Source organism: Carcharodon carcharias, chromosome 7 (assembly GCF_017639515.1).
Source record: "Carcharodon carcharias isolate sCarCar2 chromosome 7, sCarCar2.pri, whole genome shotgun sequence".
In the NCBI taxonomy this organism is placed as follows: Eukaryota; Metazoa; Chordata; class Chondrichthyes; order Lamniformes; family Lamnidae; genus Carcharodon; species Carcharodon carcharias.
This window is the reverse complement of record NC_054473.1, coordinates 142023166-142311523: the sequence shown is the minus strand read 5'-3', so window position 1 is coordinate 142311523 and position 288358 is coordinate 142023166. Positions and strand designations below refer to the sequence as shown.

General features: G+C 42.5%; 3 protein-coding genes and 1 long non-coding RNA gene across 13 annotated transcripts; 2 read left to right on the top strand and 2 right to left on the bottom strand.

Moving 5' to 3' along the window:
• Window positions 1-63921: 63921 nt before the first annotated feature.
• snx20 (sorting nexin 20) lies at window positions 63922-92109 on the bottom strand. 2 transcript variants are annotated; one of them, XM_041192237.1, is made up of 4 exons: window positions 91947-92109; window positions 81333-81519; window positions 79407-79558; window positions 63922-65081 (listed from the first exon to the last, which is right to left on the bottom strand). In XM_041192237.1, exons 2-4 carry the CDS (start codon window positions 81505-81507, stop codon window positions 64410-64412), a joined length of 999 nt encoding a protein of 332 aa, XP_041048171.1. In that variant the 5' UTR covers window positions 81508-81519; window positions 91947-92109; the 3' UTR covers window positions 63922-64409. The 2 variants fall into 2 exon arrangements, with proteins under 2 accessions (XP_041048171.1, XP_041048172.1); XM_041192238.1 differs by having other exon boundaries at window positions 81342-81519.
• Window positions 92110-120908: 28799 nt separating this feature from the next.
• nod2 (nucleotide-binding oligomerization domain containing 2) lies at window positions 120909-192819 on the top strand. 8 transcript variants are annotated; one of them, XM_041192542.1, is made up of 12 exons: window positions 120909-121158; window positions 149645-150179; window positions 152231-152333; window positions 159877-161698; window positions 168699-168782; window positions 169692-169775; window positions 171883-171966; window positions 172384-172467; window positions 172581-172664; window positions 187539-187622; window positions 190036-190119; window positions 191648-192819. In XM_041192542.1, the coding sequence occupies exons 2-12, from the start codon at window positions 149691-149693 to the stop codon at window positions 191760-191762; spliced, it is 3117 nt and encodes a 1038-aa protein (XP_041048476.1). In that variant the 5' UTR covers window positions 120909-121158; window positions 149645-149690; the 3' UTR covers window positions 191763-192819. The 8 variants fall into 8 exon arrangements, with proteins under 8 accessions (XP_041048476.1, XP_041048475.1, XP_041048480.1 ...); XM_041192541.1 differs by having other exon boundaries at window positions 120925-121314; XM_041192546.1 differs by having other exon boundaries at window positions 120925-121314; window positions 191643-192819.
• Window positions 168294-204787, bottom strand: LOC121280496. 2 transcript variants are annotated; one of them, XR_005943623.1, is made up of 4 exons: window positions 204537-204787; window positions 187979-188108; window positions 176730-176927; window positions 168294-168761 (listed from the first exon to the last, which is right to left on the bottom strand). It is a non-coding gene; the product is annotated as an uncharacterized LOC121280496 (long non-coding RNA). The 2 variants fall into 2 exon arrangements; XR_005943622.1 differs by lacking the exon at window positions 176730-176927.
• On the top strand, window positions 204075-270847 carry cylda (cylindromatosis (turban tumor syndrome), a). Its single transcript, XM_041192550.1, has 17 exons — window positions 204075-204234; window positions 212322-212995; window positions 220406-220705; window positions 224330-224432; window positions 228570-228665; window positions 229746-229871; window positions 235802-236175; window positions 240548-240713; window positions 248695-248836; window positions 251699-251821; window positions 252286-252377; window positions 257042-257108; window positions 260394-260526; window positions 261624-261732; window positions 264718-264836; window positions 268282-268498; window positions 270068-270847. Exons 2-17 carry the CDS (start codon window positions 212492-212494, stop codon window positions 270250-270252), a joined length of 2856 nt encoding a protein of 951 aa, XP_041048484.1. The 5' UTR covers window positions 204075-204234; window positions 212322-212491; the 3' UTR covers window positions 270253-270847.
• The last annotated feature ends 17511 nt before the right edge of the window (window positions 270848-288358 follow it).

The window sequence follows — 288358 nt, the reverse complement described above, 5'->3', positions numbered from 1 at the left end:
TGGCAGAAGGAATCGTGCAGTTTGCCTTCTCCACAGCCTAAGCTCCGCTGCCCTGTTATGTTGCTGATCCAGAGGCACTGAAGCTGTAGCCCCCATATTATTTGCAATTGTGTAGACAGTTCACCATATCCTTTGCACCCCCTCCCCTATAAAGATGCAGCAAAATACCTTGCCAAATCCAGCAACTGATCACCAAAACATGCTTACAGAGACTTTGCAATAGCAGAAGTTATTCTCAATAACCTTATCTACAAATTAGGTGCTGACAGTCCTTTAAATAATGCCACTCCTGGGTCCCTCTTGCAGCTGAATGCATGTCATGTACTTTGGTGAATGACAAGTGAACAACATTGAATGAACCTGTGTGTTCCAAGTTTGTAAATTGTGTGTCAAACCAGCCAGTAGTTTGAGATCTCTAGCTCAGGCTGGGGGACCCAAGTTTTGCCCTTCCCAGAATGGAATGCTGCCCGGCCGCTAGGTGGATGCCTGGAGGCTCCTTGTGCCTCACTTGGAGAGCCTCCAGCTTCTGTAACACTACCTTCAGCAGTGCTTCTGATCTGAATTTCTCACCAGCAATATCTCCTAGAAACCCTGATGGAAGCACAGCCCATAATAGTTTATAAAATGAAATTTGATAAATATTTGGCAAAGAAAAATTTAAAAAGGTATTGAGAAAGGACAGAGAGATAGGACTGAGTGGACTGATCTTTTAATAAACTGGCAGAAAAATGATGGGCTGAAATGGACCACTCACATGTTCTGAAATTTAATGTTTTAAGAATTGGCTCCATTTTATTTTCTGCGAAATAATGGGGATTACCATTCATGAGTAGTGGCATTCTATATTGGTTCATGTTCATGGCTGATAATCCATTATTTGTATTAAATTTCTTCATCACTTTCATGCATTTATTCATTTAAATGCAGTTAAAACAGGAGAGAACAGAATTTCATATGAAAACAGTAACTGCTTCTACCATAAATAATAAATTACTTACACCTTATCTTGTTTTTGGAATCATAGGAGATCATTTAGTCTATTCTAGTCATGTCTGTGGCAACTGCAAATTGATAATATCATGTCTACTTCCATTTCTCTGACCATTCTTCCTGTTCGCCAATAGTGTTCCTATAACTGATTATTGATTTCCCTCTAAAGCATCATGATTGACCAAGCTTCAATAGTCACTTTATTCAATTTTCTGCGTTCGACATTCTAGTGACTTGTTGCATGAATGAAAATCTTCTAACCCTCTTCTAACTTCTTCTTAAGTTTGGGTCTTCTTTTGTTATTGATTCTTCAAATAGTGAGCATAACCTTTCACTTGAGGAAAAATAGAACATAATAGGTATTCATTTGTGGACCAAGACATCATTACTCAAATAATCAACTCAAAGTATATTACATCTTGAAATAGCAAATAAGGGTTGGGACTGTAAACAGTCAAAGTCAACTGGGTTTGTTAAGGACAAATTCAGGATCTTGTTATACAAGTGCACAGAGATAACCTTCCATAGCTCCACCACAACCTAATGGTACCAACTAATTTCTAGAAAAAATGATATCGCCATTGGGATGTGTTTGCACCAAAAGCATGGTATAGTTGTCATTGTGCAGCAGAGATTGTATTGTAGGATATCAGCATTAAGAGGAATTGAAAGAAAAACGTGTGCATTTTGCTTTATTGCATTACACACTGGAGCCTTTCATGTGTTTCAAATCCTCTTATCTAAAAGTCTGCAGTCACATCTGGCAATTTTTCATCATTTGAAAGCATCTTTTTGATCTACAGAAATAAAAGCAGCTCTAAAAATTAGTGATTTCTTCATATGTGCTGCCAGCACTGATATGGAGCAGTAACTGTTCAATTGGCAAGAGTCTACAGAGGGAGTCTGCTGAGGTGCTGGAGATTCCTGCTTTGATGGGTGAAGATGAACCCTATTATGCTTTTGCCAAAGGAGAAAAGCAGCGATATTGACTTAAATACTGGGAAAATTAAAAGAGGCCATATGTTCTCACTTTGTGCTTTGTGTCTAACAGATAGAGAGAGAGCTTTGATGTGTGTACTGGCACAGTGGGGTGCAAGCCTCTGTGAAGAGTAGATGGTAAGTGAGGAGGATGTGAGGGGACATAGGGAACACTCTTAACTAATACTGCAGCAAAGAGCATAGGCGAAGCCAATGATAATGTACATCTGTTCAGGGGAATTTTTAAGCTTTGAACATTTCTGTGTGTAGATAAGTGGATCATTTATTTTTTAGCATAATGGCCTGATTAATTGGACTACTTCAAAGCAGATTGCCTGGATGATGTAAATAGGAATTTTTTTCACAAAGCTTTTAAGGAAGAAAAAGGAAAGGGTGAAAAAGAACTAGCAATAAACGGCAGCATTGAATCTATTGTTATTAAAGCATTGTAGTATTCAGCCAGTGCAATAGACAGAAAAGCAAAAAGAATTTCATAAAGAGTGTCGATTCAGGAAAAATAAAGACAGCTGGATGCACTTTCATCCTCTATCTAAGCTACTTGTCACTGCCGACATTCCTCTGACTGACGTTGTTTGAGATTTATTAAACCTATCAAAAAATTGACAGGAGCAGAAATTAATACAAAAGTGTGCCAAATTTAATAAGTAAAACAAAGTCAACTGGATACAACTTTATCTTTAATCTCATCTTTCTGCTGCTTTAGAAGTTGTTAAACTCGATGTTTGACATATCAAAGATGTGTTGCACCTTGTAATATTATCTCTCCTATTAATAGACATTTACTTTCATACATACAGAAGAGCGAGGACTAATAGACATTAGAGATTGATCAATAGACTAAAACTTTTTTGGAAGAATTTCACATCTGTTAAATTTGGTGCTTCAGGAAGGTTGGATCAGGTTACAATACTGTAGTGCTGATTCTTGGCACCATGTTTCCATGCTGGCAGTGCTAGATTCTTAAATCTACCTTACAATGTCAAACTTTTGAATAGGAAATTCAAGCAAATGGCATCTGAACCTTGAGTTCAAATGTTTTGCTTCAAATGACTTCCACTTATTTATTACAGAGGAAAGATTCTCCTTTATATGGCACCTTTCACAAGCTAAGGGCATCCCAGAGCACTTTACAGCCAATGATGTAACTTTGAAGTGTAGTCGCTGTTGTAATGTAGGAAACACAGCAGCCAATTTCCCACAAGCAAGCTCCCACAAGCAACTATGAAATAAATGTGCATATCATCTGTTTTAGGTGTTGGTGGTAGGATAAATGTTGGCCAGGGATCCAGGAGAACTCCACAGCTCATCTTTGAATACTGCTGTGGGATCTTCTACATCAAATTAAGGGGGCAGATGCTGCCTTGGTTTATTGTCTCATCAAAAACTGGCAGTGCTGTACTCCTTCAGTATAGCATTGAAGTATCAATCTAGGTCATTGAGGGTTGGGGCTTGAACCAAAAACCTTCAGATTCAGAGGTAAGAATGCCACCACTGAGCCAATGCTAACAACCAATTATTTCGTGCAAGGTAAATTGTGTTGTTCATGGATGGTGTATTTTTTTCTGTTTTGTCCCTTTCCTTGGTGCCTGCTATTCTCAATAAGAGCCAGAGCACAGCCTCTCACTGATGTTTGATATTGCCATTATAAAGGATTAAATAATCAGCAGCTGATTATTGAGGAAATAACAGAATAGGAATATGTATATTACCGTAATTGCTTAATTTATTCCTATTCCCTTCAGCTAAACAAATGTAATGCTTTCAATGGGTTTGTAGGGAATTCCAGCACATAGTTAATTTCCCAGATTAAATGCTGAACATCAGTTGAACTGTCAAAGGGATTGTACCTATGCAAATTATCCCACCTGCCCTCTCACCAATGACTGCTGAGCTTGGTAAAGCCTGAGTCTACAGCAAATCTAAATGTAAAGCTTAGTTAAGGCTGGACAACAGAACTGCAGCACTTGCATTGCCTACAAATGACATTTTTCCCTTTACCAACATGGATACTTCATGAACAAGAAGAACAAATGATGCTTCGCATGTCCAGTTCAGTGAGAAAGTCACTTTATATCCCAAGTGTGGTTAACCTCCCCAAAGTATAATTCCCGTTTTAGATAAGAATGTTACAACTACCTAATAGATCATGCTGTGTATTACTAGTGATTTGAGCTAATGTTTCACTTGGGAGTTTATTCTTTATTCAGTATGTTATTGCTTGACACTTGTGAAACAATATTGCAATCAAGCTTTGCAAATGTTACCAAGTAGAAGTTTCAGAATTCACAATGGTTAACAAAGATTACATGCAAGTACCTGGAATAAAGTTGCAGTCTTTTTTAACTGAGAGCTGGGACTGGAAAAGGGATGGAATAACACAGTATCAAGAAACTGTATACGTTTTTGGAAAGCACTGTCTGAAAATGTTGTTTGATTTTCCTGACATCAAAGACCCCTCTTTATTCTTTGAAGTCTCAAGCATGGTGTTTAAGGTACTACCTGAATGCAGAAGTACCAAGTTGCAAGGTGTCCGTGTAGTTTATGCTGAACAGCAGGGCAGACCCAGAGATAAAAGGCAAACACAAGCTTTGACAATTGATGTCCGACAACTGGTCTGAATGGAAATGACAGGAATTCTCCATTGGATACCTACTTCTATCACCTTAAACCCAATGCTTCTGCCAATGCAGCAACAGGTTGTTGGAATCTAACCTATTTCAAACCAGCACAAATTAAAATATGTCCCATGCAAATGTGACCAGTGTATTTCATTAATATTTGCAAATAAATGAATTTTATTTAATAAAAAGGAACAGTAATAATTAAGTGGCTGGTGTACCTAGTTGTTTTGTCTTTCTCCGAAGGAAACCTATCTTACAGCTTAGCTATCACTATTTTGAGTTATTCTGCATATGGGTTTACCAGATTAATGCATTCCCCTACAATATCAGCCACCCATGATGTCACGCCAATGACGCTGTGGTCATTCTGTAACCTTGTCAATTAATATCTGGCTTGAAACAGTTCAACTACTGTGGTGAGTAAACTATGAAACATCAGGATTTCAGTAGAATCAGGAATGATTTTGTTTTTAATTCTTTAAACGTTTGTGGATATTTTTCTTCTCCAAATAGAATTTCACTACAAAAATTGGTTTCAATTATATCAAAATGGTCCAAGGTGTAAGCTTAGATAAAGTCCTTTTGACAAGATCTGAGTTGTCAAAATTCTCTGACAGTCCAACATTGGGCTGGAGACCAAACATCACATTAGTTTTCTTGACTCATTCACCATCTAGGGTCAATTTCTGTAGTTGTTTTCTAGAGAAATGTGTTTCTAAACTGTTTGATCTTGCTACAGTCAACATCCACCCTTTAGGTTCCAATAATTGTTCCCATTTGTTACTTTGCCTGGAAGGCTGCCAAATGCCATTTTTTTAATATATGAATTATTATACAACAAGTAGAAAATAATTAGGCAAACTGATTCCTTCAGCCTAGTACCATAAACCAGATGACTTTTCCCCCCCCTTGCTTGGTTTTCATTTTTAGGTCTCTTCCAAGTCATTCCCCAGCCACTGGTTTTATGCCTGAAGCAGTAAGTAAGTGAGAAAGCTGCAGACCTGCCTCAGGCTTGTTAAGTTTTAGTTTTTTCCCTTTAACTTCCCACCCACTATTTCACAAACTGAAACTACAGTCGTGAACTCAACAGCCAGGCTTCAGCCAATTACTCTGTGGCTAGAAGGTGTCCAAGATCACTCAGGGTTGACTGGTTTTCTGAGTTCCCCCAGCTATGGGATCGTGCTTTGCCACTGTTTTGGAGCTTCTTCCAACTCTGGCTAAGATATGTGCACTCAGCATCTGTGGGATTATTTTTGTACACTGAGACACTCCACCAAAAGGCTACTTTATCCAATTATACTCGATTTTGGCCACCAATAGTTGTGCTTTAGTGATCAGTCTTGCAATTTTCCTGACTTGGCTTGAAAGCATTCCTTAACCACTTGATCTCTCATCAGACAAGCTAGTTGAAGTTGAACCTTGTGATGAAACCCAAGTATGAATATCAGTCCAGGTATCTCAGCTTGTGCTTAGTAGATGATTGTGCTTCACAAGATTATAAGATTATCTTCTCAATGATGACAAATAGAGTTTGTAATTTCAAAAACCCCATCAAAACTTTCATGCTGCACTTTATTTGTCTTCTTTAATCAAAATCCAATGCACCAATTACCTCTTTTAATGAACATTTTAACCACTCACTAAACATTATGGAGTATGAATATGTAAGTAAGGTCTATTGAATGACATGTATTGCTTTCTAATGCCTTCTCTTAATGTGACCTGAAAATACAATGAATTTGATTACCACTTTTCTTAGCTATTTTTTAAACTCTCTTCAAACAAGGACACGAGTTCAGCTGGGTACTCTCTTTCACTCTCAGAACAGGAATATTTTTAATAAGAAGTTCTTATTAATAAGTTCTTATTAAAAACACCAGAAATAGGAGCAGGAGTGGACCATATGGCCCTTTGAGGTTGCTCCACCATTCAGTAAGATCATGGTTGACCTTCTACTTTAACTTCACCTTCCCACACTATCCCCACATCCCTTAATTCCCTTAGTGCCTAAAAATCTAGTGGCCTCTGTCTTGAATATCTTCAACAACTGAGAATCTGCAGCGCTGTGGGGTATAGAATTACAAGGATTCATGGTGAAATGTGCTGCAAATCAAATGAAATTCTCAGTGGTTTATATAAAAAAATTGCAATGCTATAGTGTATGGATGTAGACTTACTCCTTGATTCTCTATATTTTGAACTCCTACCTACAGCCGAGCTTTCAGGAAAGGTGATAATCAGGGTATGGATACTTCACAGCGCTGTGCTATCCCACCAACAGTGATGCGAATAGTGTTGGTATAGATCTGCTGCCTGCCTTTTTCAACAATGAATGGTCCGTGTCTCTGGGAGACCAAAAGAAAAGGAAAGAAAAACATTATAAAAGGACAGAAGAGAAGAAACAATTCGCATGCAAAATACTGCAGCTTAATGTCAGCAAAACCAAAATCACTCCATTCAGCTCCAGGCATCATTTTCCTTGGCTACCCTCTCAGGAACTATGGAACCACACCAACAGATATCTTCTCAAAATCAGTTTCTTGATCTTAGTCTTTATGCCCCCACCCCCACCGCCACCACTCACCACCACCTTAACCATCTCTGTTATTTTTTTCCAGTTTGCCTCCTGAACAGCAATATTTTTCTTCATCAATCAGAGGTGTTTTGAGCCTTTATTACTATAATAATTCAAAATAAAGAAGGAAAGAATGGCCTGCATGTTAACATAATTATTCAGTACATACTGGGGAAAGGAACTGAGAAGGTAAATTTTTCCTACCTTTAGGCTAATTGGATTAATACAATAAGTTCCGGTCCCAGACATGGAAAATCTACAACTAAAATGTAGAAAAAATAGAAAAAATGTCAATTTTTTTCAGACATTTGTGAGTTAATGGAATTTCTATTTTCCTACACTAAAAACTTTGATTGCCCAGAAAGTCTGTTCTCAGTAGGTAATAATCTAGCAGTATTTGAATTCTGCAGCACTGTTAAGGAAAGAGGTCAGCATTGTTTTCTTGTTTAACTGAGAGCTATCTATAGGTCAGTTCTGCCTAATCAATGAGTGATCCGCTTTGATTTTAACTCGCACAGTGCCTGGATTCCATTGTTAAAATCCATCCCCCTAAGGGTTTAAATATATATTGCTGCTCTATTTACCCTTATTTAACCTAAAACCTCAATGCATTTTTGATATGAAATGGAGCCTAGTGTCCAACTGAATAGACAGCTCAAAAAAATCATGGACATAAGGAAAGATAAATGTGTTTTATATATTTTGTCTTTTTCAATAAAAAGAACTAATTGAAGATGTTTCCAGGGTACAGACTTTTGAAAATTTAATGCGGCATGGATAATGTAGGAGGGGCAGTGTCTGGGTATCTTGTGACCATAGCATCTGCACAGTACAAACACTCTAAATGTTCAAACTCATCTCTAAAATTAAATATGTTAAGTCCATCACACCAAACTCATCTGGAAACCTGACAAAAAGACTGGAAGATTCTTGCCAGCATCTGTTGGCAGGTTTAGCTCTGATGCAATCTTTCTTTAATTGCTCTTCCTATTAAATATGAAATAGAAGGATGTTTGTGAGATTAGTTGTCATAGCTATCATTCTCAGGGAAGGGCTGGAAGCAGTCCACCAGTGGACTTTGCAAAGTTATTTGTTTTAATACAAGGAACATGGTGGTAGAAACTGGTCTAATTTCTGGGTGGAATGAAGGGGACAAAAAGGACCAATTTTAGGTTGCAGCAGCCCCCACCTGATTTGTGCCTACCTTACAGGAACTGCCACATTGGTAAAGTTGACCTTACAGGTGGCTGCCTAAAACTGGTCCCCTACATGTGTAAATGGGTGTAAATGTCTAATGCCTCTTTTAGATGGCCTCACTAAAATTGGTTAGCAAGCAGTGGTACATATGATGAATCTGCTCCACTTAAGAATCTTCAGCGACCCCAGGGATCACCAAAGAAATATAAGTACATTTTTAAAAAACCTGATAGTCAATACTGCTGTGGAGTAAAGAAGTACAAGTGTGTTCATTTGGCTCCACTGCCTTCGATACCAGCCCCCTAATCGTTTGCCACTCCAACTCCCTGGGATTTACCTTCAAGCTGCTGCCATGGAGGCAATCAGCCCTACATTCATGGCTCAAAGCAATTGAGGCTTGAGGCTCAATTTGACTGGCCTTGGGCATCTCAATTGGAATGTATGTTGTTAGTGCAGCATTGATTTTGGAGCTAAAAATGGGCTCACGTGAATTTTTAGAATCCACCCCTAAGTCATTGTGGTCTATATACCCTGGTACACTTTAGTCTTTCTTTAGCATCACTGCATGCTTCATACATTGTCTTTTCCTTTTCAGAACAGTGAAATTGATGGGATTGATGGGTTCCCTTTATAGGGGACTTGAAGGAAGCTAGAGGCAATTCTCATTAGTTACTCTTATAGTCTTTATCAGAAGATGAGTGAAGGAGAGAGCTCTGGGTGAGAAAGGCAAAAATCTGGTACAGATGGTCGGAAAACATTTAATGTGAAAAGTTGATTTGCAGCAAGTGGTGGGAAAGATATGTGGCGCAATTAGATGAAATGTGATCCAGGATGGTGAGGCCCAGTTTCCCTAGTTACATTAAAGATGACAAAGGTACTGAGTTGCACTTTGTACAGCTTTAGCCAGTAGCCATTTGATTGCTCTAAAAGGATACTTTTCTCTTCAGTGGCTAACCATAACCACAGCGCTGTTCATTATGTTATATTCAGAAAGCCATTAAAATGATCTTTTATTCAGACTTTTGTTGAACTACAGTAATTCAAGTTTCATTAATTGAGGTCAAGTGTTCGGCATTGTAAGCTCCCTGTGTCGCAGTGGCACCAATTTTCTAATGCAGGGTTTTACATTGGTAAAGACAGACAACGCCACCTACAGATTTACAAATAAACACAGCACAACTGCATGTAACATGGAACACCATACAAAATGTAATTATACAGAAACAGGACTAAAGTTCCAAACGCAGAGAAGGGGGTTTCTGAACTCTATGATTCATCCGCCCATGCTGAACAAATGTGAGATTTTGTGCACCTATTGGACAGCAAAATGCCGTGTACGTATGAAGAAACTTGGAAATAGTGATCTCTGCAACACTGAATCCATAAAGCAGGAGCAGTCTAATTTGCACCTTGTGTGTTCTGATGATAAGATTCGGAGTGTGGAATTTCTTTTTCTCCGTTATCTCACCAATTTTGTCTCCCCCTTTCCGATTGCTGGCTAGCGCTAGAGTCCCACAGGTGCAGGTCATTGTCTAGTGCCTGAACTAAAGTGCAATTTTTTTAATGTAAGCAGTCAATGCTAAATAGCTATTCAACTATAGGAGGCATTCCAATCTGTCCTGTCTTTGCACAGATCAGAAAGTGCAACATTCCTGCTTTGTATACCTTAGTAGTAAATCATGATTTGTACTAATTCACTGAACTGTCTGTAGAACGCCTGGAATTTATTTCTTCCAAATCTAGAATCTGTTACTTTTAATTAGGGTTTTTTTTAACGTGCATATAGTTAGAAGCTGCAGATTTTGAAATATTGTGATAAGAGCCTGCTATTCTTTCAGTTTGAGGCTGGAGCATAAAAGGATGGACTTTCACTACCAAGGTGAGTAGCTCAAGTCGGTAAATTTCCCGACTTGGCAGGCCTGCTTCGGTTTAAAGGGCGTCATTACACCCAATTTTCCTGGAGGCATGGGCAGTATAGAGTGGGGCTCATCCATCCTGGAAACAGATTGTAAGTGGCCCCTGGGGTGGGCAAATGTCAAGTGGGCTACTTAGAAGGCCTGCCTAGGTTCTCTGGGATTTTGTCCCAGTAGTTTCAAAAGCTGTTAGGTCCTCTAGCCCTCTTCCTCACACTCTTCCAATCTCTATCCACTCCCCATGACTCTCCATGCTGCTTCTTATCTCCATGACACTTAGCCACTCACCTAGTATCCCACCATGGGAGGATCCACTAGACCTCAGGGCATGTGTGGAGATGATAAAAAATTAAATTTCTAACAGTCAAACAGAGCTCTCAACCATACACACTTTATAAAGAGAAAAACTCCTATTCATGAAATCCATTCAAAGATTTTACCCACAAGTATTCGGTCTGTTGTAAAAACAAACTTATATTCAGTAACCACATTAAGACAGCTAATCCTTTTATAGCCTCTTTAAATTGTCAATCAAAATGTGAACTGCCCCCACTGAGATAGGTGGTTTTGTATCTTTTGAAATTCAGCCAGGCATTCATAAGGGCCTCAGCTGTAATAACAGCATTTGGGAAATGTCAACAAAGAACTCTATTCACACTGCAGAAACCCACGCCAGATGGCCTATGTATCAAAGCAGTTCAACAGTGGGTGTTTTGTTTTAAACTCTACCTGACATCTTCAACCTGGTTTTTTTTCCAGTTTCAAGGGCTGGGATTTAAAAAACTTCAGATCGTGAAATATAGCAGCCCTTATACTCCCTTCAAGAGTGTTTATGTCTGCTCCATAAATTTGTGACTCCCACAATGCAGGTTAAGGCTCACGGAACAGCGAAAATATGATCTGCTTGAACTCAGCACTAATTTCAAATGGCCTTGCTGCGTTTGGATTTCCTGTCTATGCAATTCACACCCTGTGCTTTATCCCTGCTGGTAAAAATGGGATCGATCCGAAATGGGGGTGGGACTTCCACATCCAGGTCTCGTCCGCCATTTTTAATGGTCTCCAGAGCTGACTCGATTCTGCGAAAGTGGCCCACAGTTTTTATCAAGCAGGAATTTTAGTAAAACTTAACAAGTATTTTTTTTAAACCCTTCAAGAGTTCTGTGTTCCTCCAACTCTGACTTCTTGTGCATCCTCCACATTTTTTACCACCCCATTGGTGGGCGTACCTTCAGCCACCTAGGATCTAAACTTTTCCTTAAAATTCCCTCCCAAAATCTTTCCACTTTTCTCTCTTCCTTTAAAGTGCTCCTTAAAATGTATCTCTTTTGCCAAGCTTTTTGTCACCTGTCCTAATGTTCTTTTACTTGGTGTCAATTTTTGCCTGATTGCACTAGTGTGAAGCATCTTGTTTTACTATGTTAAAGGCATTTTATAAATGCACATTAATGCTTTTACCTTTTCTTACTTCTATGGGCCATCACCTATTTAAATAATTCCAGTAACAAAATAAATTAGTTTTGCTCCTATTTCAACTGACCTTCTTATTGTCTTCCCTTACTTTTAGAGAGACTGACAGAACTGAATTTGTTTTCATCAGAAATAAACAAAGATTGAGGGAGACAGAATCGGGTTTTGGGTCTTTGTTCAATTCACAAACCATTCCAATATTGGCAATTTCATTGAGAAGAAGAATTCTCAATGGCTGAAGTGGTAAATGGAAGAAAAAAATACCTGCTCCTGTCCTCAGTTGTCATTCACACTAGTCATTCGATAACAAGTGGGAGCAGGAATCCTGGCTGATTTTATATTTTTTCCTGAACCCAGCTACACTGAAGTTGATTAAAGTGCCCTCCCTGCCTTCTAATAATAAGTATGTTTCAGCCAATTATTTAAACTGGGATCTTCCTATTCTGTATAATTATGTACCACAGGAAGAAGTGCATTCATTGGAAGTGACTGGAAAGGTTCTCAAGCGAGTAGCTCCCAACCCTTAACATGGGTTACCCAATAGGAAAGACTATACTGGCCTGGATTCATTTTGTTTTGGGATCATCTATTCTTCTCTGGGATTATCCCTTTGTGAAGCATAGGTGGCTGCACCTGCTGCAATATTTTAGGAATGATGATAAGAATACAGAATCCTGTAACATCCAGGGGATGTCAGAAGGGCAACAGCCAAACATTAAATTTGTTTATTTCTGTTCAGATTTTATTGCAGGCAGGTTCAGATTTGTGACTCAGTGGTCCTGATAATGACAGGGACGAAGCTTGAGTGAAGCAGAGGAAAGGTTTCAGTTGGAGTAATCCAGCTTTCCTCACATGTATTGGGTTTTGACTCCATGGCCTGTGTATTTTTTGACGGGATCCCCTGCTTGGACATGTCAACATGATTGGTTCCCAGCTGGGTGGGGAACACTGTGGAGCAAGTAACAGGAGGGGGTAAGAAGCCTGCAGCTTCTAGTGGGATCATGGGCATGGGGCATGGCAGAACAGTCTGATCCCTGACTTCAGAGGCAGGGGGGAAGGAAGTGAGTCCAATTTTGGAGGTGAGTCCAATCCCCGATCTTGGGAGGAGCAGGAGGATCTTGGATCGTGGATGGGGTCGGATGGCAGGATAGTAGGTTGCTTGAGGACTAGGGTGGGAGAGAAAACACCCCTGCTCCTCCTGGACCACAAGCAGTGTTGTAAAGGCACTTACGTTTTCTTGAAAGCTGTCCCCACCTCCCTTTAGCTGTCAGGTTTCCCTACGCCTCGGAAACCCATATGCCAGAATCCCAGATTCCTCTGGGTGAGGTTAAATCTGAGGCTCCTGGCTCATTATAATATTTAAATGGCAACCCACCACCTGGGAGTAGGTTGTCCACCATCTGTCCTGCCTCTATTAAAACCAGAAGTGGGCGCGCTGGAGCCAAGTTTGAGATTTGACATTTTATGCGATCTTAACCCACTTAGTTTGGGGATTAAAATTACACCCAGTGCTTATATGTTCCAGCAGTTTCTCCAGTAAGTGCTGGGACTTCAAATGGAAAAGTGGGTTGGGACACAATATAGCAAGCTGAGGCATGGGCTGCTAAGTGGACGACTTTGTGCCTTATATTCCCTGAATGTTATGTTCTAGATTGACACAATCTCAAGGAAATGAAACACAATGTGCCTTAGTTACATTAGCAGAGAGGAGAATTGGAATTATTCTGCTGATTTAGGAAAGGGTAGAGCAAAACTTGAGAGGCCCTTGGATTCAGTCAGTAGTCTAGTAATGTCATTCTACATCAAAGCACATGGCCTTCGGTCATTAAGAGGCCCTCTGGCAGATGAAAGCACATCAGCAGCTGTTGATATGACTAAAGCTTCCCATGTTCCCCTAATTCCAAGTTAATTAGGGGCTCATCTTTCCCAGGTTGATAGCTTCCTCCTTATTGTACTGGAGGTTGGGGTGGCGACGAACATATGATGGTGCTTTGATGCTGTGGGGGGCCTTAGCATCAGAGGATTTTGCCACCTAATATCTCTAACAAGGCAACAGTTGCTAGTTGAGCTGTGGTAGGTGAGAAACTGATAGGTAAGTGGGTGAGTAGATAGAGTTGTCAGTTGTTGGGCAATGACGTGGCATATTAATAATGGAATAAGAGTTTTAAACTGGTCTTTTTGTTTTATTGCTCACAGCCTTTGAAATGGATCTGTATTTTCTATTCCTTGATCTTGTGAATTGTATATTCTCCTAACCTAAAACATGAAGAGCACATTTTAGGGAGGTATGAAAAGTACAACAGATTGTTCATTGTTCAAATGTTGACTCTCCTAAATTAAGCTCATGTAAGAAGGTGCATGGCAAAGCTTTACCATATAGCTTTAGTTTCCACTCCACATGCAGAAACCTCCAGGGCTGGATCTTCCCCTCAGCGCAGGAAACACAAGTCAGACATTTCCAGACTATGCAATCCTGAACTTGTCTCCTCATCCCAGTCACAGTATTTTCATCTCTGTGAGACATAGGGTGGGATTTTCTGGCCCCGCCTGTCACCAGGATCATCCAAATCTCCCGCAGCACAACCCATCATCACGGGGCTGGAAAACCCCAGCCGTGGGTGGGCAAGGTTTGAGTCTGTCACCTCACTAGGCAGGCCCAAAGCAACAATAGAGGTAGGCAGAGGCCAAGGGTGCTGGTTAGAAAGCCCGCGTCAGTTCTATGGGACATTGGCCCAGTCCTCTACATGGTTGTTAGGACCCCTAGCCCTCACCCCTCTTCTCCTCACCCCATGCTCTCCATGCCCTCCCAACCCCATGTCCCCTCCATGTCCCCTTATATCTTCCATGCCCCCTCCATGCTCCCACATAGCTACCCTGCCTCCTCATATTCCCCCAGCCCCCTAATATCCTCTACACTTCCCATGTCACTTCCATACCCCTCTCATTAAACCCATGCCCCTTCCATGTCTTCATGCATCCTCCATTCCCATTCTTCCAGTATCCAATGAGCCATTTGAAAATCTGGCAATTCTTTGAAATGGTCCTGAAACTGACACAATAAGCAAAGAGGCATTGAAAATCTCCTTTGATAAACATTTCTCACCTTAAAACCTCATAAAAGTGATAATCAACCACAGTCATTCATGGTATCAATGACAAAAGCCTCAACACCACTAAATCTTATCCAAACGAACAAATAGTCTTCAAAAGAAAGCACCAAGAAAGAATAACATATTACAACCTCATAAAGCTGTCAATCAAGCAATGTCAGCCCACTTCTTCAAGCTGAGTAAATAGAGCCCTACTGGGCTGAGTCCATTACCCATTCTTGGAGCTCAGCCAAGCATTCATAACGAAGTCTGGTAACTGTATCAACAGAAACAGTTTGAACAAATGGCCATATATCTGTTTCCCAGGTGGACTCATTAGGATTAATTGGCTGAGCTTCAAGGACGAGGGATGAGGCATGGGGATATGGGGAGGCATTACCAAGCCATTTTAAACTTAACTGTCAAAAAGTTCCTGACACCTCAGCAGGGCTTCCCCCAAGGTTCAGAAACTGACTTACCTGGTAGGTTTCCACAGGCTTCCAAATCTCTCCTGTCGTGACAAAAATAGTGCGGGGGATGAAATTCAAATTTTTCCTTGGCCTTTATAATGATGACTTCGATGTCATAGGATGTGCATGCAGGATTGAGACCCCAGATGTTTCCCAAGTAGGGGAAAATGGCATAGATCAGGAATGTGGGGTAAGTTCATGATTCAAGTCCTGCAGTCCTCATTTTACCCATTCCTGATCAATTCTGGGCAGGTGCAGGAGGGGAAAATCTGGCCCTTCGTGTACAGGTTAAATAATTAGCTGTACCAATGCATCAATGTGAGAACTGGGGAGCAGTTATTGAACTAACAACTAGCCAATAAAATGTTCATTTGAAAATTTGATTTTTCTTTGATTAGAAGAACTAGAGAGGAACCTTAAGTAGTTTGGTCCATTTATTTGAAACTTTAGTTACTTGTGCCCCAGACATAAGAACATAGGAACATAGGACTTAGGAGCAGGAGTACGTCATTCACCCTTTGAGCCTGCTCTGCCATTCGATAAGATCATGGCTGATTTGATTGTGGTCTCAACTCCACTTTCCTGTCTACTCACCACACCACAGCCTGCCCCATAACCCTTGACTCCCTTGTACATTAAAAGTTTGTCTAACTCAGCCTTGAATATATTCAGTAACCCAGCCTCCACTACTTTCTGGGGAATAAAATTCCATATACTAATGACCCTCTGAGAGAAAAAAAAGTCCTCCTCATCTCTGTCTTAAAAGGGAGACTTCTTATTTTAAAATTTTGTCCCCTAGATCTAGTCTCCTCGCCGGTGCAAACCTCCTCCCAGTATCTAGCCTATCAAGACCCTCAGAATCTTATATGTTTCAATAAGATTACCTTTCAATCTTCTAAACTCCAATCAATATAGGCAAAACCTGTTCAACCTTTCTTCATAAGCCCTTCATCCCAGGAATGAATTGAGTGAACCTTCTCTGACCTGATTCTAATGCAATTATGGGTGGAATTTTCCATGCCCAGTGGCGTTGAGCATGATCAGTGGCGTGAGCAGATAATATGGCGCGATTAGATTTACAATTGCAGGGAACCAGTTCGCGATTGTCTGCTCAGCCCGCCATCAGACGTCAGGAATCTCATTGTAATACATCAGCATATCATTCTCAGACCAGCCCGCTGGAATCATCCCCCCCACTGGATCTTCCGTCCACGTTGGCGGGAAAGGACACCAACGTGATTCACAACAGCACATGAAAGGTGTGCACTTGGCAGCCTGCACATTGAGCAGAACTCGGTGGTGAATAAGCAGTAACATTGTGCAGCGCTCGCCAGGGTCGCCTCTTGGACTTCAAGCTTCAGGGGCTTCGGGGGTTGGCGGTTAAGGGCAGCCCTGCCGTTGAGGCAATTGGTGGCGGGGGGGGAGGATAAGGGCAGCCCTGACGATGAAGCAACTGGTGGTGGGGGTGTGTGGGGAAAAGGCAGCCCTGCTGTTGAATATATTGCACAAGCATTCGGGGTTGGGGGTGGGTGGGGGGGGTAGGGTGCTGAGGGAAGTGGCCATGCATCAGGGAAACCTGTATAAAGTGACCATTCCTCTGCAACTGAGACAGTTCAAGCACAGCCACATTGATATGATTGGGGTCGGGTTTCTGGCTTATCTGCCCACTCAAGCAATGCAGAGGCATCAAAGTGCCGCCATGTGCTCCAGAGCATCTCTCCCTGCCCCTTACCCCATGGCACAGACTGCAAATTCATGAGCTTTTTAGTGGGCTGCAGAACATCTGGACATTGCTAAAGCTGGCCATGTAGCAGTCACTGCATTGTCAGCATCCCGGTTTGGACCAATCTCTCCCATGTTTCAAGCTAACAGGGCAGCCATACAGCGCACAATCTCTGGCCATCCAAGTGGTGGCCAGCACTCTCCGGGAAGTATAACGGGCCATCACACTTAAGCAGGCCAGGTTCTTAGTTCACTCATGCTAACCATGTATCCCTCTCTTTCATCCTACAGGAGGAGCACATCTGGGTCATGGAGCCTGTTAACTAGCTGTATGCCTGATGGACTACAAAGCACGAAGACAATGGAGGAGAGGGCAACTGAGGTTCTTGGCTGCGCAGAGGCAGGAGCAACAACCTCTGAAAGAGGGGGCAGCTGGGGCTCCTGCACACACTGCCCAAGAGCCACAGTGAGCCGCCGCAGGCTGGCGCCTGGTGACACACAGGGTCTATAGACATGGCCTTTCTTTCCTGCAGATGACCAAGAACCAGTGTCACCAAAGACTCCGCATGTCTAGGGAATTGGTCGGTCACATCTGCCAGCTACTGCAGGATTTGGTGCCATAGAGGGCATCCACTACCAGTGGCAATGAAAGTGACAATGATTCTCAATTTCTACACCTTTGGCTCCCTTCAGGACTCTGTGGATCTCACAAGACTCCACCCACAAATGCATCCATGTGGTCACGGATGCCATCTTTGCGAGGGCACACAACTTTGTGCATTTCACTCGGGACCAGCACAACCAAGATGCAAAAGCGATTGGGTTCTCCCAGATCTTGTGTTTCCCACAGATGCAGGGTGTGATGAACTGCACTTATGTGGTGCTCAGATCTCACAACACACGGTGAACTACATCAACCGCAAGGGGTTCCATTCACTGAACGTGTAGCTGGTGTGCGACCACTAGAAACGCACATTGCAGGTGTTCACACGGTTTCCAGGGAGTGTGCATGACACCTACATCCTCAGTCACTCACAGATCCCTGGAGTCTTCCAGGTTCAACAGAAGCTATAGGCTTGGCTCCTTGGTGACAAGGGCTACCCACAGAGGCCGTGGCTGATGACACCTGTGTGGCAGCCTCAGACTGCAGCAGAGCGACAGTATAATGAGGCTCATGCTGCAACTCGCAACTTGGGTAGAGCAGACCATCGGGATGCTGAAGATGCGGTTCCAGTGCCTGGACCAGTCTGGTGGAGCCCTGCAATACAGTCCACAGAGGGTGTCACACATCATTGTCATCTACTGCTCCCTTTAAAACCTGGCGCTGCAACGGGGAGACAAGCAGGCTGAGGAGGAGATGGAGCAGCTGCACATCTTCTCTGATGGGGAGGATACCGATGGGTATGAGGGAGACGAGGTTCTCAGAGGCGACGATAATGGGGTTGAGGCCCTTGCATTAGCCACATGAGGCGAGTGTGCTCGGAAGGCCCTCATAGCTGCTAGATTTGTGGAGGATGATGACTGCATGCAGTGAGGAGACACCATAGATCCTCACATTGCATCGGTGAATGTTTGACTCCAGTTAGGCTTATGACATCGTGAATACCATCTGTGAGAACGCTCCTGTCATAGAAATGCAGTGGAGGCCCTGAAAGTCACTTAATTGCAGGAGGATGATGATGACATGCAGTGAGGACATTCCATAATTCTTCACATAGCCTCTGAGAATATCTGACTGCTGTCTGGCTGAGGCTAGATTGCTTGCGCTCCGTGATCAGGGTCATATCATAGGCCATGAAACTTTAGAAGCATCTGATTCTTCGTCAGCCTTCAGCACCTAAGCCCTTCAAGAGCACAGCCTCACTGGTCACAGATGCTGAAGATACGGGGGCCAGTCCAACCTTAAAGGTGCTGAGAGCACACAGAGAGAATGACGGAATTCTGTGATGCCTGCCCACAACATTCTGGCTGCAATGACCAGCACCACCAATGTGCAGGCGTCAGTAATGTTTCCAGTGAGGCTGGACCATCGCTTTGGTCTGAAGGCTGCTCAGAGTATAGGGAAGAGGCCCTGGACTGAGACATCTGCCTTTATCTTGTGCAGAAATGTTTCACATTTGAGTGTCAATAACACTGCTCATCAGAACAAGAAGCCATAGGCAGGGAAACATTCTTGGGAGTTTATTGACAATAGTGAACCGTATGTACAAGTGACTAACACTCGTGCACAGGCTATGCAACTAATTCTCTTTAACTTACCTAACCCTGCCACTATGCCTTGGTTCTCCCCGGACATGCACAGTGGAGGTGGAGGCAGCCTGCTGACTGCTACGCCCGGTTGTCTATGATGACCTTGGCGGGCCCCGGCCTGCTTTCAGAGTCCTGCTGTGTGGCAGTGGCAGCCTCCTTGGCCTATGGAGCTGGAGCTGCTGAAGTCACAGGAAGAGGGGAGTCGGATGGGCTGGATGGTCTTGGAGTCACCTGGATTGTGCACCTGCTGATCCTCCCCACTATGGGTGCCTGGGGTCCCCTGGCTGACTCCTTGAGGAGCAAGAGTAACTGGGATGAGATTGAGCTGCCCGGCACCCCTCTCGCGTACACACTGTTGGAGGCCAACTATGGCGTCAGCGATGGAGTTGAGTCAACTCAGCAGTGCAGGAGTGATGTCCTCACCCAAGCTCTCCATGGCGGCCTCCATCCTACCAGTGTTGACCTCGGTGCATTGGCATGCCAACAATAACACCTCAGAGAGAAGCGGATGCACTCCTCCATTGTGCCTTGCAATCTGAGGAATGCAGTGGACATCCCTTTCTGATGTTCCCGAGCGTGCCTTTGCAGCTTCAGCAACTGTGACATGACAGGGTCCAGAGCTTCATCATCTGACTCGGACTCAGCAAATTTCTGGCCTCCAGCAGTCCTCCGAGTGCAGGACACCTGGGAAATCCCTGCCGCTGCCTGCTGTGGATCAGATAGTGCAACGTGCTCACCAGATTATGATCCCAGGGCTATTCTAAAGTTATGTCCCACTGAGGTTTGTGTCTCTGCGCTGGGTGAGGGTGTGTGTGAGCACTGTGATGACACTTCGAGGAGGGTGCCTCCAGATTCCTCTTCACAGGTTTTTTTGGGACTTGATTGGAGGCCCTGGATCGTGGACTCCATCAGCTGTTTGGCAGTGGCCTGTGAAACAGGACACATCACTCACAGTGTGGTTGTCTGATGGATGTTGCACTGCTGGATCCTCAGTTGGTAGAGCACCACTGGCCTCACCGTCAGCACAGGACCAGATCAGATCCTCTCCGGCCAGCTGGATGGCTCTGTTTACAAAGTCCGTGAGGACCTTGTCTTCAGGCATTCTGTCACCAGTGTGCGACCTCTCCCTGTTGTGTGCCAGCTTGTCCTGCATGAATAGAGATGGGGATAGTGTAAGCAGAGAGCCTGCCAGGCCAGATGATAAGTATGCCTGGCCTGTGTGGGTGGTGAGTGGTCCCATGGATGGGATGAGGACAATGAAGGTGTGTATGAGACAGTGAATGGTGATGTCCCTTGAACTGGCAGTGAACGAGGGCCCTGTGGATGTGTGATGGGTTTGTGAGTGTGTGAGTTGAGAGTGATGAGAAGAGTGACTTACCCTGGAGGAATGAAGGAGATCATTCATCCACTTGCAGCACTAGGTGGCAGCCCTTATTTGAAGGGCATTGGCATTGACCACTGCTACCACCACCTCCCAAGCTGGATTAGTGCTATTGCTGCCTATCCTGTGGCCAGACCGGGGGTAGAGGACATCCCAGTGGGCCTCCAGGGCATTCAAAAGGTGCCCGAGGGACTTGTCATTGAGCCTGGGCTCTGCAGTCTTCTTAAGTTTCAGGGCCATCTCTTCCGCGCAGCAGGTGGTCTGGAAGCACTGAGATGTGTGCTTGTGGCTGGACTTTAAACATGGCGCCTGGTGTTATGCAGCGGTTGGGTGATGGTGGGTGAGCGAATGAGAGCTCACCCACCATGGAAACGGTATCTTTCTTGGGAGTGCATAAGTAATGTGGTGGGTTTGGGACGATACAGTGTGAAAACCCACCATTGCGGCCGGCGGGTAAAGTGTCGTTTTACCTGCCCGCTACTTAGTGCAAATCTGGGACAATTCCACACTATATCTTTTTTCAAAATAAGGAAACCAAACCTGTACACATTTTTCCAGATGTTGTCTCACCAAGGTCCTGCACAGATGCAGTAAAACTTTCCCACTTTTTTATTCCATTCCCCTTGCGATAAATGCCAATATTCCAGTTGCCTTCCTAATCACTTGCTGTACCTGCATAGTGAATTTTTATGATTCTTGTACCAGGACACTCAGATCCCTCTGTACCACCAAGTTCTGCAATCACTCTTCATTTAAATGGTACACTGCTTTTCTATTCTTCCTGCCAAAGTGGACAACTTCACATTTTCCCACATTATACTCCATCTGCCAACTTATTTTCCCACTCACTTAACCTATCTTTATCCCTTTGCAGACTCTCTACCTCCTCTTGCAACTACTTTCCTTTCTATCTTGGTGTCATCAGCAAAGTTAGTTACCATACATTCAGGCCCTTTATTGATATGGATTATGAAGAGTTGAGGCCCAAGCACTAATCTCTGTGGCACTCCATTAGTTACAGCTTGCAAACCTGCCGCCCAAAAAAACATTTATCCCTACCCTGCTTCCTGTTAGCTAACCAATCCTTTACCCATGATAATATATTACCCCCGACACTATGGGGGGTATCGTCCCAGATTTGCACTAAGCGCAGTAGCGGGTGGGAAAATGATGTTTTACCCGGCAGCCACAATGGAGGCTCCTCACACTGTATCATCCCAAACCTGCCGCAATAATTATGCATTCCCGGGAAACACGCTGTTTCCATGGCGAGTGAGCTCTCATTCGCCCACCACACCATCACTTCACTGCTTCATCACGCCAAGCACCATGTTTAAAGTGCAGCCCCGCGCACACCTCTCAGTGCTCCCAGCCCAGGGCCGCAAAAGGCAAAAAGACTGCAGCCCCCCAATTTAGTGACGTGTGCCTCAAGCGCCTTTTGGATGCTGTGGGGGCTTGTGATATCCTTTATCCCCGCTCTGGCCATGGGAGGGGCAGCTGCATCACCAATCCAGCATGGGAGGTGGTGTCAGCGGTAGTCAGCGCCAATGCCCTGCAAAGAGGATAGCCACCCAGTGCTGCTGCAGGATGAATGGCCTCAACTGTTCCTCCAAGGTAAGTCATTTTTTTCATCACTCTCAATTCATGAACACGCAAACATATCACACATCCATGGGAATCTCACACCTCAAGGGGCAACACCATAAACTCTCACACACACCCTCACATCTCCATCAGGCTCATATCCTCTCGAGCTCAAGTCCTCATTCTGTTTATGGCTCTGCTCACCACACAAACATTCCTTGCAGTGCCATGTGTCCTGCTCACACTCACTCCATCTGTTTTTATGCAGGAGAAGTTGGCTCACGACAGCAGGGCGAGGTCCCAGACCTGGGGTGGAGTGGCCCACATTAGGCCCCTCGCTCACTCTGAGGAGTGTGCCATCGTGCTGAGTGGTGAGGACGTGGACCGTGCATGGACCGTGATGGTGAGGTCAGTGGCAAACACCCTCATGAGGATCCTGCACCACATCATCTGTCTCCCAATGCATCTGTGAGTGCTCTCTCTCCTGCTTTTGATTCTGCTGCGATGCACTAATTATCTCTACTTTTGTTCACAGGGAGCTCTGCCAAGTGACCGACATCCTCAGCCAGCCAGTCCCTCAGCTCCATCCACACCCTCACCTCCAGCCAAGAGGACTCCTGCTCCATTGAAGAACTGGAAATAAGCAGCCTGGAAGACCCATCACATACATACCCACACCCTCCACCAACACAGAGATGCACACCTTGGTGGGACCTAGATCTAGAGCAGGCTTAGGTTCACAATATGGTGGTCACCACATGGACGCATGTCCGCAGCAGAAGGCTGGTGCAACCAAACTAGCCGGCATTCGGAGGACTGCTGGGGTACAGGCACCTGTGAAATCCGATCAGATGACAAGCCTCTGGACTCGGCCTTCCAACTCATCCTGGAAAGTCAGCAGAAGGCTTGAGAACATCAGGCAGAGCTGTTGGGAGCCATCAACAGAGTGGCTCGCAAGTTGGAGAAGTGCATCCACCTGCTCTCTGATGAAGTGGTGCCCATATGTGCGTGTGTGGAGGTCTCCATGGGGAGGATGGTGAATGCTATGGAGACCTCGTTCTAGCAGAACACGGAGATGTGTGCAGACCAGCACTCCATCGTGGGAGCCATGAGTGATTTCCTGCAGTGGCAACGTGAGAGGGAAGTGGAGCACCTCAACATCCATCCAGGTGGTCCTTCCTCTCAAGGAGTCAGGCTGTGGCCCCCGGGCACCCAAAGGGAGGATGAGTGGCAGCTGGACACCCCTGGGTCACCCACTCAGGAATCTCAGAGGCTGTCCTCTCCCTCTGATTCTTCTTTGCCTGTGAGCCCCTCAACTTCGTCCTCTACCACCGCAGAGGGAGCAGCTGGCCTACGAGTGATTCTGGAGGAGAAAGTGTGGCAGGGCCTTTTGGAACCTCGTGCAAGCACTCTCCCACACATGTGGATCCTTCCATTTCACACTCATCTCACTGTCCTGAACATTTTCAGTGCTGCCTGCTGGGGTTTGTTTTCAGTTGTTGATCTGAGCTGAGCTGCTCACCTACTGATCCCACTCCCATGCAGCACCTGATCTTGCCCACCACGACTCTTGGTTCACTTTCAATTTAGACAGCATGGTGGTGATTCAGCTTTTTGTGTGCTCCCCTGTCTTTTCTCCTCCCCCAGCCACCCATTTCCTTTCCCCCATCACTGTGAACCCCCAGCATCACCTTGCATCTCATCTCCAAGACCTACCAGCCACAATACTTTTCCTTTGGGGATGTCCAGATGAACATGCATATTCCCTTCCTTACCGAAAACCCTACCCCCAACCACATTAACCTCCCCGACCTCCTCCTTCCCACCCCCAGGATCCATGCCTGCCTCTGAGTCCCCACCAACCACCCTCGCCATCCTTTCTACCGCTACCGTCGAACCTTCACCCTCGCACCCTACCACCTCATTCTGCCCTCGGTCATTCTTACCATTCCCTCATTCCATGCCCACCTCCAGGAGACAGGAGACAGTCATGGACCCATCAGAGCCCTTGCATGTTCACCTAGACATTCCCTTCCCCACCCCCCGGAACCCCTTCCCCCCCTGGAACCCCTTTGTCCCTTGGAACGCCTTAACCTCCCTTCAGACTCCCCTTCCACTTGCTCATCACAGCAACCCCCAAACTCCACCCTTGCTTAGTCCTTCCCCCTTCCTGACTCCTTCAGATGCCATTACTTCCTCTGCCTCCCTGAGTCCTTCCCCCCTCGACTCCTTCTTCCACCCTTACTTCTTCCTCCATCCTTACTCCTTTCCCTCTCCGCACTCCTTCCCCCTCCAAACTCCTTCCCTTACAGCTCCCACTCCCATTACACCTACATCCCCTGTTACTCCCTCCTCTCCTGCACTCCGTTCCCCCCTCCCAACCTGACTCCATCCTGACATCTTCTTTCCCCCTCCCAACATCACCACCCCCAATACCTCTTCCTTTCCTAGTTGATCCTAGATCTTTCTCTCCCACCCCCCGGTACATCTTCCTCTCCCAAACACAGCTGGAACTTCCTCTTCAACACCTCGTCAAACATCCGTTGTGAGCAGACCGTCAACAGTGACTTTCCATGGGCTGGTTCACAGTGGAGTCATGTCCATGAGAATCTACCCGGCATACCATGGACGTTTCTCTAGTGTGCCATTGCTGTCGGGCTCCAACATCTTCTTCTCCTCGGATGTCTGCGATGTGAGCATGGGCCTGGCGGTTATTTCCAATTTCTGCAGGTCACACTTGTCAAGGTGTGTTCTGCACCAGCGTGCAATCACACCGACGTGAGCGGGCGATCCAACTGGCGGGGAGGGGGTATGATTCAGGCGAGCTGGCCTTATCATGATATGCAGATGTGTTACAGTAAGGTTCCCGATCGTGGGGAACGCGGCCTGCCATTGATGGGCTAAGCGGATAATCGTAAACTGGTTTCATGACAGCATGAAACTGATTTCTGACCTTCTCGCCATATTGTCCGCTCAAACCACCAAGCACACAATGGCAATTCCAGCGGCAATGGAAAGTTTCAGCCTATGTTCTCTTATCTTCCCTTTAATGTGACACCTTATCAAATGCCTTTTGGATATCCAAGTACACAATGTCTGCAGGTTCCCCTTTATCCATCTTACTTGTCACTTCCTCAAAATACTCTAATAACTTAGTAAACATGCTTTCCCTTTCACAAAGCCATGTTGACTCTAATTACATTATGATTGTTTTAAGTATTCTGCTATAACGTCCTTAATAATAGATTCTAGCAATTTCTCTATAACAGATGTTAGGTTACATGGTCTGTGGTTCCTTCCTTTTTGCTTTTCTGTTTGCTCTTCCCATTCTTACTTTTGAGAGTTTCATTCTGTCCCTTTTCAGCCCATTAACAAGCTCTTGAACGAGCTTAATGGACAGTTAATTGGAAGCATGTTGTTTTCCACTTCCCTTCCCATCCCTCCTTTTCAAAATTGCAATGCGTCATGGAAGCATCAGAAGATTGACACTGCATACGTGGGCGATTGAAAATCCAGCCCTAGATGTCAGAAAATGTTATTAGGCAGTGATCTGGAGAGTAACATGCCATATATTCAGGCCTAACCATTATTGCCTTCTATTATGCTTCTCCCTTCACCCTCCCTAGCATAGTTCTCCTCTCCAAGACTGTCCCTCTGCTCACCACATCTCAGAACCAATCAGTTTCCCTCATTGCTTGTCCCCTTCAGTTGCTGAATCTACACTCAGCCACAGACTGACTTAATTATTTGCAAATGACTGAAGTGAACCCTGTCTCTTGACATTAAACCAACCAAGCTATGATCAACATGAACCAGACCTTAACAATCAAGGGACTGGAAAAACACAAAATATAAGCCATGATTTTTATATATATTTTTTAAAAGTACAAGATAAATATATCTTATTTTATAAACAAATGATTGGATCAGAAAAAATATGATTCAGGTTTTAGCCCAAAGGACATCCGCAAGAATGCAATTCTTTGGTTCCCCCAGTGTTGATTGTTCACCCATGCTTGTGTGATAATATCAAACAGATCTCCATGTAGATGCCCCGAATACAAATCCAACAAGTTCAGGACATTGCAGCATACATGAATAAGTTCTGAGTGGGAACTGACTTTGGGAAAATAAGTGTTTTGATGATGTGCCACAAACTGATTGGCAGTATTAATGTGCATTTTAAGCCTTTCCTGAGGGAACCATCTGTCACGACACCACGAGATTGCTATTTGAGGAAGCTTTGAAAAAGCAGGTGGTCTCCAAGCTATACTCAGTGAAATTATCTCACCCTGTGGAAAAGCTTTTGGAAAAAGTAATCACTTCAAAATACTTTTGATGTTCTCATTAGCAGAAAGCATCCTTTTACATTGATGTAATAACTTTGCATTACTGAAAGCATAACACACTGAACAAAAAAGGTCACTTGCCATTACAGGGCTTTTTAATGCATATTCTTTTTGTTTTGGAATAACACTCTCCCATCACCCATTTATTCTGTCCTCACATTACGTCATAAAATTGCGTGGATCTGCTTATTAAATACACTCATCCACATCCTACCACAAATCAGTAGCAAAATTTTATGTTGTAACCCTCGCTTTCACGGAATTTGGCTGTTCAATGTCAGAGGACTGTGAAATTCAAGTTGGGAATTTGGCTTAGAAATTCGATGGACTCAACACAATTGTTGCAAAGCCATGCTTTATATCAAAAATAGCTTTATTGTATTTACTTGCTGAAAACCATGATTGAATTTTAAAGAGACTGGGGCAACGTTCCAGTGGCTTGAAACCACAGATTCAACTTGGCTGGACATTTGCATCACTGACATGACAAATTCTAAAGCCATAAAGTGGAGCCAGCCTTTCTAGAAAACCTCAGCAGAAACAATTATCTTGAATAAAAGCAAAATACTGCGGATGCTGGAAATCTGAAACAAAAACAGAAATGCTGGAAAAACTCAGCAGGTCTGACAGCATCCGTGGAGAGAAAAGCAGAGTTAACATTTCGAGTCCGTATGACTCTTCTTCAGAGCTTTGTGTGGACCTCCCTCTCACTCCCCATCCATGTTGCATGCTCAGAACCTGTCTACTGTTGACTAGCCAGGTGCTGCAGCCAGAGCCTTTTAAAGGACTCAACCTAGCAACTGCTGCCTCCAGAAGGACAGGTAAATCATCCAATATAAATCATCCATCTACATCTTTAAACTGAAACCAGAAGGACCACTGAGCCAGCCTGTCATCAATCTACAAGACCTGGATATCTTAAACTTTTAGATAAAAGCAAAAAACTGCGGATGCTGAAAATCCAAAACAAAAATAAAAATAAAAATATCTGGGAAAACTCCAGGTAAAACTATCTCCACATATCACTGGCCCTCTATCCAGCTCTACTTGTCCCACCCACCCCACCCCTTAATCCAGCTTATATTTCACCTCTCTTCTATTTTTACTTAGTTCTGTTGAAGAGTCATATGGACTCGAAACGTTAACTGTGTTCCTCTCCACAGATGCTGCCAGACCTGCTGAGTTTTTCCAGGTATTTTTATTTTTATCTTTAACTTTTATCAGACTCTAAAAAGCCTGTTTACTTTAGTGTGTGTGTGTGTGTGTGTGTGTGTAAGTTGAAGCATTTTTACTATTTTTCTTAGAGTGGGTTAAACACAATAAACACTATTCTCTTTACTTTTCAAAAAAACACAAGAAAACTGACTGTGCCCTTTACAGCAACAGCTTGAAATAGTTAAACACTCACTGAATCGGCAAGCATATCCTTTCGAAAAAATACCTGTTGTGGTCAAACAGGAGTGGGTAAAGAGGGGATCCATCCCACCCCTCCTCGCCTGATCGTAAACACAAATTACAAGTTGTCAAATTTCAATAATTTGCTCACTTGGATACCCTGCTATGTGTTATCAGCTAACATCATGTATTTTGGTGAAATGCAGCTCATATTACATTTTTATGCACCGTTGTTTCTTCATTATCTAGTTCTATGCTAGGTGCTAGGAGAAGATATGACCTGTCCCCCCCACACTCTGCTCATGTTCATTGCAAGGGCAGCTTCCATAAACATGCCCACGCCTTTTATGAATGGAAGCATAACAATATGAGATGTATTATGTCAAAGGGCTAACCACTGGGATGTGCTGGATATAACAACTTGCTGGCAAGGAGGATTGCACTTCAGCGACTTGTCCAAAGAAAATCAACTCCACATATGTGGATGTTCATTATATACCCGAGAAAAAACCACTAGGAAGTAGACCTCTCACGTAGGTTTTCCTAATCTCCTGCCATAACTTTAACAGTGGATCTACAGGAACACTGGAGAAGCAACATAAACAGCCACTTTCTTTGTTCCTCTGGTTTTTGATGATCACCCACTGAATTTATGGTGATAGCCAATGGCAGAATGCCAGATACAGATCCCGTTTGAACCTGTTCTGCCCACCACTACCCCCCATCCCATCGACTTAGGAAATTCTACCCAGCTCTCATCAAACTAGATGTTTCATGCTAAGCTATAAATTGTTTATTAAAGGAAAGAAATGTACACAGGAGAAAGTAGTAATTAACAAATCAAATATTAATAGATTACTTCCCTATCGAATCATTTTAATTGTTTTCCAAAGCCAAAAAATGACAAAGTTCTTGAGATTCTTATTCAGTATTTCTTCAGAGCTTTTTGGCTGTTATTCAGATGGCTACACAGCTACTTACTTATATCTTAGCAAGAAAAGTTCATTTCCTCACCAAAGGTTTCATTTGAAGCACCCTCAATGCAGGGTATAAGCTTTCAGTTAATTATATCTTACAGACAGATGAGCTTGATCTGATGCTCCCCTCCACCATCACCCTACTCATCTGCTTCATTACCAGGTTGATTGCTCTAACTTTTACCTGTCCTGAAAGGATAATTATTTTTTTGTAGTCTTAGGCAATTAGGGATAATGGCTACATTTGCTTGCTTGCATTCTTTGACAACTGCATGATCAATATCCACAGCATAAAACACCCTTAAATAGCATCTGTAACTATGTGAGCAGAGATCAAAGGCTGGTTGGATCCTTAACCTATTCCACATGTGTGCATTCAGTCACACCCATACACCACCAAAAAACACTTTATTTAGAAAGCTGCTTTAATGCAGAACAAAATTTCCCAAAGTGCTTCATAGATGTGTCATCAGAATAAATGCTGATGGGGGTTGGGGGCTGCATAAGAGAACAGAGTCGGAAGAATGGAGGGTATCTAAAGAGGAAAGAGTGAGGCCATGAGGCATTTAAGCATGGGGATAGGAATTTTAAATTGGAAACATTGGATTTTGAGAGCTAATGTAAATCAGTGAGGATAGGGGCAATAAATGTTTTCACATTGAGGACATTGTTGTGTGCACTACCACAGTGCCAAATGGCATAGATGTCCGACACACCTAGTAACTCAAGACTGGACATCCATGAGGTGCTATGGGCCATCAGCAGCAGCAGAATTGTATACAACCACAATTTGTAACCTCATGGCCCAGCATATTCCCCCACTTTACCATTACCAACAAGCCAGGGGATCAACCCTGGTTCAACAAAGAGTGCAGGAGAACATACCAGGAGCAGCACCAGGCATACCTAAAAATGATGTGTCAACCTGGTGAAGCTATAACACAGGGCTACTTGCGTGCCAAACAGCATAAGCAGCAAGCGATAGACTGAGCTAAGTGATCCCATAACCAACGAATCAGATCTAAACTCTGCAGTTCTGCCACATCCAGTCGTGAATGGTGGTGGACAATTAAACAGCTCACTGGAGGAGGAGGCTCCACAAATATCTCTATCCTTAATGGTGAGGGAGCCCAGCACATCAGTGCAAAAGATAGGGCTGATGTATTTGCAATAATCTCCACCAGAAATGCAAAGTGGATGATCCATCATGGCCTCCTCTGGAGGTCTCGAGCATTACAGATTACAGTCTTCAAACAACTCGATTCACCCCAAGTGATATTAAGAAATGGCTAAAGTCACAGGATACTGCAAAGGGCCCTGACAATATTCCAGCAATAGCACTGAAGACTTGTCCTCTGGAACTTGCTGCACCCCTAGCCAAGTTGTCCCAGTACAGTTACAACACTGGTATCTAGTAAAGGCGGTGACATAGTGGTATTGCCACTGGACTAGTAGTCCGGAGACCCAGGAGAATGCTCTGGGGAGTTGGGTTCGAATCCTCATCATGGCAGATGGTGAAATTTGAATCCAATAAAGACCTGGAATTAATGTTGATGACCATGAAACCATTGCGGATTGTTGTAAAAACCCATCTGGTTCTCTAATGTCCTTTAGACAATGTGGCCCAGTTATGGGAAATCCAACACAGCCGATTACTACTCCCAATCATCAGTAAAGTAATGGAAGGAGGTGGGGGGGGCGGGGCGGGGGGGTGGTCTTCAGCAGTGCTATCAAGTGGCACTTGCCTAGCAATAACTTTGTCACAGTCTTGGTTCAAACATGGACAAAAGAGCTGAACTCCAGAGGTGTGACTGCCCTTGACATCAAGGCAGCATTTGACCAAGTGTGGCATCAAGTAAAACTGGAGTCACTGGGGATCAGGGGGAAAACTCTCCACTGGTTAGTCATGACTAGCACAAAAGAAGTTGGCTGTGGTTGTTGGAGGTCAGTCATCTCAGTTCCAGGACGACACTGCAGCAGTTCCTCAGGGTAGTGTCCAAGGATGTGAAGTGGGGATGTTTGCTGATAATTGCCCGATGTTCAGAACTATTCATGACTCCTCAGATATTGAAGCAGTCCATGTTCAAATGCAGAAAGGCTTGGCATTATCCAGGCTTGTGCTGACAAGTGGCAACTAACATTCACACCACACAAGTGCCAGGCAGTGACCATCTCTTACAAGAGTGAATCTAATCATCGGCCCCTGATATTCAATGGAATTACCATCACTGAACCTTCCACTACCAATACTCTAGGGGTTATCTGAAACCAGAAACTGAACTGGACCAGCCATATGAATACTGTAGCTCCAAGAGCAGGTCAGAGGCAAGGAATTCTGTGGTGAGTAACTCATCTCCTGATTCCCCAAAGCCTGTTCACAATATAAAAGGCACAGGTCAGGGGTTTGATGGAATACTCTCCACCTGCCTGGCTAAGTGCAGCTCCAACAACACTCAAGAAGCTCGACACCATCCAGGACAAAGCAGCCCACTTGATTGACACCCCATCCACAAACATTCACTCCCTCCACCATCGATGCACAGTGGCAGCAGCATACACCATCTTCAAGATGCACTGCAGGAACTCACCAGGACTCCTCAGACAGCTCCTTCCAAACCCACAAATGCTACCTTTTGAAGGACCAGTGCAGCAGATGCATGGGAACACCACCACCTGGACGTTCCCCTCCAAGCCACTCACCATCCTGACTTGGAAATATATCGCTGTTCCTCCACTGTCACTGGGTCAAAATCCTGGAACTCCCTCCCTAACAGCACTGTGGATGTACATACACTGTAGGTGTACATAAACTGCTTCAGTTTAAGAAGGCAGCTCATCCCCACCTTCTCAAGGGCAATTATGGATGGGCACTAAATGCTGGCCTAGCAGCGAAGCCCGCATCCCATGAATGAATATTTTAAAAATGTCTTTCAAGGAATTGGCTAGGGGAATGTTTGCTCTCTGAGAACAGAAGAAGCCAGAGTGGAGGGATTTGAACATGGAGTTTGCACTGAACCTCCTGGGTTATGTGCCTCTGGATACAGGAACTTTGGAAGTACAGCAACATAAGTTTTCTCACTGAATCTCAATAATCCTAACAGCCTGTGGTCAGTAGCAGAACACACAAACCCTGATGAGGAGAAGAAGCAAATCGTACTCAGGAGGAGGTCAGTTTTCTGTTAGGTAGAAAAGGAGACAAGAGCACTTGGAGCAATGTGCAAGCTGGCCAACAAGGTCTAAAACCTGGAAATGTGTGAATAGCTTAGGGATGCTAAAGAGCTGGGTGTTTTTAACAGAAGTGACCAAACCGTAATTCGGCATGCTATTGGTTGGTCAGTTGAACATGAACTCTGAAAACTACATCAGCAAGAGTGTCACAACCCATAGGTTCGTAGACATATGACTTGTTGATGATAATTATACCCATGAAACTTGGAAGTGAAAGCTTTTATCAGATAATCCTCCTGACGCACCCTGATTGAATAAAGAACAGCATATTGTGGAACTGTGCAGCTATGTAATACCATTCTTGCTGAAGGGGAATGCTCCTACTTCTGTGAGATATATCTTTGTTGTATCAACTACTTAAAGTGAAAATCATTGTTTCTATTGAAATACCATTTGCCTGTGAATGCATGCTAAATTTTATGTTGATTTTGGGAATGACCATTACAATAAAAGGTTGAAAAAGTGAAATCTTGTCCATTGATTTTTTTTAATCGGGGTTGTTTGGGGCATCCTTTCCTTTCAGATTATTGGTCCCAACAGAGATCGTAATACCCAACTCTAATAAACATTTTTACCTTATTAACCCGGACAATTTTGCATGAGATATGCAAATTTAATTCAAAATATATATTTTCTTGAGGTGCAGTTTGTGTCAGACCTGTTGCGGCAGAGAATGCTGCCTTGTTTGTTGCTTTGAATGTAATTATGCACCATTGTATCTTTAATCACCAAAACTCAAAGTATGACTGGTATTTAACAGATCTGAGCACCAAGAAAGCCAGAAGGATCATTTTAACATATATTCCTCCCAAATTTCAATGTTCAAAGAAAATGTTCATGCTGTTTACCTAGTTAACTTTTACTTTGATGTTCTCAGAAGCAATCGTCAGAGCAAAATAGAAATGGAAAATCCTCCTCTGGTACCAGAAACGACAAACACATTATTATCTTAGCGTTTAACATTAAAATTGAAATATTTTTGATATTTGAACTGATCCCCAGCGAGATTTAACTGATGGCATGTTAATGTCTAGCACAAAATTGTTATTCTTAATCTACATTTTGCCAGAGAACTACTTTTATGTTTAATTACATCTGCATCATTTCAATAATCTACCTGTTCTCATCTAGTTATCAGCTGCATACATTGGTATTTAGTATCTTGCCGGTTTTGAAAGCTAGTTTCTAACATGTTTGAATTAAATAGCAAGATATTGTATATTTTGTGTTCACTCCTCGTGGTACATTCTCTCCTCTAGTGTGGAGAGAGAGAGAGAGAAAGAGAATTTGCAGTAAACAGGACCTTCTTATGTCCCTCAAAAACATTCGAGAGCATCTCATGTACAATGAATTAATTGATAATCTAGTAATTACCAATGTAGGCAAATGCCACAACTCTTTTACACTTAAGGTCGCAGAAAGAGCAATGCAGTGAATAACTGGTTAATTAACAAAAGGTCCTACCTGTCAAGACAGCACCAACCATATCTGCAGATCATGGGATATTTCATGGGGAATTTAATACAAGAGTAGGGAGGCTATGCTTCACTTGTATAGGGCATTTGTGAGTCCACATCTGGTTTATTGTGTGCAGTATTGGTCTCCTTATGAAAGGAAAGAAGTAAATGCATTGGAAGTAGTTCAGAGAAGGTTTACTAGATTAATACCTGGAATGGGCGGGTTGTCTTATGAAGAAAGGCTGGACAGGCTAGGATAAAACCAAATACTGCAGATACTGGAAATCTGAAACAAAAACAGAAAATGCTGGAAAAACTCAGCAGGTCTAGCAGCATCTGTGGAGAGAGAAACAGAGTTAATATTTTGAGTTCATATGACCCTTCTTCAGAGCTGAAGAGAAGTGGAAATGTGATTAAATTTATATTGTAAAGGGGGGGGGGTGCAGGTGGAGCTGGATAGAAGTCAGGTGATAGATGGGGACAAAGGAGGGATTGATAAAGATGTAATGAACTAAAGGATAAAGGGAATGTGAATGGTAGTGGTTAGTGCTAAAAAAAGGTGTTGATGCTAGCATAAAGGTAAGAAAGCAGAATGTGATAATAGCAGAAAAAGGGTAGCATTGTGTGAACAATGATAAACAACATGGAACAAGTAACAGGTGGCCCTGTAGGGAATGGGATGGGGGGAGGGGGCGGTGGTGGGGAAAAAAGGATTGAAAATGGGATAGAAGGGAGGATAAAAAGGGAGATAAAACCACAGATAAATGAATAAAAATAAAAACAAGTGGATAAAAAATAAAAATGAAAGTAGAATAAAAGGGATTAAAAAAGGGAGTGAGGACGGAGAAGAGGGTTCATGGTCTGAAGTTGTCTGAAGAAATTATCATCGTTCTCGGAGGGAAGGGAGGAGGTGCGGGAGACGGGTCGGATACGGTTGAGGGCCCTGTCAACCACAGTGGGGTGGAAACCTCAGTAAAGGAAGAAGGAAGACATATCAGAAGTGCTGTTTTGGAGAGTGGCATTATCGGAACAGCTATGATGGAGATGAAGGAACTGAGAGAATGGGATGGAGTCCTTACAGGAAGCAGGATGTGAGGAGCTGTAGTCGAGGTAGCTATGGAAGTCGATGGGCTTGTAATGAATATTGGTGGACAGTCTATCACTAGAAATGGAGACAGAGACATCAAGGATGGGAAGGGAAGTGTCGGAGAAGGGCCATGTGAAGGCGATAGAGGGGTGGAAATTGAAAGCAAAATTGATAAAATTTTCCAGGTCCAGACGAGAGCATGAAGCGGCACTGAAACAGTCACTGATGTACTGGAGAAAGAGTTGTGGGATGGGGGCCTGAGTATGACTGGAACAAGGAATGTTCCACATATCCCATAAAGAGACAGGCATAACTGGGACCCATGTGGGTAACCATTGCCACACTTTTTATTTGGAGGAAGTGAAACAAGTTTAAGGAGAAATTGTTCAGTGAGAGAATAAGTTCAGTCAGGCAGAGGAGAGTGGTGGTGGATGGGGATTGTTCAGGCCTCTGTTCAAGGAAGAAGCGGAGAGCCCTCAGACCATTCTAGGGGGGTATGGGGGTGTAGAGGGACTGGATGTTCAGGGTGAAGAAGAGGCAGTTAGGGCCTGGGGACTGGATATTGTTGATATGACGTGGGACAGCAGGGGAATCACAGGTATAGGTGGGAAGAGACTGGACAAGGGGGGGAGACAATTGAGTCAAGATAGGAAGAAATGAGTTCCGTGGGGCAGGAACAGGTGGTCTAGCGGGACAGTCCTGTTTGTGGATTTTGGGAAGGCGGTAGAAGTGGGCTGTCCAGGCTTGGGAGACTTTTAGGTTAAAAGCTTTGGAGGAAAGATCTCCGGAGGAGATGAGGTCAGTGCGAGTCCAGAAAACAATGGCTTGATGTTCAGTGGTGGAGTCATGGTCCAGGGGGATGTAGGAAAAAGTGTCTGCGAGTTGGCGCTCAGCCTCTGCAAGGTAGAGGTCAGTACGCAAGACAAAAACAGCACCTCCCTTGTCGGCAGGTTTGATAATAAAGTCAGGGTTGGACCTGAGAGAATGAAGTGTGGCAAGTTCAGAAGGAGACAGGTTACAGTGGGTGAGAGGAGTAGAGAAATTGAGACAGTTGATGTCACGCTGACTGTTTCCAATGAAAAGATCGATAGCAGGTAAGAGGCCAGAGGGAGAGGTCCAGGTGGAGGGAGAATACTGGAGGCGGGCAAAAGGATCTGTTGAACGGGGGGAGGATTCCTACCCAAAGAAGTGAGCATGGGGACAAAGGCGGCAGAACAAGAGTTCAGCATCATGCAAAGCCCAGAATTCATTGAAATGGTGGCATAAGGATATGAAACTGAGCCCTTTGCTGAGTACAGAACATTCAGCATCAGAGAGGGAAGCATCAGCATCAGATAACAGCACTTCTGACATGTCTTCCTTCTTCCTAACCGGGTTTTCCCCCCACTGTGGTTGACAGGGCCCTCAGCCAAGTCCGACCCATCTCCCGCACCTCTGCATTTGTCCCTTCCCTTCCCTCCCAGAACCATGATAGGGTCCCACTTGTCCTCTCTTATCACCCCACCCTAGCCCTCCGCATTCAAAGGATCATCCTCCAGCATTCAAAGGATCATCCTCCACCATTTCTGCCAACTCCAGCATGATGCCACCACCAAACTCATCTTCCCTCATTGCCCCTGTCAGCATTCCATAGGGATCGTTTCCTCCGGGACACCCTGGTCCATTCCTCCATCATCCCCAACACCTCTTCCTTTACCCATGGCACCTTCCCATGCAATCGCAGAAGGTGCAACACCTGCCCCTTTCCCTCCTCATTGTCCAAAGGCCCAAACACTCCTTTCAGGTGAAGCAGAGCTTCACTTGCACTTCACTTAATTTGGTCTACTGCATTCGCTGCTCCCAATGCTGAATCCTCTACATAGGGGGGGACAAAACGCGGACTGGGTGACCGCTTTGCGGAACACCTCCGGTCTGTCCGCAAGCACAACCCAGACCTCCTTGTCGCTTGCCATTTCAACACACCACTCTGCTCTCATGCCCACAGGTCTGTCCTTGACCTGCTGCAATGTTCCAGTGAAGCCCAACACAAACTGGAGGAACAGCAGCTCATCTTCTGATTAGGCATTTTATAGCCTTCTGGACTTAACACTGAGTTCAACAACTTGAGACCATGATCTCTCTCCTCCATCCTGAACCACTTTTTTAATCCCCTTTTTTCTACACTCATTTTTATTTTTTATCCACCAATTTTTATTTTTATTCATTTTTTCTGGTTTTATCCCCCTTTTTATCCCCCCTTCCATCCCATTTTCTATCTTTTTTTCCCCCACCACTGCCCCCTCCCCCCATCCCATTCCCTACAGAGCCATCTTTTACTTGTTCCATGTTCTTTCACACAGTGCTACTCTTGTTCTGCTATAATCACAATCTGCTTTCTCACCTTTCTGCCACTTTCAGCACCTTTTTTTAGCACTATCCACTACCGTTAACACTCCCTTTGCACTTTATTTCATTACATCTTTGTCAATTCCTCCTTTGTCCCCACCTATCCAGCTCCATCTGCCCCGTCCCCTTAAACAGTATAAATTTAATCACATTTCCACTTCTCTTCAGCTCTGAAGAAGGGTCATACGGACTCGAAACGTTAATTCTGTTTCTCTCTCCACAGATGCTGTCAGACGTGCTGAGTTTTTGTAGCCTTTTCTGTTTTTCTTCTGGACAGGCTAGGCTTAGAAGGGTAAGAGGCCACTTGATTGAAACACATAAGATTCTGAGAGGGCTTGACAGAGTGGGTGTGGAAAGGATGTCTCCTCTTGTGGGAGAATCTAGAACTCAGGGTCACTGTTTCAAAATAAGGGTCCACCATTTAGGACAGAGATGAGAAAAAAAACATTCTCTCAGAGGGTTACGAGACTTTGGAATTCTCTTCCTCAAAAGGTGGTTGAGGCATAATCTTTGAATATCTTTAAGACAGTGGTAGATAGATTCTTGATAAGCAAATGGGTGAAGGAATATCGGAGGTAGGCAAAAATGTGAAGTTGAGTTTAAAATTCGATCAGCTATGATCTCATCGAATGGCGCAGGGGCTGAGTGGCCTATGACTGCTCCTAATTTGTATATTCATAACTCCCAGCAAGGATAGTTGAGAACGATCTTCATAGGGTCTCAGGCAGCAGAGAGACAGATGCCAAGCTGTGCCATCTGCTGCAAGAACAATTGCAACCATAATGCAACAGATGGTTGGTATATCCAGTCTCCATAAAGACCACCTATGGACTGAAACATGATTCCACCTTCTTGTAGGCACACTCCAGTGTTGACCTATGGCCAAGATACTGTGGAGTGGCAAAGAGGGTCACTTTGCTTATGATCACCACCTTCAATCCAGCAGCCATTAAGAAGGGGTCATATGCTACTCTGCTCCATCACTTACATACAGACTTGCGATTGTAACTTGAGGTTCCCTTATTTTCATTTATGTCATCACGTTTTAGTCCTCTCTTCCTTCCAACTTTGTAAAATTTGATAATGGGTGGACAAGTTTCGGATTGTTTCCAAAGGCTTCAGAATTGTGCTAATATTCTAACACCCCTCCTTGATGGTTCCCTTCCCTTTAAATTTCATTTACACACAATTTTCTGTTCCTTTAACTAGTGTGCTGCATGCAGCTGTCTAACCCTGTACCTGAAACTATGAAAGAGCCAATGTCAGAGTATTGAATGAAACTAGTATTGAGTCTGTCTCAAACCAGTCAATAACTATTTGCATATATGATTAAATCTAGGCTATAAAAGCTAAATGGAAGCAGCTTAATGATCTGTGTTTAAAAATGCCAATGCTCAGGAGCAGTCCTTCTCTGGGAAATAGTTGCATCAAAATCTCTTTTTGGAGAAAGAAGTGGTTTATTTTCTGTCAAAGCTTTTCACCTGGCTGGTAAAAGTAGGGAAAATCCAAGATATTCTCTAAGTATATCAATAGGAAGAGGATAACCAGGGAAAGAGTAGGGCCCATTAGGGACCAAGGGGGCAATCTATGGGTGGAGCTAGAGAACACCGGTAGAGTGTTGAATGAATACTTCACATCCGTCTTCACCCAAGAGAATGAGGATGAAGGTATGGAAGACTGAGAGAGAGACTGCGAGCTTCTTGAGCAAATTGATATAGGGAGTGACAAGGTATTGGAGGTGTTGGCAGGCTTAAAAGTGGACAAATCTCCAGGGCCGGATAATTTGTGTCCCAGACTGCTGACGGAGGCAAGGGAGGAGATTGCAGGAGCTCTGACCCAAATTTTTAATTCCTCTCTGGCCATGGGAGAGGTGCCAGAGGACTGGAGAATAGCTAATGTGGTTCTGCTATTTAAGAAGGGTTGTAGAGATAAGCCAGGGAACTACAGACCAGTGAGTCTCACGTCAGTGGTAGGGAAACTATTGGAGAAAATTCTGAAGGAAAGAATCTATCTCCACTTGGAGAGGTAAGGTTTATTCATGGATAGTCGGCATGGCTTTGTCGGAGGGAGGTCATGCCTAACAAATTTGATTGAATTTTTTGAGGAGGTGACCAGGTGTGTAGATGAGGGTAGTGCAGTTGATGTAGTTTATATGGATTTCAGCAAAGCCTTTGACAAGGACCCACATGGGAGACTTAGAGAGAATGCAAATGCACATGGGATACAGGGTAATTTGATAAGGTGGATTCAAAATTGGCTTAGTTGTAAGAGACAGAGGGTGATGACAGTAGGCTGCTTTAGTGACTGGAAGCCTGTGTCCAGTGGCGTACCACAGGGATCTGTGCTCTGTCCACTATTATTCGTCATTTATATAAACGACATAGATGACAATGTAGGTGGTAGGATTAGTAAGTTTGCGGATAACACAAAGATTAGTCGGGTGGTTAACAGTGAGGTTGAGTGTCTTGGGCTACAGGAAGATATAGGCGGGATGGTCAAATGGGCAGATAAGTGGCAGATAGAACTTAACCCTGAAAAGTGCGAGGTGATACACTTTGGAAGGAGTAATTTGACAAGGAAGTATTCAATGAATGGCATGACGCTAGGAAGTTCTGAGGAACAAAGGGACCTTGGCATGAGTGTTCATAGACTTCTGAAGGCGGAGGGGCATGTTAGTGAGATGGTGAAAAAGGCACATGGGACACGCCTTTACCAATCGAGGCATAGATTACAAAAGTAGGGAGATCATGTTGGAGTTGTATAGAACCTTGGTGAGGTCACAGCTGGAGTACTGTGGTCAGTTCTGGTCACCACATTATAGGAAGGATGTGATTGCACTGGAGGGGGTGCAGAGGAGATTCACCAGGATGTTGCCTGGGATGAAACATTTAAGTTATGAAAAGAGGTTGAATAGACTTGGGTTGTTTTCGTTGGAGTAGAGAAGACTTGAGAGGTGACCTGATTGAGGTGTACAAGATTATGAGGGGCATAGACAGGGTGTATAGGGAGCAGCTGTTCCCCTTAGTTGAAGGGTCAGTCAGGAGGGGACACAAGTTTCAAGTTGAGGGGCAGGAAGTTTAGGGGGGTTGTGAGGATAACATTTTTACTCAGAGGGTGGTGACAATCTGGAGTGCACTGCCTGGGAAGGTGGTGGAGGTGGGTTGCCTCACATCCTTTAAAAAGTACCTGGATGTGCACTTGGCACATCATAATATTCAAGGCTATGGGCCAAGTGCTGATAAACGGGATTAGGTAGGTAGGTCAGGTGTTTCTCATGTGTCGGTGCAGACTCGATGGGCCGAAGGGCCTCTTCTGCACTGTGTGATTCTGTGATCTTATATTTTATCTCAAATTTCATGGATTTTTTAAAATGTCAATTTTATTGCCATGAAGGAAAACGTTGAGCCAGATCTGCCTGCCTGCTGATCAACTCCAGTGATCTAAATTGAAAAGAACATCCCAGGATGACTCCATTGCAGACAGTTATGTGCAACTTCAAACCACCCATGGGGAACCCCTGAGCCAATCAATCCCCCAGGGAACCAGGATTCCGGCTGGAAATGATGATAATGATGATAGTGATGTTCTAGTCCAGGAGTTGCCCTCAGGCTGGTTTCAAGTTGCATCTTCTGATGTTTACAATGGAACCTAGGGGGAAATTCTTTGTAATTGTTACTACAAGAAGGTCTTAATGGTGGCAATAAATTACAAAAAATGAAAAAAGTTTTAACTACAGGTATTATTTTCTTTTATATAAAGGCAGAGTGCATTGAACGAATCAGGCTTTCTATCCACTTCAAGCTGATTGGAAGGCATTAGTAGGCTTTGTGCGATAACAAATTGTTACATTTCCCCTGGTTTTATTTCCATTCGCTTCAATGGAAATTAAGATTGGAGAAATGTGAAATGGCTGCCAATTAAAGTCCAAATCTTACCCACTGCCTTCCCAACATTTTGTCTTTTTAAAAAGCTGGATGCCTAACCCATGCTTGAGGGACCTATTTATAGTGCACAGCTTTTTAAGTGCTGAAAACAGGAATAAACCTGTGGTGAATTAAGTAGTTACATATAAATTTTTGAATTCTACCTGCTGTTCTTCTCTGTTATAAATTGTCCCTGACAACCATATAAAAGTGGTTTCTACATAACTGGCCACTACAGTTCTGGTAAAGGTTAACAACAACAACAGCAACTTATATTTTTCTGTAATGACATGTCCCAAAGTGCTTTAAAAGTGCTGTCCAACAGAATTTGGCACTAAGCTACACTAAAGGATATTATAATTGATGACCCAAAGCTTGGTCAAAGCGATGGGTATTAAGGAGCATCTTAAAGGAGAAGAAAGAGGCTGGGGATTGGGATGGGGATTCCAGAATTAAGAGCTTTGGCTGCTGAAAGCACAACCACCAATGGCGGAATGCTTAAAATCATGTTTGAGAGGCCAGAATTAGGTGAGCGCAGGTATCTTGGGGAGTTGTAGGATTGGAGAAGACTGCAGAGGCAGGGAAGGATGAGGCCATGGAGGGATTTGAAAATAAGAATAGGAAGTTTTATATTGAGGCATTCCTTATCCAGGAACCAATATAGATCATGAGCACTAAGGTGATGGGTGAACAGGACTTCACACAAGTTAAGAGATGGGCAGCAGAGTTTTGGATGAGCTCAAGTTTTTGGATTGTAGAGTAGCAGGCTAGATGTAGTCAAGTCTAGAGAAAACAAAGGCATGGATGAGAGTTTCAACAGCAGATGAACTGAGGCAGGGATGGAGATGGGCAATGTTAAGGAGGTGGAAATGAGCAGTCTCAGTAATGGTGCAGATATATGGTCAGAAACTCATCCTGGGGTCATACTGACAGTTGACATAAAGGTTGCGAACACCCTGGTTCAGGCTCAGACAGTTGTCAGGGTGAGGGATGGAGTCAGTGACTAGGGAACAGCGTTTGTGGGGTGGACCAAAAGCAATGGCTTCAGTTCTCCTTAAAACTAATTGGAGGAAATTTCTACTCCTCCAATACTAGATATCAGGCAAACCACCTGACAATTTAGAGACTGGAGGAGTAGAGGGAGTTGGTGGTGAGGTAAAGCTGGGTGTCTTCAGTTTACATGTGAAACCTGATAACTTTTTGGATGATTTCACCAAGGGGGGTTGGGGGGGGGGGGTTGCAGGGAGCAGCATGTAGATGAGAAAAAGAATGGGGTCAAGGATAGCTTCTTGGAGGAATCCAGAGGTAACCATGTAAGAGTGGGAAGAGAAAAACATTGCAGCCATTCTCTGGCTATGATTACAAACATGCGAACATACGAATTAGGAGCAGGAGTAGGCCACTCAGCCCTTTGCTCCTGCTCCACCATTCAATAAGATCATGGCTCATCTGAATGTAACCTCAATTTCATATTCCTGCCAATCCCGATAAACTCTCAACCCCTTGTTAATCAAGAATCTATCTAGCTCTGCCTTAAAAATATTCAAAGAATTTGCTTCCACTGCCTTTTGAGGAAGAGAGTTCCAAAGACTCACAACCCTCTGAGAGAAAAAAATTCTCCTCATCTCTGTCTTAAATGAGCGACCCCTTATTTCTAAACAGTGACCCCTAGTTCTAGATTCTGCCACAAGAGGAAACATCCTTTCCACCTCCACCCTGTTAAGACCACCCAGGATCTTAAGGGTTTAATTAATTCATCTCTTACTCTTCTGAATTCCAGTGGATACAAGCCTAACCTGTCCAGCCTTTCCTCATAAAACAGCCCACGCATTCTTGGTATTAGTCCAGTAAACCTCTGAACTGCTTCTAACACATTTACATCTTTCTTTAAATAAAGATACCAGTACTGTACACAATACTCCAGATGTGGCCTCACCAATACCCTGCACAATTGAAACTCAACCTCCCTACTTCTGTAATCAATTCCCCTCACAATAAATGATAACATTCTATTAGCTTTTTGCTGTACTTGTATATTAGCCTTTTGTGATTCATGCACTAGGATACCCAGATTCCTCTGAGTCTCAGAGCTCTGCAACCTCTCACCATTTAGATAATAAGCTTCTTTTTTAATCTTCCTGCCAAAATGAACAGTTTCGCATTTGCCCACATTATACTCCATTTGCCAGATTTTGCCCACTCACTCAACCTATCTATGTCACTTTGTAGCCTCCTTATGCCCTCTTCACAACTTACTTCCCTACCTATCTTTGTGTTGTCAGCAAATTTAGCAACCATTGGTCCCTTCATCCAAGTCATTTATATAAATTGTAAAATGTTGAGGCCTCAGCACTGTTCCCCATGGCACACCATTTGTCACACCCTGCCAACCAGAAAAAGATGCACTTATGCCTACTCTCTGCTTCCTGTTAGCCAGCCAATCTTCTATCCATGCCAAAATGTTACCACCTACACCATGAGCTTTTATTTTTTTACAGTAACATTTGATGTGGCACTGTATCAAATGCCTTCTGGAAACCTAAGTACAGTATATCCACTGGTTCCTCTTTATCCACAGCATAGATTGCTAGAAATGGAACCAGTTGTTACAGTCATTCCCATGCCCAAAATCTCTTTTTTTCAGAAAATGTTCAGCCTTCTGCACATTTATATTATGTCAGTATGCCCCTTTTAAGAAAAATTACTTAATTGGTTGGACAGCAGTTTGGAATCTCCTATAATCATGAACAGGGCAATATAAATGCAAATCTTTCTTTCTTTTTACAATAGTTCCTGTTCTTATTTTAGTTTTTGAACATTAATGCTTTTTTTGGTTGTGGCTCAGTTGGCCGCATTCTCATTTGTAAGTCAGGAGGTTGCGGGGTTGAATCCCGCTGCAGGGAACTGAGTACAAAATCTAGGCTGATATTACAGTGTAGTACTGGGGGAGTGCTGCACTGTCAGAATGAATATCTTTCATATGAAGCCACTAAACTGAGGTCCCATCTGCCCTTTCAAGTGGATGTACAAGATCTTATGGCACTTTTTTTAAGAAAAGCAGGAGAGTTTTCACCAATGTTGGCCATATTTTAAACAAAGATTGGATCAACAGCCAATTTTGAAAAGAATGTGTAATGGAGGACAAAGGTTAAACTACTTGTTTGAGTTTGTGGTTAGGTTAATCTGTGTTGGAACATAGAAAGTATTATTTTTCTGAATTATTGAGAGCCAGCAGCTTTTAGCCAATCTCAGCCAATCTCCATCAGTAACTCCAATATTCACTTAAAGCTGCCAGAGCAGTTAGCAGCATACTGAAGCTGGAGAGAGCACTTGTGCTAGAGGTACACTGGAAAAAATGATGGGAAATATGTCAGATGGAGACTAGTGAAGTGTAACTAGCTCCCAGGCTCACATGGTGGAAACTTGCTGAGGAATGTAGGATTTCTGCATGATGGAGCTCAGACTCACTGGGGATGTTGCAGTGTTATAAACAGGTGATTTGGTCCATTGATTCCTGCAGCACCTGCCTGCATGTTTAACATCTTCAAGAACCTGAAGAAACCTGTGTGCAGTGAGGGAGTCTCATAAAATCAAGACCTTCTGTGGTTCCTCTTCCTCAGCACTCAGTAGTTTTACTTGTCTCTTGTGGAGCAGCTCAGACTTAATATGTCACTATAATTGCAGTATCTGGCTTTTATTTCCTCAATTCTTCCTGCAGGTTTTGGTGGATTCACTGCCTTTTCTCTTTGGCATCATCCTACCACGGCTCCACTCCCGCTTGTTTCAATAGTCAGTACAGCTAGCCTAATGGCTTGTGTTCCTATGCCCACAATGTAACCTGGTGTGCCCAAATGCTTCAAGCTTGCATTCTTTCAAATTGCCATTTGCAGACTGCGCCACAGTAACAATATTTGTAAGTAGATGGGCAATTAGATCATCAAATAGAATTGTTTTTACTTCATCCCCTATAAAATTTAAAACTCACTGAAATGGTAGTTTCACTGAATCACTATCCTTAAGGCTGTTATTGAAAACAATTTGTATTTACTGTGTCAGAGAACCAGAAGAATTGACCAACTCTGTAGTTAACTTCCTAATATTTCTGATATTGTAAATGTTGTTTTCAGTGAAATCTTTGCCCTGGGGATTTCAAAAATGCAGTTTGGATATGAGTGTCAGGATTATAAAGAAGGTTTCATCTTATAATAGTCAGCAGTGAATAGAAAAAGATATTCAAAACAATCTTTTCTGCCTTGAATGAGTAAAACTATTATAATGCTCAGCAGGAATGATTGGATATTTTTCTTACTCACATATCCAGAGTCTCTTAATACCAAAAAATATTTTTATAATTCCCTGATCAGATTTTGGTTTAACTGTGTTGCACAAATCTCAGATGGTTCAGTGGATCTAGCAATATATTAGCGCCATCTAATGGTAAATATGAGACATATCAGGAAAATGACTAAGGGCCAGCAAACTAGCAACTGGAGAAAGTTGAAAACTATGGCACTAGTGGCTAGATGTATCATCTATTCATAGTCAATGGTTGGAAAATCTAGACCTAGGAGTAAATTAAGTACAGAAGGGACAATTTCCTTATTAAAAGCACTCAATTTACTGATGGAATTGAATGAAAATGTATTAGCAGTAATCTGTGGAATAAATATTATAAAGCAATTCAGCTGAAATGTTTCTGATTTCCCTGCATTAAAATGTGTGGTTATTTAGCATCTCAGATTAAACTTCACGAGAATGGTCATTGAAATTTTGTTGCTTTTTTAAAAAAAATTTCTTACTGACGACATTGAGTAACACAGTGCAAAAAATTCTTGAGTTGATCCAAGGGGTTGTAGTGATTCCTTAGATACCTTCACAAATGCACTTAATATATTGCCTTTAACATATGAATTGCCCAATATATTTTACAAAAGTGAAACAGAACACTAAATCATGGAGGAAAACTAGATAAGGTTGCTAAAGGTTTGGGATGAAAAAGTAGAGTTTGAAAAGAAATTTGAAGGGAGAGAGCTGTAAAGAATCTTGGGAGAGAATTCCAAAAAGTAGGGCCAATAATCAGCTGAAAGCAGTGGTTGGATGATTTGCCTAGCTTTAGCTAGAGGGAGAAGTCTCCAGGGAAACTCATACTGCGAAAGACAGTACTGAAGTTAAGCATTTCCAGGCTGGGAAAGGAAAAGGTTGGAAGTAAACCCTCTGGAACTAAGAATCATTTTGGACTGATTCTGGAAGAATTGAATGTCTACTTAAGGATAGTGTAGTGTATATCTGTGAAGTATGTCTTCTCAATTGCGCTAAAATTAAAAGGGGTTCTTCCATTGCGTGGTTTCATGTATAAGTGTCCTACAAAGATAGTGTTTAGTCAAAAATGCTTTTAGTCTTTTGTTACAGTAAACATCTTAAAATGTGAAATCTTGTTGTGCCATTCTTTCAGCTATTAACTGGAAGTTTGAGTTCCTTTTTAAATGTTATCGGCCTCTATGGGGGTCATAACAATCTGAGCAATTTCATCTAGATTGTACAAGTGGACACTTTGCCTTATGCCAGCTGTGGTAGTGTGGACTATAGAATAGTGTTGTAAGTCATTTTGGAAACACATGTCAACAATTTATTTTAATGGATACCAAATCCAGTGTTGTCTGCATTTTGCCAAACTCAGATATTCTATTTGCAAGTAAACAGAAAATGGTCCAATTCAGGGCACCTTGAGGTAGCAATTGAATTCAGTGCTCCTCCACAGCCTTTGAGAAAGTTTAGTCATATATTTAGAAAATATCATGAAGACCTCTCAGTCAGATTTATACTTCATGAGCAGACTGACTTGATAATTCACAGACAACAAACCAATGTATGAACTAATCAATAACATGAGTGGGATAGAATTAAGGCCCATCTCTTATGCTGGGTTACTGTTCCAAGGACAGCAATGGACCTCTGATATCTCATTCAAGTGAATATCATTCACGTGTGAGCCAGAGAGCCAGTTGAATTTTTAACTATGACAGGGCCATCACAGCCAAACTTGAACCTGTTTTTATCCAGTGTCCACATGTGCACACTCCCAGAGGGTTCCTGGAAATGAATCCTGGAAATCCTGAATATGTTTTGACCTTTCTCTGCCCAGTGGTAAATAGACTCTCCTTTTGCTAAACAGAATCAGCACAAATCAGGAAACAAACCTGGAGCCTCGTGGCCTATATAACTCAGCGATATACCAGCACATGTTTGCCTGCTAAACTTGTTGGAGAGCTGTGTGAGTATGTATATATATATTATAGATGTTATACCTCAGAGCTATGCAGAGATGACACACCAGCTTATATCTGTGCAGGAATTTAACTTACAGTGCTGTAAAATATCTGCTCCATTGTTTCTAGCTCTAGTTTTCAGCAATTTCTACAGTTCTTTTAACTTTTCTCTAAGTCCACGCCCAGGCTTAACCACTCAGTGAGAATCAATAGTAAAGATACTCACATAGTCAAACACAGAACAATTGAACACAGCATACATGTATGTGAATGTGTTATTTCATAATTGTTGAAGGCCTTTCAACCTACCAAGATTATACTTTTGGTTTAGTCCATTCCTTTAGGATTTTATTCTAGTAACATTACTATAAACGTAATTTATTTTGTACAGTGTGTACAATTGCAGAAAAATTATTTTAATGGCAATAAAAAGGGTCCTGACTCCAATAATCACAGCTGCTAAAAATATTAGTAGTTGACTGTTGCAATACCCAAAGACACTGATAATATTTAAAAATAAATTTGAGCTTCCATCTGAAAAGGATGACATGACAAGGTTTCACATTTTTAAAATGTTACTGTAATAAATAACTAAAAGCACTATTGACTACACACTATTTTCTTTTTGTACACAGCTTATACTTTAAACTGGAGAAAGGAAAGTTCCTTTTTTATACTTATCACACATCACACTCTCCACAGAATTACAGCCCTCATACCAAAAGTCCACAGTCGCTTCCAGCTGCCAAAGGGTTCACATTTACCTGTTTTGCTGAGTCATAAACTTGAATGATCATATCCAGGTGCTTCGATCAGTTTTCAGTTTCCCAAATCCACTACCAGCAGTCAAACCCGATCCAATGGTTCTCCTTCCCTCCAGGCCCTCAATTCCCCGAGAGACCAAAAATTTGTTTAAATCAGCCTTGAATATATTCAATGATGGAGCATCCACAAGCCTCTGAGGTTTAAAATTCCAAAGATTCACAACCCTTTGAGAGAAGAAATTTCTCCTCACCTCAGTCCTAAATGATCAGCCCCTTATCCTGAGACTGTGTGCCCTTGTTCTAGATTCCCCAGCCAAGGGAAACTGTTGGGAGGGTGTTGGTTATAGAATGGTGTCTCTTAAAGAAGTCTTTACAGTCTTCAGCAGGTTAACAGTGAGTCTTTATTAACAAGTAGAACTATTTACACATGTACAGTAAAGGGTACAGGCTAGGATATATCTCCATGTTTATGTCTTTACACATCTCTGCTCAACACCACTTTTTACATCACTATGTGGTCGGTACTGTACTCAGTCCCACATTAACCCTGTATACTGCAGAAACAACGGGTGGAATTTTCTGTCCCCATTAGCGTCAGGCATTATGATGGGTGTGACCGGACAATATGGCAGGAAGGCCAAAAATCAGTTTCACGCCACCTTGAAACCAGTTTGTGATTGTCTGCTCCTCCCGTCAATGCCAAACTTCGGGAACGTCATTCTAATACATCTGCAAATCATTATAAGCCCTGCTCGCCGGAATCATCCCCCCACCCTGGATCACCTGGGTACGTTGACATGGTTGCATGCTGGCGCGTTTCGCAACTGAATATAAGCAAAGTGGACCTAACGAGCTGCATGTCACCCAGAACTTTGAGGCTGGTTTGCCTAGCTTGCTTCAGACAGCACTCTCAGCCATCAGCGCCAGGCTTCGCAGGCAGCACCACATCACTTTTAGGAGGGCAGGTCTCTACTTACAAGACCAGCCATAAGACAGGGGTGGCTTTTCAACGACTGCAGGGCCATTTCTTGCTTGGGGAAGGGGGAGATGTGGCCTCAGGCAAGGGAAGAGGCTGCAGGGCGAGGGCATTACTGGGGAAGGGGGTATCCCAGGGTGTATGTGGACATATTTTGATCTGTGCAAGTGGCCTCAAGAGGATGAGGGCTGAAGAGGCAGTCTCTAGAGATGAGGCCAGATGAAGATGTGAGGGTGCATGTGAGAGAGTGAATGGCGATGTCTCTTGAGCTGGAAGTGAGTGAGATGCCAGTGAATGTGCAATAGGCTTGTGAGTGTGTGGGTTTAGAGTGATGAGACGGTTGCCTTACCCTGGTGACATGGATGAGATTGTTCATCCTCTGTGTGCACTGGATGGTGAACCTTTTCTGTGCAGCATTGGCACTGACCACCTCTGCCACTGCCTCCTAAACCAAAGTGTTGAGACTGATGGGCCTCTTGCGGCCAGAGTAGGGTTAAAGAACATTGCGGCAGGCTCCAACAATGTCCAGAAGGAGTCCCAGGGATGCGTCACTGAATCAGGGGGGGCGCACTCTTCTTGGCTTTTGGGGCCATGGTTTCACCGGTGCCCTTCTGGGCTGCAAGCATTGAGATGTGTGCATGCAGCTGCAGTTTAAGTATGGCGCCCTGCGTGAGGAAGCGGCGAGCATGGCAGGCAAATCAGAGGCTGCCCGCCAGTGAGATAGTGTGTTTCCTGTGGCTGCATACTTAATGAGGCAGGAATGGGACGATAAAGCACAAAAAACCATTGCGACCGGCAGATAAAATGTCCTTTTCCCGCCTGCTACCGCAACTAGTGCAAATCTGGGACAATTCTGCCCAACGTCTCAGTATCTCCCCTGTCAAGCCCCTTCATAATCTTGAATATTTCAATGAGGGTCTCCTCTTGCTCTTCTCAACTCCAGAGATTTTGCCCCAATTTACCAGCCTCTCATCATAGGACAAGTCATCCCAGAGACCAATCCAGTGAACCTTTGCTGTACTGCCTCCAATGTAAGCAGATTTGTTGTAGGGTGGCTGAGTTATACTATTAGTAATAGAGCTGATCTGCAGACACTTCTTGGGTGGAAACGTTAAGTTTATTTACAACATACTCAGCAGCAACTACATGTGTGCTTTCAACTCCAACTTCATCTCCACATGGTCTCTGTGGTGGCCCATGCTACTCCCCTATTGGTTACTATAGGTCATGTGATCCTTCCTAACAAGCATTATTCTTAAATGTATATTACACACTAAATGAAACCATAATTACTACACAGATCCTTCCTTAAAAATGGAAACCAAATCTGCACACAGTCCTCCAGGTGTGGTTTCACCGAAGCCCCATACAAATGAAGCAAGATTTCTTTATTACATACAAACATATGAACTAGGAACAGGAAAGGCCACTTTGCCCCTTGAGCTTGCTCCACCATTCAAAAATATCATGACTGACCTGATTGTAACCCCAACTCCACATTCCTGCCTAACTCCAATAACTGTTCACTCCTTTGTTTATCAAGAACCTACCTATGTCTGCCTTAAAAATACTTCAAGTCTCTGCTTCCACAGCCTTTTGAGGAAGAAAGTTCCAACGGTTCACAACCCTCCGATAGAAATGATTTCTCCTCATCCCTGTCTTAAATGAGTGACCACTTATTTTAAAATAGTGACACCTAGTTCTATATTCCCCCACAAGAGAAAACATTCTCTCCACATTCACCTTGTCAAGAGCCCTCAGGATCTTATATGCTTCAATAAAGTTGTCTCTTACTCTTCTAAACTCCAGCGGATACAAGCCGAGCCTATTCAGCCTTTCCTCATAAGACAATACCCCCATTCCAGGACAAAAACAGAATTACCTGGAAAAACTCAGCAGGTCTGGCAGCATCGGCGGAGAAGAAAAGAGTTGACGTTTCGAGTCCTCATGACCCTTCGACAGAACTTGAGTTTGAGTCCAAGAAAGAGTTGAAATATAAGCTGGTTTAAGGTGTGTGGGGGGGGCGGAGAGACAGAGAGAGAGAAGTGGGGGGGGGGGTGTGGTTGTAGGGACAAACAAACAGTGATAGAAGCAGATCATCAAAAGATGTCAACAACAATAGAACAAAAGAACACATAGGTGTTAAAGTTGGTGATATTATCTAAACGAATGTGCTAATTAAGAATGGATGGTAGGGCACTCAAGGTATAGCTCTAGTGGGGGTGGGGAGAGCATAGAAGATTTTAAAAATTTTAAAATAATGGAAATAAGTGGGAAAAGAAAAATCTATATAATTTATTGGAAAAAAAAGGAAGGGGGAAACAGAAAGGGGGTGGGGATGGCGGAGGGAGCTCACGACCTAAAGTTGTTGAATTCAATATTCAGTCCGGAAGGCTGTAAAGTGCCTAGTCGGAAGATGAGGTGTTGTTCCTCCAGTTTGCGTTGGGCTTCAATGGAACAATGCAGGCATCAGTCTAGTAAACCTTCTCTGAACTGCTTCCAATGCATTAAAATAAGGACACCAATACTATACTCTACCTGTGCCTTACCAATGTCCTGTATAAATGAAGCATAACCTCCCTACTTTTGTACTCAATTCTCCTCACAGTAAACGATAACATCCTATTTGCTTTCGTAATTGCCTGCTGTACCGACATATTAGCCTTCCGCAATTCATGGGCCAGAAATTTTCGCTTGTCGAGCGGGCGTGCCCAAATGAGCGTAAAATGATGCGCGATGACCTCGGGCAAGTGTCCTGATGTCATCGTGCACTCGTGTGATATTTCAGTCGACAGGCACACGCGGGAGTAGGCAGTGCGGCTGCCAACAATTTACAGGCCTATTGAGGCCATTAAAGTACCAATGAAATTATATTTTTCACTGTCCGCCTGCAGGTAGGCGATAAAGCCAAGCGGACTTTGGATTTTTTAGGAAACCTCATTCACAGGCAGTGTCCCAGGAATGCGTCACTGAATCGGCGGGGGGGTGGGGGAGGAGTTGTGGTTGGGAGGGGGGGGCATGATTTTTTAAGCAATTTAAAATTCTTTATTTTTAATTCTTAAAATCTTCATCTCCCTGGTGCAGCTCAGTGCCTCAGGGAGCTTTTCCTCATACCCATACAAGCAATGCTGAGTGCTGCAGTGCACGTTTCACACTGGACTGGCCTTAATTGGCCCACCAGCGTGAAATCGTGTTTGGGATCTGATTGCGAACGGCGGTCGGCTTCCCCACCACTCGGTACTTGCCCCCGCCGAGCCCACCCAACAAGGGCAAAATCCTAGCCATTCATGGGACACTCAAATCCCTCTACATCTCAGAACTCTGCAATCTCTCACCATTTAATTAACATGCTTCTTTTTTATTCTTCATGCCAAAATGGACAATTTCACATTTTCTCACATTTTCCCACATTGTACCCCATTTGCCAGACTCACTTAATTTACCTATAGCGCTTTGTAGCCTCTGTATGTCCTTTTTACAACTTACTTTCCTACTTATCTTTATGTCATCAGCAAATTTAGCAACCATACCTCCAGTCCCTTCATCCAAGCCATTTATACAAATTGTTAAAAGTTAAGGCCAAAGCACTGATCCCTGTGGCACACCATTCATTATATCTTGCCAACCAAAAAATTATCCATTTATAACTATTGTTTTCTGTTAGCTAGCCAATCATCTATCCATGCCAATATCTAACCCTCTACACCAGGAGCTTTTATTTTTTGCAATAACCTTATCAAATGCTTTCTGAGAATCTAAATACAGTACATCCACTGGTTCTCCTTTATCCACAGCACATGTTACTTCTTCAAAGAACTCCAATAAATTGGTTAAACCAATGATTTTCCTTTCACAAAACTGTGTTGACTCTGCCTAATTACCCTGAATTTTTCCAAGTGCCCTGCTAGAATGTCCTTAATAATAGCTTCTAACATTTTCCCTGCAACAGATGTTAAGTTAACTGGCCAGTAATTTCCTGATCTCTGTCTCTCTCTCTCTTTTTGACTAAAGGAATTACATTAGCTATTTGCTAATCTAATGGAACCTTTTGCCGAATCTAATAAATTTTGGAAAATTAAAATGTATCAGCTATCTCACTAGCCATTTCTTTTAATACCCTAGGATGAAATCCATCAGGGCCCAAGGACCTGTCAACCTGCAGCTCCAACAATTTGCTCAGTACCACTTCCCTGGGTATTGTGATTTTCTTGAGTTCCTCCCTTCCTCCCATTTCCTAATTTACAGCTATTTATGGGATGTTACTTTGATCCACTAGAGTGAAGACCAATGCAAAATACCTATTCATCTGCCATCTCCTTTTTTTCCCTTATTAATCCCCCGGCTCATTTTCTATAGGATCAATGCTCAGCTTCTTAATTATTTTCTTTTTTAAATATCTATAGAAACTGTTACTGTCCTTTTTTATATTTCTAGCTAGCTTTCCTTCAAATTCTGAGTTTTCCTTCCTTATCAATCTTTTAGTCATTCTTTGCTGTTTTTTATATTCTGTCCAATCTTCTGACCTGCCATCATCTTTGCACAATTATATGCCTTTTCTTTCAGTTTTATACCACCTTTAACTTTTTTTTTAGTAAAGCACGGATGGTGGGTCTTCCCCTTGGAATTTTTCTTTCTTGTTGGAATGTCTCTATTCTATGTGTTCTGAAATATCTTCTTAAATGTCTGCCAATGCATCTCTATTGACCTATCCCTTAATCTAATTTGCCTGTTCACTTTAGCTAGCTCTGCTTTTGTGCTCTCATAATTGCCCTTATTTAAGTTTAAAATACAAGTCTTGGACCCACCCTTCTCTCCTTCAAACTGAATGTAGAATTCAATCACACTATAATCGCTGCTGCCTAGGAGCACCATCACTATGAGGTCATCAATTAATCCTACCTCTTTGCACAATAACCGGCCTCATATAGCCTGTTCTCTGGCTGACTCCAGAATGTGCTGTTCTAAGAAACTATCTCAAAAACATTTTCTGAGCTCCTCATCAAGCCTCCTTTGCCCATCTGATTTTTCCAGTCCATATGCAGATTAAGAACTCTCATGATTTTCATCATACCTTTCTGAAAAGCTCCCATTATCTCTAAATTTGTACTCTATCCTATCTCGTAGTTACTGTTACATGGCCTGTACACCACTCCCATAAGTGACTTCTTGTCTTTAACATTTCTCATCTCTACCCTAACCGCTTCTACATCCTGGTTTCCTCAACTTAGGCCATCCCTCTCTATTGTGTTACACCATCATTAATTAAAGAGCCACTCCTTCAGCTTTTCTTAGCTTCTTGTCCTTCCTAAATATCATGTACCATTCAATGTTCAGGTTCCAATCTATGCTATCATGCAGCCATGTCACTGTAACAGCTATCAGATTGTATTTATTTATTTCTATTTGCACTATCAGTTCATCTGTTTTGTTTCAAATGTTATGTGCATTCAAATACAGAGCCTTTCATTTTGTCCTTTTATTACTTTTGTGACCTTTAGCCTTATCTGCTGATTAACTCTTAGATTTGTACCTATCATCTTCTGATTAACATTTCCCAATGAATACCTTCCTCTCTTGCCCTGTCTCTACTCTTTGATTTACCACATCTTCCCAAATTTGGCCCCTTGCCCCCACTATTTAGTTTAAAACCCTCTAAACTTCCTTAGCTTTGCAGCTTGTTAGAACACCAGCCCTAGCAAGGTTCAAGTGTAGCCTGTCAATCCCCCTCACTATACTGTTCCCTATTACCAATACATTCCATTTTGCTCCCCCCACTAAAATGGCTCCTTGTACCATGGCACCATGGTCAGTTAGCTCATCCATCCTGCAGCCCCCACTTTCAACCAAACAAACTGAAAGAGCCTCAAACCTATTGGACAATTGCATTGGCTGAGGCTCCTGTGCTTTTGCCCTCTTGGTCCCCTTATCTGCCTCAGCTGCAGTCACACCCTCCTCCTGTCCTTAACCACTTTCCAAATCAGAAGACCCTATACTAAGGGGTGTGACCGCCTCCTGATACAAAGAATCCAGGTAACTTTCCCCCTCCCTGAAGTGTCACAATGTCTGCAGGTCAGCCTCCAGCTCAATGACCCTGAGCTGAAGCTCCTCAAGCTGCAAATACTTACTGCAGATGTGTTTGCCCTGGATCACAATGGCATCCAGAATCCCACACATTCTTGTACTCTAAGCTCCTTTCAATAAAGGCCAACATTCCATTTTCTTCCTAACTACTTGCTGTATCTGCATGCTAATTTTTTGTGTTCCTTGTACGAGTACACACAAGTTTCCCTGAAGATTAATGTTTTTAAGTTTTACGCGATCTAAAAATTATTTGTCTTTTCTATTCATACAACCAAAGTGAAAAACCTCACACTTCCCCACATTATACTCCATCTGTCATCTTGTTGCCCGCTCACTTAAATTGTCTTTAGATCTTTGCAGCCTCTTTGTGTCCTTCTTATAGTTTCCCACCTAGCTTTGTACCATCAGCAGACTTCAGATACATTACTCTCTGTTTCTTTGTCTAAGTCATTAATATAGGCTGTTAATAGCTGAGGTCCAACACTGATCCTTACGGCTCTCCACTGGTCACAGCCTGCCAACTTGAAAATGCATCATTTATCTGTACTCTCTGCTTCCTGTCCATTAACCAATTCTCTATCCATGCTAATTTATCACCCCCAACCCCATGAGTCCTTACGTTGTGTATTAACCTTATTGAACCTTATTGACAACTTATTGAACCCCTTTTGGCAATCCAAGTAAACTACATCTGCTAGTTCCCCTTTATCTACCCTGCTAGTTACATCCTCAAAAAACTCCAATAAATTTGTCAAACACAATTTCCCTTTCATAAAACCATATTGACTTGTCAAAATGATACTATGCTTTCCTAAGTGCATTGTTAAGACTTGCATAATAACAGATTCCAGTACTTTCATGATAACTGATATTAGGCTAACTGGCCTGTAGTTCCTTATTCTCTCTCTCCCGCTTTGCTTGAATAGCAGTGTTACATTTATTAACTTCCAATACACTAGTAAGTTTCCAGAATTTATGGAATTTTGGCAAATCAGTGTCAACACATCAAACATCCATGCAGCTACCTTTCTTGGAACCCTAGGATGTAGGCCATCAGGTGCTGAGGATTTGTCGGAATGTTGTCTCTTGAGTTTCTCCAGTATTTTTTCTCTGCTGATATTAATTACCTTAATTTCCTCATTCTTATTAACATCTAGATTATCCTTTATTTCTGATATGTAACTTGTGTCTTCTACTGTGAACACGGACACAAAATATTTGTTCCAATATCTCTGCCATTTCCTCATTCGCCAAGATAATTTCTCCCGTCTCTGCTTCTAAGAGACCAATGTTTACTTGGCTGGCTGTCCATGCAGTGCCAGTGCAGTATTGGCCAGGAGTGTATAAACAATCCCCAGATTATAAGTCCTAGAGTCCAGAACCAGGTAACTGTGGGCAGCCTCACAGCGGGGAGGGCAGGTAAAGCTCGGGGGTTGAAGACATTGATAGAGAGGCCTGGGGGAAAGAAGCAACTGCAGGGTATAGACCTAGGTGGGGCACCTGATGTTGAAAAGGGCTCCTCCCTTATTGCCCAAGGCCCAAGTAGGGCGAGGTGCTGAACTTCACCCCTGCCATTGAAATCCTCCTATCAGCCTCAAAATTGAGGCAGAACGAGAAGCAGCCCTTATGTCACCAATAATTGACCACTTATCGGCCTCAATTGGGGCAAGGGCAGGCAGGCTGCCCTGGGCCTTGTAGGCCTGAGGCCTGCAGACTAGCAGCCACTAATTTTTGTAATTTTGTATTTTTGAATTTTTATTTCTGCTTTGCTCTCGATTTTAAGTCTATAGAGAATATTTAAAGTCATTTTGTATTAAGTCTTACGTGGTAGACATTGATCTTAACCCAGCTATGATTGTGCTTTGATTAATTAATCAATAATAATCAGCAGTGATCTGTTTTCCCAGATTTATTTTTCCATGCTGGCCATGCACAGCCGGTATTTAGACTACATCATGCTTTCCGTTTTTCGAGCTAGAATACTAAAATAAGTTGTCTCTTGATGATCAGAAGTCCTTTTTCTTACTGTATTCAGTGACCCGTGGATGACAGGCCAGGTCAGTGAGCAACCTTATAAGGGGTGGTCACCTAGTGTGGTCATCAAGCGAGGATGTTTGATTGATGGACACAACACTTGATGGATGGCAGATGGGAGGACACTGTTAAAAGATACGTAAGCAACTTGGATATTGCGAAGTCTGTATGGCCTTGCAGTGCCTGTGAGGAGAATTGATACGAGCCGAGACTTGTTTTGAGAAAGGACAATACCAGACCTCGGAAGGCTGGAATGGAGCCAGAAATTTGGTTTAAAGGGGCGTTGCTTCGAGGGCTTGCTGCTGCAGCCACAGTGGAATAATCACCACTGACGACAGGAGGAAGGACCAGGAATAGATGCTGACCGTAGTGCCCACCCATAAAGTTACTGAGTGACTTGGTAATGTATGTACCAAGGAAATGGTAATGTATGTACCAATTTAGGGTGCTGTCATGGAACAGACTAAGTCGGGGTTATTGTTTGTGCTTAAAAAAAACTGTCTTTTTCCTTTTCTTCTAACATATATAAAGTGCTTTCTCCTTTCAATAAAGTTACCTTTCTCTCTTTTTACTTATTTTTCTCTTGTTTTATATATATTATCAGTTATAATTGTCATATTATTATTGTTATTATGGTATTCAATAAAATTGTTATGTTAACACATTACTTGTCATGGTCACTCATTCCTGTTAAACATCCAGAGTACGAACCTAAGGGAGACTCCAAAAGGGACTCTCATGCTCAACTCCCTGCAGCTTTTCCCGACCAATGTAAAATTGGCTGACATATCGGGAGTGGGCAGGAAGACCAGCCAGGGAATTTTCCTGGCCCTTCTGTCCGCAAACTTCCTAGTTGGGGATGGTAAAATTCTGTCCCATGGCCTGAATTTTTCCCATGTCGGGTGGGCTCAGCGGAAGCTGGGGGTTGGGGGGGGTGTGGGGGGGGTGGGGTGGGGTCGGGAATCCGATGGCCGCCCGCAATCGGTTGTGCACCGCCATTTTAAGTTGGTGGGCCAATTAAAGCCTCCCAGCGTAATGCGTGTGTCTGGCATCAGCATGAAGGGGCAGGTGGGAGTGGGAGCTCAATTTCAGCCAGGTCCACTGGCAACCCAGCAGCCTATTCAAAACCGGTGCAGGTAGTCGTGTGAAGGCTGCCATTTGCATTGCTGTACGGATGCATAACGTCATTGCAGAACAGAGCAAGTGGGAGGGCAGGTCGTGGGGCAGTCAGCCTGTGGTTTTCTGATGAGTGTCTCGCTGCCCTTCTGGGGGAGGTGGCAGCATGCCAGGATATCCTTGACCCAAGGGATAGGAGGAGGAGGGCCCCCCACCTCAGCAAAACTGCCTGGGAGGGGATGGCATCCAAAGTCAGCTCCCATGATGTGGTGAGGCACACATGGGTGCAGTACAGCAAGCACTTTAATGACCTCCTGCGATCAGGAAGGGTGAGTACCGTGTTGGATTGGGTCATTTAGCACAGCAGTTAGGAGTGTCACCCCACGGCCCACCGCCACCAACACCCCACCACCCCCCACCCCCCTGCCACCCAAGATCTCAAAGTTCTTAGAGTGTGAGTGGCAAATGCCAACAAGGCAGCATCTGGCCAAGGGGGTGAGCCTTGACTGCTTGGGATGAGTGTCTTGCAGCTCCAGGGTTCCGAATCGGCTGGGCCCTGCAGGTTTTCCTCAGGTGGGGTTGGCCAGGCTGCAATGGTAATGCAGGGACAGGGTGAACTAATCAATGTTCCCTCTGTCCTTTCAGGAGAATACAACACACAATAATGCAGAGAGGCTGCGGACTAGTGGAGGATCACCCCACCTTCTAACCTTGACCAGATACGAGCAGGAGACACTGGAGCTGGAGAGGCGCCATACACCTAGGTCAGCCAGCCGTGATGAGGTTGGAGTGCTACAGGGAGGTAAGAGTGCAGTGAACTGAGGTCAGAATGTCTGTAATAGCAACAGTTCACTGTAGTCTTTATATTGCTTTGAGCCTCGAACATGAAATCCCCATTGACAATGGAAAAATGAGGGCACCCTGATACGGGTGCCAGGCAGGCACAGTAACAGTGTAATGACTTCAACTAATTGCACATCCTTGTTCTTCCTTTCAGGCTCAACAGAAGATTCTCGGGGTCAGGAGCCTGAAGGACCGCCGCTCACCTCTAAGGAGATGGAGGACCTAAATGCACCAACGTCACACCCTCTCAGCCAGGTAGGAATTAGCGCAGATACCAGCACCATGGTGGGAATTTCGGCTAGTATCTCGGTGCACAGCAGTGAGGCCACTTCGCACTTGCTTGAGGTGCAGGTAAAGGCAGAGTGTGCCCAGGGCTCCGGCAGTCAGAGGACTGCTGTGGACAAGGAACATGTTCAGTTGGTGGCTGATGATGTGGCTCTGGAGTCATCCCTGAAGCAGCAGATGCTGGCAGTCCGTCAGGGTGTGTGGGAGGATCTGGCGGAGATACATGAGGGGATGCGTGCCATGGTGTCTGTTGTGGAGGAGTCCATGCGGAGCATCAGCAATCCAATGACCTTCATGGCAAAGTGCACTGCCTCCTCCATGGAGAGAGTGGTGACTCTCAGGGAGAGGCTCCTCCAGGAGCTAAATCAGGGATTCTTGGAGATGCACTTGTAACTGCAAGTCCTCACACCGGCAATGACCTCAGGTGGTCAGTGCCAGTGTGAGAGATGGATTGGGCATGCAGTATCCCAGCTAGGTGCCCATCCATCAGTGGAGAGCAGGGAGTTCCAAAGCGACCTGACGTTGGCGCACAAGCTGCTTGTTGTCTCTGAGGGCTCCTCTCAGGGTGCTCCAGATGAAGGCAGCAGCTCCTCCACCCCTCTGCCAGTGACCATGGCATCCAATGAGGCTGCAGCAACTGGGGAGATGCCAGCCGTGCCACTGGCTGCTCCCTCCCAGGCAGGACCAGCACAGGCTCCATGGGCTAGAGGACACCTGCCAAGGTCATCAAGGCCAACAGGACAGCACAGTGAGCAGGCTGTCTCCGATGCCGGTGCCAGCGAGAGGTCAGCATCTAGATGTAGCACCCACAAACACAAATATAAATCACTTTAGGCACACATGGGCTTATCACTGGTGGGTTTTTTTTTGCCCCACTTTCAAGTTCTTTAGAAGTTGGTGTGATGGAGAACACCTTTACAATTAATTTCATTTATGTATGCCAGGCACCACACCAGTAAATGTGTTTGTTTTCAACAAGCCTCTGGGTGCTTCATTAGTTCTACAAGTGAGGGGAACCCATGACTTGTTTGTCATTGAACTTTATTGAAATGACACGTAGTGCATGTTGTTCACCAAGCAAATGTTTCTGTCAGGTATCGAGTATGGACCCTGCAATCCTGGCTTGTATTGGTAGTTCATCTTTGGTAGGCTAGCTGAAGGATTGTTGGATTAAAGAATCCCGGTGTCCCTGCCTCTCTGGAGGTTGCCAGGTTGGCATCTATCCCCTCAGCGTTCTCCTGACCATGCTCGCCCTCACTACTGGACTCATTGTCTGCTGCCAGAGCAGCTACGTCAACATCTTCTTCCTCCACTGTGTCCCCCCTTTCCAGCACCAGTTTGTGGAGAGCACAGCATGCAACCGCTATCAGTGACACACAATCTGGGGTGTATTGGAGTGCACCCCCTGAACAGTCCAGGGATCGGAAGCGCATCATGAGAAGACCAATGGTTCTCTCTACCACAGCCCTTGTGGAGGCGTGACTCCTATTGTACTGCAGCTCAGCCTCTGTTCTTGGATGGTGGAGAGGCGATATGAGTCACCTTCTGAGATTTAGCCTTTGTCACCCAGCAGCCATCCATCCAGTCGGGCTGGAACAATGAAGAGCCTCAGCACCTGAGAATGTCTCAGGATGTAAGCGTCATGGGAGCTGCCTGGGTACGTTGCACAGACTTACAACCTATGGTCACACACTATCTCTATGATAGTTCATGGAGTGGAATCCCTTCCTGTTGACGAAGGCACCTGGCTCACACACTGGCGTCTTGATGGCCACATGTGTGCAATCGATTGCACCCTGGACGCAGGGGAACCCAGCAATCGCGGCAAAGCCTCTGACTCGCTCTGCCTGGCTGGCCTCGTCCGTGTAGTAGTGAATGAAAGTCAATGCACGCCTGAACAGAGCGTCTGTCACCAACTTAACACAACTGTGGACAGCTGATTGGAAGACTCCACAAGTTCCCCCACTGACCCCTGGAAAGAGCTGGAGGCATAGAAGTTAAGGGCAACCATGACCTTCAGCGCCACAGGCATGGGGTGTCCACCCACACAGTTGGAGCTGATCTCAGGGTGATCATCTGACAGATGGAGGCCCCCTTGAGAGGTGGAGCCTCCTTCGGCATTGCACCTCAGACATATTGAGGTAGCTGCTTCGCTGCCTGTATACCCTGGCAGCAGGATAGTGGCGTCTTCTGAGGCTCCTTCCACCTTGGACTTCCTGGTCCTGTGTCCCTTGTGCCTGGGCCTCTCCTCCCACAGGTCCCTCCCCTGGAGGCTGAATGGGGACACCTTGCCTCCCCTCCTTTCTGGAGCTCTCTTCCTCCTCAGAGGAGGTATCTCCAGCAGGGACCAAAATCCCCATTCGCAGCAATAGGGAGGGTTGTCTGATACCTGGAAGACCCCAAGTGGTATGACTCCTCTAGAGTCCTGAACTGAAGCCTGTTATTTCTGTCAAAGCAGCTCTGAAGCAAAATGAAGTTGTCCTGTTCACACAAGCAAGGAGCAGTAAGTTATAACCTAAAGTCCTACCAACTCGCATTAGCGAGCCCACTCACCCGTCTTATCCCACCTATGCATGAGGTTTTGAAAATGTGGCCTACCTGCCTGCCCATTGTGCCTGTGTGACACCCTAAAAATCACATGGACTGCGCAAAATCGATTTCAATTGATGCCTCAAGGGCCTTGACTGGCCCATTAATTAATGAGGGGCGCGCCATGGCATTTAGATCTCAAGCATTTATTTCTATTTGTGACTGGCTTATCTATCTTGTATATTCTCCATGCATTTAGATAAAGTGACTTCAATATATATTTTTACTACTATTCCCTGCATGGATCTTACTCTCTGATTACCATTAAACTCTCTTTCCCTTCCTGTCCACTCAGCTTGCCTTTACTCACATTGATATACTTTCCTATTGCCTCAACTTTCATCTTTGGATTTCTAAATCTCCCTTCACTCGAAAACTCCTCCTTCTCTGTTAGTTAAATGCCATTTTTCCGTACTCTGACCGTATTTGCTGGTGCACTCTTATGTTTGTATGTTCTGTCCCTTCCTGTCACTCTCTGGTTACTATTATTAGTATTGCTACCCTGCACTATGGATTTATAAATTAAATAAATTTCTTTATTAAAATTCATTGACATGCCCCAGCTCATGTGACACTGTAACATGAGGGGACATGTCTTAAAAATATTTCTTTTCTTTATTAAAATTTTTAAAAATTAAACTAATCCCCCTGAGGCAGCTCTGTGCCTCAGGGAGATTTATGCGCTCTTTTGCGCACGTGCAGGCTCCGACTCAGCCTCATCCCCCCGCCTGTACAGGGACTGCTCAGCGCTTCTGGGTGCACGTCACGCTGGGCGGACCTTAATTGGACTGCTCAAGCAAAATGGTGGCGCCCAGCCAATCACGGGTGGCGATCAGCTGCACACCCACCTGCACCTGTTCCCGCCCAAACCCACCCCCACCAACCCCCCCCGACGGGGAGAAAATTCTCCCCTATATGTTTCAATCAAGTCACCTCTTACTCTTCTAAACTTCAGTGGATACAAGCCTAGCCTGTCCAACCATTCCTCATAAGGCAACCCACCCATTCCAGGTATTAGTCTAGTAAATCTTCTCTGAATTGCTTCTAACGCATCTACTTCTTTCCTTAAATGAGGAGACCAATACTGTACTCAGTACGCCAGATGTGGCCTCACCAATGGCCCTGTATAACTGAAGCATAACCTCCCTATTTTGTATTCAACCCTCCCCTCGCAATAAATGATAACATTCTATTAGCTTTCCTAATTACTTGCTGTATCTGCATACTAACCTTTGCATATTTCAGGGAACCTCATTCACGGTCAGGATGAGGTTTCATGAAGTGTTTAAAAAATCAGTAAAATTTTTTCCAAAATTTCATGTGACACTGTCACATGAGGGAACATGTTTCAAAAATTTTAAAATCTTTTATTTAGATTTTAAGACTGAAACAAATCTCCCTGAGGCACCTCCATGCCTCGGGGAGATCTCTGCGCTCTTTCACGTGCAGGCGCAAAAGAGCGCAGGGAACAACTCAGGGAATCCCTCCCCAACCGTACAGGGAGCGCACAGCACTCCCGGGCAAGCGTCACGATGGGCGGGCCTTAATTGGCCTGCCCACGTAAAAGGACGGCGCAGACCTGATCAGGGGCGCCAATCGGGTTCACACCCACCCCTGCACAATGCTCCCAATGGGGGTAAGTTCTGGCCTATATCTTTTGTAGCCTTTAATAACAGCTGTTTAATCTGTGCATCAAGGAATTTGAATTGTTTTAGTAATTTTGCAAAGGGAAGTATCACTGAGATCTAATAAAGTGGAAATCGATTCCATTCAATAGGTCACCATTGAAAAAACACTGACTATAATCAGGTTTTGATGTAACAATAAAAATAAAGTCAGGGACAGCTGGTATTTCATAGTGATTATATCATAGGGTATGACTGTGATAATTGGAGAGATTACAAATCATTGTTAATATATTTGGTTTAATGATTAATTTTCTTATTCAAAGGCTATGTTTCAATCAAACGTCCAATGCTTGCAATTCTTTGTTGCAAATCCAAACAGGATCAGTATTATTTAATTGCCCATGGAAAAAATTAGGGAGCTCAATTTATATTTCTTTTAAACCACGAAGCCTAGAATCTGGGTTATCAATCATCCACAAGACAGACCTTGTATGGAGAAGCTGCAGATTTTATGGTTAATGCACCCTACAGTTTTCAGATGATCTTAGACCTCTTTGTATGTATCTATACACATGGGAGAGTGGAGAGAAAATTAATTATCAAGGTTTTTATTGGAAAATTACCTTTATTTGATAGCATTGACTGCACCTAGTAGGATTTCAAAAAATGCACAGAAAATATTTTAGCAAAAATGCGGCAATAACCTTTTTAGCAATTTAGTTAACTGTCCAAAAACAATTTATTTGGGATCTGGGGACTTAAGCCTTATTGTATGTATTCCTGAACCACTAGCTCTTTCAGTGAAGGCAGGTTGCTTTGGCAGCCATGTAGTTCCTCTAATTCAGTCACCTTTTGCTGAAGGTGCCTCATGTTCTTGCCCAGCTCATTACCTAGAGTTAGCTGAAACTTCAACAAAGGAATAAGGTACTTGTGGCGACTGTAGCTGTGCAAAATAATTCCACTTTTCTCACAGAATTGGTAGGCACCCTCTATATTACCCAAATCTCTGCAGCACACACTGATAGCGCTGAGTGTAAGAACAAGCCGATCATAGTAACGCATACACAGTTTTTCCTGCAAGCTAAGTACATTCAGAAGACAATTCAAAGCACTGGTATACTGCCCACTTCTAAGGCAGCTGTATCCTTCTTGCACCTCTGGTAGGAAGAAGAACTCAATAAATTCATCTGATTCACGGATGTCTTTGATTGCGTACAACTGTCGTAAGTAGTCCATGAATGCCAATTTGCGTTCAATGATCTTCTCCTGCATGAAGTTCCTGGCCACGATTTTCTTTGGGAATATAATTTCTTCTATCTCTTCTTTAAAATTTTTCAAGATGTTTTTATGTAATTTTTCAAAGTCTGAATATCGACGTTCAACATAAGCTTGGCTGCCATCATAGGTGCCAGACTTTATCACCACCACTTTATACACCTGGGGAGGCAAAAAATACTGATCAGATTGTTGTGAGTTTCAACTAATGTCACATGTTTGATTGGAAAATAAAGAGATGACATGAATACTCTTACAATGGTGTGGGATTATTCAAAGATTTCGGCTCAGACAGTATAATTTTATTTTCTTTGCTAGGCCTATTTGGTGCAGCACAGAGCAAAATTGTGATTCTGCACCATAACATCTTTAGAGAATTTCAGATCCCTTTTTACATAAATACAATTCAGAAGCTCTACCCCACTGAGGTTTGTGGGATTTGTGTTATTAATTAATGGCTATGTTTTCCTCCCTAACTAATTTTAGCACTAAAATGGATGTGAATATAAAGCAGGGAACAGAATTAGCAAGTGGAGGAAAATATCTCCCCAAAGGCACTATTCCAATCTGCAATATGAGCAAAGAGCAAACGAAGAAATGGATTTTTAACTAAAGTAGAAGATTTCTGACACTTTCTTCCACCTGCACAGTTGTCGATTTCTGGGTATACACTTTCACAGTAGAAGTTGCATTGGAATCGTCAGACTGAAATGGAACAAAACTCTTAAGAAACTGCAGCTGTGCACCAATAGGAGCTTATTGGTAGTTGAATGAAGAGCTTTCAATGTGTTATTGGATGGGATGTAAAGGTCACATTCTGTGTCTGAAGCTGTTTGTGATCATGGCTGACGAGAAGAAAGTGCAGGTTTCCAAGAAGGGAGCCAAGAAAGCGCAGAAAAAGTTGCCCGCGAAGGGCGGCAAGAAGAGGAAAAGATCCAGGAAAGAAAGTTACTCCATCTACATCTACAAAGTGATGAAGCAGGTTCACCCCGACACCGGCATCTCCTCCAAGGCTATGAGCATCATGAACTCGTTTGTGAACGATATTTTCGAGTGCATCGCGGGTGAGGCTTCCCACCTGGCCCATTACAACAAGCGCAGCACCATCAGCTCCCGGGAGATCCAGACCGCCGTGCGCCTGCTGCTGCCCGGGGAACTGGCCAAGCACACCTTGTCGGAGGGCACCAAGGCGGTGACCAAGTACACCAGCTCCAAGTAAAACCCCACAACTGACTGAAAAACATTCAAAACAGCATGTTCAATAAGAATAACAACTAATTTGCTGTTTGGAATTTACCCACAACATAGCAAGACTTGTTATCCTGACACCACAACCATGCAAGGAGGGAGATATAACCTTTGTGGATCTCTCTGATGGGAGAATGATAATTCAGTGTGAAGTAAAGCAACTTTTTTTCCAAGGGCTGAATGATCCCTCCCTCAGTGGGGTGTGGGAGTAGGGGGAGTGTGTGGGGGTGCTGTGCAGGGGCGGGCGGAAGCAAGCACAAACCCAATCAGCACCCCCGCTCGGGTCCACACTGCTATTTTATGTGGGTGGGACAATTAAGGCTCACCCGGAAGCTCTGTGCACTCCCTATGCAGGTGGGGGGGGGAGAAGTTTGGTTGGGGGATGATGGAGGCTGAGCCAGGGCCTGTGCTCTTGCACGCATGCACGCAAGAGAGCACAGACATCTCCCTGAGGCACAGGGGTGACTCAGGGAGATCATCTTAAGGTTTTAAAATTTAAAAAAAGGGGAAAAAAAACTTTTAAATCATGTCCCCTCACATGACAGTGTCACATGAGCTGGGACATGTCAATTAATTTTTAAAATAATTTTTATTGAATTTTAAAACACTTCATGAAACCTCGTTCCACTCGTTGGACGGGCAGCTCATGTAATTGTTTTGATTAGTTTTTAACTGGCCTTAATAGGCCTTTGACAGTTCGGTGGGCAAGCTGCCGACTCGGCTGAAAATCTAAATGACCGGCAGTGATGGGATGCCCATCCGATGTCACCGCGCATCTTTTTACATGTCAGCGAGCAGGCACCGGAAAATTCTTCCCCAAGTGATTTTTTAAATTGTGATTGTGATTAAACACAATGTGAATGTATTAAACAAAGCGATATTATTTCTACATCTTGGTAATCATAAGAGTTTTTAGAGCTTCGAAGAATAACTTTATCATTGAAAGATCTACAATAGCCACTCGTCCATAATCGATGGGTGAAAAGTTAAGGGTTAAATCCTGTTGTAAATGTTCTTTTTATACAATAGTATCAAAAAATGTTTGTGACAAATTGAAAACTAAGCATAGAGTTACAATTACACTATCATTGGGGAGATGAGTTATTTCCATTTGGACTGTAGAATATGCCAGCATCAAACAGGGACATATATTTGCATTTTGTCATCGGGTGGCCCCATCTAATAACAGCTGTCAGCCACCAGTCTTCCATGGCAAAATGTGAGCCATGAGTCATAGCAGCATCTATTGAGGTCATTATACACATTTCCCCTTGAGTCCTCCAGCAGCAATATATCAAATGTGAGGATTTTTATGCATCTGGCTTTCCTAATGTCCTGGAAAAAAAAATCAGTTGTACATTAGTAGCCCTCCACACACCTTCTGAAATTCAACTAGTTTCTCATAATTCAAACCAGCTGGTTTTAGACATATAGACTACATGTTGTAGACTGGGTAAAATTAAAAGTCTGGTTGTCAAATCTCCACAATTGTGCTATAATTTAACACTTGGGACGGGGCCGCTATTTTCAAATGGATCGCACATTTGACAGGTAGTGGCTGCATTACACCTGCCGATGGCTGTCGTAAGAAGCCCAAATCATTTTCATGGTAGGGCCTCACCTAAACACTTTGGGTAAGTGTTTGCTGTTTGCACCTAATCTTTTCAATGTCTGCCCATTAACTTTGCTTCAAGTGCAGATTGTGACAGGCTAGTCATGTGAGTGAGATTTAAAGGGATGGAAACAATTAAAGGCAAGTACCAGAATAGGGAGACAAAAATTGTGAATGATTTAGGGAGGTTCAAAAGGCTTCTCAGCTTTTCTCAACACAAGAAACTAAGGAATAACAGGCAGAGGAAACCAAGGTGACACATATGATTTGAGGCAATGACAGAGCAGCCTGGCACTCCTTTCCATGTGTGGTGGAATACTGTGATGGGGTCGCTGGTGCAGGAGGTGCTTATGTGGAGGGTTAGTCTCTTTGACAATCCATAGCATTATCCCCATATCGTCGAAGAACAATCCACTATCTGCTGGCATGAGACACCACAGCTGTGCTGGTCCCTTGAAAGGCCTCTAATGTTGAGTGACATGTAAGGAGCATCAATCATTTCATTATAGGGTCCTCTACGAAATTGCTTACCAGTCATAAATGACTGCTGTGGGAATAATTCTTAATAATGTTGTAAATCCAGGGATTTCACAATCGCCATTAAGTTGAATAGGGATCCCAATGGCAAGAATAAACTTTTATTATTGGCTTTGGCAAGGATAATGATGGAAAGCTATAAATCATCCAGCAATTTGCAGAGGATGAGAACTCATCACCTATCTCTTTTACTCTGCTAATTGCTGGATTTTTTTTTTACAAATGAATAAAGTTGAGCATTGTTAACGCATCATTTGAATGGTGCAACTTCCCAACAATATTTAGTCCACACTGTCAGCTAATGTACAAAAGAAGTTCATTCAACCTCAGCAGAAACATGAAATAGACAACGAATATCAGCACACAATGTATTGTGGCTATAATTCTGACTAACCTCAACAAGGTGGAAAAGTATGTTTTTTTTAAATGGTCTTTTGTTTATTTTTCATAGTAAATGTCATTTATTTGGGAAAAAATTGCATTTGGCTCAGGTAAAAGCTGTTTGAATGAAGCTATTCCTTTATTCGAAAAACAAAGTAAATGCTAAATGTCCTCTCCCTTGCCCACACATTTTACTGGGCCAGTGACCAATCTTGGGCAACGTTAGCAGTTTTTGCTGAATACTTGCTCCAACAAACACAGGAATTCCACTAAAATGGAAATATAGAACTCTGTGTCAATCCCTGAAAATAAATTACTGAAGAGCTGTACAGCAGAGAAATGAAACCATTTCTTACGGTTTAAAGAAGGTAAGTATCAACATTCTTCATAGTTACTTCACATTATATTTTTTCTTTAACACAAAACTCTATCGTGTGTGTTCAACTGGACATTAAGTTTTCCCAGAAGTTCTTTTTGTTGCTTAAAATAATGGTTTTAAAGTATATCACATGTAGCTCATTTCTCTTATTAATGGGGAAGTGGTTACAAAATGGTTCCATACCATCTGACAATCATTTTCAGTAAAATTAGTTTGAGGCGGATCTAAAAGCTGTAACAGGTGAAGACACAAATGGTACAAAGTATATTTTAGTAGGCGGCTGCTCTTAGAAGCAGAAGAAGGAACTAGTGTTAGTATCTATTAGTTTCTGTTGATGTATGTTAAATACCCAGTAGTTTAAGGTGGTGGACATTGATTAGTTAATTATAATCAGATGTGTATAGAAAGAAGAGTCAGCCAGCACTGGTGGTGGGGGCTGCATCTTGTTTTGTCCCTCGTTTTTCCTAATTTAGTTTAATTGGTTTCATCAAAAGAAAAGCACAGGCGGTGGGTGCTAGATGGAGAAGTAAGCTCTGTGGTGAGCAATAAATAGTCTCTGCTAAAATATCCTAGCATGGTATCTTCTTTACAATCAAGCTTGGGAATTCCACTAATATTTGGTAGCACAGAATAGTTGTCTGAAAGTGAAGACTGGAAACTAAGGGCTCTAGGTTTGCACTAAGTGCAGTAGCAGGCGGGAAAAAGAACATTTTACCTGCTGGCCGCAATGGCGGCTTTTCACGCCGTATTGTCCCAATTCAAACTCATTAATCATGCAGATCCAGAAACATTAAGTTTCCATAGCAGGTGGGCTCTCATTTGTCCGGCACACCGTTACCTTTCCGCTTCCTCACACCGGGCGCTATATTTAAAGTGCAGCTGCACACACACCTCTCGGTGCTTCCAGCCCAAGACTGCTGTACAGAAGACATGACCCTGAAAGGCAAGAAGACTGCAGCCCCTCCTATTCAGTGATGTGTCCCTCGAATGCCACTTGGATGCTGTGGAGGGCCTCTGGATGTCCTCTAATCCCACTCTGGGTGAAGGCCTGCAAGCGAGGTCACCAACACAGCATGGGAAGCGGTGGCAGCGGTGATCAGCACCAACACCTTGCAAAAGAAGACAGCCACCCAGTGCCGAAAGAGGCAGTGGAGTGGGGGAGGTGGTGGCATAGTGATATTGTTACTGGGCTGGTATTCCAGAAACTCAGGGTAATGCTCTGGGACCCAGGTTCGAATCCCACCATGGCAGATGGTTGAATTTTAATCCAATAAAAATCTGGAATTAAGTCTAACTATGAAACCATTGCTGATTGTCATAAAAACCCATCTGGTTCACTAACATCCATTGGGGAAGGAAATCTGCCGTCCTTACCTGGCCTGGCCTACATGTGACTCCAGTTCCACAGAAATGTGGTTGACTCTTAAATGCCCTCTGAACAAGGGCAATAAATGCTGGCTGAGCCAGCGATGCTCACATCCCACGAACGAATAAAAAAGAGGATGAATGGATCTCCTCCATTTCACCAGGGTAAGTCACTCTTCTCATCACTCTCAACTCACACACTCACAAACCCATCACACATCCACTGGGATCTCACTCCCTGCCAGTGCAAGAGACAGCACCATTCATTCTCTCACACATACAGTCATTGTCCTCATCCCATCCATGGCACTCACCACCCATACATGCCAGGCATCCCTATTATCTGACCTGTCAAGCGTCCTGCTTACACTCTATCTGTACTCATGCAGGACAAGCTGGTACACAACAAGAGGGAGAGCTCGCAGTCTGGTGGAGGAATCAGTATTTAAAGAAGAGATAAATAGATTTTTGAAATATCAGGGAGTTGAGGGCTATGAGGAGCTAGCACAAAAGAGGAGTTGAAGCGTGGGGCAGATTAGCCATGATCTTATTGAATGGTAGGGCAGGCTTGAGGGGCTGAACAGTCTGCTCCTATTTCTTATGTCCTTATGTTCTTATTAAGGTTCTAACAGACTTTGAAAATAGAGTCATCCAGCTGTCTGGCGCAATTCATCCAGCTGGATCTGGACTGTTCCTGTGCTGACAGTGAGGTCGGCGGTGCTCCACCAAGTGAGGATCCAGCAGTGCAACCTCCATCAGATAACCATGTTGTGAATGGTCTGTCCTGTTTCACAGGTCACTGCCATGCACTAATTACCTCTCCTTGCTTTCACAGGCACATCTGGGAAACAACCAAGGGAATCCACAACCCAGGGCCTCAACTCAAGCCCTGAAGACATCTTAGAAGAGGAATCTGCTGAAACCCTAATTGAAGACCCATCACAGTGCTCACCCACACCCTCCACCAGCGCAGAGACACACACCTATGTGGGACCTAGTCACATGCAGGGTGGTGTGGTGGGGGGAGGTGGGGAGGGAAGCAGCCACACTTGGGGAAACCTTGTATAAAGTGACCATTCCTCTGCAGCTGCGACAGTTCAGGCGCAGCCATATTGATATAATTGGATTCGGGTTCCTAGCTTATCTGCCCACTCAAGCACTGCAGAGGCACGAAAGTGTCACCAAGTGTTCCAGAGCTTTTCACCCCTCTGTCACAGGCTGCAAACTGATGAGTGTTACAGTGATTATTCTTGGGTTCATCCTCCATCCATGGAGTTTAACTGACTGAATGTGAGATTGCAATGATTTCACTTGGAAATTCCTGAATCAGTAATTGCCTTTAAATTATTGAACTGTGCTAGAATATGAAACCTGGATAGGTTGTGGGTTTTAACTGGAGTTAGATTCAAAGAGAGAGATACACTTATGGATCAAATGTCCAAAGCCTTAAAAAAATTTTGAGGAGGTGTTCATTGCCCTCTGTTTTTATGGTGCAAATGGGTTCTTCAGCAGTGACACCAAAGATGAAGGATACAATGCTAGCAGCATTTTGAGAACGTTCAAATATAGGTCCCAAACATCTGCACAAAAGCATTACAAACAAAAGTATGAGGGCAGAGGCCTTTTTTGGGAGCTATAATAGGCGACAGGAGTTAGGCAATAATGGAAGGATGGTGAACCCAGGAATAACCAAGGAGCGGTCAACAGGTGCTTCATATGCCAATCTAAGTATCATTATGCATTGAATTGCCCAAAAATGAAAAATGGGATTTTTGAGACAACATGTGACATGGAAGATATAGAAGGTGAGGAGGACGATAATGACCAATCAGAAGGAATCAGATTGGTCACCAGAAGCTTCAGTCCAGTAATGAGTATCCTAGTTGCGAATATGTTCACTTGCGCAGTTCTAGATAGTGGGTGTATGCCCATGGTATGTGGAGTGGACTGGCTAACTGGTTCCATGGATTCTTTCAGTAAAGAAGACCAAAGAAAAGTCAAAGAGTATGACAGTTGTAATTGTTTCAAGTTCAGTGGTGGCAACACATTGATATCACTAAAAAGAATAGTAATTCCATGTAAAATAGCAAGGGCAGATCACTTTATCAGTACTGATGTGGTATCGAGTGAAACAACTTTACTGTTAAGTAAGCCCTCAATGAAACAGGCCCAAATAAAGTTGGACTTGGAGCATGATAAAGCGATTGTTTTTGTTAGATCTGTATATTTGCAATTTACACAGTCAGGACATTATTGTATTCCTTTAAGGCCTTTTTAACAGCACTGTGGGTGTACCTACACCACATGGACTGCAGTGGTTAAAGAAGACAGCTCACCACCACCTGCTCAAGGGCAACTAGGGATGGGCAATAAATGCTGGCCCAGCCAGTGAATCCCACATCCCGTGAATGAATAAAAAAATTTACAAAAATCTCTAGACAGAATATTAAAGAGGTATTAATGAACACTGGGGATAGGGATTTGAAGGAGAAGAGGGAAATTATTACCAAACTACATTGACAATTTGCACATCCCTCTGGCCATAGGTTGAAGATTCTGTGAAAGGATGCAATGTTACAGGATGAGGAATACACTAGACTTCGAGGATATTAGTGAAAATATGTTACTTGTAAAAAGTAAAAGGAGAACACCATCGCATCAGTAGTTAGTCTTCCACTGGTGAGAGTCTTTAGTGAAACCATGGCAATGGATGTCAAAAGTATGGGATAAAGAAAAAGATATTTTTCTTCTACATCTTGTAGGCATGGCAACTAGATTTAGTCTGTCAATGGTAATTTATTGTAAAGACAAAGAAGTAATTATCGATAAGATAATGGAAAGATGGATAGGAGTGGTGCTGGGAACACCAGCCAAATTCTTAACAGACAATGGAGGAGGATTTGCTAATGATGAATTCAGGAGCATGTGTGAAAATTTGTATATTGTAGCAATGTACACAGCAGCAGAAAGCCCTTTCGGTAATGGAATATGTGAGATTAATCACACCGTGATTGATGAAATGATTTGAAAAATTTTGGCTGACCAACCAAATTGTAAATTGACAACTGCTCTACTGTGGGCAATACATGCAAAAAACATGCTCCAGATAGTTGGGGGCTACACCCCTATCAATTAGTTCCCTCTCCCAGCATCCAGTCCCTCTAGAATCCTGGCTTCAACTTCAGCTTGGGACTTGCTATCTGTCCCTGTGCTGTCCAGTCTCTCCGGCGGCTGCTTCCAACTGAACTCAAACTGCTTTCGGTTTTAGTTTTGCTTGTCCGTACATGTCTGTGTATGAGTGGGTGGGTCTCCCTCGCTGGACCTTTGTTGCTAGGCAACAGCACAGCTTTTCTCTACTCTTGTTGGCTTTAACTCTCGTTCAAGAGTCCTAAAAATCTCATTAGAAATGCTGGTATACAAACAGAGCTTTAGATCTGCTGTCTCCACTTAAACATGAAACTAGATCCCAGGTTTCACCTTTTAAAAAAGATAAAAATTGAACTTAAACTTAAAGATATACCTTATTCCTAACAAACACAAATACAAATATAACTTACTAAACTATCTCTATTTCCTAACAATGAAATATTATAAAAAAAGAAGGGTAGAAAGAATGGAGAGGCCCAGGAAAAGTTATAGGCACTGATGGCAAAATGATAATTTTGCAACATGGTAAAAAACTATTAGAGTGCATTCTACGTGGCTTACTGGCACTGATTACACATTGATGGAACTCAAACAAAGGATGGAAACTGAAGGTGCACATGCACTTCGCACACATGCCTGACCTGTATGAACAACAGGTTGTGGCAGATAATGAGCTAACTCAGGGTAGACCAAGTAATAGTGAAGATTGGGATAGGGCCATTTATCACAAAGATCAACTATCAAAAGTTGGAAGTATGATGGCATATATGCCAGAAGGAACTATTGAGTGGAGGGAAGCCACCATAGTAGGAAGGGCAGGAAAGCCCACAAGGAAATACAAAAACTGGCTGAATGTACAAGACAAGGGGCAGAATATCAGATCCATGGATTGGCAGAAGGAAGTAAGAATGTGGAAAGCCAGGAAACATAGTGTAAGTTCAGACAGGGGGCCTACTGGTGATCACAGCCCAAGGAAAAGATCAAGAACTTGTGAAAGGAAGTCTAGTCACAGGAGGGACAGCCAAGTGGTAGTACTCCAGATACGGATGGGAGTTCTATTAGGTGACGTAATTTAACAAGAGCAAGGACCAAAGAACAAGTGAGGAACAACACAAGAACTAGGAGCCCCTGTAGAGAAGCTCTAATGGCTACTAACAAGTTAATGCTAAATTGGTAAAGGAGGAAAAACAAAAAGAATTTGATAGTTGGAGAGAGTTTGGCATTTACATGGAGATACTAGACAAAGGACAGCCAGCATTGTCCCATAGGTGGATATGTACAGAGAAAATACTTTCTCTTGGTACATATAAAGTTAAAACTCAGGGTTTTGAGGAACAACAGGGTGACCAGGAAGTTAGAATAGGCTCCCCAACAGCGGGAAAAGTAAGTTTGAGGATTTTCCTAGCCCTTATAGTGGCATAGTCAGGGAATGTAAATCCACCGACATAAAAGCAGCATTTTTGCATGGGGAATGATTCAAAGAGCAGTTTGTTAAAGCCTTCAGAAGAAGGTTGAGATATAGAGGGAAATTATGGAAGCTAAACAAGTATGCTTACGGGCTAAACGATGCATCCAGGGTATAGTATTTTTCAGTTAGGTCTGTCTTACTAAAAGCTGGTTATCTTCAGCTAAAAACAGATCTAGCAATGGTTGTTGGTACGATGAAGGAAAACTAGCAGGCATTTTTTTAATGCGCATAGATGATTTCCTGTGAAAGCAATCTACGACATTTGAAATATTTGTGATAGATCAAATTATAAAGGATGCTTCTGTTGGGGAAGTGCTCTAAGCAAATACGACATTGAAGAAATTAAGTTTAGAAGAATGTGCGCTCTGATTTCCAGATCTGGGTAACCCAGAAGGGATCAAATTAATCATTTTTTAGTGACATCTCACATATTAACCTTCCTGATGGTTATTCGAGCACAGCAAGATTCATTATATTTTTTGTGGGAAGAAATGATAATTTCCATTAGCATGGGAATGCAGGAAAATAAAGAGAGTAGTTGAAAGCACCTCAGCTGCAGTGACACTTGTGCTGGTAGAAGCGACAGATGTGGTTATGTATTCATCAAGTATTTTAAAGCAACGCCGTTTTAAGAGGCAGCCAGGGAAAAACGTGCCTATAGAATACTATGTAGGTAATCATTTGCTCTGGGACAGAGCCCATTTGACAAAGAGTGTTACAGAAAAGAGGCTGAGGATTGATTTTGCGAGTATGAAAGAGATGTTGGAAAGGAAGGATATGTCAGAAAAAAAATGGGTCAACGCAAGTCACAAATTATTGGAATGTTTCACAAAATGAACTGCTTGTCCAAAGATTTGTTAGATAACCTCGAAGAGGGATGCCTTGTGTTATATTGGATTCTGAGAACATGGAAATTTTCTTGCTGCAATCTTATTAATTTTTTTTTTGCTTTCAAGATGGGGGGAATGTGGAATATGTTGAAGATTGATTGTATGATAAAATAATCTGTTATCATCTTGCATTTTTTCTTATGAATAGTTTTTGTTTCATATCAATTTAATTTGAAGAATAGAAGGGAATCCGTTAGTATCTAATAGGTTCTGTTGATGGATGTTGAACACCGAATAGTTTAAGTAATAGGATGAACAAGTGTTGGGTATTTTTTAGTTAACTATATTCAGGTATATATATAAAAAAGAGTCAGCCAGCACAGGTGGTGGGTGCTGGAGTGGAGAGGTAAGCTGAATCAGTTCGATTATAATTAAAACTTTCCTCTTGCAATTTATAATGTAACTTGGTGCATTCTTTTGAGACTTGATTTAAGGACATCAGAATATAAGAATGTAAGAAGTAGAAGTAAGAGCAGGTCGTATTTGAGCCTACTCTGCCATTGAATGTGATTATTATTTCATTTCAGTCCTAGATGATAGACATCTTATCCTGATACCATGCCTCTGTTTTCTAGATTCCCAAGAAAATTCTATTCATGTGGTAATCTGATAAATAAGCTTTGTGCTTCGGGAAATAGATTGATCCTGAAAGGACAATAAAATGATACTCCATGGTGAAACCTGAGAACTGGCTGCTATATTTTACATATGGGCGAACAGCAATATGTTTGTGTGGTAAGTGGGAAATGCAACTTCTCAGTGCTTTCTGAACATCTCAGTGATCATTTTAAGTGAGCACTACAGCAACAAGAATGTACACCACCAGCTGTGTAAAATATATAAAGTAAAAATGCCAAAAGACTCTCACCTTTTCGAAATAATAACTGACCATTTGTTAATTTCTTTACAAGGATATTGTGAATTTGAAAGATTTTTTATGATTCCATATGTTTGCAATTCCAGGTTTAATTTATTGAATGCAAGAAATCAGAAGAACTGTATTTTGTATTCTCCTCAGTGGATTTCCTCTATGGTATGTTTGAAGCAATGGTAAGAGAGAAAATCAATGGAGCAGAAAAAAAAGCCAACTTCCCCTAGCACTTCCCTTTTTTAAATGTACAATTGAAGAAATATGTAGCATGTGAAATTTCCAAGATGCAAACGCTGCAGTGTTTCTCAGGACACTGTGCTTCCTGAGTATCTGTCAATAATTTCAGAAACTACACACAGTTATAACTTATTTTAGAACCATAGTACCATAGAAAGGTTACAGTGCAGAAAGAGGCCATTCAGCCCATCGTGTCTGCGCCAGCGAAAAAAGAGACATAAGAAACTAATCGTTCATTTTAATCCACTTTCCAGATCCTGGTCTGTAGCCTTTGTGTATCATTTTCTGTTTTAACTCGGTATCAAATTTCTTAAAAGCATGGAAAATATTTCTTGCTTTATATCCTAATTTGTACATTATTGATGTTTTGGGGGAATGCTGGAAATGAAACATTTAGTCCTGTTGCTGACATCTGCAGTATACTCAGGGGAGGCATAACCTCTTCCTCTACTTTGTAGACTTTGTTCTAGGTGATCATAGGTGCTCATAAGTATAATGGGGAGAAATTGGGTTCTAAAGTGCCTGCTAGAATTATACATGGCCTCCTAATGGTTGTAAATAAGGCGCAAGATAAGCATGCATACTTCTGGTGTCGGACTCCATCTTGTTAAAGGGTTTATGCACCTGTACCTAATGGCCACCATGCAGAGCAGGCAGAATATGACATTACTAAGAGAGACACATTGATTTGACTCCAGTCCTGCCCTTTTAAAATGCCAAGCTCCAACCTGCAATCTGTCTTAACTTCACACAGCTGAACACATCAAATGCCATGAAGAACCCTCACCAATGCTACTTAAACCATTATGCACCACTTACAGGTTAGTTGCTGAATTATTTCTTCTGGCTGCTGGAGCAATTGCACGCTTTTTTGTAGCTTTCCTATATTTGCCTAAAGCTTCAATAGTTTACAGGCTAGTACTGAAATGTCTTTTGTTCATCTAGAAGCTCGAAACAAGTTGCTTCCAGGGAAGGGTGGCCTGGTAGGCCTTTCTTAGGTAATTGAGCCTGACTGTGAGAACAGAGGTCATGAAGAGCAGGACAAACTGCTAGAAGATGGAGGAGGAGGAGGAAAAGTGCAACTCTTAGCAAGAGGCCATACCCACCAAGAGTCTTCCAGGAGAAATTCTCTTATCTCAACTTTAAAAAAGACCAGTTCTTGAGGCATCTTACCTTCACTAAAGAGGCTGTGACTGAAATCTGCCAACTGCTGCAGTCACAGCTGCAGCCTCAAAGCAGGGCAAAGATAGCAACCGGAATTTTCCGGCTTGTCCCGCCGGTGGGATCTTCCGGTCCTGCCAATTTCAATGGACTTTTGGCTGGCTCACCACATCTGCCATGGCAGCACCCGCTGTGCCAGGGCTGGAAAATCCCAGCCAGCATTGCCTGTGACATAGACTGTGGCTCTTAACTTTTATGTTCTGACTTCTTCCTGGCTGCTGCTGAAGATATAAGCACTACATTGCTGCATAAGGGAAGTAACTGAGGTTTTCTATGCACAGATGGACAACATCACCTCATTCCCTCTTTCCAGAAACAAGCAGGCAGAGCAAGCATGAGGGTTTGCACAAACTGCAGGCTTCTGCATAATGAAGGGTCTTATTGATTTCACACACACACACACACACACACACACACACACACACACACACACACACACAAACACACACACACAGACACCATCCCCATTCCCACCAAACCCCCCTCCCCCCTACCCTTGCATGAGTTTCATAACAACGCGGCCATTTCCATGAACCAAAAGGGATTTTGCTCGCACAATGTGCAGCTGGTGTGTGATGACAGTTCATCCTACAGGTGAATGTCTGTCACCCTGTTAGTAGTCAGGATTCCTTCATTCTGTGGCAATCCTCCCTAAGGCCTGTATTTGACCCATCAAGGCAAGTCATAGGCTTGGCTATTGGGCGACATGGGTTACCCATTGGGATATTCAATGCATTTTACCTCTTGGTTTTCTGTCTGTAAGAATATGATTGGCTACTTGGGCCCTTTGATGACATCACTGATGCTGGATGTCAGAGATAGTTGGCACCAGAAACAAATTAACATCAGGTTCAGGTTCATGGAAGATTTTACATTTGTCATTATGCAAATAAGTCTGAGCGGATACTTGACCATAACCTCACTTTGGAGAAACAGCACAATTTGTACCTGGATTGTTTATTGCACTCAAAGTGAAAACTGTACCTCCCAAGACTATTACTGAGTTTGAAGATTTAAATGACAGTTGTAACCAGCTTTATATTTTGGTTCAATAACCATTGTACCCATTGTAATCATTATTTGTCCATTATCTGTTGTATAATTACATCTAGCTTGCTGACTCAAACTTACCACATATTTGGAGCCCTGATCTTCGACAGTTCTAGTTTCTGGAATTTCAAACAGCAGTCGGATTGGCTTCACCTTCTTATTCACAGCATTCCAGTGCTGCAACAGTTGCTTTGTGGTTAGTGTAGCTTCTGAGACTGCTGTGCTGTAAGGGGCTAAGAAAGGGAGATAACCTATAAAGTGTGTTTCGTTTTAGCTTATTAGAACACAAGTGTAACATTCAACTCGATAGCTTTTGTGGCTGGCTTGAAATCAACCCTGTAACTCCATCAATGTAATATTTCAATCCTTTGTCATGCTGGATTTTGGTAGAATGCTTATGGCAGACATCAAATGTTTGTATGCCTGTGACCTATCACTCCATAGGATCACAGAAATCATAGCACAGGTGGAAACCCTTTGGCCTGTTGCACCTGTCCTAGCTCTCCAACTGAAGGTATCCATTCTTTTCCCATATACTGCTATCCTCTTATATTCCTTTTTGAATGTTTATGCAGCTCCCTTTTAAATTATGGGCAGAATTCTCCCCCCCCCCCCCCCTGGCTGTCATGGGGGGTGGGGAGGGGGGGGGCGGGATTTAGTAGTGGGCGTGCCGCCATTTTACGTGGGCAGGCCAATTAAGGCCCACCCAGCGTGAAGTTCACAAGGAGGTGCTATGTGCTCCCTGTGCGGGCGGGGGGGTGGGTGGTGGAGGATTCCCTGAGCCGAGAGTGCGCTCTTTCGCGCATGCATATGAAAGAGCGCACTCATTTCCCTGAGGCCAAGTGCTGCCTCGGTGAGATCAGCTCCACAATAAAAAATCTGAAAAATAGAAAAAAAAAATTTCCCTGACATGTCCCCTCATGTGACTGTCACATGAGTTGGGACATGTCCATCACTTTTAAATACACTTTAATTACATTTTTCAAAACCTACATGAAACCTCATCCCGCCCATGGATGAGGTTTCATGCTTTTTCTAATGCCCGCCAGGGCTCCCGGCCTGCCCGCCAACCTTAACATTGGACGGGCAGGCCCATTAATTAGTTTAACAACTTTGTCAATGGCCTCAGTTGGCCCCGCCCCCTGCTCGCTGACCAGGAAATCCTGACCCATGTTATAGACTGCCTGAATAGCTACTTGTCGTAAAAAATTCTGTGTTCTAATTACACCATAATAAAAACAATCCTTAATCTTTTGACTTCATTCTTCCAGTGAAATCCTTAAGTTCAGGACACTTGTTATTAATATGCCACAGTGAGACAAATCTTTCACAATTTACCCTTTAAACCCCTCACTTTAAAAAAGTTATATTAATTCTCTCTGAACATTCTCGATCCTAAAAAATGGTTTCTGAATCTTTCTTCATCTTATTTCTGGAATAATTCTAGTGAATCTTCCATGATGTTAATATACTTCTTAAAATGGTTTGCCCAAAATGGCAAACAATATTACATCTGTGGCCTAACCAATTTCTTTTTTAAATCAACATACTTTCCTTTTATACTCAATGCCCCTTTGTATAAAACTCAGAATCTTGTTTACTTTTTTAAAGCCCTTTTCTACCTTCCATCCCAACTTGAATGATCTTCTTAACCATAACCCTGGATCATTCTTGACTCAGCAGATGGGATTTTCTGCTCCTATGAGAGGAGGTTCTGTTCATTAAACTGAATAAGTGGTACATCAACGGCTCTTGAGCCCAGAAGCAGAAAAACCTGGTAAGCCTGTTTTTTTAATAAGCAGTGCCAAAATGCTGCCCTGTCTGTTCCAAGGTTTAGGGAGAATAATTCACTCATGTTTAATGTCTTATGCTGTTTTTAAAACTGAGCATAAAAGAAGCCAACAAGATTTGGACATACACTCTGAATGGGTAGGAAAGCATTCGAATTGCACAACAATGACACAATTTAGCATTAAATGTATCTCTCAACGTGGTCAGTTATATCACCTCCTTCACCTTCTTTATCTTGTGGTGAAGCTCCACCCATTGTACTGCATCCTTGTGCACTGAGAACTGTATTTCCAGCACTATTAACACTTTGTTCCTTAATAGGCCTTTTATTGCAAAATGCTGCTGAAGATTCATTGTTCACTGATGAATTTTGCTGTTTGGTCTCTTCCATAGTTTTCACAGCCTGTGCATAGTAAAAACACAAGGTTATATTTTTAAATCTGTCTGTTTGAAGAGACTCAGTGGGTGGCTGATTGATTAGTGTTAACTAACTGTAAATGTTGTGGGGGTGTAGGTGAATTGTGTTATTAAATGCAGTATTTTTACCATGGCATGTACATCTGAAGTTCAAGTCCTAATTTGGAGGATTTGTCTTTGCACTTATCTAAAAGAATGAACAAAAGAAAGGCATGCATTTACATTCTCAGAACTTTCTCAAGGTGCTTAACATTTAAAGGATTCCTTGGAACTGAACTGAGAAAGGCGCGACTGTTATTTTGTGTTTTGAGCCAGCTGAAATTTGGAGCACCAAGACCCGTAGGTTTCCTGGGTCACCAGATTGTTGCTCCCAGCTTGCCACAGTTATCTTGATGATGCCCAAGGACAAATTTAGAATGATCCCCAAGCCTCACTGTCCTGGCAAGCTTTGGCTTTGCACCACGTGGATCACAACCAGTTTTGGGTGCAAATGAATTTAGGACCTTCTGTATTCCTTGAGACATAGAGGGTCCTAAATTCATTAGCACCCATGAGAAATCCCTTTGTTTTCTTCACCAATGTCTCATATTGTTTGCATTACTGTAACCCTACAATAATTTCTGTCATATAATAATTTCCTATTCTTAAATTGGGCACCTAGTAGGTCATTCTGTTTCTTTTCCTGTGTTTGTGTTTGCCCATCCTTTTCACCTTGTTCTGTTCCAATTTAAACATTGGTCATCAATAATATCTTCCTCTGAGTCCCAGTAATGAAACAAGTGGCAATAGTCAGATAAAAGAAGGGATGAATTTTAGCCAATCGGAAGCTCAAATCCTGAAAATTAATATGTGGATGCTATGTACATTATTGGGTCAGTTTTCTAAATGGGGAGAGAATTCAGAAATCTGGAGTGCAAAGGGACTTGGGAGTCCTAGTCCAGGATTCTCTTAAGGTTAACTTGCAGGTTGAGTCAGTAGTTAGGAAGGCAAATGCAATGTTGGTATTTATTTCGAGAGGACTAGAATATAAAAGCAGGGATGTGCTCTGGTCAGACCACATTTAGAATATTGTGAGCAATTTTGGGCCCCATATCTCAGGAAGGATGTTCTGGCCCTGGAGAGGGTCCAGAGGAGGTTCACGAGAACGATCCCAGGAATGAAAGGCTTAACATATGAGGAACATTTGAGGACTCTGGGTCTATACTCGATGGAGTTTAGAAGGATGAGGGAGGATCTGATTGAAACTTACAGAATACTGAAAGGCCTGGATAGAGTGGAAGTGGGGAAGGTGTTTCCATTAGTAGGAGAGACTAGGACCCGAGGGCACAGCCTCAGAGTAGAACAGGGATGAGGAGAAACTTCTTTAGCCAGAGAGTGGTGAATCTATGGAATTCATTGCCACAGAAGGCTGTGGAGGCCAGGTCATTGAGTGTATCTAAGACCAGGATAGAAATGTTCTTGATTGGTAAGGGGATCAAAGGTTACGGGGAGAAGGCGGAAGAATGGGGTTGAGAAACTTATCAGCCATGATTGAATGGTGGAGCAGACTCGATGGGCCGAATTGTCTAATTTCTGCTCCTATGTCTTATGGTCTTATGGTCTTATGGGTCAATCCTAGACTTCTAAAACTAAATGTAATCAAGCAGAGCCAACATAGTTTTATGAAAGGGAAACCGTGTTTAACTAATTTATTGGAGTTCTCTGAGGGAGTAACAAACAACATGGATAAAGGGGAACCTGTGGATATGCTTTACTTAGATTTCCAGAAGGGATTTGACAAGGTGCCACATCAAAGGTTACTACACAAAATAAGAGCTCATGATGTTAGGGGTAACATATTAGCATGGATAGAAGATTGGTTAGCTAACAGGAAATAGAGAATAGGCATGAATGGATAAGTTTTGGGTTGGCAAGAAGTAATAATTGGAGTGTCACAGGGATTAGTGCTGGGACCTCAATTATTTACAATTTATATCAATGGTTTGGATGAAGAGACCAAATGTATGGTTGCTAAATTGGCAGTTGATACAAAGATAGATAGGAAATTAAGCTATGAAGAAGATACAAGTAGTCTGCAAAGGAATATAGATAGGCTAAGTGAGTGGGCAAAAATTTGGCAAATGGAGTATAATGTGGGAAAGTGTGAACATATCAACTTTGGCAAGAAGAATAGGTGTCATGAAAGTATAATAATTCTCATAATATTATTGTGATTTATTGTAAAAGTAGGTTAATTGTGGGATTTGGATAGTGTGTGTGTGTGTGTGTGTGTGTGTGTGTGTGTGTGTGTGATTTAATTTAATTGGAGACAGCTGACCTGGAGCCTTTGTTCATCAAAAGAAGCTAGGTTTGAAATGCTAAATCCGTAAACGTGGCTGAAGTCTTCCTACATAAGATGAGGAGAAATTGTATTTTTTAGATAAATCAGGGCAGTTTGAATTTCAAAGAGATGGTAGGATGTTTACACTTAGCCAGAGAAGCTAAGCCAAGCAGTGTGTTTATTTTTCCCAAAGGTTACTGACAATATTAGCACCATGAAAAGATTTATATTATGAGAAAAGTAAAGTTCGAAAACATATGGGAACAACGGAATTTACATTAAAAGGGAGAAACATGTATAAAGGAGAATGAGGCTGTGTTAGGGAAGGCATTGTAAAATCTATTAGCAGCGTGAGAAGCCTCCAGTGTTTGTGCATTAAGCCTGCTGTCTACAGAAACAGAAGCTGGGAAAAGCCACTTTGAATTCTACTGTTCAGAGTATTGTGTTGACTTGCTTGGATCTGTTTAAAATCTTTTTTTTAACTGTTGCCTGAATGGGGGTATAACGGGAAGCCAGATTAATTAGGAGTTTTAGGAGTTATTATAGGAGTAATTTGTAGAACTGTGTATGTGCTTGAAATCTTTTCTTTTGTTAATAAATGTTTAATTTAATTTTCTAAAATTCTCTGAAATCTTGGTGGACTTATTACTTCTGAATTCAGTGCTCGCATCTCAAAATAACTACAAATTGCAAAACTATTGTGACCACATGATCATGTTTCACTAATTGATTTGATCCACCTGGCACACATCATCTGCCACATCGTAACATAGAAAAGCAGCATTTTATTTAATTAGAAAGGCAAATAGGATGTTGTTGTTTATTGCAAGGGGGACGGAATATAAAAGTAGGGATGTTTTGCTACCGTTGGACAGGGTATTGTTGGGACCACTATGTACAGTTTTGGTCTCCTCATTTAAGAAAGGATATAAATGCATTTGAGGCAGTTCAGAGAAGGTTCACTCGATTGAAAAATGGGATGGGGGGGTTTATGTTATGAGGAACAGTTGGACAGGCTAGGCCTGTATTCATTAGAGTTTAGAAGATTGAGAGGTGATCTTATTGAAACGTAAGATCCTGAGGAAACTTGACAGGGTGGATGCTGGAAGGATGTTTCCTCTTGTGGGAGAGACAAGGACTCGGGTGCACAGTTTAAAAATAAGGGGTTGTCTATTTAAGATGGAGATGAGGAGAATTTTTTTTTCTCAGAGGTTTGTGAGTCTTTGGAACTCTCTACCCCGGAGAGCAGTGGAGGCAGCGTCAATGAATGTTTTTAAGACAGAGGAAGATAAGTTCTTGACTAACAAGGGAGTCAAATCGTCTCGGGGATAGGTGAGAATATGGATTTCAGGCCACAATCAGATCAGCAACAATCCTATCAAATGGTGAAGCAGGCTCGAAGGGCTGAATGGCCTACTCCTGCTCCTAATTCATATGTTCGTAACCCATTAAACCCAGAAGAAATGCTGCCAAGTTAGTGAACTCTTCAATGGTTCCCAGAGTCTAATTGCAATTGTACCTGCAGGCTTGCCCACGGTGCACCAAATGTTTATTAATATTGTGATCAGCAGAAACCCTGCAACTAAACGCTGAAGTAATCTACAACATCCTCCTTTATCCCATTTTAGAGACAAGTCTCCTGTGGAATATTTTATCTAATGCCCTCTGAAAGTTTAGGTATCTAAACATGCATTACATTATACTTATTTACACAATCAGTTGTATCCTCAAGGCTGGGCTGGCAGTGACAGTTTTTGCTCTTATTAAATATACTTGATTTGCCTCACCTTTCTGATAAAGTCCAGTGTTTTTCCTATAATGTCAAGCAAGCAGGCATCTACCCTGGGGACATGTTGCTGAGCTTTTTGCAAGATGCAAACATGAGTTACATTATGATCATTACCTTGTAATTTAATGAGCTGTGAAATATTTCAGCTACAGATCCTCTACATCTATCTTCTCTTAGTAAATATTTTCTTATGAATATTTTGCAGCTCCATCTTTTTCATGGTTGTCTGTTTTGTAACTAATCTGGATTTTCTCCAAGAATTTGAAAGTGTATCTCATACCTCTTACATGAGGACTTTGATTAACCAGGTAGCGATGAATAAGTCTGATTATGCTGCATCAGATTGGACATTTCAAATATTAAGGGAGCTGGTACATTGCAAATCGCCTGGTGAAAGTCATTGCACCAGGCTGAAGGCAGATTTCTGCCTGATAGCTGATGAGCAAAACTTAGGATGCAGGTGCTGGATTTCATGAAATGGAAGCTGCGTGTGTGATTGGGCACTAATGTATCTAGGGTTCTATGCTCACTGTAATTGGGTTGTGAAGAGTCAAACAGTTACTACCGAAGCTCCAAAATTTTAACTGATGACTATCATCTATATTCATGCTGTGCTACACACCTTGTACTTTTATCAGGGGCTGGTGCGGGGTTGGGGGCGGGGGGAGTGGAACTCCTGATACTGCATCTTCTAGTGCCTTTTTCAATTGTCTAATGACAAATTGTGACTTTTCTCCACGTTTCGCCATGAGGTAAGGTTTTATGGTTAAGAGTAGTAGGTTAGTTGGGTCTATTTGACCCCAGGAGCACATGCCTGATGATAGGAGTTGACCTTCTGTAGCCAGGCAGGTTTGCCATTCTCTGAGGCACTGTTGATTGCTTGGATCTTAATTTGGTTTATCTCAATCTAATCTTAGCATTCCATTTGAACTGATTTTTTTACTTCAGAATTAACTTAAACTTTTTTGTTTTCCTCTTTTCTTTTTCACCTGGCTCCCAGCATCCATTTTGTGATTGGGAACAAATTCCAAAACAATAGTTTTCCTTTAGTTGAAAAAAAGGGCCAGAATTTTCCTTCCCTATTGGCGGCGGGCATCATGGTGGGTGTGAGCAGACTATATGGCGAGAAGGCCAAAAATTGGTTTCACACCATCGTGAAAACAGTTTGCAATCGTTCACTACAACCGTCAATGGTGGGCCACGTTTCCTGCATCAGGAACATAATTTTAACATTTGCATACACTTATAAGCCCTGCTTGCCGGAATCATCGCCCCACTTTGAATCCTCCATGCAATGATGCTGATGTGTTTCACAACAGCATTTAAAAGGTGTGCACCAGGCAAGCTGAACTTCAAGGGGGACTCAGAGATGAGTGCACATTAGCATTGCACAGTGCGCACAGGAGTAGCCCATTCGACTTCAAAGGCGCATTCAGGTGAGGGCACAGGCAAGTCACTTTTTCCTGGGTGGCTGACAGTGCATTGCCCCGGGGCAAGGGTTGCACTGCAGTTGGGGCAAGTTGGAGGTGTGGGGGCAAGACAGCATGGTCTGATAGTGGTGCACAAGCACATGCGGGGGGTGGGGTGGGGCAAGTGTCATGCATTCGGGAAACCTTGTATAAAGTGACCATTCCTCAGCAGCTGAGACAGTTCAGGCACAGCCACATTGACATGCATGGAGTCAAACCTCTAGCTTGTCTGCCCACTCAAGCAACAGTGTGACATGAAAGCACCACCAAATGCTCCTGAACTTTTCACTCTTTGGGCACAGACCGCAAACTAATAAGCATTTTTGTGGACTGCAGAATAATTAGATGACTGGGCAAGTTGTACAATTTCCTTGCTAAACTGGCCATGGAGCAGTCACTGGTGAAGGTGCTTACAGCCCCTTGCAATGTCTTCATTCAGTTTTGGACTAGTCTCCCCCATGGTTCAAGCTAACAGTGCAGCCTTGCAGTGTGGGTTAGGAGAATGCCTGCGCCTGAGCTGAGAGCACAGCATGCAGTCCAGTGGGCAAAGCTGCCGCCAATCGGTCAGGTGGACTCGGGCAAAGGTGGATGAAGTTTCGGGCAGCCATGCAGCACGCTAAACTCTGTGCATCCAACTGGTGGCCAGCACTCTCCAGCTTGCATTAAGGGGCCTACAGACTTAGCCAAGAAAGGTTCTTAGTACACATGTTTCTCTCTTGCATCTTACAGGAGGAATACATCATGAGCTTGGAGCATGGTGACTTAGCTGTATGCCTCATGGCTTACAGGGAGCAGAGATGAAGGAGAAGAGAGCAACGAAGGTGCCTGGCTGGACAGAGGGATAAGCATTACTCTCAGGAAGGTGGGGCAGCTGTGGCTCCTGTGCACACTGCTGAAGAGCCAAGGCAAGCCGTCACTGGTCGGTGCCAAGCTAGACCCAGGGTCTACAGATGGTGCATGTCATTCATGCAGGTGACTGAAAATGAGTGTCGCTGAAGACTGCGCATGTCCAGGGAACTGGTCAGGCACATCTGCCACATGCTGCAGGATTTAGCACCAGGGGGACATGGTGAGCATCCATAGCCAGTGGCCATGAAAGTGATCCGGTGCTCAATTTTTATGCCAGTGGTTCCTTGCAGGGCTCCACAGGTGACCTCAGCGGGATCTCACAACCTCCACACACAAATGTATCCAGGAGGTGATGGACGCCATATTTGCGAAGGCACATAGTTTTGTACATTTTGTCTGGGATCAGGAAAGCCAGGAAGCAAGAATGCTGGGATTTTCCAGATCTCAGGTTTCCCACAGGTGCAGGGTACCATTGACTACACTCATGTGGCCCTCAGATCTCCGTAGCAACAAACCGTCAACTACGTCAACTGCAAGAGCTTCCACTCACTGAATGTTCAGTTGGTGTATGACCACCGCAAATGCATCCTGCAAGTCTGAGCACGATTCCGAGGGAGTGTCCATGACACCTGTATTTTCAATAGGTCTTAGATCACTAACGTCTTCCAGGGTACACAGAGGCTGCAGAGTTGGCTGCTAGGGGACAAGGGCTAGCCGCAGAGGTTGTGGCTGATGACGCCTATGCAGCATCCTCAGAGCGCAGCAGAGAGAAGGTATAATGAGGCTCATGCTGCAACTCACAATTTGGTAGAGTAGACCATCAGGATGTTGAAAATGCAGTTCTGGTGCCTGGACCAGTCTGGTGGAGCCCTGCAATACAATCCACAGAGGGTGCCATGCATCATCGTCGCCTGCTGCACCTGCAACAGGGGAAGGAGCTGGCTGAGAAGGAGCTGGAGGAGCTGCATGTCTCCTCCGATGAGGAGGGCGTCAATGGGAATGATGGTGCTGAGGTACTCGAAGGTGAGGATGAAGGCAATGAGGCCATCACATTGCCCAGACAAGGCAGGCATGCTTGGGAGGCCCTCACAGATTTGTGGAGGATGATGACAACATGTAGTGAGGAAACTCCATAGATCATCACATTGCATTTGTGAACGTTTGATTCCTGTCAGGATGATGACAGTGCACATGCCCTCTCTAATAGGGCTCCTGTCATGGAGATGCAGTGGAAGCCCATTGTCCCTACATTCCAGGAGGATGACGATCACATGCAGTCAGGGCACTCCTCAGAGTGTTGGGACTGACCACGGCTGGCAACACCTCCCAAACCGGATTGATGACCTTGCCTGCTGGTCTTCACCCAGAACGGGGGTAGAGGACATTGCGACGGGCCTCCACTGCTTTCATTAGGCATTCAAGGGAAGTATTGCTAAATTTGTAGGCAGCATGTTTCCTCCCTTTGGCAGCCATCAGTTCCCAGTAGCTTCCTAATCCTTGAAGAATGCTAGCTCTGTTCAGGTGCGGCCTTTAAATGTAGCACTTGAAGTGACGGCAGGATGGGCAAATCACAGGCCGCTCCACCAGTGCCCTGGCGTGTTTCCTGGGAATTAATTATTCATGAAGCAAGACATGCCAGGAATGGAAAACACAGGGAGAAAAGCTGCCATTGCAGCCAGCGGGCAAAACATCCTTTTTCCTGCTTGCTACCACACTTAGTGCACACCTGGGATGATTCTGCACAAGGGTAAAAAGCTAACTGTCCAGCCAATTAAAAGTCCTATACCTTAATATTGGCAAAAGTGGTTCAACCAAATCCATTTACCATATGTAAAAATGCTTCAAAAGAGGAAGGAACTATGCCAAATGAAAATACTTGTCAGGAGCCCCTGACAGCTGACAGTGTAAGCTCATCTGTGACATGATAGGCAAGTAGAACTAAGTCTTAAACAAAAACAGAATTACCTGGAAAAACTCAGCAGGTCTGGCAGCATTGGCGGAGAAGAAAAGAGTTGACGTTTCGAGTCCTCATGACCCTTCAACAGAACTAGGTGAATCCAAGGAAGGGGTGAAATATAAGCTGGTTTAAGGTGTGTTGGGAGGGGGGGGTGGGGGGGGGGGTGGGGGGTGGTGGGCTTGGGCACATTCGTTTAGATAATATCACCAACTTCAACACCTATGTGTTCTTTTGTTCTGTTGTCTGTGACATCTTTTGATGATCTGCTTCTATCACTGCTTGTTTGTCCCTACAACCATACCACCCCCCTCCACTTCTCTCCCCCCAGCCAAACCATACCACCCCCCCCCCATCCCCAACACACCTTAAACCAGCTTATATTTCACCCCTTCCTTGGATTCACCTAGTTCTGTTGAAGGGTCATGAGGACTCGAAACATCAACTCTTTTCTTCTCTGCCGATGCTGCCAGACCTGCTGAGTTTTTACAGGTATTTCTGTTTTTGTTTTGGATTTCCAGCATCCGTCATTTTTTTGTTTTTAGAACTATTCTTTACATTTTACTCACTGACAAACAATTTCCTGTGTTTCCACGTGGATGCACTTTTGACACCCAACATCCTTTTTATGTAAATACTGTTAAATAAAGCACTTCATTAATAATTTCCTGAAACTTCAGTAATTATAGAGCAAAAGTCCCCGAAACTTGTTTCTACAACCATGTTGAAAATGCACACAATCTTTCTTGAGCTTTTAGCTGCTGAGCTTTAGGGAACCAGGTATAATGTGATACTTTCATCAATACTATATAAATCACATCCAAGCCTGAATTACCAAAACTGCCATCACTGGGCCAAATTGTGGCCAATGATTCCTAACAACCGAGCCCAAAAAAATCTTCCATTTTGTTGTTGACACACTCTGCTTGAACTTCATGGGACTGGAAGTTTCAAATGAGCTGTTACTAGTGTTTTACCTTAATGGTGGATACAACAGAACAGAAAGATCTGTTCGTATTCATAATGAAAATGAAGGGAAAGATTCAATAAGTTTGTATATGGTCCATGAATGCTCCCTGGTATGCAACTGAAGTGGGTCCTGAGGGTATAACATTTGAATCCACCTGTCCTAGAACATGGTAGATTACAAAGAGACCACTGCTACGTGGGCTGATTGTATAATTACATAGAATTTTATAGCACAGAAATGGGCCATGTGGCCCTACAGCTCATGCTAGTGTTGATGCTCTACACAAGCTTCCTTTCACGTTATTACACCTCATCCTGTCAATATGTCCTTCTACTGTATTCCTTTCTCCTTCATTCACTTTTCCAGCTTCCTCTTAAATACCTCAACCACTTCATGTGGTAGCAAGTTTCACATTCTCACCATAGAGTAAAAAAATTTCTCCTGAATACTTTATTGGATTTTGAGTGACTACCTCTTATGTAAGACCGCTAGTTTTAGACTCTGTAACCCTATCAACCCCCTCAAAATTTTAAATTTTAAATTCTAACAGGTCACCTTTCAGTTTTCTAGAGAAAAGAGCTCAGCCTCTTCTGCCTTTCAGAATTTACAAACATAAGGAACATTCTAGAATAGACCATTAACAGTAAATTGTTTTTCATTAATTTCTGGGAAGTATTTAGCTATTAGTAATCTTATTACAAGGAGGATTATTATTTACATGTGAATACAGTTTAAAATGAGATTCAAGTGTCCATCATTAAATAACTCTAAAATCTCACTAGTGACTGCAAGTTCCAGACATCCTGTCACTGCCATAGCTGAATCATCTCTGTGCATAGTTCAAAGCAATGGACACTCCCACGCACAACAAAACTGTTATAGTTCTGCTACAGTTAAATTTCCTCAAAATATATTAAACAACACAAAATATATTTAATAGCCCTCTGTTATATTTTAAATACTGGGGAAAAAAGAAAGGAAAATCGAATCATTTTCACGCAGTAGGTACACATTATTGCATTTTACAAAATAGGAAGCACTGAATTGGAAGTGTAAACTAACCTTTAATGTCTCAGCTTCGTCCTGGAGCTAGAACATCAAAGCAGACTTGGTCTTTAGTGTGATATCAGATGTAAAGAACTGAAGTATGTTTCCAGTTTTACGTAACCAAAATGAGTTTCTGTGGATGCATGCAGTTATGATAAGGGCAGTTTGCTTTAAATGGTTAAAAAACAGAAGTTATGCCCTTTTAAACTAATTACTTCCTATAAGGGAGGGGTTTATGCAAAGGAAAATGGTCCTTCGCAGTTTTTTTAAAGAGACATATACTCTATCTAAAGATAGTTAGATAAACTGAGTAAAGAGGGCGAAACTATCCCCATTGGTAGAAGGATTGAGAAACAGAGGATACTGATTTAAAATAATTGGCAAAAGAAGCAATGTTGAGAAGAGGAAAAACGTTTTTCCCCAGAGAGTAGTTAGGATTTGGAATGCACTGCCTTAGAGTGTTGTGGAGACAGATTCACTTGTAGCTTTCAAAAGGGAATTAGATCATTATCAGTAACATTCGCACCACACAACTGCCAGGCATTGACCATCTCCAACAAGAGAGAATCTAATCATTACTCCTTGATGTTCAATGACATTACCATCACTGAATCCCCCACTATCAACATCCTGGGGTTACCATTCATCAGAAACTGAACTGAGCTAGCCAAATAAATACTGTGGCTACAAGAGAGGTCAGAGCCTAGGAATCCTGTGACAAGTAACTCACCTCCTGACTCCCCAAATCCTGTCCACCATCTACAAGACATAAGTATGATGAAATTCTCCCCACTTGCTTGGATGAGTGCAGCTCCCACAACACTCAAAAAGCTTGACATTGTCCAGGGCAAAGCAGCCCGGTTGATTGGCACCACATCCACAAACATTCACTCCCTCCACCACCAACACACAGTGGCAGCAGTGTGTACCATCTACAAGATGCACTGCAGGAATTCACCAAGGATCCATAGACACCACCTTCCAAACCCATGGCCACTACCATCTAGAAGGACAAGGGCAGCAGATAGATGGGAACACCACCACTTGCAAGTTCCCCTCCAAGTCATTCACCAACCTGACTTGGAAATACATCGCCATTCCTTCACTGTCACTGGGGCAAAATTCTGGAACTCCCTTCCTAACAGCGCTATGGGTGTACCTACACCACATGGATTGCAGCGGCTCAAGAAAGCAGCTCACCACCGCCTTCTCTTTAAAGCTAATTCTCAACCAAAGAAAGCCCAGATTTTTAACATAACTATAGGATCCATTCAATTTGATTCTGGGTGAGGGAACACTGCCCCCTTGCCTTGTTTTACAGTCCAAAAATAATGAATTAGGGATGGGCAATAAATATTAGCTCAGCTAGCGAAACCCACGTCCTGTGAATGAATAATAAAAAAAAAACCTGAAGAGGAAAAATTTGCAGGGTCAAGGGGAAAGGCAGATGAATTGACCTTGCAGAGAGCTGGCCTCCTTCTGTGCTGTAATTACTCTATGATCCCTTAATGTTTGCAAAGCAAATTTTTGTCTGTGGAGGGAGAAGAGCCACAGGGTGTTTGCATCATTTTTGTTACATTAGCATGTTCAAATTACACAATATTGAGTTCGATGAAACTTCCATCATCTTATGTGTTTCCAAAGAAAACAGAAGTGTTTATTAAATGCTCTTTCAAGATCTGATCCTTTCAAATACACACTATGTCTTTGTAGAGTTTTGGAACTCTTATTTGTGGCAAAAATATAGAAGACGCATAGATCTTTAAAGTTAATTCGCAACCAATGAAAGCCCAGCTTTTTAACATAATGATAGGATCCGTTCAATTTGATTCTGGGTGAGTGAACACTGCCCCCTTGCCTTGTTTTACAGTCCAACAATCATTTTCATTGACCTGCTGACAACAATCAGCAACGCTTCATATTTTGTAAGGGTTTTTTTTTAAATCTGGAAATACCCTAGGCTGACTTCTAAATTAAGAACACAATAAAAAAAAACTCAGTGCAAGATAAAATAAAAGAGAGTACAGCTGCAGATATTCACACTTTGCATGTTGAAAGCAAGCCCCTAAATCTTCATCTATGTACAGTGGTATCACACAAAAGAGGAAGCACCTAGGCCATGATTAAAACTCTCCATTTTTGAATAAGAAAACATTTTATAAATCTGTATGAATTATCTTTCATCACCTCATCTTTCAGATGAGACATTAAAACAAGCCCCCATCTGATTTCTCAGTTGGACAAAGAAGATCCCAAACACTAAGATAAAAGCAAAATACTGCAGATGCTGGAAATCTGAAACAAAAACAAAAATTGCTGGAAAAACTCAACAGGTCTGACTGCTCCATGCAGATTCATTCTGAAGAAGAGTCATGCAGACTTAAAGCATTCACTCTTTCTCTCCACAGAAACTGTAAGATCCCAAACACACTATTCGAACAGAAGAGGAGTTCTCCTAGTGTCCTAGCTAACATTTATCTATCAACTAACATCATTAAGACAGATTATTTGGTTATATGTCTCATTACTGTTTGTGGGGCCTTGCTATGCACAAGTTGGCTGCCATTTTCCCTATAATACAGTAGTAACTACAACTCAAAAGCATTTACTTGGCTGTGAGGCATCCCTGTCATAAAAGGCACTAAATAAACTCATTCTTTTTTCAATGATTAATTCACTTCCAGCTTCTGAAATACTAAGGATTGATATTTCTTAATCGAAAAGTTGTAAAGCACTGGTAACATAGGGGCCACACAATATGGGGTATTGTAACATAAGGCAGAATTTTCCCCCCCATCGTGGGGCAAGTTCAGGAATGGGCGCATGGAGGCACCCGGTCGGAGGCGCGCCGCCATTTTACATGGGTGGGCCAATTAAGGCTTGCCCAGCGTGACGTCCGCCAGGAAGTGCTATGCGCTCCCTGTGCGGGTGAGCGGCGGAATTCCCTGAGCCAAGAGTGCGCTCTTTCACACATGCGCACGAAAGAGCGCACTCATCTCCTTGAGGCTAAGTGCTGCCTCAGGGAGATTGGCTCCAAATGTAAAAATGCTAAAAATAGAAAAATAAAATTTCCCTGACATGTTCCCTCATGTGACAAGGTCACATGAGTTGGGACATGTCCATCACTTTTAGTTAAACTTTTATTAAATTTTTAAAAACCTACATGAAACCTGTGGATGAGGTTTCATGTTTTTTCTGGAGCCCGCCAGGGCTCCCAGCCTGCCCACCAACCTTAAGGTTGGAAGGGCAGGTCCATTAATGATGTTAATGAGTTTGTCAATGGTCTATTGAGGCCATTGACAGGTCAGCGGGCGCACAGCTGATTCGGCTGAGCTCTTGCCGACCTGAAAATTGAAATGACCCGGGGTGACATCAAGAGTTCTGCCCGGCGTCGCCTGTGTCATTTTACCCGTCAGTGAGCTGGCTCCGCTCGCTGACCGGGAAATCCTGCCCATATTGGTTATATCGTAATCTAGTGACCTGCACAAATAATCTAGAGGCTAGAGGTAAAATCCCTACCATGACATTTGGAAAATTTAAGTTCAATTGATTGAATAAATCTGGAATTCATAATGGTGACCATGAAACTACCAGAGTATCATAAAAAACATTCTTGTTCATGAATGTCCTTAGACAACAAAATATCCTGTCGTTATCTAACCTATATGTGACTCCAGCAATGTGGTTGGCTTCCCTCTGGACTGAACTAACAAGCCACTCAGTTGTACAGGGATGGGCAATAAATGCTGGCCTTGCGAGTGATGCTCATATCCTATGAATGAATGAAAATAAAGTTTAAGTTTATCAGATAGCTAACAGAAGAATTCAAAGTACAGAGTGCAATGGATTGAAAACCCTGGGTCTGGATTTTCCCATTGGAAACAAGAGTTGGAATTTATTTGGATCAGAAACCCACCTCCAGCAGAAATCTGAGTTCAGTTCCAATTTTTTAGGAATGAGCCCTTAGTTTGGATGGAGGCAGGTTTCCCACCCAATTAAAGCTATTGGGAGCAGGAATGCAAACAGGATTCAGACACCCACAGTAGCCATCACGGAGGTGGCTTCTTGGGAGATTTTATTCCAAAGCCTACTGCAGCACCACAGTGCCCCCAGATGACACAGGGGAGGCCTGCCACCCATGAGGGAGAGGAGGGTTCCTTCCTCAGAGGGTGCCTCTTCATGCAGCAGGGGGACCTCTCTCTTCAGCATCATCTCTCTCGGCCTGAGAGTGTTGCAGGGCAGCACAGGACTGTTTCTGGCACCAGCCCCAGTGCTGTCAGAGACCACCATGCCCCATCAGTTGTGATCCTCTTGTGCTGTCCAGTATCAGTAAAGAGGGCATCTGTCACCTGGATGATGCTCCAGTCTACAGCCACCGGTGAGATGTCGCAGAGGTCTGAAGCTGATAAAGACACAGATGCCTGTGACCATCTCCTTACAAAGTCACAGTCTCCTTCGCCATTCAGTCATCTACAAGGAGCTTCATATCTACCCACAGATTCTGTGCTCAGGGTAGTCTCTTTTTCTCCTTCCCTCCCCTCTGGCTTCCCAAGGCCGGGTGTTCTGTCCTCCCTGTGCTAGCTAGCCTTATCTCCAATGGCCTCAATCTCTGAGGATGCAGCACCCATTTCCATCTGTCCCCTTCCTGGTGCTCAAATGGAGTCCAAACAGCTGTTCTGATAGCCACAGAAGGGTGAGGACCTCTGAACTGGCAAATTTCTCAATTCTGCCCTTCTCCCAACCAGTAATGGAACTGTAACTACAAAGGGTAACCCATTTAAACTTTAAAAGTTATCTTTACGTACTTTTAACTCTTCCCACCTCCAAACCATGGTTCACACCCCCATGCAGCTTTACTGAAGCCAAACAGCTGCTAAATGGCTGTCTTCCTGAAAATTTAAAAAAAAAACCATGGAAAGGTTCTTAATGAGGCCACGAGGTGTTTAATGAGGTCCTTAATACGAGCAGGCCTGTTCCACAGCCTGCTCCTTCCTCTGCCATCAGGAAAATGGCCAAGGGCAGAAATGAAGACAGGACTTCCAGGCATGAGCCTCCTGGCCATTTTTTTTCCCATGCCACCTTCATTTAGAGCAGAAAGGAAGCAAGAAAATCCATCCCCTGGTATCTGGTGCAATTGGAATCACAAATTTAAAGAGGTGCTCAGGCAATCCATTTTATCCACCTAAATAGAAAGGGGACGGGTGCCTGGTGGTGATGTTGTTGTTCCATCTGTGAGAGATGATAGGGGCAACACAGCCCCAGAGGGTGAGATCAGATGAGATCATCATCTGCACTTCTTTTGATGGCTGAACAAGCCCAGTCAAGAAGAGCAAATTCTGCCACAAGTGCCACATGTGAAGTTGTCCGCTGTGTAACGAGAGTAAAATAACTTTAGAGTCATAGGCCAGAATTTTCCGTTTGCCGGTCGGGCAGGCCTGACCGACGCAGTGGAGGGCGGGCGGCCGATTGCCGCTGAAGAAACAGGCCACACCGCCATTTTCCGCGGGCGGGCCAGTTAAGGCCCGCCCAGCAGTTTAGCAACTCCCGTGGAGAACAAGGAAATAGTCACGGGGGTGGGCGGTCTCAGACTGCTGGTTTCAATGGGGAGCCGGCAGCCTGTTTAAAGAGTGGCCAGGCAGCCTGCTTGAGGCAATGCACCATGGCCACTTGGGGAGAGAGGAAGGGAGGTGTGAGTGGAGAGCAGCATGAGCATGAGCAGGAGGAGGGGGGCAGGCTGCAAGAGAGGCCAGCGGGGGGCCACTATGCCCCCTGATTTTCCTATACATGCCTTGCTGTCCTCCTGAAAGAGGTGGGCATTGGTCGGCACCTTCTGTATCCAGAGAATGGGAGGAGGAGGGCCCCCCATGTCACCAGCCAGGCGTGGGAGGAGATGGGTGATGCTGTAAGCGCCCATGATGATGTGCGGCATACTGGCACACAGTGCAGGAAACGATTCAATGAGTTGCTGCGTTCTGGATGGGTGAATACCATGTTGGTCTTGGCCATTTGACCCAGAAGGCAGCCTTAGCCTTTGACCCCCCTCCACCATGTCTTGCTGTGGTTACTACATAGGGCATCTGGCGCATGCTGGGTGGGCAAATGGGTACTGACTATGCTTACAACAGCCTTAGTAGTTGAGGAGAAGAAGGATTCTCCCCGCAGCATATATTGGTCTTTGTGGCATTTGAGTAGTTGGGGGCAACCTGCAGGGAAGGCCGCACGACAAATACTCAGAAATCCAACACATGTCATATTGATGGTAATGAAATGGTGGAAGGGGAGCCTCAAGGTGTTTTGGCCAAGAGCTATCTGTTGGCCTCGGCACCACACCTAGTTGCGCCTCCTTGTCATGGACACTAAGAGCCATGTGATATTCAAAGTGATGAACGCTGAATGTATCCAAGGTGGCCATTGGGGGAGGGGGTTGGGACCAGCCGTGCTATCTTCTGGGGGCTGATCACCAGTAGTGTGGACAGGAGCTGCTGGAGGCCTCGGATGGGCCACTGTGGTTGGGTTGTGGCATGCACATGCAGAGTACATGAGCGATTAGCGCCAATAAATGGTCTTCTCTGTTTTGCAGGCAAAAACTCACCACAATGCCCGGGAGCGCCAGAGGACTGGAGGTGGGCGCGCCCTCCTGCAGTGTCTCACGCCTTTTGAAGAGCAGGCCATGGAGCTGGGCAGGAGTCAGGAGGCCAGGGCGGCTGGGAGGCAGCGAGGCTGGGGCCCAGCGGGCAGATATTTGAGGCCCACAGTCCCATCCACTCTGTCTGCCCACAATCCAAACCACTGTTGATTGCTGCAATCGTTAATGCTGAAACAATGCTCATTCACAGACTGAGACATTCTGATATGTGGGTCATACAGAAGGGACCCTCGTCACCTTGAGGAATCGCGTCTCCACCACCTTCCAAAGTCACCTTATCCCATTTATGACCACTATCACCATGGTCTAACATGCCATTGGATCGCTGCTGCACAGCCAAAGAGTTATTCCATCTGAGAGGGTTTGGACCTCCAGCACCCTTTCAGCCAGTGCTCCCCACATTACTCTGTCCAAAAGGTCCTCAGCACCTCACCTGTGAACCTCATGGCACTCAACTTAGATAAATGCCACCACGTTACTCATCCCTGCGCCAAGGGGAAATGTTGCCTTCTGCCCACCCGGCCTATGCCCCTCCTAAATGAATGAAGGTCAATAATGTGACTTCTCAATCTCCTGTGATCGACGGCAAATGTCGTTATTGTTTGCGATGATTCCTCAGCCCCGCAACTATCCAGGTCACAATGCATCCAGGTCAGGTACCTCTGCACTCTCCCCACTCCTATGGTTCATAACATGCCATGTGACATTCCTGAGGCCATCTGACCAGCCTGTCTGCATGTGTGTTTAATGGTTGGGGCTTGTCTTGAATCTTTTTCACCTCACCAATATTCTTCTCCTTAGGGTCTTGAAGGGTGAGTGACTTATGAGGCTGGGGGGGAAAGGGACGAAAGGTTTAACTGACTGTACGCTAACTGATGCACTGTCCTTGTTGTTAATTTCAGCATCACCACCAGAGCAACCCGCACCTCAACCCCGCGGACCCCCCTCCACACCTGAGGCCCAAGACGTGCAACTTGCGGCACATCATTTCAGCCAGCCAGGCACCAGCGCAGACACACACACCTCGGTGGGGACTTTACTGTCGGCTAGGTGACAGTGGAGAGGGCACATCACGATCCCTGGAGGAGATGGTAGGGGCAAAGAGTGCCGATGGTGCCAGCAGACGGAGGGCTGCAGGGGGCGAGGCACATGCTGAGTCCGGCACTGATGATGTGCCTCTGGAGTTGTCCCCATTGCAGCAGCTGCAGGAAAGGTGGCAGGAAGTGCATTTGCATCTGGCAGGGTTGCATGTGGGAATGGTTCAGTTGCTCTCTGCGACGGAGGAGTCTAGGCAGAGTACACGTGAAGAATCCGCCCTCAGGGCAGAGCATCAGGATTCCTTCAATGAGAGATTGGCGACTCTCATATAGAGGGGCTTCCACCAAATGGATCCAAATATGATTGAGTTACGCTCTGACCTGCAAGCCCTCACAGCGGTTCTGGCCACAGATGGTGTTTTCCATTGTGGGAGATGTGGTGGACACCAAACGCCAGCACTCGGTGCCCATGCATCTGTGGTGAGCAGCAAGGTAGATTTGGACCTCATGTCAGTGCAGCAGCTGCCTGTCATCGCTGCGAGCTCCCCTCAGGGCACTCCGGATGAGGGCAGCGGCTCCTCCGCCCCTCTGCCAGTCAACGTTTCTTCCGCTGAGGCTGCGACAACTGGGGAGGCGCCAGTTCTGGAACTGGCCAATTCCTCCCAGGCGGGGCCATCACAGGCTCCACAGGCCAGGGGACGCCCGCCAAGGTCATCGAGCCCAACAGGACAGCAGAGTCAGCAGGCTGTCTCACAAGCCACTCCGAGCAATGGGGCAACACCTGGTAGCAGCCAAAAACGTAAGCATAAGGCACCTTAGGCATTCCACGGGTATGTGTCACTGGTGATTTTGTGTTGGCCTTAGAATAGGGACCCATATTTTGTGATCGCTAGCAAGTGGTGTGTGTTTTTGTTTTGGACAAAATAAAGTCCGCCTTTGTAACCATGGCTGAGGGTCTTTTGTTTGTGCTGCATTTTTCTTTTTCACATATTTATCATGTGTGTTTGAGTGGACATTGATGTTTCTGTACTAAGCCCTTATTTGCAGCTGAACAGGTGGAAGATGTGGCACCTAAGTGCCACGTGTGGATGTGCCAGGCAATGCTGGTCCTGCTGATCCATTGTGTGGAGCTAGCTGAAGATTCTTTGTTTTAAATTGTCGCGGGTATCCCTGCCTCCTTGGTGTAAATGTGGGTCATCATTCTGCCCCTTATCATCGCCCTGTGCTTCCTCATCCTCTGAGTCACTGCTGGATTCATCATGTGCAGCCTCATCCAGGGTGTCAAGGTCTTCATCATCAACTGCATCCCCCCTTTCCAGTGCAAGATTGTGCAGAGCGCAGCATGCTACCACTATCAGAGACACACGATCTGGGGGGGTACTGGAGTGCGTCCCCTGAGCGGTCCAGGCAACGGAAGTGCATCTTGAGAAGACCGATGGCTCTCTTCACCACAGCCCTTGTGGTGCCGTGGCTCCAATTTTACCGCTGCTCAGCTTCTGTTCTTGGATGGTTCAGAGGCTTCACAGGGGATAGCCCTTGTCACCCAGCAGCCAACCATCCAGCCGAGCTGGAGCGCTGAAGAGCCCCGGCACCTGGGAGTATCTGAGGATGTAGGCATTGTGGGAGCTGCCTGGGTACTTTGCACAGACTTGTAGAATCTGCATCCTGTGATCACACACTTTCTGCACGTTCATGGAATGGAAGCCCTTCCTGTTGATGAAGGCACCGGGCTCACCTGCTGGCACCTTGATGACCACATGTGTGCAGTCTATTGCACCCTGGACGTGGGGGAAGCCAGCAATGGCTGTGAAGCCTCTGGCTCACTGTGCCTGACTTGCCTGGTCGCAGTGGAAGTGGATGAAGGTGGATACCCGTCTGAACAGAGCATCTGTAACCTGCTTGACACAAGTGTGGACAGCTGATTGGGAGACACCGCAGAGATCACCCACTGACCCCTGGAAGGAGCCAGAGGCATAGAGGTGGAGGACAACTGTGAGCTTCAGAGCCGCTGGCATGGGCTGTCCACCCATACAGTTAGGGGAGATCTCAGGGCCAATCATCTGACAGATATAGTTGACTGTCTCCCTTGACAGATGGAGCCTCCTTCAGCACTACACCTCAGACATATTGAGGTAGCTGCTTTGCCGCCTGTATACCCTGGCAGCAGGATAGTGGCATCTTCTGTGGACCCTTGCACCTTGGACAACCTATGTGCCAAGAGGCCACATATCCCGATATTGCAAATGTTTTCTTAAATAATCTCCTACCCGCCTTCCCGTTGGTCCTGTACGACGACCCGAAGTTCACACAGGCCCCTCAAAACCATACACAATTGGCAAGTTAAGGGGTTTAATAATCCCTTCAATTAATGGCAGGTGAACTGAGTGTGCCTGCCCACCGAAATATCGCAATGGCATGCGCTGACGTCGGCACGCTCGCGCGACATCAGAGTGCGTCATTTTACGCGCTGACGTGAGGGGTACTTCATCCGCACGTCAGCCGGAAAATTCTGGCCATAGAGTTTTACAGCATGGAAAGAGGCACTTCAGCCCATCATGTCCACGCCAGTCATCACACCCCAATCTATTCTAATCCTATTTTCCAGTACTTGGCCCATCACCTTGTAAGTGTACATCTAAATATTTCTTAAATGTTGTGAGGGTTCCCGTCTCTACCACCCTTTTAGGCAGTGAGTTCCAGATCCCCCCATCCTCTGGGTGAAAAGATTTTTCCTCAAATCCCCTCTAAACCTCCTGCCCCTTACCTTAAATCTATGCCCCCTGGTTATTGACCCTTCCACTAAGGTGAAAAGTTTCTTCCTATCTACCTATCTATGCCCCTCATAATTTTGAACACCTCAATTAGGTTCGCCCTCAGCCTTCTCTGCTCTAAGGAAAACAACCCCAGCCTATCCAGTCTCTCTTCATAGCTGAAATGCTCCAACCAAGGCAAAATCCTGGTGAATTTCCTCTGCACCCCCTCCAGTGCAATCAGTCCTCCCTATAGTGTGACAACCAGAGCTGCACACAGTACTCCAGATGTGGCCGAACGCTTTATACAGGTCCATCATAACCTCCCTGCTCTTGTTTTCAATGCCTCGACTAATAAAGGCAAGAATCCCATATTAAACTTCTTAAACACCTTATCTACCTGTCCTGCTGCCTTCAACGACCTATGGACATGCACACCAAGGTCCCTCTAATCCTCTGTACTTCCTGAGGTCCTACCATTCATCATGTACTCCCTTGCCTTGTTAGTCCTCCCAAAATGCATCACCTCACAGGATTAAATTCCATTTGCCACTGTTCTTCCCATCTGACCAATCCGTCTATATTGTCCTGTAATCTAAGACTTTCCTCCTTGCTAATTACCACACCACCAATTTTTGTGTCATCTGCGAACTTACTGGCCGTACCTCCTACATTCATGTCTAGATCATTAATGTACACTGCAAACAGCAAGGGACCTAGTACTGAACCTTGCAGTACGCCACTGGACACAAGCTTCCAGTCACAAAAACAATCTTCGACTATCGCCATTTGCCACCTGCCACTAAGCCAATTTTGGATCCAATTTGCCAAATTATCCTGGATCCCATGGGCTCTGACCTTCTTGACCAGTCTCCCATGCAAGACCTTGGTAAAAGCCTTGCTGAAGTCCATGTAGGCTACATCAACTGCATTACCCTTATCTACACACCTAGACACCTCCTCGAAAAATTCAATCAAATTTGTTACACATAATCTCCCCCTGATAAAGCAATGTGGACTATCCTCAGTTAATCCTTGCCTCTCCAAGTGGAGATTAATTCCGTCCCTCAGAATTTTTTCCAAATGTTTCCCTACCACCGATATTAGACTCACTAGCCTATAGTTCCCTGGTTTATCCCTACCACCTTCTTGAATAATGCTACCACATTAGCTGTCCTCCAGTCCTCTGCACCTCTCCTGTGGCCAGAGAGGATTTGAAAATTAATGTCAGGGCCCCTGCAATCTCCTCCCTTGCCTCCCACAGCAGCCTGAGATACATCTCATTTGGGCCTGGGGATTTATCCACTTTTAAGCCATCTAAAACACCAAATACCTCCTCTCTCTCAATGCTAATTTGTTCAAGTATATCACAGTGCCCCTCCCTAATTTCTACACCTACATCGTCATTCTCCATAGTGAATTTAGATGCAAAGTACTCATTTAAAACCTCACCTATGTCTTCCAGCTCCTTACGCAAATTGTCACTTTGATCCCTAATGGGCCCTACTCTTTCCCTGGTTATCCACTTGCCCCTAATATACTTACAAAATGCCTTTGGATTTTCCTTTATTTTACCCATCAGTATATTTTTATACACCCTGTTCGCTCTCCTAATTTTGTTTTTAAGTAACCCCCCTGCACTTTCCATCCTCCTCTAGGGCCTCTGTTGTTTTGAACGCTTGGTATCTACCCTAAGGCCTCCTTTTTTTCCTTCTCCAATCCTGTACATTTCTTGACATCCAGGGTTCTCTGGATGGTCGAGCCCATCCTTCACCTTTATGGGAACACGTTGGCCCTGCACTCTCCCTATTTCTTTTTTGAATGACTCCCACTGCTCTGATGTAGATTTTCCTATAAGAAGCTGTTCCCAGTCCACTTTGGCCAGATCCTGTCTTATCATATTAAAATCGGCCTTCCCAAATTCAGAACCTTTATTTCCAGTCCATTTTTGTTCTTTTCCATAACTACCTTAAATCTTACTGAGTTATGGCCACTATCACCGAAATACTCCCCCCCGACACTTCCACCACTTGCCTGGCATCGTTCCCTAAAACAGCACACTAGGTTTAGTTCTTGTAGCACTTTCTAAGTGCTGGCTTAAAAAGCTTTCCTGAATACATTTAAAGAATGCCGCCCCCTCTAAGTCCTCCCTTTCACACTTTGTCTATCCCAGTTAATATTGGGGAAGTTGAAATCCCCTACTACTTACCCTATTATTTTGACACTTCTCTGAGATTTGCCTACATTTCTGCCCTTCTATCTCTCCCTGACTGTTTGGGGGTCTATAGTACACTACCAGCAATTTTATTGTCCCCATTTTGTTTCTAAGTTCCATCCATGTGGCCTCATTTGAGGAATCTTCTATAATACCATTCTTCCTTATTGCAGTAATTGACTCCTTGATCAATATTGTGTCATCATCTCCTCTTTTACATCCACAACCCCCTCATCATGCCTGAAGATTCTATACCCCGAAATATTGAACTGCCAGTTCTGCCCCTCCCTCGATCATGTCTCCATGATAGCAACAATATCATGTCCCCATGTCTTAATCAATGCCCTCAACTCATCTGCCTTGCTTGCATGACTCCTTGTATTAAAATAAATGCCATTCGGCCTTGCCATGCTCCATTGTGTCTTAACTTGACTATATATGCTCTGCCTTTTAGACTGACTTGGTTTTTCTTCTATACTTGTCTGCACATCATCCCCTACTATACCTCCACTCTGTACCCCATCCCCTGCCAAATTAATTTAACCCCCCCCCACCAAGAGCACTAGCAAACAGCCCCGCAAGGATGTTGGTCCCGTTCCGGTTCAGGTGCAACCCATCGGACTGGTACAGGTCCCACCTTCCCCAGAAATAGTGATCCAGGAATCTAAAGCCCTGCCTCCTACACCAACTCTTTAGCCACTTCCATCTGCTCTATTCCTACACTCACTAGCACGTGGCACTGGTAGTAATCCAGAGATTACAACCTTTGAGGTCCTGCTTTTTAATCTGCTACCAAGCTCCCTAAATTCTTGTTGCAGGGCCTCATCCCTCTTTCCATCTATGTCGTTGGTACGAATGTGAACCACAATCTCTAACTGTTCCCCCTCCCCCTTCAGAATGTCCTGCAGCCGTTCAGTGACATCCTTGACTCTGGCCCCAGGGAGGCAACACGCTATCCCGGAGTCACGCCTGCAGCCGTAGGAACGCCTATCTGTTCCCCTCACCTTTGAGTCTCATACCACTATTGCTCTTCCTCTCTTTCTCCTCCTCTCTTGTACAGCTGGACTCTGGCTGCACTCCCCAGAGGAACCGTCACTCTCACCATTTTCTAACACAGAAGAACTGTTTTTGACTGATATGCACTCTGGGGCTTTCCTGACTACCTGCCTACCTCCCTTCTTCTGACTGGTAGTCATCCATTCATTCTCTGATAGCACTTCCTTAAGCTGCAGGGTGACCACGTCTAAAAACGTGTTATCCACATAACTCTCAGCCTTGCGGATGCACTGTTGCGCCTCTAGCCGATGCTCAAGCTCCAAAACCGGGCGCTCAAGCTGGTCAAACCAGTGGTACTTCCTGCAGATGTGGTCATCCAGGCTGCCAGGAGCATCCCACATTCTGCAGGCCATACTACACGTGGGACTGAAATCCCCTGCCATAGCTAAAGTTAAAATACTCTTGCCCAAATTTAAGCCAAGTAGAAAATTATTTAAGTTTCTTTCTTTTTTAAAAAATAAAATTTCATAATATTATTCCGGTTTATTGTAAAGTAGGTTATGGGTGTGAGTGTGAACCATTCTGTCTGTGTGATTTACTTACATTGGAGTCAGATAGACAACAAGCTTGAAATTATCAAAAGAAGCTAGGTTTGGAAATACACTTGAAATGCTAATGAGTAAACATGGATGCTGTCTTAGCATGTAAATTGTGAAAGGAATTTGCATTTTTAGGTAAACGAGGGAGTTGTTTAGATTTTAAAGGGATGTTAGAACTAGCCAGAGAAGCAAGACCAAGCAGTGTGTTTATTTTTCCTAAAGGTTACTGACAATATTGACAACATGAAAGTTTTTATATTATGGGAAAAGTGCATTTCCAAAGGCATATGGAACAATGGGATTTACAGATTAAAGAGAAAGAAACCTATATAAAGGAGAATGAAAGGCTATGTTGGGGGCCATGTAAGATCTAAAAGGAATGTGTGGAACAGTCTTTGGGAAGCCTCCTGCCATTTGTGCATAAGTCTGTTGTGTCTTGTAACTAAAGTTAGAGACCAGTTTTTGGAATTCCACTGTCAAGTGGATACTTGGTAGCTTGCTGGCTTGCTTTTTAAACTTAAAATCTATTTTGGACTGTTGCTTTAAAGGGTTTGTGTAATTTAGGGTCAGGTTAATTAGGAATTTTAGGATTTGTTATAGTATTAAGTAATTGTAGTCTTATACATGTGCTTGAAATCTTTTCTTTTGTTAATAAATATTTTAATTTAATTTTCAAAAATCTCTGAAGGTCTTAGTGGACTTATTACTTCTGCATTCAGTACACAAATCTTCTCGTAATACAAATTGCAAAACCGTTGTGATAGTGTAGCCAAGTTTTCCTTGTGGATTTGGTCTGCCTAGCACACATCATCTGCCACGTCATAACACTTGCCGGTGTTGTGGGATGATCTCTGCTGATGCCTTGTTTGCAGGGCTGGCATCTGCTTTGGAGCTTCTAAAACAACAAGTTGCCATTGCGGTGAACTCCTGCCCACAGTTGGTGTTGCTATTTGCATTGATTGTCAGCTAGAGTTTCCTACTTGTCATGGGTTGATGTTAAGCAATTTCTGGTCTCTTTTGAAGTAGAACTTCGGTTGCTCTGCTGGTCTCTTGGGATGGGCCACCTCCCTGTATAGCATATCCTTTGCGATTCAAACATCTTCCATCCTGTACACATTCCCAAGCAAGTGAAGCCTTTTTTTGCTTGATTAGAGCTAGCATGCTTGGCATGCTTGACCTAGAAAGGACTGCTGCACTGGCAACTTTGGCTTTCTATGTTGACACTGGAGATGTAAGTTGTTGAGCATTTTTCCTTGGTAGGTATAGGTTGTCCAGACTTCCCTGCTGCTATACAACAATGAGCTGTGGATACAGGCCTTGTAGGTAAGCAACTTGGTCATGTGGGTCAAGTTATTGTTTCTCCATGGCCTGTTTTGTTAGATGGCCAAAGTTGGTGGCTGCCTTTCCAACACGTGCGATGAGCTTTTCACCGATAAACATGTTGTCTGTCACCATAGATTCAAGGTATCCAGTGGTGTGTTGTAGAGTCTGATCGCAGGTGGAGACACAACACACTGTCCTATAGGTACAGTCTTCTTGACACTAATGGTGAAGGAGAACAAGACACAGACATAGGACAGACAATCCATGAGTCTTTGGAGCTAGTCTTCTTTCAGGGAAGCTAGTGTGGCATCATCAGCATAGAAAAGATCTCTGATCAGGATATGCCACACATTTGTTTTGGCTTTCAGTCTTGATAGGTTGAAGAATTTCCTGTCTGATCATGTGTGGAGGTATACTATGTGCATGTGAACAGGGAACACATAGGTCAATAGGACAGGGAAAAAGGTACTAAACAGAATAGGGGAAAAGACACAGGCCTGTTTCACCCCATTCTTGATCTCAAAGCTATCAGAGGTGGAGCCATCGAACTGAATGGTACTGTGCATGTTATCATGGGAGGAGATATATCTGAGTGTGAAGCCTGGGAGGACAACTGATTTTCTCTATTATTCGGTAGAGGCCTGTTCTGCTCATAGTGTCAAATGCTTTTGTGAGATCCACAAAAGCAAGGTAGAGTGGTGTTTGCTGCTCTCTGCACTTCTCTTGAAGCCAACGAAGGGAGGAGGTCATGTCTACCGTGGATCTGCCTGCTCTAAAGCCACATTGTACCACTAGTTAATGGGACCTGATGGTGTGACACACTGACAAACCAGAACTAGTGTTCTGCCCATGCTCTGTGCCACTAATCAGTGACATGTTGATATACACCCAAAAATTTGACAAATTATAGATTCCAAAGTTAACATGCATCCCCTAGTCACAGAGCAGGATTGGCTGAGGCATTAGGTGAGGTCACCACAATACTCCTTCAGGTTTGGAATTGGCTGCATGATGGGGGATGTCTTGATGATGCAAAGGCATAGTATTAAAAATGCAAAGTTTAATATCATTTTTATTATATAAAATTTATTATTCATCAAGGTGAGGAATGTTGGTGGTGAAAAATGGAGCGTTTGCATTGAACAACAAATAAGGGTATATTGTGCTCTGTATAAAGTTAAAGAGAAGATTATTTTCCTAAACTGGGGAGATTTATAACAACATTTTCTTAGGCCCAGATATTAGCTAGGGCATGTGCTGGAAGCGGTGTGTCAGGGCATGGAGAGGTGAGTGGGTTCTGATATCTTTTGCGAAAGTACATTCAGTGGGTCTGTCAGAGGCATTTTACTCTTTTTGAGAAACTCATGAAAAATAAATGATCAACCCCTTTGACAGGGGCACTTTTATATTATTATAACAAAAACAAAAATTTTAAAGGAAACTTATCAAATTAAAATGTCATTCCCAGTGTCAGTGATACACTCCCTCTGTTAGCCAAGGAGTTCCCAAAAAGGATTCCACCAGTTCCCCCTCCCACCACCCCATCCTGGAGCCTGCTGGTAGGCTGCCAGGTTTCACTGGATGATCTCCAATGCAGTGGCCGTCCCTCCCAACATGGGTCAGAGTGTGATGGAATACTCTCCACCTGCCTGGCTGAGTGCAGCTCCAACAACACTCAAGAAGCTTGAAACCATCAGGACAAAGCAGCCCGCTTGATTGGCACCCCTTCCACAAACACTCACTCCTTCCACCACCAATGCACAGTAGCAACAGTGTGTACCATCTACAAGATGCACTGCAGAAACTCACCAAGCTGCCTTAGACAGCACCTTACAAATACATGATCACTATCATCTAGAAGGGCAAGGGCAGCAGGTACATGGGAGCATCACCATCTGGAAGTTCCCCTCCAAGCCACTCACCATCCTGATTTGGAAATACATCACCGTTCCTTCACTATCGCTGGGTCAAAATCCTGGAACTCCCTCCCTAACAGCACTGTGGGTGTACCTACACCACATGGACTGCAATGGTTCAAGAAGGCAGCTCACCACAACCTTCTCAAGGGCAATTAGGGATGGGCAATAAATGTTGGCCTAGCATTTATATTGGGTTCCTGGTGGACAGCATGTCTGTCAGCTTTCCAGCCACTGGCAAAATGGCATGGCAGTGGGAAGCCATTGGGCACAAACCCCTCCCCTCCCCCAATATATTCCCACACCATTTGACAGTCTTCCCATCGCCAAGGGGCTGGTAAAACTTTGGCTATCAAGTTATTACAGCACAAAAGGAGCCATTCAGCCCATCAATTCAATGCCATTGGGTTTTCACCAAGTGATTTTTTAAAAAAATATTTGTTCAAGGGATGTGGGTGTTGCTGGTTAGGTCAACATTTGTTGCTCATCCCTAATTGCCCTTGTTCAAAGGGCATTTAAGAGTCAACCACATTGTTGTGGGTCTGGAGTCACATGTAGGCCAGACCAGGTAAGGAAAGCAAATGTCCTTCCCCTAAAAGACATTAGTGAACCAGATGGACCAAATGTCATCATCAGACATTTAAATCCAGATTTTTTTTAAATTAAATTCAAATTTCACCATCTACCATGGTGGGATTCAAACCCTGATCCCCAGAACATTATGCTGGGTCTCTGGAATACTAGTCCAGTGGGAATACCACTATTCTACTGCCACCTCTATTTCACAGTTCATAAGTGAGCAACAGCAGGTAGCAGAGGCAAGGAAAGTTGAGAAGAATCTGTGTTAGAGGGTGCAGCCAGTTCTGCTGTGGACCCAGTTGCTATACTGTGAGGATTGCCAATGAAAACAAACTCCTGAGCAACAGCAGATAATGTACAATGACTACATTGCAGAGAGAATGGAGCAGTCTACATCAAGCATGAATGGGTTGATGTTGCAGAGTTTAAGATGTTATGTTCTTCCATGGATGGAAAGGAATATCAAACGCACCAATCAATTGTGCTCATGCACACCTTGATCATGGTTATGCACACCTCTGGTTGCCAATATATTGCTGCCTTACAGGTACCTTAGCCTTGGCCTTACAATACCTCACTGACCTGCACCAAACTGCTTTCTGTCAGAATGGTAAAGTGAAGTGGGTCTGGTTCATGAGACAGATGACAGTGAAAGGGGACGTGGAAATGGGATTCCACTCAAATCACTTCACTTCTCATCTATTTCCCCTTTCTCACCTGTTGCCCCTTCAATCCCATTAATCAGTACCCCACATAGTCTTCCCTGTCCTAAAAGCCAAGTCTGCATCTGCACAGGGCAGTCTCTGAATGGGCCATCACAGTCTCCAAAACCCAGAGGTCACCAGCCAATAGTATCTCAGCAGATGGAGCATGGATCATGAACCACCTCTGGTGATGCCACAGGGGTTGCACCACATATCATTGATAAGAAAAAGAAGAGAAAAACTTTGTTGTTTACCAGAAGTATGCACGTGAGTGCACAATAAAATGCTATGTTGTGAAGCTTCCATTCATTAGTAAAATCACATAACATTTATTACTTTCTCATGTTGCGTATTCCTGTTTGCTGGCTGCCAACTCAACCTTTTCAGATGCTGGATGATGAATGGGAGGATATGAACTGATAACGACCAATAGGATGATGTGTAATGGGTGGTTGGCTGTTGACAAGACTGCTTTGTATCAATGGTGTGAGGATGGGGGGAAGATTGTGGGAGTAAACCAGACTTTGGATGTGCTTCTGATTTTGATCCACTGGTACAATCTAAATGAGCCTTGCATTAATATGAGGCCAGCCCTAGAATCCTGGGCGGCAATAGGCTGAATTTTCCCGGTCCCATGGAGGCAGATTAAGACGCGGGACCAGCAATAAGATTGTAAAGTGGTGCTCAGTGATCTGACACTTCCCACCCCTATGCAATTCTAATGGAGGTGAGGTCAATGCAGCAGAGGTTACCCACTTGGCAGCACAGATGCAACTTCCACTGTCACCAGCTATCTATGCAGGGCTTCCCCTCAACAGTGGCCTGACATCAGTGGACATGCATTCTTTAATTTTTTACAATGCAGCAGAGAATGCCTCCATTTTGATGTGCCGTCATGGTCTCCTGCCTGCCTCAGCAACACCCACCTCTCCCTTTCAGGCTGCAGGCCAGACATCGCTGCAGGCCCTCCCTTCTTCATTGGATTCCTGCTTCATTGGTCCATCTGCCATCCTTAATTGGGCAGAGATCCCGGAGATGGCTTCTTAATTATTCACTTCCGGGAAGGTTTCTACGAATGCCCTGTCATGGCTACTTCCTGGTTCCTGGCTTGAAATTGCGGCCAACATCAGGATTGTGACCCAACTGTAAAAATTCATCCCCACGTGAACAGTTGGTGCTGTGTTGTCCTCCATCACCTTTCACCTCCCTGTCTCCCTTGGCTTCCTCTTCCTCCACAGATGCACCTGCAGATGATCTGCATTCAGTGCCTTGTCCCTCGTGCAGGTCCAAACCTCATGTGACATTGTGCAGAGCACAGCATAGCACACCCATTCTGGGCATGTGACTGAAGTGTACTGAATGATGCCTCCAGATCTGTGCAGGCACCTGAAGCACATCTCCAGCGAGTTGCCGGTTTGTTCAGTGACACATCTGATGCTCATAAGGCTTTCGTTGTATCTTCATTGAGCTTCATTAGTCATAATTCTCACAGGTGTCACCAGCCAAGTTTGAAGTGGGATATCCTTTGTCTCCAAATAGGCTTAATGCTGCTTCCAGGTTCAAAGATGTCAGTAAGCTTGGATTGCCACAGGATGAAATCATCATGGCAGATCCCTGGGAATCTGAAATACACCTGCAGAAATATTTTCTTGTTGTTGCACACTACCTGCACATTGATGGAGTTGAAGCCCTTGTGGCTGATGAATACTCCTTGGTAACCTGGGAGTCCAGATTTCCACAACTGTGCTGACATTGATACCGTGCCCCTATGGGAAGCCAGCTAAAGCCACAAAGCTTAGTGCCCAATCACTCAGACTGACACCATCACAGGCAAAGTCAATGTAATTGCTGGCCCAAGCAAACAAACCATCAGCCAACTGTCTTATGCATACTGGAGCCCTGGAAGGTTCAGGATGCAAAAATGTTAAAGCCTGGCCACCAAGTCTTCTTCTCGAAGGCTGCAGATGTCTGCCACCACTTGATGCAACAACTTGAGCGTCCTGAAGCACTGCCATTCCAACATGTCAAGGAAACAGAGCCTCTGGCTGTAGGACCTGCTTCGCAGGTGGTGCCTCATGTGAGCTGCACCCCTCTGCTCCTCCTTCCTCACTTGTACAGCTGCAGGCAGTGGGATTTGAGATTGGCGGGGGAGGAGGGCGAATCTCAAGAGCTTAAGGCTGAGGGATCTGAACTGGCTGCCAACAGTGGAGCAATTGAAAATGGGGATGCTCCAGAGCCAGAATTGGAGAAGCACAGTTAACAGACACTAATTGGCAACACACCTCTCCTGAGGGGGTTGCATGCCCACAACTTACCATGCTTGAGTGAAATGCGGAAATGAGTTGGAGTCAACTTCCTTACAAGTTGTAATTTTTTCCTGGTTTAAGACCTGCACTGCAACCCCAAACTGCACTAGATAAGTCCATGAGGGAGAAAGGAATAGAAGGATAGGCTGATACGTTATATGAATTAGACCAGAAGGAGGTTTGGGTGGAGCATAAACACTATCATAGATGAGTTGGGCTGAATGGCCTATTTCTGTACTGTACATGCTAAGTATTCATGTCCCTGGAGTGGGGTTGGAACCACCTTCTGATTCAGGTGCGTTTAATGTTAAGGAAGGATGTAAATGCATTGGAGGTGATCCAGAGAAGGTTTACTACATTTATACCTGATGTCAAGGAACTATCATATTTTTCCTAATATTACTGTGGGATACTTTAAAGCAGGCTTCTGTTTGTTTGGGTGTATGGTTCTGTGTGTGTGGCTAATGTAATTAAACTAGAGACAATTAGGCTGCAAGGTTTAAATTATCAAAGAAGTTAGGTATAAAACAAGCATTTGAAATGGAGATGAATAAACTAGGGTGAGGTCTCAGCAGAGATGGTGTGAATGAAATTTGCATTTTTAGATAAGTGGGAAAGGTGTTTGATTTTCAAAGGGACATGGTAAATGTTTACAACTGGCAAGATAAATAAGGCAAGATTATCATGTTGATTTTTCCCAAAAGTGCTGGCCATAATGAGAACACAAAAGGTTTTTATTTTTTTGGAAAAGTAACTTCTAAAGACAAATGGAAACAGTAAAATTTACTAATCAAAAGGGATAAAATATATTTAAAGAAGAATGGAGATCTGGAAACCATGTAAAACAGACTTAGGGATAAAGCCTCTAGCCACCCTGCAGAAGTTTGCTGTTCCAGGAACCAAGGTTGTGTTAAAGGCTTTGGAAGTCCATTGTTCAGTCCGTGCTTGTGGTAATATTACTGGATGACTATAAATTTGGAATCTATTTGGACTATTGTCTTAAAAGGGGTGTGTGGCTTGGAGTCTGGTTCAGTAGAAATTTTGGGAACTATTATAACTGTGTAACTGTAATCTTGTGTGTGTTTAAGTTTGTTCTTCTTTTGTTAATAAATGTTTTAATTTAATCTTTAAAATCTCTAAAGGTGGGAGTGGATTCACTGACTTCTGACTTCAGTGCACAAGCTTTCTCATAATAAATACAAGTCGCAAAATTATTGTGATAGCATGGCCAAGTTTCCGTTCATGGGATGTGGGTGCCACTGGCTAGGCCAGCATTTATTGCCCATCCCTATTTAAGAGTCAACCACGTTGCTGTGGTCTCGAGTCACATATAGGTGAATGAATAAAAAAAACCTTGTCAAGACCATTCAGGATTTTATAAACTTCAATCAAGTCACCCCTCACTCTTCTAAACTCCAGTGGAAACAAACCCAGTCTGTCCAATCTATCCTCATAAGACATCCCGCTCATTCCAGGTGTTATGACCTGGCAGGTGGTATTTGCCAGGCTGACCAAATCCACAAGGGAAACTTGGCCATGCTATCAGATCAGGTAAGGACATCAGATTTCCTTCCCTAAAGGACACTAGTGAACCAGATGGATTTTTACGACAATCGGCAATGGTTTTGCGGTCATCATTAGACTTTTAATTCCAGATTTTTTTAATATGAATTCAACAGCTTGTTTTCATTGGTGGGGTGATGGTATTCAGTGCTGGGGGAATGATATGCTGAGCATGATGGAGGCAAGGATAGAAAGTGGATTGGGGGGCTAGAACAGTTCCAGCAGATGTGTGGACATCTGGTGAAAGTTCCTGGAGACAATGCAAGCTCGTGCTCTGTGAATGGAGGAGACCATGAAACAGATGAGATCACTCATGTCTCAGGAGTTCAAGTGCATGGGCTGTTTTGAGTAGAGATTGGCCAACCTCCTGGAGAGCCACATGCGGCAGCACCTGGAATGCATGCGTGAGCAGTATGAGATTCTATATAGCATACAAAGCACATTCAGTAGCCTCGGCCAGTCTCTTCATAACATGAGTGTTGATCTCCATAGAGTATGCAAGGAGCTGTGTAGCTACAACAGGGCACTTGTGCTGGACAGTGGCTGGAAGGTTTGGCAGCTGTTACCCCTTGCATCTGGTGGAAAGTCAGTACCATGGTGAAGACCAGTGTTATCAATGTCTGGGAGTCTGCATCCATGGGAAGGGTGGATGAAGTCCACAATCCATGCAAACAGGGCATTCATAACTGTGGTTATGCAGTGGTGGGCTGCCACTTGTGAAATTCCGCACAGGCCTGCAGCAGAGCCCTGGAAGGAGCCAGGCACAAAACATTTAGGGCTACCATAACCTTGACAGCTATGGGCAGAGCCTGTTGGCTGTTGGCTTGAGATACCAGTTCTTCCTGTACGATGGCACAGCTGTCTGTGACTATCTGACTGGACATTCTCAGCCTTCTCCTACATGGGCACTCTGACATGTCCAGATAGCTGTGTCTAACACCATACACCCTGTGCTCAGAGTAATAGCATCTCATTCTTCTTGGTTGTGCCTCTTGAGGCTCTGTTCCTGATGACCAGGGCCCCTTGCTCTTATGGCACCCACATGCCACTGTACTACCTCAATGGCCTGGATGTGTGAGGGAGTTACACCCAGTTATAATTGTAGGCCTCCTTCAGAAAGGTACAATTCCTGTGATAGCCTGACTGGGCTGCCTGCTTTGCTGCCAGGTTCCATTGCAGCACATGAGGGGACCTAGCTCTATTCCCTTCCTCTTTCCCCCTTTCCCCGATGTAAGGCCAGCAGTGACATCCAGGTGACTTAAACAAATCATTAACAGTTTGGCATAACTTTGTATAAAGTTCCTCCACCTTCAGTCTGCCCTCCCACAGCGTTCATGGCTCCTTGCTAAGGATGTGCCCCCAAAGTCCTTCACTGCAGTATCAGGAACAATGAAAATGGGGTCTGAAAACTTCTTCCACTCCAGGTAATGGCTCCTCTGATTTCTCTCTGAACTTCTATGTGAAACACGCCTCACCACCTTTCCCAAACAAATGAAAATATGCAAAGCAGAAATGGGAACAGGACTTCTACATCCGGGTCCTATCCACCATTTTTTCTTCAACCCACCTCCAATTTACATGGATGGATGCATGAAAATCTGGGACTGAGGAATATCTAGTGTCAACTAGTTCCTCCAGCCCTATCTCAAATCATTGATGTACACACAGTGAACAGAAATGGTTCCAGAATAGAACCCTGTGGGACATCATTATCCACTTTGAAATACTGCCTTTAACTGCTACTGTTTCCTCCCTCCTAACAAATTTTTAATCAACTTTGTTAATTAGCTAAAATGTATTAAGGAACTAACACATGAATTATTCAGTAGAGCCAATGATTTAATCTCATGTGAGCTTTAGGAAACAAAAGCATTTTTAAAATCTCAATCTAGCTGGAAACAGGTCAATGCCTGCCTCCCTAGAAGCTTCTAAAATTGTTTTCATTTGAAGGCATTAACTGTGCCAACTTTACTTGAAATTGCTAAATATCTAGATAGGAGAAAATGTTGGAAGCAGACAATATAGATTTCAGAAATTATTATCATGTTTGATGAGCATGTTAGAGTCCTTTGAAGGGAAGACAGATATAATAGATATGACAAGATATGGTAAATGGCTTTTAATATAGTACCACACAGAAGCCGATTAGAGAAGATTAAGGCATATGGAATTAGCAGTAGGGCAGCAAAGTTGACTAAAAATTTGTTAGATGGAAGGGAACAGTAACAGTTAAGGGCAGTTTCTCAGAGTTTCTTCAAAGGGTATAATGACATCCCACAGGGTTCTGTTCTGAGACCGCTTCTGTTCACTGTGCACATCAATGACTTAAGATAGGGGGCTGGAGGAAATGGTGCCCAAATTTCCAGGTAATACTTAAACAGGAGACACATAACAATTCTGAGGACCAAAGGAAGCTGAAATAATAATAGTGAAATGGGCAAAAAAGTGTCAGGTGGAATTCAATGTTAATAAATGTGAGGTGATACATTTTGCTAAAATAAAAACAAGAATTATACTTTCAGTGATTTGAAAATGTAGAGGAATTTGGAGGTTCTGGTTCACAAGGCATTTAAAACAACAGCTTAAATGGATCAAAAACAAAAATAGCTGGAAAAACTCAGCAGGTCTGACAGCATCTACGGAGAGGAACACAGTCAATGTTTCGAGTCCGAAAGACTCTGATGAAGAGTAATTCAGACTCAAAACGTTGACCATGTTCCTCTCCACAGATGCTGTCAGACCTGCTGAGTTTTTTCCAGCTATTTTTGTAGCTTAAATGGATAATTTAAGACAAAGATGACGAGGAATTTCTTCTCCCTGAGGATTGTTACCCTTTAGAATTCTTTTCTCCACAGAGCAGTGGGGTATTGACTGCATTCAAGCCTGAGTTAGACAGATTTTTGATCAACAAGGCAGTCAAAGGTTGTAGAGGACAGGAAGATAAATGGAGTTAATGCCACAGTTCAGATTAGCTCTGATCTTATTGAATGGCGGAGCAGCCTTGAGTGGCTGTTTGGTCTGCTCTATTCCTGTTCCTATTTCTTGTGATCTTCTAATTAAAAACCATTAGAACACCGAGTTTTATGATTTTTAAAAATTAATTCACAGGATGTGAGCTTAGCTGGCTGGGCCAGCATTTATTACCCACCCCTAGTTGCCCTTGAGAAGGTGGTGGTGAACTGCCTTCTTGAACCACTGCAGTCCATGTGGCATAGGTATGCCCACGGTGCTGTTAGGAAGGGAGTTCCAGGATTTTGCCCCAACAACAGTTTCCAAGTCAGGATGGTGAGTAACTTGGAGGTGAACTTCCAGGTGGTGCAGTTCCCATCTATCAGCTGCCCTTGTCCTTCTAGGTGGTAGCGGTCATGGGTTTGGAAGGTGCTGTCAAAGGAGCCTTGGTGAATTCCTGCAGGGCATCTGGTACAAACTGCTGCTACCGTGAGTCGATGGTGGAGGGAGTGAATATTTGTGGATGGGGTGCTAATCAAGCGGACTGCATTGTCCTGGATGGTGTTAAGCTTCTTGTGTGTTGTGGGAGCTGCATGCATCCAGGAAAGTGGGGAGTGTTCCATCACACTCCTGACTTGTGCCTTGTAGATGGTGGACAGGCTTTGGGGAGTCAGGAGGTGAGTTACTCATCGCACAATTCCTAGCCTCTGACCTGCTCTTCTAGTCACCGTATTTATATGGTTGGTCCAGTTCAGTTTCTGGTCAATGGTAACTCCAGGATGTTGATAGTGGGGGATTCAGTAATGGTAATGCCATCGAACGTCAACAGGTGATGGTTAGACTCTCTCTTGTTGGAGATGGTCATTGCCTGGCAGTTGTGTGGCATGAATGTTACTTGCCAGTTATCAGCCCAAGCCTGGATATTGTCCAGGTCTTGCTGCATTTGCACATGGACTGCTTCAGTATCTGAGTCATCGCGAATGGTGCTGAACATTGTGCAATCATCAGCGAGCATCCCCACTTCAGATCTTATAATGGAAGGTCATTGATGAAGCAGCTAAAGATGGTTAGGCCCAGGACACTACCCTGAGAAACAATTGCAGTGATGTCCTGGACTGAGATGACTGACTTCCAACAGACACAACCATTTTCCTTTGTGCCAGGTATGACTCTAACCATTGGAGAGTTTTCCCCCTGATTCCCATTGACTCCAGTTTTGCCAGGGCTCCTTGATACCACACTCGGTCAAATGTGGCCTTGGTGTTCAGGGCACACACTCTCACAGGAGGTATAGAATATAAAAGTCACAATGTAATGATCAATCTATGTATAATTGGAGCACCTTGTGTAATTTTGAGCTCAACTACTACACTATCAGAAAGACACTGAGACAAAAGAGACAGCATAAATTTACTTGGATGTTGCCTGCTTTCAAGAAATACAAATACGAAGAAAGACTTAAAGATTGAGATTGTTTTCAGAAGTGATTTGGTGGAGGTGTTAAAATTTATGAAGGGACAGAGAAGATAGAAACAGACACTATTAATGTCTAAGGAATCCAGAATGTTGGAGAAATAGATACAAAGATTAAATGTTTGAGATTAAGCACAGACCATAGAAGAAGTTTTTGCACAGAGTTTGTGGAAGGCAGAACTTGAATTAATGATGGAAGCAGAGGCCATGTCAACATTTAAGAATAGGTTAGATAAGTAGCTGAGAGCCAGAGAAGTGAAGGCTATTATATACAGTCCATGTCATGCATCTGTCAGACAGCAGGGGTCAATTTATAATAAAACTCTTATTACAACCAGCCATTATCAAACATAAAATTGGTCTTATGGAGCTGCATTCCAAAAACATTCATTCCCTCCACCATTGATGCACTGTAGCAGCAGTATGCACCATCTACAAGATGCACTGCAGGAATTCACCAAGACTCCTTTGACAGAACCTTCCAAACCCATGACCACTACCACCTAGAAGGACAAGGACAGCAGATAGATGAGAACACCACCACCTGGAATTTTCCCTCCAAGTCACTCACTATCCTGACTTGGAAATATATTGCCGTTCCTTCACTGTCACTGGGTCAAAATTTTCATTACAGGATCAATTAGGGGTAGTCTTACAATACAATCCTTGTGTTTCCAAAGTATTTATTGTCACTGCATACTTCATAACCATTCTGATGAGAAGCCATTGCATGCAGGTCAATGGGATTTAATCCTATTATCATGCTCAGTCAATGAGGAATTAGCAATAGCACCAACAAAACATTAAATTAAGCAACTTTCACAAAATAAAATTGGCTTGTCTTCTTCTTATGCAGTCCCTCAGAATGGAAGATGACTTGCTTCCACTCCAGTTTGATGGGTTCTGATATGGTGGTTAGTCCAATGCACAATCTGCAGACTCTGCCACATGCAGTGCAAATGGGGCCTGAAGGGTCGGATAGATAAGTCCTTTGGAGGTTTCTGTGCTCTCTCCACTGCCTCAATTTTGCCTCTGCGTGTTCCCGATGAACTCTCTCCATATGTTCGATGCCTTCCCAAATGAACCTTCTCCATTTTGGTCGGTCTCAAGTCAGAGATTCCCATGAGTTAGAGGGGATGTTTGACCTCTTCAGGGATGCTTTTAGGACATCCCTAAAGCATGTCCGCTGTCCCCTCCTGGGAGTCTCCTGCTGCGAATTCTGAGTTGCTTTGGGAGTTTGGTGTCAGGCATGTGAATGATGTGTCCCACCCAGTGCAGCTGGTTTTGAGTGATTAGTGCCTTGATGCTAGGCAAGTTGGTTTGAGAGAGGACATTGCCTCTCTTGCCACCAGATTTGGACGATCCAGGAAGGCACCACGGGTGATACTTCTCCATTGCTTTGAAGTGCCTGCTGTCGGTTGTCTGAACTATGTTAGAGTGCCAGACTGGCATTATTTCTAAAAGGTGCAAAACTACTATGTCCTACCCATTCATGCTCAATTTTTCGCTTACCATCTGTTGCCAGCTTATACAGATAAAATTTTTAAAACTGTGAATTCCGTAAACTGAAAAAAAGCGAAATGCCTGAAGCTACACACGCAGATCAGCCAGTGTCAGACACGTGTTTGCCCTAGCTGCCGGAAGTGCTGAACTATCTTATTTTCTGCACAAACGCCAGCAGACTTCCTGTGTTATATCTGGTGCCAGTTTTCTCATACAAATATAAAGTACCAGGAACTGGAAACAGAGCAGCTTTAGAATTATGATGGGACGTTGTTGGTATCGGACTGATCTCACTCTCACCCTCCCGACGCCTGAACCCTTTATGAAATACCATTCAGTCTTGGCTTTTGAAAGTATTGAACTTACACGGTTTAAAAGCTGGGAGTAGCTGCATTTCGCCCCCCCCCCCCCGCCCTTTGTGGGAAGTGGAGACGGAGGTTAGTGTCCTTTCTGATCCTGTTCTGGCATTTCTCGGCTAACAGCCGCTGAGCATTTAAACTTCCCCCTCGCCGCCCCCCAATCAAAGCTGATGGCACAAGTGAAAGGGTGCAACCTTTCCGGCTACGAAACTGCCTTCAGCATCCACAATAAGAAGGGAAGTTCGTGCAAATTGGATAGCAAGTTGAAGCTGCCGTGAATTTGCTGTCAGGTTATTGCGACTGGGAAAGGTACATATTCTAGAAAAGTAAAATCTCACATTCTCTCCAGCTTCTTATTGAAGATATTTGTGGAGTTTCAATTCTTATGACAACATTGCTGAAACTTTTACCTTCGAATTCCCGTCACATATACTCTCACCAAAACTTCCTGCTTGCTATATATGGGTATGTGGAAAATATTCTTCGATGGCATTCGTGATCTCAGAATATCTACTTGTGAAAACCTGTAATTGTTAAGCCCAGCTGTAGTCACTGGAGAGCCAAAGGCTTTTATGTCTGTTGGGTTCGGATGAGGCAAATGAATGCTGTACTGTGTGACCCATCCGTTGTGTGCTCTTGGGCGGATTCCACAATCTCAGAATAATTGTTTGCTGTAAGTTTGTGCTTTTGCAGTTGTTTCTGGGTAGCAATTTCTGACTTTATGGCGGCCGAATCTTCCTGGAGCTGTGGAGACTAAGATATAGAGGAGAGTAAATTGGGTATAATCACGCTTTATTTTGTGGGCAAAAGTATGCCCATCCTATGACAGCATGTAATCAAAACGATATTGAGTTCACATGCTTTTATTTTGAATGCTGGAAAAATAATGTGATAGGCCTAGACCTAATCGGCATATCTTCTACATATAGATGTGGTGCTTAGTCCTCCATACATATTTGCATGACAATTTTTATTTTTCATACACTTCATTGTCATTAATTTGCCTGATAAATTTCATTTGACTAGGGAACTCCTGAGTGGTTCGTGACCTATAAATTGTTAAACAAGGCTCAAAATGTAGCAGGCTGTTGTTGGTGGTAGCACACTTACCCTACTCAGAAGGCTATGGTTCAAACCCCACTCAAGAAACTTGAGCACATATCCAGTTTGACACTTCAGCTCCATACTGAGAATCAGTCATGGTTCTGATGAAACATTAAGCCGAGGCCCTGTATGTGCACTCTAGTGGATGCAAACGATCCCATGACACGATTCCAAAAAATTTGGAGCAGTTTTCCATATATTTATCCCTCAACCAACAACTTAAAGAAGAACTCAGCAGGTCTGGCAGCATCGGCGCAGAAGAAAAGAGTTGACGTTTCGAGTCCTCATGACCCTTCGACAGAACTTGAGTTCGAGTCCAAGAAAGAGTTGAAATATAAGCTGGTTTAAGGTGTTGGGGGGGGCGGGGGGAGAGAGAGAGAGAGAGAGAGAAGTGGAGGGGGTGGTGTGGTTGTAGGCAAAAGCAGTGATAGAAGCAGATCATCAAAAGATGTCATAAACAACAGGACAAAAGAACACATAGGTATTAAAGTTGGTGATATTATCTAAACGAATGTGCTAATTAAGAATGGATGGTAGGGCACTCAAGGTATAGCTCTAGTGGGGGTGGGGGGAGCATAAAAGATTTAAAATATTTAAAAATATTGGAAATAGGTGGGAAAAGAAAATCTGTATAATTTATTGGAAAAAAACAAAAGGAAGGGGGAAACAGAAAGGGGGTGGGGATGGAGGGGGGAGCTCAAGACCTAAAGTTGTTGAATTCAATATTCAGTCCGGAAGGCTGTAAAGTGCCTAGTCGGAAGATGAGGTATTGTTCCTCCAGTTTGCGTTGGGCTTCACTGGAACAATGCAGCAAGCCAAGGACAGACATGTGGGCAAGAGAGCAGGGTGGAGTGTTAAAATGGCAAGCGACAGGGAGGTTTGGGTCATTCTTGCGGACAGACCGCAGGTGTTCTGCCAAGCGGTCACCCAGTTTACGTTTGGTCTCTCCAGCGTAGAGGAGACCACATTGGGAGCAACGAATGCAGTAGACTAAGTTGGGGGAAATGCAAGTGAAATGCTGCTTCACTTGAAAAGAGTGTTTAGGCCCTTGGACAGTGAGGAGAGAGGAAGTGAAGGGGCAGGTGTTGCATCTTTTGCGTGGGCATGGGGTGGTGCCATAGGAGGGGGTTGAGGAGTAGGGGGTGATGGAGGAGTGGACTAGGGTGTCCCGGAGGGAGCGATCCCTATGGAATGCCGATGGGGGGGTGAAGGGAAGATGTGTTTGGTGGTGGCATCATGCTGGAGTTGGCAGAAATGGCGGAGGATGATCCTTTGAATGTGAAGGCTGGTGGGGTGATAAGTGAGGACAAGGGGGACCCTGTCATGTTTCTGGGAGGGAGGAGAAGGCGTGAGGGCGGATGCGCGGGAGATGGGCCGGACACAGTCAAGGGCCCTGTCAACGACCGTGGGTGGAAAACCTCGGTTAAGGAAGAAGGAGGACATGTCAGAGGAACTGTTTTTGAAGGTAGCATCATCGGAACAGATGCGACGGAGGCGAAGGAACTGAGAGAATGGGATGGAGTCCTTACAGGAAGTGAGGTGTGAGGAACTGTAGTCGAGGTAGCTGTGGGAGTCGGTGGGTTTGTAATGGATATTGGTGGACAGTCTATCACCAGAGATTGAGACAGAGAGGTCAAGGAAGGTAAGGGAAGTGTCAGAGATGGACCACGTGAAAATGATGCAGGGGTGGAGATTGGAAGCAAAATTAATAAATTTTTCGAAGTCCCGCCGCGAGCATGAAGCAGCACCGAAGTAATCATCGATGTACCGGAGAAAGGGTTGTGGAAGGGGGCCGGAGTAGGACTGGAACAAGGAATGTTCCGCATACCCTATAAAGAGACAGGCATAGCTGGGGCCCATGCGGGTACCCATAGCTACACCTTTTATTTGGAGGAAGTGAGAGGAGTTGAAGGAGTAATTTGTTCAGTGTGAGAACAAGTTCAGCCAGACGGAGGAGAGTAGTGGTGGATGGGGATTGTTCGGGCCTCTGTTAGAGGAAGAAGCTAAGGGCCCTCAGACCATCCTGGTGGGGGATGGAGGTGTGGAGGGATTGGACGTCCATGGTGAAGAGGAAGCGGTTGGGGCCAGGGAACTGGAAATTGTTGATGTGACGTAAGGTGTCAGAGGAATCACGGATGTAGGTGGGAAGGGACTGGACAAGGGGAGAGAGAAGGGAGTCAAGATAACGAGAAATGAGTTCTGTGGGGCAGGAGCAAGCTGAGATGATCGGTCTACCGGGGCAGTTCTGTTTGTGGATTTTGGGTAGGAGATAGAAGCGGGCCGTCCGAGGTTGGGCGACTCTCAGGTTGGAAGCTGTGGGAGGAAGATCCCCAGAGGAGATGAGGTCAGTGACAGTCCTGGAAACAATGGCTTGATGTTCAGTGGTGGGGTCATGGTTCAGGGAGAGGTAGGAGGAAGTGTCTGCGAGCTGACGCTCAGCCTCCGTGAGGTAGAGGTCAGTGCGCCAGACGACAACAGCATTTCACTTGCATCTCCCCCAACTTAGTCTACTGCATTCGTTGCTCTCAATGTGGAGAGACCAAACGTAAACTGGGCGACCGCTTTGCAGAACACCTGCGATCTGTCCGCAAGAATGACCCAAACCTCCCTGTCGCTTGCCATTTTAACACTCCACCCTGCTCTCTTGCCCATATGTCTATCCTTGGCTTGCTGCATTGTTCCAGTGAAGCCCAACGCAAACTGGAGGAACAACACCTCATCTTCCGACTAGGCACTTACAGCCTTCCGGACTGAATATTGAGTTCAACAACTTTAGGTCTTGAGCTCCCCCCTCCATCCCCACCCCCTTTCTGTTTCCCCCTTCCTTTTGTTTTTTTCCAATAAGTTATATAGATTTTCTTTTCCCACCTATTTTCATTATTTTTAAATATTTTAAATCTTTTATGCTCCCCCCACCCCCACTAGAGCTATACCTTGAGTGCCCTACCATCCATTCTTAATTAGCAAATTCGTTTAGATAATATCACCAACTTTAACACCCATGTGTTTTTTGTCCTGTTGTTTATGACATCTTTTGATGATCTGCTTTTATCACTGCTTTTGCCTACAACCACACCACCCCCCCTCCACTTCTCTCTCTCTCTCTCTCTCTCTCTCTCCCCACACCCCCCCCCCCCACACACACACACCTTAAACCAGCTTATATTTCAAATCTTTCTTGGACTCGAACTCAAGTTCTGTCGAAGGGTCATGAGGACTCGAAACGTCAACTCTTTTCTTCTCCGCCAATGCTGCCAGACCTGCTGAGTTTTTCCAGGTAATTCTGTTTTTGTTTTGGATTTCCAGCATCCGCAGTTTTTTTGTTTTTAACTTAAAGAAGAAATGGATTGGGCATTTATCGCATTGCTGTTTCTGGGACCCAGCTGTGCACAAATTGGTTGCCATTTTTCCTGTATTAGAGCAATGACTACATTTCAGAAAGATTTCATTGGTTGTACTGTGCTTTGGGATGTCCCTTGTGAAAGATGCACTATAAATGCAAGCAAGTTTTTTTAATATAAATTGACTTTTTCCCATTCTTTGCCCAAAACTGATATCTGATTAATTGTGAAGATACATTCCATTTCCGATTCAATCAGATTTTCTTGGATTTGAAGGGGCTCTGTTTCCATTTCTTTCAGATAAAGCTATATTACATTGCTTGGTCATCTCACTGATCCAAATTTAATTTTGATTTTGATTAATGCAAAATAATTATTATCCGAAGGTTAATGAGAAATCACTCTTCATTTCAGATGATTTAAATCTACATAAGAACATAAGAAAAAAGAGCGGGCATAGGCCATTCACCCCCCCCTTCCACCCCCCCCCAGCTTGGTCAGCCACCATTCAATAAGATTATGGCTGACCTGATTGTGGCCATAACTCCACTTTACCTGCCTGCGCCCCCATAACCCTTGACTCCCTTGTAGATCAAAATTCTGTCTAACTCAGCCTTGAAAACATTCAATGAATCAGCCTTTACAGCTCTCTGGGTTAGAGAATTCCAGAAATTCCTGACCCTCAGAGAGAAGAAATTCCTCCTTGTCTACATCTTAAACCTCCCTTATTCTGAAATTATGCCTCCAGTTCTGCGAGGGGAAACATCTTCTCAACATCTACCCTGTCAGAACCCCTCAGAATCTTATGTTTCAATAAGACTACCTCTCATTCTTCTAATTATCAATGAGTATTGGCCCAATATGCTCAACCCTACTACATAAGACAAACTCCTTCATCACAAGAATCAACCTAGTGAACCCACCTCTGAACTGCTATCATTACAAGTAAATCACCCCTTAAATAAGGAGACCAAAACTGTATACAGTACTCCAGGTGTGGTGTCATCAATGCCCTGTGCAGTTGTAGCAAGACCTCCCTACATTTATACTCCAACCCCTTGAAATAAAGTCCAAGACCCCATTTGCCTTCCTAATTACTTGGTGTGTCTGTATGCTAACTTTCATGAACAAGAACATCCCCGATCCCTATGTATTGCAACATTCTGTATTCTCTCTCCAATTAACTAATATTATGCTTTCTATTCTTCCTACCAAAGTGGACAACTTCACTTTTTCCCATATTATAATCCATCAGCCAAATTTTAGTTCACTCACTTAACCTACCTATATTCCTTTGCAGACTTAGTACTTTCATCGTACTGTTAGCAAATTTGGTTACATTACATATGCAAAAACATGATTTTTTGGGTGGGAAAATTAGGTTGCCTTATACACAATGATTTATGGCATATTAGCTTGGATAGGAGATTAGCTAAGTCATTAATATAGATCATAAATAGTTGAGGCTCCAGTACTGATCTGCATGGCACCCAACTAGTTACTGTTTGCCAACCTGAAAATGACCAATTTATCCTGACTCTCTCTTTCCTATTAGTTAGCTAATCTCCTATCCAAGCTAATATACCATAAATCGTAGTGTATAAGGCAACCTAATCTTCCCACCCAAAAACTCATGTTTTTGCATATACTTGATGTATAAGTTGAACCCCCCCCCCCCCCACCGCCCCTTCAGCCATAAAATGCTATACTCGCGTTAGCAGTCAGCCTCAATTTTTCACCCCACAAATGCACGTTTCACTTACTGGTACCTTATAACTGGGTGCAAGGGATCAAGCAGGTGATACAGACTTGAGTTGCGAAGATGTGTGCGAACTTCATATACGTGCCCATTCTTTGTCTTGGATGCCGATGACATTTCAAAATGATTACCCAGAACCCACTACTGGCAGTTCACTTTTATCCTCAGTGTATAAATGGACCCCATTTTTGGATGGATTTTTTTGAGGCTTCAAAGGTTGACTTATACACCCACGTCCACGGTAGTGCTTCCAACATCATGAGCTTTTATCTTGTGTAGTAACCTTTTATGTGAAACCTTATCAAATGCCTTCTGGAAATTCAAGTATGCTACATCTACTGGTTCGCCTTTATTCACTCTGCTTCTAACATCCTCACAGAACTCTAATAAATTTATTAAACATGATTTCTCTTTCACAAAGCCTTGTTGATTCTGTCTGATTGTATTATAATTTTCTAAATGTCCTGCTGCTACCTCCTTAATAATAGATTCCAGCATTTTCTCGATGACAGATGGGAGGCTAACTGGCCTTTGGATTCATGCTTTCTGTGGTGCTACATTTGTGGTTTTCCAATCCACTGGAACTTTTCCAGAATCTTGGGATTTTCGAAGATTATAACCAATGCGTTCACTATCTCTGCAGCTACTTCCTTTAAGACCCTCTAGTGCAGGCCATCACATTTAGGGGGCTTGTCATCTTTAGTCCCATTAGCTTTCTGAGTACTTTTTCTCTAGTGATTGTTTTAAGTTCCTTCCTCCCTTTTTCTCCTTGATTTTCCACTATCCTCGAGATGCTTTTAGTGTCTTCCAATGAGGAGATGGATAAAAAATACTTGTTCAAAGTCTCTGCCATTTCCCTCTTCCCCATTATTAATTCCCCAGTCTCATCCTCTAAGGGGCCAATGTTTACTTTAGCTACCCTCTCTCTTTTTATAAACCTGTAGAAATTCTGTTTTTATATTTCTTGCCAGTTTACTCTCATATTCTAATTTTCCCCCTTTTTTCAGTTATCCTTGCTGGGTTTTAAAAGTTTCCCAATCTTCTGGCCTGCCACTAATCTTCATCGAAGGTGTAACCCTTCTCTTTCAATTTGATACCATTTTTTAACTTCTTTAGTTAGTCAAGATGGTTCATCCTTCTCGTTGAGTCTTTCTTACTCAATGGAATATATCTTTGTTGAAAGTTATGAAATATCTCCTTAAATGTTGCAGACCCAGGTTTCTCATTTTCAATCTGAATGTGAAATTCTATCATGTTATGATCACTCTTACCTAGAAGATCCCTTACTATGAGGTCATTAATTAATCCTGTCTCATTACACATTACCAAACCTAAAATAGTTTGTTCCCACATTGGTTCCAAAACATACTGTTCTAAGAAACTGTCCAAAATACATTCTCTGAACTCATCCTCAAAGCTACCTTTGTAAATTTGCCTTGTCCAATCTATATGAAGATTAAAATTGTCCATGATCATTGCAGCACCTTACTTACAAGTGCCCAATATTTCTTAATTTACACCCTGTTTCACAGTGCAGCTACTATTAGGGGGCCAATAAATCACTCCCACCTGTGACTTTTTTCCTTTGTTATCTCTTATCTCCATCCAAACTGATTCTATATGTTGATCTTCTAAGTCATGATTATTTCTCACAACTCTACTGATCTCATCTTTATCACCAGACTACCTCACCTCCTTTTCTTTTCTTCCTGTCCTTCTGAAATGTCAAATACCCTTGAATATTCATATCCCATCCTTGGTCACCTTGTAACCTCGGCGGGGGGGTGGGGGGGGTGGAGGATGGGGAAGTTCAGGGGAGGGCACATGCAGGCATGCCTCTGATCGGTGCCCCCGATTAGGGGTGCGCTGCCATTTTACGTGGGAGGGCCAATTAAGGCCCACCCAGCGTGATGTCCGCCAGGAAGCACGACGCGCTCCCTGTGTGGGCGGGGGGGGAGGGGGGGAATCCCTAAGCCGAGGGTGCACTCTTTCACGCATGCGCACAAAAGAGCGCACTCATCTCCCTGAGGCTAAGTGCTGCCTCAGGGAGATCGGTGCCAAATTTAAAAAAGTTAAAAATAGAAAAATAAAATTTCCCTGACATGTCCCCTCATGTGACACTGTCCAGCACTTTTAGTTAAACCTTTTTAAAAACCTACATGAAACCTCATCCTGCCCATGAGGTTTCGTGCTTTCTCTGAAGCCCGCCAGGGCTCCTGGCCTGCCTGCCACCCTTAAGATTGGACAGGCAGATCCTTTAACTACTGCAATTAGTTTTTAAATGGCCTCAATTGGCCATTGAGAGGTCTGCAAGTGCACAGCTGCTTCAGCTGCACCCCCACCGACCTGAAAATTGAAATGACGCAGGGTGACGTCGGGAGTTCTGCCTGACATTATCCCGCATGCCAACTGGGAAATCCTGCCTCATGTCTCTGTAATGGCTATCATATTATTACCATTTATTTCTGTTTGTGTTATCAATTCATCCAGCCTGTTATGAATGCTGTGTCCACTCAGATAAAGAGCATTTAATCCTGTGTTCCTACCATTTTTTCCCAACTCTTAGCCTATTTGCTGGTGCACTCTTACATTTGTACACTCTGTCCTTTCCTATCACACACATCGCTACCCTGTGCTCCCGGTTATCATTACCGGCATCGTTACCCTGTGCTATTGCCTTGTCCTTTCCTGTGAACCTTCTAAACCTCCCTTCACATGAACCCTCCCCACCTCAGAAAAAATAGGTTAGAGCCCTCTCTATAGGTCAAGTTATTTGATTTGGCAGGATACTGGTCCCAGTGTGGTTCAAGTGAAGCCCACCTCAGCAGAACCCATGAACTGCAATCCATTTCTCCTATGTCAATCTTTGAGGAATGCATTCAAATCTCTGAGCTTGTTTACCCTATGCCAATTTACTTGTGGCTTATGCAATAATCCAGACATGATTGTCTTTATGGTTCTGCTTTTTTATTTATCCCCTAGATGCTCATACTCCCTGAGCAGAAGATTTTCCTTAGTCCTAGTTATGTTGTTGATACCCACATGGACCACAACAACTGGATCCTTCCCCTCCCTCTCCAAATTCCTGTCCAGCCTCAAGGAGATGCCCTGTCACTGGACAGGTAACACTAGTCTTTGGGATTCATGCTGTTTGCTGCAGAGAACAGTGTATGTCCCATACTACAATACATTCCTTTTTACTCCCCCAATTTTGAATGGTCCCCTTTACCACAGTGCTGTAGTCAGTTTGTTCATCCTCCTTGCAGTTCTTGCTCTCGTCCACACAGGCTGCAAGAACCTTGGACCTATTGGACAAGTGCAAGAGCTGATGCTCTTCCAGTACTACCTTCTAGATCCCCATATTTGCTTCACTCCAAGTCACACTCTCCTGTGCCTGACTACAGACCAAATTTGAAATACATAAATCTAAGAGTGTGATTGCCTCCTGGAACAAATTGTCCAAGGAACTTTCTCTTGCCCTGATGCATCTCAGTGTCTGAAGTTCAGACTGCAGCTCATCAACTCTGAGCTAATGCTCTGCGAGTTGCAGACACAACTGCAGATGTGGTTGCTATGGAACACACAGGTGTCGACCAGCACCCACATGCTAAAGCTGCAACACATCACCTGTCTTGCCATCTCTATTGTATTTTGTTTAAATGATTAGGGGCGCAAGTTTAGAAATACATTCATGGATTATTTGTAGTTATAATAAGTAGTTTAACTAGTTTAGCTCTAAATTTAATACAGTACTTTTATCTGCCCAGTCCTAGTTCAAACTATGACTACAGTCTAGTGAAAGAAAAATGTAAAACTAACCAACTGATCACCTACCTTATCATCTAATAAATCCTTGAGACTTCGGCTGTCAGGTCTCGCTCTCTGTCACTCCCTCTCTCACACAGCTCCTGGTCTTAAAGACCAGAACAGCATTTCCCTCACTTTGCTGAATTCTCTTATTCCCCACATCAAATTGTGAACATGAGTGGAACAACCTCTTCCTTTATGGGATCCAAAGAAGATCAGATCCTGGCTCCAAAACAACAAAAAGCTACTTAATCAAGGTAAAAGCATTATTGGTAGTCATTTCTTTTGACATTATTTAGGTTCTGTGGTAGCTATTGATGTGAATAGCTTGTTTTTGCATTCAGACAATCAAGGGAGAGGTCAAGGAAAGGAGGTTTACATCATAAAGACCATAGAAAAACTGAATATTGGTTCATGTCAGTTCCAGAGCCCCAAAGGCAAGAGTCCAATGAGGAAGCCTTTCACATAGGCATTCAAATTTTAGCTGCCTGGAGACCAGCATTGTAAGGTTTGCTTTTACAGGTGGGATTGATGCCACAAGATGAAGTGGGCACGTAGAGATAGTGTCAGTTCTGTAGGTAAGGATATAAAATCTCCCAGTAGTCAGGTTAGATGGGCCAATGATCCAACCTGAACAGAGCTTGCTTCTGTGTGGCCTGTCAGTTGGATGTTAAACAGCAGACTGGCTGTACAAGTCAGAAAGTTAATGTTAAACTGCTCAAAAGGTCAGAGTCTTGGGTCATGTGGCCTTTCTTCTCTACAGTGACTTCAACAAAGCATGCTTATCCAGCATCTGGAATTTGGCTTTGTTTCCAGGACTGATAATGTCTCATCCATTCTGGGTTGATAGGGGGTGCTTTTCATGTTGATGATCTGGCATTTGGGAAGCCATTGTCTCAACAGACCCATGGACTCTGCTCGCATGGTTGCCTTATCAAATGCAAATGGCATTCCTGTAGCTCCCTTTGGAATTGTTCTGTACAGTCCCAGGTAGACTGTTAGAAGCTCCTTATGCATAACGAGGTGTGACATTCCTGAAACTGAGAAGAGAATTCTTTTGCTCTGAAGGCCACTTGGGATAATTTCTGGACAGAGAGTCAACTATCTTAATTGTCATTGTTCAGCAGAAAAGACCAGTTTAAAAATAAGAAATGGTAATAAGGATAAAGTTCTTAAATGTATACAGGGTTGGATTTCTGTTCCATGCTGGAGGAACCCAACATGTTTACTGGCAATGCCATGTCAGGTTGTGATTAAAACCTCCTCATCCAATGGATCTACATGTCTCCAGAGGTATTGTCCCATTTACTTTGCAGCACTGTTATGGGGTTAGCTGTAGCATTTATTTTTCATGTGTTCTGCTTTGTGGGCCTCTAGCCACCACAGGTTCTTTCCCAGCTGGGATTGTGGGTGTATATTCTATACTACAGCTCAAAGTTGTCATTGCAGCTTTCTGATCAGTTTCTTAAGGGAAAGAAAAAGAAATAGATAGGAGCAGGATAAGGTATTAAATATTGCATTCTGAAATGAAGTTTGTTACCCCTAGTTACTTCCATTATCTGATATAACCATCACTCTAACACTAATACCTCAAGCATTATTTAATTGTGGCAGCTGAATTGTTGTGAAAACACCTGAATTTGCTACTCAGTACCTGAATTATAATGTGGGCAAGTGGGAGATTATTCACTTTGGCCATAAGAATAGAAAAGCAGAATATTTTTTAAAAGGTGTGAAACTTGTAAACATTAATGTTCAGAGAGACTTGGGTGTAATCATTAGAAGGGAACACATAAATTTAGCATGCAGGGGCAGCAAGCAATTAGTTAAGCAAATGGTATGTTGGCCTTTTTTGCAAGGGATTGGAATACGAGAATAAAAAAGTCCTGCTACAATTTTACGGCATCTCGGTAAGACTACAGCTGGAATATGGTGTGCAATTTTGGTCTCCATATTTAAGAAAGGATATATTTGCATTGGAGGTGGGACAATGAAGTTTCACTAGATTGGTCCCTGGAATGATAGAATAGGACAACTATGATAAGCTAAGTATATTGAGTCTATATTCTCTGGAATGCAGAAGAATAGGAGGTGATCTCATTGAAACATTCAAGATTATGAAGTGGCTTGACAGGCTAGATGTGTGGTTAAAGTGTGGTGCAGAATGATGCCTGTACCAGCTGTAGTAGTTCATGAAGGCTACCTCCTTGCCCCATACTTGATATGGAGCGGTATCCCTCAAGGTATATAACCACTTGCCTCTCTCTCTCGAACAGAGAGAAATGCCTATGGTCCCTTGTGGATTATGGCTAATTACCTGACAAATACTGAGACATTGTTTCCCCTGGCTGGGGAATCTTGAACATGGGGGCACAGTGTCAGGGCTGATCATTTAGGAGTGAGGTGAAGAGAAATTTCTTCACTCAAAGGATTATGAATCCTTGGCATTTTTCAACGCCAGAGGGTTTTGGAGACATCATCATTGAATATATTTAAGGCTGAGATAGACAAATGTTTGGTTTCTCAGGGAACGGGGAGTTGGCGGGAACATGCAGTAGAATCCCAATATCGGCCATGATCCTACAACAATGGTAGTGTAGGCTCAATGGGCCATAGGGTCTTCTCCTGTTCTTATTTCTTATGTTCTTGTATTTTTAACAGGGAGGAAATTGTTGCAGTTCAGCTGTTGTGGGGAAATTGCTAGACACTGTGTTATTCTGGAAGTAGAAAATCACAGGATCTATATTTTAAGAGAAAATGAAATATGGAACTATCTTCAGGGGTGTGCACGTGACTGTGTGTGTATCAGATTATGAGAAGCCCAGGAGGAGATGAAAGAGTATTTCCAAAAGTGAGGTGTTTACATGGAGTAACTCCAAGAAGTGGTGAGGCTAAGTTAAATCTCTAGGTTTGACGTATAAGATCTTTATAATACTGATTTACAAAAAATTCTCCACATAAGGAGAGCTGGGAGAAAGGATGAATTCTTGGGTTGAATAACGCAGCTACATGCAGTATAAAGGTGAGTTCATATCAGTAAATATAAATAAATATTTAGGTACTTGTTTTATAGTTCTGTAATTTTTTTATGGTCATTTCTGTTTAGTCTGTGGTTTTTTAATATTGTGTACACTTGGAAACTGGCCAGCAATGAACTTTATAATTGCAACTTGGATTGTACCAATATTATTGTGGCAGTAAAGTCCTTTTGACTATAACAGGGAGGTCATTGTAGTACATGCCGCTGTCAAATTTGGCAAGGTGATTGTGTTTAACTTTGTGGACCTCTCCAATGTATTAACAAACCAGCTGACAAGGGATGATTCAATTAACATGTTGCATTTTGAGATCACTAAGGCGAGAGAAGGTCATTCCCCCCATGTCCCTGTTATTGAAATTTTCAGGAAGTGTTACCAGATGCAAGCTCTGCACTGGAGTGCTGCTTTGGGCTGCATAAGAGTGCTTAAGTTGGAGTTTGGTGAGTGAGGGAGTTCATGAAGAAGGAAAGAGATGATCCTTTTATTTTCTACCTTCCCTTAGAAAGAAGAGCAGCAGCCTTGGTAAGTAGGTCCTGGTGAATATTTCTACTATCCTTACTTCCTCTAGTTTATAGAATATTAAAAGTAAAGGGAGTAATTTAAGGGTAGTTCAGGGCAGGGCAGCTCGTTCACGTGAAATGCTCCTCCTGTACGATGTGGAGGAAGCATCTCCAGCTACAGCTACTTGAAATCCACGTTTTGGAGCTGGAGCTGTGGCTGGAATCACTGTGGAGCATCCGCAAGGATGAGATCTTTATGGATAGCATGCACAATGAGGTGGTCACACCGCAGGTAAAGAGTGCAAGGCAGAAAGGGGATTGATAACCACCAGACAGAGTAAAAGCACTAGGCAGGTGGTGCAGGAGTCCCCTGGGTCCATCTCCCTCTCTAACAGATTTTCCATTTTGGATACTGCTGGGGGAAGATGATTTCTTGGGGGAATGCAGCGAGAGCCAAGTCCATGGTACCATGAGTGGCTCAGCTGCACAAGGGGGGAGAAAACAGAGGGCAATAGTGATGGGGAATTCTATTGTAAGGGGAACAGATAGACATTTCTGCAGTGGCAGACATGACACCAGGATGGTATGCTGTCTCGCTGGTGCCAGAGTCAAGGATGTCACTGAGCGGCTGCAGGACATTCTGAAGGGGAGGCTGACCAGCCAGAGATTGTGATTCATATCGATACCAACAACATAGGTAAAAAGAGGGATGAGGTCCTGAAAGCAGAATGTATAGAGCTAGGAAATAAAAAGCAAGACCTCAAAGGTAATAATCTCAGGATTAATCCCAGTGCCACGTGATAGCAAAATCAAGAATAGGAGAATAGACCAGATCAATGAATGGCTAGAGAGATGGTGTAGGAGGGAGAGATTTAGATTCCTGAGGCATTGGGACTGATTCTGGGGAAGATGGGACCTGTAAAGCTGGACGGGTCACACTCCAGCAGGACCAGAACCAGTATCCTCAGAGATATTTGCTAGTACTGTGGAGGAGAATTAAACTAGAGTGTCAGGGGGACGGGAACCTGAGCAGGGAGACACAAGAGAGTGAAACAAAGATAGGAATGAAAGACTGAAAAGTAGGAAGGAAAAGTGGAACGCAGAGGAAAAACAAGGGCTAGCAGCAAATAGGGCCATATCACAAAAAAGATATGTAAAAATGTAAAAAAGACAAGTCTAAAAGCACTGCATCCGAATCCGCATTCACAATAAGGTAGACGGATTAGCAGCACAAATAAATGTAAATGGGTATGATATGATTGCGTTTATGGAGGTGTGGCTGCAGGGTGACCAAGGCTGGGAACTGAACATCCAAGTGTACTCGATATTTAGGAAGGACAGGCAAAAAGGAAAAGGAGGTGGGGTGTTGTTAGTAAAAAAAAAAGGCAGTGCAATAGTGAGAGAGGGTATTGACACTGAAAATCAAGACGTTGAATCAGTCTGGATGGAGCGAAGAAGCAACAAGGGGTGGAAAACATTAATGGGAGTTGTCCATAGGCATCGAAACAGTAGTAGTAAGGTAGGGGATGGCATTAAACAGGAAATTAGAGATGCATGTAAAAAGGGTGCTACGGTAATGATGGGTGAAATTAATCTACATATAGACTGGGCAAACCAAATTAGCAATAATACTGCGGTGAATGAATTCCTGGAGTGTGTCCAAGATGGTCTTTTAGAACCAAGTGGGGAACAGATTATCCTAGATTTGGTATTGCGCAGTGAGAAGGGGTTAGTTAATAATATTGTTGTGGGGATCCTTTATGGAGCAGTGACCATAACATGATAGAATTCTTCATTAGGATGGAAAGTGAAGTAGTCCGATCCAAAGCTAGGGTCCTAAATCTAAACAAAGGAAACTACGAATGTATGAGGCATGAATTGGCTAAGATAGATTGGGGAACTTCATTGAAAGGCATGATGGTGGATAGGCAATGGCTAACATTTAAGGAATGAATTATGCATTGCAACAGTTATACATTCCTTTCTGGCACAGAAACACAACCGACAAAGTGGCCCAACCATGGCTTACAAAATAAATTAAGGATAGTATTAGATCCAAAGAAGAGCCATATAAAATTGCTAGAAAAGTAGAAAGCTTGAGGATTGGGAGCAGTTTAGAATTCAGCAAAGGAGAACCAACAGATTGATTCAGAGGGGAAAAATAGAGCATGAGTGTAAACTTGCGAGGAATATAAAAGTGGACTGTAAAAGGACAAAGGGGTGTTGACGGTGGTGATATTATCTAAAGGATGTGCTAATGGGGACATTAAGGGAAGCAAGCTAGTGGCAGATGGCCCTAGTGTGGGTGGGGTGGGGGGAAGGGATCGAAATGGGCTAAAAGGTGGAGATGAAACAATAGATCAAAATAAATTTTAAAATAAGAGGGAAAAAAGAAAATAGTTGTAAAAAAATTTTTGTAATAAAAATTTTTTGTAATATTTCCAAGTTTGCTGATGACACGATACTTGGTGGGAATGTGAGCAGTGAGGAGAGTGTTAAGAGACATCATGAAGATTTAGAGAAGTTGAGTGAGTGGACAAATACATGGCAGATGCAGTATAATGTGGATAAGTGTGAAGTTATCCACTTTAGTAGGAAAAACAGAATGGCAGAGTATTATTTAAATGATGATAGATTGGGAAATGTTGATGTACAAAGGGACCTGGGTGTCCTTGTACACCAATCACTGAAAGCAAGCATGCAGGTGCAGCAAGCAATTAAGAAGGCAAATGGTATGTTGGCCTTCATTGTGAGAGGACTTGAGTACAGGAGCAAGGATATCTTACTGCAGCTGTACAGTGTCTTGGTGAGACCAGACCTGGAGTATTGTGTGCATCTTTGGTCTCCTTACCTAAGAAAGGATATACTTCCCATAGAGAGAGTGCAGGGAAGATTCATCAAACTGATTCCTGGGTTGGCAGGAATGTCAAATGAGGAGAGATTGGGTTGACTAAGCCTGTATTCCCTGGAGTTTAGAAGAATGAGAGGGATCTCATTGAAACGTTTAAAATTCTGACAGAGATGGACAGACAGGATGAAGGGATGATGTTTCCTCTGGCTGGGGGGTCTAGAACAAGGAGTCACAGTCTCAGAATACGGGGTCGGCCATTTAGGACTGAGATGAAGAGAAACCTCTTCACTAAGAGTGTGGTGAACCAATGGAATTCTCTGCCACAGAAGGCTGTGGAGGCCAAGTCACTGAATATATTTAAGAAGGAAATAGATTTCTAGATACTAAAGGCGTCAAAGGGTATGGGGAGAGAGTGGGAATATGGCATTGAGATAGAGGATCAGCCAGGATCATATTGAATGGCAGAGCAGGCTCAAAGGGCCGAATGAGCTACCGATGCTTATATTTTCTGTTTTCTGTTATATAAATCTCAATGGGAATATAGATCAGCCTTTGTACTAATCCCCAAAAAAATGCCAAATCAATTTAGAAGCAAGAAAGCAGTTGCTTTAACTATAACTTTACTCTGATGCAAGAGGAAGGACGCTATGAGCTGCACACTGAGTATGCAATATGTAATGTCGTTCTTAAAATAAGAAATAGATCTGGGAGTACTTACAACACATGGGCTGCAGCAGTTTAAGAAGGTGGCTCACCACTACCTGCTCAAAGGGTAATTAGAGATGGACAATAACTGCTGACCTTCCAAATTATACCCACATTTCAGAAATTAATTTTTAAAAATCCAAACCACCCAAGAAAGCCTGGAGAGTGAGGGAGGATGTAGCACCTTCCCTGTGAAGGATAAGGAGCAGGCTATCATGACCTCATAGTCTGTGATTGAGATCTCATGGGTACTAGCCTGAAAAGAACAGTATCTGAGGCACCTCACATCTCTGGGGTCAGTCTTTGAGGATGTTCAGCAAAGGACATCTGTAATCCTAGAGTCCACTGCCCTCATTTGTAGCTTTAGGGGTGCTTTTCCTTCAGTACGGACTTTAATAGAACACATGGCAGCTTCATTGGAATTTGCAACAGACCACCACCTAAAAAGAGGATCAGTCAGTTCCTCCACTTTCATGGAAGCATAGACTGGTGGTAGGTGGCGACAGAATAGATGGTACTTTCCATACACTGGTTTTCAGACCTTGATGGCCAGAAGGCATACTGCTTTTTCTTCTTGTTTGTTTTCAGGAGCTGATAGCCGCTGTTAGATCAGCTGATGAGTGGGACCACAGATCCAAGGTTGAATGAAATGGCAATGGCTGGAGTTTACCAGCTTGAATCTACTGTCTTTTAGGACAGGAATGTATGTTAAGCATTCAGCTTTCCCCATACAAGCACTACACCAATATCAAATGGGAGATGGCACTAAAATTGCTAGGAGCAAGCACTGGAGATGCAGCCAACAATGTTTCCCAGGAGCATGTTGCCCTGAGAGAAGGGTCACCTTAGCCTCATGACCTTTTTGTAAAACATGAGCTCTTTGTGTGACATACTGACCCTCAGGCTGCACTTAGGGGAAGCACTAGAATGGGCATGTGGAGCTACCAAAGGGAAGCTTGCTATTAAAAAAGGCATAAGTTGGCATGTGTTCACTTTAGACTTTGTTGCAATACAATAGAATAGAGCTTAAGCCATACTTTGTCATTCATGGAGGTTACAGCCATATAGGAAAGGGTTCATCTATTTCATGCTGACTTATTCAATCAGATGATTAATATTGACATCTTCATCTAGGAGCAAAAAGACATAATGTGTTGTCATAGTGGTGGAATTATCATCTATGTGAAGATGGAATAGGCTTAGCAACCCACAAGCCACTCGTTGATTTGATTTGATTTTTTGTGAAGAGTTCAGGGAGGGTGAAGTTTCAAAGGATCTACGCAACTTGAAAAATTTCAGCAAATTTCTCATTGGCTTGCATGGCCCTTTGCAATGTTGTGATACACAATCTTTACATTCAGGGAGTGGAAGCCCTTCCTATTGAGGGAGCTGTTTACCGAAGCTCACAAAGCAACATTGATTCCACATATTGCATCTGGGATCTTGGAGAAAGTCAACAACTTTGTAAAACTGAATGGCTGTAGCTCATTGTTACTTTACCCTGATAGTGGATGAATTTCCCTAGCTTGTTACCTGCCTAGTCACAGCAAAAACTATGATTGATGGAGCTTTCTTATTACCGTTTGATAAAGTGCAGTTTTTGAGTACATATTTACTCACTAGGTTCTTCATAGGGCCTATGTTGCCTGTACATTCCTGTGAGAATGGGTAAATATCTGATGGATGTGTCTTCCATAAAAGCTATAGTGCTGTTCTTTCCCCAATCTTTTGCTGCTCTTCCTTCTCCTCCTCCTCCATGTAATCTTATACAAAGGTATACCTATGGAAAATGCCATTCCTGCTCCTGAGAAACCCTCAAAGGAGATGTGGAGTCAAAATTTCCCATTTGTTTCACAGTAACTGAAGAAGTCCAAAGCTGTGCAGGCAAAATGTCAAAAGAACTCTCTCCAAAAAAATCAAATCACTGCTGCAGATTCAAATAGGAATGAAAAGCAGGCAGGCTATATAATGTGTGCATTTCTCTTTACTAGTTTACTGCCCAAACAGTGAAGATGAAAATTTGTTTGAGATAATCAGAGTTTTGCAGCTTTTCAGCAATTATCATTTTACTGATTACATTTAATCACATGATCAAAATAGGCCTTTTGCGATTTATGGATCGTCCACGACTCCTTTTATGGGTCTTTAAAAGTTAAAATTTTCAATATTTGTTGCAGTTGTAACATTTTAAAATTAGTTGATTTAATGAAAAGTGATTCATTTCTGTTGAAGATTTTTGGGGTTTTTTAAATTACCTAATAATTTGGCTATAGTATCTGCAAAATCTATTGAAGAGTATTTCATCACGTACTTCCCGTTTCATCATTATATTCACATCCTCCTCCATCCTGAAAGTATATTTTGCAAGCATAGGGTGCTTTCCTGTTTAGTGAATAAAAATTGCTTTTCGGTCATAACCATAGAAATATCTTTGAAACTTTATTGTGAAACAGCGGCTGCATCAAATAAAAACATAAAATAAAAATTAGGAGCAGAGAGTTGACCTTTTGGCCTCTCAAGCCCCCACCACCATTCAATGAGATTGTGGCCTCAACTCCATTTTTCCACCCCCTTAACCCTTGACTCCCTTGTAGATAGAAAATCTGTCTAACTCAGCCTTGAATATATTCAATAACCCAGCCTCTATTGTTCTCTGACATAGAGAATTCCAAGGATTAACAACCCTTTGAGAGAAGAAATTTCTCCTCATCTCCATCTTAAATGGGAGACCACTTGTATTTAAGCTGTTCTAATTCTAGATTTCCCCCATGAAGGGAAACCCCCTCAGCATCTAACCTGTCAAGCCCCCTCAGAATCTTGCATATTTCAATAATATCACCTCACATTCTTCTAAATTCCAATGAGTATAAGCCCAATCTGCTCAGCCTTGTAAGACAACCCCTTCATCCCAAGAATCAACTTAGTGAACCCTCTCTAAACAGCTGCACTGACTCTGGGCAGAATCATCCCAAATTTGCACAACATGAGGTAGTGGCCAGGAAAAAGGACATTTTACCTGCTGGCCACAGTAGCGGGTTTTTGCACCATATCGTTCCATTCCGCCACATTAATAATGCATTCCTGGGGTATATGCTGGATTGCTGGCGGGGCAGCCTCTGATTCCTCTGTCGCACAGTCACCTCAGGCCTTCAGTAATCCAGGCGCCATATTTAAAGGGCGCCCCTGCACAGAGCTAGCTCTCTCTAAGGGAACGGAAGCTGCTACAAAGTCATGGCTGCTAAAGGGGGGGAACATGCTGCCCCCAAATTTGGCAAAGCATCCCTCAGTGCCAGCTAGATGCAGTGAAGGCCCACAGCGAAGTCCTCTACCCCTGTTCTGGGGGAAGACTAGCAAGCAATGTGAAAAATCCAGCATGGGAGGTGGTGGCAGCAGTGGTCAGCACCAGTGCCCTGCAGAAGAGGATGAATGATCTGCTCCGTTCCGCCAAGGTAAGTCACTCTTCTTACGAATCTCAACTCATACACTCACAAACCCATCACAATTCCACTGGGATCTCACTTACTGCCAGTTGAAGGAACGTTACCATTCACTCTCTCACACACATTTTCATCTGTCCTGCGGATCGTGCTCTCATCCCATCCATGGCACCACTCACCACCCACACATGCCAGGCATCATTCTCATCTGGTCTGTCAGGCGTCTTTCTTACACTTTCTCCATCTGTATTCACGCAGGACAAGCTGGCACACAACAAAAGGGAGAGGTCACAAACCAGTGAAGGAACGCCTGATACCAAGGTCCTCACAGACTTTGAAAGTAGAGTTATCTAGCTGGCCGGCGACGATCTGGACCATCCATGTGCCAATGGTGAGGTCGGTGGAGCTCAACTAAGTGAGGATCCAGCAGTGCAACATCCATCAGACAGCCATGCTGTGAGTCAGTTCCCCTGTTCTGCAGTCTCCTACCATGCACTAATTATCTCTCCTTGATTTCACAGGCACAACTGGGAAGCAGCCGAAGTGATCCTCATCCTAGGTCCTCAACTCAAGCCCCAAAGACATCCCGGAAGAAGAATTTGATGACATCCTAACATCAGACCTGTCACAGTGTTCACCCATACCCTCCACCAACGCAGATACACACACCTCGGTGGGACCTAGCTCTAGAGTAGCCTTAGGGTCACAATCTGGTGAGCACATCGTACTGTCTGATCCACAGTGGCGAGGCTTCCCAGGTTTCCTGCACTTGGAGGACTGCTGAAGGCCAGAAATCTGCCGAGTCCAAGTCATATGACGAGCCTCTGGACTCGGTCATGTCACAGTTGCTGGAGCTGCAAAGGCAAACTTGGGAACATCAGGAAGTGATGTCCACTGCCTCCTTAGATTGCAAAGCACAATGGAGGAGCCTGTCCACCTTCAGTCTGAGGTGATAGTACCGACATGTCAATGCACCGAGGTCAACACTGGTAGGATGGCAGCCATGAAGACCTTAGTCCAGGACATTGGTCCTGCACTTCTACATGGGCTGAACTCCATCGCTGACACCATAGTTGGCCTCCAACAGTGCCAATGTGAGAGGGGTGCAGGGAAGCTTGATCTCACTCCAGCTTCCCCTTCTCCTCATTGAGTCAGCCAGGGGCCCTTGGGCAGGTGCACATCCCAGAACCATCCACCCAGGTGACTCTTGGAGTGTCTGGCCCATCTGAATCCCCTCTTTCTGTGACCTCAGCAGCTCCAGCTGTACAGGCCGAGGAGGGTGCCACTGCCACACTGTAGGACCCCAATAGCATGCCGGAGCCCTCCAGGTCTCAGCCCTCTAAAGGACGTCTGCCAAAATAATCACAGACAGAGCGTAACAATCAGCAGGCTGCCTCCACCTCCGCTGTGGATGTCGGGGGAGCACCAAGATGTAGTAGCAGGGTTAGGAAGATTAAGAGGACGTAACTCTTTTAGGAGTCAACCAATTAAACAAAATGAACAAAATGAGGGAAAAAATAAACACAGCCCCTAAGTCAGGTCAGCTGTAAAACCAAGGACAAAGTTTAAATGAAACTTACAAACAATTAAGAAGATGTAACTCTTTCGAGTACAAACCCGTTTCCATCTGTTTCAGATGAAGTTACATTGTTTCATAGTTTGCCATTGTGAGATTTGAACTCTTGATCTTGGGGTTACAAACCCAGTACCATAACCACTTGGCTATTTAGGCCAAGTTGCACAGCCTGGGCACAGGTGCTAATCACTTGTACATAATGTTCATTATTGTAATAATAAACTCCCAAGAGTATCTCCTTGCCTGTGTTTCTTTGTAATGATGAGCAGTGTTTGTGTCATACAGATGTGAAACTTTGGTTCCTGCACAAGATAAAGACAGGTATCTCAGTCCAGGGCCTCTTCCCGGTGCAGTGTGTAATGTTCAGAGCAAATTGATGGTCCGGCTTCACATTCACTGGACACATTAGTGATGTCTGCACCTCAATGGTGCTTACCATTGCTGCCAGAATGTCATGGGCAGGCTTCACAGATTTCCATCATTCTCTCTGTGTGCTCTTAGCACCTTTGTGGGGCTGGCCCCCCCATTTCATCAGCATCTGTGACTGGTGATGCTGTGCTCCTGAAGGGGTCAGATACTAAAGGCTGGCAAAGGATCAGTTTTGAGGCTGCATCTCCATGACATGACTCTGCTCACAGAGCACAAGCAAGCTGCCCTCAGTCAGACAGGAGTCAGACATTCACAGAGGCTATGTGAAGTTCTGTGGAGTGTCTTCACTGCATCTTGTCATTATCTTCCTGGAATCTAGCGACTATCAAGGTCTCCGCTGTGTCTCCATGACGTGAACCTGAGCACTGAGGGTATGTGCGCTGCCATCAGCCACTCAGCAGTCAAATTTTCACAGATGCAAGGTGAGATTGTCAGGGTTGTCCTCACTGCATCTCATCATTGTCCTCCACGATGGAAGATGTCAGGCATCAGAGTGAGACCTGCTAAGAATGTAGGAGTCCTGGACACTCCCTGGGAATCATGCACAGTACTGTGGGATGTGTTTGTGGTCATCGCATACCAGCTGAACGTTCAGTGAGTGGAAGCCCTTGCAGTTGAGGTAGTTGACTTCTTGTTGCCATGGAAATCTAAGTGCGACGTGACTGCAGTTGATGGCACACTGCACTTGTGGAAAACCTGAGATCTGTGCAAATCCGAGCGCTCTTGTTTCCTGGCTTTCCTGATCCCGGGAAAAATGCACAAAGTTCTGTGCCTTTGCAAAGATGATGTCTGTGACCTTCTTCTGGATACACCTGTGTGTGGAGGCTTGCGAGATCCCACACAGGTTACCTTTGGAGCTCCAGAAGGAGCCACTGGCATTAAAAATTGAGTGCCATGTTCACTTTCACAGCCAGAGGCAGTGGATGCCCTCCATATCCCCATGGCACCAAATCCTGCAGTAGGTGGCATATGTGACCAACCATTTCCCCATACATGAGAAGTCTTCGGTGACACTGGTTTTCAGTAATCTGCAAGAATGACAGGTACCATCAATAGACCCTGGGTCTAGCGAGGCACCTACGAGCGACAGCTTGCTGTGAATCTTCAGCTGCATGTACAGCAGGCCATGCCACCCCTTCGTCTTGAGGGAGGTGCTTCTCCCTTTGCCGAGCTAGGTGCCTCTGCCTCTCTCATCCTCCTCTTCTCTGGTCTCTGTAAGCCAGAATCACCAGGCTCCATGATCCTGATGTTCTCCTGCAGGATCAGAGAGAGAGAGAGAGACATGTGTGTTAGCATGAATGTACTCAGAACCTCGCTTGGTTAAGTCTTAAGGCTTCTTCATGCATGCAGGAGAGTGCTGGCCACCACTTGGATGGCCAGTGTGTAGTATATTCGTTGGCTGTCTGAAATCCCACCCACCTCCACCACACTCCACCTGACCGATTGGTAGCAGCTTCGGCCACTGGACTACATGCTGTGCTCTCAGCTCAGGCGCAGTCAGTCTCCGAACCTGCGCTTCAAAGCTGCACTGTTAGCTTGAACCATAATGGAAACTGATCCAAACCTTAATAACAACATTGCAAGTGGCTGTGAGTGCCTCCATCAGTGACTGCTCCATGGCCAGCTTTCGCAAGGGGATTGTAAAACTTGCCCAGTTGGGCAATTGCTCTGCTGTCTAAACGTATATTAATTTGCAATTTGCGTCCGAGGGGTCAAAGGTCCTGGAGCATTTGGTGGTACTTTCATGCTTTTGCATTGTTTGAGGGGGCAGAAAAGCTTCAGATGCCCGACTCCAAGCATGTCAATGGAGCTACAACTGAATGGTCTCAGCTGTGGAAGAATGAACACCTTTCTAAGCGCGTGACCACTTCCATTGCCCTCTCTCCCCCCGCCACACTGCTGGCATGGGCTTGAGTATTTCCTTCAGTCTGTCTGGAATGGGTGACCACCAGACAAAATAAAAGCACTAGGCTGGTAGTGCAGGGGACCCCTGGATCCATCTCCCCCTTTAACAGATTTTCCATTTTGGATACTGCTGGGGGAGATGGTTTCTCTGGGGATGCAACGAGAGCAGATTCCATGGCACCATGAATGACTCAGCTGCACAAGGAGGGAGAAAAAAGAGCAAACGGGAGAGCAAAAGAGATGGGGAATTCTATTGGAAGGGGAACAGACGGACGTTTCTGCGGTGGTAGACATGACTCCAGGATGGTATATTGCCTCCCTGGTGCCAGGGTCAAGGATGTCACTGAGCGGCTGGAGGACATTCTGCATGCTGTGCAAGGTTGTTTGCACTCACCTCCAAGTTCCCCTCGAAGTTCAGGTCACAGGTGCATGCCTTTTAAAGGCAGTCGTGAAGCACACCATTCTGAGGTCACATTGACATGGGCGGTAAATTTGACGTGGGGGGGATGATTCCAGCGAGCAGGGCTTATAATTAGATTCAAGTGTATTAAAATGATCATCCTGATGTGAGGTGGCAGAAAACGCAGCCCACCGTTAACTGGTGGAGTGGACAATCACGAGCTGGTTTCACAACAGCGTAAAACCAATTTTTGGTCTCCTCATCATATAGTCCCCCACCCTAACCACCATGACGCCAAACGCCAATGGGGCCAGGAAATTCTGGCCTGTGTGTCCTTTAACAGACTCTGCATGTCTTCTTCATGACTTGCTTTCCTACCTATCTTTGTAAAGTCAGCATATTTGGCATACACTTGATCCCTTCAACCAAGTCATGAATATGGATTGCAAATAGTTAAAGTCCCGGCACTAGGCCAGAATTTTCACATCAGTGTGTGGGGGCGGGCCCAGCACACCGACATGTAAAATGACACGTGGTGATGTCGGGCGTGCGTCCCGCTGTTACCGCGCGTCATTCAGACCTTTTGCACCAGAGACGGCTGCGTGCCCACCAAACTGTCAAAGGCCTGTTAAGGCCATTTAAAAACCAAGTATTATCAACACTGCATGTCCAACCTTAAGGTTGGTGGGCAGGCGAAGAGCCCAAGCGGCCTTCGCGTTTTTCAGGAAACCTCATCCACTGTCGGGATGAGGTTTCCTGCAGGTTTCATTAAATAAATAAATAAAGTTGGTTCATTTCATAAACATGTCACATGAGGGGACATGTGTGAATAATTTTTAACTTTCTTTAATAAAATTTCTCAATATGTTCTTAATCTCCCTGAGGCAGCTCTGTGCCTCAGGGAGATTTCTGCACCCTTTCATGTACATGCGCGAAGCAGCGCAGGCTTCTACTCTCCCTCTTCCCCCCCCCGCCCCCCTACCCGCACAGGTAGTGCTGAGCGCTACCAGCTGTGTGAGATGCTGGGCGGGCTTTAATTGACCCGCATATGTAAAATGGCAGCGTGGAGCCGACCGCAGGCAGCAATCGGCTCCTCGTTCACCCGCGCCTGCTCCAGACCAGCCAGCCCGACATGGGGAAAATTCTCCCCTCATCTCTGTGTCATTCCATTAGTTACACTTTGCCAATCTGAAAAGGACCCATTTAGCCCACTCTCTGTTTCCTGTTAGTTAGCCAATCCACTATCCATGCTATTATATGACTGTTTGTGGTATATATAAATGATTGTGACTTGAATGTAGGAGGATTGACCAGTAAGTTCGCGGATGACACGAAAATTGGTGGGGTGGTAAATACTGAGGAGGATAGCCTTAGATTACAGGAGGATATAGACTGGCTGGTCAGATGGGCTGATCAGTGGCAAATGGAATTTAATCCGGATAAGTTTGAGGTGATGCACTGGGGCAGGACAAACAAAACATGGGAATATACTATGAATGGTAGGACCCTGGGAAGTATCGAGGATCAGAGGGACCTTGGTGTGCATGTCCACCGGTCCCTTAAGTTAGTGGGACAGATAGATAAGGTGGTTAAGAAGTCATAAAGGATACTTGCCTTTATTATATATAATAGAATATAAGGGCAGGGAAGTTATGCTGGAACTGTATAAAACGCTGGTTAGGCCAGAGGTAGAGTATTGCATACAGTTCTGGAATCCACATTATAGGAAGGATGTGATTGCACTAGAGAGAGTGCAGAGGAGATTTACCAGGATGTTTCCTGGGCTGGAGAGTTTTAGTTATGAGTATGAAGAGTGATTAGAAAGACTGGGGTTATTTTTCCTGAAGCAGAGGAGATTGAGGGGGACATGATTGAGGTGTATAAAGTTATGAGGGGCATAGATAGGGTAGACAGGAAGGAATTGTTTCCCCTTGGTGGAGGGATCAATAACCAGGGGGCATAGTTTTAAGATAAGGGGCAGGAGGTTTAGAGGGGATGTGAGAAAGAATTTTTTCACCCAGAGGATGGTGGGAATCTGGAACTCATGGCCTGAAAGGGTGGTAGAGGCAGAAACCCTCATAACATTTAAGTAGTATTTGGATGTGCACTTGTGATGCCATGGCATAAACAGCTATGGGCCTAGTGCTGCAAAATGGGGTTAGAATAGTTAGGTACTTGTTTGACCGGCGTAGGCTTGATGGGCCGAAGGGCCTTTTTCTGTGCTGTAGACCTCTATGACTCCATGACCCCCAACATCAGGAGCTCTTAGATGTCACACTTTTATGTGACATCTTATCAAATGTCTTTAGGAGTCCAAATAAAGTAAAGCTTTTGGTTCCCCTTTATCCACCCTGTTACATCCTCAAAGAACTCTAAAGGGAAATCAAGTTTGACAAATTTATTAAAAAAAGCTCTGGTTGAATTTCAAAATATCCTGCTACAATTTCCTTAATAATTGATTTCAGCATTTTCCCAGAGTTAGGCTAATTTCATCTATAGTTTCCTGCTTTCTGCCTCTCTCCTCTCTTGAATAGAACTGTTATCTTTGGGATTTTCCAATCTACTGGGACCTTTCCAGAATCTAGGGAATTTTGGAAGATTATAACCAATGCATCCACCATCTCTGCATCTGCATCTTTTAAGGTCCTCTGATGCAGGCCACAATATCCAGGAGACTTGTCAGCCTTTAGTCCCATTAGTTTTCCTAGTACCTTTTCTCTGGTAATTGTTTTAAGTTGCTCCCTCCCTTTTGCTACTTGATTTTCCACTATTCTTGGGATGCTTTTAGTGTATTCTACTGTGAAGATATATACAAAATAATTGTTCTAAGTCTCAGCCATTTCCTTATTTCCTATTATTAATTCCCCAATTTCATCCTCTAAAGGACCAATGTTTACTTCAGCTATTCTCTTCTGTTTTATATACTTGTAGATGCTCTTCCTATTTGCTTTTATATTTCTTGCTACGTTACTGTCACATTTGAATTTCTCCTCTATTATTTTTAGTGATCCTTTGCTGGTTTCTAAAACTTTCCCAACCTTTCCCACTAATTTTCACAACATTGTAACACTTTTCTTTGATACCATACTTATCTTCCTTAGTTAGCCATAAATGGTTCATCCTTCTGGTAGCCTTTCTTTCTCAATAGAATAGATCTTTGTTGAGAGTTATGAAACATCTTCTTAAGTGTCTGCCACTGCATATCTACCATTTTACCTTTTAACCTATTTTCCCAATCCACTGAAGCCAATTCTGTCTTCATACCTTGCATTTGCCTTTATTGAAGTTTAAGACACTAGTTTCAGATCTAACTTTCTTACCTTCAAACTGAATGTGAAATTCTTTCATGTATGATCTTTCTTGCTTAGAGAATCCTTTATTATGAGGTCATTAATTAATCCTGTCTCATTACACGTTACCAGCTCTGAAATAGCCTTTTCAGTGGTTGGTTCTGGAATGTGTTATGAGGAGAGGGCAGGAGAATGGCACTAGCTGAAATGCTCATTCAGAGAGCCAGTGCAGACACGATGGGCTAAATTACCCCCTTCTGCACTGTAACAATCCTGTGATTTTACTGTTCTAGGAAACAGTCCCAAATATCCAAATGAGCTCTATAAACTCATCCTCAAGGCTTCCTTTGCCAATTCGATTTGTCCAATCTATATGAAGTTTAAAATCACCCACAATTATTGCAGTACCTTTCTTACAAGCCCTTATTTCTTGATGTACACTCTCAACTACAATGTAGGTACTGCTTGCAGGCCTATAGTCTCTCCTCTACTGGTGACTCCTTTCCCTTACTATTTCTTATCTCCATCCAAACTTAATCTACATCTTGATCTTGATTTTGCAGCTATCGTTACAATGCAATTTTTAAAAATATATTTTCACTTTGAAGCTGTAAGTAAGACTTCATGATCCACCTGTTTCTTTATTTTCACAGGGCTATCCACCAACATTAAAGTAAACTCATAAGGGCAGTAAGTGGAATGAATGCTGATCAGTTGCTTAAGGCACGAAGACACCAGTTCATCACAATTCTTGGAAGAGGGTCAGTGGAAGTCTTTGAGAGCATCCTTGATCGCTTATTAGCATGGGATCTTCTGAACTGGGAGGAATATGAATATGTGAAATCGCCAGGTCTTCTGTCTCGTTCCAGTCGTTATCTCCTTGACGTTATAGTGTGCAAAGGGACCAGAGCCTGTGAACTTTTTGTTGTGGTGTTGCGAGATGTCCTTCACAGCTCGCAACTGACTGGTTTAATTCTGGGGAACTATAAGCCTCCAGAAGAGACTGACAAATCTTCAGCATCACGATCATCATTGGCTTCCCAAACTCTTCAAAAACACAGACCTGACATAGTGAGGAAGCTACATGGACACATTGCAGCTGTGTTGGAACTTCTGCATAGACATGGTCATTTTTCAAAATATGAATGTGAAGAGGTTCAATTGCCAATATATACACCTTCACAGCAGGTACACAAACTGAAAGAATTGTCTGTGCCATTAAGTAAGGATGGGTGAGGTGAGAATATAAATATGATGGGTTGAGTAATATCTGTAGACTGGTGTTTTTTTAATCCAGAATTATAAAGAATAGATTATACTCGCCAAGAAAATACTTTTTATATTGTTCTCAGGCTACACATAAGCCCTCAAAATAATGAATTAAACTGTACTTAGAGGACACATTAAGAGGAATTGTGAAATGTGATTTTATATCTTGCCTGATTATAATTCATTTGCAACTTCTCCCCACATCAGATTTGGTCAGCCTCATGAGTGACATAAAATCATATCATGTGGCTGCTTATTTTGTATTTTGATTATATTATGTGTTAGAAGATCAGTTAAATTAAGTTAATCATTGTACTTTTTAAATACTTCTGTATAGATATTTTATATTTGCCTACTGTTTTTCTGCCACCTCCTAACCCTACCCCTTCTCCAACCCTTGATCCAGCCTTCAAGATTGAGCCCCTTCAAGGATCCTCCTTTCCTCTGCAGTCTGCTCCTCCATTTCTTTCCTCCCCCTGCACCCTCATTAAATTCTTTATTCAAAAAAGCTTTCAAATTGTTATATCAACCCACATACACCAATTGACAAACTGCTCACCACCCAACTTTCCCTATTTAGACCTGTGCTTGCCAACATCATCCATGTGTTCCTAATGTCCAGAATTGTCTATTGTGCTTTACAATTTCAATGTATGTCCATTGTCTTCACTTACTGTCCCATGGAAATAATCTGAGAAATACATTTTTAAAAACCCAAAAAGATTGGGAAGGCTATCATGGAGTATGATGCACCCAATAGACTAAATGGACCCCTTTTGTGCTATAACTATTCTACTTATTCATTCACTTCCACGAAGACAAGCAGCCATTTTAAAGAGAAATAGAAGATACTTTTAAAAGCACTTAAGTAAAAGGACAGTTAAAGAAGGAGTGAGAACACAAATACTAAGGAGGACATCTATAGTTAAAAGTGAAGGAATGGCAAAGGCATGGATTGGCATTTGGCATCACCGACCTGCACACTTCAAGGGTGTCACCTCAGGCTAAGCCCAGAGGTATGGAATCCTTGTGTATTGCACAATCTCAAACCTGGCTTTCTCCCCATATGTGATCTGTTGCCAAGATTCAACTTGCACTTTAAGTATCTTCCTCTGCCTCCAAAACTCTCTTCAGTCCTTTTATAATCATTTAATTTGTTCCATGGTCTCCTTGTGGCCTTTCACCTTCCACAAGCTACAACTCATTCAAAACCTTGTTGTTACTCCCCCTTCACCTCCATCCTTGTCAAGCTTCATCTGGCTCCTATATCCCTTGCTCTCAGGTCTCTCCCATTTTATCACCCAAACCTACTTCAACAATCTCATCCATTGGCATGTACCTCCACTTGTCAAATGCCTTCACCCCTTTGTCTGTTCTGTCATTGGTAACTACAATATGCAAATTTCTTCTCAGCAACTACAACTTGTTATGTTCCTCCCTGTTCAAAGGCTACCTTATAATCCTCTTGTCACACCTCCCCTCCACTTTTTCTCTTTCTCTCCCCCGCTCCTCACAACCCCTTCCCTTGGTCCACAGCTCTGTAAAGGACTTTGACAGATTTTTCTAGGCAATTTTTACAACAGTTCCAGAACTTATTGCTTCTGTGTACAAATACTGAACTGTCAGGATTTATTGGTACAATTTTAAATGATTCACATTCTTGCTGTGTACAAATATTAAACTGTCAGGATTTATTGGTACAATTTTAGGTGATTAACATTCTTGCTCAAATAATTTGGTTTAGAGCAGTTTCTTGTGAAATATTCAGCCATTCTTCTGTGCCAGAGCACTAAATAAATGCAAATTATTGCCTTTTATTATGTTAAAAACATTGTGCTGCCATTGGTAGTTATCACTGCTGTAATGTAATCTGTATTCATTTGAAGATGGCCAGCTGACGTATATGCATTTCATAGTTCCTGTTAGCTCATGCGATACTCTTTTTGTTGTGTTTAATATTTCAATGCTAGGCACGAAAGCTGCTAGATCTCTCTAAAGCTAAGGGGGATGATACAGCCCAGGTCCTGTTAGACTACGTTGAGTCTGAACCTGGACCCGTCAAACCCATCCTTGGTAAGAAATATCTCTAGCTTCTTAAAATTGATTCTTTCCTGTCACTGCTGTGCTTGAACTGTAACACTGCCCAGAGGAGGTTCCTGCTTAGTTAGCTAGTAGCATTAAACCTCATTGCTTTCAAATTCAGGAAATGTAGAACACCATGAATGTGTACTTAAATCACATGCAGAGCCCTGCTAACTGGGGTGAGTGACTGCTAATGCCATTTCTAATATGTGACTGCAATAAATGTAAACGTTCTTCCCTTGTCCTTCTTGACCTGTCTACAGCCTTTAACACATTTGACCACCCCATCTTTCCCCAACACCTCTGCATTGCTGGCCATTTGGGTGGGACTGCAGTCACCTGCCTCCATTCTTACCTATCCAGTTAAATCCAGAGTATCACTTGTAATAGTTTCTCTACCTGTCCCCACGCTGTTACTTCTGGTGTCACCCAAAGATCAGCCATACTCCCCTCCTATTGCTCATCTACACGCTGATCCTCAGCGATATCATGGGAAAGCACGGGGTTTGTTTTTACATATATGCTGATGGCATCCAGCTGTATCTCACCGCCACTACTCCTGGCTCCTCCATTGTGGCTAAAATATCAGACTGCTTGTCTGACATCCAGTGCTAGATGAGCATAAATTTCCTTCAATTAAATATTGGGAAGACTGAAGCCATTGTTTTCAGTCACAGCTCCAAACACTGTTCCCTAGCTACCAATTCCATCTCTCTCCCTGGCAACAGTCTGAGACTAAACCAGACTGTTCACAACTTTGATGTCACATTTGGCTAAGGGATGAGCTTTTGACCACGTATTTGCACCATCACTAAGACGGCCTATTTCAACCTCTATTATCATCTGACTTCACCCGGGCTCAGCTCATCTGCTGCTGAAATCCTCATTCATGCCTTTGTTACCTCTAAACTTGACTATTCCATCAAGCTCCTGGCTGGTCTACCAGGTCCTAACATTCATAACCTTGACCTGTCCAAAACTCTGCTGCCTGTGTCTTAAACTCGACCAAACCCTGTTTTCCCCTAATTCAGTTTCTCTCTCCACAGATGCTGTCAAACCTGCTGAGTTTTTCTAGCATTTTCTGTTTTTATTTCAGATTTCCAGCATCTGCAGTATTTTGCTTTTATTTTACTGTTTTCCCCCTTCACTCCTGTGCTCATTGATCTACATTGCCTCCTAGTCAACGTCTTGATTTTAAAATTCTCATTCTTATTTTCAAATCCCTTCATAGCTTTATCCCTCCCTATCCCTGTAATCTCCTCCAGCACCACAATCCTACAAGATACCTGTGCTCACCTAATTCTGGCCTCTTGAGCATCCCCAATTTTAATTGCTCCACCATTTGTGGCCATGCCTTCAATTTCCCAGGCCCCAAGCTCTGGAATTCTTACCCTACACCTCTCTGCCACTCTAATTCACTTTCCTCCTTTAAGACACTTCTTAAAATCTACCTCTTTGACCAAGGTTTTGGTCATCTGACTTAGTATCTTCTTATGTAGCTCAATGTCATATTTTGTTTTAAGATGCTCCTGTGAAGCTTCTTGTGACTTTTTTTTATCTTAAAGATGCTATATAAATATGAGTTGCTAATACAAGCGAAAACCCAGACTGTCCTGCAAGCTCTTTTATAACATAAAAATCACAAAGGTGGCTTAGCAGCTGACCCAGAAAGGCTGGCTTTGCAGGAATGCTACAGCAGATGCAAAGTACAAAATGTCTGAAATTAACTTCCTGTGGTCTTGTACCCAAAATGGATATTTGAACGAATGCTAGTTCAGCTGTAGTTACACCATGCACTCGGCATCATTGCAAGGAAAAGATAACATTGTGGTGATGCAAGATGTACTGTTTAATTGCTCTAAATGAAACTTTATGTTTAGAGTTAGCTTATCTCTTGTGGTGTTGCACACTAGCAGTTGAAATATACCACATGGTTATACTGTTTAGCTGCTAGCCTGGCCTGTCCTTTATGTCACTGCTTTGAGTACTCTGGTCAAGAACTGGTATTGAAATGATTCCCACTTTATCTCTGCGCACATCAGTATCATCCCATTCTGTCATAGCTAAATTTGATAAAAAGGTAGCCGGGATTTTCCGGCCTGGATGCGGTGGGCCATTCACTTTGGTGGGACTGGAAGATTCTGCCTATGGGACGGGCCAGAAAATTCCAGCCCATGTGCATGGGTGAGTGCTCCCGCACTTTGCCAGCTTGACCCATGGCCATTCATTGGCCACTGGGCTGTTAGCTGGCTCAGGGTGAAACTTCTTCCCCCATCTGGGGAGTCGGTCCTGCCTCTGAGAGCTGCCAGCAGCTCTCTGGTCCCAGCAGCACCACTGTGAGCAGTGGCCACTGCTAGGACTACATCCCGCCCCCAGTGGTGATCCTAGATGGAACTGGATGCCAAGTTAAGTGGGGAGAAGTGTCTCTGGGGCTAGGCCGGCAGACTGGTGTGAGGGAAATGGGGGGCCGGGCTGGATAGAGCAGGGAGGGAAAGGAAACATGTGGGTGAGAAGACATTGGGAGGTTGGGGGCCTGTGATGGGCATATGTAAAGGAAGTACCCCCCATTGCCCAGCCACTTGCCTGAGTAGTGGAAACTGCTGAGCTGGAGATGGCATGGTCACTACTGCTGCAGGTTAAATCCCAGCGGTGGTGGAAGGAGGCCCTTAGTTGGCCACTTTTGGGCTTCAATTGGCCCATGGGTGGGTGTGCCTCCCAATGTCTCCCAGGCTGCCAGTAAGATTGTAGTGGAGGTATATGGGTAGCTGCTGGAAATGGTGCCCATGGTATGGCACCCAATTTCATGCCCCTCCTCACCTGCCAACCAGCTCCAGGGGGCTGTAAGATCCAGCCCCTCATTTCTTCAACACTGCTCTGTGTCCTGTTTCAAATTTCTTTTTTGAAGCTAATCACCAACAGTCTCAGAATAAGGGATTGGCCGTTCAGCATTGAGGTGAAGAGAAACTTTTGTTCACTCAAAGGTTTGTAAATCTTTGGAATTCTTAGACTACAGAGAGCTGTGGATGCTCCGTCAGTGAATAGATTCAAGGCAGAGATCAACATGTTTGGAAAATGAGAGAGTTGGCTGTGACTGAGGCTGTATTTCAAGGCACCCTCACAGGGGAGGATTAAAAGTAATCAGGCCCTGGTGATTGGTGGGGTATCCCCACCAGCAGTGTCATTGAGGCCACAGGGCTGCTGCCACTGGAGTCTCCCTTCTTGGGCCAGGGAGCCTCCAGATGCAATGGTTTCCTTCCCCACACTCCTGATCCCAAGAAGCTGCTGATAGGCCACCTCCATGCAACTGACAAACTCACGGTGTGCAGTGTGTGGGTGGGGGAAGCTCTGCCACTGTCAAAATGCCACTGGTCAGCAGGCAGCCGAGCTGCTAGTCTTTCTGCTGCTAGTAACATGGCTCACATCAGGACTGCATTGGCAAGCCCTCCCTATGCGGCTCCCCAGTATTTTACTGGACCCCCTCCCCCACAAAACCTTCTAGTCTGCCACCCTGGAACCAATAAAATCTGGACTGAGTTCCCTGTGATAAAAACAGAAAATGCTGGCAGCATCTGTGGAGAGAAACAGAATTAACGAGCAGGATTTTTCACTGAGTGGCAGGCGCATGCCCGCTGACAATTAAAATGCCTATTAAGGCTATTAACAGTGTAATTGATTTAAAGTTTTCGCTGCTCATCCAACCTTACGGTTGGTGGGCAGGCGAAAAGGCCAAGCGACCTTTGCATTTTTTGAGAAACCTCATCTAGGGGCGGAATGAAGTTTCGATCCATCATTAAAAAAAAATTTTAAATTTCTAACTTCTAATTTTTAACATCTCCCCGCTCATGTGACAGAGACACATGAGGGGACATGTTTTTTATCATTTCAAAAATCTTTATGTTTAGTTTTCAAATCTCTTCATCTCCTTGAGACAGCCCTGTGCCTTAGGGAGCTTTTCCAGCATGCACTCGCACGCATGTGCGAACTTGCACTCTTGCCCTCCTCCTCCTCCCCCACCCAACTCCCCACCACCACCACAACCCGCACCCCCCCCCAACACCCCCCCCCCCCCCCCCCCCCCCCCCCCCACCCCCAACACAGGCAGCGCTGAGTGCTTAAGCATGCGTTTCATGCTGGGCAGGCATTAATTGGCCCACCAGCATGACATCACGGTCTGGCCCCGATCGCAGGCAGCGGTCAGCTTCCTGCTCGCCCCCGCTGAGCCCTCCTGATGAGGGAAAAAGCCTGGCCAATGTTTCAAATCATGTTGGCCCTTCATTAGAACTGAGGAAAAGTAGAAGGGTAATATGTTCTGTGCAGGAGAAAGTGGGGAGGGGAATGAAGAACAAAGGGATGGTCTGTGATCTGGTGGAGGGAAGGAGCAATTACATGACAAGAAAAACCAAAGGCAATGCTGGGTAAAGAAACAAAAGATGTGGATAAGGAAAACAGGAGTCCTTGGGTTCAGGTGTTTAATTGGAGGAAGGCTAATTATAACAATATTAGGCTAGAACTGAGGAATCTAGATTGGAGGCGTATGTTTGAGGGCAAATCAACAACTGACATGTGGGGGGCCTTCAAACGTCAGTTGATAAGAATTCAGGACCGGCATGTTCCTGCTAGGATTAAGGATAAGTATGGCAAGTTTCAGGAACCTTGGATAACGAAGGATATTGTGAGATTAGTCAAAAAGAAAAGGGAAGCATTCGTAAGAGCTAGAAGGCTGGGAACAGATGAAGCCTGTGGAGCATACAAAGAAAGTAGGAAGAAACTTAAGCAAGGAGTCAGGGGGGCTAAAAGGGGTCATGAAAAGTCACTGGCAACCAGGATCATGGAAAATCCCAAGGCCTTTTATACATATGTAAAGGGCAAGAAGGTAGCCAGGGAAAGGATGGTCCCACTAAGGGACAGGGGTGGGAATTTGTGTGTGGAGCCAGAAGAAATGGGAGAGATACTGAATGAATACTTCTCATCAGTATTCACCAAAGAGAAGGACTTAGTGGTCGATTTGTCTAGGGAAGAGTGTGTAGATAGCCTGGATCATGTTGAGATCAAAAAAGAGGAGGTGTTCAGCGTCTTGAAGAATATTAAGGTGGATAAGTCCCCAGGGCCAGATGGGATCTACCCCAGAGTACTGAGGGAGGCAAGGGAGGAGATTCCTGGGGCCTTGACAGAAATCTTTGTATCCTCACTGGCTATGGGTGAGGTCCCAGAGGACTGGAGAATGGCCAATGTTGTTCCATTGTTTAAGAAGGGTAGCAGGGATAATCCAGGAAATTACAGGCCGGTGAGCCTTACGTCAGTGGTAGGAAAATTATTGGAGAAGATTCTTTGTGACAGGATTTACTACCATTTGGAAGCAAATGGGCGTATTAGTGAGAGGCAGCATGGTTTTGTGAAGGGGAGGTCGTGTCTCACTAACTTGATCGAGTTTTTCGAGGAAGTGACAAAGATGATTGACGATGGAAGGGCAGTGGATGTTATATACATGGATTTTAGTAAGGCCTTTGACAAGGTCCCTCTTGGCAGACTGGTACAGAAGGTAAAGTTGCATGGGATCAGAGGTGAGCTGGCAGGATGGATACAGAATTGGCTTGGTCATAGAAGAAAGAGGGTGGCAGTGGAAGGGTGCTTTTCTGAATGGAGAGCTGTGACTAGTGGAGTTCCGCAGGGATCAGTGCTGGGACCTTTGCTGTTTGTGGTATACATAAATGATTTGGAGGAAATTGTAACTGGGCTAATTAGCAAGTTTGCAGATGACACCAAGGTTGGAGGAATTGCAGATGCTGAAGAGGATTGTCAAAGAATACAAAGAGATATAGATCGGTTGGAGACTTGGGCGGAGAAATGGCAGATGGAGTTTAACCCGGACAAATGCGAGGTAATGCATTTTGGAAGGTCTAAGACAGGCAGGAATTACACAGTAAATGGCAGAACCCTTCAGTGCATCGACGGGCAGAGGGATCTGGGTGTACAGGTCCACAGGTCACTGAAAGTGGCAGTGCAGGTGGATGAGGTTGTCAGGAAGGCATATGGCATGCTTGCCTTCATTAGCAGGGATATTGAGTATAAAAGCTGGGAGGTCATGCTACAGCTGTATAGAACCTTGGTTAGGCCACACTTGGAATATTGCGTGCAATCCTGGTCACCACATTACCAGAAGGATATGGAGGCATTGGAGAGGGTGCAGAGGAGGTTTACCAGGATGCTGCCTGGTCTGGAGGTTATTAGCTATGAGGAGAGACTGGAGAAACTCGGATTGCTCTCACTAGAGCGACAGAGATTGAGGGGCGACTTGATAGAAGTTTACAAAATTATGAGTGGCATGGACAGAGTAGATAGTCAGAAGCTTTTTCCCAGAGTGGAAGAGTCAATTACTTGGGGACATAGATTTAAGGTGAGAGGAGAAAACTATAAAGGAGATGTGTGGGGCAAGATTTTTACGCAGAGGGTAGTAAGTGTCTGGAATTCGCTGCCAGAGGAAGTGGTGGAAGCAGGTACGATAGTGGGGTTTAAGAGGCAGCTTGACAAATACATGAATAGGATGGGAATAGAGAGATACGAACCCTGGAAGTGCAAAATGTTTTAGTTGACGGGCAATATGATCGGCGCAGGCTTGGAGGGCCAAAGGGCCTGTTCCTGTGCTATACATTTCTTTGTTCTTTGTATGTGTCCAGATGATGTGTGAAAAGCAGGGTAGTAGCTGTCCAAATGTAAAGTGAAGAATAAAGAAAAAAATCGAGGAAAAATAATAGAAACAGCAACAAATTTTTTTTTAAAAAACGGAAGTCGAGGTTATGATCTAAAATTGTCAAACTGTGTGTTGAGTCCAGAGGCTGTAGAGTGTCAAGTTGAAAGATGAGGCGCTGATCTTCAAACTTGCGTTGAGCTTCATTGGAATGCCATAGCAGGCCAAGGATAGGAAGGTCAGAGTGGGAGCAAGGTGGAGAATTGAAGTAAGAAGTGACAGGAAGTTCAGGGTCATGCTCGCAGACTGAATGGAGGTGTTCCGTAAAGCAGTCTCCCAACCTGAATTTGAGTGTAGAGTCCGAGAGATGATTTTACAGCGACGTACAAGATAATTAAGAAATGGAACAGATGATTTTGTCACATTACTTTAAATTGCAAATAGAACAATAAGAATCTCTTTCTGCAAATGTGTTTCTGCTGCAAACAACATGAAACACTACATAGCATGTGAGAGGAGCATGAGTGTATTGCATAATTTTAAATTCCTCACAAGTATGCATCAATCCTATCCCGAGTTTTTGGTCAAGTACTTTTCTTTAATATATTAGATATCCTGTTTAAAAAATTACTTAATACTCCTTAAAAACAAAAGGAAAAAATTGTCCAAAATTAGAAATCTCAGGTCATTTCTGTATAATTCCCAAGAAAATTTCAGAATCTAGCAGGAATTACTTGTGAAAGTGATGAAGGGTCACTCACTTATCTGTGGTTGATGCTGATTACATGTTGCTAAGACAGTGCAAGGTTGCAGTAAACTGTTCCTTTTATATGTTTCACTCTCCTTTAGGTAATATTTGCTTGAAGTATCAGGAAAAGTTGAGTTCTACATTGGCTGCTCAGTCCCGATTTCTAACAAACTATGCAGGAACTGAAAATATGTGCCTGGAGGATATTTATGTGGATTGTATCTTGGAAATATCCAATACTGCTGCTGAAAATGACTGCTTGTCTTTCCTTGTTGGTCTGGAAAACATCTTTGGGTCAGATGGAGTATCAAATAAAGATGCAGATACTGTGTTAATCACTGGGGAAGCAGGAAGTGGGAAAAGCACTTCACTGCAGAAAATACAACAATTATGGGCAACAAAACAAGCATTCCAGGACATCACATTTGTATTTGCTTTCAGCTGCAGAAGGTTAAACTTCATTGATAAACCTGTTTCACTTAAAATGTTATTGTTTGAACATTGCTGTTGGCCTGACGATCACCAAGATGAGGTGTTCCGATACATCTTGGACCACCCTGAAGAGATCATGTTCATGTTTGATGGGTTTGATGAATTTAAACTCCAATTTACTGATGAAGAAAAGCACTGTTCTCCCACCAAACCCATCACTGCTCTGAATCTGATCTTTAATCTGCTACAAGGAAACTTGATGAAAAACACTAAAAAAGTTATGACCAGTCGACCAAATGCAGTAACTGCCAATTTAAGAAAATATCTACAGAAAGAGATCACTTTGAAAGGATTCTCGCGGGAGGGAATTGAAATGTTCATCAGGAAATGCCACAGCAACTCATCAAGTGCAGAACATATTTTACATTTTGTCGAGGCAAACTCAGCTCTTCATGGGCTCTGCCATGTGCCTTTCTTCTGTTGGATAGTGTCAAAATGCCATGAGCAGTTAATGCAGAATGGCAGTGATTTCACTCACACTATGACTGATGTTTATCTGTTGATTCTGGAACATTTTTTATTGCATTTTACACAAAGCTGTCAAGGAATTAATGAAGTTCTACTGAGCCGAGTTGCGACAGTCCATCACCTTGGCAAATTAGCACTGGATGGTTTAACCTCTTGCTGTTACATATTCTCAGCTGCACAGCTACAAGAGGCCGAGGTATCTGAAGAGGACATTTCTTTAGGATTCCTTGTCCATAGTCACAGTTTCTCACATGCTTGTAGTGTGGTTAATAATAGGAATTATGAGTTTCTTCACATCACTGTCCAGTGTTTCTTTGCTGCACTGTACATCACTTTAAATGACAATGTGGGACAATCTACTCTTTACTCATTATTCAAACATAACCAGGAAAATACTTCCCCATGCATGATGTCAGCAGCCTGCCTTAAAGGTTGGCTATTTGATTGCGACCAATCTGGTGAACAACATGAAAGGAGAAGTGAAGTTATGCTACAGGAAGCGGAGAGATCAAATCTCCAAATAACAGCGAGCTTTGTTTCTGGGCTTTTGTCTGGTAGGCACAGGAACCTGATGGGGAAGAATTTTCTCATCCAGCAACGATGCAAGAAGTACAAACTGGTTAAAAAGTGCTTAGCAAAGAGCATACAGAAACATTTCCTATCTATACCACCAGCTGTTGGTGGAGAGAAGAAAAGTATGCATGCTTTGCCAGAATTTGTATGGTGGATCAAATGCATTTATGAAATGCAGGACAATAATTTGGCCAAACAAGCTGTTAGTAAATTGGACGTGGATCACTTGAAATTGACCTATTGTGGAATAGGGCCAGTTGAGTGCACTGCTCTTGCTTACGTCCTCAAACACTTGAAAAATCCCATGGGATTACAATTGGATTACAACTCAGTCGGTGATTTAGGAATTGAACAACTCCTTCCCTGCTTGGATATTTGCCAATCTATTTAGTAAGTGTTTGTAGCTTGAAATTACAGCTGTCGATATTGGTAAATGAATGCTTAACATGTTCGTATTACATTCCTTTATCTGCTATTTTGGGAAAGAAAATAATTGAAAACTCAGAACTTCAATTAACTGCACTAGTTTTTTGCTGCTAGTTTCTCATCTGTACATAAGAGAAACCAAGATATCTGAAGAAAAATTCCTTGTTCATAAGTTTGTGTGCGGACGGGATCGTGAAATAGCGCACAATATTTTGGTCCGCAGCCATGCGTGGGAGTTGGCAGCACGCTTGCTGACAATTAAGAGAGCTGCTAAGTCCATTAATTGATTAACTAGAATATTTCCCTGTCCATCCAACCTTACGTTGGCTGGCAGGTGACTAGACCAAGCAGCCTTTTGAATTTTGAGGAAACCTCATCCACAGCAGGATAATGTTAATTAAAAATAAAATAAAAGTTTTCAGAACTCATTTGCAACATGTCCCTGCTCATGTGGGAGAGTCAGATGAGGAAACATATTTTCCTTATTTTTCCAAATCTTAGTTTTAACATGGAAAAGCTTCAGCTCCCTCAGGCAGCTCTATGCCTTCAGGGAGCTTTCTGTGAGCGCACCCACTCACATGTACTGACTTCACGCTGAAATCGTCTTCAGAGGCCCCGATCGCGGGTAGTGGTCTGTTGCGCGGCTGCTCCCAGGCCCACCTGCCCGATGAGCGGAAAATCCTCCCCATAGATTTGTTATTAAAATAGAAGACAGGAATATTGTAGGACCATGAAATGCACTTTTCCCCTAATATTGGAAATGAGTCAATTCTAGGCATTGGTTTGAGAACACATAGGAATGGGTAATGGGGAAAAATAATACAAATTCAACTGAGTTGTGTCTTGTGGAAATGAAAAAGTTTTAATAAATGGACTTGAGTATAATGAGCACTTAATTTAGTGAAGTTATAGTGGTAGCTTTTGATTTGTTAGCTCTGTCAAAGATGATGAAAAATAGTTGCAGAACTTGAATATTTCTGAAAAGAGAGACATTTTATTGAAGCTTTTCATCCTGCACTCATCAGGACATTGCAAGAATGTCAAATTTCAAACAATCACAACAATTTATACCACAGGAGAAAAGGATACTGATTGGCTGGCAAGTTGACTCTGGCTGAAGCATGAGGGAAAGCAATAGGGAACAATAGGCTCCCCAGGCCCCAGTTAATTAAAAAAAACACAAGGTTTGAACATATTCCTTTTGTTTGCAGAGAATGGATTGCTGTGTATGACAGTATGTTGCTTATAACAAGCATAAATGAGAAACGTTATGATCTTCTCTGTTTATTTTAAGTTAGCTGTTACTGTAACTATTAGCACAGTCAGGATTGTTCAGCAAGTGCTGTCCAATCATGGAATCACATCTAACAGTAGATGTTTTGTTTTTTAAGTGTGGGCTGGTTGAGTATGGTCTGTACTCTGCCTAAACAACTGAAGGAACATACTGTTTGATTCGATCAGCCAGTCACTGGGATATACGGTGTTAGTACCTGCATCACACCAGCACTGAAATTCAAACAAGGGTTACACAATTTTGTGGAAGGCAAAACATCTTTTTGGACTGACAGCAACATCCTGTTAGTGAACGTACCACTCAAGTAGCAACTGCATAGTAGCAGCGTGAAATGGCTTGCTTAAGTTAATTAAACTATTTAAGATAACCAGTCGAGCTTCTAACTCAATTACACTTGCTAAGAGCAACAAACTTTCATACATAGGGATCCATTCTCTGCAAACAAAAGGACTATGTTCAAACCTTGTACCTTTTTTAATTACTCAGGAGCTTGGGGTGCCTATAAATCTCCATTGGCCAAGGCATTGCCATGGAGAAAGCAATCAGTGTCAATTTGCCGACCAATCAGCACCCTTTTCTCCTGCAGTGTAAATTGTGGTGCTCGTTTGAAATTTGGCATTCTTGGCATAGGGTAAATAAGATTAGGGAGCTAAATGCATGGCTCAAAGATTGGCGTGGGAGAAATGGGTTTTGATTCATGGGGGGCTGGCACCAGTATTGGGGAAAGTGGGAACTGCATCACTGGGATGGTCTTTAACCTGAACCATCCTGGGACCAGTGTTCTGGTGAGTCATATAGCTAGAGTGGTAGAGAGGGCTTCAAACTAAATTGTGAAGGTGAAGGATCACCTGAGGGGAGATTTGGTAAAATTAAGAGAAAAGGAAAGGCAATAGAGCTGGGTGGAAACATGGGTAATAATAATCAGAGTATGGCAGGAAGGGATAGAGCATATAAACTTAAGAATGCACCAGCAGATAAGGCCAGAGTTTGCAAGAATGGTAAAAAGCCAGAATTTAAGGCTCTGTGCCTTTCTGTATGCAGCATTCACAACAAAAGCGATGAGCTGTTAGCACAAACAGAAATAAATATGCATGGCCTGAGAACCATTTCAGAGATGTGGTTGCAAGATGAGCAAGGCTGGAACCTCAATGTTAAAGGCTATTTGACATTCTGGAAGGACAAGAAGCTAGGAAAAGATGGTGGAGTAGCTCTGCTAATTAAGGAAGATATTATTACAGTAGTGAGAGATGACCTTCGTTCAGAAGATCAAGAAGTAGAATCATTTTGGCTAGAAACAAGAAATAGCATCTGTCTTCACCGTAGAAGATATAAAAAGAATACTTAAGTCATTTGCAAAAAGGGAGGGATGAACTTAAAACAATCATCAGAGAAAATGTACCAGAAAACTATTAGAACTAAAAGTTGACAAGTCCTCTGGACCTGATGGCTTTCATCCCAGGATCTTAAAAGGAGTGGCTACAGAGATAATAGATGCATTGTTTGTGATCTTCCAAAATTCCCTAGATTTTGGAAAGTTCCCAGGGGATTGGAAAATTGCTAATTTAACACCTCTATTCAAGAAAGGAAGGAGAAAGAAAGCAGGAAACTACAGGTCAGTTAGCCTAACATCTGTCATAGAGGAAATGCTAGAATCCATTATTAAGGAGATAATAGCAGGACATTTAGAAAATCATAATACAATCAGGCAGAGTCAACATGGTTGTGTGAAAGAGAAATCATGTTTGACTGATTTATTAGAATTCTTTGAGGAAGTAACAGGCAATGTGGATAAAGTGGGACCTGTAGATGTGTTGTACTTGGATTTCCAAAAGGCATTTGATAAGGTGCCACATCAATGATTACTTCACAAAATAAGAGCTGTGGTGTAGGGGGTAACAGATTAGCATAGATAGAGATTTGGTTAGCTAACAGGAAGCAGAGAGTAGGGATAAATGGGTCATTTCTGGATTGGCAAGATGTCACTAGTGGAGTGCTATAGGGATCGGTGCTGGGACCTCAACTGTTTACAATGCATATTAATGGCTTGGGTGAAGGGACCAAATGTATGGTTGCTAAATTTGCAGATGACACAAAGATAGGTAGGAAAGTAAGTTGTCAAGAGAACATGGGGAAAAATTTTTCCCCCATTGGGGGGTAAGTGCGGGAGTGGGCGTGCCTCTGTTTGGTGTCCCCGATTGAGGGTCTGCTGCCATTTTACGTGGGTGGGCCAATTAGGCCTTGTTGATCTTGTTGAAAGGCAAAGCAGGCATGAAGGCCAAATGGCCTACTCCTGCTCCTAATTCTTCTGTTCTAGTGTTCTTGTTGCGTTTGTCTTGTTGATTGGAAGATGGAAAGTTTAGCTAATGACAAAAAATGTTTCTCCTTTCCCAAAGTTCTTATCTTTGAAGATTTTAGCCTTGATATATTACTAGCACTCTTTGCCTCTGAGTCCGAAAGTCACGGATGTACAGTCCAATCCTGACACTTGAACATATATCTAGGCTAACCATTTAGTGTGTTGCTGAGGAAGTACTGCACTGTTAGAGATTCCATCTACTGGATAAGATGTTAAACAGGGGCCCTGGCAGATCCTACGGCAATAGAGGATGAGGAGCAGAGCTAACAGCACACATTGTTGCCTGCATGGAAATTGAACAGCAACTTCCAGTGACTGTACTTGTGTTCTGGTCAACATTTAGCCCTCATACAACACCACCAAAACAGTTTATCTGGTCATTTATCTCTGTACTGTTTTTGAGATCAAGTGTGAATGCTAGCTGCTGTAGTTTTTAACGTTACAATAGTGGTTATGCATCAAATGTACTTCATTTGGAGCACTTTGGGATCTGCTGAAATTTTGGAGCGTGCTTTATAAATGCCAGATTTTTCTTTTTGAATGCTTTTTCTACACTGAAAATCTCTGGTTATGCCTAACTGCTACATTACCAATGCTAAATCTACTAAAATGGCAGATATGGAACAACAGGCCACCATAATTCAGAGATGCCACTTTTCTTGAAATACATGAAATATAAGAAGGGCAGTCTATAAAAATAAAAATGGCTTTCCCGTTCCATGAATTGTGACCTGGAAGAGTAGTTAGCAGGTATCACATTAGAAGAACTAGGAGCAGGAATAGGCCATTTGTCCCCTTGAGGCTGCTCTGCTATTCAGTAAGTTCATGGCTGATCTGATTGTGGCTTTAATTCCACTTTTCTGCCAGCACCCCCATAACCTTTGTCGCCATTGTAGACCAAAAATCTGTCTAACTCAGCCTTGAATATATTCAATGACCCAGCCTCCACTGCTCCCTGAAGAAGAGAATTCCAAAGATTAATGACCTCCTGAGAGAAGAAATTATTTTTAAAACTCTGACCTCTTGTTCTGGATTCCCCTATGAGAGGAAACATCCTCTATTTCCCCTGGCAAGTCCCATCAGAATCTTGTATGATTCAATAAGATCACCTTTCATTTTTCTAAGCTGCCATGAGTGTAGGCCCAACCTGCTCAACCTTCCCTCATAAGACAACCCTTCATCCCAGGGAAAAGCCTAGTGAACCTTCTATGAACTTCAGTGAACGGTCTCTGAACTGCCAGAATTTCTGGCTCCATGTTATAGTTTATAATAGTTTAACATGTTTCAGGTTTTCTGATGGCTCTAATGTTTGAACACAGATTCCTATATTGGTTTCTGTTCTGGTCTCTGTTTCAACTACACATTACATTGGGCTGGATTTTTCTGTAGTAATAACGGTGAGGCTGACAGCGCACACTGTTGTCTGCATGGAAATCGAACAGCAACGTCTGGGCCAGAATCTTCAGGTCGGCATGCGGGGGGGTGGGCCTGGCACGTCGACACGTAAAATGACACGGGGTGACGTTAGGTCTGCGTCCTGACATCACCGTGCGCCATTCAGATCTTTCGTTCAGCGGCTGCGCACCCGCCGAACTGTCAAAGGCCTGTTAAGGCCATTAAAAAACCAATTGAAGTAATTATCAGCGCTGTCCATCCAATCTTAAGGTTGGCGGGCAGATGAAGAGCCCAAGCGGCCTTCACGTTTTTCAGGAAACCTCATCCACTGGTGGGATGAGGTTTCCTGAGGTTTTATTAAATAAATAAATTTTTTTTCACAATTCATGAACATGTCCCAGCTCATATGACACTGTCACATGAGTGGACATGTCTAAATAATTTTAACCTTTATTTAAAACTTTCAATCTGAACTTAATCTCCCTGAGGCAGCTCCATGCCTCAAGGAGATTTCTGTGCTCTTTCGTGCTTATGCACGAAAGAGTGCAGGCCCTGACTCTCCTTCCTCCCCCCGCCTGCACAGTAGCGTTGAGCACTACGGCTCCGCACCCACTCCCGACCAGCCCGCCGAGCAGGCAGAAAATTCTTCCTCTGCTGACTGCACATGTTTAGTTAAACATGGAAATCTGGAATTTGTTGTTTGAGATGTGACTATCCTCCAAAAACCCCCAGAAAGAGATCAGTTCCTATTTGTTAACTGATTTTAAAAATTCTGCAGTTTAAACAACTGCCTAAATTTGTGGCGGTTCCTGGATTTCATTAGCTCTAAAGCTAATTTATTGTAAAAGTATTTTCAGATTAATATTTAAAATTACTTTAATTGCAATGCAAAATTTTATTGATGAATGTTATTTGTGTTAATTGATGTTGATCATTGAATGGTCTTATATTGCAAATTGGGCACTTGTGGCTATGTTTCACCAATTGTCAAAAACTATAAAATCTATTTAAGTTTAAAGGCCACACAATTCTCCATACAAGCGAACTAAAAACAAGTTAAGCCCTCATCCTGCAAAAGTAGCAGGAAGCATTTAATTTCAGAACACAATTTCCTTATTTCATTCTTATGCTTCAACATGATTTTTTTTTAAAAGCCAATTTAAGGATTGCAGGAGTGTTTTAAATTTTATGGCTTAATATTAATTTTAAAACCAATTGCTGTATACAGTGCAGTACTAATGTTATACACTAAGTGGAGCAAAATACTATTTCAACAGCTGGATGAGTGAATAAGGATTACATCCAATGGACATTGTAATAGAACCTGTTGGCAAGTCAAACCAAGATTGAGAACATTTTTTAAGCTTTGATAGTTGATCAGAAACAAAAAGACTTTTAGTTTTATCAACATATAAGCTAAGAAAGTCTAAATTGGAGGAAAGAGCCTTTTACTGGTATAGGCCCACCCTAGAGCTGCTGTTTAGGCTACAACTCACAAACTGTCGCTGTGTTTGAACAGAATCAAATAACAAATTTATTTTAGTAATATGTTTTGGGGATATTCATCCCATATGGACAACATTCTTGAGCATGGATACTTGTGGCTGCAGAGAATTTGAGTTGTTACCTGAAGATGCTGACAATTTAGCAGTCAAACCTTCGATCAGTCTTATTCCAGCAACCTTGCTTGATGTGACCATTTTGAAAAACAATATTAGATTTAAGTTATCCTACCAGTGGATTGAACATCATTACTATAATTAGTAATTACTAATATTAATTACTATAATTACTATAATTTTCAGTCAAAAAATGTACAGTGGAACAAATGTATTAAAATGGAGTTATATTGATTCTTGCAGTTCTTTTTGTTTATATTGCTTATGTTGTGTAACCAATCGTACGTTTACATCTTGCAGCCTCCGGGGAAATAACATTTCTGATCAAGGAATCTCCAAACTGGTTGACCGAGCTCTTGACAGCTGCAATTTACAAAAGATTGCGTAAGGACAATTCTACTGGGTGTTTCTGTTTGCAACTGCTGAGAGTCTAAAAATTATTCATTGATATAAAAAGAAAATGTATAATATATGCTGTATAACTATAAGGAAGTAGATGTAAGAAAATAACACGAAAAATAATGTAGAGATGTGCACATAGATTTGTTTACTGACATTTCCTTGGAGAAAAGAAGGCTGGGAGGAGACTTGATAGAGGTATTCAAGATCCTGAAGGGTATGGACAGGGTAAGTGGTGAGAAACTATTCCCACTCAAGACAGCATCAAGAACTAGAGGGCACAGATTCAAAAATAATTGGCAAAAGGAGTGATAGCGATGTGAGGAAAAATCTTTTCACCCAGATGGTGGTTGGAGTCTGGAACAAACTTCTGAGAGGATGGTGGAGGCAGGTTCAAACAAGGTATTCAAAAGGGAATTGGACTTCTACCTGAAAAGAGAGAATGTGCAAGGTTACAGGGATAAGGCAGGGGAGTGGGACAAGGTAGAATGCTCTTTCAGAGAACTGGTGCAGACTCAATGGGCCGAATGGCCTCCTTCTGCACTGTAAAGATTCTGAGATTTCCAGCACAGCCATTTGTAAAGAGCTGGGAATATGGACCAGGCAAGTCTGAAACTGGGAGAGATGGAACAAAACCTATATCAAGGTTTAGGGGAGACACCCCACCCCCACCCTCCTCATTTCCTTTCCCATCATCATACACCACTTCAGCCCTGCACCCCCACCCTAGTGGTTACATCTCTGCTTCTTCCTTATTTCAGATGATTTCTGATTCAGGTGTAACATGAATTTTCATGAGACTCCTAACAAATGCTGTATCAAATCTGTGAAGTGTAATAACCAGACTGGATATAAAAGAATATTCAAGGGAAATGCATTGTTTTTTTTTTGAAGGTTGTTTCACAACAATTTAACTGATGCATGCACCCCCTATTTTGCAAAGCTGCTTAAACATAAGGACAACTTTCTCGCATTAAGGTAAGATCAATGTTACTAGGAGGGTTCAATACAGGAAGCAATTAGAGGTTAAAAGCCTGAAATTCCAACTGGGGCTTAAATTGGACAAATGAACTCAAGTGGATTGGAATTTGTGGTGCAACCAGCTAGGCTGCACCAGGATTCTTCCCTGCACCAAGTTCTGCTTTCAATTCCAGTAGACTTGGAGCAGCTGAGTCCACCACTCGCCATCCCCCTCCCTCATCAAGGGATGTGTCTGCATTACTCACTACGCTATAAAGCATCAACAAAACTATCGCAGCTATAAGCTGGCATGTTTTCCTTTTAAGCTCTTTGGGAAGGATCCTGAAGGTTCTCAGACAAAAGCAATTGTTTCCAGTGGATTGATTTCCTCAGATCATGCAAAATCTCATGAATTTACCACGAGAGATATAATTTCGAAGTAAAATTGAGTCTCACTTGTGATCTCGCTGAGAGAGCTTTGAAATGTCAGGATTTTTTTGTATGATATAAAAAGCTGTTTCCTGATGCTGCAATTAGTGAAGTTAATAGGAAAGCATTATTCAAAGAAATTACTGCCATAAGAATTTGTCCTCCGTCAGTGTCCTGATACAAATATGTTTCCTTTTTTCCCAACCCCTACTACCCTGCTCCTGGTTGCACTTAGATTAAAATAGCATTTAAAACATTAAGGCTTAAAGAAGGATAAGAGTGAACAAAAAAGTACCTGCTAAAATCCAGCATCTCACTTCAGCCTAGGTGGAATAAGTGAACACCTTTAAAAAGCCTACTGAACGCTAAAGGCTAAATGGGGCACCAGATCACAAAAGCTCTTCACCCTTTTATGAAAACAGGCAAATCTTTTTGATTTGATTCTAAGCACAGTAAAGCCAGTTGTGTTTTATTTTGCCTGTTTAAAAATCCATTCCATCTCTCCTTTCTCTGAAACATGAATATTTTTTTAAAATACCAGTTTGTATTATTTGGGCATGTTTCCTAAATTCAGACTTGCCACCCATTTCTTTGTCAGGTGGATTAAGGGCCACCTGCATGTTTTTTTTTTCTAAATTTGAGATTCCTGACTCCGCAGGTAGGACTAGGTGAGAAACATTTAAGCTGTGGTTCCTTGTTGATTGGGAAAATTTTCCCAATGAGTAGCTAAACCTCACAGGTCAGAATTGCCCCTACAGGTCAGGAATGCCCCTCTGTAGCTTCCCCCTTCTTCTCCTCCAGCCCCACAAACCTCAGATATCTGTGCCTCTCTAATTCTGGCCTCTTGCTCATCCTTCTTTTAATCTCTCCCCTATTAGTGGTCATGCCTTGAGCTGCCAAGGCTCTAAACTCTGGAATTCCCTACTTAAACCTTTTTGTCTCTCTATTCTCTCTTTTCTCCTTTAAAACATTCCTTTTAAACGTACCACTTTGACCAAATGTTTGGTCATCTGCTCTATATCTCCTTACATCTCAAATTTTGTCTCATAATGCTCCTGTGAAGTGCCTTGGGAGATTTTACTATGTTAAAGACACAATATAAATGCAGGTTGGTGCCTGTGCTGCATTTTTGGATTTTGGTCAGGATGGTGGTAGGTTTGCCAGAATATGTAAGAAATTCTGTGCTCAGGACATCAAAAATCACCGTGGATCCTGGTCCTGATTTCTAACTGGCACTCTCACAGAATAGTTTATGTGTGGGCCTGGGATCTTCCTGATGTATGTGTGGGACTTGGTAAAAGTTTTTTGTGGGTATTATACAGCCTGAGCACTAGCTTCAGCTTGTGTGAAGAGCTTTGGCTTGTAGAGATTAAATAAGCCATGAATGAGGTTTATAAACCAACTGTCAATCTATATTGGTTTATGTTTGAATAAAATAGCAACAATGATTTTTGCACCAAAACTCATGAAATGATAATTAGAGTTACTGTTACCTTTATCTACTGTATTTTGGCTTCCTTAAGAACTTATAATGGTTAAAACAAAAGCAGACAGTTTTTTTGATTTAGGAAGGGTCAAGGGGAATCTCAAAGCAGAGTGACTATAGACAATTCCGTCTTTACAATAGCTGATCAGGGTGAGTGCCTCTGAAATGTCCTTAAATTTATCCCTAGTTTTCATCCTTTAATATTCGCAGGCTAGGCAACAACCACTTAACAGCTGCTGGAGCGGAAGTGCTGGCAGAAGGTTTAAAACAGAACAACTCCATCCAGTACTTGGGGTATGTCATTAACTGTTATTTTCCTTGTTCTGCATTTCACATGCTGATACTTAACATGATACACACTTCATTCATGTAGGATTGGAAAAGCCAATAATCAAAACTTGCATTGTTGGTCATTCTACTGCAGAAAATGTGCCTTTATAGTAACGGATAAAGAATATGTAAATTAGCTGAAATAACAGAAACTAGAACAGAAGTAATTTTTGAAGTTAATATAAAGTAAGATTTGATGGTGCAAAACAGACAGCCCAGCCAGCCAGTTTCCAGCTAGGCACGTTTGGTTAAAATGGCCCCCATTTCACTTCAACATAACGCGGCAATGTCTTAAACCACAACCATGAAGTAATTTTACGCTATTTACTATATTTCTGTAATATTGGGATTCATAAAGTGTCGACTTCAATGTTTATTCAGACTTTGGGGAAACAAAATTGGAGGTGCTGGTGCTTGTGCTTTAGCAGCAGCTCTTGAGAATAACACAAGCATGTTATGGCTAAGGTAAGGATGCTGGTGAAATAATGCCTCGAACAAAATTTGTTGATTCAAACTTCACTTTTAAAAACCCGTTGCCTTGAGGTATGTATTTCAAAGGATTCTTTTCTGATCATTAGTCTTGTAGGTAACAATGTTGGCAGTCAAGGTGCCAAGGCTTTGGCTTTAATGCTGAAAAAGAACACCATCCTTGAGGAGCTGTGGTAAGTGTCTTCAAGACATTAGCATGGGAAAGTGACCGAAGCATTTGGAGCCAGCTTGTTTTGAGATTGGGTCAAATCATGAGACCAGCTGTCAGTTGAATTTGTTAATTTTTGTTATGCTTCCTATATTTATGGTTTCACAAACATATTTTTAAATATACTTTTTTTACGGGATTATTACCCAACCCAATAAGCGGATTATATCAGAAGGTGAACACATGGCTGAAAGGATGATGTGGGAAAAAAGGCTTCCATTTCTTGGGGCACTGGCATCAGTACTGCAGTGTACAATAATATACTCTAAGCAGAATCTTTGGAATTCTGCAACACATCAAGGCCAATGCCTATGGCGATCCCAACTAAATTCTGCAGTGTGAGAATGTAGATTCTATGGTAGGACTGCTCTGGGAGATTGCAGTTGCATTAAATGTTTAAAATGCTTCAGAAAATCAAGTGCTAATGAGTTGCCTTTGTTTACAAACTGAGCAGTTCAAATTGTTTAAAAACCAAGTGTTGTTTACAGTATTAATAGCTGCCACTTAATACCTGAATGTCGCAGCAACTAGGTGGCAAGCTAAGTGTTGACTAGTAGGTAAAAAAAAACTGCAGATGCTGGAAATCCAAAACAAAACAGAAACAGAAATACCTGGAAAAACTCAGCAGGTCTGGTAGCATCAGCGGAGAAGAGTACAGTTGACGTTTCGAGTCCTCATGATCCTTCAACAGAACTAAGTGAAATAAGGAAAGGGGTGAAATATAAGCTGGTTTAATGGTGGGAGGAGTGGTTTTGTTGGGACAAGCAGCCAGTGATAGGTGGAGATAACCAAAAGCTGTCACAGACAAAAGAACAAAGAGGTGTTGAAGGTGGTGATATTATTTAAAGGAATGTGTTAATTAAGAGTAGAAGACAGGACAGATAAGGTACAGATAGCTCTAGTGGGGGTGGGGAATACTGAAAGGTAGAAAAAAACAATGGTGGAAATACATTTAAAAATAATGGAAATAGGTGGGAAAAGAAAAAATCTATAAATTATTGGAAAAAACAAAAAGGAGGGGGAAGAAACAGGAATCGGGGTGGGGATGGAGGAGAGAGTTCAAGATCTAAAATTGTTGAACTCAATATTCAGTCCAGAAGGCTGTAAAATGCCTAGTCGGAAGAAGAAGTGCTGTGCCTCCAGTTTGCATTGAGCTTCACTGGAACAATGCAGCCAGCCCAAGGACAGACATGTGGGCAAGAGAGCAGGGTGGAGTGTTGAAATGGCAAGCGACAGAGGGGTCTGGGTCATGCTTGCGGACAGTGTTACCCAACCCTGAAGGTGTTCTGCAAAGCGGTCACCCAGTCTGCGTTTGGTCTCTCCAATGTAGAGGAAACCGCATTGGGAGCAACGAATGCAATAGACTAAGTTGAGGGAAGTGCAAGTGAAATGCTGCTTCACTTCAAAGGAGTGTTTGGACCCTTGGACGGTGACTAGTGTTGTTGACTAGTAGGTAACTGATACCTAGGTGCTCAGAATCTGAATATGCAATCTGACATCAGTCTTCTCATCCTCATTGATTTGTGGCTCATTAATCCCCATGTATCTGACACGTTCCACACTTAGCTGCCAAAGTTGACTTGGAGCTTCTTAAAGAAATCTAATTAAAATGCTGAGAGCAATAGTTTGCATAATCCAAAAATATTTCAATTTTATACACTTGAACATTTGGAAATATATCGGTTTCTTCAGCATCACTGGATCATGACCCTGGAACTCCCTACATAAAAACACTGTGGGAGAACCTTTACCGCACAAATTAGAGCAATCCTCCAGGGCAGTTAAGGATGGACAATAAATGCTGGCCTTACCAGTGATGTTCACATCCCATGAATGAATAAATGAAAAGTGCACAGTGAATTAAGGAGCTGCATGATCAGTGATACCCAACCCCATTTAGAATGAAAACATCAGGGGCAAAATTTTACGCTCAGCATGCGGGCGCACGCCTGATATGCCTGGGTGTAAAAGGATGCGCGATATTTCGTTCGGCAGGCGCGCTTGCCAATAATTAAAAGGCCTATGAAGGCCATTAACAAGCTAATTAAATTCAATTCTACGCTGCCTGTCCAACCTTATGGTTGGCAGGCAGGCAAAAAGGCCAAGTGGCCTTTACATTTTTTAGGAAACCTCATCAGTTCAGAGAATCAAAGGGCTGGATTTAAAGTTTGCGACAAGCCAGGAGTAGGGAGTAGGAATGGGGATGGAGGGAGCAGTCCCACGGTGAGTGGGAAACCTGGAGCTAAGAGCAGTGCATCTTTACAACCTAGCCACTGCATTACCATGGGGAGAATTTTCTCCCCGTCGGGGTGGGGGAGGTGGTGGTGGGGGGGGGTGGGTTTTGGGCGGGAGCGGGCGCAGGTGGGCGTGCAGCCTATCCAATCAGCTAGGTGCCACTTTGCGTGGGAGGGCCAATTAAGACCCACCTAGCGTGACGCATCTGGAAACGTTGAGTGCTCTCTGTGCAAGCAGGGGGAATGGGCTGAGTCGGGGCCTGCATTTTTTCGCGCAGATGCGTGAAAGAGTGCAGAAATCTCCCTGAGGCAGAGTTGCCTCAGGGAGATTAGTTTGATTTTTAAAAATTTTAATAAAGAAAAAAAAGTTTTTAAGACATGTCCCCTCATGTGACAGTGTTAAATGAGCTGGGACATGCCAATGAATTTTAATTAAAAAATATGTTTAATTTATAAACCTTCTTCCCACCTATTGATGAGGTTCCATGATATATGCGAAGGCCGCCTGGGCTCTTCACCTGCCCGTCAACCTTAAGGTTGAACGGGCAGCTCAATTAATAATGTTAATTGGAATTTAAATGGCCTTAATAGGCCTTTGACAGTTTAGTGGGCACATAGCTAATTCCACTGCGTGCCAGCCGAACTGAGGATCTGAATGAAACGCGGTGACATGGGGAAGCACGCCTGACATCACCACGCAGGTCCCATCCCCGCTCGCCGAACAGAAGATTCTAGCCCACATCATTTTCAGGTTTGCCACCCAATTAGCTTAACAACCCACTTGAAGCATTTTCAAATCTCGTATTTGAAGGAACATTTCAAATATGCTATTCCATGGATTTGGAGGCGCAAGTGCATGTGAAGGAAATGGGAGGATGGAGTCCAGGCATTCAAAGGCTGTGCCTTGTTTTAGAGATGCCTCCCTGGATATGCTGCTGGGGCTGTAAGGACCCTAAGGGGAAATACTGTTTCCTATTGACAGGAAGAAATTGCTTGCAGATGAAACAAAGAATCATAACTGAAGATAGCAGAGGAGGGAAGCAGCAGGCCTGTGGTGCCACCCTTGTGGGTTTAGTGTCAAAAGCAGCTAATGATCTAAGCAGGGCAGGAAAAGTGGCACATTCACAGACATCGTGATGTGTGTACCACCACAACCTCTCAATCTGCCTTCTCAAACCTCCTCCAGCATCTCACTCCTCATGGCAACTTACCTTGCAGGTAAACCCATTCATCTCTGTCTGTGCACTTCCTCACATCCTCATCCACCACTGACACTCACTCTCATCTTTATGCAATACCATGTCTTTCTCTCACAGTCACCCTCAAGAAATGTTCTCCATCCATTTATTCAACACATTCCATTACTCTCACTCAGTGGTCTCTTCTCTCCCCCCACTCCCCCCTCCCTTCCAGACACTGAAATCGGCAGCTTGCCCACCGTTTTTAAATAAATGATTTAAAAAGTCAATTAGCAAGCCTACTGACCTGGATAATATGCTGCTCATATTATGATACGGTTGATGTGGGCAGGTGAGCAAGAGTGGGCAAGCTGCTCTTTGTGGCCTAGATGAAAAATGGCAGAAAGGAAGGGAGGGCACCTTATTTGGGAGGGGGGGGAGTGCAGGGCTGGGTGGGTGCTGCCTTGTCTGTGTGCATTGGCAACTGGCATCTCCCCCCAGGATGTTACCCCCCCCCCCCCGCCCCCCTCCTTCCACACCACCTGCCCTCCAAAGCCTGGCCGCCCATCCCTGGGCTCTTAGATCCCTCCCCACCCTAAAAGCCCAGGACTTACTTACTTTTCTGTGGCTGTCATTCATGCACCTTCCTGAGCTCTGGTACTGTTGGCACTACTAGAGCAGCTGGCTTATCATATGCCTATTTTCACCTTGTTTAGCCTGTCCCCAGCGTGTTATAGCTGCGGGGTGAGCAGGGCTTCTTTCCGGTGTGTATGCTGCCGGCCGACTTTCCTTCCGGGGGAGCGAGCAGTCCGCCACCTGGTAAAATGCAGCCCATTGTTCAGTCACACTATCTTTAATTGTGGATTTTAGCAGTTTCTTGACAACAGATGTTGGACTAACTGGCCAATAATTACCTGGTTTCCCTCTGTCACATTTCTTAAAAAAACATAGTATAAGCAGCACCCATGTCCATCTACTAGATCAGAGCTCCAAGATGCAGATTGGATGTACAAACCTCCAAAACATAGATGACAGCTCCAAAGTTGTCAAAATAATCTCTGAAGTTTGTAAATTAACCTCTCAGCCCTAGTACTATGGAAAAAAAAACCTTTCACATATGTGGGCAAAAAGCAGTTAAGAGAGTACTTATTGGCATATTCCTCTGTCATTTTTCAGCCATCTCAATTGCCACTGTGTTCTCACCATGCTTTGCCTGGTGAGTTCCTTGTAGCCTGGGAAACATAGGAACATACAAATTAGGAGCAGGAGTAGGCCACTTGGCCCCTTGAGCCTGCTCTGCCATTCAATAACATCATGGCTGATCTGATTGTAACCTCAACCCCACATTCCCACCTACCCCCAATATCCTTTCACCCCCTTGCTTATCAAGAATCTATCTACCTCTGCCCTAAAAGTATTCAAAGACTCTGCTTCCACCACCTTTTGAGGAAGAGTTCCAAAGAATCATGACCCTTTGAGAGAAAAAATTTCTCCTCATTTCTGTCTTAAATGGATGACCCCTTATTTTTAAACAGTGACCCCTCATTTTGGATTCTCCCACAAGAGAAAACGTTCTTTCCACATCCACCCTGTCAAGACCCCTCAGGATCTTCTTTGTTTCAATCAAGTCACCTCTTACTCTTCTAAACTCCAATAGATACAAGCCTAGCCTGTCAAAATTTTCCTCATAAGACAACCCAACCATTCCAGGTACTAGTCGAGTAAACCTTCTCTGAACTGCTTCCAATGCATTTACATACTTCCCTAAATAAGGAGACCAGTACTGTACACAGTACTCCAGATGTGGTCTCACCAAATCCCTGTATAATTGAAGCATAACCTCCCTGCTTTTGCATCTAATTCCCCTTGCAATAAATGATAACATTCTATTAGCTTTCCTGTACCTGCATACTAACCTTTTGTGATTCGTACACTAGGACACACAGATCACTCTGCATCTGAGCTCTGCAATCTCTCATCATTTAGATAATATGCTTCTTTTAGATTCTTCCTGCCAAAATGGACAATCTCATATTTTTCTACATAATGCTCCATTAGCCAGATCTTTGCCCACTCACCTAACCTATCTGTATCCCTTTCTAGGCCCCTTACTTTCTCTACACAACTTACTTTCCTACCTATCTTTGAGTCAAAAGCAAATTTAGCAACCATACCTTCGGTCACTTCATCCAAGTCATTTATATAAATTGTAAAAAGCTGAGGGATCAGCACTGATCCCCGCGGCACACCAGTTATTACATCTTGCCAACCAGAAGAGGATCCATTTATGCCAACTCTTTGTTTCCTGTTAGCTAGCCAATCTTCTATCCATGCCAATGTTACCCCCTACACCATGTGCTTTCATTTTCTAATGTGGCTCCTTATCATATGCCTTCTAAAAATCTAAGTACAGTCCATCCATCAGTTCCCCTTTATCCACAGCACATGTTACTTCTTCAAGGAACCCCATTTAATTGGTTAAACATGATTTTCCTTTCACAAAACCGTATTGACTCTGCCTGATTACCTTGAATTTTTCTAAGTGCCCTGCTATCACATCTTTAATAATAGCTTCTTGCATCTTCTCTATGACAGATGTTAAGCTAACTGGCCTGTAGTCTCCTGCTTTCCATCTCCCTCCCTTTTTGGATAAAGGAGTTACATTTGCTATTTTACAATCTAATGGAACCTTCCCCAAATCTAGGAAATTTTGGAAAATTAAAATAAACACATCTATAATCTCACCAGCCACTTCTTTTAAGACCCTAGGATGAAGCTCATCAGGACCCTGGGACTTGTCAGCCCCCAGCTCCAACAATTTGCTCAGTACCACTTCCCTGGTGACTGTAATTTTCTTAAGTTCTTCCTTTCCTTCCATTTCCAGCTATTTCTGGGATGTTACTTTTATCCTGTAGAGTGAAGGCTGATACAAAACACCTGTTCAATTCATCTGCTGTCTGCTTACTTTCCATTATTAATTCCCCAGACTCACTTTCTATAGGACCAACGCTCACTTTGCTAACTCTCCTTTTCTAAAATATCTATAGAAACTCTTACTTTTTGTCTTTATGGGCAGAATTTTACATTTGGCGTGTGGGCGCGTGCCTGACATGCACGAACGTAATATGACGCATGATGACATCAGACGTGCATCCTAACGCCACCGCGCACTCGTGTGATATTTCGTTTGGTGGGTGCACGCCGGAGTTGGCTGCACGTGCGCAATAATTGAAAGGCTTATTAAGGCCATTAATGAGCTAATTAAAATCAAATTAACACTGCCTATCCAACCTTACGGTTGGCGGGCAGGCAAAAAGGCCAGGCGGCCTTTACATTGTTTAGGAAACCTCATCCACAAGTGGGATGTGGTTTCCTAAAACAAATAAACATTAACTGAAAACTTTATTTTTGAATTAAAAACACGTCCCAGCTCATGTGATGTTTTTTAAATTTTTACTGTCTTTAATTTTTTTAAAAAGCGCTTCAACCTACCTGGGGCAGCTCTGTGCCTCAGGGAGATTGAAGTGCTCTTTCCCATGCATGTGCGACCTGCGTGCCAGGCCCGGTCTCCCTCCTCCCTCCTCCCTCCCCCCCCCCCCCCCCCCCCCCCAACCCCCCCCCCCCCCCCACAGGTAGCGCTGAGTGCTGCCGCTCGCAATCCACACACCAACGGGTCTTAATTGGCTCACCTGTGTGAAATCGCAGAGCGGAGCCGATCACTGGCAGCGGCTGGCTTGCTGACTGCTCCCGTCGAGCCCGCCTGACGAGGGAAAATTTCTGGCCTAAATTTCTAGCTAGCTTTCTCATATACCCTAATTTTTCCCTCCTTATTAATCTTTTAGCCATTCTTTGCTGTTTGCTTATATTTTATCCAATCTTCTGGCCTGCAATCCACCTTTGCACAATTAACTGCTTTCTCTTTAAGTTTGATACTATCTTTAGCTTTTTCAGTTAACCGCAGACAGTGGGTCCTCCCTTTGGAATTTTTCTCTTCAGAATGTATCTATTCCATGTATTCTGAAACATCCCCTTAAATATTTGCCACTGCTCTCTATTGACCTATCCTTTAACCTAATTTGCCAATTCACTTTAGCTAGTTCTGCTTTCGTGCCCTCAGGATTTCCCTTATTTAAGTTTATTCTACCAATCTTAGACCCATTCTTCTATCCCTCAAATAGAATGTAAAATTCAATTATATATTGATCGCTGTTACCTAGGGGCGTTTTCACAATAAGGTCATTAATTAATCCTATCTCAGTGCACAATACCAGGGCCTGAATTTTTATTCATCGGGCGGGCTCGGTGGGAGCAGGCACTGCCCATGGTCAGCTCCGCACCACAATTAAGGCCCGCCCTGTGTGGATCGCGAGCAATAGCACAGAGCTACCTATGTGGGCGAGGGGAGGAGAGAGAGTGGGCCTGGCGCACAGCTCGCACATGCTTGCAAAAGAGTGCTTCAATCTCCCTGAGGCACAGAGCTGCCTCAGGAAGATGGAAGCGCTTTTTGAAAAAAATTAATAAATACAATAAAAAAATCAATGAAATATGTCCCCTCAGGTGACTGTCACATGAGATGGGACATGTTTTTAATTTCAAAAGAAAGTTTTTATTTAATTTGTAATAGCTTTAGGAAACCTCATCCTGCTCGTGAATGAGGTTTCCTAAAAAATGTAAAGGCCGCTTGGGCCTTTTCGCCTGCCCGCTAACTGTTAGCGTAGACTTCAACTTAATTACCTTCTTAATGGCATAATAGGCCTTTCAATTATCAGCAGGCGCACAGACGACTCCGGCACACTCCCACCGAACGAAATATCGCCACGGTGTGCGTTGACGGCGAGACACACGCCCGACGTCGCGCGTCATTTTACATTCCAGCTTGTTGAGCACGCACCCGCATGTCAAAGGTAAAATTCTGGCCCAGGTCTAGTGTAGCCTGCTCTCTGGCTGGCGCCACAGCGTACAATTCTAAGAAATTCTCCCGACCCAAGAGGGTTGCTCGCATGCAGTCTTAACTTGTCGCTGTTAAATGAGGAAATTGTGGGGTTGGAGATGGCTTCCCGACACTGTCAATTCCCTGACTTTAAACTCCCTCATGCCCACATATAGCCCCATACCCATGTGTTTTTCCACGTTAAAATTCAGCCTGTTGACTCATACAGCACAGAAGGAGGCAATTTGGCCCATGGGCCTGTGCCAGGAACATCTAACTAAATGTCATAGTGATTTCAATGGCCATGGAATCAATGGGACTTGGTCCTTGATCATACTGAGAAACTGGGCTCCATAAAAAGAAGAGGATATTTATTAGTAAACTCTACCATATATTTCATTCCCTAGTCCCAGACTCCATCACACTCCCTGGCAACTGTATGAGAGTAAAACAGATTTTTTGGAACCTTGGGGCAGAATTTTCCCTTTGGCGAATGTCCCGATTTCACTGTGCGCCATAGCGATATTTCGTTGAGCAGGCGCGTGATGCTCTCCTCTGCGCACCCGCCATTAACTAATGGGCCACTTAAGGCCCTTGATGCTCCAATCGACTGCAATTTTTCAGAGCCCATGCAATCTTCGGGTCGTAGCATGTGCGCAACGGGCAGGCAGCTAGGACATATTTGTATAAACCTCAACCATGGGCGAGATAAGGGGGCTCAGTAGGGTCGTGAGTGTGCTCTGTCAAATATTGATGTTTCAAATTTATTGAAACTTGCCTGTGTGATCTGCAATACTTCAAAATGCATACCAGCTGCTTGGTCTGGACTGTTAACCTTCAGGTCAGCACTCTGCAGTGAGGAATCTTTTTTGGGCCTGCAGGTTTCAGGAAGCCTTCCCTTAGCTGAATTCTCCACTGGAGGCACCTCCTGTGAGAAGGAAGGGAGGGCTAGAAGGGGGAGGAGGCCAGGAATGCACATTCAGCCTCCAGGGGAGCCACCTTTGGGAGGATAGGCACAGGCACAAAGGGCGCAGGGACAAGAGGTAGATCAAGGCAGAAGGGGGCCACAGGAAATGCCACTATCCTGCTGCCAGGATATACAGACAGTGAAGCAGCTACCTCAATATGCCTGAGGTGCAGTGCCGAAGGGGGCCCCATCTCTCAAGGGAGACAGTCAACTGTATCAGTCAAATGATTGGGCCTGAGACACCCCATGCCAGTGGCTCTGAAGGTCATAGCTGCCCTCAACTTCTATGCCTCTGGCTCCTTCCTTGGCAGTGTCTCCCAATCAGCTATCCAGACTTGTGTCAAGCAGGTTACAGATGCTCTGTTTCGGCATTTATTGACCTTCATCTGCTTTGGTTGGAACAAGGCAAGCCAGACACAGCGAGCCAGAGGCTTTGCGGCCATTGCTGGCTTCTCCCGCGTCCAGGGTGCATTAGACTGCACACATGCGGCCATCAAGATGCCAGCAGGTGAGCTGGGTGCCTTCATCAACAGGAAGGGCTTCCACTCCATGAACGTGCAGATAGTGTGTGATCACAGGATGCTGATTCTACAAGTCTGTGCAAGGTACCCAAGCAGCTCCCATGATGCCTATGCCCTCCGACACTCCCAGGTGCCGGGGCTCTTCACTGCTCTAGCCCGGCTCGATGGATGGTTGCTGGGTGACAAGAGCGATCCCCTCAGAAGGTGGCTCATGACGCCTCTCCGCCATCCAAGAACAGAAGCTGAGCAGCGGTACAATAGGAGCCATGCCCCCACAAAGGCTGTGGTGGAGAGAACCATTGGTCTTCTCAAGATGCGCTTCCGAAGCCTGGACCACTCAGGGGCCGCACTCCAGTACCCCCCCAGATCATGTGTCGGTGATAGTGTTTGCATGCTGTGCTCTCCACAATCTTGCGCTGGAAAGGGGGGAATGCAGTGGCTGCGGCTGCACATGATGAGTCCAGCAGTGAGTCCGCGGTTGAGCAGGCACAGGGAAATGCTGAGGGGGTAGATGCTGACCTGGGCATACTGCAGGGAGGCAGGGACAGCCGTGAGGCTTTATTCCAATGAACCTTCAGCTAGCACACCACAGGTGGACCTCCAGGACAAGCCTGGGCTGTAGGCTCGATACTCGATACCTAAGTGCAAAATCTGCCAGGTTAGGAACAGTAACTAAGGGCTTTGCTAATAAAGCTGAATGTCCCACCAATCACTCATAACATTTTTGGAAACCTTACACTTGCAGAAGAATAGAGGCACCCTCAGTCATGGTCACATGCCTGAATTTAATCTCACAAGCAAAGAAACTTAAGCAAAAAAAATGACAATGGTGTTCCAATTTAAAGCAAATCATAAAGACCTCATCGCGGGCCAACACAAAAGCACCAGTGATAAACCCATGGTGCGCCTAAGATGCCTTATGTTTACGTTTCCAGGTAATATGTCTTGGTGCTGCCCCATTGCTGGGCGTGGTATCTGAGACAGTCTGCTGACTCTACTGTCCTGTTGGCCTCGATGACCTTGGCACGTGTCCTCTGGCCCGTGGAGCATGTGCTGGCCCTGCCTGGGAGGGATCTGCCAGTTCCACAGCTGGCATCTCCCCAGTCATCTCAGCCTCACCGGATGCTACGGTCACTGGGAGAGGGGCGGAGGAGCTGCTGCCCTCATCCGGAGTACACTGAGTGGTGCCCGCAGAGGACAGGCAGCTGCTGCACCGACATGAGGTCACTTCGGATCTCCCTGCTCACTGTGAATGGATGGGCACTGAGCTGGGAAACATGGTGCCCAGACCATCTCCCACACTGGCACTGACCAACTGAGGTCAATGCCGATGTGAGGGCTTGCTGCTCCAAGCGCATCCCCAGGAAGCCCTGATGGGTCTCCTGGAGGCACCTCTCCATGAGAGTCGCCACACTCCCCATGGAGGACATATGGCGCTCGGACATGGGGCATTTTGCTTTGGCAATTGTCCGCGTTGACTCCTCCACCACGGAAACCAAGCCAAGCATAGCCTCATGTATCTCCCCCAGATGCTCCCGCACACTCGGCAGCATTTCCTGCCACTGCTGTGTCGCGGCCGACCCCAGAGGTACATCATCAGGCATCGACTGAACATGTGCCTGGTCCCCTAGATTTCTCTGACTGCTGGCGCCATGGGGACTCTGTCTCTGCCAACTCCTCCAGTGACTGTGCTGTGCTCCAGGACACCAGCCGATGTTCTAATTCCCACTGAGGTGCTAGTATCTGCACTGGATTGTACCTGGCAGAGATGGTGTGACGCAGGTGAGACTTCAGGGCCCTCAGGTGTGAGAGGGGATCTCTGCTGCTCCACCTCCCGGCCCTGCTCCGCTAATGCTGGAAGGAAGAACAAGGACATTGGATCAGTTAACATGAACACAAGCAATGGTCAAGCCATGCGGCAAAATTAAATCACTTAACATTCAGCACTGCTATGGCTGTTGGGAGAACAATGCTGACCTTGCTGCTGGGCATAAATACCTGGCCGTGGCACCGCAGCCTCACTGACACCAGTGGACCTGGGCACATGGCACCTCTCCAAATCCAGGGCCTCCTACCCAAACCGGCTGAGAATGGTGATCTGAGCCTGGCCGCCGCCATTCCTCACATGCTGTGCCGCGATATGAGCATTCTTCTCCTGAAAATGAGAGAAGAGCATTGATTTGTGCAAATTGTATGTGGACTCCCTTCGCGCACGGCCCACCCCAACCAGAGTGAGACATATCAGGGCTCCAGTGCCATCTCACCTCACTGCTGCAGAACACTCACACAAAGATGCTTGGCCTGTTCCTCACTGCCCTCCCCCCCAACCCCCACATCTTGGCTACATGCTGCCTACATCACATTAGGCACCACACGGTATAGCCTTCCATAGCAAGGAGGCGCAAGCACGCGGAGCGCAGGGGGCAGCAGATGGTTCGTTGCCATGCCACCTTGAAGCTTCCCTCCCAACATGACATCACCCTGACTTGGACATGTCCTGCAGTTCAAGGACAGCGCCTAGGTGCAGCTCCTCCAGATTGCCCCCAAAACAGTCATGTGGGTCTCAGTGTACCACTTGCTGCGGGGGCAGAACCCATCTCTTCACCTCTCTCAGGCTGACCTCAGCATGAGCAATACCTGCTGGCCCATCCAGCGAAGGACACATGCCGTCAATGATTCAGTGCAGTCACTACACTCAGACTTGGTGGGGGGCAGGGGGGAACTGCAGGGGGTAAGCCAAATTGCTGGGTTAAGTGACCAATGCCAACATTGTCCTCACTCTTCCAGAGCACAACAAGTCTTGAAGCGCTTGCGACATTGGATCCAGGTGGGTCGCACCATGTCGCGGGAGTTCACCACCTCCGCCACCTCCTCCTAGGCACATTTTGTCATGTGGGGGTGCCTTCTCCTCCCATCCTGGGGAACCAGCACCTCCTGCCATGCTGCCACCTCCTCGAGGAGGGCAGCAAGGCAGTTATCCGATAAATGAGGGGCACACTGCCCCCCCCCAGCCCTACCCTCCAGCCTGGCCTGCCCCAAAGGGCTACCCTACGACCTGGCCTGGCCCAATGGCCTACCTTCCGGACTTGCATCACTTATATTGCCCCTCTGCAGATCCCTTCGTCCAGCCATTGTGAGCAGCCTTTTCAAGGCTGCCAGGCCTTCCTTTATACAGGCCACCGGGTCACCATTGGATCCTGCGGGCTGAGTGTGCCCACCGCCACTCGCCCATTCCCGCTATGCACGGGAGTTGTGAAGTGCACTGGGTGGGCCTTAATTGGCCCTCCCATGTAAAATGGTGGCAGTGACCTGATTGTGAGTGGCAATCGGGTCTGCTCCTGCTCTGCCACCCACCACCACCACCAGCCATAAAATTCAGCCCTTGGTGTCAGATTTGACTCCGAAATGAACTTCCAACCTGTAACCATGCCATCGCTAAAAGTGCCTATTTTCACCTCAGTAACATTGTTGACTCCAAGCCCCCTCAGCTCCTCCTCTGTTGAAACCCTCATCCATGCCTTTGTTACCTCTGGACTTAACTATTCCACCACACTCCTGGCTAGCTTCTCACATTATACCCTCTGGATATTTGAGGCTTTCCAAAATCGTACTGCTTGCGAGATAACTTATAATAAGTCCTGGGAAGCCATCAACGCGGTGCTTGCTGACTGACAGTGGCTCCCAATGAGCAAAACCTCAATTTCACAATTCTCATCCTTGTTTTCAAATCGCTTCTTGGTCTTTCCCCTCCCTATCTCTATAATCTCCTGCAACTTTCCAAAATATCTAAGCTCTTCCACTGTTGGCCGTTTGAGCATCACCTATTATAATTGCTCCACCATTGGCAGGTGGGCCTTCCGCTGCCTTAAGCTCTGGAAAACACTTCAAACTTTATGCTCTGGATTTTCCTCCCTAAACCTTTCCACCTCACTTTCCTCCTTTTAAGACATCCTGATGTGGTTCAGTATTTGTTAAAGCTACTATGAAGCACCTTTACTACTTTCAAGGTGCTATGTAAAGCTGATATTTTCCATTGCTTAGCACAGCACTAAGTTAAGTCAAGGAAGGCAAGAATTTAGAAGAGTAACTGAAGAATTTGCGACAATTTAGCACTAAAACACAATAATTATTGTTTGAAAATGGAAGAAAAGATGTGTAAATATGGTAGTTTCTGAGATTTGGATGGTAAGCAAACTTTGTGGATATGGAGAAGCCTACCTTATGACATTGATGTGGTTAGGGAAGTGATTGTGTGTGATAGTTATTTTGTTTGTTGTATCAGATGGATGCCAAATAAAAGGTTAGGGATGGCATGAGCTGACATGTATCCTTCAACTGACTGGATAATAGGATGGGCAATTTAGGAGTCCAATTTAAGGAATATAATGTGTGTGCACTCGGGATGACATAAGTGATTGACAACCAGGCAATAGCTATGACTAGAAGATACTGGTAAGTCTCGGCAGGGGCACTGCTGCTTGAGGATGCAGACAGATCTGAAGGTGGGGAGGAGTGGAGGGAGAGGTGCAAGCAAGCATTGGGAATCAGATGAGAGGGCCTAGAATGGCAAGGGTGGGCAAGTTGTGGTGTTGGGAACAGAGTAAGCAGAGGACCAGCAACATCAGAAATAGGAGTGGGAATGGTCGGGACATGGTACTGGGTTGCGGAGGCAAAGTAAAGTGGACATCACCATAAACCAAAGAGCCATTGAGCTTCTGGAAACTGAAAAGCAAGCACAATTGCTAAAGTAAACATACTTTAAAGCTGTTCTATGAGATGTTGATCAAGCAACTCAGAAAATATTTTCAGAAAATATTTAAAACCAGATATGAGTCAGTTGTTCAGCTGACTCATGATCCTGGATGACCTGTGCTATCTTTAAAGCTAGCAGGTGGTTTTCTTGCCCAAACCATCTCATATCAAATGTTCTTTAATGCAGATTAGTATGTTTAAAATAAATTGTTATTCAAAAATGTAAGTCTGGTGTGTCTTTCACTTTTTTGTTGCAGTCTTCAGGAGAACAATTTAGTTGATGAGGATATGCTTCACTTTGCAGAAGGACTCCAGAACAACTCCAGCTTGAAGGTTCTCAAGTATGTAGTGATGTGCCAATAACTGTGGCTCCAACTCTAATTTTGTTCATAGGTTCATACTGCACAGATGAAGACCCTTCAGTAGATCGTGTTATTGTGGCCTCCTTGAAAGAACTATCCAATGAATTCTATTCTCCTGATCACTGCCCATAGCCCTGCAAAGTTCTCCTTGTCCTGTAATTTGTCAGGAACTTGAAACTATGTAGCTTGCTTGAAATCTATTGCAAGATTATTTTTTGGATACATTAAGAAAGGTCAAATCATGTATTTCCTTCCCCTTTCATGGACGTTGTTTGATTATTCATTATTTTCATCCATTTAAAAAGCATATTCGCATACAAGATGTTTCTACTTACTCCAGGTGTACATGGTACTCTGTTTTCCCATTGCTTATTGGGTCCATTGTGTTCTTTTACATTTGAGCCAATCTTTCGCTTTCCTTTCCATTGTTGCATCTCCTGATTCAGCACCACCAGAGATTCCAAGCTAGATTTTTTCCAAAAATATACTTTATTCATAAAATTTGTACAAGTACATTAAAAAAAAGTTTCAAATTGAAAATTACAGAAAGTGCCATAAAATTCGAATTGTCTCCATACAGTGTGTTCCACTCCTAGGTGCCTCTACTCAATCGTAATTCTCTTGATATTTACAATATACCTTCTATGTTGGGCATATAGCCTGAGGGCAAAAACAGTTCAATTTGAAAATTCACAGGAAGTGCAATAGAATTCAACTCTCCTTCATACAGCATGTTGCTCACTGAGGTGCCTTGATACAATTTCAATACTCTTGATAATCACAAAGTACATTCAATATCAGTGTACAACCCAAAATTTTCCAGCCCCTTGATGTTCTATGGCTGAAAGGCCTTAGACAGCGACTTTTCCCCATTACACTCCTGCAGCAGCTACCCCAAGCTTTAATGTGTCTCTCAGTGCATTGCCCTGGACTTGGATTGTACCACTCTGCAAACACTCAGCTGAGGGTAACTCTTTGCACTGGAAGACCAGTAAGTTTCAAGCAGACCAAGTAGAGATTCCAAGCTAGATGCTGGATTGGGATTTTTTTTTTGAAAATCACAAGAATTGGCACTACAGTTGATATTCAGGTAGGCTAATGTAAATCAATTTTTTTAACCATATGTCATCTAGATTTAATGAAAATAAAATTGGGTTAAGACTTCTTGGTACCCTGGAGGAAGTCCTAATATTTTGCATAAACCAACATATTTGACAAAAATGCCCATTGAAACTTTGAAAGACCATTGATGCAACAGTGAGAGTCCAGAGAAGCATGGCTTGCCCAGAGAACTGAACTTGATTTGATGAGATGAAAGATGATGAAAGATTAATTAACCTGCCTTGAGCATGCAGAAGTAGAGAATACAGGTTCAATAGATCAAAAGCAGGTAACTGTCTTGGAAAGAAATCCATCCAGTTTCAGGTTTAAGAATATTATAACTTCACATGAATTTATGGTGACTTCTGAACACTAACATTTTAATATGTGAGCATTACTGGCTTTATTCTTTTGTGTGCTTTGCCCTTTTTTGGCTGAATAAATTCATCATATGGAGATTTCATAGTGCAGCAAGAATTCTGGGTTACAAAGTGAGCTATAGTTAACAAAAGAGGTATGTACATCCTTCTGCATCAACATTTCCTGGACACCTAGCCCCTAATTTAAATTGTCTTGAATCTGACTGAGTGAGTGCCCATGCATACAACTCTCCTACCTGCACACATCCAGGCACAGTAATAGAAATATATAACGTTGATTATCAGGCTCTGTGAGAAGAACCCTGTAATTGCCAACCATTAGATGTTATGCTGCTAGCAAGTCACTTGTTGTGACAGAGTTTTTGCTTTTGAGGTACAGTATATCTAAGGGCAGACCTAGCATCTTCAGTTCCATTCAACCAAGTGCATAAGTCACTGAAGTGAGGTCAAAGTTGGTGTCTGCAAAGACATGCATTTATGAGCAAATGCTTATGAGAGGATTGCTATTATTTTGATATTAGAATATTGTTTTAAGGTACTGATGAGAATTAAGAACTGAATTGGTCATTAAATCTACTGACTTAATTTGCTTCTCTGTATATTACTTTCTCTTAAACATAAAGTCATACAGTTTGAGCCATACGGTCCTTTAGTGTGGTGTTTCTGGTCTTTTGGATAGACCAGGAGGGTAAAGTGGGCAACCTGTATTATTTCTGATACATAACCATATTGTTCATCCTGAGCCATACTATTCCATTCACTGTATGAATAAGATTTTAGTCTGTCATTAGAGTTCGGCCTCATATGGCTAGTGTGGGTGAATTGGAGGTCATCCTAATTGCATGAGTACCTTCACTTAATATGTGAACAGAATGCTAATACCATGGTTTTCTATTTCTTCCTGCCTGCAGGCTGGCGCAAAATAGAATCAGCAGAAAAGGAGTGGAGTTTATTGTCAAAGCTCTGAAGCACAATGTTACTATTGCATCTATATGGTAAGTAATGAGTTAAAAACCAAATACATCATTGTCTTTCCATTGACAAACCACTCTATTCAACCTTTAGGATCAGTAATAGACCAAACAGCCCCTTGAGTCTGTTCCATAGAATCAAATAGAATAGGACAGCGCAGAAAGAGATCATTCAGTACATCAAGCCTCTGCTGGCAAATGATGCAACAACAAACTTCTTTGGACAATACAACCATACCTGTAATCAGCAGGAGTTATTAGTAATCAATGGGAAGCTGACGGCTTCTTTGAGGAGCTGAGGTGGGGTAAGGGGTGGAATGGAGCACTCCTGCTTCTCCTGGCTCACAAGGAGTGTCAGTGTGTCCCTGTGGAGCCAATCTCCCTTTAATTGCCAGGTTTCCCAACTTAATTTTAAATTGGGGAGTCAATTGTGCTGTGGGAGCCTGGTTTAAATATGTTAATGAAGTATGTTGCTTCTCTGTAGCAGAACAATTGGATGTCATGAAACCCACCTCCATCAAAATGGTACCCACACCCTGGTCATTCGCTTTCCCCGACCGAGCTAACTTGGTGCTGGTCCTTTCAACGTGATGTCTCACTCACTGAACTAACAGGCTATGCACTGCAATCTCACTGCGAGGGATCCATCTGCTTCCAAGCTCTTTACTTGAGCACTATCTTGGCACAGTGTCTTCAAAGCTTTTCTTTGCAGTCACCTGCTGCGTTTTCAAAATTCTCTGACACTGCAACTTCGATGCTGTCCGACCAAAGCTTCGAGGATCTTTGCATGCCACGTAGCATGATCTAAGGCTGTTCAAATGTCATATGTGTACTTAATCTTGCTGCCACCTGTCTCTGACCACTGCTGAACACCATGTCATGTTATTAGAATAATTGTTCATAAGGGATTGGGTAAACACATTGTGGGTTCATTTATTTAGACTAGGCACATGAGAACAGTTATACATGGGTATAAAGCTTGAAGACATCAGAGATATGTGTGCGTGCTCTGATCAAAGCAAAAGTGAAACTGAGACTGGATCATATGACTCACTTCCCTTCTAGTGCTCTCATGCTGATATCCATTAAAGGCATTAAAGGAGTCATGTGTGTGCGAGTTAGGGTCACATTTCATGCATTTAAGAGCTTAGCACCCCACACATCAGCCTGTCATTGGGCTTAACATTGAGGTAATTATCACTGGAAAATTTTGATTAGTTAAGCTTTATTTTCCTGTTCAAAGTTAGGATTGGCCTTATCTCTAATTTCCAAAGCTCAAATAGATTGTCAATACTCTGTTTAGACTCTCATATAAATAATACCCTTCTGCAGAGATGCCACAGAGTTGCAGATGTCCCTGGAAGTATAACTAAACATCGTTGTCAAGAGAAGGGACTGAAATTTTGAGGGGACAGGGTATTGAAGAAGCTACTATAACCTGCAATGTGTCACATTCTATTTACAGCACAGCCGGGTAGCTGATGTAACCCAAACTAATTCTGAAGAAAACTTGAGTTACATGAAAAATATTGTTTTTTTTTCACCAGGTTAGGAGGAAATCACGTGACTGCAGAGGAGATCGAAGAAATGACAGCAGAAAGAAGATTGACATTTTGATCAAAAACTGGAAAAGGGAACTATGTGCCCTTTTGTTAATTCCCTCATAGTTCTTCTGTCTCATGAACTGCATTGATAGAAGAGAGAAATTTGTGTTGGCCAGGGTCGTACTTATAAACATTTTAAAAAAAAACAATTTTTATTTTATCTAACATTTGCTCATTGTGGTTTTATTTCTGTTCTTCACTGGAATGGCTCTAATGTTTGTATGGCCAACACACTGGATTTCACTTACAACACTGCCCTCCTTTTATTGTTCCTGTCTGTAACTGCGATCCTCTCTCCAACATCAGAGCCCTGTATGCTTTAGCTAAATAAGGAAATTGTGTTTATTTTGGTACCTCAGGATTTGTCTCATAGCAAATTAAATATTTTTGAATTGTGTCACTATTGTAATTTAGGCAGACAGCAACCAATTTATACACTGCAATGAGATCATCTTTCAGTTATGTTGGTTGAGGGCTATATGTTGGCTGGAACACTGAGAACTTGCTTGCTCTTTAGTGAATACTGCTGTGGGACGTTTTGTGTCCACTTGACCTGCCAGTCAAGGCTTCAGCTTAATGTCTTGTCAGTATTGCAGTAAAAGGTCTGCCTGGTTAATGTGCTTAAACCTCTTGAATGAGGTTTGAATGCATGACCTACTGATTAGAGACTAGAATTAGCCAAGGAAGGCATTTAGCCCTTTTTTTTTTATGTCTGATTTTTCTATCCTTCAGTGTTACAGAATGATTCCTGCACATTTCATTATATCATGTACTCCACACAGATTTAAGCCTAGAAATCGCCATTGTTTAAGTATTAACTGAAAGTTTTTGGGAGAATTTTCTCTTCACTATTAGTTCCCAATATTTATTATATTTGCTGCAGGAGTAAATTGGGTAGAAATTGGATCACATAAAAGGCTGACCAATTGAACCTCAAAACTAATTTACAGGCACAGCAAGAGATTGCTAACCTGATGAAAACTGCAAAGGTAAGACTGAAGTACAATATGGAATATCAAGTACCTGGTCAAAGTAACCATGCCATAAAAAAAACCCATGTTACCTGTAAATTTATTTGTACTGGATCATTCTAACAATTAATAAAACCTCATTCTGTGCAGTCCTACCACTAGATACACAGTCCACTGAATACATACCATTCAGCATGTACCTCAGCATAGGAGAAAATGCAGTCAGATCTTAAAGGTGGTGGACTCAAAAAATCCTGGTAATCCAGCCTAGCTGCATGATGCATGTTCATTTAGTGTCATGGAATAAGCTGCAGGATGTGTAGCTGTATGACACTGTACTACCTAAAATTGCATACTCTTAAGACTACTTATCTGCTTGCAAGGAAAGGTGGCTCATATTTAAAGGGAATATATCTGTTGGAAATCCCAGGCACTTCCAGCCTTTGACTCCATTTGAGAAGGCCATACTAGACACTGTAGGCTGTGATAGAATGGGAATAGTGGGAGAAAGTGAATCTGGAGGACTTCAGAATCTGAGCTAGTACCATCATGTACTCACAATATCTTGTCACCCTACTCAGTTACTAACACAGGCATAAACCAACCCTCTAAAATCACTTGCGTTCACCCAAGATACTCTGCAAAGTCTAATGAGGAGTATAAAGGTTTCCATTTCCTGGAGCTACAGAATCATTAAAGGGTTATTTGTGCTGCAGAATAGCTTGGACTGCATGTTAACTGCAGTCGAGCAATCTGATATATCAGAATCACAATTATACAGCACAGAAACCAGCCACTCAGCCCATCAAATCTGTGCTAATATTTTGCTCCATATGAATTTCCTCTTTAATCTTGCTCTTCATAACAATTTAACATTTCTCTTTTTTTCACATCTAGCTAAATCCGTTTTAGAAGAATTTATGCATTCTACTACAATTAGTTGTTAAAACAAAGAATTTCATATTGCACACTACACTAAGTAAGGTTGAACATTGTTTTCATTCTATTTGTGTTTTGTCCTGAAGATATTTTTGTCTGAATTTGCGGCCAGGATACCATAGGATGGTAGTTGAGGGGGCAGTGTTGTTGAATCTCAAAACTTAATTGCTTGCACATAGACAAGATGCATTCATGGCTGTAAATGGTATAATAATGCCTGCCTTCTCTATGGCACCATTTCTGGCGTGGCTTCCTTCTTTATTAGTCACTATTTATGTAATGATCCTGGAGACCTAGAGATTGTGCAGCATCTTGTGTTATAAGGAATGTACTGATTTGTTGAGATATCCAAAGTCCTACTCCAGGTTGCCAATGTTATGCTCAAGGTTAGTCCTGGTAGCTGCATTGTTGTACCAGTGCTCTGCTTCTGTCAATAGTTACCACACTGGTGTCATCAGCCAGTGCTCAACGGTTGTCTTGATCACAGAGAAGCCATGTTTCCAATTTCTCTTTGCCTTCAGTAGACCCAGCATTGATAAATGTCAGTGTTAGCATTATAAGAGTTGTTGAGAAGTAGGCGTTGATGCGCATGATAGTAGCCTTGTCAGCTGTATGTTAATGGAATACAACCTAATAGACCATTACATTATGGCTAGGAAACTGGGTGGCCACATGGTTGCTGGTGTCATGAACCATTCTACTTTGGCTAGCATTGTGGAGGAATTAAGCACCAATGATAGAGAGTTAAGAGAAAAATTATCACTGAGAAAGGCAATGGGCGTGTTGGCCCTCATGAATGAAGCATTAGTCACTCTTGATACATTGTAGCCAACAAGTTAGCTAATTCTTCTGATGTGCCCTATGTTAGCTGGAGGGAGTCAATTGCTTAACAATTGAGAGTTGTAATCATCTTAACATTCACTAACAATGCAGTCCTTTGTGTAAGGCTGTCCAGAGATTTACGGAAGATTGTACAGGTTTAACTACCAACCTACAAAATCTTTAGAGACGGTGCTATTCAGTCATTGCCAGGTAGTTTTATCTGTGTGAATAGATACAATGGGTGGCATACTGGCAGGACTAGATAATATCTCTTGTATTCATTTTGATACCTTTGGCATCTCTTTTCTCCCTGCTTCTCATCCTCCTTCTTCTCCACGACTATGGATAGGGAACTGCTTATCTTTCTCCCCCTTCTCAGAGCCCTTAGAATATAATCTCCATGGCAGAGAACTCTCTTTCAGTGAAAGTTGGTGCTACGTTGGTTTTCTTCAAAGATTTAAAAGGCAGGACTTTTAAATGCCTTGACAGCTACCTTTGATAGATGCTTTTGACAGTGCCTGAACACTTTTGACAGGTCCTCTTGACACTTTTGACAGGTTCCTTTCACAGGTGCTTCTGACAGTTTTGATGCTTAATTTTGACAGGTCTGTTGACAGTTCCAATGAGCTTGACAGTAATGAGTTTATTTATGCACATTTTGCGTACTTTTATAAATTCCAAAGGGCACCTGGGCTCCCCCCAAAGGGCACTTTACCTTCCTAAAGTGCCCCAGGACCAGATCCAAAAGGGTATCTTTCATCTCCAAAGGCTATCCAAATGAATGCACAAAGTTCAGACCTGCACTTACCAGGTCTAATTTCCACACTTTGACTTGCACATTTCAAGGCTACCAAAATCCCACTTGAGTGGAGACAGCTGATGATTTAACTGGCCAGCTGCCTCCATAAAACACGCATGCACACAATGTGCTTTGCTCTTATTCCCAACCCCATGGAAATAGGAATTGCCGTGTTTGGTTGTGGGACTTGAGATTTTTGGCCACTTCTGTCAGATAGGCTCTCTGTCGTGTCAAAAATCTGGCCAATGGCTTTTGTCTCCCTAATATTTAGTTGGAGGAAATTTCTGCTTATCCGTTACTGGATTGGACAAGCATTCTGACAATTTAAAGACAATTGAAGGGTCAAGAGAGGTAGTAGTCAGTTGGGTGTCATCTGTGTAAGTGTGGAACTTCTTATGCTTTTGAATGATGTTACCCAGTGGCAGCATGCAGATGAGAAATAGAAGAAGGCCAAGGCTAAATCCTTTGGTGGACACCAGAATTGACCTTGTAAAAGTGGGAGGATTCTCTGGCTATGACTGGATGGATAAGAATGAAAGCATTTAAGTACAGTCAACAAGAGGAAGCTTTTTTTTGGTTCATGCTGGATGTGGGCTAACATGCCAGCATTTATTGCCTATCCCTTGAGACAGTGCTAGTGAGCCTTTGGGAGGGTGTGCCAGAATTTTGACCCAGCAATAGGGAAGGAACACCAGTATACTTCCAAGTCAGGATGGCATGTGACTTGAAAGGGAACTTGCAGTTGGTGGTGTTCTCATTTCCTGTTGTCCTTGCTTATCTAGATGGTAGAGGTCACAGGTTTGGAAGGTGCTGTTGACGGAGCCTTGGTAAGTTGCTGCAGTGGATCATGTATATGGTACACACTGCTACCACTGTGTGCCAGTGATGGAGTGAGTAAATGTTTAAGATGATGGATGGGGGTGTGTGGGGGATGCAGTCAAATGGGCTGTTTTGTTCTTGGATGGTGTTGAGTTTCTTGGGTGTTGTTGAAGCTGTAGTCATCCAGGCAAGTGGGCAGTATTCCATCATACTTTTGTCTTGCGCCTTATAGATGGTGGAAAATCTTTGGGGAGTAAGAAACTGAGTTACTCGCTGCTGAATTCCCAGCCTCTGACCTGCTCTTGCAGTCACAGTATGTATATGGCTGGTCCAGTTAAGTTTTTGGTCAATGGTGACCACCAGAATATTGATAGTGAGGGTTCAGTAATGGCAATGCCATTGAATGTCAAGGGGAGGTGGTAAGATTCTCTCATATGGGAGAGTCATTCCCTGACATTTGTGTGTCATGAATATTACTTGCCACTTATCAGCCCAAGCCTGAATGTTGTCCAGGTCTTGCTGCTTGTGGGCATGAACTGTTTCATTATCTAAGAAGTTGCGGATGGAATTAAATCATCAGCCAACATCCCCACTTTTAACCATATGATGAAGGAAAAACCATTGACTAAGCAATTGGAGGTGGTTGGGTCTAGGACACTGTCCTGAAAACTCCTGTAATGATGTCCTTGGGCTGAGATGATTTACCTCTGACAATCGTAACCATTTTCCTTTGTGCTAGGTATGACTCCAAAAGGCAGAGGGTTTCCCCCCAATTTCCATTGCCTTCAATTTTACTAAGACTCCTTGATGCCACACTTTCAGCCCTTTGGGGTGGTGGGGGGTGGGGTTGTTGAGGGGTATTCTTGCCACCTGTGTGCCTGTTTGGATTTGGAGGGTATGTGACATAGTGAGGAAACAAAGTGAAGGGGTGCATCAATCAATAAATAAGTTTCAAATATTGCCATTTGAAGGGATCCAATGTCGAACCCTTAAACTACAAATGTTCCCATTTTATGAAAAAAATTAGGAAAATGTATTTTATTACTCTTTCCAATTAACCTATGAGTAAAGGGTAGTTACTCAGGGTGGCAGAAAGTAGGGAATGGAGTACCACAAGGATCAGAGCCAGGACATCAGTTGTTCACAATTTCGAATCAAAACACAGTTTCTTAATTTGCAAACAAACTAAATTGGGGGAATAGTCATTACTGAGGAGGAGGGCTTCAACAAAATACAAATAAACTTGCAGAATGGGCATATAGTTGGCAAATGAATTCCAACACAGTTAAGTGTGAGGTATCTTTTGGTAAGAAAAATAAGGAGGTTACATATTATTAAGAAAATTAAGAATCTAAATGGGGTTGGGAGCAAAGGATCCTGAGAGTACAAATGCATAAAACACTAAAACAGTCACTTGGTATTGCAGAGCTTGAATATTGCTGAAAAGGGAGGCATGTTGCCAAAGCTTTTCACACAAATGCCAAATTTCAAATGCCACAACAATTTATTCCACAGGAGAAAAGAGTGCTGATTATCTTAAATTGGTTGTACAAACAATCAGTCGAGGTTGTAACATGGATCATTTACATTTGCCAGAGGTGACATACATTAATACACAGGGACCTGTTCTCTGCAAACAAAAGGAATATGTTCAAGCTATGCACCTTTATTGAAGTACCAGGGTGCTTAGGGAGCCTATAGTTCCCTATTGCTTTCTCCATGGCAATGCGTGGCAAATCAGAGTCGACTTGTCAACCAATCAGCACCCTTTTCTCCTGTAATATAAATTGTTGTGATCAATTGAAATTTGAAATTCTTGCTTTTGTTCTGATGAGTGCAAGACAAAATGCTTAGGCAACATCTCTCTCTTTTCAGCAAAAGTTACTAAAAATAATGGCCTGCATAATAAGGCTATAAAACAAGCAAAACCAAGTACTCTAGTTTATTGCTAGAGGAATAGAATTGGAAAGTAAAGAAACTATGCTAAATTTGTATTGCACCTTAATTAGGCCACATTTGGAGTACTTTGAATGGTTCTGATTACCAAAGGATATAGAGGCACTGGTCAGGGTTCAAAACAGATATCAGAGCTGTGGGGCTATACCTATCAGGAAAGAGGGGCTTGTGCCCACAGCCTTCCAACTCCATGGTAAGAGTGTTATCATCCGAGCCAAGGCTGCAAATATGTAGATTCAGGTCAACACTGAAATAAATGAATCTCTGTAACAATAGCATTAAATCTCGTTATAATTTTTTTTAAAATCATCTTAAGCAGTTATAAAGGTTCATTTTTATGTGGTTATTTCTACTCATTAATGGTGCTTCTATCATCAGAATCAGGGACAAAATTCTAAAAAAGGGGCAGGAGTTGTTTCTGCCCCTAACATTTAGAACAAATGTAATTGTGCTGTTCTTGGAAAACTATTTCTGGAGAATTATTCTTTTATAGTTGACTGTCTAGGATAGAAGCACACTGTCTGACTCCTTAAAATCTCTGATCCACACTTATTTTCATTTGTGCGTGTTTTGCACAACAGCATAAGGACCATTCCAAGTACATAGGAATACATTAGGTATATGGCACAGAATCAGGCCATTCTGCTCAAACAGTCCATACCACTTGAGCCTCCTTCCATCTTTCCTCACTAAATCTATCATTGTAAACTTCTATTTCCTTCTCCCTCAAATGCTTGTCTAGCTTGCCCATAAACTCATCTATACTATTCGGACTATTTTATATTGATTATCTCTAGTTATGGCCTTCCCTTATTCTACCAAAACCTTTCATAATTTTAAAGACCCCAATTAGATTCTCTCCTTAGCCTTCTTTTTCAAAGAGAAAAGAGACCCAGCCTATCAATCCTTTCCTCATGTACACCCATGTTTTTCTGTTTTCTTTCTTTTTTTCTCTTTCAGCTTTTCACATGTTATGTGGGGTTGCCACAATTATGGTTGATCATTCTTATCCATCGTCATTCAGTTCCATCATCATTTTGGACTTGGTAGGTAGTTTTACAGTCAGAAGCACTTCCTGCTGCTATACGTCCCCATCTTTCCAGGCTGGAGACTAATGCATGCTGACTTGCCTGTATCTGTGGTTGGGTTACTCATGCATTTTTGGTATCAACCTTGTAAATCTTCTGTGCATCCTCTCCAGTGCCCTATAATCTTTTTATATGGCGACCAGAACTGTATGCAGTATTCTAAGTGTGATCTAACCAAGGTTTGATGCAGATTTAGCATAACTTCCTACTTTCCAATTATTTTCCTCTAGAAATGAAGCTTAGTGCTTGGTTTGCTTTTTTATGGCCACGCTAACCTGTGCACAACTTTAAGTGATTGTTATATCTGTACTCCAAGATCTTTGTTCATCTACCTTCACCTAGACTTGCATCTTCCATGTAGCCTCCTTATTCCTCCTACCAAAATGTACTACCTTACATTTATGTGTTAGTACATTTATGTGTTGAACTTGATTTGCCAATTATTTGCCCATTCTGCAAGTTTATCAATGTCCTCCTGTTATTTATTGCAATCCTCCTCAGTATTGGAGGAGTGCAAATTTTTGATGAGACTAAAACTGAACATACTGTGGAATAAGGGTAGTGCTGAATGTGACTTAATGGGTTGAATTTGTGGTGTTTTATTTGATAAAAGTTCACTGATGATCTTAATAACAGATAAGTCTGCATTATAATAGAGCATGTGGAAGTAAAACTTATTTCTGTTGTAGAAAACAAAATTTGGAGGAGGATTTTCTTCTCAATTCTTGCTCAACAAAGGGAGTGTGGGCATAGAGATGAAGAACATAAGGCAAGGGGACCACTCTAGAATTAGTCAGTCACTTTTTTATTTCTTCCCCTTCCTGCCAACAATGTCATTTAAATCAGCCACACAGCCTTTGTTCGCCCACTTTATTTAAATGATAGTAAGTGGGTAGGGATTAGAACCCTCTAGAATTTCATTCCATTCCTGCTTCTACATAGTCAGTGGAAGAGATGGTCACCAGAATTGAAGTGATATGAAATCTGTGATGTTGGGAGGCAGGAGAGATGACTGCAACATAAAATTACTGGCTATCTGCCCCATCCCAACCTTCCAAATACCAATTCTTCATTGAGAGGGAACTCAAAATTTTGTGCTGGCATATTAAATGCCTCCTGTCTTTAAACATACTTGCCACCAATTTCAGGTGCTACTGCCAGTGTCTCCCAGTAGCATTCCATCACTTCCTCATTTAATTTAATTAAACCTGAAGAATGAGGTGGGGTTGGGCAGGCAGTTGGAAGTCCTTTTTGACCCAATTCTGGTGACGACCTCTACATTAAGGAAAATGCTACCTCCCCTAACTCTTACACTCTATACATCTCCAGACAACCCATCAGAGAGAAAAAAGAGGTTCAAACCAGATGTGTAGCTCTAATTGTAAGTGTCTTCGTGTAAGCTGATTGTTACTCGGTTTATACTGTAGTGATTTACTCTCAAACTCACTTGTAATGCTTGAGATGCCCTCAATCACCTCATGCACCCAGGTGTGATCTCAGCTATCTGTTCTGCCAGGAGCAATTAAAATAGGCTATTCTCACAAGGAATACTTTGAGCATAAATCACTGAGCCACTTATCTGTTTCACAGCCTTGGACATCAAACAAACATTGCCTACTATAATGCTCTTCCAAAAGATTTCAACCTGATGTTTTATTGAAACAGATTGGAAGTGGACATTATCCACTGGTATCAGGCACTGGGATCCTGAGAGCATCCATCAATTGCTAAGATTTGCTGTTGGTTAAAAGGAACCACATCAAAATGTTAACAGGGAAAGGTTTCAATTGAAAAAGTTTAATCCAGTCAAGTAGCAATGTTTCACATTGAAATGTTTTAGGCCTTATTCCTGGCAAGTGAAATATGTATACTGAGGCTTATGCCTTAGAAGATAAAATGGATTATGTTGAAAGTATTTCTTAATATAGTGCCTTCTCGTTTAAAGCTGCCGTTGTCATCAACAGTTTTGGTTATTGTGTCAGCCATGGCTCAGATCATAGTACTCTCATCTCTGGAGTCTGGGTTCAAAACCCATTCCAGTACTTGATTGACAGTCTAATGCAGTATTGAGGGAGTGCTGCACTGTTGAAAGTGCCATCTTTAGGATGAAATTGAGGCCTCATCTGCCTTCTCAGGTGAATGTAAAAGATCCAATTGCATTATTTGGAAGAAGAGCTTATCCCTGGCATCCTTTTTAATATTTATCCCTCCATCAACATCTCAAGAACAGATTATCTGGTTATTATCACACTGATGTTGCGAGAGCTTGCTGTGAACTGCATTTCCTACATTACAACAATGACTACGCTTCGAAAAAATACTTAATTAGTTGCAAAGTGCTTTGAGATATCCAGTGATCGTGAAAGCAGAATGTAAATGCAAGGTCATTAATGAGAATGGAAATTCTTGCTGATAAACAAATAATCATTTCTATGTTAGTAGAAAGGTGTGTTTAAAACTCTTCAAATTCAGCATTACGAAAAACGTTGTGAACCCACCATCATATGTACGCATTGTGTGCATATTCAGGTAGCTTTTTTTTCTCCCCCATAATGCACATTTATTTATAATGGAACTGAAACTTACCACACTGCTGCAAACAAACCCATTGATATATTTGTGGACAAGGTATACTTTATTTCCTCTATCCTCTTTCAGACACGACCATTGGGAATTTGTGCAAAAACTAACTTCCTTTTGTTGTCCAACCGTTTATAGTTGTAGTTTATAATTATAAATAAACTAATTTTACATAAACACAATGTCTAAGCTATTGTCAACCACCAAGAACTCATCACATAAACATTGTAATAAGAAAATAGATTCCTGAAAAAGAAAATTGTTTCATCACTGTGAAAAGTCATACGGACTCGAAACGTTAACCGTGTTCCTCTCCGCAGATGCTGTCAGACCTGCTGAGTTTTTCCAGCTATTTTTGTTTTTGTTTTACCACTGGCTGATACTGCTGATTACTAGTGGATCTCCTGTGACATTGTTCATAAATTGGTTCATGTAGTCCCTCTTTTACCTGTCTGTCATCTTTGTGTTGTTAGCTCTGCCCCTTTCTTTTCTAATTTCTACTCCCTTTGTCTGTACTAGTTTTTCTGAATTGCCATCTATTCCTCTCTCTCTCCTGTTTCTTTACATGTGAGATGGTAGGTGGATGGTAAGGGAAAATAATAATTACATGATTGAAATTGTGCAATTCCCATGCAGAGAAGTGATTTAAAAAATAGTAGAATCCAGAGCCACTGGCTTTTCAAGATTTTCAACTGCACCGTAATTTGTGATTCAAGCTCCCATTTTACATCCTGGCCAGCAATATGGGGTATTTGCCGGGTCTTTTTCTTTATTGATTCTGGTCTTTTCTCTTTGTTTTGTCTCTCCCCGGATGTTACATGGCTGGGATTACATTGCATGAGGTGGGGCGGGGGGAACTGTGTGCAGTCATGATGTTCCAGCTATCATGGTGTGGGGCAGGCTTTTGCATTTTGTATGTTCAGAATCTTGTCAGGTACTCATCTAATTTGGCCCATTGATATTTGTTGAGAACAGACTTATGATCAGTTCTGTCTTAATATAGGCCCCAAAATTCAAGAGGCAAGTGGCAGTCAATCTCTGTCGCAGTGATAACTGTTGGAACAATTTCTTTGGATTATGTGAGCTGGATTAAAATGTTGGCATTTTCTAAGGTTGGGTGGATTGATTTCTGACCCCCTTCTCAGAGCAGGAATGGAATGAGGTCACAGATGCTGGAATGAGGTCATGCTTCTTTTGCTGAGCGGTGTTTACCTCGTTAGTTAAATATAACCATTATCTGGCATTTGGGACAGGATCACAGCAGGAGTATGACAGCAAGCATAGGTTTTGCCCAGTTCTGATGAAGAGTCATACAGACTCGAAACGCTAACTCTGTCTTCCTCTCCACATATGCTGTCAGACCTGCTGAGTTTTTCCAGCTATTTTTGTTTTTGTAAGATTTGCAGACATGAATGCCATGCTATACTCGAGACTTTTGATAATTATTGATAATTACTATGATAGCCATATTAGTTCTCTTCAATGTATTTGTTTATATTTTTGAGCAGGTGAGAAAGAAAGCAGACAGGGTACTTCTTTCAAAGTACTTCCTCATTTCATGTAGAAAAGTAATATCACCTCATGGTAAAAATGTAAATTTCATTGGTAGGAGGAAGCCCTTTAACAGGAACTAGCTTGATTTTATATAATTCTAAATCAACCACTTTCCCTATGACATGGGCAATTTATGAACTTAACAGCTCTCAGATTTTTGGTTCTCAGATGGTTCGCTTCAATTACCATCTTTAAAAGCCCTTCGAAAGTGGTAGGAATCCTTCGACCTGGCAGCAGGTTGCTGCTGCAAAATATTCCAAATTACATTCATCAAATGTTTTAAAATCTGAATTGACGAACTTCAATTTCATGCTCAAATTGTCGTGCTACTTTGATCTCAAGGACACAGGTTCAACTTTGCACCTATGGAATTAGTGATGAATATTTTGCATGGAAAGAATGATCGTGTGGATATATTAACAGGAAAGGGTGGAGTGGTATTATTTTGGCAATAACCTTTAAAGTTCAGATGCAGGGTGAATCTTAAACATGGAATTCAATAGTCATTTACTTTGAGAATTTAGCTGAACTTCCACACAAACCTCCAGCGTGCCCATAGTTATGTACATTATCAATGCATTAAGCTGCTGAAGTTCGGCTCCAGCTATAGCGCTACCATATTCCAGCAGCTCCACTGCCGGCGCGCGCGCGCATGCCCATTCAGCGCCCACTTCGACAAACGTGAGAGCGGAAGCGCTACGAGGTCAATTGATTGACACCGTAGTTGGCCATTCACGAAGCCGGCACTTCCTAGCGCATTTTGTGATTGGACAACCTTCTGGGGATCTGGCCAATCGAGACCAGAGCCGGGGGGGGCGGGGGGCTGGAGGCGGGATGTGACACTGGCGCAGGTTAGGTTGTCGCGCGTTCACATCCGCCTGGGAATATTCCTTTATTTACAGCGGCTCTGGCTTTTTTATCGGCCAATTTTGAAATTCGCCAGCTGGGATCCTGTCGGCTCTTTTATTATAAGATCCCGAGAGACAGAGCAGAGGCTCCCCGGTTCTGTAAGTGAAAGCTGAGAATTAGAGTGAGAGGTGGAGTGTGTGATGTGTTGGCTGGGCAGCCGGCGGTTGGGGGAAGGGGCTCTGGCCCGGGGCCCACTGGGGCCTCCCTCAATCGCCAGGCACCCCTTATCTCTGCAATGCTAGTCAGTGTAGTAGCTTACAGCCCGAGAGCTGGGGGTGCTGCTGCTGCTGGTCAGGCCGACCCAGTGTCTTGTGCTGCTCAGTTGGATTGTACCTAACTTTTGGCTCCCGTGTGGATGATTATATGTAGACATGTTTTTTCCATTGGGGCTCTTCCTTACCTGGCAGTGTTGGTCACCTTTCGTCAGTGTCCCGACTGTCCCTGGTTGTTGGGCTTTAGCCTTTAGGCGCTGAGGTTGACGGTAACATGATCCGAAAGCTAACATTAGTCGGAAATCAGGAGTGAAACAAATCTGTCTTTTTTTCCCATCTTCATTTAAGGGGTGGTACTGAAGCCATTTTTTTTTTGTGCACTCCAGACTATAACCCCTGGTTGAGCTAGGTTTGCTGCACAGACGCACCTGCGATTGCGCCTGGCAGTTCACTGATTCGGATGGTTCAGTACTGTAACACGTGCTGCATTTACCCACTGAACCAATGAGGGAAGGACAGTTATTTCTCCAAGCAAATGATGTTTTAATTTTGAGGGATTAGTTTTTCTGAGTACAGCCGTAGCGGTCTATCACACTATATTAACCTTTAATTGCCACCTTAAACATTCACTCCCTCCACCAACGATGCAGTGGCAGCAGTGTGTACCGTATAAGGTGCACTGCAACAAAACATCAAGGTCCCTTCAACAGCACCTCCCAAACCACTCAGAAGGACAAGGGCAGCAGATGTATGGGAACACCACCATCTGCAAGTTCCCCATCAAGCCACACATCATCCTGACTTGGGACTATATTGGTACTCCTTCACTGTTGCTGGATCAAAATCATGGAACTCCACCACATGGGCTGCAGTGGTTCAAGAAAGTGGCTCACCTCTACCTTCTCAAGGACAATTAAGGATGGGCAACAAATGTTGGCCTATCTGAGAAAGAATTTTTTAAAATCTGGGTTGAATTTAAGGTTATATGGTTAGTGTGTGCTAACCATTCCAATAAACACGTTCAGCTTTTGTTGTGGGCCAGCTGCTTGTATTTTTACCTACTTCAGGAATGCATGGTGGAATATAAGCAGACGCACTATGTTGCATTGTGTCTTGAACAAGGGAGAGATATTTTCTTTACTATCAATCATCTTGATCATGGTCCTACATTGGTTTAATTGAAGAGCAAATTGGTTTTCCTGAAGTATACCATTAGTGAGCGGTTTAAAATTTGGAAATAAGCCATTAGGCTTGCACTGGGTTTGGACATGTTCATGCTGTAGTGTTTGACCAACTAATAAATGTGATTGTAACTATATTAACACCAGGGGACATTTTTGATAGAGAAGGAGGAAACTTTTTTCTTAAAAATGATAAAATAGGCAGCCAGGAGTTTAGTTGAGCATTCTATTTGGATGGGAAAATGCAGGACTGGGTGTTAAATATTCCTGAATACAAGATGTTCAGGAAAGATAGGAAAGGAAGAAAAGGAGGAGGGGATGGTGGTATTAATTAGGGAGAATGTAGCATTGGTGGAGAAAGAGGGTGTCCCAGATGGGTTAAGGACAAAATCTATTTGGCTAGAGCTAAGGAACAAAAAAACGTGCAATTGGGTTGCTTGGTGTAGTCTATAGGCCACCAATTAGTGCAAAGGATGTAGAGGAACAAATTTGCATGGAAATTACAGAGTTGCAGAAATTATAGAGTACTTATAATGAGGGACTTTAGTTATCCAAATATAGACTGAGATAGTATTAGTGTAAAGGGCAGAGTGGGTCAAGGGTTCTGAGAGTGTGTTCAGGAAAATTTTCTTCAGTGTGTTTCCAGTCCAATGAGGAAAGAGACAAAACTCAACCTGGCTTTTTGGAAATGAGGTGGACTAAATAAATCAAGTGTCAGTAGAACATTTAGAATACAGTGATCATTGTATCATAAGGTTTAGACTGACCATGAAAAAGGACAAAGAGCACTCCAAAGTAAGAAAAATTAACTGGAGGAAAGTCAACTTCAGTGGGCTAAGAACAGATAGATATAGGCCGAATAAATTGGAGTTGAAAGTTGGCAGGGAAAATGGTAGTTGATCAATGGAGAGCTAATTTGGGCACAGTCAAGGTATATTCCCTTAAAAGGGAAAGGTAGGGCAAACAAATCCAGAACTCCCTGGATGCCAAAGGAGATAAAAATTAAGATTAAGAAGAAAAAGTGTGCTTATGACAGGTGTCAGGTAGAAATTACAATTGAGAATCAGGCTGAATATAGAAGGTTCAGAAGGGAAGTGAAGAAGCAAAGAGGGAGTATGAAAAAGAGACTAGCAGCTAACATAAAAGGGAATCCCAAAGTCTTCTGTAGGCATATAAAAGGTAAAAGGAGGAGTAGGGATGATGAGGGACCAAAAAAGGAATTTACGCATGGAGATAGAAGGCATAACTGAGGTATTAAATTAATATTTTTTACCAAGGAAGAAGTCAGGTGCTACCCAGGCCATGGTAAAAGAGGAGGTAATTCAGGTACTAGCAGGGTTTAAAATTGAAAAGGAGCAAGTATTGGATAGGTTGTCTGTTCTTAAAGTTGATAAGGCACCAGGACCAGATGAGATGCACCCAAGGATACTGCTGAGAAGTGAGAGAGGAAATTGCGGCTGCACAGGCTATAATTTTTCATTCTTCCTTAGATTCAGGGGTGGTGTCAGAAGACTGGACAATTGCAAATGTTACACCCTTCAAAAAAGGATTAAGGATAAGCCCAGCAACTGCAGGCCCATCAGTTTAACTTCAATGGTGGGGGAAACCTCGAGAAACAATAATTTGGGACAAAGTTAATAATCACATGGACAAATGCAGGTTAATTAAGGAAAGCCAGCATGAATTTCTTAAGGGAAAGTCATGTTTAACTAACTTGTTGGAGTTTTTTGAAGAGGTAACAGAGAGGGTTGATGTGTGTATATGGACTTTCAAAAGGCATTTGATACAGTGCCACACAGCAAACTTGTAAGCAAAGTTATAGTTCATGGAGTAAAAAGGACAGTTGCAACATGGACATGGAATTGGCTGAGTGGCAGGAAACAAGAGGGTAGTGGTTGATGGATGTTTTTGGGCTGGAGGAAGTTCGTAGTGGAGCTCCCCAGGGGTCACTGTTGGGACCCTTGCTTTTCCTGATAGCTTAATGACCTAGATCTTGGTATACAGGGCACAGTTTAAAAGTTTGCAGATGCTAGCAAACTCGGAAGTATTGTGAACTGTGAGGAGGATAGTGCAGAACTTCAGAAAGACAGAGATAAGTTGGTGGAATAGGTGAACGAGTGGCAGATGGAAGTTCAATGCAGAGAAATGTAAAGTGATTCATTTTGGTAGAAAGAACATGGAGAAACAAAATAAAGGGCACAATTCTAAAGGGGTTTCAGAAGCAGAGGGGCCTGGATGTATATGTGCATAAGTCATTAAAGCTGGCAAGACAGCTTGAGAGAGCAGTTAATAAAGAATAGAGCATCATAGGCTTTATTAATAGGGGCATAGAGTACGAGGTTATGTTGAACTTGTGTAAATCACTAGTTCAGCCTCAACTGAGTATTGCGTCCAGTTCTGGGTGCCACACTTTAGGAAGGGTGTGAAGGCAATGGAGAGAGTGCTGAAAAGATTTACGAGAATGGTTCCTGGTATGAGGAACATCAGTTATGGAAATAGATTGGAGAAAAGAAGGCTGAGAGGAGATTTGATAGAAGTATTCAAAATCATGAGGGGTCTGGACAGAGTAGTAGTCCAGGGTAGTCTGGACTGGTTCCCACTTGTGAAAAGATCAAGACTGGGAGGGTGCAGATTTAAAGTAGTTAGCTAAAGAAGCAATAATGATATGAGGAAAAACTTTCCCATGCCGTGATTGGTTATGGTCTGGAATGCTCTGCCTACGTGGTGGGGGCAGATTCAGTTGAAGCTTTCAGATGTGCAGGAGGATGGAACTAGGTGTTTGCTCATTTGCAGAGCTGGTGCAGACATGATGGGCCAATTGGACATCTGCACCATAAAAATTCTGTCATTCTGTAATTAAACTTCTGTCTGAAGCTGTTGGTGTAGCTTCACTCGGGTGAGTTCTTACTGTCAAGTCTGCAGTGTGATCAGCATCTTAAACAGGTGGTGATTCACCATGATCTAGGCTTGAGTGGTTGACTGACTGCAACTATAATATTGGAGTTCTGCTTCAGAGCTCTTCATAAACACACCCAGCCAGCCAGCAGAAACATTAGTGCTCTTCAATAAATCAAAATACCTCATCTAAACAACTTAATTTTTTTCATTGAATATATTAAACTGTAGAACATTGAAAAGTCTGATATGGATGTGAGACTTGAGCAGGAGGTAAACTTTGTCCCTGTGAAGTAAAATTCAAAGAATTGTTGTTTATGAACTGGGAGCTGTTTTTGTTCAGGTTCTTTACTGGCAGAATAGAAAACAGGACTGCCTTAGACAGGTTCTATGTAGTTAGGCTGGGTTAGTATTGAACACTGTTTTTTTCCTGATCTTAATATTGACAGTCTGCACCTTCAAACATTCACAAAGTGAAAACTTGACCCTGACAAAGGCAAATCATCTCAATAGCTATTACTAGGTGCAGTATTAAGAAAAAAATCCATGGCTTGAACTATATACATTTTGAAAACTTGAGGTGGTGAATCCTGCTTAGGTCAGTAAGTCTGACATTTAAAAAAAAATTGTTCATGATATGTGTGTAGTTCAGAAGGCTAGCATTTATTGCCCATGCCTAATTACCTTCGAGAAAGTGGTGGTGAGCCACCTCCTTGAACTACTGCAGCCCTCGTGCTGTAATTACTCCCACAGTGATTTTAGGAAGGGAGTTTCATGATTTTGACCCAGTGATGATGATGGAAAGGCAATATACTTCCAAGTCAGGATCATGTGTGACTTGGAGGGAAACTTGCAATGATGGTATTTCCATGCACCCACCGTCCTTGATCTAGGTGGTATCGATCGTGAGTTTGGAAGGTGCTCTCCAAGGAGCATTGGGGATTTGCTGCAGTGCATCTTGTAGATGGTGGACAATACAGTCACGGTGTGTGGGTGGTGAAAAGAATGAAAGTTTGAGATGGTGGCTGCGCTGTTCGTCAAGTGGGCTGCTTTATCCTGAATGCTGTTGAGCTTCTTGTGTTGGAGCTGCACTTATCTAAGCAAGTGGAGTGTTTTCTATCACACTCCTGACATGTGACTTGTAATGGTGGACAGACTTTGAGGAGCTACTCACAGCAGAATTCCCAGCCTCTGACCTGCACTTACAGCGAGAGCATTTATATGGCTGGTCCAGTTCAGTTTCTGTGATCACCTTCCTCCCACTGGATGTTGATGGTGGGCTAATCGGCAATGCTGGTGCCATTGGACGTCAAGGTGAGCAGTGATATTCTCTCTCGCTGGAGGTGAATGTTACTTGGCACTTGTGCAGCGTGAATGCTACTTATCAACCTAAACCTGAATATTGTCCAGGTCTTGTTGCATGAGGGCACAGACTGCTTCATTATCTGAAGAGTTGAAAGTGGAATTGAGCATTGTGCAATCATCCTCAAGCATCCCCACTTCTGAATTTATGATGGATCAAAGGTCATTAAGAAAGCAGTCGAGGGTGGTTGGACCTAGGGCACTGTCTTGAGGAGCTCCTGCAGTGATATCCTGCGATTGAGATGATTGGCCTCCCACAACCACTACTATCTTCCTTCGTGCCAGGTATGAATTCAGCCAGTGGAGAGCTCCCCCCCACCCCACATACACAATTCCCATTGACTTCAATTTTACTACACCTCTTTGATACCACACTTGATCAAATGCTGCCTTGATCCCAAAGGTAGTCACCCTCTGCTCCCCTCTGCGTTTCAGCTCTTTTGTCCATGTTTGGACGAAGGCTGTAAAGTGGTCTGGAGACAAGTGACCACGGCAGAACCCAAACTGAATACTAGTGAGCAGATTATTGACTAATAAGTGCTGCTTGATAGCATTGTCATTGACACTTTCCACCAGCTTGCTGATGATGAGAGCAGACTGATGTGGCCGGATTGAATTTATCCTGCTCACAAAGAAATAGGATGTGGCTGGGTAATTTTCAACTTTGTCAGGTGGAAGCTGTGTTGTAACTGTACTGGAACAATTTGGCGAGAAGCTAGCTCTGGAGCACAAATCTTCAACACTGCAGTTGGAAGTTGATGGGACTCTTTGCTGTGCCTGAGTGCTCAGGTTTTTCATTATCATGCAAAATTAGTCGAATTGGCTGAAGACTGGCATCTGTGATGCTGGGAACCTTGGGGAGATGCCAAGGTAGACCCACTCGGCATCTTTCAGTTGAAGATGGTTGCAAACTCTTCAGCCTTGTTTTTCTGCACTTGCATGCTGGGCTCTGCTGTCAGTGAGAATGGAGATGTTCATGGAAACTCCTCCTCTTGTTAGTTGTTTAATGGTCCACTAGCATTCCTAACTGGTGTGGCAGAACTGCAGAATTTTGATCTGATCTTTTGGCTTGCACAGCTCTGTTTAAAGCATTTTGTGTTCACGATTTACCATGCATTTAGTCCCACCAGGTTGGCATCTCATTTTTAGATGCATCTGGTGCTGTTCCTGACATGCTGTTCTACACTTCTCAGTGAACCAAGGTTGATTCCCTAATTTGACGGTGGTGGTAGTAGAAGGAGCGATATGTTGGGCCATGAGGTTACAGATTGTGATGGAATTCAGTTCTGCTGTTACTAAAGGCCAGTATTGTCTCGTGGTGTCCAGTTTTGATCTGATATCTGTCCCATTTAGCACAGTGTAAGTGCCATACAACACAAGGGGGTGTGAAGATGAGACTTTGTCTTCACAGGACTGTGCTGTGGTCACTCCTGCCAACGCTATCGTGGATAGCTGCATCAGTAGCAGGTAGACTGATGAGGACAAGGTCAAGAAGATTTTTCTCCTTGTGCTTGTTTTCATGCCAGTTGCCGCAGGCCCAATCTGGTGGCTATGCTCTTCATAACTTGATCAGTTGTGCTACTGAGTAATTCTTGGGGATAGACATTGAAGTCATGTGCCCTTACTACCCTCAGTGTTTGGCCCAAGTGGTGCTCAACGTGGAGGAGTACAGGAGGAGTCATTGCTCAGGGACAGTGGTAGGTGGTAATTAGCTGGAGGTTTCCTCGTCCATGTTTGACCTGATGCCATGAGGCTACGTGGGATCTGGAGTCAACATTGGGGCTCTCAGAACCACTGCCTCCTAACTGTATACTATTGTGCTCCTATCTCTGGTAAGTCTGCCAGTGGGACAGGACATACCCAGTGATGATGATGACAGAACCTGGGATGCTGGTTGAAAGGTTTGATTTTTGTGAGTATGGCTGTTGCTTGACGAGTCCGTGGGGCAGCTCTCCCAATTTTGTTGCAAGTTTCCAGATGTTGGTGAGGAGGATTTTGTAGTGTTGACTGGATTGGGTAAGTCTTTGTCATTTCCAATGCCTAGGTCAATATCAGATAATCCATCTGGTTTTATTCTTATTAGACATTTTTATACAATTTGATACAAATGAATGACTTGTTAGACCATTTCAGAAGACAGTCTAGAGTCAACAACATTCTATGGATCTGGAGTCACATGTATTTGAAGAATGGCAGATTCCCTTTCCTGATTAGTGAACCAGATGGGTTTTTACAACCATTCGGTAGCTTTTGCTCTAGCTTTATTTAATTGTTAACTTAAATTCCTCCAGCTGCCATGGTAGAATTTGTACATTTGTCGGGATCATTAATCCAGATCTATGGATTATTAGTCCTGTAACATAACCACTCTACTAGAATGCCTGTATGTTCACAATTAAAACAGTTGCAATTAAATCTTTGCTGAGTAATTCATGTACATATGATGCACAACCTCCTTGTATAAAGTAGCAAACAGTCAAAAAAAAATGGTTGGAATAATGATATTAAAATACGATGTATTATTTTCCTTTCCAGCTATCCAGTGAACCTTTGACAAATGTGCTTCACTAGAAGAATATATCTTCTGCAGAATCTATTTAATACGTTCAACAGAATGGAGAGCATACATCTTTCACGGGCTTTAGAATCATAATAACAAGTTGACTTTGATATACGATCAACACGCTTTACTAAAAACTTGCATCATGTTGAATTCTGCTTTATGGAGCAAGGAGAAGTCCAATGTGACACTTCGAGATGAACCCAAATATTATTTGGTTGCTCAAGAATGTAGTGCAATTGATAAGCATACTCAAATGTCTTTAAGACTAACAAAAGGCAGCATGTTAATGCTTCATGATCGAGGTCCTCACATGTCAAACGTTCATAGTAACAAGAATAAAAGAGGGCTTATTAACGTGCAGTGCTTAGAACAGCCATATACTATCATGCTTGTTGAAGAAAAAGATTTGCAAGAAATTGAGGGAAGGGAAGCTGAACTACTTTTGGCTGTTTCAACCTGTGACGCGAGGCATGTTCTGTCCAAAAACAAGCCAAAACTGCAGAAAGCACTCCAGATTGATTATGATTCAAAGGTTAAAGTTCAGCTGAGGTCTGGTGATGAGAAAGTGCCTGGTATTGTACGATTCAAGGGATCATTACTACAGAGCAAGTTGCTGTGTGAATTGTGTTTTGGAGTAGAATTGTTGGTAAGTATTCAAATTCTTTTCTGTTTCTTGTATGTAATAAGGTAAATTATAGTGAATTCTTAAAAAAAGGGGGGGGTAGAAGCTTTGTTGTTCCCATCAAACTTAGACGTTGAATAATTAAAGGCTGCAATCCTTAAATCAGCTCATTTTCTGCATTTATAGTTATCCTGCATGTTTGCTCTGAAAAAGACAAATTTATTTTCCTGGTTTGTGGAGTCCTATAGAATATATTGATGGTCATTGGTCCCTATCCAACAGAGCAGGTCCTGAGTAGAGATGAAAAATTCAAAATTATTAATAGACTTCCCACGGTTTTTCGCGTGATAAGTTAAATGCAGTTTATCTTGTCACAATTGTTACTTTGTTGCAGGTTACCTCTCCCACCTCTTCTCCACCTTGTTTTGTAACATTTTTTAAAATCACTTTTTTTTTCCTCGATGGGATATTCAGACAGTATGGTGTGGTGGACAAAGGACCCACAAAAGGCAACTTTTAGGCTGCAGGGAAAATGTGGGCTGTGGCCCCTATGGACTGTCTTCCTACCCCTCCATTAACTTTTTTTTAAATCTAGCTCCCAAACCGCGCCCCCCCCAACTACCCTTTCTCTTCCACCACTGTTTCAGTCTACTGTTAGCCTTACAACCTCAACACCAGCCCACCACTCACCCCCACATTGTTTTCCTTTGAACTACCTACTCAATACCCCTTATTTCCACACACACCCCCCCGCCCCCCCACCCTTCACTTCATTGTCAATAATTTTCACTCTTAATCCTCCATGTACATTTCCATGACTTACACCCTTGAGCAAATGTGTGGGAGACCTCAAACTTCCTGCCTCCATCCCCCCTTTCCCACCCGCCCTTACCCATTTCTCTCAAACTTATTGAAAATTAAACTTTTCTTTTATATATAGAATGGCAGCACAAGAGCAGGACATTTTGTATTATTAAGAACATTCTAGTCTGAGGAGTGTTGATTGCAAATGTTTTCATTTTCTGTTTCCATACTCTACTTTTAACATAGTGAGCCAGAACTGTAGAGTCAGCTGTGACAGGTAGGTAATGGAATTTACGGGTGCCAGTATCTCAGCCAGAAAATGGTCGTCATGTTACAAAGTATTACTGTGGCCTGCAGTGGTCTTAAAAGTAGCGGGAAAAAGATAAACGGAAATAGGGAATAAATAAACTTGGGAGATGGAGCTGGAGGGAAGATGTGGTCAAATTTCCAGAACTATCTTCCAATACAAACTAAAAACAGAAAATGCTGAAAATACTCAGCAGATCAGGCAGCATCTGTGGTTTGATTTGCCTGGAATATTAATAGACTTTTTTCTTGGTAAATATTATTCTCGGATTCTGTCATTGCTTCAGAAAGACTGTATGCTACTTAAATATAGATTGGTGCAGTGGAAATCACATGCTCGAGAGTTGAGAAATGTAGAAAAAATATAGTATGTAGAATTCTCAACATATTGTGTATGTGTCACACGCTTTGCCTGCTCTAAACAATTACATTGTAGGTTCTCTAACATTACCTCCAGTGACCACCAATGGTAAACCACCAATTGGAAGCCTATGAATGCTTATGAGTTTAAATCTGTCTTTGTATTATGCACATATGTAATTGTCTACATGTCCAAAACTAAAATCCCCATTAGTTAAAATATATTAGAGGCTTTTTTTAATACATCTTAACTTCACAGTCAGTAAAAACATGATTGTCTATACCCTGTGACAGAGAAACATTTCTCACCAACCTTGCGTTGGCCCAGTCAGGAACTCGCCGAGTCCCTTTTTCAAAGTTTGCAGTGAATCTGCACTTGCTGGCTACTACCTCCAAGGGTCAATAACTTTGTGAAAAGAAATGAAGATGTCTAATCTACTTCTATGCTTGTGGAAAGTGTACTTTTGTCTGCTGGTCCGTCTTGTCAATCTAATTTAAATAACTTACCCACATGAACCAAATGTAATCTTTTCATTATTATAAAATTATTATTGGTCTACTTTTTTTCTAAGGTAAAAAGATAAGTTTTTACTCTTTAAACTGAGTGTCAATCTAGTGGTCCTCCTCTGTACCCCTCTTCCAATGTTTCTACATCACCTAATAAGTGGATCAAAACTAGCCACATTATCTCTGCAGCCATTTCTGTGGATGCATTGTTGTAATCTTCCAAAATTCCCTAGATTATGCAAAGGTCCCAGCGATTGGAAAACTGCAAATGTAACACTTCTACTAAAGAAAGGAGGGAGACAGAGAGCAGGCAACTATAGGCCAGTTACCCAAGCATTTGTGTTTGGAAAAATTCTGAAATCCATTAATAAGAAAATAGTAACAGGCCATTCAGAAGATCATAATACGATCAGGCAGAGTCAACATGGTTCTTTGAAAGTGAAATTATGTTTGACAAATTTATTGCAGTTCTTTGAGGATGTAACAAGCAGGGTGGACGTGGGTACAAGTAGATGTAGTGTATTTGGATTTTCAAAAGGCATTCGATAAAGTAGAACAGAAGGTTACCACAGAAGACAAGAGCTCATGGTGTAGGGGGTAATGTATTAGTATAGAGCATTGGCTAACTAAAAGGAAACAGTCAGGATAAATGGGCCATATTCAGGTTGGCAAACTGTAACTAGTGGAGTGCCACAGCGATCAGCACTGGGGCCTCAACTATTTAGGATCTATATTCATGACTTGGATGAATTATTGACTATAATGCAGCTATATTTGCTGATGATACAAAGATGGGTGGGAAAGCAAGTTGTGAGGAGGATACAGAGATTCTGAAAGGCAAATGGATAGATTTAGGTGAGTGGGCTAAAATTTGGCAGATGGAGTATAATGTGGCGCATAGTGAGGCTGTCCACTTTGGTAGGAAGAATAGAAAAGCAGAATAACATTTAAATAGAGACTGGATCTAGGTGCCCTTGTACACATATCACAAAACGTTAGCATGCAGAAACAGCAGGTAATTCAGAAATGGAGTGGAATGTTGGCCTCTAATGCAAGGTGGTGGGGTATAAAAGTGGGTAAGTCTTGATACAACTGTACATGGCTTTGGTGAGACCACATCTGGAGCATTATGTACAGTTTTGGTCTCCTTTTAAGGAGGCATATACTTTGCATGGAAGCAGTTCAGAGAAGGTTCACTAGGCTGATTCCTGGGATGAAGGGGTTGTCTCAGGTTAAGCCTATACACTTGGAATTTAGAAGAATGAGAGGTAATCTTATTGAAACATGTATAAGAGGCTTGATGGGGTAAATGCTGAGCAGATGTTTCCCCTTGTAGAGGAATCTAGAACTAGGGGACACTGTTTAAAAATAAGGGGTCTCCTATTTAAGATGAAAATTAGAATGAACTTCTTCTCCTGAGGGTCACTAGACTTTGGAATTCTCTTCCCTAGGGAGAAGTGGAGGCAGGATCATTGAACATATTCAAGACTGAGCTAGAGAGATTTTTGATTTGCAAGGTAGTGTAGGGTTATGGGGGGCCGTCAGGTTAAGGCCACAATCAGATCAGTCGTGAATCAGATCAGCAATGATCTTATTGAGTGGTTGAGCTGGCTTGATGGGTCGAATGGCCTATTCCAGCTCCTATTTCTTATGGTCTTATAATTGTATATTCTAAATGGGCCCAACCAAGATCTTGTGCAAATACAGCATTATGTTTTTTGCTCTGTATTTAATCATCCTGGCAATTATCTGCTTTTGTAATTCCTCAGCCCATCAAATGTTCATGTACTAAAACATCTAAGTCTTTTTCTCACTTAATAGCCTTGATGTTTCAATCTTATTTTGTTTAAATGCTTGACATTGGCACTACCTAAATGCCTAATGCTACGTTTAACCATATTAACTGATGTTTGCCAGATGCAGACCCATTTCTCCCATTACATCAGCCTGTAATTATATTTCATTTGCTGGTTCCTGCTGTTATAACTTGATTTAGTGCTGGCTGGTGTCAGAAGAAAATCATCCCATAAATTAAGTTCTTCAAGTTATTTCACTGTTTTTAATTGTTATTTTATTAACAGTTTCTGTGGTCTACTGTTTTATAATATTCTGTCAATACATCCATTGAAAACGTCAAGATAAAAAGGTTCAGCATGTTAGATCTTGCCTTCCTGTGCACAATGCTACACAAAGTAACATTCCCAATAAATCAGATGATGACCTTGGAACTTCCCAGTTCCCAGGGGATTTATTTTATTTGCAATGAGTCTAAAAGGAAATTAGGAGAGCAAAAAGGGGGCATGAAAAAAACATTGGCAGGTAAAATAAAGGAAAATCCAAAGTTATTTTACAAGTACATTAAGAGTAAGAAGATAATTAGGGAAAGAGTAGGGCCCATTAAGGACCATAGTGGTAATTTGTATGTGGAGCTGGAAGACGTAGGTGGGGTTCTAAATGAATACTTTGTGTCGGTGTTCACATGTGAGAGGGATGACGTGTGTATGGAAATCAGGCCTGTGATATGATTAAAGAAATTAGCATAGAAAGGGAGGAGGTTCTAAGTGGTCTGGCAGGCTTAAAAGTAGATAAATCACCAGGCCTGGATGAAATGTATCCCAGGCTGTTGACCGAGGCAAGGAAGGAGATAGCAGGGGCGCTGGCAATAATTTTCAATACCTCTTTGGCCACAGGAGAGGTGCCAGAGGACTGGTGGACAGCCAATGTGGTATCATTATTCAAGAAGGGAGGAAGGGATAAACAAAGGAACTACAGGCCAGTCAGTCTAACGTCAGTGGTAGGGAAACTATTGGAAGCAATTCTGAGGGACAGAATTAATCTACACTTGGAGAGGCAGGGATTAATCAAGGACAGACAGCATGGTTTTGTTAAGGGGAGGTCATGCCTGACTAATTTGATTGAATTTTTCGAAGCGGTGACCAGGTGTGTAGATGAGGGCAATGCATTTGACGTAGTCTACTTGGACTTCAGCGAGGCTTTTGATAAGGTCATACATGGGAGACTGATAACGAAGGTAAGAGCCCATGGGATCCAAGGCAATTTGGCAAATTTGGTCCAGAATTGGCTGAGTGGCAGGAAGCAGAGGGTGATGGTCGAGGGTTGTTTTTGTGACTGGATGCCAGTGTCCAGTGCGGTTCCACAGGGATTGGTGTTGGGTCCCTTGCTGTTTGTGGTATATATAAACAATTTAGACTTGAATGTAGGAGGGTTGATCAGTAAGTTTGCGGATGACACAAAAATTGGTGGTAAATAGCAAGGAGGATAGCCTTAGATTACAGGAGGATGTAGATGGGGTGATCAGTGACAAATGAAATTTAATCCGGATAAGTGTAAGGTGATGCAGGACAAACAAGGCTTGGGAATGCACAAAGAATGGTAGGACCCTGGGAAGTACCAAGGATTAGAGGGACCTTGGTGTCCATGTCCACCCGCCCGTTAAGGTAGCGGGACAGGGATAAGGTTGTTAAGAAGGCATATGGGATACTTGCTTTTATTAGCCAAGGCATAGAATGTAAGAGCAAGGAGGGAATGCTGGAACTGTATAAAACGCTAGTTAGGCCACAGCTAGAGTATTGCGTGCAGTTCTGGAATCCACATTATAGGAAAGATGTGATTGCACTAGAGAGAATGGAGAGGAGATTTACCAGGATGCTGCCTGGGCTGGAGAGTTTTAGTTATGAGGAGAGATTGGATAGACTGGGGTTATTTTCCCTGAAGCAGAAGATATTGAGGGGGGGACATGATTGAGGTGTATAAAATTATGAGGGGCATAAATAGGGTAGACAGGAAGGAACGTTTCCCCTTGGTGGAGGGATCAGTAACCAGGGGGCATAGATTTAAGATAAGGGGCAGGAGGTTTAGAGGGGATCTGAGGAAGAATTTTTTGACCCAGAGGGTGGTGGGAATCTGGAACTCACGGCCTGAAAGGGTGATAGAGGCAGAAACTCTCATAACATTTAAGGAGTATTTGGATGTGCACTTGCAATGCCATAGCATACAAGCCTATGGGCCCACTGCTGGAAAATGGGATTAGAATAGTTAAGTACTTGTTTGACCGGTGCAGACTCGATGGGCCGAAGAGTCTTTTTCTGTGCTGTAGACCTCTATGACAAACTTCCTTAGCCTTTTCCTCAAGACCTGTTATCTTATCATTGTTACTTTGTACCCTTCTCAGTGATGCCCTTTTTATCTTATGGTGACAGTGCACCACAGAGGAGCTAATCAGAGCTTCAATCTACTTTCACTTTGATTAGAATTCTGTTCCTGTGTTACTGCAATACACCTTGTTTTGTTTTCACTGAAGCCAGCTAATGTTTTCAACAGATTTTTTTTTAGGCACAACACCCAGATCCCTTCCCTGATGAGTAGAGTTCATGTGTGCATGCCCTTTACCCTGGTTGCTTGTTCCCAAAGTAATCATTTTACATTTATCTTAAGTTAATTTGCATTCTCTGGACCAGTTTCCTAAAAAAAAACTTTGAAATTCAAAAATTATTCCTTATTTGTTTGCCTAAGCTTTATTACCTTCCTTTTGAAACCCTTATCCAAGTTATTTACGTCTATCTATCTCTCTCTCTCTCTATATATATATATATATATATATATATATATAAACATTTTGCATATGTAGAATCACACTTCAAAGCCTCACATCAATTAGCATTACCAGGGCAAAAAATTATGATTGCCTCAAATATTCCATTGTTTGAATGCAAGGTATAATAATTGGGAGAACTCCACCAACAAAATGCATGAGTGAATAGAACAGTAAGTATCACAAAAAGTTTCAGATCTTTAAGTAATCTTCTTGTTACTAATGTAGTGATCCAAATATTTCTGTACAAAAGTGTACTGACCTATCCATTAAACTTGGGGGTGTAACGAAAGGACCCATGAGCAATCTTCCCCATGTGCAGCTCTCCTATATGAACTGAAAAATACTTTGGTACACTTTCTCTCCATTCAGATAATTCACAGTAAACCTGTCAAAAATTTGGCCAACTCCTTGCTCTTGGCGGGGTTTGGGTATAAAGGGAACCTTTCCTGCTAATCTTGAAATGAATGCGAGCTGTCCTGGGGTGAAATAGTTGACCACCATTGGATCTAAGCTGTGACATTCCATAAGCTAATACATTTGGCCTTAACACACGTCATAAATGCCTGGGTTATTTTTTAACCCTGTAGGCAATCACTTTGGTTTGGAATTCTGCATTTAAACATATTTCCAAATTCTTACTGTTTTAAAAAAAAATCACAATGTGACACTTATGAATCAAATAACCTTTCTCACTACAATCCTTTTGCAAGCCATTGTACATCCAATTATAATAGTTAATGTAGTTTGTATATGGATAACCAAGTATTTCTTTTGTGTAATATCTTCGGTTTATTCATTATTTGAAGCCTATTTTGTAAATATGTTAATGTCTGATTTAACAGGAAGAAGGCAGGGGCCAAGGCTATACAGATGGCTCATACAAAGGAAAACAACTCTTTATGTGTGATGATGATTGTGGAGTTTTTGTTCCTTTTGACAAACTGGAGCTTATTGAAGAGGAAGATGACACTGAACTCTCATCTGGCAATACTGAAATGTTTCTGTACAGCGATAAATCTGCCATAGAAATTAACTCAAGGGTGTCTACATATATTGAAAATGAGCTAGTGTTTGGAACGGTCGTATTCTGTGGTCTGCTGGCAGGAAAAGAAGATTATGGCTATTTTTTAGGTGTTGACATGGTGAGAAGATTTCTTTGTGTTTATGATTTTATTTCTCTGGTGTGGAATGTCATTTGCTGCCATATTTAGAACGTGTTGTAGCCTGTCTCTGAAGGTGAGCATAAAACTAATTTGTCTTTTCGGAAAGTTAAGCCTAACAATGCAGATAACTATATTAGTGAACATTGCTTCGCAATGAGGCAGTTGAAGCACCGTTAGAGCAACAAAGCAGGAGCTTGCATTTCTATAATGCTTTCGGCACCTCGACACCTTAGCCAATTAAATGCTTCCTAAAATGTAGACGCTGTTTTATTGTAGCAAAGTGTACAATCAGTTTGTCTACTAGATCCCACAAATAACATAGATAAATGGCAAACTTCTTTTTTATCATGTTGATGAAAGGGTAAATGTTGAGCAGGGCACCAGGAGCATTCCCTTTCTCTTTGATTAAGGTCGTAGGACCTTTTGCATCTACCTAGATAGCAGTTTAACGTGTTGCCCAAAAGACAGCACCCCAGCCTTTGCTGCTCTAAATTGTCAACATAAATTATGCGCTCAAGTATCTGGAATGAGGCTTTAATCCACAATCTTATAACTTGGGTGAGAGTGCATCATTTAATCAAGGTCAACACCACTCACTGCTTTATATAAAAGTACTCAAAAAATCAATAGATGCTGATCAAAGCAAAAGTTTGTTAAAAATTTTTTACGATTGCTATCTCTTTTCCCCCACCCTGTATTTTGAAAGGTGCTAATGGGTTATGGTTGCAGCTGTGCCAAGTTCTTGTTTATATTCAGCAACATCTCTATCTTAAAATCTTAAAAACACCAGTTCGGATAGGAAGATAAATCTGAGGGAATGTTCTAAAGGAGAGTGGGCTGTAGGGAAGATGAGAGAATCCAACATAGCAAGAAATTGTCCATTTTGTAAGTGAGGTGGTATACATTATTCTCTCTACCTCCTCTGATTTTTTTTTTGTTAAAACCTTGCTAATTCTTGGTTCAGATAAGAAAATATACTGGCCCATGTTTGGTTTAAACTCCTTGATCATGCTGACCCATATGACTAAGAAAAAAAGTGCTTTTGAGTTTGTCTGATCTCCAGTGGATAAATATGCTGTATGATCTGTCCTGACCTTACAAACAGGGAAGGCTCTAGGTCCTCTCCTTTTTTCCAGTATTGAGCAGGTCTGAACCAGTGTCATTACAGAGGAATACAAATTGCTTCAGTGCCCCACGTACAATGAAGGGGGGAAAGAAGTCAGGTTTCTTGCTCCTGTTTGCTATTAAGTGGACCCTTATTAGCAAGCTTGGATGAATAGACACCAGCCATGGTTGGATCATTGTGATGCTCTCCCACTGTTCATCTTGAAAAAGCTGCCAGAATTTTTTGGGTAAGCTCGTACAAAGCACTTGGGTGAGGGGCTGGAGGGCTGTTGGCAGCAGTGAAATTGTACCTCAGAATAAATCTTTAGAAGAGAAGAGAGATGTCACAATTTGACAACTGTATTTAAGCTTCTGCAAAGAAGATGTGTAACATTCCTTTTTTAAAAAATTCTGATGAAGTAAGTACTTTGTTAAAGTTGTCCTTTTAATAAGTATACCTTTCTTCTCACTTTGATCCCTCCTGAGACAAATGGATGCCAATTTACAATAAGCTTTAACTTACTCCCCTCTTAGCCCTAAAGTTTATGTGATCCAGGTGTTTAGAATGCATTGTATTCCACCCTTGCTTCTCTGCCATTGGGACAGTATTACTCCCTTTAGTATATCTTTCCCTTGGTGTAGGCACAATTGGAAATTTGTTAGCGTAAGGAATCTTGGGTGTAAACCCAAGCCCTGTCATCTTGTGGGAAAATAAACAAATTGGTGCCACCACTTTCACATTCCTCTTGGCATCTCATTTTAGATATAAATTAACTAAGATTATGCATTTGAGTATTAGATTTCCAAACTACTAATTGGTAGACTAGAAGTTTTAATTACTGGATCAACCATCCAGAAAAATTTTAAAATTGCACTCTGCCAATATTGTGGCATCTAATTGTTTCTTAAATTACTTCAGGAATTTTGTCCCCACTATTCTACCTGAAGTTTTAATACATTTTACCGTTACAAGATTTTCTGCTTGTTTGAAGAATTTTCTGATCCTGATGTTACTATTTGAACCTATTCCTTCCTTGCTGCACTACTCTGGGTTAACATAATAGTCCAGGATTACGTTTTCCAGTGCCTCTTGATAACTCAGATCTCTGGCACCAGGGATAAGCCTTGTGATTCTGCATTGCTTCGGTGCTTGAATGGTTTCTTGGAGACCAGAATTAAATGCAGCATTCAGGGTGTGACCTGACCAGTGTACTATCAAGTTTGATTGCTACCTCGTGACTAAAATTCTACTGTTTCAGCAGTGCAATTTAACATTCTGTTGATTGCTGCTCTGCATTGGTTAGATTTTTTTTTTGGAAAAATATACTTTATTCATAAAATACCTGAAAGAATATTGCAAAACATTTCCAAATGGCCATCAAAAAATTGCTATCAGATTCAACTTTTACACATGGATCATGAGGTGCTTCAATACAATCAGTGAATATTACAGTCATTTCAAGATGGTCATTACAGACAGACATTGGAGTTATCAACATACATCATGTTGCACTCTGCGGTGCTCCAATACAAATATGATACATTTAGTATTCACTACATACATTTATTGTCAGTAGTACAACCTGAGGGGCCTATACAATTCCCAGCCCTTTGGTGCAATTTGGCAGAAAGGTCTTAGACAGTGACCTTTCCCCATTGCGCCTTTGCGGCAGCTGCCCCAAACTTTAGTGCATTCGTCAGCACCTAGTCTTGGACCTTGGAATGTGCCAGTCTGCAACACTCAGTCGGGGACAAGTCTGCACTGGATGACCAACAAGTTTCAGGCAGACCAAAGAGCATATTTCAACGAGTTGATGATCCTCCAGCTGCAGTTGATGTTTATCTGCATTGGTTAGATTTGTTTACTGTCATGTCTACTAAGGTTCCTAAGACTCTTTGACGACTTTTTGCTTTTTCAGCACCATTCTGTGTCATTTATTCCTTCCTATGCATTTTGCACTTATATGCATCAAATTTTATCTGTCATTGTTCTGCCTGCTTAAATCATTTGTCCAACTTATTGTCTATTTTCTAAACGGCCTCTTCCAATTCCATTTTCTTCCAGTTTAATGTCATCAGCAAGTTTGACCACTTTGCATTGAGTTATGGAATTTGAATTTATGCAAATTGGAAACCATTGTGGATCCAATACTGAGCCATGAGGCACCCAGTCAATTAGCACTTTTCTTTCTCCCCCCCCCCCCGCCCCCGGCACCATTATCTCTTTTTGAATGGAAGTAGGGGTGTGCGGAGGGAGGGTAATTAACTGCTGCAGTGAAGGGTTGAGAGACAAAGATAATGGAATGGAATCAAGGAGACATTTAGGTAGAGGAGGGAAGAAATATTTAAAACTCATGGCTACAAAATAATTATATGTCTATGTACTATTTATTAATCACTAAAAATGTACACTCTTGATCATTGTTTTCATCGCTTGAGCAGTACAAGAATGCTTAATGTAAATATTAGCAACTAAACTATTAAATTTTCTGTTTTCAGGACAATGTCATGGGTGATTGGGATGGCACATGGGAAGGAAAAGTACTGTACAATACTCCGCAAGGAAAAGTCTCCCTTTTGTGGATAGAAGATGTAATACCAGGTGTATATATACCTTCTGCACTTTCGAAGTTCTAAAAATTCCCCTAGAACTTTCTTGCATTTAATTTAGATTCAGTGTTTTTCAATACATACCTCATTAAGAGATCAACTAAGTCACATGAGTTGTTTCACTAAGAGATCTGTTGTATCTGCTTTCTAATAAAATAAAAACTTCCCTTTAGTTGCTTGCCCTCTTTTCTCATAACTTTTTAAACTTTATACCAATGTTATTTTTCTCAAAAAAAACTTTAACTTTCACATTTTCTTTGGCCAGTTTTTTGTAGGATAGAGAAGTTTTTATTTTTAAAGCAGATATATGTTGGGTAAAAATTATTTGGCTGGTTACTTAACTTTTCAAGCCAATTTTAATCGGAGTCTGTATGTCACTCTCACATAATTGCTTTGTGAACTAGTTAGTGATCATAACTATTTAAATATGATTGTTGAATTACTCTGCACAAGTTCATTTTATTTGTATTTAATTTTAAAAACCTTAATGGCAGATAATTCAAATTAAGTAAAGCCTATGCCTGAGGGTGCCTGGACACGAGAGAATCTCTGTATTCAGTCCACATTGGATAACAGGCTAGTTACAAACCCTACATGATTGTCCCATTGCACTGTTAATCCAGCAGGTCCTACAATTGTTGTTTTTTGCTGCACTTTTCCAGGAAGATTAACTTGAAATAGCAAGGTGACTAGGAACATGGTAACTGACTGACAAGCATGTAGAGTGTTGGCGAAATTTTAGCATGAAAAGTTCAAAGGAGAAAGCTTTGGGAATAATTTAGAAAATATTGCCTTTTTGTTTGTTGAAAGAAGTCTTTTGCATGATATGATGGGTTATGTTCTTCGGTCCTAACCTACATTTGGTGGCTAAGTACAAAATCAACATTCTAATTTGTATAAGCCAACTTGAATATTTCTTTTTAATTTTTACTTTGCATATTTGACCGATGCACCTATTTGAGGATATTAATTTTTTAAAAATGGGTGGAGTTTAGTGTTAGCGACGGGCAGGGCTTGCCCACTGCCTGGAAAACCGGACAGAACCCCCCCCCCGCCGCTCCTTTCTGGGAGGCTGGATGCGATTGGTGGGGCGGTAGGGGAAATCAAGGGGGTGGAGGCAAGGGGATTAGCTTTCAGCAGGGGTCCCCCATTCCAGATGCTGAGCCCCTTGATTAGACAGAGTGCTTGTGAACCCTCGAGGCTAGAGGGTTTCCTAGGTGGTCTCTCCAGATGCAGAGTCCTCTGCCCACCGCTGCTTGAATGTGAGCAGTGGTGGGATAAGTGATTAAAGTGCTTCAATTCACCTCCGGACGGGAAAACCACCTTTCGCCCTTCCTGCCCTGAGCCTGACTGAGGAGGCAGGAAGGCAGCGGGGTCCTCGCCATGCACCCTACCATCTCTGAACTCCCTTCGAAGTTGGGGAATGGTCATTAATTTCTGCCCAATTTGTGTTCACATGCAGTTGATTCACACCATGAGTTAGGGTTGCTTGCATGTATCGTGATTTAAAAATACACTATTGCTCCAGCAACGATATGTTGTTATGTTCTTTGTGATGTCACAGTGCTCTATCCTTTTTTACCCTGCAATGTAAATCAGTACAGTACATACAGCCAATCTGTTTAGTAGATTGATTTCTGAAGGCAGGGGGACTTGCATGTATTGTAAAACTTTAGGTAAAACTTTTCTTCACGGAGAAAGATGGAATAAAATGGTTGTTTTAAACAGGAATGAAACACACAATGTTAATATTAGTGCCCTTTGTAAACTATTCTTTCTCTTAAATTGAGATTAAGGGGTGATATAATTAAGTTGTTTAAGGTGGTTAAAGGAACTCGTAGGGGAGACAGACAGGTATCATTTCTTTTAATGGAAAGAGTCTAGAACAAGGGGGCATAATAAAATTGGAGCTGGGGCATTCAGGGGTGATGTCAGGAAGTACTTCACACACATGGTTTTGGAAATCTGGAACACACTCTCTGTGGCTAGGCCAATTGAAAATGGTAAACCCTAGATTGATCGATTTTTGTTAAGCAAGGGTATTAAGGAATAAGAAACAAAAAAATGTAAATGGAATGAAGATACAGATTAGCTATGATCTAATTGAATAGTGGAATAGGTTTGTGGGGCTGAATGGCTCATTACTGTTACTATGATTGTTGCTCTGCTTGAAACAGTGCTCGACCTGTGTTTTGTCAATATGTAACCTTGTGTGTGGTAGTAAGATTGTGGATGCCTGAAAAACATCACAAATAGAATGGCAATTTGACAATCTCTGTCATGATTAATATGAGAGTGTAGTATGTGGAACTGCAAATATATCCTTTACCTCTTGTATACTGTCTAAACTATTTCTAAGGTAAATAGACTTTTCAATGTCTGTCTACTAATACATATGACCTACTACATTCCACATACATTTAGCTGCATCATTAGATGTCCTGCACCTACCAGGCTTGTCCATTGGGCAAAATTTCATAATTGTGGCAAATAACTACCATCTGTTAAATTTGCTCAAAAATTTAAAGTAATTAAAATTCCATTCCATTCCAAAGCTTAGTAGAAAGACTTCCAATCGAGGATGAACACGTTTCACAATCACCTGACCAAATTATTTTTTCTAGTTTGGAGTATTTATGTAACATAACATGAAATTTCAGTAATTCAGTTTAGTGTTTTCTGTTGCAACTTCCTTCATCACTTAGATCAGTATATACAGCTTAAAAAGAACACATAACATGAAGTTTAAAAAGTTGCACTACTAGGGGTGGGGAGAATTAATTTCCAAACTTAATTGGTCATTTAGTAGCCAACAATCTCGTTTCTAGTCAACTCGGTGCTGGTATGATGTCTGGTGTTGGAGATGGGAAAATAATGTTGCATTGTATAGTAGAGTGTGCTCTTGAGTTCAGGACTGAGGCACATTATTGGAACTGAGAAAACCAGGTCTCTCTATCTGGATTGTTGAAATTGTGTGTCTGAAAGAGTGCTAGTCCCAGTATTAACAATTCCTCAAATTGACATAAGGCAAAAATGTTAAAATATATAATTGTTTTACAAGTACCTGCAGGAAACTCTTACCCACCCATTTAAAAGCTTTGGGATTTGAGTTGGAAATTTCACCTGAGCCTTGGGTATTGTGGACAAATTCTGTGATTTTTTAACTACCTGGATTCATCTCTACCATAATGTTTCTACAGTTCCCAGGGAGCAATGTTCAGAATGCATTCGTTTCAAATGGCAACCAGCTAGAAAATAAATAGGGTTGGGCTGTCATTGTCTAAGTGCAGCCATGGACTTCCAAACTTTCCAATCATAGCAACAGTCAATGGTCTTTGTTGTTGGAGTCCTAGTTATGCACAGTAGCATGTTGACTGCCTGGGTCCGCCTGCAGTTCACGGTCATCCGTACCGAGCAAGGCATTGACATAAGTGGTATCAGCCCCATTCTTGCTGTTGCCTTGATGAGAATTATTTTTACTGACCATATTTGACTAGGGGAAAGGGAAGCATGAGGTGGTTTCCCAATACCTTCCTCACATGTGTTTGAAGGGAACACAATCGCTCTTCCCAGGTGATCCTCTGCCTGGCACTAGCCAACCATTTTCTTCTGAGGTTGTACCTCATCTGTTTTCACCACTCTAGAATCTGTTGGATCGACTCGTAACCCTGAGCTTGGGACCCTTTCAGGTGCTACAGTTGAGTTAGCTGGACCTGGTTAGCTGGACAAAACGGTAGAATTGACTACACCCTGGAGGATCATTCAGATACCTGTGCTTGATGTAAGCATCAAAAATATGCTTCCCTGCTTGCAGCCCCCACCCCCCCCCCGCCCACCGTTGCTTTTATTAGTTTGAAACAATAACAAAAACTTATAAGCTTCATTGTGTTTGTTGGAATGAGGCTTCTTTGTGATCCAGCAGAAACAATGTATCTGTTTATGTCATGCCTGCAAAGGCAAACCAGTTTAGATTTTGTCATCGCCTCGAACGCTGCCGACAACAGTGTCATGTTTTGGGAATAGTAAACAGTGTACCCACAAGCCTGAGTAGTGATACTATTAAATGAAAAATGCGAATCTGTGTTGAAGATACTAATTGTGCTAATTGGGCTCTGTGCAAATATTGCAGGCACTCCTGAATCACGACCATTGAAACAAAGCTTTACATCAAGAGGTATTAATGAAAAGATTTCTTCAAACGTGAGCAACAGATCAAAGAATAAAGGTAGGGCTTTGTTTGTTTCTGCTCTACATTGTGAAGGTACTTTATTCATCAAATATTGGCTTGTGAAGCAAAGATTTCTGTACTTTAGGTTGCTATAGTTTATTTAGAACATCACTTCTATATAGGTTTCTGGTAGCTGCTGATATAATACGACTACATTCTAGAATAGAACCTGGTCTATCTGGAATGTGCACAAACAGTACAAAATAGAACTGTTGGCAAGCATTCAGGAGCAGGAAATCCAGCCCTTTTTTTCCCTTCTCCACCCCCCCCACCCCTTCAATCCATTGGCACTGAGACCAAATACAGTATCCCAGTTCTGATCCAGTAGCTCTGCACAGAATGTGAATCAAACTTAGGACCATTTTGGTCTGTGCTGTCTTGACCATCTAACCTGAACTGAATTGAAGTCCATAATCATTATTTACATAAAAGTTTAGAGTTTGTTACAAGAAACAATTAGATGCTGCAGTGGGTAACTTTAGGCCCTTTCTGGGTGAATGAATCAATATTGGCTGAATGGCCGCCTTTATCATAATTACCTTGTGACCCTGTATAAGATTTGCACAAAGTTAACAATCCAAATATTTTTTAAAAAGCTTGTTAGATTTCATATAAATAGTTACATCTGCGTACATTACAGTAACTGAGTTTGTGATTTTTAAAAAAAAAACAATAAATCTTTAGAAATTTTACATTCCAGAAACCATATTGAATTGATATATCAAAGTGGACAATGTTTGTTTCCTGATACCGATGACAAATGATTGTATCTTAGTGCAGTTGTGTAAGAAGTTGTCTTGCATTCACTATCTAACCCATGGCACCTTTTTTCTAAATCTAAAAATACCATAAGATGAATACTGTGTCTTTGTTTTGTTTTATTACTCAGTAATTTGCTTCAATATGTTTAACATTTAGCTCTTCAATTTGCTTCCACCAGTTAAACTACATGATTCTTTCCAAAATCAGGCGGAATGATAATTAAAATCAATAGCAAATTTACTAATTGTTCCACATGGTGTTCTGAATAACATGTCATTTGATCTTTTAATACCTTGTGAATTTTGTCATCGACAGGACTGGTTTCACAGTCAGGAAAATCTCCAGGACATAATCGGAGCCGATCTGAATTACGGTGTACATTAAATGGTACATCTATTGATCCACAAACAAAATCAAAAAGTACATGGTACATTGACGAAGGTAATGAACTTGGAATCAGCAGATATCATCTGCATTCTGAAACAATGTAGCAATTCGCTAAATTATTACTGTTATTTTGTGATTTTTGATTACAATTTCCTGTACCATTGGTAATACTTTCGCAAAGGCCAACTTTGTTACAGCAGTTATTCATCAAGTAAGTGTGCTGTTGGCCATATTTACTTCAAGAGTTTGACATTTTAAAATTGATTTTAGCTTTGCAAAGATTTTGCACCAGCTTTTTGGGAAAAGCATGCTGTTGATGTGGATCACTAGCTAAAATAATGTAGCATTGTAATATATTAGTGTTTATAATGGCAAATTCAATATATCCTTTATTTCTGAATCAGTATAATTGAAAGCATACTTCTGAGGTTAGAGATCACTGAATTATACAAGTGCCACCATTTCAATTAGAAAATGTTGAACGTTTAAGTAAATTCGGTCAGATACATTTGGTTTAAATATTAATGAATGGCTAAGCAGAATTTAAGATTCTGAATTGCTGAACATCAGCCATCAATTCCTCAAAGAAACTTTGGATTGAAAAAAAATCTTAATTCTTGGAGTCCACATTAAAATGATCAAAGTTTAACTGAAATGTTGAAATGACTTCTCTCAAAACATACAGCAACGGCAAATTCAGCAATATATTTGGCTATTGTGAATCTAGGCACGTTCCATAGGAATATGAAAACAGGAGTAGGCCATTCAGCCCTTTGAGCTTGCTCTACCATTTATTTAGATCATGGCTAATCATCTACCTCAACGCTCCTGCGCTATGTCCATATCATTTGAATTCCAACTAACTGACGCAATGTTAAAACCTCAGATTCTTGTCGTCAATTTCAATGTAACATAGGCGTTTTTTAGATTCAAAATTCCAATTGCACCAATGTAATAATTACAGTCAATAGTTTAAGATGTGAAATTTAAAGATTTTCATGCTTTTTACTAAGTCAAATTAGCTTTTAGGTTATTATTTCAAAAAAAATTCACATCCTGTCTCTTCAACATACTGTAATTATGTATCTAAGTAAGATAGTTTCATTGAGGTTTGTAATATGTTTAATATTATTCTACTATTTTTCTCATCCTATTCAACATTATCCATTTATTGAATGAAGTTTGCTGTCAGAAATTAGATTTTTTTTAAAAACACACCAAGTTGCTTTGATGAATTAATGCAAGTTTAATATTTGTAGGCAGTTACATATTTTTAAAGAATTTTTTGGGATATACATTAGGCAAAAAGACTGAAGGCAATAACATTGTTAGCAGTCATTAAACTGGCGTAATATTCCTGCTGGCTTACTCCTGCTTCTATGTTCCTATTATTTGATAATGTTTGTGATTAAGCAAAATTGTTTTATTTCTGCTGATATGCAACGTTTCTGCCTGTCATTGACAAAGTTACTCCATTTCGAAGTAATTAACTGTATCTGAAGTGCTTTGGTACATTTCAGTAGGATGAAGTGAAATATAAATCTGTACTTCATGTCCAACCTTTAATTGCTACTTCATACTGTACCACCTTGTAATAGCTGTTTTCCATTGTTATTTTAGCAAGCTTACCACACGTACCTCTCAAGGTTAAAGCTTTTAAATTTGCATTGATTTGGTTGAAGTGGAAATTTGTTTTCTTTTTAGCTGCTCAAGTTACTAAATGTTAGTTGACTAAGTATCTTTATTGTAACCTTGTGATTGTTTTTATATTATTTTATGTAGATTCTGAGTAAATGTAAATTGTAAGCCATTCCATTCGGTTATCACTTGAGCTACCTCCTACAGAGAAGCTTGGGTAAACATAGTTCAAGTATTAAATAATAACCAGCTGGTCCTCCCACAGTAATTATCCTTTGCCTTATCCAGATTGCTGCTGTTACTCTAAATTGAAATTTTGAATAAGTAAGTAAACAATCTGTACGTCAACATAGGTAGGCATATGTACAACATTTGGTTCAATTTCCGCCCTATTGTCTGCATAGCTACTTGGTAGAAGATGAAAATAAGACTGCCCACAAGGAGAAAACGGAAAGCTACCCCATGTTTCTGTTTGTATCTCCCAAGATCAGAAGGGCATTTATTGGCTACTGCTCCCTGCAGAGACAATTATCTGCCTGTCCTTCAGGTTGGGAATATGTCACAGAATCACAGACTAGTTACAGCATAGAAGGAGGATATTTGGCCATTTGTTTCTGCACTTGCTCTCCGATGGAGCAATTTATCTCGTTCTATTCCCCGGTCTTCTCCCCGGAACCCTGCATGTTCTTCCCTTTTCAGATAATAATCCAATTTCCTCCTAAAATGTCTTAATTAAACCTGCCACCACCACACTCAGTGCATTTCATATCTGAACCACTCGGTAGATGAAAAAGCTTTTCCTCATGCCTCCATTGCTGTTTTTGCCAATTGCCTTAAATCTGTGCCTCCTTGTCCTCGATTCTTTCACCAATGGAAGCTATTTTCCCTATCTACTCTGACTAGACTACTCATGATTTTGTATGCCTCTATCAAATCTCCTGTAAGCCTTCTCCAAGGATAACTATCCCACACTCCAATCTATCTATGTCACTGAAGTTCATCATCCCTGGAACCATTTTCATCAATCTTCCCTGCATCTCTAATGCCATCACATCTTTCCTGAAGTGTGGTGCCAACTGGACACAATACTGCTGCTGAGGCTGAACCAGTGTTCTATACAAGTTTAACATAACCTCCTTGTTTTTGTACTTTATGCCTCGATTAATAAAGCCTAGAATGCTGTATGCTTTATTAACCAGTGTCATGGACAGAATTTGTGCTCCTTTTTACAGCCCATGATCAATATGTTTGCTTGTGAAAGGTATGTGTTTTCTTACCCTCAGAGTGGATGTCCCAGTTTAAATTATTTCCAGCAGCAAGCTTTCTGTGAGTTTTAAAACAAAAGCATTTATTATCATACATTTGCCCCAGAATTAAAATATGACACCTCACTCGTTTGTCTCTTGTGCACGTGCACACACATCTGATACAGACGAGGGTAAAACAATACAGTTACAATTTATGATCGTCTCAGTCTCTTGTGGCAGGCCCATTGTTCCTTAGATGATTTGATGCTTTAGTTGAAGTGAGGTCTTTTGTAAAATGGTGGATTCTCAATAAGCCGCTAGGCTTCTTTCAGTCAAATTTCCAGGATGTAGGTTCCCATGTGAGCTCTTAAGTTAGAACAGTTTTGAGGGGGTGTTGGGTGGGGGTGGGGGGGGCGGGGGTCTTCTCCTACATTCAAGGTATTGTTTATTACCTTGGCTAGTTGGATGACTTGCAGCTGTGATGGCTTTCTGATGGAACTCTGTCTGTGGAGCAGCTTCAGTTGTTTTTAAAAGCAAACCAAAACGTTGCTGTGTCATCATGTGACTTGTACAAATTCAAAGTCCTTTTCCAAATAAGGTGGGTGGTTGGCTCGACTATACCTTCTGTGTTGTGGATTTCACACCTTGTGAGTTTGAGACAGCCAGTGTCTTTGTTTTTGGAAAACCCATTCAGTTGATGATACCCTTTTGAATTAGTTTCAGGAAAGGCATTGATAGATCAGTATGGAAGGTTCTTTTTGCTCCCTCTTGAGACAGGACTGGCTTCAATCCACAAGCGAAGTCAGGTGACCCTCAGGCCGCCATCTATTGGTAGCTTTTTGTGCTCAGTTTTTATTTAAATATAGAAATTTAGTCAAATTCAAAATATACTGGGACAGGACATGCTCTCTCAATCTGCCCTGCACATTCAATGACTTATGCATAGATATACCCAGGTCCCTCTGCACCTGTGCCTGCTTTATAATTGTATCCTTTATTTTATACTGTCTCTCAGCGTTCTTCCTCCCAAAATGAATCACTTCATACCTCCCTGCATTAAATTTCATCAGTTAATTGTCTGCCTATTTCACCAACCTGTCTGTCTTTTTGAAGTTCTACCCTATCTTCCTCGCTGTTCACAATGCTTCCAAATTTTGTATCACCCACAAATTTGAAACTGTGCCCTGTACACACAGACCTAGGTTACAAAGAGCAAGAACCCGAACACTGATCCCTGGGAAACTCCACAGAAACCTTCCTGAAGTCTCAAAAAAAAATCCATTAACCACCATTCTCTGCTTCATGTCACTCGGCCATTTTCATATCTATGTCGCTCCTGTCCCTCTTATTCCATGAGTTATAACTTTTCTCACAAGACTATTGTGGGGCATTATATCAAATGCCTTTTGAAAGTCCATCAGTCCACATCATCAGCACTACCCTGATCAGCCTTCTCTGTTACCTCATCAAAAAGCTTCAGCAAGTTAGTTAAACACGATTTTCTATTAAATACATACTGGCTTTCCTCAATTAAGCAGCGTTCATCCAAGTGACTATTAATTTTGCCAAAAATTATCGTGTCTAGAAACCTTCCCACCACTGAGGTTAAATTGATTGGCCTGCAGTTGCTAGGCTTATCTTTACACCCTCTTTTGAACAAAGGTGTAACATTTGCAATTCTCCAGTTCTCTGGCACCACCCCCTGAACCTAAGGAAGACTGAACAATGACTCTGCAATTTCCACTCTCCCTTTCTTCAGTACCCTTGGATGTATCTTATCTGGCCCTGGTGCCTTATCAACTTTAAGTACGACAGCCTATCCAAGAGCACCACCTTATCAATTTCAAATGCCTGACCTACCTCCTCTTTCACCATGACTGGGTAGCAGCATCTTCCTTGGTAAACACAGATGCAAATTATTTATCTAATACCTTAGCCAAGCAAATTCAAAACAAAATTCCTAAAATTAATTTTGCTTTTAAGGAGTGTTGAGCAAATAGTTAAGTGTTTCTCCAGAGGGTGATCGTGGATTTGTACTTTAAAATGTACTGCATTAGTTTTGGTCATTTTCGACAAAGTATGATATCAAATTATTATCATGAAATGATATAGTGCAAAAGGGAACCATTCAGTCCATTGTGCCTGTGCTGGCTCTTTGGTAAAGCTATCTACTTAGTTCCTCTGCCCTGCTCATCCCTGTAGCCCTTTAAGTACTTACCCCATTTCCTTTTGAAAGCTACAATTAAATTTGGACCATTGTTTAAGGTAATACATTCCAGATCTCAACAATTTGTTGCATAAACCAGTTTTTCCTCCTGTTGTCTCTGGTTCCTTTGCCTATCATTTTCCAATGACACAAAGTATGATAATTAAACAGTTTTTCCTTATTCCTAAAACCATAAGTGACCTCGATCAAATCTCCTCTTAGCATTTTTTGCTCTAAGCAGAGCAACTTCTATTCTCCAGTCTCTCCACATAAGTGAAGTCCCTTGTAGTTGGCACCATTCTGGTAAATCTTCTGCACCCTCTCCAAGGCCTTGAATGTGGTGCCCAGAATTGAGAACAGTGCTCCAGCTGAAGCCTAACACCTTTCATTGTTAAACGTAACATATTGCAGATACATCCTGACCATCTCAGGGCACTCATTCATGCTGAACAAAAGGAAATTTGTTCAGGCAGTTGGAGGTGTTATTACATTTAAGTTCTGTGGGATTGTAATTCAATTATCTACACACAAAATGAGAAAAATGTTTTTACTCAGTGAGTGGTTAGGATCTGGAACGTACTGCCAGAGTGTGCGGTGGAGGGAGATTCAATCATGGCTTTCAAAAGGGAATTGGACAATTATCTGAAGAGGAAGATTTGCAAGGCAGCAGAGTGGGGGTAGCTGAGTCGCTCTTGCAGAGAACCAACATAGACATGATGGGCCGAATGGCAGCCTCCTTACTATAACCGTTCTTATGATTCTTTATTTCTATAACTGATTACTTTTGTTGATTAGCATTAAAAACCTGATCATGATTTTACAATATTGCTACTATTTGTTCTGGTATTCTTTTGCTAAACGTGTTAAATTAGCTGTATATTATATATTTACAGGAAGCGAAGATACAGCAAAATCACTAGTAGATACACACTCTAAGCTGAGTCAGTCACCACCCACCGCGTCTTCACTTCAAACTTCCCTTTCAAATGAAAATAAATTCCATTCGTTGCCCTTCAGCCTCACCAAGAAACCCAGTGTTAACGGAAGCATTGGTCACACCCTTTCCTTGTCTGTTCAATCAGTAATGATGGATGTGAATGCCAGTGCAAATCAGGATGCTGAACTAGTTGGAGTGTCAACAAAAGACCAACCCAGTTTGGAAGTGGGATCATTGGTACAAGTGAAGGAAAATCCTCCTCTCTATGGAGTAATTCGGTGGATTGGTCAACCTCTTGGTGTTAATGAACAAATAGCTGGACTTGAACTTGTAAGTAGAATGAATGCAAAATTTGTTTTTTTCCTCAAATAGCAGATTCTAATCCTCACTTGGCTTACCTTAGGATATAAAAATGACACATTTAACCAGGAGAAATCTGGAGTTTGTTTTTATTCATTCACAGGATGTGGACTTTGCTGGCATGGCCAGCATTTATTGCCCATTGCTAGTTGGCCTTGAGAAGGTGGTGATGAGCTGCTTCCTAAAACTGCTGTAGTCTGTGTGGTGTAGGTATACCCACAGTGCAGTTAGGAAAGGAGCTCCAGGATTTTGACCCAGCGACGGTGAAGGAACGGCAATATATTTCCAGGTTAGAATGGCGAGTGACTTGAAGGGGAATGTCCAGGTGGTGGTGTTCCCATCTATCTGCTGCCCTTGTCCTTCTAGGTGGTAGTGGGTGAGGGTTTGGAAGGTGCTGTCTAAGGAGCCTTGGTGAGTTCCTGCAGTGCATCTTGTAGATGGTGCACACTGCTGCTACTGTGCGTCAGTGGTGGAGGGACTGGATGTGGTGTCAATCAGTTAGGCTGCTTTGTCCTGGATGTTGTCAAGTTTCTTGTGGGAGCTGCACTCATGCAGGCGAGTGGGGAATATTCCATCACATTCCTGACTTGTGCCTTGTAGATGGTGGACAGGCTTTGGGAAGTCAGGAGGTGAGTTACTCGTTGTATGATTCCTAGCCTCTGACCTGATCTTGTAGCCACACTATTCATATGGCTAGTCCAGTTCAGTTTCTGGTCAATGGTATGCCCCAGGATGTTGGTAGCGGGGGATTCCGTGATAACAATGCCATTGAACTTCAAGGGGCAATGGTTAGACTCTCTTGTTGGAGATGGTCATTGCCTGGCACTTGTGTGGTACGATTGTTACTTGCCACTTGTCAGCCCAAGCCTGGATTTTGTTCAAGTCTTGCTGCATTTGGACATTGATTGCTTCAGTATCTCCAGTTTTGCAAGGGCTCCTTAATGCTACACTCAGTCAGATATGGCCTTGATTTCAAGGTCAGTCACTCTCACCTCACCCCTGGAGTTCAGCTCCTTTGTCCATGTTTGAACCAAGACTGTAATGAGGTCTGGAGCTGAGTGGCCCTGGCTGAACCCAAACTGGACAACAGATTATTGCTAAGCAAGTGCCGCTTGACAGCACTGTTGATGACTCATTCCATCACTTTACTGATGATCAAAAATAGACTGATGGGGTGGTAGTTGGCCATGTTGGATTTGTCTTGCTTTTTGTGTGCAAGCCATACCTGGGCAATTTTCACATAGCTGGATAGATGCCAGTGTTGTACTGGAACAGCTTGGCTAGGGGTGCAGCAGGTTCTGGAGCACAAGTCTTCAATACTATTGCCAGAATATTGTCAGGCCCATATCCTTTTCACTATCCACTGCCTTCAGCCATTTCTTGATATCACGTGGAGTGAATCGAATTGGCTGAAGACTGGCATCTGTGATGCTGGGGAGCTCCGGAGGAGGCCGAGATGGATCATCCACTCAGCGCTTCTGGCGGAAGATTGTAGCAAATATTTTAGCCTTATCTTTTGCATTGATGTGCTGGGCTCCTCCATCATTGAGGTTGGGGATATTTGTGAAGCTGCCTCCTTCTCCAGTATTATTTTAATTGTCTACCACCATTCATGACTGGATGTGACAGGACTGCAGAGCTTAGACCTGATCTGTTAGTTGTGGGTTCACTAAGCTTTGTCTATCACTTGCTGCTTATTCTGTTTGGGAGGCAAGTAGTCCTGTGTTGTAGCTTCACCAGGTTGACATATCATGTTTAGGTATGCCTGGTGTTGCTCCTGGCATGTCCCTCTGCACTCATCATTTAACTAGGATTGATCCCCTGGCTTGATGGTAATTGTAGAGTGGGGAATATGCTGGGCCACAAGGTTACAGATTGTGTTTGAGTATAATTCTGCTGCTGCTGATGGCCCACAGCGCCTCATGGATGCCCAGTCTTGAATTGCGAGATTTGTTCGAAATCTATGCTGCTTAGCATAGTGGTGGTAGTGCCATAGAACACAATGGGGGGTTTTCTCAATGTGAATGTAGGACTTCGCCTCCACAAGGACTGTGTGGTGGCCATTCTTACCAATACTGTCATGGACAGGTGTATCTGCAGCAGACAGGTTGGTGAGTTTGAGGTCAAGTATGTTTTTCCCTCTTGGTTCCCTCACCACCCACTGTGGTCCCAGCCTAGCAGCTATGTCCTTTAGGACTAGGCCAGCTCTATCAGTCGTGGTGCTACTGAGCCACTCTTGGTAATGGACATTGAAGTCTCCCACCCAGAGTACATTCTGCGTCCTTGCCTCCTGCAGTTTTTCCTCCAAGTGGTATTCAACATGGAGGAGCACTGATTCATCAGCTGAAGGAAGGCAGTATGGTAATCAGCAAATGGTTTCCTTGCTCATGTTTGACCTGATTCCATGAGACGTCATGGGGTCTGGAGTCAATGTTGACTTTCAGTGCAACTCGCTCCCAACTGTATACCACTATGCTGCCACCCCTGCTGGGTCTGTCCTTCTGGTGTGACAGGACATACCCAGGGATGGTGATAGTGGTGTCTGGGACATTATCTGTGAGGTATGATTCCATAAGGATAACTGTCATTTGCTTGACTAATCTGAGACAGTTCTCCCAATTTTGGCACTAGCCCCAGCTGTTAGTAAGGAGGAGCTTGTAGTCATCATTTCCGGTGCCTAGGGCGATGCCAGGTGTCCGTCCGGTTTCATTCCCCTATTGAGACTTTGTAGTGGTTTGATACAACTGAGTGGCTTGCTAGGCCATTTCGGAGGGCATTTAAGAGTCAATCACATTGCTGTGGGTCTGGAATCACCTGTAGGCCAGACCAGGTAAGGACAGCAGATTTCCTTCCCTAAAGGGTATTAGTGAACCCGATGGGTTTTTGCAACAATGGACAATGGTTTCATGGTTGTCCTTAGACTTTTAATTCCAGATTTTTATTGAATTCAAACCTGGGTCCCCAGAGCATTATCCTGGGTCTCTGGATTACTAGTCCAGCGACAATACCACTATGCCATTGACTCCCCTAAATTGGTGGGTTGGAATTGAGTCAATGTTAAATTTTAAATATCTAAAACCAGACCCCGGGCTTAGTGGAGATGGGATGAGGGCTGGGCAACCAGCCTGCTTCTTGGTGGCAGTTTGTCAATATTTTAATGAGGATGGCAAACTTTTGATATAAGTTGTTTTGCAGGTTCAACAGCACCCAGCCGAATTTCCCATCCTCAGGAAACCTGGCAACTGAAGGGTGACAGAGACTGTTTTGAGGAGCACATAAGTGCCTCTACAGGACTGTTTGTGAGCCAGACATAGTGGAAGTGGGCACGTTTCCCAACTAAAACTCCGCATTCACCTCAGCACGCAGGCACCCCTGCACCTACCACCACCCTGTGAAACCCACCTTTAATATCCAAATCCCTGACACCTGTTTCCTTTAGACTTTTTTTAAAAATAATTATTTGTCTGTTCCTCATTTCTGCATTTCATATGACTACCCAGAATTACTTCATTTTTATCTGGTTTATGGTTCTCATCTCATTTCTCTGATGTGGGAAGCCTATATTTTTCACTGTTAGCGGACAAGATTTATTATTTTTGCTTTAAGGAGTTGAGGGGTTGTTAATGGCTTTAGAAAATAAACAGGCTCCTGTTTCTATATTGTGTGCCCTATTCTGAGCCAATGACTTGATTGGAAATTTACGATTTCTAAATCTCTGCGGACTTTGGGTATTGAAACATAGTGTAGGACTGTGCCTGTTATCATTCCTGTAAATAAGGTAAGCATCCAGATAAACAAGTCCCATTAAACAAATGAGTTTGAGCCGTTGGTTCTTTAGCAGACTAGGGAAACATGGTAGCCAATTTACGCTTAGCAAAATCCCACAAACAGCAATGTGACACTGACCAGATCATCTGTTCGTTCTTGTTGATTGCGAGATAAATACTGGTCAGGACACTGGGGAGAAGTCCTCTGCTGTTCAGGTCATGGGATCTTTTAACTTGCAACTTCCAGCTATTACTGAGTCTCTCTTCAACATCATAGCTGAAAGCCAGCACATCTGAGCGCAGTGCAAACTGCACTGCACTAAGTGTCAACCATATTTTGTGTTCCAGACCCTGGAGTGGGACCCGAACTTGCAACCTTTTGATTGAGGGGTGAACATATAATCACTGAACCATGGCTGATACAGTTCCCTAACGTTATAAACCTAATTAATGAGAGATCGTTTGTAAAAAATTTCATCAATTATAAAGGATGGCCTCTCATGGTTATAAGAATATAAAATTTGTTGCTTTTTTTAGTTTCTAAATGCTAGTTGCAGATTCTTGCTTTTATTCAGGAAGAAGAAAGTGCAGGTTGTACAGATGGTACTTTCAAGGGAATGCGTTACTTTATGTGTGCATCGAAGAAGGCTTTATTTGTAAAACTTAAAAGCTGCCGGCCCGATTCAAGATTTGTATCATTGCCTCATCACTCCAATCAAATTGAAAGATGCAATTCAATCGGTAATTTCATATACAATTCATCCTTTCCACTCTATGTTTGCATTTGATGTGTGGTTTATGTAATTTCTAATAGAGGTTTCTTTTTAAATATCCTTTCTATAATATTATCTAGTCCATTCCTCCCGTAGTTGCTGCTTGGATCGATTTCCTGGATTGTTTGTATTTTTGACAGAGCTGTTTGCCATGTAGATCAGTTATTTCCATAGATTAAATTTTTAACTAAGATGATATATGGAAAATAAATGTTTCCTCTTTCTACCCTCAGTATACCAGTTTAGTGGAAAGTTGATGAACTAAAATGGTGAAATAAGTTTTTGTGATTGAAAACTATGGAAAAATTGCAAACCAAAGTGAAACTAGACCATAATCTTCTGCTTTACTGACCTTTATGTTATGTATTATGAAGAAACTTGAAGAGGAGTCTTTTCCCACTATAATGTTTAAAAACAAATTATTATAAGCCATTATCAGACATTTGCATGCATACACAAAAAATTCCCCTCGATGTTTACCTGAGGGTTGCTAACCCTTTGGCATTTGATATGACACAATAGATATGAAATGCTGGGCTGTTCAAATTCCAGAGGGAAACTTGAAACAACTGTCACAACTAATTTTCAATTTGTATTTTCACGATGCGAGCTTTGAATTCAGTAATAATAAGACCACTGAGCCTTGAGAGGTTTTTTATAAAACTAAATTAAACATTTATACATAAAAGATTGTAAGCACAAATATATGTCTACAAATTACTGCTACAATAATTCTTAAATCCCTTAGTTAATCTTGATTCCCCATTACACCTTCGTTAGGGCAACAGTAAAACATACAGATTTTAAAAGATCCAGGCAAAGTGAGCAACACGCTAAACAAATGCAAAGTGAGTTTTATTAACTTCAGTCCCTGAAGGCAGCAGTTTGAGGCATAGATGCTGAAGGCTTTTCACACTTGTTGAATCTTAGATGCCTACCCTTACAAACAGCCTGCGCACCTTTATATGTATTTTCACCTTGGAATGCAAATTCCCATTGTTTCACTATATCTTTGGACTTTATCTTTCTGATAAAATCTTTCATAGCACTAAGTTTTACCAGTGGTCTTTGGGGAAAAAAATAAACATACGCTTTCTACATTTCATCTGGCTGGGTGACACATTCACTTCCACTTTTGAAAACAATCTAGTCTGGTTTATTTAAAAATGCAAAATATTCCCTTCGCACCTACATTTCTGAACTTCCCATATTTACTTAATTAACATTTCAAACCTAACTTCGCTTCTTAAATCAAAGCACCCAGACTAGCTGCCTCTAATTCAATTAAGACACACACACAGATAGACACATCCTACCATCGCTCTATTTTACAATAAATTCCAGTAACATTATGAGAATATTATATCTTCCTGACATTCTATCATAGCATGAGATGGTGCCTTCAGGAGAGATGGGATTTTTCCTGATGGTTTGATGGTGTAACTTGGAGGTAATATTTACTAGTATTTGGTTTCTATGTATCTCTGTTACAATGTACAAAACTGAGTTAATTGTGTGCACGCACCATTGGAGCCAATTATGGAGGAACTTTTCATTTCTACAATATTTTTGATTTATTCATGAAAGCAGTGAACATTTTTCAGATATAAATTTTGTACCTCTCCAAAATGGTGTTTGTGTTGTGTGTATGCAACATTTCAGTTTTGGTCTACGTGATCTTACAAAATGTTTATGGGCAAATAAACAAATCATGTGAACTGTTAGCTGATGTGTGTATAGCAATTTATAGAAGAGCATTCAAGCATAATTTTAAATGGAAACACTGCATTTTTAAAATAATATTTCGCCCTGTTTTAAAAAAAAAATGTTTCAAGGTATATGGTTTTTTTTTTACTGTTTTCTCTAGATTATTAGGGGCCTAAATTGGATAGACCCTGAGAACAAGTGTAGGGATCACGTTGCACAATTAACCCGCATCTGATGTCTGCAATGTAGGCAGCATGCCAACTTTGTGCCGCCTACTCATTTGAATGATCTGTGTCCGGCCAGTATTAACCATGCTATTCATCAGGTGGACGTATCAGTAAGGGGCCACTATAATGAGTGACTATCATCACTGAAAGCTAAAATAAAAGCAAAATACTCCAGATGCTGGAAATCTGAAATAAAAACAGAAAATGCTGGAAAAACTCAGAAGGTCTGGCAGCATCTGTAGCGAGAGAAACAATTAACGTTTCAAAGAAGAGTCATTCTGAGTTAGTGTTTACTCTGTTTCTCTCTCCACAGATGCTCCATGACCTGCTGAGTTTTTCCAGCATTTTCCGTTTTTATACCACTGAAAGCTGGCCTACACTGCTTGAAGTGGAAATGCATTATGGCTGGAGCAGATGCTGGGAGCTGTGATTGAAAAGAATCTGACCTGGGAGGAATAATACAACAGGGAAGAGGGCAGGCTCCAAGGTTGTCAGGCACTGCACTGGAGACTTTGGAGATGGAAAGGAGGAGAAATGCCACATGGAAAGAAGGTCTCCAGGGATGCAGTCAAAAGGCAGTGGGAGCAGATAGCCATGGTGACCAATGGTAGTAGTTTAGCCCTCAGGACTTGGATGCAGTGCCATAAGAAATAAAATGATCTTGAAACAAGTGGTCAAGATCAGTGAATGTGTTTTTAAATGCTATATTCCACCAACTGCCCCGCTAGCCTCCGTCACTGCTCAAATCACTACACTCTTGTCACTCATCAACCACAGCCTTCATTAACCAGGGCTCTGAGCTAGCATTCAGATACTTCACTTTAACCTCATACGTTTAGCACTGTTCCCCACACCTACACCTTGCAGGTTACACCCAACCATTCAACCATAGAAGCAACATCATTCAGATGATACACTTCCCTCTGAGTTTCAGCAGAAGGGGTTGCACAATTGGAGGGAGCAGAAACTAACTCTGGAGTTGGACAGACATGATTGCATGTCCAAACCCTCTAGGGAGGAGGCAGTGCTGGCCATATTGGAACAGCCATTGGTGACTTTGGCCAGCAGCGGAGCTGAGACCATAGAAGTTGACGGTATCCTCATGCCTAATTCTTTTGTCGTGTCCCACTTCTTCCTCATTCCACACTCCAGTCTGATTTACAAGCTCTACAGATAATGTAAGCATACACCTGCCAACAGCTCAGATATTGTCACTACAAGTGTCTTAGAGGATAGACTAGAGGCAAATAATGAGACAGAGGACACAAATGGGCTGCAGCCAGGGCAAAAGACAAGGGTAGTGCTGGCTGCCAGCTTGCTACAGGAGGAGGTTGCACACAGGTTCTGCCGCAGAGAACTCAGATGAGGATGTCGATGGGGCAGGTCACAGAACAACATTGATGGGTATGCACAACAAAATGCTTGGTGCGTTGGGAAACCTGCCAGAAAGCCTGTGATCATTGTCAAGCAGCATGGAGCCCAGCAGCAACAGGACTTTGTGCTGGGCTTGAAGCCCATCCTTTCCAGCATGGAAGTGGTGGTCAACTCCATTAACATACTTAGGGACCCAATTGTGTTGCAAGTGTGACAATGTTGCAGCACAAGCAGAAGCCGCCCAATATCTGAGTGCTGCACTGGAAGCTCAAAACTCTGTCATGGAAGCTCAGACTGCTCTTATTAAAGTTGTGAATTACTGTGTGCAGAGATCACACAGCAGTCTGTCCTCCAGTGGATTATTAGAATTGTTAAACTGCTACCCTCAGGGAGTGACAGTGGCTGCATGGAGCATGAATCTGCTGTCCTCTATCAACCTGCCACTGTGTCAATAGCTTTTACTATTGCCTTTTGGCTAGCTAGCCCAGACTACTGCTGCAAGGCCATTTGCTGTCTCTTCTGCTCAAACTCAGCAGCCACTGGGGTAGTGCTCTGCAGGAGCAATAGGATAAGAAAAGGCGCACGGAAAATGGGAATCAAGGGAATGCATAAGGGTGATTAGTTGACTCTTTTATGTAATGTGGCATGATTTCATTTATAAATTTTGGTTAGCAGTGTTGATTTTGTGGTAGCTTTTATTTTTGAATTGTAGCCATATGGATGCTGTGATGGCCAATGACAGAGCAAAGCTAAAGTGGTTGTTGAACGAGGAATTGGGGTTGTAGTTACTGGTATTGCACTCGGATGGGTTCTTCACAGATAGCGTGGCCTGAAAGGGATCGCCTAAGTTTCCACCTCCTTCCTCTCCTTTTGTCCCTCCATCCCTCCTGAAGCTTGTTCTGCTATGCATGGCCTCAGTTCATTCTCTAAGTCGAGCTGTATTCCAAGGGGAATGCCTACTGGTGCATAATTGCCTGGACACAACTAGTTTGTGCCGAAGCCTTGAAGTCATCAAAACGTCCTTCAGTACCTGTAGACTTTGCCAGTTTGAAACAACTATAGAACGCACCGAATACTTGTAACCAGAAGATACTAATAAGCAAGTAGTTGATTGCTTTAAATAAGATTGGTATTGGATTTTTCTGGCTTCTGAATGTGCGATTCATCTCACAAGTGTGTACGTGAACTCAGGACACCATTTTGCAGCTCCAGGGGCACTAGTACCACCCAGAAATCTAAGCACTACCAAGGTCAATTTCTTGCCCTTAGTATTCCATTCATCAGTTCTTTTTGTCATGCAATTTGAAATACTCCTAATCGCATCAAAATCTACTTGCATACAGAGTTCTATTAAAGTAATGAAGGTACTGGAGAGAAGATGGGTAAATGTATTTTATTAAACTGTCTTCTGGAAACCACTGGTTAACCCTTTGTGTCTTTTCTCCTTTTCTCCTTTTTTGTATTGTACAATTTATTAATTCAACTACAGTCTCCCATATCTCCTCCTGGAGCTCATTTATGCATGACATTGTAAGGGATGTCCTCAGATTATTTGATCTGAAAGAATTACGATGATGTTGGTATACTCTGCAAGGGCTTTAGTGTGCTGTACTCACTGCCTTACACAACAAGGTTATGGTGATGAGAACCACTGATATTGATGCCATGGCACAACTGAAGAGGGGATCTGCAATGTATTGCTTGGTATTCCTAAAGGACATAGCTGCTAGACTGGGTCTGCGGCAGGTGGTGAGGAACCAACAAGAGGGAAAAACATACTTGACCACACCCTCACCAACCTGCCTGCTGCAGATGCATCTGTCCATGACAGTATCGATAGGAGTGACCACTGCACAGTCCTTTTGGAGACAAAGTCTCGACTTCACATTGAGGAAGCCCTCCATTGCGTTGTGTGGCAGTACCACCATGCTAAATGGCATAGATTTCGAACAGACACATCAACTCCAGATTGAGCATCCATGAGGCAGTGTGGGCCATCAGAAACAGCAGAATTATACTTGAACACTTCCTGTAACCTCATGGCCCAGCATATCCTTCACTCTTCTTGTATAGATGATGGACAGGCTTTGGGGAGTCAGGAGGTGAGTTACTTGTCACATGACCTCTGACCTGCCCTTGTAGCCACAGTATTTATATGGCTAGCCCATGTCAGTTTTTGGTCAATGGTAAACCTGAGGATGTTGGTAGTGGGGGATTCAGTGACGGTAATGCCATTGAACATCAAGGGGCGATGATTGGATTCTCTTGTTGGAGATGGCCTGGCACTTGTATGGTGCGAATGTTACTTGCCACTTGTCAGCCCAAGCCTGGATATTGTCCAGGTCTTGCTGCATTTGGACATGGACTGCTTCAGTACCTGAGGAGTCGCAAATGATGCTGAATATTATGCAATCATCAATGAACATCCCCACTTCTCACCTTATGATGGAAGGAAGGTCATTGATGAAGCAGCTGAAGATGGTTGGGCTGAGGACCCTACCCTGAGGAACTCCTGCAGTGATGTCCTGGAGCTGAGACGACTGACCTCCAACAGCCACAATCATCTTTCTTTTTGCTAGGTATTACTCCAACCAGCAGAGTTTTCCCCCTGATTTCCATTGACTCCAGTTTTGCTAGCACTTCTTGATGCTGCACTCGCTTGGAGGGGAACTTGAAGGTGCTGGTGTTCCCATGCATCTGCTGCCCTTGTCCTTCTAGGTCATAGAGGTCCTCAGCACACCTTTGTATTTTCTGTACACTTGGGGCTCATACCAGTGTTTGTCAACTTTCTGATTACCAACTAATAAGTCTCATCTTTTGAGTGGACTCTTTTTTCAGTTTGTGGTGGTTTTGAGATGACTTCTCTGTTGATAGAAATTCAGATCCGAGTCAACTCACTTCTATTCTGATACTTCAGCCAGGGAAGTCTGTAGCATTTCAGGACACACTTGGTGGTTGTTCAGCCAGCTTTATTAATCAGTAAAACTTGAAGGGATAGTCCTGTCCCGGGGCATGGAGGTTGGAATTCTTACCACTCTCAGTTCAAATAACCCTGCAAGCAAATGTCTTAAAGGGGTAAGGTAGTACTGGCTAGACAAGTGGGAAGCTTACTATGCTGGCAAACTGTAGTTTACAACAGTGCTTCTGAACACACTTGGGGTCCATAAACTTTTGTTCTTGTTGATCTGAAACTAAGCTGTCTGAACTTGGATAAGTCAGGTCAGGAAGAGTAGGGTGCACATTTGGCATCAGGCAAATAGAAACTCCCTGTGTGGATTTTTCTGTAACTTTGTAAGAAGACTCTTCAATATGGTGATATTCTTCTGCATGTACCACCATCCAGCTGCCTTCAGAAACAAATTCATTGCCCTGTTCCAGATTCCAACACTTCCTTGTCAAGGTCTCAAAATGATGAGAGTTCATATCTCCTTCAGCCTTTTCTTGTTTCCAGTCTGCAGGCCTTTAAAACCTAAATTTGGTTTTGTCTATTCCTGAGTTTCGTTCTCTCCTACAATTTGTAACTCTTAATATATCACACTGCAGCCTTGTTACCAAAGATTTTAATATAAAAGAAAAGTAACCTGTTGTATCTAGGTTTGATCTTGATATGCCAGTAAAAGTCTTTCACTTTAATTTTTTTAAAGAATTTTTAAAAATTGATCTCTAAATTGTTGATGTGATTTTTAATCCTAATGAGAACAAATACCACTTTTTGCAGAATTAGGCCAAATTGTATTCATTGGTTGAATTTTTGAATGCACATTGTTCATTGTGATCAGGTAACATACTCTTTTTATGGTATAATTACCACCATTTCATGGTCTGGATTTTGCTGTCAGCAGCAAAATGACATACTCTCCATTGACTTCAAAGAAACTTGTCCACAAAGGTCTAACAGTCTTTGTGGTGTGGATTTTCACATCCCCAATATTAATTTCAATTAGCATCAGTGACAGTGATGTCATCAAGCAAGCCAATTCTCACAGACTACTAGGAAGGCACGAACAAAAGGCTTTATCATTCACTTGTAATAATTTTACAGAACGTGAAATACAGATTGGGACATATACATGGGATTGCAGGTAGAAGTTGAAATGTCATAAACCTTAAAAAAAAACGCAAAGAGCTATAGAATTTGGAGAAGTTTGACTTTCCACAAATATAAAATTAGTTTCTATGGTCCAGAGAGGTTGCACAGTAGTAATTCTGACTTAGTACACTCTTTTTAAAAAAAAACCACTGCACCTCGGTCAACAAAGCTTACTGTATTTCCCCTCCCCGCCCCCAAGGAATTTTGAGAATAGCATATAAAAAGTGGAGGTCTATGTCAATTCAGTGATTTCTGAAGATTTCTATCTGTGAGGATGTCAACATTCTCTAGAGGAGTGGGGAATTACCAACAGCTACTTCTGGATTTCTGTGTTTAATTATGCATATGAGGATGTGAGAAGTTGCAGTCTGTTTTACTGAGTGATAACAGTGAGCACTAAGAGTTTCACCGCCATTACAAATGCAAAATTTGGGCCATCATGAGTAACCATGTTCTGCAATGTTTTTTCAAAATCAACAGGTTCATGCTTTGTATTTCTTAGTTAATAGATGGAGCATGAAGAAATTGATGACAGTTTGCTTTTGTTTTAGCATTTGGAGGATACCTAAGTGAAGTGGTTAAAGAAAACACACCTCCCAAGATGGAGAAAGAAGGCCTTTCTATAATGGTTGGGAAGAAAAAGGGCATTCAAGGGCATTACAATTCCTGTTATTTAGACTCCACTTTGTTCTGGTAAGTATGTGTGTAGCAATCTTAGTGTTCTGTGACAGTTGGGAGCTTGACCTGTATTTTTTATTTATTCACAGGATGTGGGCACTGCTGGCTGGGCCAATATTTATTATTCATCCCTAATTGCTCTTGGCATGGCGCTGATAAACTGTCTTATGAATATAACTAAGTGTCTTGCTCGGCCTTTTTCAGAGGGTGGTTAAGCATCAACCACGTTGTAAGGTCCCCTAATTTCTGATCCTGAGACTGTATGGTCAAATATGGGGTTTCAGTACTTTACTGTCACCACACTTTATTCCAACCTCTCTGCTCCAATCTCAGGACTGAAAGGATAAATTTAGCTCGTGAGGTCCATGTGGTGGGTAGGGAAGGGGGCAGAAATTATTGTACGTTACATGGCTGATGTGGGAATGGATAATCCTTGCTAATAATGATGCTGTGGGTGGGATTTTCCAGCCCCACTTGCTGCCAGGGTCATCTGGTCCCGCCAAAAGTCAGTGGACTTTGGCTGGGCCACCACATCCCCAGCATTGGGTCCTACCATGGGGCTAGAAAATCCTGGCCCTAGAGTTGAAAAAAGATAGAGCTGTGTAAGAAGATAAAAAAAGAGAAATAGCAGGGTTTAGACCATTCAGCCTTTCGACCTGCTCCACCGTTCAATACAATCATGGCTGATCTACCTCAAAGCCCCCTTCTGCACCATCCTTGTATCCTTTAATTCCCAAATATCCACTGATCTCAGTCCGAATTATGCTCCAATAGGTGAAAATTCTCAACATTGAGTGAAGAAAGTTCTAGTCATTTCAGCACTAAATGCTGACCCCTTATTCTGAAATTGGCCCCTAGTTCTCAATTCCCCAACCGGGGAAAATATCATCCCAGTGCATCTATCCAAATGAGCTGCTTCAGAATTTTATTTTCTTCAATTAGATCACCTCTCATTCTTATAGATTCTAGAGAATTTGGCCTAGTATACTCAAACTTTCCTCGTAGGACAATCCTCTTGTCTCCGGAATCGGTCTACTGAAGCTTGCCTTCCAAGGCAAGTATACCCTTCCTTGTGTAAGAAGATCAAAAACGTGTAGAGTATGCTAAATCTCACCAAGGCACTTTTACAATTGCAGTAAGACAACCTCACTCTTGCACTCCAATCCCTTTGTAATATCCCTTTGTTATTTGTTTCCTAATTGCTTTCTGTACCTGCATTTTCATTTTCTGTGATTCATGTACAAGGGGACCAAGGTCCCATTGCCAACGTTCCCCTGTCTCAACATTTTCAAAAAAAATACTGCTTTTCTATTTCTTCTTCCAAAGTGGATAGCTTCACAGTTTGCCATGTTATATTTTATCTCCCATTTATTTAACCTGTTCATATCCCTTTGTAACCTATGTGACCTCCTCACAGCTTGCTTTCTTACTTAGTAAACTTGGATATATTAGTCTCAGTATCTTCATTTAAGCCATTGACATAGATTGTATGACTGAGGGTTGAGTACTGATCCTTGGAGTATCCTGATAGACACTGCCTGTCAACCGAAAAATGACCCATTTATTCCTAAGCTGTTATCTTTCTGTTAACAAATCCTCAGTCTGTGCTGATAGGTTACCCAAGATCCTATGAGCCTTAGTTTTGTGTACTAACTCTTTTGTGGCACCAAATACAAAACATCCACTGATTTCCCCCCCCACTTTCCCACCATCAAAAAAAATTTGAACAGATTTGTCAGACACAATTTCCCTTTAATTAATCTGTGTTAACTTTGCTGGTTCATATTATGATTTTTCCAAGTGCCCAATTACCACATCCATAATAATGGATTCTAGCATTTTCCCTACTACTGATGTTGGGCTAACTAGCCTCTAGTTCCCTGTTTTCTCTTTCTCCTTTCTTGAATAATAGGGTTATATTTGCTTTCCCCAATCAATGGGAATTGTTCTGGAATCCAGAGAATTCTGGAAATCAAGACCAATGCATCCACTATATCTATAGCTACCTCTTTTAAAACCCTAGGCTGCAGACCATTGGATTCAGTGGATTTGTCACTTTATGTCCCATTAATTTCTCCAACACTATTTCTTTATTAATAATATACCTAAGTTCCTAATTTTCACTAGATCCCTTGGTTCCCCACTATTTGCAGATTTTTTTTTTGTCATCTACTGTGAAGTCAGATACAAGGTTTAATGTTTTTGCCATTTTTTTTATTCCCCATTTGAATTTCTCCTATTTCTGGTGGTAAAGGACTCACATTTACTTTTTCTAATCTCCCTTTTTACATACCTACATTGTAAAAGCTTCTATATTTTTATGTCTCTTGCTCATTTACTCTCGTTCACTTTTTTTTCTTTCTAGACTTCTTGGTTATCCTTTGGGAGCATTTTAGAATTCAGCATTTCTCATGCTTACTGCTCATTTTGGCAATATTATAACTCTCTCCTTCAACCTAATACTATCTTTAACTTCTCTTAGCCACTTTCTCTTGGACACTTTTCTCCCTGAGTTTTTATTCCTTCAGGGAAAGCATATTTGTTGCAAATTGTGAATGAGTATTTTAAATTCTTATCATGGCATATCTACCATTATCTATGTTTCCCAATTTACCTTGCTCAACTCTCCCTTCATACCTATATAGGTTTAAGACTCTAGTTTCTGACAACTAAATCACTTTCAATCTAAAGATAAAATTCATCATATTATGCTCTTTACTCGAAAGCCTCCTTTACTTCAAGGTTATCACTTAACTTTCTTATTGTGTAACACTAGATCAAGATTGACTGTTCTCTAGTTGGATCCTAATATATTCTATTTCTAATATTAAGAAAGAGTACATTTTTATCTTTAATAATTTAATATTTTCTCCACAGTATGTTTGCTTTTAGCTCGGTGTTGGACACTGTATTGCTTAGACCTAAAGAAAAAGATGATGTTAAATTTTATACTGAAACCCAAGATTTGTTAAGAACAGAAATAGTCAATCCTTTGCGAAAGTAAGTATAGTGTATTTTCCTGTAATTCATGATTTAAACCCATATTTATAGCAATTTAACTATTTTGCAAATCAGATATTATTGAAGGCTAAAACGGAATTAGCGGATTGGAAAAAGCCACATCCTGAATTGATGTGGAATCAAATGCAAATTTTTAGACATTGTTAACTTGAGAATGTTTTATTGATCAGGTGTACCTATCTAGAAATTGGAGTGTCAGTAAGATTTTAACTCGCTCAAAATCCATTTATTTACACGGAGTTTAAAAATTGGGCCTCTGGTTTGTGGCGACTATTAAAAGATTTTTTTAATCAGTTGTAAAATGCATTCCTCCATTGCTGAAAATTGTCTATGTGCAGTTACGTATGTTTAAATTAATTGAACAAAACTGCTTCATTTTGTTTCTATTGAGGCTGTATTTTGTTTAATTGGTACAGAAAAAATATTCCTTTTTCCTCTTCTAGTCATGGGTATGTTTGTGCTACCAAAATAATGAAACTTCGAAGAATTCTTGAAAAGGTCGAGGCAGCTTCAGGATTTACTTCAGAAGAGAAAGGTGTGTCAGCTTTTGCAATTTAGTGTTTATAGGCTGTGTGATTGTATATGGGTACCCAAACAGTCATTCAGTATAACCATTGGACAATGCTTAATACATTTTTCTGAAATTCCTCTTTCTTAACACTGCCACCTTTCTTAGTGGCAGTGTTAACCCTGCTCAAACAAATTAGCATTTTAATTTTTAAATATGGAAAGAGGGATATTCAGCATTTATTTAATTTTATTCCTTAATTCTCTTCACAAGATCTCACATTTTGGCCTTGATAGATCTTCAATGTTGAGTTGATAAATGCAGAGTGCTGGACCACTTTTATTTGTTGGTTGGTCCTTGGTTGACACACTCGATGCTTTCAAGCTTTTCAGATTGGGAAGCCACTTTAAGGCATTCGGTGGCTATCATGATGACATTCAAGTTCTCGATGAACTAGCACACACAGGAAGACTACAGGTAGATTGTCATCAACTCCCCATCTTGCTGGCCATTCTAGGAAACAGCAGCTGGTACCAGCCCACTACCCAGATGGAGGGCATCAGGGGACACATGCAGCATATATATAAAAAAACAATAACTCATAACTGACCCAACAGTAGAGGTCCTGGCTTCAACCTCCTTCAAAGATATTGGATAGCGCTCAACCCAATGAGCATAGGGCATGGATGATGTGGCCACCTGATCCAAAAGTGGAAGATAAGAGACAAATAAATTATAATTGAAGCCGTGAGTCCCAGACCTTGGAACACATCACATCAATCCAATGCCCACTAAGATCTTTTGCTGATTCACTTAATTCCTCCACTCGGCATCTCAGGCAACCATGAAATGGATAGACAAAAAGCTTTTCCTGTTATATAAGAGTAGTAGTCGAGGGCCATAGTTTGTATAACAAAAGTGACACAAATTTGATGGGTTAGATGGGCTGTTTCTGTTCTTCTAACTTTTTTGGATTCTACAGATATTTTCCTATTCAAGACCAGGCTCCACACAGATAACTCGATGTCTTAAATAGTTGGTTAAAGAGTAGTGTTGTGGTTTTGTGAATGGGAAATTAGGTATGACAAATTTATTACAGTTCTTTGAGGATGTGAGAAACAGGGTGGATAAAGGGGAACCAGTAGATGTAGCGTATTTGGATTTCCAAAAGTCATTCAGTAAGGTGCCGCATAAAAGGTTACTGCACATGACAAGAGCTCATGGTGTTGGGAGCGATGAGGGGCAATGGTGGTGATATATTAGCATCGATAGAGAATTGGCTAGCAGAAAAGGATTTGGGATAAATGGATCATTTTCAAGTCAGCAAAGTGTTACTAGTGTAGCAAGGAAGAGTGCTGGGGCCTCAAATATTTATGATTCTAATGGTGAAGGGACCAAATGTATGGGAGCCAGATTTGCTGATGAATCAAAGTTAGGTAGGAAAGTAAGTTGTGAAAAGCACATCAAGGAATCAGCAAAGGGATATAGGTTAAATGAGTGGGCAAAAATTTGGCAGATAGAGTATAATGTAGGAAAATCTGAGGTGGTCCACTTTGGTAAGAAGAATAGAAAAGCAGAATATTTAAATCAGATCAGGTTCCCATCAGATTGGAAAATAGTAAATGTGACTCCTCTATTAAAGAATTGAGTGAGACAGAAAGCAGGAAGCTACAGACCAGTTAGTTTAACATCATATGGAAATTGCTGGAATCTGTATTTGAGGAGGTTAAGTGTGGGACACTTAGAAAATCTCAGTGCAATCAGGCAGAGCCAGCATGGTTTTGTGAAAGGGAAAACATGGTTCACTAATTTATTTGAGTTCTTTGAGGAAATAACAAGCAGCATGGATGAAGGGGAATCTGTGGATCTGCTATACTTAGATTTCCAGAAGGCTTTTGACAGTGTGCCACATCAAAGGTTACTAGGCAAAGTAAGAGTTCACGGAGTAGGGGATAGTAGCATGGATAGAGGATTGGTTAGTTAACAGGAAACAGTAGGCGTAAATTGGTCATTTTCAGGTTGACAAAATGTGACTAGTGGAGTGCCACAGGGATCGATGCTGGCGCCTCAACTATTTACAGCTTGTATCAATGACTTGAATGAAGGGTCTGAATATTTGGCTGCTAAATTTGCTGATGGCACAAAGATATGTAGGAAAGTAAATTGTGAAGAGCACATAAGGAGTCTGCAAAGGGATATAGATAGGTTAAGTGAAGGTGCAAAAATTTGGCAGGTGGAGTATAATTGGGAAAATGTGAACTTGTCCTATTTGGCAAGAAGAATAGAAAAGCAGCATATTATTCAAATGGAAAGGAATTACAGAACCTCGTGGCACAGGAGGATTTGGGTGTCCTGATGGAAGAATCACAAAAGGTTAGTGTGTGGGTATAGCAAGTGTTCAGGAAGGCAAATGGAATGTTGGTGCTTATTGCAAGGGGAATGGAATATAAAAGTAGGGATGTTTTTCTACATTTGTACAGGGTGTGGATGAGACCATATCTGGAGTACTGTTTATAGTTTTGGTCTCCTTATTTAAGAAAGGATATAAATGCGTTAGAATCAGTTCAGAGAAGATTCACATGACTGATACATGGGATGGGAGGGTTATCTAATGAGAAAAGGTTGGACAAGCTGGACCTGTATCCATTGGAGCTTAGAAGAATGAGAGGTGATCTTATTGAAACATATAAGAGCATGGGGGGCATGACAGGGATTAGGGGACATAGGGGTCTCACATTTAAGATGGAAAGTGGAAGAAATTTTTCCTCTCAGAAGGTCGTGAATCTTTGGAGCCCTCTTCTCTTGGATAGTGGTGGAGGCAGGATCATTGAAAAATTTTTAAGGCAGAGGTAGATAGATTCTTGACTAACAAGGAAGTCAAAGACTATCGGGAGTAGGCAGAATGTGTAAGTGAGGCCTCAATCAGATCAGCCATGATCTTATTGAATGGTGGAGCAGGCTCAAGGGGCCATCAACCTAGTGAACCTGCTTTAAACTGCCCATGCAAATATATAACACAAAACAAAAACAGAATTATCTGGAAAAACTCAGCAGGTCTGGCAGCATTGAAAATCACTTCTGTTGAAGGGTCATGAGGACTCGAAATATCAACTCTTTTCTTCTCCGCCAATGCTGCCAGACCTGCTGAGTTTTTCCAGATAATTCTGTTTTTGTTTTGTGTTATATATTTGCATGGGCAGTTTAGAGCAGGTTCACTAGGTTGATTCCTGGGATGAAGGGGGTGTCTTATGAAGGGTTGAGCAGGTTGGACTATGCTCACTGGAGTTTAGAAGAATGAGGTGATCTTATAGAACATATATGAGGGGGCTTGACAGGGTAGATGCTAAGAGGTTGTTTCCTCTCATAAAGGCATCTAGAACTATAATTAAGGGGTCTCCCATTTAAGATGGAGTTGAGAAATTTCTTCTTTCAGAAGGCTGCAAGACTTCGGAATTCTCTTTTACGAAGAACAGTGAAAAGTGGGTCATTGAATAGGTTGAAGTCTGAGTTAGACAGATTTTTGATTGACAAGGGAGTTAAGGTTTATAGGGTTAGGAAGTAAAGTGAAGTTGAGGCCACAATCCGATCAACCATATTCTTATTGGATGGTGGAGCAGGCTTGATGGGCTGAATGGCCTACTCCTATTTCTTATAAGTTATGTAAACTTTTACAGGTCAGATCATGTCCATTTAATGTCCACATTTTTGAAAAGACTTCTTGTATATGTTACTTATTGACAAACATTTTTGGACTTCCTTCTCTCTCTTTCAGCCAAGTTATTGTTAGTTTTGTACTTCAGCAATGTCTTGCAAATTAGCACTTTCCAGTCATTATAGCCTGATGTATAGTAAAACTTCCATGATTTGTCCTCAACATTGTATTTCAGTCTCCATCAGAGTATTTGCTTTTGCATCATTGTAAATTTTCAGTTTTGTGCTATGAACTTGGTCAGAAGGAGCTGGTTAAAACATTTCAAATTTAAATAATTTCCATCTGAGTCTCGATTTAGAGTTGAAACAAAAGCCCTAGAAGTCTACAGACCGTCCCATTCAGATCAAGAGGGATCCATTTTAATTTATGCCCGAGATGGTGGTTTCAGAAGTTTTCAAGAACATATTGTCCCAAATCTTGACAATTACCCTGGAAATGTTTAACAGAATAAAACCTAGTCTAAGACCTGTGTAACTCCACGATTGATTTTCACCCCCCTGCCCCACCCCCAACCTGACAACAATCCGTCCACCTACCCACACTCAAAAGACTGGACTAAACTTACCAGACTGAATACGGCAGCTAGTATTTTCCTCCGATGGAGTTCCCTGGGGACACTGCGCATTTCTGTGACAGCCTGAAACGGAAGATCCCAGAAAAAGTGCAGAGCAACATCAGGTTAGGAGAACCTTTGTACATAGCCACAATGTGCAAGTATTGATGCTGCTCAGAAGATTCAGGCCTTTAAGTGGTTATTATCTTGAAGTGCAAGATTTAAATGAAAATAGGTAAACACTGGGTATCTACTGAATTTCCATTTGCTTATATCTCAAGTAAATAATAGGGAACATCTTTCATACATCATTAAAATTCCAAAATATTTGAAATGTGGAAAATGTTGTCCTATAATGCCAGTAAGGCACTTGTTTTGGGTATTTATATGTGTTTGTCTACCTGACCAAAATTTCCAATTTTATAGATCCTGAAGAATTTCTCAACATCTTGTTTCATCATATATTAAAGGTAGAACCTTTGTTGAAAATCAGGTAAGCAAACTTTTATTGGGACCAACTGAAGACTTGCATCACAAATCCTATTGGCGGCCAACGTTTGCACTCACCCATAATTTAAAATGTTTAGCATTTAAAGTAAAAAACCCTTGGATTGATGAGAATAGAAATGGAAAAGCCCAGTCAAGAATTTAATTACTTACGTGAGGTCAAGACAGTAGCTTTGATTGAAAGTTTCCTGTCTAGTTTTGTCACACAGATGTAGTCTTAAAAAGAAACAAAAAGCTTGCATAGTGTTTTCATTTCCCGAAAATGTCCAAATGTGGCTAATGAAACAGAGTTACTGTTATTAAGTAGGCAATTGTGGCAGCCAGTTTGTGCATGGCAAAAAAAATGAGTGATTAATTAATCTGTTTCAGTAATAGTTGAGTGAAGATTGCTGGCCAGAATTCGCAGTTCTTCTTAAAATACCATGTGATCTTTACTTTGCCTGAGTAGGCAGATACTAACTCATCTAACATTTTGTCAAAAAGAGTGCATTTTGCCTGGTATTGCACTGAAGTCAGCCTAGATTAAATGTCCAAATCCTGCAGTGAGCCTTAGACCCATGACCACCTGATGTGGAGGCAAGAATGCTACCTCTAAGCCAAACCGTCACTTGGGATGCAAAATTTAGCTTAGCATTGAGTGCTATGGTGCAAGATGGTGACTAAGATGGTATTTGATGCATGTACACTTACTTTTGTTGCCAAGGATCATGCAGGATTGAAGGTGTTAGTAAGTGCCAAACTAATGTCTGCCAGAAGCATGCAAAGCAAGCACATCATGATGTCACATGTTGATTTGATACCAGTGCTTCTGTTTTGAGCTTAATGCTCCAGCAACATCCTGTCTTGTGCCTCACATGGTTGAATATGTATTAAGCAGAAGGAAATACCAGCACTATTTAAAGGGATCAGGTTTACTTACTGGTTGATTTCTGCTGGCTGTTGGTATGATACAACAAGTGTTTGACACTTTTCTTAATTGTTTCAAATGTCAAAAGTATAGGGAGTGTTGCGGCAAGTGCTGAAGGGCTTTTTCCTGATTTCAAGGTTTCTGCATCAAATAGTTGCTGCCAGACCTGTGCATTATGAAGCCTTCCACTTGGAATAGAGCATGGTTGGGACACTAAGCAGAGGTCCTAGGGAACAGGGCAAGCTTCTAGAAGAGGGAGGAGCAAGAGCATGAGAAAGAATTACGTTGAATGAGATACCAGTAACCACAACCCCCAATTACTCATTCACTACTGTCCCATGCTCTTTACCAACCTTGTGTCGCAGACCATCATGTCAACCTGTTGGTCCCAATGAAAAAATAAATGCCACTACAAAATTAACATTCCAAACCAAATCTATGAATGAAATTGCATACAAATATAAACTAATCACTTCTGTGCATTCCATTGTTAACCATCTTCCATATGTCTTTACCAGTCCTAGTGTTCCTATGCAATACAATCCAAACTGGTGGCTACAACATGATGGGTGGAATGCTGCCGAATTTCATTGTAATAGACTATAGACTTTGAGGATGACCTCTAACAGCTCTGGGCATAGACGGCCTGGCTGCAGACAAGGGTGACAGCAGTCTAGGCTGGCTAATTGACAGGCAGCAACAAAGTTGCTGATGGAGTGGGGCATGAATGCTGTCATCCTGTATCCTGTGGAGCTACTGCTCCGTTGGAGAATAAATTGCTGGACTGCTGTAATGCATTGCAAGCCCCTTTGAACACTGATATCCACAACTTTGATGGCAGCCATCTGAGCTTGCATGGCAGCAAGCAAGCCAGTCAGAGCATTCACTGTAGCAATCGGATTTTTGGTAGAAACTCCTTATGATGCAACGGAAGCTGACATTGGCTGTCAGACGCTGCATCATGGCTGGGCCCATAAATATGCTGATGGAATTGGCCACATCTTCAATCTTGAAAAGGATGGGCTCCATGCTCTTGCAAGTCTTGGTGCCTAAGTCCTCCATACTCCTTGACATTGATCACCCTACTTTTTGATAAACTTCCCAATGCACAATGAATTTTGTTGTGAATATTCATCAGCTGCTTTCTACAATTAAAAACAGAAAATGCTGGAAATACTCAACCGGCCTGACAGCATCCAAGGAGAGAGAAACAGTTAAAGCTTCAGATTGATGACCTTTGATCAGAACATTGTAGATCTATTAAAATGATACCTGGACTCCAAGGGTTAAGCAACAGGGAGGGGTTAAAGGAACTAGGATTGTATTCCTGGGAATTTAGAAAGCTAAGGAATGATTTGATCAGAGTTTTCAAGATATTAAGGCTGACAGTAGTTTGGGGTCAATTATTTCTGCTAGTTGAGTCTAGAACCAGGGGCCATAGAGAAAAAAAAGTTGAGGCAGACCTTCCAGGAGTGAAATAGAAAAACCTGAAACTCTCTTCTGCAAACTGCAATTGACACTAGATCAATTGTAAATTTAAAAACTGAGATTGATTATTTTTGTTAGCCAATGAGGCAAAAGTGGGTATATGGAGTCAGGTCCCAGATCAGCCATGGTCTTACTGAATGTTGAGCTTGTTCCACGGGGCTAAATGTCCTATTCCTGTCCCTGAGACTGTTGCCTCCAGGTTCCCCCTCCAAGTCACACATCATCCTGACTTGGGCATAAAATCAAACTTCCTTTGTTATTGTTAGGTCAGAATCCTGGAATTCCATACTTAACACAGTGGTTGCCCCATCCGCAGAAGAACTGCAGAAATTCACAAACACCCCACACTATCGCCTCTGAGTAACTAGGAATGGGCAAAAATATTAGACTTTGCCAGGCTTTCCCATACCCTGAAAAAACTCAGTTTTGAGATGGAGCAACATCCTTGAACCAATCAGTGCATGTCATGATTCATTGGCCTTTTTAAACTAAACTCTACAAACATGCCAAGATCTTGTCCATTCTGCCTTTCCATTACCACATTACCTTGCCAAAAACTTTGCTCTAAAATTATTTTGTATGAAAATATTTGGAATTTTTGGCTTGTCCTGCAATAGTGCCTCATTCTATACACAGTGAGAGGAAGATCTTCACTTGAAAACCATATGAGTATCTGCAGCTGTCCACATGACGCAGGAATACTAATACATTTGTGCACTACTATAGCACTTGAGATTTGCTAGCACAGCAGGGACTAAGATGGGACCAACAATCGTCTGTGTTTCTCAGTGCCGTACTAACTGACTACACCATTGGGTGGGCAAAAAGTATTCATTTCTGTAGAATTAATTTTTTAAAAATTTTGTTTCAACACAGATCAGCTGGACAAAAAGTACAAGATTGTTTCTTTTACCAAATATTCATGGATAAGAATGAAAATGTTGGCGTCCCAACAATCCAGCAGTTACTTGAATGGTCCTTTATTACCAGTGACCTTAAATTTGCTGAGGTACAGAATATTTAAATGAATATCTCAGAGCTACACAAAATTTTGGATGGTTGGAAATTGATAAAAATGTTCACCCTCTGAGTAATCTGGAAGGCTTTGTTTAGTTTCGATCATGTTTGGATTTCATTACTTACTTGGTCAGGTTTTGGATCTACTGGATCTTATCTGTGTTTTTATCAAACATGGAAAAGCCTAACTTTACATTGATATGCCAGGACTCTTGACCTGAGTTTAAACTATATAAAACCCATGTCAGTGACATAGGCACTGACAAAAGGGTGTCACGCAAGCAACCGGAATCTGAAGTTATACCTAATGGTTTTCAAGAAAGCTAGTAACCAGAAATACAATGGGAAATTGGCACTGCCATCAAGGGTCTTGCATAGTATAGAAGCAGATTTAAATCAGGAACTGCTCATCTTGGAGGTCAAAGACTTTATTTACAGTAAATTGAGTTTAAATAAACAGGAACAAAAACAAAAATACCTGGGAAAAACTCAGCAGGTCTGACAGCATCTGCGGAGAGGAATACAGTTAACGTTTTGGAGAGGAATACAGTTAACGTTTCGAGTCCATATGACTCTTCATCAGATTGCTGTCAGACCTGCTGAGTTTTTTCAGGTATTTTTGTTTTTTTTTCAGATTTCCAGCATCCACAGTATTTTGCTTTTATCTTAAATAAATGAGTTCTGTTTCCTTGTGAGAGTGATTATCAGGCATCCTATGTTAGAAATACAATGTTTAACAGGGAAAAACTGCATCAGATATTTGCCCTTCTGAATTTGAGAAGGCATTGTATCATTACTGTAGTTAATTATTGTTTGCAAACTGAAATAAAAGTAAATATTTTACTTAGAATGAGTCAAAGAAAATAGTTTAGTGGAAACTGAACTGAAGAAATAGTGTTGCGAGAACCTGGTTACATAGTCCTTTGCATACTATGATCTTGTTAAGACAACTACAGTGCATAAGTTCTCATTTGCACAAATAAGCTACATAAAACTTTTGAAAGTTAATTTGAGCCTTTAGTTCTTTTGAGTTTAACAAATAATATGAATAACCAAAATCCCTATGGTTGTCCAATTTTTCCTTTTTAGGCACCTTCATGCCTCATAGTTCAGATGCCTCGATTTGGAAAAGATTTCAAGTTGTTCAATAAGATATTTCCATCTTTGGAATTGGATATCACAGATTTATTAGAAGACAGTAAGTAACATGTTTAGTGTACTTCTAAATGCTTTTAGATCTAATTGCTTCTTTTGGTGTTACTGTTAGAAACCTAAGAGACTATTTGGCCTATTCAACTTTCTGCCCTGCTCTAGCCTTTTTTTCCTGTTCCCTCTTCAAGTGTTTCTCCTCAAAGGCCACTCAAGCTATTAATTATGTCACATCAATGTAATTTACCCAACTTCTCAATTCCTTTAAAGAGTTATAAGCAATGAATAAGCATAACCATTAAAGCATTTTTAACTGAAGAAGTTATTATGCTTACCACTTTTCAGTACACGATCTCCGGCTACTCAGAATCACCATTTCAAAAAGAGAACTATTATACTTCTAACCTTGGGGCTAAAGCTTTGTTTCTTGCTATTTTGTTTCCTGGTTGTATTTGTTTTACCCTCATTGAATAGTCTGCGTTACTATTTTAGCATACACCCATGTTCATTATGTTAAATTGAAGAGCCTCGAGTGCCATTTGCCACTTCATTACCCTGGTGCTGAGTCTGTAAATCTCTTTTTAAATGTTATGTCTCCACATAATTTAGTATCTTGAACAAACTTTGGTTTTGTGTTTATGGTTCTTTTTGTTCATTTTATTAAGAGATATCTAGGGTTATTGCTCCAATAATTAACAACTCCGATTCAGCAGCTCCACCACGGTATGGTAAATATCGGAGTATGGTAAATATTGTCCAATTTCTTGTGTAGTTTCTGCTTCTTGCCTCACTAAATTACTGGGACTGGGGAAATCAAGTCTATGCATCTGCTACCTACGTTTTCATTTGAGAGTAATGACAATTTTTCATAATTATTTTCAAACTTTCCATTTCACACAAGTTATCCCCTCCCTAAGCAACGAAAACTTAAACATGTTTGAATCGATTTCATCATTCAGATTTGCTGATCCATGATAGCTCCCTGCTTCTGAATTCATGCCTTTCATATAGTTTTTTTCCACATGGGTCCGCCTGTGGATGGTCTGTAATCTGATGTTTCTTAACAAAAACAGAATTACCTGGAAAAACTCAGCAGGTCTGGCAGCATCGGCGGAGAAGAAAAGAGTTGACGTTTCGAGTCCTCATGACCCTGTCGAAGGGTCATGAGGACTCGAAACGTCAACTCTTTTCTCCTCCGCCGATGCTGCCAGACCTGCTGAGTTTTTCCAGGTAATTCTGTTTTTGTTTTGGATTTCCAGCATCTGCAGTTTTTTGTTTTTATATCTGATGTTTGTTGTGTGATATGTTTCAGATCTTATTGATAAAAAATTTAACATATACACTAGTTATAGGCAAGCAAAGGTGAGAATTTTTTATTGCTTTACAACTAAAGTTTGAACTGTAATCTAGCTAGCAGCCACTTGAGGGAGTACCACTTTACGAGAAACTCAATTACAGCCCAGTGCAGATTCCTTTTAAAACAGATGTTCTTCAGCAGATGAAAATTCCTGAAGCTTAGAATCGTTTCTGGCATTTACTCAGTAGGTTACAAATTCTTCTGACTTGGGATTCCTGTTTTCCCAATCTCAATTTAAATAACTTGATAGTCAATTTCTACTTGTAGCTACTTTCATCATATTCTGTTGCCATCCAAAGTGGATCACTAAGGCAGCAAGCCCATCATGTTAGTGTATTGGTTTGATTTTTTTTTAGAATTCTGTACTTTCAATAGTACATATTTTGTGGTGTTTTGAGATTTATTATGTTTTTAAGATATTGCCCCAATGTCCTTACTAATATTTATCCTCAGCCAACACCACCATCATTGCAGTTATGTCTCCGAAATAGTGACATTAGCTACAAACCTAACATTGCACGTACAAACTTGGCTGCCTAGAGTATTTGTCTTTAGTTTATTGAAAGAGCCATTGGCACATCCACATCCATGCTGTTGAGTTGAGACAAATATTTTCTACCGAAATGGTACTTTTCTTTACAATGCCACTATCCTTCTAGTTTTTGGAACAAATTAAGTGAAGCAGAAGTTTTTCCTCTTCAGAAGATGGTGCTGACAGCGCTTGGTATGTCTCCAAAGTAATTTCTCTTCATCTGTAATCCTAAGGGTTGTTGGCTTGCTATTGTATAAAAACAGCCACCACTTTTAGCACATTCCTCATGCAATAATGTCTCAAAGCACTTGCCAAGCTGCGATTAAGGGTTTTAGAAAGCTAACAAAGAGTAGTGAAACAAAGTAGTTTTAGAAGAAAAAACCAAAGTAGCTGAAAGATCTGTCTCCAATACTGAAGTAGATGACACAGGGCAAATAGCCTTGAGAGTAAGAAGAATAGAAGGTGCATGCAGGACATGAGGCCAGAGAAAATTGCTCAAATAGAATCCAAAAATGCTTGCCACTAGATTTAGCCTGACAGGTTCATGGAATTGGAGCCAGAGACATGATGTTACTTGCACAAGGCAGAGGACAGAGTTTCTTTTTTTTCATTGCACTGAAAGAAATTGTGGTTCATTCCCTGGTTGCTATCAAGCCCAATGTCCCTTGGCAACTTTTATTTTTTCTTCCCCATCCCCCAAGCCCAGGCGCACTGAAGAATGTTCTAATGCTTTCATGATCAGTCCAGCTGAAATTAGTTGTTAACACTCAGCATTATCTAGAACTTGATAACTGGCCTGCATCATTCATTCATATGCCTCTTAGATACTTATTGACTGAACTCTTGGAGAGGGTAGCGTTATTACATTATTTTTCCCCCCTGGATAGCTAAGTTGCTAGCATAGTGTGCAGAATCATGGGATAGGCTAGTTACTGACTCAAAAACTTGGAAGATGTTGTCATAGACAGATGATTCCTCAATCAAATTCCCTATTGCTCACTAGAACTGAATGTGTGGATATAAAAATTTTGGGCAAATCATTTTGAAGAGCACTGAAACATTCAAACTTTTATAATTAACTGTAATTTATATCAAAACAGTTCAAAGTATAGTACAACTAGTTGATAATTGTCTTTTTATTTTAGCACCCAGAGACTGTCGTATCTGTGGAGGTCTTGCAATTTATGAATGCAAAGAATGTTATGAGGACATTGATATAACTGCTGGAAAAATCAAGCAGTTCTGCAAAGCTTGCACTACCCAAGTAGGTATTTTTCTTAGTGGATTACAGAAGTCACATTGCAGAATTTGCGACTCCATGCTAACCAGCATAAACATCTGTTGTTAATTAAATCATCACTTTCCCTTGAAGAATTGGCTATGATTAAGTTCAAACTAATAATTTTATTTTATATCCTTCATAGAAATTGCAAGACAAAAGAATAGACCAAGATCCATCTTGTTGGCATTCTCATATTCTACCATTCTGGTAGACACTTGATATAATGATATTGAAAAGCTTTGGAAACTCTGGTTCCGATGTCAGCTGATCCTTCCAAGCTTTACTTTCACACTTGCCATTTGTCATGTCTGAAATTCCCTATCTACTATACTACAAAATGTTATTTTCAGAAAGAAATCTAATTTTCGTTTAAAATAGTGCTAACACCGCTTCACTAGCAAACCTGTTCCATAGATTGACCACTTGTTGATTGAAATATCACCTTCCCCGCATCCTCCCTCACCTTTGAAGTGCAGGTGGTGGGTGCCCTTTGGTTCTCCTGTACTGGAGTAAGTGCAATAACTTGTTATGTTTGTATTATTTATTAGACCTTTTACAGTCATCACCTCTCAACCTTTCCTCTTTATAGTGAAGTGTACCCAACTTTTATAATCATCCCTCATAATCCAGACCCTCCATCCCTTCTGGTTGTTCTGATCTGCATCCTTTCAATAAATGCAATATCCATTTTGTGCTGTGTCAACCAGAATTTAACACCATATTCTATGTTCAATGGTACCTACCTTCCATAAAATGGCAGAGTTATCTCACTATTTTGACTCAAATTTGACCATTTTAATACTCCAACATATGATTTTCTTTACTCTTTACCAACTAACATTATTGTTGTAGCTTCAATTTATTGGCAATCTGAACACCCAGATATCTTTACTTCTCTATTTTTATTAATTTTTGTTGTGGACTTTAGAGAAAAGAGTACCCAGATGTAGTAATGTTTTGTTTAACTCTTGCTCTATTAAGGACCAAAAGTATCATCTTTGAATTTCTTTCATTTGACAAGAGAGTAGTGATGATTTTTTATTGATTGAACAAAGTGGAGTTCCCCGGGATTGGTTTGGGATCATTGTTTTTCTTGTTTTATATGGCTTGGACTTGGTTATAGGGAGTATGATTTTAGAGTTTGCAGATGATACAAAACTTGGTAACACAATAAATAGGCAGGATAGTAGCATATTTCAGGAGGACATAGACTGATAAAGTGGACAGACACATGGCAAATGCAATTTAATGCAGATAAGTGTGAAGTGATGCATTTGAGAGAGAAAATATGGAAAAGCAGTATAATTTAACTGGTACTAATTTGAGGAGGTGCAATAGCAGATGGGTCTGGAGTGCATATTCACAAATCTTTAAAAGTTGTGTTTTTTTAAAATTACGCCCATATGTGTTAAAATGCATATTCTAGCTCATTTTATTTCTAGGTAATTGGGTAAATTGATCAGATGGTTAAGAAAGCATATTGAATGTGTGGCTTTGCAAATAGCAGCATTGAATGCAAAAATAAGGAAACCATGCTAAACCTGGTTAATTTTAAACTAGAGTATTGTTTACAATTCTGGGCAATAAACTTCCAGTAGGATGTTAAGACTTCGAGATTGCAGTGGATGGGTTATCAGGGTAATGCCTGAAAAGAGGGACTTGAGTTATGTGGAGGGATTGGAGAGGCTAGATGATTAAGGGGAGACAAAATAGAAGTATTTCAAGTAATGTGGTGTTTTGATGGAGCAAGTAGGGAGAAACTATTCCCTCTGGCAAGTGGGTCAGTAACCAGACATCATAGATTTAAAGTAATTGGCAAAAGAACTAGAGGAGAAATTAGAAAAAAATCATCAAAGTTTTAAGATCTGAAATGCACCACTTGAAAGGGTTGTGGAATCATATTCCATGGGGACTTGTAAAAGATAATTGGGCACGTACTTGAAATTGACTAATTTTCAGGGATATGGAGGAAACAAGCTGGTACATGGGACTAAATTTGACAGCTTTCAAAGAGCCATCACGGGCACGATGGGCAATATGACCGCCACCACCTATGCTGCAAGATTGAGTCTAGCTGATTTTTTTGCAGATTGTTTATATTAGTAACAGTAGAGTTACAATCCTCTTCTTTACTATAATCTAACATGGACTCATTTTGACCATATTCTCTTAATTTATTTTAAACCTAAATTTAATTTGAATTAATACCATTAATTAATGAACATGTCACCTGTTGGGTTAAGTATCAGGACAGATGAAAAAATGTTTATTATAAATAAAAGGGCACTGTTTCCAAATCCAGAATAATTGCATTTATCTGAAAACATCTATTGGCCCCATTAGTTCAGTGAATGTTATCAGGATTATATCTGCAAGTCTTGAGTAAACATTTATTTGTTCCAGAGTGATGTTTGGTTGGCTAAAGTTGGCACACAATTCAAATTCTTTTACAATACTTAGGTGGGTCTTGCACTGCCACTTTTCAGCACAGCTCCAGTGAAAATGTGCATTTAATGTTTCCCACTCCTGTTGCTGAAACTGTTCCTTACATGTAGGGATTTTTATCAACAGTAAGGGTTGGGGAAATTTGCCAATGGGAACGCTCTTGCCCATTGTGCTTCTGCCCACGGTTTGTGGTTTTTGTGCTTGGTTCTCTTGCTGTTGATTTGAAAGAACCGAAGACAGTTATTAAACACAACATATATATAAATCCAGACCATCTCAGGACATTTATTAAAAGTGACTGAAAGGAAATTTGTTCAGGCAATTGGAGATGTTATTACATTAAGTTGTGTGGGATTTGTAATTCAATTATTGATGCAATATAAAATGAGAGAAAAACATTTTTACTCAAGTGAGTGGTTAGGATCTGAAATTCACTGTCCGTGTGGTGGTGGCAGATTCAATCATGGCTTTCAAAAGCGTATTGGGTAACTATCAGGAGAGAAGAAATTTTGCTCGACCACGTAGAAAGATGGGGAGTAGGACTTGGCCAAGTTGTTCTTACAGAGAGCTGGCAGTAGACGCGATGGACAAAATATGGCTGTTTCCTGAACTGTGACCATTCAATGTGGCTGCTTTCAACTCTTCCTTCTCTTCAAACTTGAAAGTACCAGCCTAACAATGAATATAAAGTTGTCAAATTGTTATAAAAATCCAACTGATTCACTAATGTCCTTGGGGAAGGCAACTTACCTGGTTTGGTCTAAATGTGATTCAGTCTCATACACCAATGTGTTTGACTCTTAAATGGCCTGGCAAACCACTCAACTGCCCTTTAAAGAAAGCATTAAATTCACCCTTACCATTGATGCCCAAATCTATTTTGAAAAAGCTGAGTATTTGAACTTTTGGCTGCACAAACTCTGCACTTGCGGAAGATTATAATAGTGTCTTAAGTTTGCATTGATGCAGTTCTTTGTTCCAGGTACATCTCCATCCTAAGAGACAAGGGCATAAGCAGCGAAAAGTAACTCTACCCGAACAGATGGCTGACTATGCCTGGAGGCAGTGTTGCGTACCCAGACAGAAGATGAAACTGTTTGCTGTGCTTTGTATAGAGACTAGTCACTATGTGGCTTTTGTCAAATATGGCCCAGATGATTCAGCTTGGTTGTTTTTTGACAGCATGGCAGATCGGGATGGTACAGTGAAATTTTCATGACCTCTATTTCTTTTGTGCCTTCATTTTTTTGTGCTGTTTGTGTGTTGTCTGTCATTGTGCTGTAAACCAGAATTTGTGTCCAGAGGTACTTGTGTTTATCTGAGTTAAATAGAATCTACAAATGAGTTTCAATGTTCCATTTTTATATCATCCTTTGTTATATGTTTCATGGACATTTTAAGTGCAATGCACAGGAGTGCTAACTACTAAAAATCAATTAGTCTCTGGTAGTTGAAGTTTATCTACTAGCACTATAAATATTTTGAACATGGTGCTTTTATAATATGTATTGAGTAACAAAGCTAAGGGCGAACAGCATGATAGTAACCTATCTCTAAGACAATACTGTAAACGCATGAAAAGTTTGCATTTTATCACAGCAATTGAAACTTAGGAAGCTGTTGTCTTGAAATGTTCCTGAATCTGCTCTTTACATAAATCCTGCAGAAGCAAATTGGAGCAGCAAATTTCTGCATGATTCAAATTATAGTTGCATGAACTTTTATTTTGATGAGTGTTGCATGGAATTCAAATGCCTTTAATATGTTGCAGGACGTTTTGTTATATGCACTTGGATATGCATGTATGCAAAGCAGAATGCTTTGGAAAATAATGAGATTAATTGGCTCCGACTTCTGGCTTAAGAATCACATTTTAGTTTTAATTTTTTACTTTACCACCATGAAAGAGAGCGAACACTTGGATTGCACCATTCAAATCTTCAGGGTGTTTCGAAGCTTCGCAGCCAATAAGTGCTTCTGAAATGTGATCGATTATTGTAAAGACCCATCTGGTCACTACTGTCCTTTTAAGGAAGGAAATCTGCCATCCTTACCTGGTCTGGCAGATACACAGCAATGTGGTTGACTCTTAATTGCCCTTTGAAATGGCCTAGCAAGCCACTCAGTTCAAGGCCAATGAGGGATGGGCAACAAATGCTGGCCTAGCCAGTGATCCCCAGATCTCATGAAAGAATAAAAAAAACCCTGCATGATCTGGAAAACACTTGTACATTACAAGATAAAGGTGCTTAAATGAAGACACACCACCTTATTAACAGCATTTTCTTGTTTTTTCACTTGACTTTATAACTTTTCACTTAGTTGTAGGTATTAGGAACTGATATTCCGTGAATATCTTGCTGCAATAAGTTTATTTGAAAAATTGTAGCAACGAACCTCAAATTCTATTCTCCCCCAACCCAACATTTGGAGTTGCATAACATTGCTGCTTTCATCATGGTAATAGTATGAAAGTGGAATTATTGATTGAGGGTATAACCTAACTGGTTTCAACTCTTCCCTAAATGCAGATTTAATTTCCATATGACCACGTAGATGTGTTTTTTTTTATTGGCTTGTAAGCAGCATGGCTGCTGAGCGGAATTCAAGTTGAACTCGTTTAAATTGTTATTTTTAGAAGTTCCAGATCTAAAATTGATTTTAAAAAGTGCTTAATTCCACTCTGCATTATCTGCATATTTATGTAGTATGATTTTTGCAAAAAGCACTAGGTTTAAAACTGATTAATTTTGCTTTTCTTTTTGTAGGTGGGCAGAATGGCTACAACATCCCTCAAGTGACTCAGTGTCCTGAGATTGGAGAATATTTAAAAATGTCACCAGAGGAACTACATGGATTGGATCCTAAAAGTATCCAAGGCTTTGCACGAAGGCTGCTATGCGACGCGTACATGTGCATGTACCAGAGCCCGACTATGAGTTTGTACAAATAGACTGTGTGAACCCTTTACTGTTTGAAGAGGCAACCTTGATGACTAATTTATTACACTTAAAAGAATGCCTAAGTTACATAAAATAAAGTGGAAGTATTGCTGTAACATGTTTTGCACAGTAGAATATTCTAGTGTTTCTTAAGTGTTCAGTAATTGACTGTAAAAGTAGGACTGTTTAAAGGCTGTTCTAAAATGAATTTGTGTGTAAATAGTGATTTTTTTTTCTTCATTTAACTTTGAAAATGTGTATAGGTACTGATTTGTTGATGAATCCTATACCTTTATAACTTTAATAGATTTATCATTGAAAACTGTTTATCAACCTACACGTCATTGGAATAGTGTTAACTAATTGTAATGTGCAAACTCCTAACTCAACTGTCAATTATTTGGCACATGTTGCTTGGTGGCGACCCTGCGTTCCAACAAATTGTTATTTTTATTGTTAGCCCCCATCTGTTGGTACGATTCTCCATGAGCCCCAATTCCTTTCAATAGACCTCCATTAGTGTATTTCTTGATGATGTTTTCCATTGCATTATATACTTGGGAATCATTTGATATTTTTGCACCTATAAACATTTTTGCAATTTTCTAGTAATTTCCAGAAATTTTGGTTCCACTGGAATAGTGCTTTGTCTTTGAAAGTTCTTATTTTCCTCATTTTGAACCTTGAGGGAGAAACGTTTGTCAGTAAGAAGCAAGGACACAGTAGCACTGAGTTAAGTATATTTTTAGTGTTTGTATCTTTCTATTCAATTGTGATGAGGCCTAACCAGTCGGATCCTTGCATCAGGTAATACAGTAAAATGAAGTGATCAGAGGGTTGTTCGGGATCTTTTAAGCTTTTAATCATCGCAAAATGTGTACTGTGTGGGAAGCAATTCTCTCCTTGTTAACTCTTGCACAATGAAATCTGAGACTGAAAGAGATGTTGATCAAAGGGAAACTACTTCTCTAATGTAGTAAGAAAAAAATACAGCTGAGTGGAATGTACACAACCTTTTCCTGCACCCAGTTAACAAATTACATTTGCATTTGGATCTCTTTCTCAGAATGGTGTGTGGCATAGTGTGGAAAATAAAATGAGGTAGCATTAAATACATATGTATATATGAGCAGGTTCATCCTGGTTGCGCTATGATCCAGTTGACTTTGAAAATCAACTTGCGTTTAGTCTCCGCCACTTCTGAAAATACAGTATTAAATACATGGGGCCATTATCATTCTACAGGATCTTAGTTTGGTTGTGGGTAAGCATGTATAATTGTACTTTTTTTTTATCGGAATACTGTGTATTGATATAGTACTTGGGGGGGGAAAAAATGGCATCAGTAAATTAGCCAAACACTTGTGTTACCTGGTAGCAATATGGAACACTGATGAAAAGCCATCAATCTGAAATGTTAACTCCGTTTCTTTCTCCACAGAAGCTGCTAGACCTTTTAAGAGTACTTCCTGCATTTTCGCTTTTTGTTCCAGCCAAGTACCTCTAGATTTAATGTGTTCTTTTAAGTCAGATGCCATGGGTTTATACCCATAGTATTCATAATTGGAGTTTCAATAATTCTGGATTTGGTTAAAGTGAGCTGCTGTGCTTGAGAAAAGTAATGATGTTTGTTTCTATTTCGTGGAGATGAGGCACCTGGCATTTCTTTGGTTCAGTGCTTTCCCAACAAGACAATTGCATTCTGATTGGTTGGTGTTCTGATTCAGCATTGCCTTTTGAGAGTTGAGCTCTGTGGAGCACAGCCAGCCCTGCAGATAAATACAACAGCTATGGAGAAGGGAGAACATCAGTAGGCGTAAGATCAGGAACAGGGTATTCTCAGTGGGCCTCTGTACCCCACCATCAGGTCAAATGGAGTTCAGAAGTCTGCGCTATGTGGCAAACAGTCACTCTTCTGTGATTTTCCTCAAATTACTTATTAGTAGCCAGAGGGCAGGTCTCTTGTCCAATTAAGGATGTATCCAGGGCTCTAGAAGTTGGAGGCCATTCAGCTTGAAAGCAGAAGCAGGATACCATAAAATAAAGATAGAAGGTGCTGAAAAAACCCAGCAGGTCTGGCAGTATCTGTGGATAGATAAACAGTTATCATTTTGAGTCCAGTGACTCTTCTTTGGAACGTGGGATGTTGTGGCAATGAAGTGAGGAAGAAGGTTTCCCAAAATGGAGGCACCCTTCCTCTTTTTGAAAGATTTGAATAGAAGCAAAAAGGCGCATTAATATAGTGCTTTTCACGACCATCTGATGACTCAAGGTTTTTTACAGACAATGAAATACTTTTGAAGTGTAGTCACTTGTAATGTAGAAGACGCAATAGCCAACTTTGTACACAGGCTTACACAAACAACATTGTCATAATGACTGGAAAATCTGTTCTTGTGATGTTGAGAGAGAAATATTGACCAGGAAATGGGAGATAATTCTTCTGCTCTTCTTCAAAATTGTATCATGGAATCTTTTACATCCACCCGAACAGACAGATGTGGCCTCGGCTTAATGTCTCATCTGAAAGGTAACACCTCCAGCAGAGCAAAAAAGCGCTTGTAGATGAACCACCATTGTGGGGTTGGGAGGGGGTGGGGGTAGCTCACCACAAGGCAGCCTGTGACCTTTAGGGTCTCTAAGCTTGGTAGGAGCACAGCCCGCAACCCACCACTGCACCCCCACCTCACCCTCCTTGCAAGGGGCCACCTCTCAGCAACGAAACTGGCCCCTATTGCCTGGAGGGATCTTTGCAGTTGGCCTCTGACAATAGGCCTTTAATTCACTTGGCTATCTACTGCTTTGAAGTGGGCTACACTGTTGGTCCTCTACCCCATCCCTCTTCCAGGAAAATTACCCTGGAACGAGATGGAGCCGGAGAAACAGCATGTCAGATGACTACTGTTTTCAGGGGCAGCCTGCCTTCATTCCAAACCTGAGGCCAGAAGTCTGTCTCCTACTGTTCCACTTGTTTGATTGAAGCTGATTTGTGCAGTGGAGGTAACAGAAAAGCAGTAAGAAAACTAACTTTAATTGGCATACACTTGTCAGTTCATAAACATTCAACTTCTTCCTCTCCCGCCCCCCCCCCCCCCCCCCCCCCCCCCCCCCCCCCCCCCCCCCGCCTTCCAATTTCTTTTAACCGTTTTTGTGTATTTTCTAGGGTGGGATTTGTCAAAGTATGATAGACCACTTTTTACCTTTTAAGTTAATCGACTTGCTACAATAAGAGGTGAAGGTGGAATCTTGTCGGTGGAATATGATTTCAAATGAAAAATTCTAGCTCAAGTTCTCAGATGGAATGCAATCTTGTTTATTGTTCAGTATTTAAATTGCACAACTGGGGCATAGTTTGCTTTAATTTAAAGCTTTTGAACCAGGAAGTTTCTTTGATTTTTGTGTTTTCCACAAGTCAGTTTTCAAGACAGTTCTTCATGAAAATTGGGTGTGCAGTAGTTAGCATGCTGTCCTTTCACACCAGAATCTACCTGTTGTCTGCTCAGTCCTGTGAAATATTTCAACTCCTTTCACTGTGGGTACAGGCCCACAGCCACAGAACTGTGTACAAGTTGGCAATCTCACTTGAGACATGCTAAGTAGGTGGGTAGTGTTTGGGAGAAATGCAAGACTACCAGTACAATAGGGAGTGGCTTCTTGCAGTGTTTTAGATGAAGGTAAAAAGTTTGCATTGATCCAAGCTTCATCTGACCAGAAGGTGTCTGTTATCAAAATTGGGTAATAAACAGCTAAAATGGTTCATTCCTTAGTATTAATTTGCTTCACCTAGGGCACAAGTAAAACTACCAAAATACAAAAAAAGTACTTGCACAATGCAACCTGGAGCATGGTTGAGTTCCTTATCATTGTGAAGCTATCTTTTTGCAGTAGCTCAGAAATGACAGCCTAATTGGAACCAGGCCCCAGTCTTAGTGCTGTTCTATGAGAAACCTTGGAGAAACTTTCTCGCATCACTTGGCCTCGACAGTGTGGTGTGTAATTCCAGTATGGTGCCAGTCTGCATTTAAAAGAAGTGATCTCATAGGCACTTTATAAATAGTTTTTTTTTGAGAACATGTGCAGGGGTCTATGCATGAGTGATCCCAGTCAGTATAAATCAGGTGTTACTGGCTGTGAATTGATTTTGCAGCTTCCAATCTTGGACTGGTAACACATTATAGTAGGCCTTACAGTGCATTCAGTCCTTACATTTATTTTTAAATAGCTTGGTTCAGAATGATGACACAAGACTGCTGTACTATTGGAAAATGAAGCTGCATGTTAAGAAGTGAAACTGAATTTTGCTTAATTATGTTTTTATTTATTTGGTTGTACTTAATGTACAACCTAAAGAAATAAAAGAATTAATTGCATTTATACTGTAACTTGGTCCATCTCGTACTAAACCTAGTAATTAATTTGCTTAGTGCATTTGGTACGCTTTTGTGAATTCGTACCGCAACATGTTGAATGCACATGTAGCGCATGTGACAACTGCACAAATACATAAAATGCATGCTGTCATTCTTCAATTTTACTGCAATTCATTTCTTTTTGAGTTCTTTTGTAATGTATAGATTTTAAGTTCTCGATTGGTTTACTCCTCAAACATTGTGACTTTTAGTCATAGCTAGTTTATTTCTCTACCAGGGATCAGTGATTACACAGATCTTTTTGTTTGAGCATTAGATTAGGCTATTGATATTATTGTGATTTGCTCCTTCCCTCAAAGAACTTAGTACCACCAATTAAGACTACGTTTTAAAAAAAATAAACTTGAGCTACAGATCCTGGTTAACTTATATTTTAAACAGGTTTCAATTACCTTGAGCTTTCAAGCTTTAATTAAATATTTTTAATAGGCAAAATAGCTTTCAGTGATGATTCTAAGGTGCAAAACCTGAAGGCAATGGAAAGAAGGGTGGTGTTCCAGATTTGACAGAAGACAATCTAAATGTTTGCCTGATATTTTGCAGTCATATTACAGGAGCACTGAATTTTGATAACTTGAACAATTTTAAATGATCCTTGTTCCAATCTGATTGCAAAGTCTATTTGGAACAAAGTGGATTTTTTTTCATTATTTTGCGTGTGTGATTGCCTTCTGTACCAAGTGTTCAGATTGAAAATTAAAATGTTTGAATTACTGAGAAACAAAATGTGTAATTTTGGCACTTTATACTGGAGTGATTTTTTTTTTGCTTGCATCAAGTTTGTTCTTACATGCTTACAGTTAAGGATGCAATAGCCTATTTTGAAAATATTTAATAAATTGACACTAATATATTCAAATCCACAGAGGATGAACTTTGCAAATTGAATCATTTCCCAAAGCATTACTTGTCCAAAAAGTTGCAATTAAGCTTTACTTGCACAATAAAATTGATAGAATTGATTCCTTTACAAAATGGTGCCCTGGGCTATAACATTTCTGTGATGTACTTCAAAGTTTGTCAAATTTGTATATTTTCTTTTAGTAATGATTTGAATTATGGCACCACCTTCAGGCTATTATTTGAATTGCATCTTTCAAAAATTGGCTTTTCATAGATTTTGTTATAAACTTTTTTGATTTTAAACGTATTTTTAATAGTATCAGATGTTTAAAGGTCCAAACTCTACAAGGCAATTGTGTTCCATTATTGCACGATTGTCACTTTGCATGTGCAAGCAGAATATTATAAGAGCACCTGTGATTATTGACTGAGTTCATTAGAGGCACAAGGCAAACACTTAATCCTTCACTGTAACTTCTCCATTAAGCAATCACCTGAGGCTTAACGCCCATTTTATGTGCTGAGTTGATATCTAAATTTGTATTATATCAACTAGTTCAAATTCTATCAGCACTTAAAGTACCAAACTCATTAGGATCCACACAAGCTACTGAGTGACTGAATGGACTTAACAATTAAAGCCAGACAACAAATAATTGTTTATTAACTATGGAATCATAGCACCAACAATTCAAATAATTAGTAAGTATGGTTAGTTCACAAAATAAATGGTTACAGAGGCAGCTTGATTATGTCACATTAATTCAACATTAACTGCTTGCTGGTAAGTTTTACATTTGTGTGAGATTTGAAAATTGTGAAATTAATTTAGGATTAAACTCCTTGGGATAATTGGCTATCTAATGCTGTTAACTTGTCAATCTATTGAATAGGTTCAAGTCTAAGGGCATGAAATTCATTCGCCCTGGTTTTTGGACGCAGGGGCCATTATTCATGGTGTTCCCATGTGTGTAGAAATGAGGTGAGTAAGTCACAAAATTTGTTTACCACCTCATTTCCATGATTTGTAACATGTCTGCAAGTGGCCTCAGACTCTGTTTCTGTGCAGGTACCCTCTGCATCATGAAGAACCATGTCTTCCAGGCAGCCGCCTCTTTTTAAAGGTGCTGTCCCTATAAAAGGGAAGTTACAGCAATACACTGCAGACTGCTGGATAATCATGTTTTGCTATTCAGGAGCAGGCTATGGCACACCAGGAAAGGATCGATCTCCCATCCTGGAAACTTTTTTATTCATTTCTTGGGATTTAAGCGTTACTGGTAAAGCTAGTATTTATTGTCTATCCCTAATTGCTATACCACTGCCTTGAGCTGCTGGAGTCCCTATAGTGTAAGTACACCCTAATGTAGTTCGGGAGTTTCGGGGTGTTGATGTAGTAACAATGAAGGAATAGCGATGTAGTTCCAATTCGGGATGATATGTAAAGAGATTAAGGTCATGAAGAAGGCCATGTTTCTGGCAGGGTGTAGGAAGCCTTTAGTAGAATTTTTTGCTGAGTGACAAGCACACACCCAACCTGCTCAAGCGTAAAATGACGCACGATGCCATTGGGCGCGCATCCCAATGCCATCGCACACTCGCACACTATTTTGCTCGGCAGGCGTGCGCTGGAGTCAGAGCCGCACCCACTAGCTATTAACAGGCCAGTTAAGGACCTTGACAACCCAATTTACAGTGATTTAACATTGCCCATGGGATTTTTCACTCGTCACACGGGCAGGCAGGCAGACCACAATTTGCAAAACCTCATCCACGGGCAGGATAAGAAGGGTCAGCAGCATTGTCAATGTGAGGAGTTTTGGAGATAACTTGCTGCTGGTGGCTTAGTGGTACTTGTCAGCTTAATCCCTGATCGGGGCTTCATTTTCAGCATTTTCAGGCTTCATTTCTGGACTAATTGTTGGTGTCTTCCAGGCTCCCTGAGGATTTGGACAGTGTGGACCCTTCCAGGTATCAGACAGCATTCCCTTACCCTGGTAATGGGGATTGTGGCCTCTGCTGGAGACACCTCCTCTTCTGAGGAGGGAGAGAGGGGCAGAAGGGAGAGGAGGCCACGGGCCCCAAAGCAGCTTCCAAAGGTGGGACCTTTGGAGGAGAGGCAGGACCAGCAGGAAGCCCAAGGCGGAAGGGCTACAGAAGATACCACTATCCTGCTGTCAGGGTTTACAGGTGGAGATGCAGCTGCCTCAATATGTCCGAGGTACAATGTCAAAGGAGCCTCCGTGCATCAAGGGAGACCGTCACCTTGATTTGTCAGATGATTAGGCCTGAGATCAGCTCCGACTGTGTGGGTGGACACCCCATGCCAGTGCCTCTTAAGGTCACAGTGGCCCTCAACTTCTATGCCTCTGGCTCTTTCCAGGAGTCAGTGGGAGTCTTTGTGGAGTCTCCCAATCCACAGTTATGTCAAGCTGGTGACAGAAGCCCTGTTCAGGTGGGTAATGACTTTTCTTCATTTCCATATGGACAAGGCCAGCCAGGCTGAGCAAGCCAGAGGCTTTACAGCGATTGCTGGTTCCCCTGCATCCAGGGTGCCATTGACTGCGCCCATGTGACCACAAGGCGCCAGCGGGTCAGCCGGGTGCCTTCAACAGGAAAGGCTTCCACTCTTTGAGCGTGCAGATAGTGTGTGACCATAGGATGCAGATTCTGCAAATCTGTTCAAGGTACCCTGGTAGCTCCCGTGACACGTATATCGTGAGACACTCCCAGGTGCCCAGACTCTTCAGTGCTTCAGACCAACTGAATGGATGTCTGCTGGGTGACGAGGGCTACCCCTTGAAAAGGTGGCTCATGATGCCTCTCCCCCATTCAAGGAGTCCTGCCTCCATAAGGGTTGTGGTAGAGAGGCCCATAGGCCTTCTGAAGATGCGCTTCCCATGCCGGGACTGTTTAGGCAGGGGGGTGCACTGCAATACCCACTAGATCATGTGTCGCTGATAGTGGTTGCATGCTGTGCTCTCCACAATCTGGCACTGGCAAGGGAGGACCCACTGGAGGAAGAGGATGTTGACGCAGCTCCACAGGCCACAGGTGGTGAATCCAGTAGTGAGTCAGAAGAGGAGCACAGTGAGGAGAATGCTGAGGGCCTGGAGCCACACCTCGGTAACCTCCAGGGAGGTAGGGACACCAGGGATGCCTTGATCCAACACTCCGTCAGCTAGGCTGCCAAATAAGAACTACCACCTCATGCCAGGGCTGCTGCTGCCTTCATCCTGGATCACAGAAATGACCCTTCCCTTTGCCCCCAAGGTACACTCAGTGCCTGTGCAATAAAGTTTCAAGCCACCATCGTCCAGCATTACATACTGGCCTATCCTGCACCTATAAAACAAATGAAGGGTATTCAGCCCAATAACACAAAAGCAAATTTAATTTAATGTTGGAACTCACATAGTATTGAACAGAACAATATCTGGTGTTGGTAATCACACCGTTAAAAAAAGAAAAACAAAATGGGGCAACAAAAGATCACCCATGACCAGTCCCTTTTGTGTTTAAGGTGCTTTAAACTTATGTTTATAGGCGCTATGTCTATGTGCTCCCCTCTCGCAGACAGCCTGCTGATTCTGCTGCCTCATTGGCCTTGATGACCTTGGCCGGAGGATGACCACCAGTGGAGCCCGTGCTGGCTCCACCTGGGAGGGAGCAGCCAGTGCCACAGCTGGCAATTCCCCAGTTGCTGGAGCATCATCAGATGCCGCAGTCACTGGCAGAGGGGCGGAGGAGCTGCTTCTGTCAACCAGAGTGCCCTGAGGAGCCCGCAGAGACGACAGGCTGTGGTTCTCTGGAGCGGAATTGAGCCAAGCCCGGTTCTTCCCTGGTCGCCAGCAGCCAAACTTCTCTCTGCGCCAAAGTGAGGTTGCTGTGGACCTCCTTGCTCGCCGTTGATAGGCACCTAGCTGGGAAACTGGGTGCCCCATCCATCTCACACATGGACACTGACCAGCTGAGGTTAGTGCCTGTGTGAGGGCTTACAGGTCCAAGTGCAACCCCAGGAACGCCTGATTCTGTCCCTGGAGCAGCCTCTCCATGAGAATTGCCACATCCTCTCCATGGAGGAGGCATTGCGTTCGGCCATGAGCGTCAATTCAGTACTCACACTCCGCATGGACTCCTTCACAACGGAGACCATGGCGCACAGATCTCCACCAGACCCTCCCGCACATCCCACTGGACGACCAACATCTGCTGCTTAATGGGCGATTCCAGAGGCCCATCATCAGCCTTCGACTGAGCATCGTTCTGGTCTTCAGCCTGCGCCTCAGGCGAGTGTGAAGTGCCATCACCAATGTGCACCGAGATGCTAGCTGCCGGACTAATGCCCACCGAGGTGCTGATATCTGCACTGGTGCCTGGTTCAGAGAGTGGCTGTGACAGAGGTGCTTTGGGAGCATGCTGGTCCTCCGGGGTCAGGGGTGGCCATTCAGGATCCGGAGAGCAAACGCCTGCTGGTGAACCTAAAAAGGAGAAGAAGGCCATGTCATTCGTTAAAGTCATTACACTGTCACTGTGCATGCCGGGTTACCTGGTGAGACCATGGAGATCTGCATCATTGTGCCCTCATCTTTCAACAATCAACGGGGACTCCAGGTTCGAGGCTCACACCAATGAAAAGACTGCACTAGAACGGTTGCACAAGCCAAAATTCTCGCCTCAATGCACTGCACTTTTACCTTCGTCAGATACCCCAGCTTCACCGTGGCCGCTCGACCAAATGCATGGGCCTCTCGAGCTCCAGGGCTGCTTGCTCGTACTGGGAGAGAATGAGGTGGTATCGGGGCCCTCCGCTAGCTCTCAATATTGTTATGGGATGTCTTCTCCTGAAAGGACAGAGGAGCATTGATTAATCCACTCTCCATGTGCAGTGTTATTACAGTCTGGCCAACCCCAGCTGAGGAACACCTTGCAGGGCACAACCAAGTTGTGGCCCTCAAGCCACAAGGCACTCAGTCCAAGCAGCCAGGGCTCTGCCCCTTGGCTAGTGCCATTGCGAATGACAGTTGGCGCTCAGACTCCAAAACCCCACGGGGGAACAGCCAGCCGTCACCAAGGCTCCTTAGACAGCACCTTCCAAACCCACGACCACTACCACCAAGAAGGACAAGGGCAGTAGACACATGGGAACACCATCATCTGAATGTTCCCCTCCAAGTCACTCGCCATCCTGATTTGGAAATATATCACCATTCCTTCACTGTCGCTGGATCAAAATCCTGGACTCCCTAACAGCACTGTGGGTGTATCTACAACACATGGACTGCAGTGGTTCAAGAAGGCAGCTCACCACCACCTTCTCAAGGGCAACTAGGGATAGGCAATAAATGCTGGCCTAGCCAGCAAAGCCCACATCCCATGAATGAATTTTTTTAAAAAGCCCAAAACAATTCAACACAATGATCCATGCCAGCACGGTACTCTCCCTGAGCGCAGCAGGTCATTGAAGCACTTCCCGGCACTGCACCCAGGTGCGCAGCACCATGTCATGGCTGCTCACCTGGGCTACCACCTGTGCCTCCCATGCCTTCTTGGTGAGGTGCGGTGGCCCTCTCCTCCCATCTCTGGGTACAAGGGTGTCGCTTCTGGCTGCCACCACCTCCAAGTGGGCAGCGAGGCACTCGTCAGAAAAACAGGGTTGAGTGCCCACTCACCTGGCGTTTGCTACTGCACTCGACTCCACCTTTACAACGGCAGGCAGACATCCTTCCCTAGCAGCCTTTCTGGGGCTGCCAAGGCCATTTTTAAACTGGCCGCCGGTCACCATTGGACCCGGCAGCTGACAGGCCCCCGCCCCTGTTTGGCCCTTCCCGGCCAGTGACTAGCCACATTTCACGCTGGGTAGGCCTTAATTGGCCCACTAGCATGAAATCACATTCAGGCCCCAATCACGGGCAGTGGTCGGCTTTCCAACTGCTCCTGCCCACCCTCGACGAGGGCAAAATTCTTTCCTTTTGAGACTGACCCTCCAGAGGAAATGGGATTAGGGTGACGAAGGATGTCAGTTCCAGAGTGCAATTCCATAAATCTGACAGTGGTGCAGCAACAAGTTTAATGACCTCACTCGAGTGGTCAGGGTGACGTCACATCTCATCTACCATACCACACACCTCTCACGCTGCTCCATGCAGCCCACTCCCATCACTCATCCAGCACCACTCCCTGACACTCAGGATTCGTCTGCACCATGCTTACGCTACACCTCACCCTCTCACACTTGCCATTGCTGCCAGCATCACAGCCACTTCTCAAGTGCCTGCCACAACTGACCAGCTGGAGGTAATCTAACAAACACACAGTCACAGCCATTCTGCCCTGGGGTACATGCACACAGTTGATTGAAGGTGGCAGGGGGTCAGACTGAAAAAACGGTTAATAAGGCATACTGGGATTTTGTGTTTTATAAATAGAGGCATGAGTACAAAAGCAAGGAAGTTATGGCAAACCTTTATAAAAACACAGAAAAAGTCTCAGCTGGAGTACTGTGTCCAATTCTAGACACCATGCTTTATTGAACATGTGAAAGCATTGGAGAGGGTGCAGAAAAGATTTATGAAATGATGCCAGCAACAAGAGACTTCAGTTACGTAGATTGGGAAAGCTGGGGCTGTTCTCAGGGGAGAGAAGAGTAAGAGAAAATTTGATTGAAGTGTTCAAAATCCTGAGTCTGGACAAGGTAGATAGGAAGGAACTGTTCCCATTCGCGCAATGGTTGAGAACCAAAGAACTGATTAAGATGATTGGCCAAAGAATCAGAGGCAGCATGAAAGCTGTCTTTATGCAATACGTGGCAACTGACCAATTTTGGCATCCCTGTGGTGCATCAGGCCATTGAGTTCAGTGATGTTATGATCATGCACATTTAGTGACTTCAGGCACATGCAGGGGCCACACCCGCATTTTCTAATCCTCTTGATTCACACTGGGCTGCATGGGAAGTGACCATAAGCACCTCCCACTTTGCAAGTCTGCAGGTAGTCTTGCGTAGCACCCCTTCTAGCTCAGTTACATGTACCTAGGGCATGATATTCACTCACTCCTAACAGCGCTATGCAAATGAATTCCATGTCCTAGGTGCATATAGTTAAGACCGATTATCGATGTTTACAGAACTTATAAGAACCTTCTCCTTGTGAGCTGGTGTGGATGAATTGGTTGCCTTGACTTCCTCTGGGAGAATGATGTTTGCCTTATGAGACTTATGAGCTGAGTGCTGAATTTTAGTCAGTAGAGATGTTAACTTCTGGATCCTTCATTTCTACATAAATTCACCTTTCATGGTAGTAGGTGTACCTGGACTAGCTACCTTAAATCCCTTGATCTTTAAACTTAAACTGCCACTATTTGGCTCAATTGCCAAATTTTGATGGTGTAGTCTAAGAGTCCTGACACTGGAATTTCAGAACATTGCCAGATACACTTCTGGTTGTCAAATATTCACCAGCTACTTTTTAATTGAGCACATAATAAGAACATTTCTTGATTTAAAACAAAAAACATTTTGTGACCTCCTACCTCCATGTTAGGAAATAGAGATGGTTTAAGTAAGTTATTTTTGTATTTGTGGGTGCTAGGAATGAGTTGTAGCTTTAAAATTTGAGCTTGATTTGTATTCCTTAAAACTTATTTATTTGACCAAGGGTTTGCTCACTTGCCATGATATCTCCTTATCTGGCTTGGTGTTAAGTGTTGTTAATTGCTCCTGTGAACTGCCTTGAGATATTTTAATATGTTAAAAGGTGCCAAAGAAATGCAACTTTTTGTTGCATTTAGCCAAAAAGACAAATTCACTCTTAGAATGCTCCTACCATAGCTTACATTTAAAAACTTTAGTACCTCAGCAGGTGCATCCAAATATGTACAGTATGGAACTACTTATAACTTGACATCAAATCTTAATGTCACAATATGTTTGACAAATGAAATTCAATCACATGACCAGGGCTATGGGTCACACCTTTTAAGTGTACTTTTCTTATTTTATTTTTGCTAGTAGGGACTGTGAAGATAACACCAATATATGAATTGTGGCTTATAACACATGATATTGTCATTTTTTAAAAATCTATTAAAATTGTCCAAATTATAACATCTGTCAAGTGGATTACATCCCAGTCTTTTCCTTAAAGACTTGTCATAGTGACTGATGAACAACTGACTGTTCTCAAGTATCTCCTTCACAAACACATACTGCGCTACAATTTTCATTGTGTTGTGTCAATAAAAACTTTTGGTATTTTGTTACAGTTAGGATGTTTATATGATTTTGATGCTTTGAGACTGTCTTTTATTTAAGGCAAAATGAGTGTCATGTGACCTGTTCTGAAGTCTGTCTGACAGCAAGCCTAGGTGGTTTGATTGTTAGAGATTGGGGGGGGGGGGGGAGGTGGGGGGGGGTGGGGGGGGGGGGGTCAGTTTGTTTTACTCGGAAGAAGGTGCAAGGTATTTACATCTGGAGTCAATGGCAATAGCATGTGTGCTAACAGTGGACTGACTGAGAGTCTCTAAGAGTGCTGAGAATGTTAGATTGTAAAAAGTTGTGCTTTAAACTGCCCACTTACTTCCAAGGTAAAAGAGAGTTGGGGCCTCAAGGAAAGCTAACCTGCATTTCTACCTGGATTCAAAGCCCATGTGATTCACATTACCATGGAGATGGGCTTTGAGGGGAAGAGCCTAAGATATCCATGAAACTCACAGGCACGGTAGTCTGCCAGGAGCCGGGAGAGGGAAAGCAGCTATAGGTAGTAAGATGCTGTGGTTCACCATGCAGGAATGTGGGTAGGATTGGATTAAAAAGACAAAATTCACAAGGAGTTAAAATGAGGCTGGAAGATTCATCTAGCTTGCGCTAGAGGAAGAATCACTGGGGGAAAGAAACTCGCTGAAAGACAGTTCCGGGATTTAAAGTTCTCAGGCTGAGAAAGGAAAAGAACAGATGTAAACCCTAAGAGCTATGAATCTCCTTGGACTGGTTCCAGGAGAATTGAATGTCTACTTATAGGACGGTGTAAAGTACAACTGTTAAGTGTGTTTTCGGTGGTGTTAAAAGAAAAAGGGGAATGTTCTGTTTTATCGTTTAAAGTATCAAGTTGCTCTCAAAGATAGCGTTTAGTCAATAGTGTTTTTGGCCTTTTGATACAGTAAATATTTTAAAATGTGAAATCTTGTCATCTCAACCATTTAGCTATTAACTGGATGTTTGAATTTCTTTTATAAATTTATTGGTCTCTATGGTATTGTAATTTTCAGTGATTTTGTAAGGACACTAAGCAAAAGAATTGAAAATGTGCTATTTTCCAAAGCAAGTTATTATCTGGTGTGCTTAAAGCTGCAGGCTGCAGACTACACACTAAACAGTACCTGTCTCAAAACCCATGTGCTGTGTCCTGAGGTGCAGAAATGGCATTAAAACCAAGTAGATCTGGGAATTTTGTTTCATTATTGTAATTTGAGCAATACTGAAAGGAAGTCTAGTTCCATTTGATGTCAGAGATAGAAAAGCTCATTAACTGTGCACCATTCACACTTTCCAAATTGTGCCTTTTAGAAAAGAAATGAAGAAGTTCATAGCACACTAAATGACTCACCTCTTCACTTGAAATTTGCAATAGGTAATGCACCAAAACAAGCTTGAAGATCTAAAATGCTGGAGTTGATGTAAATGCAACAGTTTGCACATTCTCTTCTTGATTGATGCAAAGAAGTGCTTTAAAGGATACTATTGTCTCAAGTGACTTATTTTTCAGAGTCCAAAAACAGAACTGTTTGCAGTGATGACTGATAAAATTACACCACTCTCCTTACTCTAGTGATGCTTTTTTTTTAAAAAAGTAGGATATTTACAAGTTATTCTGATCAAATGATCATTTTATATATATCCAATGTATCTCATAATATTGTCAATAAACTGTTCCAATTATTCTTGTAATATTCCTGAAAGCTAATAATTAGACCATGGCCCGCAACTGGATGAGTTATGTTATTATGTTGAAACATATTCAATTGTTACTTGGTAATTTAAGTTGAGTTACTCGAGGACGATAAAACTCACTTCCTTTCTGTGGCTCGCTTTCTATGTAATGGATATACAAGCAATTTATCTGATTAAGGAACAGAATAGTGGTAGATGTTTGGTGAGATAGTTTATTCACACACTACTAATGCAGAGCACTCAGATTTCTGAATTAAGAAAGGAAGATTGGGAATGTAAATAATTCATCGGAAGCATCAGGTGTGTCTGTGTTTGAGTGAACATTTTTACAATCTGCTAATCCATTAAATTCTCTGTGAGGTTAGGTAGTATTTCCTTAAATTGTTCAAACTGCGTAGGATTAAACTTTTTTTAAAACAGCACGATGACAAGAAAAGTGAAATTTTATTACTATTGTTGGAACAAGAAAGTGTGGTATCAAAATGACTGCTGAATATTTGAGACCATTGTATATTTACTTTTGCAATGGATAAATATACAGGCAGAATCCAACCATACATTTATTTTAAATATAAGCAGATATGCCTCACATGAAAACTACCTTTTGTTTCTGAATTGGGAACCACATTTTATCAGAAAAATGATTAGAACAGAGCAGCCTGGCCATTACTAAGCCCTGAATGTACAGTACGTTTCATAATAACAGGAGTTAGGCCATATAACCTCTTGATCCTGTTCTGCCATTCAAAGGCTGTAAAGGACATTAGTGAATCAGTTGAGTTTTGACAGTAATCTGATATCATTATGGTCACCTGCCAGCTTATTATTTACAGATTTTGCAAACTGAATTCAAATTCTCAAACTATCCAGTGGGATTTGAAATTGTGATAATAATCCATTAACCATTACACTAACTGACAATTGTACATACTGCTGGACCCTTTGGTGTAAAGAAACTAAAAGTATTTTCAAGCATATCTTTGGACCACTCACCAGTCCCCATTAAATGCCACAGATTGGTTTGCTACCAGGTCCACTGCATTTTCTTGTCATAGTTTACTATTAACTGAATCTTTCCAAAAGATCAAAATAAATATGCCACTAGATGTCTTCAAAGTTTATCTATTCAATGAAAGGATAAATTGATCTGTCAAAATTAATCCAATAAAGAGATGGGATAGGATAGGACTCTGGCAGGGAATAAAACAAAAATAGACAAAAGACTTGGGGAAAAAAAGGATGAGAATGATATCCAGGCCATCAGTGTTAAATCATAAATACTTCAGGTTTAGAGTAGGAAATAATAATAAAGTGCAGCATACCTGATTTTTTTTTTAAAAAAGCAAGGTATGTAACAAGTTAAAACATGCGCTTAAAATATTCAGGGCATAACATCCATACAGGGTCTATCGACAAATTAAAAGTTCTTTGCACATAGCAAAAGAAATACGAACATAAACATTAGGAGCAGGAGTAGGCACTCGGCCCCTTGAGCCTGTTCTGTCATTCAATAAGATAATGGCTGATCTGAATGTAACCTCAACCCCACATTCCTGCCTATCCCTGTTGGCCTTTCACCCCTTGTTAATCAAGAATCTATTTAGCTCTGCCTTAAAAACATTCCGAAACTCTGCTTCCACCGGTTTTTGAGGAAGAGAGTTCCATTTACACTCAACCCTCATAGAAAATATTTCTCCTCATCTCTGTCGTAAATGAGCGATCCCTTACTTTTAAACAGTGACCCCTAGTTATAGATTCCCCCACAAGAGAAAACATCCTCTCCGCATCCGCCCTGTCAAGACCACTCAGGATCTTAAAGGTTTCAATTAAGTTGCCTCTTCCTTTTAATTCCTAACCTGTCCAGCCTTTCCTCATAAGGCAACCCGCCCATTCTTGGTATTAGCCCACTAAACCTTCTCTGAACTGCTTCTAATGCATTTACATCTTTCTTTAAATAAGGAGACCAGTACTGTACACAATTCTCCAGGTGTGGTCTCGTCAATGCCCTGTACAACTGAAGCATAACCTCCCTACCTTGTAATCAATTCCCCTCACAATAAATGATAACATTCTATTTGCTTTCCTAATTACTTGCTGTAGCTACATATTAACCTTCTGTGATTGATGCACTAGGGACACCCAGGTCCCTCTGAATCTCAGAGCTCTGCTATCTCTCACCATTTAGATAATAAACTTTTTTAACCTTCCTGCCAAAATGAATAATTTCACGTTTGTCCACATTATACTCCATTTGCCAGATCTTTGCCCACTCACTTAACCTATGTCAATTTGTAGTCTCCTTTTTCCCTCTTCTCTACCTATCTTTGTGTCGTTAGCAAATTTAGCAAACATTCCTTCAGTCCCTTTATCCAAGTCATTTATATAATTTGTAAAAAGTTGAGGCCCTAGCACTGATCACTGTGACACAGCACTCGTCACATCCTTCCAACCAGAAAAAGATCCATTTATGCCAACTCTGTTTCCTGTTAGCTAGCCAATCTTCTTCCATGCCAATATATTATCCCCTACACCATGAGCTTCAATCTCCTACAATAACCTTTGGTGTGGCACTTTATTTAGATTTCCAGAAGACATTTGAGAAAGTACACCTACCAGTACCCCTTTATCCACAGCACATGTGATTCCTTCAAAGGGCTCCAATAAATTGATTAAACATGAATTCCCTTTTACAAAACCATGTTGACTCTGCCCGATTGCCTTGAACTTTTCTAAGTGCCCTGCTATAACATCGTTAAAGATAGTTTCTAACATTTTCCCTATGACAGATGTTGGGCTAACTGGCCTGTAGTTTCCTGCTTTCTGTCTCCCTCCCTTTTCGAATAAAGAAGTTACATTTGCTATTTTCCAACCTAATGGAACCTTCCCCAAATCTAG

Excerpts from the sequence above, each read along its gene's own strand:
- cylda (XM_041192550.1), top strand. The coding sequence starts at position 212,492 with ATGTTGAATTCTGCTTTATGGAGCAAGGAGAAGTCCAATGTGACACTT. Across the intron at positions 228,666-229,745 it reads CAACAGATCAAAGAATAAAG|GACTGGTTTCACAGTCAGGA; the intron begins GTAGGGCTTTGT and ends TGTCATCGACAG. Across the intron at positions 268,499-270,067 it reads CAGCATGGCAGATCGGGATG|GTGGGCAGAATGGCTACAAC; the intron begins GTACAGTGAAAT and ends TTCTTTTTGTAG.
- nod2 (XM_041192542.1), top strand. The coding sequence starts at position 149,691 with ATGAATGCTGATCAGTTGCTTAAGGCACGAAGACACCAGTTCATCACA. Across the intron at positions 187,623-190,035 it reads TCCAGCTTGAAGGTTCTCAA|GCTGGCGCAAAATAGAATCA; the intron begins GTATGTAGTGAT and ends TCCTGCCTGCAG. Across the intron at positions 190,120-191,647 it reads GTTACTATTGCATCTATATG|GAGGAAATCACGTGACTGCA; the intron begins GTAAGTAATGAG and ends TCACCAGGTTAG.
- snx20 (XM_041192237.1), bottom strand. The coding sequence starts at position 81,507 with ATGGAAGAGACCAAACAGCAAAATTCATCAGTGAACAATGAATCTTCA. Across the intron at positions 79,559-81,332 it reads AGATAAAGAAGGTGAAGGAG|CCCCTTACAGCACAGCAGTC; the intron begins GTGATATAACTG and ends TCCCTTTCTTAG. Across the intron at positions 65,082-79,406 it reads ATCAGGGCTCCAAATATGTG|GTGTATAAAGTGGTGGTGAT; the intron begins GTAAGTTTGAGT and ends TTGCCTCCCCAG.